The sequence below is a fragment of the Amphibalanus amphitrite genome, unplaced genomic scaffold, assembly GCF_019059575.1.
Source record: "Amphibalanus amphitrite isolate SeventyFive unplaced genomic scaffold, NRLGWU_Aamphi_draft 000675F_arrow, whole genome shotgun sequence".
NCBI classification, from domain to species: Eukaryota; Metazoa; Arthropoda; class Thecostraca; order Balanomorpha; family Balanidae; genus Amphibalanus; species Amphibalanus amphitrite.
In genome coordinates, this window is record NW_024882169.1 from 103,640 (window position 1) to 386,634 (window position 282,995).

General features: G+C 54.5%; 5 protein-coding genes and 3 non-coding genes across 27 annotated transcripts; 6 read left to right on the plus strand and 2 right to left on the minus strand.

Annotated features, from left to right (window-relative positions):
• The first annotated feature begins 10,899 nt into the window (after nucleotides 1-10,899).
• LOC122364415 lies at nucleotides 10,900-16,100 on the plus strand. 5 transcript variants are annotated; one of them, XM_043334760.1, is made up of 4 exons: nucleotides 10,900-10,924; nucleotides 13,368-13,504; nucleotides 14,631-14,859; nucleotides 15,183-16,100. In XM_043334760.1, the coding sequence occupies exons 2-4, from the start codon at nucleotides 13,419-13,421 to the stop codon at nucleotides 15,369-15,371; spliced, it is 504 nt and encodes a 167-aa protein (XP_043190695.1). In that variant the 5' UTR covers nucleotides 10,900-10,924; nucleotides 13,368-13,418; the 3' UTR covers nucleotides 15,372-16,100. The 5 variants fall into 5 exon arrangements, with proteins under 5 accessions (XP_043190695.1, XP_043190696.1, XP_043190693.1 ...); XM_043334761.1 differs by having other exon boundaries at nucleotides 10,909-11,092; XM_043334758.1 differs by having other exon boundaries at nucleotides 10,909-11,068.
• Nucleotides 16,101-17,367: 1,267 nt separating this feature from the next.
• LOC122364413 (MAP/microtubule affinity-regulating kinase 3-like) lies at nucleotides 17,368-87,214 on the minus strand. 15 transcript variants are annotated; one of them, XM_043334748.1, is made up of 18 exons: nucleotides 86,997-87,214; nucleotides 83,863-84,223; nucleotides 49,950-50,072; nucleotides 46,559-46,612; nucleotides 40,159-40,207; nucleotides 38,143-38,336; nucleotides 36,063-36,198; nucleotides 31,235-31,455; nucleotides 29,489-29,704; nucleotides 29,013-29,178; nucleotides 27,930-28,407; nucleotides 26,961-27,179; nucleotides 25,553-25,762; nucleotides 23,700-23,945; nucleotides 23,284-23,337; nucleotides 20,160-20,207; nucleotides 19,619-19,754; nucleotides 17,368-18,631 (listed from the first exon to the last, which is right to left on the minus strand). In XM_043334748.1, exons 2-18 carry the CDS (start codon nucleotides 83,947-83,949, stop codon nucleotides 18,413-18,415), a joined length of 2,856 nt encoding a protein of 951 aa, XP_043190683.1. In that variant the 5' UTR covers nucleotides 83,950-84,223; nucleotides 86,997-87,214; the 3' UTR covers nucleotides 17,368-18,412. The 15 variants fall into 15 exon arrangements, with proteins under 15 accessions (XP_043190683.1, XP_043190679.1, XP_043190687.1 ...); XM_043334744.1 differs by lacking the exons at nucleotides 83,863-84,223; nucleotides 86,997-87,214 and adding exons at nucleotides 18,815-18,866; nucleotides 67,495-67,989; XM_043334752.1 differs by lacking the exon at nucleotides 26,961-27,179.
• Nucleotides 87,215-89,114: 1,900 nt separating this feature from the next.
• On the minus strand, nucleotides 89,115-98,696 carry LOC122364416 (cap-specific mRNA (nucleoside-2'-O-)-methyltransferase 1-like). Its single transcript, XM_043334763.1, has 14 exons — nucleotides 98,567-98,696; nucleotides 97,763-98,076; nucleotides 97,269-97,436; nucleotides 96,912-97,070; nucleotides 96,407-96,574; nucleotides 95,963-96,155; nucleotides 95,520-95,638; nucleotides 95,176-95,272; nucleotides 94,711-94,843; nucleotides 94,045-94,227; nucleotides 92,508-92,839; nucleotides 91,876-92,218; nucleotides 91,463-91,593; nucleotides 89,115-91,172 (listed from the first exon to the last, which is right to left on the minus strand). Exons 1-14 carry the CDS (start codon nucleotides 98,586-98,588, stop codon nucleotides 90,931-90,933), a joined length of 2,604 nt encoding a protein of 867 aa, XP_043190698.1. The 5' UTR covers nucleotides 98,589-98,696; the 3' UTR covers nucleotides 89,115-90,930.
• A 1,536-nt stretch (nucleotides 98,697-100,232) lies between these two features.
• LOC122364417 (HEAT repeat-containing protein 5B-like) lies at nucleotides 100,233-189,468 on the plus strand. Of its 2 annotated transcripts, none has more exons than XM_043334764.1 (43): nucleotides 100,233-100,381; nucleotides 101,469-101,636; nucleotides 141,962-142,114; nucleotides 143,718-143,929; nucleotides 144,506-144,604; nucleotides 150,622-150,781; nucleotides 151,710-151,899; nucleotides 153,597-153,757; nucleotides 154,093-154,191; nucleotides 155,654-155,801; nucleotides 156,207-156,344; nucleotides 156,620-156,743; nucleotides 157,067-157,193; nucleotides 157,469-157,598; nucleotides 161,010-161,110; nucleotides 161,484-161,617; nucleotides 162,031-162,140; nucleotides 162,467-162,630; nucleotides 162,965-163,039; nucleotides 163,230-163,370; nucleotides 163,644-163,778; nucleotides 167,866-168,022; nucleotides 168,355-168,479; nucleotides 168,829-169,018; nucleotides 169,587-169,756; nucleotides 170,803-170,950; nucleotides 174,321-174,500; nucleotides 176,157-176,277; nucleotides 176,990-177,096; nucleotides 177,541-177,710; nucleotides 178,099-178,204; nucleotides 178,422-178,567; nucleotides 178,847-179,054; nucleotides 179,344-179,501; nucleotides 181,718-181,826; nucleotides 182,208-182,486; nucleotides 182,773-182,947; nucleotides 183,242-183,511; nucleotides 183,982-184,067; nucleotides 184,338-184,489; nucleotides 184,774-184,981; nucleotides 186,372-186,517; nucleotides 188,188-189,468. In XM_043334764.1, exons 3-43 carry the CDS (start codon nucleotides 141,986-141,988, stop codon nucleotides 188,362-188,364), a joined length of 6,165 nt encoding a protein of 2,054 aa, XP_043190699.1. In that variant the 5' UTR covers nucleotides 100,233-100,381; nucleotides 101,469-101,636; nucleotides 141,962-141,985; the 3' UTR covers nucleotides 188,365-189,468. The 2 variants fall into 2 exon arrangements, with proteins under 2 accessions (XP_043190699.1, XP_043190701.1); XM_043334766.1 differs by having other exon boundaries at nucleotides 183,245-183,511.
• On the plus strand, nucleotides 169,850-169,922 carry Trnak-cuu. The gene has a single exon. It is a non-coding gene; the product is annotated as a tRNA-Lys (tRNA).
• On the plus strand, nucleotides 174,613-174,685 carry Trnak-cuu. The gene has a single exon. It is a non-coding gene; the product is annotated as a tRNA-Lys (tRNA).
• Nucleotides 176,009-176,081, plus strand: Trnak-cuu. The gene has a single exon. It is a non-coding gene; the product is annotated as a tRNA-Lys (tRNA).
• A 42,722-nt stretch (nucleotides 189,469-232,190) lies between the features above and the next one.
• Nucleotides 232,191-281,418, plus strand: LOC122364406 (protein jagged-1b-like). The gene is made up of 17 exons (XM_043334733.1): nucleotides 232,191-232,426; nucleotides 233,364-233,657; nucleotides 257,087-257,138; nucleotides 258,186-258,440; nucleotides 258,702-258,762; nucleotides 262,689-262,822; nucleotides 265,248-265,481; nucleotides 267,720-267,836; nucleotides 268,374-268,580; nucleotides 269,490-269,617; nucleotides 272,348-272,498; nucleotides 274,109-274,258; nucleotides 276,801-276,914; nucleotides 277,651-278,223; nucleotides 278,474-278,673; nucleotides 279,341-279,676; nucleotides 279,942-281,418. Exons 1-17 carry the CDS (start codon nucleotides 232,358-232,360, stop codon nucleotides 280,629-280,631), a joined length of 3,765 nt encoding a protein of 1,254 aa, XP_043190668.1. The 5' UTR covers nucleotides 232,191-232,357; the 3' UTR covers nucleotides 280,632-281,418.
• Nucleotides 281,419-282,995: the final 1,577 nt, after the last annotated feature.

Consider the following 282,995-nt stretch of genomic DNA (forward strand, 5'->3'; position numbering starts at 1 on the left):
ATCACCTGACTTGCCGCCAACATAAAAAGACCCGGAAAACAAACTATCTCAGAGCGGTTCCCTTTGAGGTGGTAATGACGCATAGTGATGTGTTGGCAATCACCATGAAGTCAGCCATATTTTCACACCTTGCCATGCGATTTGACGAATCCCCGTGGTCCAGCGCAGGGGCCACAGCCGGGAAGTCGACCGGCAAGTTTCCATGGAAGTCCAAAGGTGACGGCAGTCGGGAAGTTTCCTAGTGTTGGTCGTCGGAGGGTCGTTTCTGCGGGTGTCGCGCCGCATTTGACTCAGTCGGCGCGAGCGCGCGACATCGCAACCAGGAAAGAAAGCGGACACGAGCGACGAGAGTCCGCCCCGACACGGGCGGCCCAGAGGCCGCGGGCACAAGGACGACAATATGTCCCTCACACCCGGCAGACCATTGTTGCCCAACGGCCGTGTATGGGCACTCTGAAAGGCTGGCGCGACGTACTTTTTGGTGTTACACCGCGCCAAACAGGGAAACAACGCGGCCGTTTTATCACTCAGGTGCGAATACACGAGTTTGGCTTTTCCAGAAAGGCTTCGACGTGAGTGGAGTGGACACATGAGCTAGATCTTTGGAGTCGTTTTCATCTAAACTGTAGATGGTCACAAGTCGACAAGGCTTCTTCTGTGAATACATTTTGTACTGCTTCGTTCCTGCATGCTCTACAATTGTTATGCTCATTTTTCCGTGAGATGCACTGAAGGCTAAATATAAGCCCCTGAGCTGCCTGGTCCCTAGAAATATTCGTGGAAAAGATCAAGCGTTTAAGTCGGTTCATATCATGTTCAGGATTTGTCAGCGCAAACTGGTTTTGCTATTAGCTCAATCGGTGATTATCAAGCCACGGCTCAGACGAGCCTAAGTTTGCTTAGATATACTTTTCGTAGAACTTAACCCGCGCGGGGCTGGGGTCTCCAGCCGAACGCGCGGGGCTGGGGGGGGGGGGGGGTAAATTTTACCCCCCCCCCCCCTGTTATCTCCCGAACTAATGGTCCGATTTGGAAAATTCAAACGCCAATCGAAAGCTCTCATCACGAACTACTAAAAACATGTACTTAATTTAAAGTTTGAGGTCAAGGTCAAGGTCAGGTCAAGGGTACAAATTGCAAGTTTCTACAGTATCGGCCTTGCACCGTAGTTGCCGAAGAATGGAGTCATGGACTGAGACTGATCGCCCAAAACGTGTTCTTAGGCTACCAAGACAATATTAGTTGCATAAAATATCATTCAGAGGTCAAGGTCAAGGTCAGGTCAGGTCAGGTCAGGTCACCAAAAAACAAAATATAGAAAAGGGCATGTGCGACACATGTTTTATGGGTCATTTTACTCATAGAATTCAATAGCCACACTCAATAAGTGATATGGACCACCTCTGGATGAATTTCAGGTCGAGGTCAGGTCAAGGTCAGGTCAAGTGAGGTCAAATTTAGAAGTTGGTTGTTAAGGCCTAAAAAGGTGTCTATCTGATGCAGTTTTTCACGGCGAATCGAATGGTGCTATTTTTGTTTCCGTACGAGGTCTAGAACTTCCAAAAAAGTCATTTTTCAAAAATTTTGTGTGTCGTGACGTCATAAAATTTTGAATAACTCCCACATTTTTGAACCGATTCTTCTAAAATTTGGTATGTAGGTGCACATAGACCACTTCTCTGACATATATTCCGGTTTTTTCGATAGACTCAAAATTTTGGATTTTATAATGATTTTCCCAAAAAAATCCAGTTTTTTTTAAAACATTCAGGCCAAAATCCAAAATTTTCAAAAAACCGAGATAGCCATTTGATAGACAAAGTAAAATTACGTATAACCTTTTTTGTTACGTCTTGATTCCTTTAAAAATGAAGATGTTAGCGGCGTTTGAACTTTTGCCGTTTTTGAGGCGAAAATGGCGAACATGAGGTCACTAAAACGTCAATTTCTCAAAAATTTTCCGACGGATTTCGCTAAAATTTTCAGGGAACGTGTCAAATTGATGTAAGAAAAGGTACTGTTGAGATATCGCAAAAATTCGCGAGGGGGGTAAAATTTACCCCCCAGCCCCGCGCGGGTTAAGATACGTGCAGCTAAGTCGGTACATCATGCTGAACATGAAACGCTGGCAAACTGGTTGTTAGAATGAAATGCTAATAAAATGTTGTTTGTTACTGCTCGTACACAATTTTTGTGGGTGTGAGGTACGGTGCATAACGATTCCGATTATCTCTGCACTTAAAAAAAGGTAAAAATAGCAGCGACTAGCCTTGCCCTACGTTTAGAAATAATCTCTGCACCTACCAACAGTCCTTGGCAATAAGTATTTGATGAGCCCTACTGGAACCTAGCGCAAGGCTCAAGAAGTTCGTTTCAGTTTGAGTAGGTCCATACCTACATATTCATTCATTTGCCAAGGCGTCGATGGGAGTTTTTATTGGTAAGCAAAGTCAGCATACCTATATGAATACATTTTACATTTTGGTATGTTTTTTTCATATACCGAATAATGTCATGAATGCCAGACTGTTTTCTCGTCCGGGTTATGCTAACTCATACTTTATTTTGCAACTTTTTTCACCCACCATCCATAAGGTATCAACTGTAAGCCATTGCCAAGAAAGCGACAGTAACAAATCGATGCCCGCTGCCAAACGCTCATTAGGTTTTCCCAAGGGCCAGTCTCCAGGCAATGGTATAAGAGGCTGTCAGTGTTTCAGCTCGAATTACGTAAAGCTTGGTAATTGCAATTAACATGAACTGTGCGTCAATACAGAGGCACAAACGGCATAATTGATAATTGTGTACATAAATACCGGTATGATCGGTCATCAGAAGTTTAATTTGCCTTTCGTCCAAGTGCAAGCTGACACAAAATCCGACCGATTTAGATTGAATGAGCTTACTCACCAAATGAATGAGTCACTTACAAAAGCACAGGTAGGAATATGTAGGTAGGATGGGAGCAACTGTAGTGGGCTGTTCCCATTCACTGATTTGAACGTCGATTGCCCTCTAATATTAACGGCACCGGCGTAGGTCTGTCGCGTGACAAACGTTGCATGGCACCAATCAATATCCTGTTGCATGTATAAAACACTGATCGGCTGCAGCCACTGCTCGTGAACGCCGTCCAAGTATGGCGCCCGGTATGACGTGGCACCCCTGGTGACGTCACGAGATGACGTCGCTCGGTGACGTCATCTACCGCCGGAATGGGAGGGGCTACCGCGATGTACTGCAGACGTAAATATGCAGCCGGATCCAGAAGACTCTGACTCGAAATGACTCACTGTGGATGACTCACCGTCAGAGTCATCAGAGTCAGAGTCAGCTATGATAACAGCCCGCTGGAAATTATAACAAGTGCTGCTGCAGTAATGACGTGGCAGACATGAGAAATTATGGAGTTACTTTACGTTCCAACACGGATATGCAGAGTAAAAAAATAATAATCACTTGGATATGAAAGAAAAAGCGTCATTAAAAAAAAACTCATTGCTCAGTTTCTATTTCTTTCATATTGAAGTGTGTCGTCTGTGCAACATCTGTACCACATTCAATATAAATAGCTGGCATGCCGCAGCAGGGTTGAGGCGTAGCTCATGAAGCTGGATCATTGAGCTGATGCCGTGCCTTTTTTATTGATTTACAATGCAATCAAATTGATATATTACTCGCTGTGACAATGCGTAGAACGATTGAATAGTCCAACAATATTTTAGTGAATCAGCTTTTTGAAGAAAAAAAATAATTGCTGTTCATATCATTCAGAGCACTGATCACCTCGCATGTTTTCATGGCCATGACGAAACGGCACGAGACGATAGAGTAGATCGTCCCTGTGCACCCCATCGACGTGCGACGTTCCCGCCCCCATACCGTCTGCAGCAGCCTGCTGTGCACGGACAGACTCCTGCTCGGCCCCTCAGACATACCCGTCTCCTCAGCACGAGCGTCTCAGCAGACACCCGAGGCGCCGCCGCCTCACACACCCATGGCATAGCGTGACAACAGCCGACTAGCCTGACCGGCACGGGCCGTCCCTCTCCGAGAGCTGCACCTGGCCGCTGGCTGATAGATATAGGTCTGTCTGCATGCATAATGGATGACATTGTATCCGGGAATTCGATGGGGTAATGTATGAACGCTACGCTTTTATGATACACCGATGGCATGTGTTTGGCGTCGACCACCCGTGGCGACGCGTAGCGTCACTTAACTCGAGTATCGTCAGTGGTTAAAACCGAACACCTGTATCTCTGAGTGCCAGCACTCGGCTGAAGCTGCTAAAAGCGCAGCCGGTTTCCAGAGTGTGCCCGTTAGACGAGCGACCAGCCCTGGCTGATGAATACGCAGATATCTTGGCCATTTCAGGGCTGGTTATGCCAGCAGTCCAAATTAAGAATGCAATGCCGCCAGTCCTGTTTTATCTCATCTCGATCTAACAATCTCCGTGTTTAATTCGTCCGGTTCGCGGAAGTCCTTTAGTGAATCTCGTGACCGTGCGGGTCTGTTCGTCATGAGAGGATCGGTGTCGATTTGAGCCGCTTAGCCCCCCCCCCCTCCCCCATCACCCCTCCCTGCAGAACTAGTCCGACTACTATAGGTATACGATCTCTATGACGGGGATGGGAAGGAGGCGCGGCGATCACATCACTGATGGCCCCGCTGTCGCCGTCGCCGCCGCTGTGACGTGATCAGTGCACAGACGTCACTGTGACGTGATGTGACGACACGGTGACGCGGCGCGCGCCATGACTGCCTCCAGCGCGCCGCGCCTGCCGCAGAGCCTGTGCAGCACCCGTCGGAATGCCGCCGGCCGGCCGGTTGCACTCGCTGCAGAACAGTAAAATTCAGCCGCCGCGGTTGTAACAGTAGCAATGCGGAAACACCAGATAAGGTCGCCGTAATTGGCTGAGCCATGTAGCGGTGGAGCGGGACAGCCTGCAGCTACCGTCAGGTACCGCGGTGAGGGGGTCAGAGGGCCCCGCTGCCCAGGGCAACGACCACAGCTAACGGTTTCTTGAGGGGAGGTGTCGGGAGAAAAACGTGGGCGTGTATTCGGTATTTAAGGGGGAAAATGACACGACAAAGATAAAAGAGCTTTAAGTTAAAAGGCAATGGTATTCAGCGGATAGGCATTTACCTAATATCTCAAAAGTTTATTCTTAGTAGCACAAAGGTTTTACCACTAGTTACTGTATCAATTAACATCCCTCGTAACGGCCGACGTCTATCAATTTGCCAGAATGTCGAAAAACGCTGACGGATAGTGCCTACCGTGCGTTAAAATCACTTTCCGCACGAGGAGATTACCCATGCTGCCGAAGCTGTATCGTTCTACGATAGAATAGAGGTCCGCAAGCTCGCCACAAAACGGGTTTCTGTGTACCTATATATGCGTTTTTACCGTTGCGCTATTTTTACACGGTGCTTAATCCATGTAGGTGGATATGCAATGTGCAAACGTCCAGAACTACGTTAGCCAACGCCCAGAAGGCAATCCTCTTAAAACGTTAGTTCGCTGCCATGACTAGGGAGATATTTTTGTTACATGCTGATACATGAGTGTGACTGTGTCCAAATTCGAGCTACTTTGATGTAATTTCGTGCAAAAAAGCAAAATTAGATACACCTATTTTGATTGAATGCAGCATAGAAACGCGAGTTTATTTTTTATTTTACGCGAGAAGAGGTAATTGAGCTGAAACTACCTCGCTGAGGCACACCTATGCACGAACAAGTGCGCACGGAACTGTGTAGCTTATGGAGTGAGTAAACTAAACACTGTATGATGAATCACGTTGCACGGCCCTGCTGTTGTATCCATAGCTAGAAGGACAGCGAGAGCAAATGTCACAAACCCGGCTTATACCCCATACAGCCACACACAAGCTCTATCCTTTCGGGACATTTAAACGGTCCATTGCAACTGAAAAGCAATTATCAGCCTCTTGGCTCATTGGTTATTCGACTCGTGAATCAATCAGTGGCCTCCGTGTGGGGCGCACGATACACCGATACATGCTCATTATCCACATCCATCGGCTACAGGTGGATATTGACGGTCATCGCAGAGGCCAAATCGCGGATCGTAATTCGAGGGTTAGTTATTGAATGTCTTATAAGTTCTACTCCGACAGGGATGCCTATCATATTGACGGGCAGATATTTTTGTAAATGAAATCCAATGTTTTAGAAAGTGCAACACTAAGTCCTTGTCTTGGCTCCTAATAATGGCTAAAAGGAAACTATTTATACTTTATAGGTACTGATAGTCACTAAAATCTGAGCAGGTCACCGGGGAAGCTTCATTCGTTCGTTTGTTCGCCCGTTCGTTCGTTCAGTCATTTGTTCGTTCGTTCGTTCGTTCGTTCGTTCGTTCGTTCGTTCGTTCGTTCACTGGTTCGTTCGTTTGTTCGTTCGCTGATTCGTACGTTCGTTCGTTTATTTATTTATGTATGTATTTATTTATTTATTTATTTATTTATTTATTTATTTATTTATTTATTTATTTATTTATTTATTTATTTATTTATTTATTTATTTATTCATTTGTTCATTCATTCCTTATTTTTTGCTTGCTTCTTTGTTTATTTTGTAGCGTAGAGTCTGATGAGATAGGTATGGTTAGAGCCGGAAGGACCCAGAAAAATGCTAAGAATTAGAAGCAGACATTGTTCTGGACGCCGTCCCCTGGTGCGCCGCAGGGGCTGAATCCGTTTTGATAGACAGGCCACCCAATCTCACTACACGTTACACGACGGCACGTGAGCAAAGGCATGCTACTGGGAGAGCTATCGGGTGGGTCATATGATGGTATTGGTGACCGTCCAGCCAGGAACAGGGGGCTTGAGGACGAGGAGAAAAATTTGTGCTTCCTGAGGATAGATCAGAAATTGATCGAAGGGATGGGCCGAACGTATTGTACCCAGGACTTCACTAACGGCTTACCTGTGCGAGCGACTTATCTCTCTAAAGAGGCCAGGCTTGGGTCTCGGCAACAAGAGCGCAGCGAATGATTGTGTTCAGCGTAGTTCCGCTAAGCTTCCAAGGGCGTTCGATCACATGCTTTCGATCTGGATCCCTCCGAACTGAATAGGAACCACCAACTCTTCCAGCTGGCTCCGATCTCAACTTCCGCTGCCAGCTGGGTAGTTTACCAATCTCCCGCCAGATGGCAGCACCGGGTGGGCGGTGACTGTCCGCTGCGCCGCGGCCTGCACTGCCGCCGGCGGGGCAGGGGTGATCTCACCGCCGTAGAGGTGCCCCAAGCCGCCGTACGCCGCGGTGACGTGCCGCCAAACGTCTTCCGCCGCCGCCGGGCGGTGAGTCGTCCCTTCCGGCCCGTACCGCCGGCCTCCGGATGTCCGACCGGGACCCGAGCCTGCGCACCGTGGGCGCCGCCGAGATGTTTACAGAGAGCGGGGTCACGGCTGTGATGGGGTCAAGTGATGCATCGGTCTGATCGGTCACTCTGTGGTCGGTAAATGCGTTCGGTAGATTTAATCCTTCGGTGCGACCATGGCGAATCTTATTGCTTTAGCAATAGCAGTGAATGAGTTATGAAGGTGGAATGACTCAGGATAGGGTACCTACAAGGGGAAGACTTCAGGCTGAGTTGGCCATCGCCGGTGCGCCGCAGCGGCTGAGCACACCCCGTTTGTTGCTGGGAGGAGAACCGTTCAGGCTGACAACCCAGCTGCTAAAATCACAGTCGTCCGGAGACCGGAGGGCATGCCCCTGGATGTGAAGACAGCCACAGGTTTGTGGTCTGGCCTCTGGGTGGTCAGTGAACTAATGTAAGGTAAGTAGCAATTCACGGAGTAGGTATATTGGCTTGGCCCCTACCGTGCGATCGGGACGGGCAAGTCCGCCGGACTCAAACCCTCGGACGCCAACGGCCAAGCTACTGCTATCAGAAGAATTTTGTTGCTAAAAATTAGCGTGTTATGTTCCGCCCCTCCCTCTCGATTGACTTCAAGAGTGGCTCCAGCTGCTGCCCGCCGGCGCCATCAGACCGCGCGCCATGACAACCGTATAACGCCAGACCTCACATGTTTTAGCATATTAGTTGAGGTGTTTATGTACACTCCGAGGTATATACTCAGCTCCGAAGAGACTCGAACCCCTCGGCGCTCGAACCCGGGCTCGGCCCTTGAGCTCGGCAGTCGGCAGTCGGCACCAGGGTATGTCGGCACTGCCGAGAAACCGACGCGTCAGTTAGGTATATGTGATCACCTGCCTTATGCCCATGCATAGGTGTAGCAACGTATCTCTTTGGTGAAGGATACCTTTCACCAAAGTTTTAGATTGGTGAAGGATCCTTCACCAATCTTGAGCAATGCAGGTGAGGGTCTTCACCAATGCTAGAACGACTGGGTTCGACGGTCGATCTAATGTTAAAAAAAGAAAAGCAATGCCGAATGGGATGAACAAAAAGGCTATTGCTAAAACGGCAACAGGTACCCAGTTACCCCATCCTTTCAGTTATGAAGTGTTATGCCCACCTTCTTCACAATTCACGCCATTTAACCCGCGAGTTGCTGGGGGGGGGGCGTTAAACGCCCCCACTTTTTCGCCGGGCCATAGCATAAAAACGGCGCGCCGCAGGCGCGCCAAATTTTGGGTACCTGTAGGGAATTAATTGAAGTTTATTGTGACAAAGTTTCAAAAAAATCGTTCAGAAAATTTTTGAGATATCGAGGTTTTAGTGACGTCATGATTTCTGAGCTTTGACCAAAAACGGCATATGTTCAAAAAATCATAAAATCACAGAATAGACGTCAGACATGCCGTAAACGTCATTGAACTGCCAATACCATGACCAATCAAATGGCTATCTTCGATTATTGATTATCGTTCCGCATTTTCCAAAATCTTGAACTAAATCTTTGCAATTTCTCGCGACTACTTCACGAGTCACGACCATGATACATGCATTTCTTAAATTGAACTTTTTTAGCCAAACACGTACACATATGATAAAATGAATGTCACCATCGTGTTCTACGCCCCAAAGTACCCATAAAACATGTGTCACAGGCTGCGAATATCAGTTTTGATTTTCGGGGATATGTGCCTGGCCGGTTGACCTGACCTTGACCCTGACCTATGCTTGGCTGACCTCTACATGGAGCTGACACTCTTGTAGGCCTTATATGATGGATTGTGCACCGTTTTGACAGAGTTTATGACGAGAGGCGCCCATTGCGATTTGCGAAGTCCTGAAGTCCATGCTACTGAAAGTCCGATTTCAGGTGTTTGACCTGACCTTGACCCGACCTGTGACCTCAAAATTCAACCTAAAAGTACTCATCTGAAGCGTCTCGTCGCGTTCTTTCGTTTGCCGCCTCGTGCGTTTCGCTGCGCCTATTGGTTCTCGAGTTATCGGCTGGGGGCGTTTAACGCCCCCCCCCCAGCAAACGGTGGGTGGCGAAATGCCCCAGCAACTGCCGGGTTAATAAACCAGTATAACGCCTTTTGGGGCGATTAACGGAGCGAGCGAGAGGGTGAGCTTTGCACGTGCGAAATTTCGACGGGGTACCTCCAGCTGACTTGTGCACGGCACCCTACTAACCGGTCTCTAGCGATGTGCCAAATTTGAGCACAATCGGCCCAGTCGCTCTCGAGATCTGGAAGCGGCACCCTGCACGTGCGCACGTGCAAAATGGGTCCCAACTGACTTTTGCACGGCACCCTACTAACCGGTCCCTAACTGTTTACCAAATTTGAGCGCCATCGGTCCAGCCATTGTCGAGATCTGGAATCGACCCCAGCCCGTGCGCACGTGCAGCAGCACCCCAACTCTGGCACATGGATATGCATTGCCTAGTGGGTGCCTACCTACATGCCAACTTTCAGCGCAATCGGCCAAGTAGTTACCGAGATATTGCAACAATTACAAAAGTGACACCTCTTCGTTTTGCACGTGGCACGTGCATAAGGGGTCACCCACATGCATCGGGAATAGTCCAATACTTGGTAGAAGGAATGAAGCTACCGTACAAAAATTATCGCGTGTAAATCGGTCAAGTGGTTGCTGAGATATAAGTGTCGCAGAACCGTGACCGCGGCCGGCCGGCCGGCCGCTCATACTCAGAAATTTCCTTTAATCTCAGTAAATGCCGTGAATATCAAAATATATTGGCTTGTTTTTACTCGTGGGAAAGTTGTAAGACTTTGGTCACGAAAAAAGAGCAGTGGAGCATACCTTTAGGTTCCAAAGGTATGCTTGGATAGTGGATACCTTTGGTAGGTATCCAAAGGTATGCTTGGATACCTAAAAATTCAATTTTAGGCATGTACTGAAAAGTTGGCGTTAATTACATGATAATGGCGTGAGACATTTGCGAGAAGAAAAAAAACAGGAGGAGTTGACGAAATTCCCCCCTCCACTGCGGTAAGGTCCTGCACCTTCTCTGAAGGTTCAGGTGACTTCTCCGAGGGTTCAGGTGACATCCTTCACCAATATTTTTGGCGCTCCTACACCCATGTGCCCATGAACTCATCATCTCATTCACAATGTGTGTCCTTTGATGAGTGATGCTGATATGCTGTGGGCTGTAATATAATGTGGTTTCCATTTTCTTCGATCCGTTTAGCGATAGTCACCGGCTAAAATGTGAGGCGATGCAGACCGTGAATGCAAGAATTCACAAAAGCCTAAATGTGGCCACAATTTCCTTTCAATATGGTAGCCACTCAGAAAAGGCACAAACGGCGCAGCCTGTTCATTTCCGACTTTTGAGGCAAGTGTTCAAAAGTTTAGTCAATACTGCCGATAGATGCTCACGAGATCCCAACACGCAATCGTGCGCTAGAACTTTTGGTTAGACGTCATCTTTTACATAAGTGCGCACTGCTAGATCGGATTTTGAACACCGGTCTTAAATTGTTTTGGCAGAAGTCGCAGGTTGAGGTCGGTGCGGTCGGTGCGGTACACATTTAGGATAGGTATTTTTAAGTCTTTAGGTGGCCTCAAGGCCCTAAAACATAGGTGGCTTTGATTGTGGTGTTTAAATTAATTATATTTTCAATAAAGCATCAGAAGACATCGTTGCAGGTTGGTTGCAACTTGCAGGTCAAGGTATCAGCGAATAGCCCTGGTCCTTATTGTTATGTGGTCATTGTTTATATTCGTTATATACTGATACTCTTTTGATCAGATAGATATGCTACAATCTGTATCATGAGATACAGATTGTCTCGAATCTCGATACCAATACTGGCATGAGGCACGTGGCATGGTTGGTCTGATTTGAGCTTGCAGATACCTAAGCAAATCAATATGCACGTACCTATGAGGTACGTACCTACTGTACTGACAAAATAATATGCAGTGCTCTTGGCTCTTGCAAGGATTATCTTGAGTTTTGAATGACCATTTCCTTGATGGCTGTAAGCACTAAGCATTGCATTAAAAAGTAGATAAAAGTAAATATAGTATTTACTTTTTATTGCAATTTCAAAGGAAAAACTCATTAAAAAATCAAAAATCAAATTACTTACTGTGCCTTCTTTCTTGTGAAAAGAGACTGGGGAGTAGGTAGGTACCAAGATGGTAGGTCATAGGCGTCGCCAGACATTTTCGGTTGGGGGGGCAAAATCAAGTTTTGTGTTAAATCTTGCCTTTCCCCAGCCGTTACTCACTCGTTTTACATATCATTCGACGCGCAATGGTGCGAGGAATTCGATGGTGACAAAGTTTTCCTTCTAGCTATAGCATGTATTTTTTTACAAAAAAAAAATCAAAATTTTGAAATTTCTGGACAAAAACGACTGTTAGAATTACAGTGGCTGCGATTGCCGACGCACTGCAGAGGGCCCCTGTGCAGACTCTTGTCGCTCATGATCATTACCCAGAAGAAGGTGAAAAACGCTCCATTTGAATCGGATCACCTCGCTAAAACCTCCATTCACGCATGCATGCCCAGGTTTTACGTGAAATGCATAGGGCTTATCCCAGCCGCCGATTGTAGCTAAGAATTGGGCATTCGGCGGAGACTGAGAGAGAATGTCGGAAGTGTGAATCGGAAGTACATCATTCATCCTTGCTGCAGTGAGAAGAAGTGTTTTGTTCACTCGAGTGTGAACAAAAAGTTTCTGGTTTTTCGAGTGAAGGGAAGCGCTGCAAACGCGACCAAAAATATTTAACGGAACCAAAAGTTACGCACGGCATAGCGGCAAGGGATCCCTTAGAGATAGGATTGCGACTTCCAGGCCATTTCAGGCCACTGAGGGTCAGTGTGGACTCTCAGAAGCCTGCTTAGGATCCCGGAGATCGGCGTGGGTCACCCCAAATATTTACGTGTATGTGGTGCTTTAGGGCTTTCCGAGCCTAAGGTGGGCCCGGAAAGCCCTTTAGGGCACACGAGCTTTCAGAAGCCAGTGTGGGCGGCGGGCGCTAAGAGACTAGGCCCAGGGTGAGCCTGGAGCCCTCGAATAACAATGTGAACCGCCGGGGTCTGTGTCGAATCCTTAAGGACCCTACGTTACGTTGGTAGGGACATAAGAAACATGTGTTGCGGCCCTCAGAGGGACACGTGAGTTGTGACCCCTCAGATGCCGGGTTGGGGTTTAGTAAAGTCTGTCGCCTCAAAAGTTCGGCTGAACTATCATAGGCCAGTTGAGGTTTTCAGAAATTTTCGAAGACATCCTCAAAGATTCGTGTGGCCCTTCAGAGGTCTACGTATGTATAATGTCCTCAAAGATCCCTGTATGGGCCCTCTAGAGAACATGGACACCAGTGGACTCTCAGAGGCCGGTTTGGGCCCTCCGAAAGCTTCTTAGAGCTCAGTGGAGCTCCTTAGGAGCCTGTGTGAAAAGCAGGCTCATGAGTCCTGCGGCACTTGAACGGTACTTGTGCCTGTCGCAGACATTTGACGAGAGTTGAGAAAGGCCCCGAAGATTTCGTGTCACGCTTTGAACGAAAATTATGTGTCAGCACTCCAAAATTTATGAAAATCAGCTACAAAATGTAATACAGAACCAACTAGGAACATGACATGAATCATGGCATTGACATTTCCGAGTCTGGAGTCGGAGTCTTGAAGATTTTGGTGACTGCGACTCTGACTTTGGTTTGAACTGCACGCTCCAACAGAGTCTGACCTCACAGGCATTCTCAGAAAGGTACCCCCATTTTTCCCCCGACTCCAAAATCTCATCGGATCTGTATCGATCTCAGGGGGTGCCCGGTCCGAGGTTGGGGGGGCAAGCTGCCCCGCTTGCCCCCCCGTGGCGACGCTAATGTGGTAGGTACATACTTATAGGGCCTTGGGTACATATGAACTGTACCATCTGTGCTGGAAAAGGAAATGTTATGCTTGACAGCTTGAAAACAGCATGTTTCTACAATACAGGAAGAGTGGCTGTGGGCTGACAGAAAGTGAGGACTGAGGAATTTCCAATCCATGGAGATCCCTGCAAAACACATGAAGCTGAAAGTCCACTCTGAAGTGGTGGTGTACAAAGTTCAGGCTTCTGGCTCCTCTGATGGGTGAGTTGCATTCATTGTCACTTACTTTCCATAATAAACCAGTAAAACGCCTTTTGGGCGAAGAACGAGCGAGCGAGAAAGTGAGCCCTGCACGTGCGGAAGGGCGAGAGGGTGCTTCCAACGGGCTTACAAGCCCGTTGGACAAGTGCAAAGCACCCTTCTAACCGGTCGCTAGCGGTGTGCCGAATTTGAACGCAATCGGCCCAGCCGTTCCTGAGATCTGGAAGCGGCATTCTGCACGTGCGCACGTGCAAACGGGGTCCAAAATGACTTTTGCACGGCACCCTACTAACTGGTCACCAACCGTGTACCAAATTTGAGGGCAATCGGCCCAGCCGTTCTCGAGACCTGGAAACGCCCCCTGCACGTGCGCACGTGCAGTAGTACCCTAACCGCAACACATTGGAATGCATTGCCTGGTGGGTGCCTACCTGTATGCCAAGTTTCAGCGAAATCGCCCCAGTAATTACCGAGTTACTGAAATGGGAACAAATTTGGCACCTCTTATTGTTGTATTTTGCACGTGCACTGGGGGTGACCCACATACATCGAGAGTATCCTATTTTGGGTAGAAGGGATGCTGCTACCCTACAAAAAATTACCGCAAGTCAATCGCCCAAGCGGCTGCTGAGATATGAGCCTCTCAAAATCACTACTTTTGCAAAACAGCTTGAACATGAACACCCTTGACTTTTCACGTGGCACGTGCCACGACGGTCACTGAGATGAATCAGAAGTAGTCAATTACGGGGTAGAAGGGATGGGGCTACCCAACAAAAAAGACCGCAGGCCAATCGGTCCAGCGGTTGCTGAGATATAAGCCTCTCAAAAGCGTTACAGGCCGGGCCGGGCCGCTCATACTGAGATTTTTCCGTTATATTGAAAAGACTCACTTCGCTCGCTGCGCTCGCTTGCTCGTAATAATAACAAAGCTGAAGGTGTTACTGGTGACCCTCAGGGCCTCAGTACTGTTAAGTTTAAATAAATGTTTGTATAAAACAAGCCAAACATTTCCAATCCAACATTAACTAGTGATCATTGTAGCTTAAGATATCTTTCATCTCTTTCTAAACACCCAGGCATATTTCCATTTTTATGACTGATGCCTGTGTCCTGTCTCCAACAGCACCCTGGGATGTTTCCACGTAAACAGCGGCCAGCTGGCAGAGCGCCTCCTGCCCAGCTCGGCTGTCCCAGCTGACCTCCAGGTCAGCCGGATCACCCCAGCGCCGCTGTCGGTGGTGCTGCATGACCCGGACGGCCATGAGGTGACCCTGGATGTCGCTCCGACCGCCGACCGTCGGCTGGCAGTGACCACCGCGCTGGTGGCCGCCCTGGCGCGAGCTACACTGAAGGTGAGACGATACTGGAAGGGGAAGCGAGGGCCGAGAGGGATACCCTCTCAGAGGGTCGGAGGCTGGCTGGGGCAGCCGGGGGAACTGCGCACAGGCTGGAGTTTACCATTCGCCTGCGAGAAAGTTGCCGCCACCGCCACGGCAGGCTCTTTTCCGTAAAACATTACAAAGCTGCTCTACTTTCCTTCAGCATTAAGCATTTCTATTAGGGACACGTGTAATCTACTCAGTCATAGCTTCAGAACTCCGGCTGTCTCAGAGGATTATCGTCCTTGTTCCCTAAACCCTCTCCCCTCTGACGCGATGGCGCCATCTGCCGTCAGGCGGAGCGCGCGGAGGCGGCTGCGGCGGCGGCGGTGGCAGCTCTGCCGACCGGACCCCCGCTGGTACCTTCAGTCCGAACCAGCCGCCGGCCGGTGAAGCGACCGCCGGGACGCAGTATCGTCAACCCCTCCGCCCGCAAACGACCCACCGCCTCCGGCATCAGCTTTGACTCGGACAGTCAGGAGTGATGAGAGCATAGCCAGGGAAGAATAGGGGCAAGACGCTAGTCACAGTACACAGGTTTGTGTGGTGACGACGTCATTCCGTTGTGAGGGATAGTGACACTGTCCATATTGGTTGTCATACTGGCGAGGGACGATGACGACGCAGATGATGGGATGGACGGGGACTGCGTCCAACGGAAAATGAACCCAAGTGTACTTTAAACGGGGAGTGTAAGGCTCTAAAGGAGGGTGATACGTGGTTAGCGATAATATACCTAATTTATAGGGCACTTGGTGAGGTGGTGCCTTACGCGTCACGCGACTCTTAGTGATGATACTCTAGTCTGGCTTTTTTTAGAGCTGCAGCAGTGAGCGTGGCACTGCGGCACTTAGTTTTTGCCGTCACTGGGCCTGTTTTAATTGCTGTTTCATCCTATTTCATTCACTTTTATTTTCATAATATTGCCCGAATTTCGTTTAGTTACTTCGGCGTGATTTCGCGAAATAACAGCAAAACTTTTCAAAGTTGCATGCAATTCGCTATTTCTTCAATCTTTTTTTTTTCCGATTATTATCACTCACAACCAGTCGTTTTTCACCATTACTCGTATTCTCGCTTTATGAATTTGTTTGTGTGTTATTGCTCTGCCAGCTCCGATCTACCCGTTATTAGTGTCTGTTGGGCTTTCATTTTATGTGATCCGCTTGTCATGGAATTTCTGAATTGTCAATAAAGCATGCCAAAATTTTTAACCTATGCCTGTTGGGTTAGTCTGCGAAGGAAGCAATGCTTATCTTTAATAAGAGTGTGCAGGAACCGACGTGACGACCATGGCACCTGAAACTGCAGAATAGGTCAATAGAACGCCAGTTAAAGATGCAAAACTGACGATGAGCAGAAGTGAGGCCGTGATCGAGTGGGGTTAGGCGCTATCAACTCATCGCCATGCTTACGCTTGTCCCTGATTTCGGAATTTCGACTTTTCAACTAATTTACGCTAAAGCAATCATCCAATGAGTGCTACAAATTTGTGCCACAAATACCACAAACGAGGCTCAACATGCAGTGATGCCCGCATCTCACCCGTGAATCTCAAGATCACTGTCCGATGCGCGTCCCGATATTAAGATGACCGATAGTCTTTCCCTACAGCATGAAAGTTACACTACAAAAAAGAGTCAAAACACGATATGTTCGGTTTCTATGCAACATGAAAGATCGGTTAAGCTTACAAACTTATATCAGAAGGGTCGCATTCATCACATTCAGATGCATTAGCGTAGGTACCAAGTAGCAACGCTGCAAGATGTTCTTTGGCCTTTGAAATCGACCAGTTGAAAGTTGTCTGAACCCGACCTCATATCAATGAAGATCAAAGGTAGTGCCGATGTGATAGGTCGATTTTAAAGCGACCTCTGATTAGAGATAAGTCATGCAGATATGTTGCTATGCGATGTACTGGCAAAGATTGCGCGCACAGTTCTCCCTATTGGCCTCTTGACATCCGCGACGAACACGATGAGGGGTCGGTGACGCACTTTTCACGCCCGCTTAGAGCATCAAAGGTTCATGCACCTCTGGGGCACTTCAGTCACCCCGAAGTCCGAAGGCATGAGCGAGGTCTATCGCACTTACCATTTCCCTCATCAGCTGGCAGTTCGCCGTACGCCTGAACTGTTACGATTTCCCCGACCCCAAGTGCGTTTAAAAGTAGCTCAACGGCTGTTATTCTTTGCTTTACAAGCAAAGGATAACAGCCGCGCCATAGACCCATAGCAACAAAAGTTCGCTGACGCGAACCGGATCGCGCAAACAAGTTTGTGCATCACGCCAAATGCTTGAAACGAGCCAAGTTGTTAACTCACAACACCGCACCACTATCGTCAAATGTGCCGTGAAGCGGATTGCTTGTGCCGAATTTAACAGCTCTGTTGGCCAGACCAGTCAAAAGACAAAAATCGAGTCCGCACGTCAATAAATGATGCCGCAATCAGAAACTTCACACCGAAACGCCGCCGCGTCCTTTTATCACATGTATTTTTAGAGCTATTAGCATTCTGTACAGAGAGATGTAACGAAACCCGAGCGTGTCACGCGACCGTACTACTCGTTGACCAATCGCGCAACACTATAGTCGGGTTTAGTTTGGAATCGGTCGCGCTCTTTCTCGTTCTTTCTCTCTGTGTCGGTCGGCCTTTCTGACCGCCGGCGCGGCGCACACATATCACACAGGCGCCGACCCAGCGGCCGGCGGCCCAGTCAGCACCACATCGCTCCTATGTACAGATACGCGCGCCGCCCGGCCTTGTGCAAACGGCACTCTCCACTGTCCACTCCATAAAAACAGACGACCGAGCGTCCGCCCGCCCGCCCGCCCGCGGCGGGGGCGGGGGCGGGGGCGGCCGCCGCCGGAGCCTCGCGCCCAGCGGCGACCGCGATGAATATGATAAACGTATCTCAACAGACGGCGCCGGCCGGCCGACCGGCGACGCAGGGCCGGTCGGTTCGCGGCGCCCAATACTAATAAATACATCCACAAAATGTTAGAATTAGCGCGCGGCCGCCGAATACGCGGCCCAACTGGTGGATAGGCCACCTACGGAGCATACTCGTACCACCTCTGTGCCAGTCACTCGGGGCCCTCCCTCCCGTTCCTCCCGCGCACTCTGGGGTCCACGTGTGGGGGGCGATCACAGCTGTCGCGTGTCGATTGTCTGCGGTGGGCGCCGGGCCGGTCGGGCTGCCGCGGACCACAGGCGCAGGCCACTCCGCCGCCCGAGCGCGCGCGCATAGACGTAACAATGATATAAAAGGAAAACAACGGCGACGCACGCCTCTTTCACTCTCTCTTTCCCTCACACACACGCACTCCATCGCTCTCGCTTTCTCTCTCGCTATCTCGCCGCGGAGCTCAGCAGGCGGGATGACGGCGGCGCGGCGGCGGCGGCTCCGGCCGGCACCGGCACCGCGCGCCGCCGGCCGCTGCCGGCAGCTCGGCGGCCGCCTCGAACTGCGCCTGCGGGTCGGACTCCGGCTCCGACTCCGGCGCCGGGCCGGCCTCGGGTCACAGTTTCAGCTCGTTGGCCACCTTGCTGGCAATGTTCTTGAAGCCGATCGAGGTGCCCGAGATGCGTTTGAAGCGGACGCCGTTGAGCGAGAGGCGCGGCAGCTTGCAGACCTCGATCTCCCACTGGACCAGCGAGTCGGTGCGCGGGTCGCCGTGCACGCAGAGCAGCAGGAACTTCTCGCGCTGGTCGTAGTCACAGTTGTTTGCGTCCAGCACCTGAGAACAGCGGACGGTGTCAGAGGCTGTGACCTCACCACCCACACACACACACCGGCCCTCCAGGCAGGCACCCCAGCACCACCGAACATGCGGCGAACCCACGCCCGGGCAGAGGGAGCGGAGGAGCGGGAACAGAGGGACGGAGCACCCGGCAGTCATGCCCGCACGCGAGTCACTTGCCTGGCGGCCGGGGGGCGCGCTCAGTCCTCAGGGCGGGGCGGTCGCGCTGCAGCTGGGGAGAGAGAGACTGACTGTGGGTGCCGAGCGACAGAACCGTCGACCGGAGAGAGAGCGAGAGAGAGCGAGAGGGAGACGAGACAGAGTGTAGAGAGCAGACGGATGACGTCACAGAGGCGACAGAGCGGACGGGCAGACGCAAACGGCAGAGGCAGAGGCGGGGAAGCTGGCGACTCGGCGTGAGAAACACAGATGCGACAGATGGACAGACTTGACAGCGACAGGAGCCAGGTAGAAGAAAGGAAGCAAAACGCGGGCTTTAGAACGTTCAGGCGGGGGAAATAAAACACGGAGCCAAGAAATATGACAAAAAAGTAACAATACGAGCAGGTTAACGCATGGTAAGCGCAAAAGAAACAAAATACCACGAGAATAGAAGACAGAAAGAGACAAGCGGTTATTAGCGTTTACCGGGAGGGGCGGGGCTTCTATCTACAGCTAGTCTAGGGACAAAACCAACACCAAGCTATCAGTACGCGGACCATGTTGAGCTAAGGATTCAAGATAACGTCCCTTCTATGACCAGTTAAGACACATATCAAAGTTCGACTAATACCTGTCCTCGCGATGAGCTAACAGTTGTAAGCAGATTGATAAGACGATAGGAGCACCTTTGAACCGTGTCTGGTGCTGGTTGTAGGAAGCATTATCTTAAAACCCACAGCAGAAACCGTACAACGTAGTACAAACATATTGCCACTTTTCACTGCCGTTGACGGCAGCAGGGGCCGGGAGGGGGCAACTGACCTTCCTGATCTCGTCCATAATCTCCTGCGGGTCGCGGGACGAGGTGGTCTTCATGCTCCAGGTGAAGCGCAGGCTGCGCGGTTTCACCGGCTCCGCCTCACCGTTGGACGCCGTCATCGGGGTCGTCATCACCGGCCTGCGGCGGCAACCAGCGTCATCAGACGTCAGCGAGCGTCATCGGGTATCATTGGGGTAGAGCGAAGGAAGACGGGAAACCAGTCACAACGAAAACGCTACGTAAACGAATAGTGAATGGGAACATCACCAATCACCATTCAACATCAGCACAATATCATCAATGGTAAGTTATACCTGCTGACTGGAAAGTCGTGGGCGAAAACCCACATGATATAATTATGGCAGTCTGGATTACACTACGTTATGCTACAAGCTCTGCGTCATGCAAAGCGCCATGTGCTAGATTTAAACATCTAAGCCGTCATAGCCACATATGCCACAACGCCCAGCCCGAGATCATGGCAGTTCCATTCTCCCACTACGTCCATAGTTCCCGAAATCGCCAACAGATGTCAGCACGTACCGGTCAGCGGCTGGTCGGGAGGGCGTCGGAGCTGGCGTGTCCCCCGGCCTGCCGAGCGACAATCACACACAGAACCGGATACAGTGTCAGAACGGGGCCGTATATGGACACAGGGGTCGGGAGGGCATAGGAAGGGTTCGTAGTAACCTGCCTACTCCATGTAAAACGAGCAAGCGCGCATTAAAAACATCGACAACATGAAATTCCACGACCCATTCCTGCCTTAGCCTCACATCAATATGACTACTAGGACTCCAGAGCGCGACTCCTGAGACACCCTAAGCATTTCTCAGCCTCATCCCCCCCCCAGCTAAAGCGGGGAATACCAGTGCCGGATTGCAATCACCTTTCAGTGTACACAGTCACACAGCACACACCGCCGTCTAGCTCGCCCACGGGCGCACACTGGCCCAGCGCTGATAAAGTACTGATTGTCTCACTAGCACGGCACACAGTGCTAACTGCACGGACGCCTCAGAGTGTCAGATACAAGTGGGTCGATAGGGATGGGGGCTAGCGCGATAGGCGATACATGACGATAGGGTGGGACACGACAGCTTCGAGTCATACATGATCTAATCGCAGCATCCTTTTCATGCACACTCAGATGTTTCGCATACACCAATGCCATGCATGTATGTTCCATGCAAGTGGTTTACATGCAGCCATTTCCTCGCATCGAGCAGAACGAGATCAGCCTAGATGAATCAAGGAAATAGTCCAGGTTTGGTATGGAAACGATCCCAAAGGCAGCCTCTTCAAACGGGAAATATTCCAGGGATGCAACCCAATCAAAGTTTAGAATACATTCGTAGCACTCAAATGCTTCACAACAGGAAAAGAGGGTCGCTTTGGTAAGCAGACAGCAAACCATGCTCATCTTAGAGCCCCCAAACACGTAGGATACGATGGGTTCTCGCGGGCAGAAAAACACCGCACGCTTACATACTCGATATACAGAGCCAGAGAAACAACGGAGGAAGGATGAACATCAGAATCCGGTGAAATGGACGACGGACGAGAAATGAGACACTAGAGACCTAGAGATGAGATCCGCTTGAACAAGCAACTACACATGACAGGTAATAGCCGAAATACACAACCGATTTTTTGACATGCATAATGCATAATTGTAGCAAATAGAACCCGCATATCAAAGAAATCTTCGTCTAATGAGCTCAAAAAAGGGAAGGAAAAACGAAACTACCAAGCAATGCATTATTTTACAAACACCAGCACAGCAAGCCACTTTCTATCACGCATTACACCACTTGAATGATGTCACTGTATCCCTCACTTTCTCACTGTATGACTCATACGGTCCGGTCCTGTGGCCTCTCATTCACCCACTGCAACCGTCCGGTGCGCTCCCAAAGGAGCCACTCTGTCCCCAATCCGAGCCCCACGCTCCCTCCCTCTCTCTCTCTCTCTCTCTCTCTCTCTCTCTCTCTCTCTCTCTCTCTCTCTCTCACATACCCACTCACTCACTCACTCACTCACTTTCTCTCTCTCCCTCTCTCTTTCTCTCTCCCTCTCGCTTTATCTCTCTCCCTCTCCCCCTCTCTTTCTCTCTCCCTCTCACTTTATCTCTCTCCCTCTCTCCCCCTCTCTCTCTCTCTCTCTCTCTCTCTCTCTCTCTCTCTCTCTCTCTCTCTCTCTCTCCCTCCCTCCCTCCTCCACAAGGACAGCATTCACCCACGGTGACGGGGCCACCTGGTCCGTCCCACGGCGGCCACATACAGAGAGTGACTCTCCAGGCGGATCGCGGTAATGGCACCCAGCCATCACAGAAAGGGAGAGGACGTCCACCCCGTGCATCGGTATACGCCAGTCAATCACGACTTCCACAGAAATCCAGCATACTTTCCACTATTGTACCGCGTATCAAGTTTACCTCTAACATAACCTCCCAGACCAAACTCTGAATGAATCACAGTACACATGGTGTGTATTGTGCAAGTTGCACAGTACACAATCACAGTACCATGGGCACATACAGTTGCTCATGGTAGTGGAAAACTGAGCGACAGCCCAGCCAGACTACATATTAGCACATAAAAGGCGGACTGTCGGGGCGTCTGTAGTCCAGTCACACTATCCCCTGATCCCCACCCACCGCTCCCCTGATCCTCCGACCGCCAGCCGCCGATTCCAGTCTGCCGGTCGGTGTTGCCGGCTGGCTCGGGGGCGATTTAGCAACGGGGCGGCCCGGCGCCGGCCAGGGGCGTCTCCAGCCGGCAACAGGGCCGTCACGTGACCCCCGAACAACAGCTGACTGCAGCTCGGTCACGGACGGGGAGATCATGTGATCCGGTGGTGGGTACCGTGCCGGTGACCACGTGACACGTAAGCCCGATGCCGGAGTGTCTGGCACGTACTGACAGGGCGACCATCCGGGCCCGGATGAGCCACCCGCGCGACCGCGCCGCCCCACAGGATGCAAACACCATCGATTGGAGATAAAACTAGATTAGAGCGCATTGATGGACCACAGGAGACCTCAGGAAATGTCGGTGGCACGAGGGACCCCCCACCCCACCCGGACAGCCAGATTTAATACCTATAAAGTTCCACCTCCACTAAAGTGCTTCGTCACAGTTAACCCGAAAAGTTTCTCCGCCGGCTCTCATAGCTCAGCAGTCGGCAGAGCGAGCTGAGAGCTCAGAGAAACCGGACGGTGGTCCGCCATCCATTTCAGACCGAGAGGCGGCGCTGGACCGGGAGAGATCAGTCCGGTCCTCTGAGGGAGGAGCCAGGGCGGGGAGGACACGCCCCCTGACATCGGGTGAATTACAGGGAGGGGATTGGGTGGAGACTGGACGGATTCTGTGAGCTCTCTGAGCCTATCGATGGTTGTAAAGTTGAGAGAGCGGAAACTGGGGAGGATCCAACAGAAACAGAAACGGAAACGGCTGGCAGAATACGTACTAGGACAGACAGAGACAGACAGCCACAACAGATACCGAATCTGAAAGGCAAGAAAACAGACAAACAAACAGCTTGAATCTGAAAAGCAGCTAGGCAAACAGACAGACAAGACAGCAAATCGAGCAGGCACATGCAGCTAGCCGTCTGAGGCGCGCGGCGTCGGTCGGCAGAGCAGACGGGCGGCGGCTGAACGTACCCGTCAGTGGCGGGTCGTGTGCGGCCGGGGGTGAGCGGGGCCATGTCTCCCGGCCTGCCGGGGCACACAGAGGGGGCACAAGCACCGGTTAGTGGGCGCCCGGAGGGGAGCGGCGGGTCGCAGCCGCGGCACGGGGACAGCACGGGCGGATAGAGACGGCCGCACGGATGGCGGGCCGCCCTCGAACATAGATAGCATGCACACCAGAGGACCACACCAAATCACACCCAGGGACGGGGACGACCAACACCATGGACACCCTCCCATCGGGCAGCCAAGCGCCATATGTCCAGCCGAGTGCATTCGCGCGTGTGTGCAGACAGGCACGGAGGCTCTCCGTCCTAGTGTCGACCCTGTACAACGCGCCGCGTCCCGGACAGTCACACCATTCGGCCGCGCGCGCGCGCAGTCAGTACTTGGCCGAGTTGGACGAGGCAGCCGCGGCGGCGGCGGCGATGGCTGCGGCGCGGGCGGCGGCCGCTTTCGACGAGCCGCCGGCGGCGCTGCCCGATCGGCGCAGCGCCAGACCGGCCGACGGCGGCTTCTCGTCCCGTCGCAGACTGCCCGACTTGCGCGCCGCGGTGGCCGGCGTGTCCCGCTTGACGGTGCCGGCGGCAGGGCTGGCCGACACGGGTCGCTCGTCCCGCGACAGAGAGGGCGGGCTGCAGCAGACATGGGGCGGCGCGCGGCGCGTGAGTCGCCTCACCGACGCACCTCGGCGGCCCGCGGGGAGATGGCACTGCCAGGGAGGTGACGGCGCGGCTCGTCCGCCGCGGGGAGGGCCGGCCCGAAGGCCCGCCCACTGGGAGAAAACTCAACAAGGCGCTCCTGACGTGGGTGTGACACCTCTCTGACACTTATGCGTCCGCACGCCTCGCTCGATGTGCTCCTTATGGTTGTTTCGATCTCAGTTCATTTGTCGCCATAGCCTCGCATCAACTCTGAACGTCCTGGGCGCCTGCCTTACGGTCGTTCGCCTCTCATCTTCATGTCGCCAGGGCGGTGCCCCCGTGTGTTTGTATTTTGTCCCGTGGTCTTGACCCTGTCAGCTATCTATGCCGACGTGAACGGCCGACGTTTCTCGACCCGTGCCGAGAACAGCTATGATGCCGTCTCTCTAGCCGAGGTCAAGTGCAGAAACTGGGGGTGCTGATTGCCCCATGATCGCCCAGCTCAGGCGAGACGCCGCGCGGCACTGAGTGGCTACCGCGATAGCAAAGCATCTACTGCGGGCTATGGCTTCTAAGCGCTACAGGTACTACTCACTACAGGCGACTAGTGACCACTACAGGCTAGTGCTCGCGGTTAGGCAGGGCGGGCCACACATAGAAGTGAGACGGGAGGCGCCCGAGAGATCAGAACCAAAGAAAGGTAGAGGCGCTGAGAGGGCCAAAGTGACCAGGGTATATTACGGGGACTGGGAGTGTGAAACTCTTAGTGACGGGTTGGGAGTGAGTGGGTTTACAAAGGTGACTTCCACCCACTCGAGTTAATATTACACAGCAGTTTCATTACCGGTCCCACGCTACCGGCAATGACCGGGTCATACGCAGCGGAGGGAGGCCAGCTCAGATCAAACGGTCCATTTTGGACAGGACGTTCGTCTCATGTAGCCCAGAGAGGTCCGGGATAAGGCCTCGCCGCCCGGGGCAGATCGGCTTACCGCCAGCTGAGGCAATCCCGTCCATTACGCTGAAAACGGCCGCTCATTACGCTAATGTAAAATGGGACGCCGCTCACAGAATTCGGACAAATTTGAGCACCGTCGTCCCGTCTTTTTGGAAATGGTGGACTTGTTAACTACAAAAGGGTTAGGCGCTGGAGAATCAAATGGCGTTTCGTTAAGCCGAGGCGTTCTGTGGGTAGGGGAAACCGGCGGAGTGAAGTAGAAAAAGCAGAGAGGCTGTGCTAAAACTACGAGGCAAAGGCGTACACACTCGCCATGAAAAGGCCACGAGTGATAGCAGATTCAGTCCAAAACAAACACTAGCTGGCCAAAGTGATCAGGCACTCTCGCAATCAAATAAGCTAGGCTCTCTATCTACCGCGCATGGCCATAGCTCAGCAAAGTTCGGCAAAAAAGCGATCACAGCAAAACTATCACTCTAATCACGCAAAACTAGAACAAACTATTTTTGCCATGCATGACATGCGGCTGAAAACTACAAACTTAACCGCAAAGCGACTGCACGCCGCATCAAACGGCCAAAATCACTCACACACATATCTACCGACAATCCGACAGCCGCCATTATCCCGCACAACTCACCGTTTGGCGAACTTTGACGACAGTTTTGAGAAGAACGAGGTGCGACTGGCGTCGTGCGGCCCGCCGACGCCGGCGGGTCGGTAGCCCGGCGAGCGAGTCTGGCCGGAGTGGAACGTCGAGCGGCTGGGAATGTTGCGACTGAAGGCCGGATCACCGCGACCGGCCGTCCGGGCCGCCGCCGAGAGCGGCGCAGTGGCGCGGCCGGCGCTGCTGTGGGGACGAGCGGGGGAGGGTTAGACAGGGGCCGACAGGGGCTTGGAAGTTCGAGGGGCATAGAGGGGCGTGTTAGTATGGGGAGGGAAGGGTACGGCAGGGTAGGGGGATGGGTGACCAATGGGGTTGAGGCGTATCCTGTTGGCTTCAGCTACCTGGTTGTTGGTAATGCTACTTTTAAGTGCAAAATATCATAACCTGTCAAAGTGCACGTACTGGTAAGCAAGGTAGATCAAAGGATACCAATAGCAAATCACCCCGGCTTGGAAGTAGGGGAAGTACTGCTTACAGAGTACTCACCTTACAAACATAAAAAATAATACACAACCATTAAAAGGTGACATAACACCATGGTAACTGCAAACAAGCAGCGGAACACAATCAGATGGCCGGACATTACGTAAAGCGAATGAATAACGAATGAAATAACGTATAAGGAATTCAAAGGGAGCATGTAGCAGCGTAATGAGACATGAAAAACGCAGAATAGGGAACACACAAGCATACAAGCTACAGATCAAAACACATGCGCATATCTTCACAGCTGACTCGCACACAATGAAATCAGCAGCACACACTCAATAGTCCTCCATTGAGCAAACATAATCTGAGGACTGACACCTCAAAATTGGCGAGCTCCTTTCAGTCCAGCAGCAGTCACAGCAACACTTCCAGTCAGCTGGATCAGCGCTACCCTTCAGGAACAAACATCCCCTGTTCCACACACCCCTGGACAGACGCTCTCCCCAGTGCGGCGGGCGTCAGCCACCACTCCTGCCCCCGCGGCCGGCGGACGAGGCCGGACCATCCCACCCCCCTCGACCCAGTCACTCAGACAGAGACAAACGACTCAGGCCGACCGCTCCAGTCACCTCATAACCAGCCGTCGTCAGAAAAGCGCCGACCACTCTGAATCAACCCACAGGATAAATAATGGCATGCAATGAAGCACAGAGCAGCCGGATGAGCTTCTGTCGGCTTGACATAAGCGGCGGGAGATTGTAAGTAAGCGGCGCCATTGGGTATCTTTCTGTAGCGGCAGCGGCAGAGCCAGTGGCAGTGTGTTTGGCAGCCACCAAGGCTTGGTGTTGAGTAGAGCAGACAGGCGACATGCAGCAGGCAGGGTAACAGGCGGGTCAGCAGCGGAGGGAGACAGCCCACACAGCAGAGAGAATGAACGGCGCGCGGCCGGTACCTGGGCCGCAGCTCTGAGGAGGGACGCGGCGCCGAGCCCTGCGCCGACGACACTGAGCTCGACTTGACCTTGACCGGTCGCGGCAGGGAGCCGGGCGACGCGGCGGCGGCGGCGGCGGCGGTCGGGGCGGGGGCGGGGGCGGCGGTGGTGGCGGGGGCGGTGCCCGTCGCCGTCAGAGACGCCGTGCTGGTAGGTGTGCGGTTAGTCGGCGGCGCCGAGCTACGCAAAAACCAACCGGCAGACAGATCAGATGCAGCACAGATTGACAGAGAAGGGGTTAGTAGACAGACCATCACCTCGATAATGTTAGTCCTGATAGTTAAACATAACGATGGCAGTGTTAATTACAGATGCTCAGTACTGCACCACAATGAAATGGTAGATACAGGCTTGCAGATTCCACAACCCTTGTTAGCATGTCAGTAACAGAAACAGGCGTTGCGTGAAATGGAAATGATTACAGCCCAGACACCATTTGCGAAGATGAGTTAGTTCAATGTGATGCAGGGAGATTCTAGGTACAGCAAACGCTATTTATACGAGGAACTCCCGAAAGATGTGATTCATTTATGCTCTAGCAGCTGTGCACCGGTGGCCCAAGACCCTCCACCAACGCCAGACTCATACAATTACCACCAGATATACTCGTATATAGCCTACTTCACACTCACCTCGTCGATCACACTGATATCCCTCCCCACCAGCCACACACTGCAACGTGGTATGTACGTACTTTAACAGGGGCCCAGATCCGACAAAAAGAGCACAACTTTAAATGCTCAAATATTGCCTGGTTTGACGACGACATTCACACACCGTGGGGGGGGGGGGGGGGGATCTGGCACAAACACAGACACATAGGCCGAAACAAGACACACCCAGACACGGCCCGGTACATGACTTGTGGCACAGACAAGACACACCTACCGACAACCACCGGCCGCCACACCGCTCCCCATCCCTTCTCACCTCGTCGAATCCTTCTTGGCCGAGCTCGGCGTCTTGGGTTCCGCGGAGACCTCCTCCGCCGAGTCGAGTCGCACAGACCGCACGTTCGATCCCCGACCGGCGTCCCCATCGGCCGTCGCCTTAGCTGACGACTCTTCCGAGTTCAACTTCAAATCTGCGAACGCCGTGCCGTCCTGTGCCGCCCGTAGCGCGTCGGCGCCGGCCGCCGGGCCGACGGTGCGCGCTGCCGCCGAGCCGGCTGACCTCAGAGGGGTGGTCTTGACGGCCGACTTGGCCGACCAGTGCGCCGGTTTGCCGGACTCTCCGGCAGCGGCGGACGGCGGCGCGACCGCGGACGAGACGGCGCCGCCCGCCTGCCGGCTGCCCATACTGATCCTGGCCGTGTTGGCCTTGATGGTGGCAGAGTCGATGGTGTTCTGCCGCTTGAAGTTGTTGATGTTGGCTAACGCTGCCGGTCGTGTTGACGTGGTGCTCACGCCTGCAATGGGAAAGGTGAAATCAACGACACGACATCAAGCTGGTAGTGTCAAGGGGTAACATGAGGGGAACAAGCACTCATCCCTCCCACCAGCGCCAAGATGACGGACATCAAGAACACGGCATCTCTACCTGACCGGCAGTGTCCGCCCCGGACGGTTCGACGCAGTTCAACGCCGCTCAATGAACACCACCCGTCAGCCGAGAGGAATGATCATAATTGCATACCATTGAGACGTCCAGCGCTCGCCGGCCGCTCATACCGGCCATTCCTGAGAAACTCTGTTCCGGGAACGATCAAATGGACAATCTCTGTGTGCTGAGAGACTGGTAACGGCTTCCGGTCTAGGTCAATAAGCAGTGGGCCGAGTCTCAGTCTACCTGACTTTAACATAATATATCCGCTGACCGTGAAGTGAACATGGCAGGGCTATCGAAAATGGCAGAGCAGCACTTCGCTGAACCGATTGAATACTTCCCACCCATTCCTACATCCGTCCACCGACCTCCCGTCCGTCCCTCACCCCTCTCCCTCCCTCTCTCTTCTCCCTCTCTCCCCCCTCTCTCTCTCTCTCTCTCTATCTCTCTCTCTCTCACAGTGCTCACCCGAGGATGCGCGCCGGTTGGGCTTGCTGTTGGTGGTGGCCGAGATGGACCGGTGCACCTTGTTGTGGGGCGGCGACTGGAGGCTGGTGGGCGGCGGCGTGGGCGCGCCCGGACCCATGTGTCGCAGCGAGAGGGACGAGCCAGACTGTGAGCCGTCAGACTCGAGCTGGGGACGGAGGGGCGCGGGAGGGTTAGAGAACCGTGGGTCGACGACCGTCCGTCAACTGGTTCAAAGGACCATCACGAGAAGCCCAACCACAATTTAATTAGGGGAATTACACCTTCAAACGCCGCACAGTCACATGAAATGGTCATTTACCTTGGTAACTTCGAAGGAACGAAACTACAACAGGCTATTCAAAGCACAACAAGATGAATCCATACAACTGTCGCACCAAACGACAAGTGTGACGAGCTCCCCTCCACTTCCCAACCTTCCCCTCCCCCATCCACCCCAGCGACCCCTGGTCACTCACATCAGCTGCTCGCCGGCTCATCAGCAGGTAGGTAGCATAGATATCGTCAAACTTGCCCTCCTTGAGACTGGTTTCGACATCTGATCTCGCGTAGCCCATGCCGACAAGCTGCTCTATCCTTCGCGGGTCGTCCATGCAGTGTTCGGGCTCCACGTAGGGCTTCAGCTCCTCCTCATTGCAGCCAGAGTTCATCCATTTGTCCCGCATGATGGCCTGCTGAAAACGGAGCACCGTCACAGTGCGGGTGTACGTGGTGTCGCAGCCTGGCGAGGGGCTAAATGTTGGGTAGACCCATTGCATAACAGTCATATTGCACGATTCCCTAGTATCTGACGGGCGCTGAGACCCACAGACCAGCCTCCAAAGGTCACACTGGCTAACGGAAGGTACAATTGAAACTCGCCACGATCAGGTAAGTCAATAACCGACAGTACTCGCGATCGAGTAGCACAGCGGATTTCATTCAGGGCATATCCAGCGCATACAGCGTATCTCTCAGAACCATCAGTAATCGTTGATGCCAGAGTCTGAAAGACTATCACTTTCACCACACGAATTCAGCGATCTGTCATGGTAATGTCCACAGGAAATTCCGAGCTACCGGTTCCTCAGTACAACTGGCCATGCGCCCCAGGCCCAGGCTCCGTATAATATCGCCGTTCCACTCCAGGATTCTCTACCATTTCCAATCGCGCCGCTCTAGGGGCCCGCCCATCCTAGCGACACCCCGACCTGAGTGCGCGGGCCGCTGGTTCCAGTGACGAAACAATGACGTCAGCTGCCCGAGCCAGCTAATGAAGCGACCTTTGGGCTGGTAAACTGGCGTTGGCGGCCGGCCCGGGCCTCTACCGAGTGGCTCAGCTAGAGAGGACTGTTGGATTCCACTGGAGCTAACCCTAATCCTCTGCCACCCGCCGCTTGGAGAGCAGACCCTCAATCCTCATCGCTCCAGCCGTTACGGCGGCACGCTACCAGGAAGTTCAGTGACGCACACACATCCAGATCCTAATTGGCGCCTATCGGCTCCCGGCAGCCATCCGCTCTCGCCCGTTATAGAATCTGGTCAATTATGACACGGCACGCCGGCCGCCGGGACCAGGCCGATGTGACACCCGCAGGGTCACACTCGAGTGTGACATGGGGTGTGGGGGCCGGGGGGTGAGCGGTCATGTGCCACAGACAGGAACAGCTCTCAGAACGGGCAGCAGACGGGCCGGTGTGCGCCTGACCGCGCCAGACACTGCGTTCTGTCCAAAAATAGACACCGCCAGCGCTGGACGCTTGTGTCCAGCCAACCCTTCAGTCTCGGCTGTGGCCAGTTCCGCTGACTGGCCGGCGCAGCGGGCTTCCCGCTCATATGCCGCCGCCGCCGGGACGGTCGCTAAACATCATACTATCGTGTGTACCGGTGCATCCCTCACCCCACACAGGGACATCGGTCATGGGCTGAAGCCACAGTGCCGTGGAGATTGGAAATACCAGCGGCCACCGCCCAAAACAAATCGATAGCACCGAAATATCTATGTTTTTCCTGCAATTAACACCGAAATATCAATGTTTTTCTGCAATATCACCTCAGCTTAGCTCTAAAAAAATGAAACCACCGGGTAACACCTCACGGTAGCGAGTTACAACGCATCTCCATTCACTGTCAACGCTCGCAGTCGCCCTCGGGAGCCTAGCAGCAATCCAACCCCCCATTGACACCCATGCCTCTTTCTCTTTCCATCCCTGCCCCTGTCTCACCTCCAGACTGGCCCGTTTGGTCGGGTTCAGCACCAGGAACTTCCTGAGGAGGTTCTCGCAGTCGGTGGACATGTAGAACGGGATGCGGTACTTGCCGCGCAGCACCCGCTCGCGCAGGTCCTTGAGGTTGGAGCCGTCGAAGGGCAGTGAGCCGCTGACCAATGTGTAGAGGATCACTCCCAGGGACCAGACGTCCACCTCCGGGCCGTCGTACTTCTTACCTGGTGAGGTGAGAACAGGCAGGCGGTTAGATATAAGGTTAAAAGCATAGTCCACTACATACCCATGTAGCACACAAATGTGGTTAAAGTGGTCTATGGTTAGAGTTAGAACAGGGGAGTGATAAATTAGTAACTACAGAAGAGTCGAATACAGGGAATTGTGAGACAGACTCGGAAGGAGTTTTCACTTATCAGAGACGGTTTAAAATTACTGACACATCAAAAACAACAGCAGCTTGTGGCCTCAGCTGCAGCTTTGTTATATAAGAGCCATAGATCACACAGAGACAATGCAATTAGCTTAATTACATCACCAGCCTGAGACAGCCATTTTCATTTAGCCGCGGCGCGGGTATAAATTGTCACAGCTCAAAGAACGAGCTAAAATGTCAGCACACAGTTTACTAGAACACTTTATGTAACCCACCATGCTCCTAAGCGTGTACTTTCGGCATGTAAGGCCATTTAGGTTTAACAGTCACATAACTCAGCCTTATCACCCAAATAGTCACGATCAGTCACAGTCTGCACGTCACACCAAAAAGTCAATCAATTACACCAGTCACTATTTGTCAGACATTTCCCTTCTGTAGCTGACCCAGCATACATATCATCCCCTCCCCTCTTTCTCTCAGAGCCAGCCTGTATCTATGCCACTCCTTCTTCCTCCCCCTCTCCCTCAGTCCCGGCCTGTTCCCATGCCACTCTCTCCCTCTCCTCCCTTCCCATTCCATCAACAACGCATGTCGGACCACCCCATCACCGGCCCGACAGAGCCACTGAACTGCCCACGGAAATCCACCCGTCGCTCCGTCATCCTGGCCGGGCGAGGAGCGGCTACGCCCGCGGGCCAGCCCAGTCACTGGGAACTCAGAAAGGGTTGGAGTGGGCGGTCATCGGAGGACCAGAGATGATCAGGCAATAGAATCTCCTGCTACCGGATTTAATCAGATCCTTGTTCAGAGATATATCGAGCAAGGAATGTTACTAAAGAAAATTAGCCATGCCTCGTGTAATGTATTCCAGAGAGGGATGGGGAGGAGCGAGACGATTGTTTCTTTTTTCTCTAAGGTTTTTATGTTTTTATGTTTTTATGTTTGTTTTTATGTTTTTAATCTTATGTTTTTAATCTTCTATGTTTTATATGTTTGTTTATGTTTTTAATCTTCGAGAGTCTGCTAATAAATTAGCAAAGACTACAGCCGAGCTCGCCGAAAGCCTTACGGAAGCGGAAGCCAGAATAGAGCCGACCAGCCGGTCCGCAATCATTTAGCATTGACCATTCGGAAGTCTCCATTCTTGGACGACTACAGCGGGTTAGCAAAGCACAACGAGGTTCGGCCAGCTGCCGGTAGGTGGCAGCCAGGTCACGGGGATGGAGTAGTTCCACTCACTGCCGGTAGATGGCAGGTCGGACGTCCACAATGTCACCCGCTCTCGAGTACCACCGCAGGGGAGGCGCCCAGCCTTCCCCGTAGCAGAGATACGGCACTATCAGCCGCCTCCAATCCAATCGGCGCTATCGAACGGCGACACGGCGACTAGACCACAGGGCCTACAGCTGCTCAACTCAACTTGGATGATACCACGCCTGATGAATAATACATCAAAGATCCGTCATCACAAGGCTTTAATTCCACAAGTTCGGGGGATAAAACTACTTTGAAAGTAATATGGAGTATTCAGCTCCAGAGGCCAGGGAAGTACCTGGGAAAGCCGCGCGAATATGTCACTGTGGCTGAGGTGACAGTGGCGGTGCTGGTATGGAACCCCGAGGGATCTGAAGTAAAGAGGCACGGAAGTATGAAGGAACAATGTTTCTGCTGCCCGCAGTGACAGAGAAAAGCTGGGCTGTTGGTAACAGCTGCGTTCCGTGACGCTCTTCAGTGCCCAATCTCAATGGCTCGCATCCATTGCGGCAGGAAGTTCGCGTAAACAAAGCGACGGTCATAGACAAATAGCCTCCGTAGGGTTCAATGGACGGTTGACACTATTTTGCGTCATTACAATCACGCCTTTTTTCAGTTCTCACTCATACCTACTGACATTGTCTAAGATCTCATTCGACTCAGTCTTGAGCTGATTCAAACACCGACTCATAACTCCGGCTCCAAACTCTCAGAGCGATTGGCGACGTCAGTCTGTGTAAGCCTAGCTATTGACGCCGCGGAGCTGGCTGGCTGGGAGTCGACACGACGCTCGATTGGTCTCCAAAGGTCAGAGGGATATTTTACAGCTGCTTGGGTCGGACCAACACTGGGGAACACAGAGCCAGCAGTAACACTGGAGTGAGGCAACAGTGAGCCAATAGACAGTGGAAAGCTGATACAGATACGGCAATGAGCCAGCACTGAGAGAACAGAAAGCCAACAGTGAGCTAACATATGCGAGACAGAAGCTAAGTACGAGTACGTCAGCAGCCTACCGGTTGCCATGCTGATCCTTTTTACTATCTCCAGTACTTCCAATACACATAGGTAGCCACGGGACCATCACATGCCCGCCCTGAAGACAGACCACCGCCTCACCGTCTGTCCGAATCGCTATCAATACGATCGATACACAAATCAACGCTTATCGATACCACCAGCGGTCGGCGTATCGATAAAACATTACCCCGCCGTGCGTGTCCGAACGGTGATCGAACAGGTGGGCTCCCACGCTCACCGAACTTTCCGGGCTGACAGTAAGGGGTGGTGAGTTGGCGTCCCCCTCCGCGCCAACCCAACCGTGCCCCGCTCAGTCGCGGCTCAGCTCGTCCTAGCTTGAAGAAACGCGCAGGGTCGGAATCGAGGCAGAATTGGGAAAGAGGCAGGGTCAGGGGTTGAGTAAGGTTGGAGTCGAGGCAAGTCAAGATCGAGACAGGGTTGGATATGTGTAGATAGTGTCAGGATTTAGCCAGTATTGTGCTTCAGGCAGGGTCAGGGTCAGGCCTAGATAGAGGCAGGCCCGGACGGTCCGGCGGGGCCGCCATCCCGGCCGCAGATGAGCTGTTTGGAGGAGCCGTTTACGAGCGGCGGTATCGATCCGCACCTCAGAGCGGTCCGGCCTCCCTCCTCCGCCGTCCGAACCTCACCGCCCACGGTCCACCACCACCACGCTCCGACACACGTCTCAGCGCCGCGCACATCCACCCAAACGGGGCTAGAACGCACGTCCGATCAGCCGTTCACAGCTGAGGTTCGACGCCACACCTGACCTTTGACAGCCTCGAGTCCAAAGATTAGATAAAACATCACCGGTATTGATGACGCGGGCCGGTCCCTGTAACACGATCAACCACCTCAGTTTCCGTGAGTCAATGTCACAGACCATAACTCGATTTCGGCGGAGCCATCAGCTGAGCGCTGGTTCGATGACCTTTCTGCCAGGATTCTGCAGCACGTATCGCGTCCAACGTCCGGAGCTATTCGACATTCCTGTCGGGACCGGCGTCGGCGGACAGCAGGCTCGACGTGACGCCGCCGGCAGCTGTTCGACCCGATGGGACGAGTCGGTTGAACTCAACAGTGACGGCGGGAGAGCAGTGTACGATCGATGACATATTGTAGGATGAAAATCATATAGTTCCTTCAGAACCTCCACATTCGTTCTCCAGGCATTGTCATGCCTGTGTCTACAACAGCCAGTGTATCTAGTGATTACTCATGAGTCAGTCTCACTGAGTCACTGGCCATCATGTCACATTACTCCATCACGAATGATAACTTATGACGTCATGACACTTCTCCGGGGTGTCCGTTGCTAAGAGCTCAGCCCGTCCCATCGAATCTGCGCCGGCCGTCGGTGTCTGTCACTGCGAGTCTGTCCGGGCGGGGACGGCGCCCCTGCAGGCCATCTGAAGCACTCTGCGCTGCTCAGCACATTCAGACAGTACCGATAAATCCTGCATGACTGATCAGACTCCGACAGCGCCGCCGGGCGGCGGCGCGATATATCCACTCGGTCGCGGCTCCAGCGCTGCAGGCCAGTCGACGAGCGTGGCTGGGCAGTGGGCCCACGCCAGTCCGCTGCCAACTTGGACCGGACTCCGCCGCTCGGTACACGCTGTCGCTCATTATCCCCGACCGGCCGGAGTTCTCCTATCGCCCGACTGGGTGGGCGGTGTCGGTGCAGTTAGCACACTTGGCACGGATTGTGTTTGGGAGAGTCCCAGACGAGGTCATTATGCGGTTGTATCAGTTGGCACAGCGGTGGCTTCGTCCCTGCCAGGGATTGAAAGGACAGGTGTGCTGCGGACAGCAGTGCACAACAGCCGAGCTCGTCTGTTGTCTTACACTCTTCCCTTGAGCCAGTGGCCAGCCGGAACTCAGCAACAACGCATAGGCCTAGAGTAGGGCAGCGCTAAGTATGATATGACGTTTGAAATTGTCAGAGCCTGACCAGACAGGCCGTATTAAGTAAGACACTAGGCATCGTGAGACACCTCCGGACCATTCATCCATTGATTAACGTCCTCATACCATGCATCCCGTGTCATCCGCCCTTGCCTTCCTCAGGACAAACGTTTCCGCATCCCCTCACGCTCCCTTTCCCAGCTGGCGTTCGCCCCCACCAGACAACGAATGGTGAAGGCAAGTCCTCATCGGGACTCCTATCGATCTCACCTTGGAAGAGCTCCGGTGCGGCGTACGGCGGGCTGCCGCAGAACGTGTCCAGCTTGCTGCCCACGGTAAATTCGTTACTAAAGCCGAAATCGGCTATTTTGATATTCATTTGACTGTCTAGTAGCAGATTTTCCGCCTGAAACAGAGGGCTCGAGGTCAGTTTCGTGGCCGCCGACAGTCCGACACACCACCAAACGGCACGAAACGGCGATAGCCTTGGCAGCGTCACAGGGACCATGGTATAAGACAATGACAGATAAACATCCAGCGACAAAAATCACCACATTTCTTATGTGGCAATGTATTGAAATACCGGTACAAATTAGAACAATGGTTGATACTGGCCAACAAAGCACAACCAACGTAATAGGAGCCAGCCAACAATGGCTATACAAAGTACAAACCCAAGGCCGAGATTTCTCCATACCAAACGTTCAGATGTTTCTATACTGACCCTGAAGGGCACTTGCGATGAAAAGTATACAATATGAAACGTAAGGATTTAACTTTTGCCATATTATATTTCCCAGTGCCAGTCTGCCCAAATCAGCCGTACTTTCATCTGAGGCACTTTCAAATCGTATTAACTTCGCCCCTTCCCCCCCCCCCCGTCCCCAGTACAGGCCAATGAGTGCAGTTGGCTGAACAGTTACGTCAGATCCTAACATCAACAGTCTCCAATTTCCGCTATTGCCCCACAACCGGCGACGGCTGTCTGTTCACCATTCAGCCAGCGACAGTCCGCCGCCTACTGCGCTCAGACTTAATGCATTGCACGTAGTCTGATATCCCCTATGAGTTAGACTCGGAAACACCCAGTTCCACTTCCGACGTCTCCCCGTCCCCACCTGACCCGCCCCCATCCCCAGCCCCCTCCCACACAACGTCCGTCTCAGTCTGTATGTCCCACGGCACCGCACCGCCGGCCATCTCGGAACTGAACGGTGCCCCGGGGAACGTCGCAAACGACGCAGCCGTGCCATCGACGCCGACGAGCGACAAACAACAGACGGGGGCTGATCGCCTCCAGGCCGCGTAAAGGTCACAACAAAACCAGCGGAGGGACCGGCTGACTCCGAGAAGGCGCGACGTCCTTTCCAATGCGACTGTTCAAACGGGCAGGTCCCAGCTGAGCTCAGAACAGCGAAGGTCGGTCCGGTTCGGATCAGCTCGGTTCGGTTCGTCGCCTAAATTCCAGCGACACGGGCCGGAATTTAGGCGCCTGTGGCTTTGTGTGCCGCCCGGCCCTGTGTCGGCAGTTCTACGAACCAGGCAGCGCGGGCGGGCGCGCTTGCTCGAGTATTAGAGCCGGGGATCGGCGAGCTCCGCCGATCTCTCACACGGTGGACACTCGAGTGGCATCAGCGGGTCGGCTGGGGTCACGATAGCCCCCCCGCCGACCCCCTCCTCACTCCTCTAAGTGGAGGGTCTAGATAGGCGCCTGCCGGCCCGATGAGGGCCACAGAGCTCCGCCAAGCACCGTGTCGTGACTGGACCGACCCGCGCGGCATCCGTCTCGGGGATTACACGGGTGCGGCGGAGCATCGCGTGCCGTCCCTGACGGCCGGCCGCCGGTGGCCGCACATTCCTGTGCGATACCGACCCGGGCTGGGTGTTTGTTTGGGCCGGTGCAGTACCAGCGGGATGATACGACGGGCATACCATCGGCAGTGTGTCAGAGATACCACGACACCGATGATATCACAGAGGTGTCGACAGGGCCCGTAACTCGATCAGCGGATGGTGCCGTATGACCCCCGTGAACCCTGGGCGGGTGACGGTGGGCTGTTCGGGACATACGAGTACACTGCTTGCAGCGTGTCGATCTCCCAATGCGCTGGTGTTGTGGTGAGAAGTGAGGACCCAGCCTGTGACTGTCAGCTCGCTACTGCCTATTCTCTCCATATATTGGCACACTGGCCAAATCGCTAACTGACCACTCTTTAGCTACATAGGCACTGGTCACATATGACTTCCCTCGAGTTACTGACCACTTCAGCAATCAATCTGCAGCCTACCCACCTTCAAGCTCCATGACATCCAACTATGACAAACCCAAAAACACCCCACCATGTCTCACCTTCAGGTCCCTGTGTATTATCCGTTTGGAGTGGCAGTACTGGACGGCGGAGACGATCTGCCGGAACTTGAGTCGCGCCTCCTTCTCCTTCATGCGTCCGTGGAAGACGAGGTAGTCAAACACCTCGCCGCCCGAGGCGTACTCCATTACCAGGTAGAGCGTCTTCTTGGTCTCGATCACCTGGTACAGTTTCACTGCCGGACGGGCCGAGAGGGGCGGGGGTCAGTACATATTCTACAGTCCAACAAGAGCCATACTGTTGGTGTTGAATTAGGTTGCTGCAGGGAACGTTGTTAACAAGATTCAGTTCATGTGAGCTAATCACTAGCCCAAATCGCTACGATTGCTGAAGTCGGTGATATTGCAAGAGATCTGTGTACTCAACTAGCACGACGCTTTCAAACGCACACAGGCAGGCCACAAAACAACACAACAGTCGAGAGAAAACGACCCAGACATTGGCAGGGGCGCGGCCGCTGCCACAGGCTCGCTCCATTTCGCTCTCGTGGCGACAGCAAAAACCATTGACTGGTGTCAACCGCTGTCTCGGGGGACGCAGAAGACCATCGGCCCGGCCCGCGCTCAGTCCAGACCGAGCTGAATTTTGCCTCTAACGCCCTCCCGCGCCGGCCAGTGGGACGTTGCAGGCCCCGCCGGCCGCGGACTACTGAATTCCACTGCCGTCCGCGGCGCGGAGCCGGCATTTATCACCACTGCCGAGGAGCCGCCGCACCGCACATCAGCATCCGCCGCCGGCGGCGGCCGCTGAACTCCCGCCGCTCCGTGGGGAGCCGCAGCTCTGTATCATATCTGGACACAATAAAACGGTCCGACCGCGCTACCGCCGCTCGAGGTAGCAGCAGACGGCGGCGGCGGCAGGCGCGGCCGCCGAGACGCCGCTCTCCTCTAACCGTATTTTCAGCTTGGTGGCTACGAAATGTCTGACGCCAATTCAGAACCCAGTTCCCCAGCAGTGTCGTGCTGCGGTGTTCAGTTGGCAACACCTATAAATACACTGGTGTATGAAAGCTAACGTTAATTAACACCTCAGGCAGCCTCAAGATTGAATGAGCGTAAATGTGTGGTAGAAAATGTAATTACTGGCCGTTAGCGGTAACTAAATTCCGGACAGAGCTGCCAATTCCTGTTGAAAACCACCGTTAGTAAAATGAGATTCTAGATCGTGGCTGGGCGCCCGCGATGGATCTACGTAACCCCCGGCGCGTGGCTCTCCCTCTCTGTGTTCGTCGTTCCCGCACAGTCTGATCAATCAGCGACCCTGGCAACTGGCAGCGGCGGCGGTCGGCCGGGCGGTGTTTTTGCGACCGAGCCGGCGGCGGCCAGCGAGCTCGCCGGTCATTGGCGGCGCATTTGTGTCAGTCTCCGACCGTCTCCGAGTCAGGACCGGAAACAGACAGAGTGGCCCGCCGGGGAGGGGCAGAGGGGGCAGGTCGGCGGAGATGACGGGCAGTGATGGATGGGGTCAGCCTTTGGCGACCCGGCCGGCGCGGGGCCAGCCGCCGCGCCGAACCGTCGTCTCATCGAGTGACTGACGGCAGGATAGCCGTCAAACGGCCGGGCAGAGCTGCGACAAACGAGCGTCGACCGACGTCATCACCGCTCCGCCCTGCAGTGATATAAGGTCAAGGCGACTACTGCTCAGAATGGGACGGCTTATGGTGAGAGTGAGGCGGCTTCTGTTCAGAGTGGGACGACTACCACTCTGAGCAAGGACGGATGATGCTCAAAGGCTTCTGCTCATAGTGAGACGGCTGGTGTTCAGGATGGGGCGGCTTCTGCTGAGAGTGGGGCGGCTACTGTTCACTTTCAGGGCGAAGGCGGCTCCTGCTCAGGGTGGGGCAACTATTGCTCCGAGTAGAGAGCAGCGTCACCACACCGAATGACGTGGGGAAAGACAGCAAAGACACGCATCGGACAGGCGGTCGGGTAGATCCCCCACTCCCCCGGTCACATTGCTGAGCCATGTGACTCTCGCTCCCAATCCCACCCACTCACCGATGTTTGGATGATCGAGCATCTTCATTATCCGCACTTCCCGAAACAGCTGAAACAGGAGAGGCATCGCGTCAATCAGCCGCCCACAGTTATAGCCCACACGGACACCCCATACGCAGCGCGCACATGGACATCCAGGCCAGCCACGTGCTTGGTATGGAGTCCCGTCACTCACACACCGAAAGGTGACACTTGCAGAGAAGATCGAAGCTATAAGAAACAGTCACATGAGCCCTCCGAACGCAATGATCACCCTTTCCATGCGGCTGGATGTAAAAGTGTAAGGGTATGGGGAGCATATTGTAACTTACACTGCATGTTGCTTCCTGAAAGATAATCCCCATTAGTACATAAGAGGAATCAGTAATGAGTCACTTTTTAATACGGCTTTCGCCCACCTCTCATTGCCTGTCAGAGCCGACGGTTGACCTTTCCTGGAGCATCCGCCACGCAGCGAGGAGGAGAAACTCATCTCGACAGAGGATTTCCAAATCAGTCGAAAAAAAAAACATGAATACGAACTAGATCAGCCCGTTCGGGCGGAAACACACTCGAACAACATCCGTCGGTTCGACGCGGCTTATCTGGGATCTCTGCCGCTCCGGGGGGCTGCGGCAGCGGCGGCACGGGCGGCAGTCGCCCCCGGCCGGCCGGCTGACGGATGGCGCCGGTAATGGGTCGGAACCGGAGCGGCGGCAGCCACCTCCGCCGCCGGAGCGCCACCACTTCCGCGGCGTGCCACCTCGCGGAAACGGTCGGCACCGAGCGCCCACTGAGCGCCCACAGGCCGGTCCGAGCGGGGCGACCGGCACCGGCAGCACGGGAGGGACCGGGGGCGGCACCGGCGGCAGGGCTGGTGGACGGAGGCGGGCTGCATCCTCTGCTGTCTCCAGACCGGCACGAAAGGTCCGTCAAGTGAAGGTCACCTATCCGTGCTTCTATCCTCAGGATACTGAAATCCTTCTCCTCCACGCCGCAACCCCCCTCCGGGCTGGACAGGCAACTTTATCTCATGCGGGCTGCTCCCTTGGAGCGGCACCGCTGCTCCTGAGGGAGCGCACCCCGTAGCCGGGTGCAGTGAGTGCCTTGGGGCTGGGTGGCCTGTCCTCTGGACGGGCTCAGCCCCGGCGACTCACTAGGGTGCCTGCCCAGACCAATGTCTCCCCCTAATTCCTATCATCCTTCCGGCTCTGCAATGGTCTTGTCGACCGAAAGCGCCTAACCCAACAAAACAAACAAACAAACAAGTGAAGGTCACCTAGATGCTGCATTCTAAACTCCGTGTCCTGACAGCTCGACTCCGGCCATTCTAGTGTCGACAGCCGGCAGCTCTGTGTCGACAGCCGGGCTTCCACACCTCTATCCTGGCAGACGGCAGTCATTCTCACAGTTCGATCTCTGGCAGACGGCCTCCTACAGCTCTGCCCTAGCTTCCATAACTCAGTGGTCGCAGCTCGACTCACTGCAAGCTCTGCCCTGCTAGCCGGGCTCCCACAGCTCTGTGATCGCAGCTCTGTCCTCCCAGTCTGGCTCCCACAGCTCCCCGCGGGCGGCCCGGCGATCGTTAGTCGGCCGGCCGGACCTCCATTCGACGCTGGCCATCTGGCACTCAGCCGCGATTACCGAGTGACGGTGCGGCGGCCGATCCGCCCGCTGCCAGCCATCGGCTCATCAGGCCGGTCCGCAGTGCGGCGGCGGAGAGCAGGCTGATCTGACCGCGACACCGCCGCACCGGCGCCCCTTCACAGACCGACACACCGCGCTGGCGCCCCTTCACAGACCGACACACCGCGCTGGCGCCCCTGGGGGAAGGGGACACTTCACCGGCGCCCCTGGAGGGAAAGGGGCTTAATAATAGCGCCCCTGGGAGAAGACGGCCCACCGCAACGGCGCCCCTGGGAGAAGGGTCACGGCACATGCGACCCTGAGGGTACTACACCGCCGAAGTTAAATGGCACACTGCGGCCTGACCTTGACTCCCTGTGGGGTACACCGCACCACCGACTGTAACCGTCTGGGGGCAAACCTCAGCCCGACCCTGACCCCGAGTCGCGGGCAGGGTACAGAGACGGAGCGCTGGAACGACTCACGTGGGTCGCTCCGACCTCTCCGTCCCATCACCATGAGTATTGTCTCAGAGGCTGGCTTACAAGAGAGACGGGGTTCCATGGGCCAAAGGCGGTATGAAGATTATCCCACCATACTACTATGCATTTCAGACCCCATGAGACCCTGTTTTTCGGCGAGAATTTCTCCAATTTTTGTCCAATCAGCTTGAAATTTTGGCATACGGTATTTCAGCTCAAGCGCCAATTTTTGTCAATATGGTCTCTTAACAAAATATTAAAATTTAGAGCACCTGTCGTTGGCTCGTAATGTTAATCAGTTTTTGCACCCGGATAGAGGCTCGCTCGCTGCCGCACCGGATTGGATAGGAGCGCTGGCCAATCACGTTACGCCGGGCCGAACTTAACTCCGCCCACTGGCCGTGACCGCGATGGGTCTATGCCGTTTCAGTCGGCGTCAGCACCGCGGAGAGGTCGCATCAGGACCGCATACTGGAGACAATGGAGCTGGCAAAGTTGTTTCGGGACGAAAGCCCAAAAATTATCCGTTCGAGGGCAGCGGTGTCCTCTTCTCCATATTTTGGTATTTTAACGTCGAACCAGCTCATAATTTTCATAATGATCAGAGGCCAGTTTTACCAACAGAACAATAGCCGCCTGCCGAATCTGTTTGCGGAGACTGCTTCAGATACGGAGCGTAAAAAGCAAAGCCCTATCTGATTACGTGCCCATCGCGTTTACGCTCCGTATGTGAAGCGGTCTTTAGGTGAAAATTTCCGGCAGGCGGCTATTTTTCTGTTGGTAAAACTGGCCTCAGAGTCAGAGTAGGATCAATTATAGGACCGAACCGGCCGTAAAAGAAAAGATAGATGAACTATTGGACTCTGGGCACTTATTTACACCGGAGTTACACCTATCTGATCGTCAGGTTGGGTCAGATCACTATACCCGATTACCTGTGAGATCATGCGTAAGCCTCCACATGACCCAAAAATATTGATATATTTGGCAGCTTCAATAAATGTTTCTGAGGAAGGCGCAGAAAGCAACAAAGTAGAATGAAGACTAATGTCGCGGGCGCGGCCGATTGCCTGGGGCATCACTCTAGCGAGACGGCCGTATTCGTGACTCGTGAAGCAGTGCGGGGCGCCGGGTGGAGCAGAAGCGTGATGTGTGATGTGTGGTCGAATCGTCCTTTATCGCTGTATGTGTTATATTGTTAAGACGTGCACAAAAAGAAATAGGAATGTGTCAGGCGGATGTTGAGCACTATACGGGAACGGTCAGCACTATACGGGAAAGGTTTCGCAGGAAGAGCTGTCAGGCCTACAGCGCTCTAGATACATAAAAATGCTCCGACATAAAAGGTGTAGAATTAAGAAACACATTTTTTTTGTAATTTGGACTTAGTCTGACCTGATACATAATTTTACGCAACCATTTGAAATCAACAGCGTCTTTTATGTGCGTTTTTCACAAGCCCCGAATCTTGTGTGGAATTTTATATTTTTGTGACTGAACAGGAAGTACCTACGTACATTTGTGATAAATACAAAGTCAAGGGCTTCAGCTAGTGCGTTACTTATGCCCGCTTTTTTTGCTCATTCGATGAAATTACGGTTGCAACAACTGCAGTCTGCACGGCAGCTACGCTCCATGCGAGCCGCCCCGGTGCGGCAGCCACCACCGCCCGCTCCACACAGCCGACTGACCGGCCAAGGTCACCGCCCCGTCCGCCGGGAGGGCGGAGCTTAATGGTCACGTGTTTGTGACGTCATGCGTACGCAAGGATAGCCTCTACTCCACTGACGGATTTACGGAGCCGATTTTAACATTACGAGGCAACGACAAGTACCCTTAAGTTTAATATTTTGTTAAGAGACCATATTGATGAAAATTGGCGCTTGAGCTGGAATGTCCATTGTGAAAATTTGAAGCAAATTGGACAAATATTAAATAAATTATCGCCAAAAAACAGGGTCTCATGGGGTCTGAAATGCATAGTAATACCATTTGGCTGAAAAACAAAACAAAAATGCACCAAAGCTTATCACGTAAGACGACGTAAGCAAACCATAATTTAAAATAATTTTTGTTTCAAAATGCAGAATGAAATTCGGCCAAGCCTACCCTTCGTTTAATCTTTAAACGTTCCATTCAACGCAGTGACTCAAGTATTATTGCGACGTTCGAACAAATTTTCTCAGAAATAATGCTGATATGGCAGCTATCATCAATCACAGCCAAACAATTCTTGACTATGCAACAAAGACGACCCAGCCCGCCGCCATTGGGCACATCTGGTCCAAATATGACCCTGAACTGAGTCCAAACTGCTCCATTACATCTCTGGAGTATCGGAGAAGAACTGGGGCTGGAGAGCATCACACAATAGTTGACCATTGTTGAAATGTGTCGCATGGCATTGTTCAAACCGCCATCCACTCAACTCAAGACAAATATTTTCACAGCAATGGATGGACAAACAACATTGTACGTCGTCCCAAAGGCAAACCATCTAGCCAAGGTCCCGCAATCTTGACAGTATCCAGCCACCATCCCATCACCACCCCACCACCATCCCATCGCGATCCCACCAAGCCGAACACCGGTCACGCTCTACTAGACAAACGACCCGGCTCGGCCGTCACGCCGTCAGCTCGCCCGGGACAGAGACAGAGCCAGCAGAGGGACCGGTCGCATCCGGACTCGACCTCACGGCTCAGCGACCGCAGAAGCCCGGCTACATATCAGCCGGCGGATTCATGAAATGCAAAGTCAACATCTGCTGGTAGTCTATCAGGGACCAGCTCCGGCTGCTTCGGCCGGGCCCGGCGCAGCAGTCACACACTGGGCCGATCATTTGCATGACACCGCCGGCCCGCCCGCTCGGCCGGCACTGGCCAAGGGCAGATTAGGGTTCCGGGTAGGCCCGTGGCAACAGAGACCAGCCGGCTGGGTGGGAGTGGAGGAAGGGAGGGGTAGCGAGGGCAGGTGATACCGACAACGAAAGGTCAATAGGCGCCTGGATGACACCGGCCGAGGACTTTGAGCCGAGTTGATTGCTGCGACAATGGCAGCGTCACCGCCTCGGAAAATGGCGGAGAGCGACCAGAGGGCGACCTTAGAGCGACCTTAGAGCAGTCCCCACCTGTCCACGGTCGGTGGACACATTTAAGGCCTGTACACATTCAGCTGTTGTGCTGTTGTCAGCCGAAATAGGCTCCACCCACCGTTTCTGGCTGACGGATTTGTACACATTCGGCTGATGAGAAATGTCAGCAGTGGCTGACTGTCTACAAATGTGGCTTTGTAAACAAATATATTGTCTCATATTCATGTTCTTTATTAATACAATGTTTTGATAGCTAGGTATTATTATCAGCATATTTACATATAAGATGCAATAGAAATATTTACTCTTCTTACATTGATAAATAATTACGAAAAGAAAATTACATGAAAAGTGTCAATACAGTGTCGAATTTTCATATATCTGCAGTACTCAGCAAAAATGTGGCACGTGATTTGTTTACATGCGCCACTACCAGTGTCTAAATGCGTCATTTATGGCTTCTGATGACGGTTCGGCATCTCTGCACTTGCTTTCTCATAGCAGCACAGCTCGTCAGCCCATGCTGCCGTCAGCAGAGAGGTGACGTCATGTTGCAAGTGCAACATGACGTCATCATTTTTTCAGCCAATAGAGTGAGCGTTTCTCGGCTGACAACAGCACAGCAGCTGAATGTGTACAGGCCTAGCTGAATGTGTTAGTCCGGCAGAAGTCGCGGGCCCATTTAGCCCGGTGGAGGATGTACAGATCCGGATCCCCACACATGTCGACACCACTTCTATTCTCCCGGTCACCACGCCTCACTCACCACTACACCTGAGGAGCGTCCGGGACCGGTATTTCCAGCACTGTGTGACCGTTCGTAATCTCCGGGTCATTGGGGCCGGGTTCCCTCACCCCTCACCCACTCAGCCTGTGCTGGTGTCCCACAGTCATCGATTTGGTCGGTGGGTACACCTGTGCCGCCTACTCACAGCAGTCGTGCCGAATGTGTGTGGGACGGGACCCCTCACCACCACTCCCCGTGTCACCCCAAGCACTAGTCATCACACCTGCCTGCTCCAGCCTCCTATCCCTTTTCGCTCCTGTCACCATATCATCCCTAGCCCCGCTCTGCCTGCCCTCCGCTCCCTCTCTCTCTCTCTCTCTCTCTCTCTCTCTCTCTCTCTCTCTCTCTCTCTCTCTCTCTCTCTCTCTCTCTCTCTCTCTCTCTCTCTCTCTCTCTCTCTCTCTCTCTCTCTCTCTCTCTCCTCTCTCTCACCTTTTGTAGACTGCCGGGGTTCATCTGCGTCTTGTCAATTATCTTAATGGCCACCTGAAACGGAACGGGAGAGACCAATCAGACTCCGGTGGAGCGTTCATCAAATGAAAGGTGAGATCGGCAGCCCGCCTCGGTGGCAGAGGGATAGAGGAGCTGGGGAGAGGAACGGAGGAAGACTGAATGGAGGCAGTCGGGCGAGGCGAGACAACGAGACAGACTAGAGATGGGAGAGGGAACGAGACTGAGAAGGGGAGACACTGATATAGAACGAATACAGCTGATAAGGTATTCAGACAGAACGAACACAGGCGGTGAGACATGAAGACACACAGAAGAAAGTGGTGAGAAACGAGACTGAGGTGACGAAACACAATTGTAGAGCGAGGAAAAATGAATGAGACACTGGTATAGAAAACGAAGAATGGTGCTGAGACACTAAGAGACAGAGTTGAGGCAGGTGGGGAGAGGAACGGAGGAAGACTGAATGGAGGCAGTCAGGTGAGGCGAGACACCGAGACAGACATGGGAGAGGGAACGATACTGAGGTGGTGAGACTGAGACAGAACGAATGGTGAGACACTGCTAAACACAGCAGACAGTGGTGAGATACGAGACTATGGTGACGTGACACGTGTGCAGAGCGAAGACAACTGAATGAGACACTGATACAAAAAGAAGAATGGTGCTGAGACACTGAGACAAAGAGTGGAGGCAGGTGGTGAGACAATGAGACAGATCTTTATGGTCAGGGACCGATACAATAGAGACCTGTGGTAAGACACTTCAGGCACTGAGACAGATAGGAGGCAGGTGGCGAGAACGGAAAACCGACAGCGTAGCTTGAGAGAGACAAGGCGGAACAGGTGGGCGACACACCAGGGTGAGTTCAGCCGTGATGGCAGCGGCGACGAGTGAGGCCACGCTGACAGAACAGGGCCCCACACCGCGGCTCAATGCGTTGCCCGCTTCCCATTTCCGGCTGGGGGCTGGGTTATATGCATAATGTAGAAATTACATAATGTAGACAAGAATTTCTCTCAAAATATATACTTCTGACAGGATATGATTCATCTCATTCTAAATTCTAACTGAAAATACACTTATCATCAACCATGTCAGCTTTGAAAAAGCCGACTTCGTATAGAGCGCAATGTTATCACCGACATTTCAGAGTATTCTCGTCTCCGGGATGCTACATCATAACGCCCCGTGCCAGTACTCAAATAAAACCGACGCCGAGGGTGGTGATAAAGGCCTGAACGATGTAGCATCAACCCAGAGTGCGAAAGTGTTCCGAGCCAACCAGGATCTGAGCCAAAGACGGGATCATCAACATTCCTCGCCTCCAGTCGACCTAGAGTAACCTATACAGATCATCTCCTCCCTCCAGCGAATGAAGTCAGTGCGTCATCGGTGGAGGGGGAGGGGGTAGCATCTCCGGGTGACGCAGTCAGTTTCGGAAAACCGCCCCGCCCCGTGCCGTCCGCGGCGCAATGCATGCCGAGGTCAGGCGGCGGCTGTGTACGGACTAGTGTGTACTTCAGGGACGGATCAACATCGGCACTGCGTCAGCTCTCGGTGCAATAGCACCCTCGGGGCGGTCGAGAGGGGCACCGTGACACCATACCCAGGTGTCTGCCGAACAGAGCGGAGAACGGGATAGATCGAGTCAGAACTAAACCAGCCCCCTCCGTGGAGCAGGGGCGCTGGCGGTAGTTCCTATCATCCAGCACTCACAGCCTCCCAGTCACCGTTGCGTGCTTGGGCGTGTGCGTGAGCGCTGGCTGACGGCAGCTCACGGAGCTGCTCACCGCAGTTCCGAACACCCGCCGCAAAAACCACCGTCAGCGCACTGATGTTTTCCGAGTGGCACATGTTTTCCGAATAGACGCGATAACAAACAACCTGAGAGCGTGTCGAGACGACAGTGCGGCGCCCGTCCTGGATAAATAATCAGCTATGCCGCGCGGCCTTGGTCGGTAGATTCTCTGCACCGCAGAGTCCACGGGCTCAAGTAGGACGCGTGCCGAGAAGATACGGGTCAGGTGCCGCAGCGCGGAGCGACAGACTGCCGCGCGGAGTCGCTGACACATAGGAGGGCGAGGATGACACGCTAGCACGGTCTCTCCCAGCCAAACCAGGCCACAGCGGCGGCAAACGGGGCCGCTCTCTGGCGGCGCGGTGACCGTGACGAACCGTGTCGTGACCGTGACGTGGTCGTGATGTGGCTCCTGCTCGGCTGGCTGGCGTCACGGCAGTCTTCCAGGCGTCACTGCTCGCTGTTAGAGTTCTCAGCCGATCCCGTGACGCTGATTGGAACACTGCTGGTCGTAATTCGCAATGACCTGCCGTGTGACGCTGGGGAAGTGTGCTCTGTATGATTAGCTGTGAGCTGTGAATTGTGATCCGACACACTGTGAACTGTTTGCTGTACGGTGGACAGTGAGCTATGAATTGTGAGCTGTGCTTCAACAGGCTGCGATATGCGAGCTGTATGATGTACTGAGAGCTATGGATTGTGGTCCGATGAGCTGTATACGAGTACTGTGTCCAATGAGCTAGCCGCTGTGAGTTGTGAACCGTGAGCAGCCCTCTAAAAGACTTGGACGTTGCCTGCAGCTTTAGTCGACCTCCTCCGATCGATGTAAGCTGGATAATAGCTCCGACCGGCACAGCACTATGTCAGGTTTCATTCAGAGGCATCTGTCGTGACCACATTGTGATGGCAGGCGAGGTCAGCCGACAGCGGGACCGATTCAACTCACCAACAGGTGGTGAACAAATCGCCAGCCACCTCGGTCAGTGAAATTATACACCACCCCGTGCGGGGCAGTCCAGCGAAGCCTGGCATCGCTGCTGAGGTCTTACCACAGCCAGTTGGCACTCATGAACAAAAGCCTGGCACGACACACCGGTGTGGCCACTGGTTGGCAGCACGAAACGGTGCTATGCGTCAAGACAAGGCACGGCACGGCACGCGAAAGGTGCGGTCGCTCCACATCAGCGAATCAGTAAGCCACCCATCCTGGCGTCAATGGCGACACCGCGCCAGCGAAGCTCTCCCGAGCCAAGTCTAAACAAGTGCCGAAAGTTGAATTTGGCAGCACCAGTCGAGGTTTCAAAATTGTCCATAGCTCACGATAAACAGGACAGGTTTTGCAAGCATTTACGTTCATTCAGAACTTAAAGGTAGGAAACGTTTAATGACGTGATTAATTCAATGGCAGCGGAATCTATAATTAATGTCGCGTGTTTCACAAGTCGCGGATCTCGAGGCACCGTAATTGGCATTGTACCCTGTTGCCGGGAGCCCTGTGTTCGCCACTGCAGGTCACAGAGGTCAGTTCGATATCGCATGACCCGGGCCACCCCGGGAGTACGCGGTACGTACCTCCTCGCCGGTCGGCAAGTGCTTGGCCAGCTTGACCTTGGCAAAGTTGCCCTTGCCGATGGTCTTGAGCAGCTGGTACTTGCCAATGTGCGGCTCAGAGTCCGGCCTCGTCCGTGAGGACTCCTGAAACGGAAAAAAACGAAAATGTAAGAGACTAGACACACGACACAGGTACACAAGGGAGCATAGGCAAAGAACAAAGATATAAACAGCCCGGAGGCGGGGGTCGGGGCAGGGGGAGGGGGCGTGAGGCTGTGGGGAGCGCTGGGTGACAATCGCTGAGATTATCGATCGACAGCATATGACTAGAGCCCTTAGCGACTATCTATTGATAGCAGATAACAACAGCGCCGATTTTGTCCACCAAAGAACCTCCGCTCGCCGTGAGCCAACGTCTCGGTACGACCGACCGTAGTTCAAGGCTGTATCGGCGGAAACTGATCAATAGCCAATAGTTCGGGACAGTCTGCCGTTTCAGCGCTGGCATCGAGCTGGCAACGGCCGATGACGCCGCTAAGTGGGGACAGATCAGTCGACTTTCAGCGATACGCCGCCTCAGTGCTGACAGTCGGCCAGGCTTAATGATGACAAATCCGCAGTTTTACTGCCGGAGAATCCGCCGAAGTACTGACGAAGGGTAACGGGTCCGTCTTTACCGACAGACTGCGGCACAACTGTCGACTGTGTCTCAGTGGTACACCATCAGCCTGTCCGGAGTGGCAGCCCGCGACCCGCCGACTGACAGACACGGTCCGTTCAGCCATGACAGGTCCAGTTTGGAGTGGATCGCTGTCTCGGTGTACAGCTATCCCGTCCGCCCATTTCATCAATACACGACCTCCTCTAAAATGTTCAGCCAAAATCTCCGCTGAACACAAGTTTCCTACAGCCGTTCATGCATCTCATTGCACTGCACCACAGCGATCAGAACGTTTTTCTACATTCTCATCTTATCCTACTGAGCTTGATGACGCTCATCCCATCTCCACAATGAGTTCATTCAAACTCTGCCCACCACTCAAGCTCGCCCAGATTCCCATGGGCCCGGCCACGAAGCTCGCTGCTGCACCGCTCCCCCTCCCCCCTCCCCGGATGGTCGGTGGCGGCTCATTGAGCGCTAGTTCTCAATGGCCAACGCCAGGCGCCGGGGAGAGGGGACCGGAGAGGGGACCGGGAAGGGGGGGGGGGCGGGGAGACAGCCGGGCGGGAGGACCGCCCACTTGGACCAGCTGCTCACGTGCCGGTCCTGCCGACCCGGTACCAGGAACTGAGACACGTGCCGCAGGGCCCGCTCGACGTCCGGTCCTCTGAGTGTTCGTGCGAATCGCAATCAGTGGTGTCTCGAGATCGACACAAAGACAGGGAGGTTTGGAGACGGGGACACAGGCCAGAGTTGGGACACAGGGCAGCGAACAGTGGTGCAGCGGCGGGTCGCCGAGCCGGCTGACGACTCCCTGACCGTAACGGTGTTGACCAGAGTGGGATAGTCCGAACGGAACAGCCAGAATGGGACAGCCAGAGAGGGACAGTCGAGCGCGACAGCCGAGCGGGACAGCCAGGCCGCGACAGCCGTACGCAACCGAACCATTACCACACTGCGCGGGCGGCCCGTCGTTGTTAGATGAGATCCACCGTTCGGCGGGTGACCGCGCTGCGCGGCGCTCCGCTCGGCGGCCGAGCTGCCGCAGCGGCCGGCTCCGTGGCCGTGGCCGGCCGCTGACCTTGGCCAGCCGGCGACCGTGGCGCCGCGGAGCCGAGGCGGCGACGGCCGACACCTGACCAAGTCGCGTCTTCCGGCCGCACGCCGTGGTCGCGCGGCGCCGCCCCCTCGGCCCGGCCGTGACCCCGCAGCTCTGGGCACGGTCACAAGCCCGTTCAGAGACGGATAAACAGTTCCGCCAGCTCTCACTCAGCGGTCTAGCCTCGAGCAGGGAACGCCAGCCGAGGTATAGCGGAGAGACTACCAGAGATGGCATATCCTTCCGCTGCTAATGCGAAGTCCGATGTATCCACTCTGCGTCTATCTGCGTTTGCGATCTCGGCATTACGCCATCGTTCCAGCGGAGGCCGCCGCCGACTCGCCGACTCGGCGCCGTCAGCGGACCGCCGCGCGCCGCAAAGGTACCGTATCGGTGCGGTCTACGACCGGTGAGTCGCGCCCGGACGGGGCCGCCGCCGCCGCCACCGCCACCGCGGCGTCATCAGTGCCGCCAGCCGTCCATGTCGGTGGCGGCGGCACGCAGCCTGCCCACGCTGAACAAAGGCCCGTCGGTGCGCCGGCTGACTCAGGGGCGGCCGGTCCGGTCCGCTCGGCCGGCGTCCTTATACGGGCCGACCTCCAGCGGCGGCCGGTCGTCGGTCCGCGCCGCTGCTGCTTACCTTGATTTGAGCCACGCTTCCGTCACTGGCGGAGCGCGGCACGGCCGCGGCCCCGGTGCCGTAGAGCGGCGGCCGGCCCGACCGGTGCGACGGCGGGCCGACGCTCACCACGGCCGGCATCGCGCCGCGCCGCGTCGGCTCACCGCCGCTCGTCTGCGCCGGACCCGTGGCGGCGGGGTGGGTCACACCCGGTCACAGGTACCGTCACACCGTCACAGCGCTCCGTCACAGCGCTCTGTCACACCGAGACAGTGCCGCACATCCCACAGCGTCACCACACCGTCACCAGCGCACCTCCACTGCACCACCGTCACAGCTCCCGTCCCGCTCACCACCGTCGCACCACTGCGCCACAGTCACCACCACGCCCCGGCCAATCGGCCGGCCGCTGCCGGCGCACTATCGCACTGAACTATAACCCCGGAGCAGCGGCGACACCGGCGGCGCGGCGGCGGCGGTGGCCGTTCCGTTACGATTCGCACGGGCGGCATACGCCGTTTTTGCGGCCAGGCGCCGTCAGCTGGCGCTGGCCGACCACTATTGCGGAGGGATAGGGGGAGGTGGCAGTCGCCATCCGGTAACTTGTGATGGCAGCTAAGCATGTGATCAACGAAAGCCACCCTGCTCGCAGAGGATTTGTTGAGATTTGTTTCATTGCAAAGTTAGCAATTTGACTCGTCATCGGCACGACTGTCACATTTTTTTTGGGGGGGGGGGGTAAAATCCTGAAACCCGTGCCCATATACCCAAACAATCATCAGTTGCACCCGCAAACAGAATGCATCCGTGCTTGCACGTGCACTCGTAAGCGGATTCAAAAACAAAAATTATCTCTCTAGCCAGTTCGCCAATTCGCTGACTAGCCATTTAGTCCTATATTTGAAGTTCTCTCTTTTTAATGAGCCGGCTAGTGAACGGCGACAAAAAAGAGAAGAAATGCTGTTCAGCCATGTTCTTTTTAAAAACTTATTTTATGCCAGGCTTCCCCCCCCCCCCGCATGACCTGTTAACGTCATTCACAAGGCCTCATCACAGTAAGGGTTATGGCGGAACTTCGCTTCGTTGTGATTTTACGCGTCACGCACACTGAGTGATTGGCGCCCAGTAAGGCACACCAATGAGCGCCCGGCTGGTGAGCCCAAGAGGCACCGGTATCCGCCTGGGGCGGTGGACGGGGTCAAGGGAGAGCGATACGAGCATGACCTTTGGCCGGCCTCCGCCTGTTTTGACCCAGTTGTCAGCCGATGGGGCCTGCGTCATATAGTAGTTTTCCTTCTACCGCTGGCGTGAAATCGTGTTACAGCGTACTTTTTATGATACAGGCCATGACCTCCCTACTGGGGTCCTCAAACTGAATGGAATAGTTCGCTGAGCCGCCGCAGCCCAGGACGCGATACTTTCAAGAGAGACTATACACCCAGTCCCAACTCGTAGGCGATAACACGGTGAATGATAAAACGGAGTTCTATAGCCTTGGATAAAACAGTGTCAGTCGCTGATGTCAATCCGAGCTAACCCATCCACCCAAGGATTCATCTCGCTACGCCCCGCCTCCAGGGCCGCGCATCCACACCCCGCTGCCACCACCACCTCTGCCAGACGCGCTCGGGGCGGTGACATTGGCCCCGGGCAGCCTGCCACATAATGACGTCATCACCAGGGTCAGTGACGTCACCGCCGCCATTGTGTGCCGTCCGTGCCAGACGGCTGCGGCAGCTAACACGGCCAGCCTCGGCCGACAGGCGGCTGCGGCAGGAATTGGCCGCGAGTCTGGACATAGAGCTCGAAAGGTCATGATGTTTTACCCAATCAGAGATCACATCTAGGACGACATATAGAGTTTATGTCGACCGACCAAACAGAAAGTGGTTGAATATGCCATATGACTATCCTGTTTTACATCAGTACTCATACCTCAGGTCATCCGTACTGTGCTTTCTATGGATGACCTATCGCTGTCCCCAAATCCCACTCGCATAGCCCGTCCGCGAGTGACATGTCTCCACCTCAGATCAGCCACTGTGTCTCACCCTGCATCAGTAGCTGACCCACCCCACCATCAGGTCCCCGTCACGCCCCTCTCACGCACCGCCCATCCCGTCGGCCGCTGTTGTCACCGACCGGACGCGTGCTCTCCCCCGTGTTTGCACGACCCCACCTCAGATCCTCCGTCCGTCCTTCCGTCTGTCTGTCTGTCTGTCTGTCTCTGCAGACACTGGAGCCGGCCGCTCGGCGACCGGCGGCAGCCGGCTGTGTATCTGTGCGAGCATGGCTGCCTGTATAGTCAGCCTATCTGCCTTCCGGGAGCCATTGGGAGCGGCCAGCGGCCATGCCACCGGCAGACGGGTGCAGGTGACAGCCGCGACACAGGACCACGGAACGTACGGGCTGCAACGTGACCGCCGGCTCAGAGACAGGTAGGGACATTGCGCCGGATAGAGAAGGGAGAGTGAGAGGGGAGAGGGAGAGAAAGCCACGCTCGATAGATTCCATTTGCCACTACAGACAATTCAGCTCAGCGCGACTATGTTGAAATCGTCGTGTTCACTAGCCAAAACCTCCCACAAAAGTAACTAGTTTTGGAACATTTTGCTGATAACGACGCAACAACAGCCAGCAATCCTGGGAGAAAACTTTCCCATGATATCATCAACTTTCCAGTGCCGGCTCTATCCAATCTCCACTCTTGTCCCTTCCCAGTCGTGGCCAGACATTTCCGGGACCATAATGAAGCGGGTGTCTCGCCGGCAATGCGCTGTCTCCGTGCGGTTTTCTGCAGTAGCGCGGTGCCAAGTAGTTCACAAAGCAGCAGCAAGGGTGCCAGCTGGACAGGACAGTGGTGAGCTCGACCACCCAGCCGCAGGGAGCGTGCACGCGCCGCCACGGACGACCCCCGGAGTGGCCCGGCGCGTGTCACTTGGTGGACAGCGCCGCCCGCAGGGTGGGTGACACACATACCCCGGCACCGGCGGGTGGGAGGGGTCACGCAGTACGAACAGTCGTCACACGCAGAGCTGCGCGCGTGTCAGAGAGGCGGCCTTGACGTTAGAGGATAGAGAGAGGAGAGGGCAGGAGGAGAGCGACTAGCTGACAGCTATCGCTCTGCAGTCTGCACGCAGAAAGGCGCAGGCTATTGGATGAGTTTGGCGTCGTCACACGAGGTCCCAAGTAGCACAGTCGTCTGCAGTACACCAGACAGCCTACACTCCCCCAGCGTCGGTCGAGCTGGCACACACGCGTACGGGCGCCGCGGGACAGCGGCTCGGTCAAGGCCGACCGATGGCGTCTGGCACCGTCCCAGACCTACCATCCATAACTCGGGGAGGGAGCGGGCCGCCGGCGGGCTGAGGCTCGTCATCCCGCGCCGGACGGTCCGGTCCGGTCCGGTCCTAGGGTGGCCATCAGGGTCCGTCCGGCCACCGTCAGCAGGATGGGAGGAGGGGGTCGGCACTGGTTCCGGCTGACCTCCGTATCAGCGGCGGCCGGCGCCGCCCTCGCCCAATTACACCGGCGAGGTCATTAGAGGACAGAGAGGCTGGCGGTGGCGGCGCCCGGCGCGAGCCATTACAGCTCGTTACTCGAGGGCGTCGGGAGCGGCCGATAGGGCCGCCGCCCAGCGCAGTTCAGCTCAGTCAATGGCCGCCCCCGTCCCCGCCCGGCGCCGGCCGCACGACCTCAGACGAAATAGGACGGTGCCGGAAACGAGCCCCGGAAGCAGCGAGAAACATTCACCATCGTGGCGCCGGAGAGCGGGGACGGCACGGTGAGGAGTCCAGAAATACTACCGTCTCTCACCTCCCACGCCTCACCTCTCCGGACTCCAAATCCCCCAGTTACCTGCTGTAAAGGTCACTACCGGCATCAACAACGGCTGATCGCCGCTCAAGGAATGACAATGAGTTCCCTGTCGGAACGTCCGACCGACAGCCCATCGGGGCCACAGAAGCTTTACAAACAGCCGATAAATTCGAACAGAACAGTAACAGAAGCCAGCTGGTTCATCAAGCAGCTGTGATGGAGCACTATTTGCCACAAAAAGCTGCTTTGACGCTGGCTTTCCAAAACAGCTGAGGTGAATGAATGAATGAATGAATGAATGAAAGGGATGCGAAATGCTTCTGCGGGGAGGTAAGAACAGCTCTGTCAATCGCACCGCGCCCCGACAGACACTATGGCCTAGAGTGCCCAAGTGTTGCACTGTGGCCCATCTGAGTGAATCTTCAGCAGCCGGTCAGGCCAGAGGCGAACGCCGACGCCCCTGGGGAGCCTCCTGGCGATCAGTTCGTACCGTGCCAGTCTGGCCGGTCCCCCGACCGCTACCGGTGCGGTGGGCAGACGCGACAGGCCGCCGGACGGCCTTGGCCAGTGGCTGTCAGACAGGAAAGCCGCGCCACGGGGCCGTCCGGCGGGCGCCGCTCACCGGACTGACCGCCGCCGCTCACCGGACTACCACCGCCGCTCACCGGACTGACCGCCGCCGCTCACCGGACTGACCACCGCCGCTCACCCGGGGGAGCGGCACTGCTGCTTCGGTCCCCTGCACGGCCTCAGAAGTCACTGTTCAGCGTGCGATGAGCTCCACAGGGCACGGAGTGGCGTAGCGGCGGACTGCAAAGCGAGCGTCGGGGCACCGCGATTCCAGCCCCTGGAGCTACAGTAACGGCAGACGACGGACACTCAGCCAACACAGCGGGCCACCGAAATCACTCTCCAGCGAGCCAATGACACTGGAGAGTGGAGACCCAGCCGGCCCCTACAGTCCATTCAGTGATGCTGCACCAGACGACCGCACAGATTAATGACAGAGGCGCGGCGGCACAAAGTTTCAGACATGCAGAGGATGGCGAAACTCAGCGACAATACTCCGGAAATGGACCAGTTCCCAAGTGTTGAATTCAAATTGCGTAAAGCTTCAGAAGTTCCCGCCAAGAGATATTCAGACGGAGTCGTGGTTCTAGTTCATAGCTATCGTTATATAGTTTCTGCAGTTCCGGGTTCAGGTCAGATTCAAGGCTGCGGCTCCAAGTGTCCGATACAGGGAGATGGAGCCGCTCGGCGACCCACCCTCAGCAGTACTCTCAGCTCGAAATGTAGAGCTCCAAAGCTTAGTAACAACCAAAGAACAGAAACCGTTCGGTGGTGAAAGTCTTGCAGCGACCAGGAGCGCTCATACTAAATAAAGTCGACCGACAGGCACACATCAAATGCCGAATCGACGGCAGACGGACAGCTAATCGCCAGCGGACTGACCAGTCGCTAGGGGGAGCGGCGTCGTTGAGGCGGCCTCCCACACGACAGCCGCCCGGTCACCGGGTCACGTCGACCGTCCGATTAAAGCGCGCTCAATCATGGCAGCCGTCGACGAGAATCTGCCCGGCGATCAGATCGGCCGACCGGCTGACGTCACGGAAAATATGACCAGCCGTTGACCGAGTCATGAATCGGCGACGACGACGGCTCGCGGTCGTCGGCGGCGACGGTTCCGACGGCCGCCGGCGGTTCCGACGGCCGTTTGGCCGACTTTGGAAAACGGCGGCCGCAGGGCTCTATCACCGGCTGAGAGCGGTCGCCGGGGCCGGTATGACCCATTCGGGGAAATAAACAGGCGGCTTGATCACATCGGGTGTTTCACTAAAAGTGTCAAAAAGTAAAAGGTCATAATGCACATAATAACAATGTTTTCTACGGAAATTTGCATACCATTTCATCCGCAATTGTTGGACATTTGAATATATAAAACGATAGCACCGTCACTCAAACCTATTCCACATATCCGCCCCTTCTTTTGATGCACCGTTTCGGCACGTGTCCGGAGGTGCCTCACAGCCCGTTTTCATCTTCAGCGTCCAGACTGTCGGCAAAGCCTTGAATGGTGCTCTTCAGCTCCCGAAGTGATGCGACTTGAGTCTTCCTCAGCTCTGCGAGAGCTACTGACCAAAACCAGAAGTAAAGCGGTGACAGATCGGAGCTTTACGCTGGCCAGAGGCGGGCGGCGAGGCAGCTGATTTTTCGGCGCAGGAACTTCTAATCCAGCCAGTTCCTGGTGGTTACAGCCATTATAGTGGCTGTTTTTGATAACTTGTAAGGCCTTGGCTATTTCTGATGTTGAAAAGCTTCTTGTTATCTTCAAAGACCCTCAAAAAGACCCTGACCTTTTCAACGGTTTCCGCCGAGAGGTGGGGGACCCCGTCTTTTTTGGACTGGGACCGGCATCGAAGGAACCCTTTTAAACCTCTCAATAAGCCCTTTAAACCTTTTATAATCTGGAACGTAGCGAGGTGAGAGAATAAAACGTTTCCTGAAAAGTCGGCATACGGTTTCAATGTTTCTGATGGCACCAAAGGTAAGTGTAATTCACCCCTCCTGTTGCGGTGTAAATAACCTGCTCTTGTTCTGCATAAGGAAAAAAACGACTAGTAACTTTGACCTCCTGCCCTCGCTCCGTATGAGTGTAAAATATATCTTAAATGGACAAAGCATAAATGTCCAAAAATTTGCAACAAAGCCACGTGCGCAACCGCGTGATTTGCATATTTTATATAACTTTAATAGGCATTTACTTTTTGACACTTTTAGTGAAACACCCTGTAGAGGAGTGATCAAGCCGCCTAGTGAAGCCAGCTACACTGAGTCCGTTTGGGCGGAAGAGAGATTTCGAGCTAGCTCACGCTAACGACCGGCGAAGAGCCCGCTTCAAACATATTGCACATACTGAAAAATAATATCAGGCACTCCTTTCACTTTACTTCCTAGTCATATTTGACAAGGACACATTTCACTTTCTTCGTCCTCATTGAACCACAACCGACATTTTCCTTGACCACTCCATCCATTTAAATTTTAAACCGAATGCTGTCATCGATGGGTCAGCTAGCAACATCGATATCCACAAAAGGTCCCACCAGCGGAGTGTTAAACTTCGTCTGACAGTGCGCTAAGGCCGGTGGAGAGTTCACAAAACGTGTAATACACGCATTACACACATCGCTCCATCAAAATCGCCGAAACACACACTGACACATCCAAATATAAAATTCACATAAGAGTCACCTTCAATGGAACTTCATATTGCCTAAGCTGATATCATGAAAGTATATTTCTGAATACGGCTCATACATTCCGGAACTCACAGGCGTCTTGCGCAAGCATGTTCCGAGCTGTGAGAAAGGTCACCCTGGTGACCCGGCCGACAGCCGAGCTCGATTGCATCCGGCGGCGCGGGGGCGGACTCGGGCCGTCCGTCCCTCCACACAGCGGGACAGTCCAGCTCAGAAGGCCGTCCGTCCTCCACTCCCCTGGTAAAGCGGGGACAAACTCCCACGGTCTCCCATACTCAACCACTCATGAATAAAGGAGAACCAAGATGGATTATGACATCATACCCTAACCCAACAGTCTATGAAAAAAGCGAGAAGCACTCCACAGTTTCCTTCTCCTGTCCTCTGGAGAGTGCGCTCATGCCAGACTATGGGATACAAACCAGCCCAGAGCCCAACAAGAGCTAGCCGGCCCATTTCGGACAACCCATGGCACGGCAGCGCCCTCTGTTCTGCCGCTGCCAACAGATGGCGCTCCAGGCGGCGCTGTGGACGGACGGACGGGCAACTCCGGGACCCGGGTGGGCAGCTAACGGACAATATTATCTCTTCCATTCGCCTGTACCTGGCTTTGATTGTACTATAATGCAGTGCGCTAGCTCGAACTGCCATATGGCGCCAGAAACTGGTAAGGTTCGGAGAGCACCAGTGCCGACGTCGAGGGCAGATCACCTGTATCACTGCATAGAGAACAAGTCCCTGATGTCAAGGGACCGGGGACGAGACTGGTGACCGAATCAGCCCCGCGTATCGGCCTCTGAATGCTAATCAGGCCATTATGCCGGCTCCGTGTGCAGGCTCCGCCGCTGCAGTAGCGTGTCAGACACGACCGGCCCAGAGCGCAGCCGGTCGGGAGCGGAGCCCTCCGCGGCCGCCGGACCGCAGGGCTCCACTAAAGGACACTCTGAAGGACGCGCCGCCGCGGCCGCCGGGTCGGTCGGCTCTCTGTGAGCGAGCCGTCCATCCGGCGGTGGTCCGTCGGCCCCGCTGCACCGATCTCCTCTCCAGTCGGTGTCGCAACCGCAGCCGGGGACAGCGAGGAAGGGAGGGCGGCGCGTGAGGCCAAACACCGCCGAGCCGACCGCTCGGCCAGGCGACATCACTGAAAAACATTATCATAACGCTTCTGACGGCCTAATACCGGCGCAATCCTCCTCCAGCAGGTCTAAATCACCGACAGCGGGATACCACCAGCCGGAGCGGAATGAAGGCTAGAACTAACAAGGAACACACTCGAGAGGACTGTGTCACTCTAATAGCGGCACACACACTCGGCTGGGCTCACACAACAGCTGGGTTCCAATAAACTGCGCACGAAAAGCGGCTCCAACTCCTTTCACGCCGCACAAAGCTCTCTTTTACCGAGCGCAGGGACACCAGCGAAGGTCGTGGTATAGAGAGTCGCTTCCTGGCGCCACCGCCACCGACACAGCTCACAATAGCCCATTCTAATTATTTTTTAGCGCCCGGCCCGAGAAGGCTGGCACGGCTGCTCCCATAAGGAAGGCACAATCTGGGGTGGTGATGGTGCCGGAACGGAGTCAAAGTGAGACTCTCGAGCTCTTTCTTAGCCGCAGAGGCCGCCAGCTGATGTCACGGCCACCCGTAACGACCCGTGACACTACGGTGACGGCCCTGTCTTAGTTGGACTCCTTCAAATGCCCGTCTATAGTCCCCTACTGAGCCGGGCTGGCTCTCTAGTCACTAGTCAGAGCGCTCCGCACGAGGTCAGCACGCCGCTGAAAGACAGAGACGGCTGATCTGAAGTTTGATAGCCTTTCAGAGGTCAGTGTGACCTCGCGATGGATAGGATGGTGTTTCAGAAGCCAGCATATCCTCTCGAAGGTTAGCAGGACCTCTCGAAGGTCAAGATGGCATTTGAAAAGTCCGGAATGCCGCTATGAGGTCAGAGCTCCGGGCGGAAGGTCGGGTCGGTAAATCCGGACGGACGAAGTTAGCCGACCTCCGCCCGATCGAGCCCACCCGCCACCAAAACACACTATTCCTGGCGCTGACGGGGCCGGCTGGCAGCGGCTGCCGTTTCAGGCCAGTGTTCCCAGGAAGGGTGGCGTTCACTGGCTGCCAACAGCCCCCTCCCCGCCCGGCAGAGGTGCTGTGACGTCATCAGATGATCAGGGAGTCGGAGCGTGGGCCGGCCGGCAGCTGTGGCGACCCACGGCCGCCCGGGCACGGCACACGACACATACAGGCCACCGCGACTCGCCAACATACAGCACGGAGAGCAGGCACTCACATCGGAGAAGCTCCACAACAGCAGAAACCCGACATTAGGTATTAAAGCCAACTGCATCTATCAAAGCGACCAGAGACGACAATCCTGTGATTAATTATGCACAACCTCAATGGGACAGTGAAGGTCGCTTTCTGAGCGGAGCTTGTTACGGATAAGAAATTACGGGTCCAATTCGGCCGGGCGGCACAGTCCTCCGGTCGTTTGGATGATTCACATTCGTCAGATAATGAGCCCACTCTGCATTGAGTCGGCGGGATGGGTCGACAGCGGACCAGGCGTGCGTTACTTCAGCGTCCGTTCAGCCGAGGCCGGAGCTCAATGCGAAGCACCCGAGTACTCAATATGAGTACCAAAACGCCGTCCTTCACCCGAGCGCATCAGAGTAATGGCATGCCACTGAGTCGATAGACAGGCTCAGCAGAATCCGCCCGCATCGCAGTAAAACAGCTCGCAGAACAGACGAAAACAACACAGACAGGCAACACGAACGGCGCACGGCCGGGGCAACAAACAGGCTCTGTGAGAGACCGCAGAACCCAGCAAGGACTCGCTGCTAGGGCATCAGAACGGTACTTTGCTGGAGGTCACCGCTGGAGGACGGGGATCGTCTACTCGTGTACTCGTACGATTGGTTGTGTTGACGAGGTGGCACCAGTACCGGTGACATGTCTCCAAGCTTCACATCCAGCATCATTGAGACACAGCCGTGAAGATGCATGGAAACTTGCGGATGCGGATCACCCGGACGGGGACCGGGCCGTCACACTGTGACGCAGCCGCTGTGTGACACACCCCGTCACTGCGCAGTGACGAGTGCGACGACACTCCGGAGACGGATGTCCCGTCACGCGGCTGTTCGCTCGAGGGCCGCGCGCCAGCGGTCGCCGCCCGAAAGCGACCGAGCCGATTACCCAACCGGTGGAAGGAGACACAAAGCACAAACACTGCTGGTGAAATATCGATCGTAGAGTAGTTGAGACAGATCTGTTGGGCTATCATTCATACAGCTGCTCGTCGTAGAGAGAGAAAAGCGACCGAAGATATAACTCTCTCCCTCTTTCTCTTCTCTCCCGTCACCACAGTCAGCCGTCTCCCTTCCGTCACGTGTTCCTCTAGTGACGGTCCGGCCCGTTCGTGCACTATTCGTCCAGGCTGTCGGCGCTGACAGCGGCGCGAACAGGGTGACTCAGAGGACGCGGTGGCACGCGTCCACCGCCGGGAGTCGCCAGATAGGAGTCTGACTCACTGACTCAGCCCAGCTGCTGGCGACGATGTAGGTCGCGGTCAGTTCCCAGATAACGTCATTGCACCGATCCGTCCGCCAAAACGCCAGCTGAAGCACCCAACATATAACCGTCAAGATGTCGGCCAGGAAAACAAGGTCAACGAGACGCCGATCTAACAACGGTCCATCGCCGAGACATCGATATGCCCAACATCGGTCACCAGGAAAAAGAGCTTACGAACTGGGACACCGATTTAACCAACCACTAGCGCATTGAGAAAGCGATCTAAATAACCATTCCACTGTGGCTTTGATCTTACTAACTACAGTCCGCCCTGTCTCCGGGTCCACCGGCCGGCCAGCTATATTCAGCCAGAGCTGGCCATTTATACAGCGTCTGCCGTAAATTGGGCGGCCTTTCGGAGTGGCCACCCCGACTGTCGTCAGGCCCGTCTCGGTCCAGTGTCACCGAGCGCCCGGCCCCGCAGGTCGATGTTTCGGTGGCCGAGGGGGCGGATCGGAGCACCTCTTCGAGCCCTCGTCGAACAACATTCCAGCGTCGGGAGTTCACCTTTCACGGTGTGACTGGCAATCTGTTGGTGAAAGTGGCCGGCGGCGCACCGTGGCGGCGCCGGCAGCGTGCATAAGGCCGAGTCGTGCACAACAGCCATCCTGGACGGGAGAGACCGCGGGTCCCGGCTCGGCTCCCACCGATCGGGCCCAGCCGGCGGTGGGGACCGGGCGACAGGCGTCGCTGGAAAACACACTCCCGTCCGTGGGACCACCGCACCGCTGGGACCTCCAGTCTAATGGACCTTTCTCATGGTTGGAGTTTCCTATCTTCGGTCCTTTCCCATCGTTGGGGCATCTTATCTTTGGCGTCTCCCATCGACGAGCTCTCCCACCACTGGGCCCTCTCCCACCGGCAGCTAGCCACTTCTGCCCCCATCCCCCCCGGAAAACCGATCACAGCACGCAAACGAGCGCTGCTGAAATGGGAACATCAAACGCAGACGGGACAAAAGTGCCCGGCTGCCGGACAGCTTTCCCAGGAAACACAGCGGACCGGATTCCCCAATCTGCAACACCTGTGCGGTGCACATGTTTTTGTGACGGCCACTCATCAAAACAAAGGCCGGCAGTTCACAGAACAATGAGCATGGCTCGCCCATCGCTTTGATGTCCTGAAATGCGCTCAACTAATGCGCTTTGCGCATGCCACAGCCGGCCGCGCACAGGCAATAACGAAACAAACTTGACATCAAGGTGCCAGTTCCTGTAACTTGTCCAAGCGGGCTTCCAGTGCGTCTGAAACTAATTGTTTTCTCAAGGACAACAGAAGACCAGGTGACCGTACCGAGAGGCTAAGAACTCCGTGACAGCCATGTGGGGGCAGGCGATGGCAGTCAGCTGACACGTGACCATACACTCTGTCACATATCGTACGGGCTTAAGCAATAAATACAAAAATGTAAAGCATACAGAAACCCTTACCAGTTTATAAAAATTAGCATGCATTAGTCATCTAATTAAACTGAATAACACGTGCGCGTTCCACGAGCTTTGAGCAAATATCATGTCACTCAATGATATGGCAAACATCACCAACAGACCCGCAGGTCCCGGTCAGTGGCCAACCACACCAGACGACACTTGTTCACAGCAGTTCAGTTCAGAACGAACAGTGACCTTTGCTGTTGGGTTTTCTTCAATTCCCGTCTGTTTACATTTAACACCCGAGACGGCGGCTGTTTTTCCTCTGCGGTGCAGCTGCGCTATCAGGCCACCAGTGCGGTTCGCTGGCGATCCGTGAGGAGGCGCTCTTTCACGGCGGATCGCCAACAAAGCGCCGGAGCTGGGCCGGCCCACATTCGGCATTGTCTCGGCCGGCGGGGTGACGTCACACCACCGGTCGGCACGGCGCCGCGGCATGCTGGGCAACATCTGGTTCCCCCAGCATGGGGCCGTGACAGTCACAAGCCACGGAAAGCAACACAGGATGCGGAAACAGATCTGGCTCACCAGCCCTTCAGTTCACATATGCTACCTGTGTCTGATAATTCTGTCTTATCAGTCATTCTTCCAGACATCGTCTCATCAGTCTCCGAGACAGCTGTGTCTCATCATATATCCGCCCAGACAACTCAGCACAATGTCCCAGAGAATCGTGCGTTCCTCGGCGCTTCACTTCTCAAGACTAGATTCATCTCTAGTTAACTTTCCATTCATTTTATCAGTGGGAGCGATAATTGGCGAATGAATAGATACAATCAACCTTAACAATGGTCACAAATTGGACTAACAATTCACAGATCCGTATCGTTCTTCGACAGAAGACAAATGCTTATTCAATTCGGAAACTATAACGGTTCGCGCTGAATCCGCTTGAAGTGGGATAGGAAGGAAGCCTGATCTATTTCTTTATTCTTCCTCATGGACAGTTCCTTTGGTCACAAGTCATTAGACGGTGATAAACGAACTTTTGTCATGATTATGATGCACTGGATGGGCCCCGGGCACCATTAATGAGTCAGTAAATTAATGATGTAATAAGACCACCGTCACGAGGTCAAAACCAAGCACAAGTCCGCTTAGTTAACGAATTTAAGAATAACTAAAGATCAAAGGTATAGAGCACAAAAAAAACAAATTATGTACACAGGGTTTTTTTTCCGAACCAAACGAAATAGACGTAAGCGGTCTAACGTCTACGGACAATACAGAACGTGGTTTGAGCTCATTTAAGGCCAAACTAGTGCCTTGCAGCCTTCACGCTGGGCTACAAATATTTTGATATTTTATCAGACGCGGTCGCGCGGCCCGCTACAACCTGACGAAACCAGTAATCCGGTTTTCACTCTGCCTGGTGAGATCAGCCAGGTGTCGACTTGGTAATGCTGCCTGAGTAATCCTCGCCCCGACTAATCAGCCACAATCACAGCGCGCTCTGCATTGCAAACCTTATACACCACATTGGGACCAAGGACGGCCGGGCACTGACATGTGCTGAGGCGGCATCAGCATACTCAGCACAAACGCAGCCCAGGCAGTGTCACTGTTATGAATGGGACAGTCGAATCCACTGAATATAACTCGGACGCCTGGGTTGGAATACCGGGTCAGCGCCATCAGTCCTTAAAATGATAGTCAAAGCGCAGCACTGACTGCCGGAGGATCAACTGGAGATTATATAAACTGAGCTCATGCTAACCCTACCGCGACCTGCAGTGGGTCACCGATCCCGGTGCAGCTCATGGTTTGAATATCGGCAGTTGAAATTAGCACAGGCGATCAACCGTCATAAACAAGCAGCACGACACTCCCGGCCCTACTGTAGGCCTGGTAGGTCAACGAGCCGCTGCAGCTCTCGGTTTGAATATCGGTAATCGAATTTAGCACAGGCGACCAACCGTCCCAAACATGGGTGGAGAACCTGCCCCGGCCACCCCGGCCGTGGCCGGGGTAACTTTCAGCCGACCCCGGCGCGGCCGGGGTAACTTTTTCCACTTTTGTAAATCCTAAAAGCTGTCTCCATACGAAAAAACTGCCATCTATAAAAGCGTCTCTCATCATTCTTATCTACCTTGCAAAGTTCTTTAAAATTTACTTTATTTTCATTTTGGAGCTTCTATGTTTTTAAGTCTTTTCATCGCGGAGCCCGACATGTTTCATCAAACAGAAGTAAATCATATTTAAGGGCCGTTATCGTAAGACGGCACTGTAATAACATCACAAGACAGGACGAGGGTAATATCAGTGAGATAGAAGGACGAGCTGCTGGGGCTCAAGGCTCCTCCATTTTAACCCGCGCCAGGGTGGTGGCCTTATCGTAACACGTTGAGTCGAGAGGTGGGCTTTTCACGCTCCTTCTAACTCGGCTACTGGGCTACCTACGAGGCGAAAAGCGGAACGACGTTTGAAAGAGCGAGAAACGTGATCAGAGAAATCTGGTCATGTTTTAGGCAAGCTCAATAATAAAATCACCATAGATCATCAAAAGCCAAATTTCTCTGATTTTAGCGTTCTCCGACAACTTTTCTCACAGTTCATGAACATAACGGAGCTTAAACACTGCAAACAAAACATTCGATTACCTACTCGTTTAAGGCTCGGTCGTGAATAATATTTCAGGTGCGAGCTCAAATCAATAAGAGGGTCAAAATTGTCAAATTTGACATTTTGTTTTGTGTGGGAAGGTTGCAACTTCCACGGAATAAGCTTTGCAAAGGGCATGATAGCATTTTTAGCACGATCATCCAGCAAATTTGACCTGATGACCTGACCTAGCACTAGGTGACATGCGTCCGAAATTTTAAGGCGTGTTGCAAAATTGTTGTTACAATTACGAAATCTTCAGCACCTGCGTGCAGCAGTTTTCCCTAAAAACCTACAAACGGCAGACATCCATTATTCTATGCCACAGAATAGGTTTTTTTTTTTTTTTGAATCGTTGACAAATATTTGATCATCGTCTTTCTGACTTTCGGTCGCCGGCCGGGGTAACTTTTTCAAACATTCTCCACCCGTGGTCCCAAACACGACATCCCGGCCCTGCTGCCGGCCTGACAGCCAGCAGGAAGCAGCACTCACCCGGGCCCTGTTGAGGTTGATGGTCTGCCGCTGGGTGGGTTTCATGGCTCGCGGCGCGCTGCCGGCGGCCGGAGCCGGCTGCCGGTGGTGCCGCACACTCCGGTAGTTGGAGACGCGCTCGGGCCCGTGCGCCGGCGCCGCCGAGGAGCCGGCCGCCGGCGCCGACGGCGCGCGACGCGGAGAGGCCGGCGTGCGCGGCGCCGTCTTCTTGGCCGGCTTGCTGCGGCCGCCGCCCGACATACGCTGCGCCCACACTTTGAGGCGCGAGTTTTGCAGGAACTCGGGCAGCATGACTGACAAGTCGGCGCCGATGCCCATCTAGCCGCGGCGCTAGGCCCGGCTTCACTGCGGCCACGAGCGGCCGCCGACGCTGCTGCTCGGGTAACACAGAGCCACGAGCTGGGACGGCTCTCCTCTCGTCGAGCACCGTGTCAGCGGCCGGCGGACACGGGCGAGGAGAGTCGGTCGGCGCGGCGGGCGGCGCAGCGGACGGCTGGAGCGGCACTGACGGCCGGCCGCCGGACGGTCGCCGCGGCCGCTCCAGCGCCGGCGCGCCGCCGCCGCCGGCTCGGACACGGCGCGCAGAGCCGAGCGGAGCGCACCGTCAGCCGGCGGCCGCTCCGGGCGACACAGGTGCTCGGGCCGCCCAGCTGGGGCGCCGACACACCCCCGCCCCCGCCCACACGGGGACGGCGAGAGGCACGCCATCGGCCCACTTCCCATTCATAGGTCATCGGTGAGAGGGGGAGAGACAGCTCTTGTCTTCCTCTCCGCCATGCCACCCTCTTGAGCCCCTCAGCTCAGCTGTGATAGGCGTCACCGATGAACAGCAGTGTCTATAGATCCGCCTCGTTGCTGTCAGAGAGCCGGCGCAGCCCCAGTCGGTCCGACCAGCTGGCCATCGCGGCAATAACGCGGCGGCCGGTCGGCGGCTGATAGCGCTCGGCCCATCGCCACCCATCAGCTATCTGATGCCGCCAAGTGGGCGCGAGGTCGCTGGCTCCAGCCAATATTGGGCGCAATCACAGCCGCCCGCCTGGGATCTCAAATAAATATCAAATCCAAGTAGTTCATAGAGAAGACCGAGCCGATGCGTGATTCTAATGGATGCTACCATTCTCTAGGTTCAATCAGCACGGCTGCGTGCCTCTGCGGGGGGCCGGAGGTCGACCAAACACGCCACGAGGTCACCCGAGATAGACAGCGGATACGGCTAACCCACTCGAGTTCGGCATTCAGAGCTCACATTCAGTCACCATAGCGTGGAATATTCCGTCGCACAGGTCAGTCACATTGGAGGAAAATACGCGGATAAAAACGACCATTCAACAAAAATCTGCAGGTATCGGTGGCTCGGTTGGCCTGCATCGGTATCAGATCGCTATGCAGCGTGTACCACTTCTGGGTTTCACCGTCTAGCGATTTGAGCCGGTCTAGTGGTTGCTATATTTGACCGGATTAGCTTCTACTTCTGAGGAAACTCTCTGTTCGTTCCGGAGGATGGCAATTCGAGATGTTTTGCGTTTGGAGTTTGAATGCAAAACGAATCTTATAAGCGAACTAGGTCTGCCCGGTAGCGATATGAGCGGTGGCTGTCTCCCAAATCACCCCAGCATGCACAGTCCCAGCCCTCCCGATTCTAACAGCGCAAACCCAAACGCTCCCGATTCAAACCGGCAGTCGGTATTCCCCTCCCCCAGGGCCACCTCCGAAGACGCTGCCGCCGGCGCCAGCGTTCAGCCGGCCGCCGCTGATTCGATTCGATCCGATGATGGTCGGTAGCAGGCTCGATCGCGCGCCGATCAACACCCAGCGGTGTAGAAACGAGCACCGGCGCCGGTGGTCCAGTGAGACTGCAATATGGAGCGCCCAGGCCACCGGCAACACACTCAGCCTCTCAGCATTCATACAGCTTCCATTCCGACAACTCCGCGCTTTGACGTCCACTCGTCAGAGCCAGTCTCCAGTCATATATCTGGCTTCGATGCCCCACAGCACCATTCGCGCAGCCATTCGGTTCGGAAGCCCCACGGTTTTGGCCACAGAGTTACATGTTTCTGACCGACAAATGCGGCTATGGTCGCTACTAACCGAGCCGGTGTGCTCATGCCGGCCGTTTGCCGGCAGTCCAGTCCGGTGGCGGCCGCGGCTCACACAATCAGCTTCTCCAGGAAACCGTCCTCCGTCAACGACGGACGCGCAGAGGCGCACACAGCATCAGGGGAACGGGAGGTCGCGGGAGCGGCACGCCCACCGCGCTGTTTTCTCCGCCGTGGGTCTCTATCTCTCCTTCCCTCTTTTTCCCTCTCGACTCTCCTTTTTCTCTCTTTGCCACATTCTGCCCTGTACTTCCCTGCTATACTTCAACTCCCGCTCTACATTCAACATGTCAAAAGCAGGAACAATTTCCCTACTCAAATCTGTATATGGAGTGATCTCTACGTAAGCCAGGGGCACGCTGACGCCACACCATTGCACCGATGACGTAGTAGATACCGTCCCAGTTTGCAGGCGCACCTGGCCACCTGCGCCGGCAGAGGACAGCTCTGGAGGTCGTCCTGGCCGGCCCGTTCAGGAAAATGAAGCTCCCTGACGCGGCGGTGCCGGGTGATGGTATCGGGCAGCAGGGAATGTCACCCGCCCGGCCCAGGACCGCCATTGTCTCAGGGAAGGTCATGTGCCGCCCTGAATCACCGCACCATAGCAGGCTGACGGCCATGGTAAGTGGTGATGGCAGCGATATGCATCATCAACACTCTGTAGTTTTAGCCACGGAGTGATGTGAGTGACAGTAATGGTCACAGTCATTGTCATCTAAAGTTAGCCTGACAGTGTTGTGTATACCTATGTAGCAACTAGCAAGATAACTACACTTCCATCCAGCGCCCAAAAACAATGTCTGGTATCAAAGTATCGCCCAGTGACATCCAGAGTCACTGACTAACCCCGCGGGCTGACATTCGATTGACACCGGACACAGCGACCCCAATCACAGAGTCCGTTTCCTGGACACAGAAGCCGACGGCGCTTCACAACCACAAAGATATCATACAGACTTCCGGAGAAACGCAAACACAAAACTCGGTCGGCGGCCTATCTCTGGCTGGCGGAGGGCGGTGCAATCTGTTACGTCAGCGCAACTGGGCTGGAGGCGAGCAGTGTTTGTTCCTGGGTCAGTCAGTCAGCAGTATATTCCACCCACGTTCTAACCCGCATGTCCTGAAATCCCACCGGACACGATTTAGACAGAGTCCAATCTCAATCTTGCGGTAAAGTGTCGCATGCCGGCGCATTTTAGTGAAGGTCGCGTCAGCGTTCTTTGTTCAGAGGGATCAATGACGGGGAGCGCACCCTCTCCACGAATTAATTCCACGGAACGCAGCGTATATTTAAATATAACAGGAAAAAAGTAGCAGCATTCATTGCAAGAGCCGTAAGTCCCCAGCGGCTGAGCCGCTTATTCCCATTCATTACACATGATTGGACAAGTGCTGACGCACTAAAGTTACGCAGTTGAGTTACGAAACAGGCGTAGTTCATTCAACCATCTGCGTCGCCGGAGCAATGGACACCGAATTACATTTCCGATAGAATGTCACGTCTATATCGGTAAGAAGAACTCTCTAGTCTCTACACTTATGTACAGCGGAGGGGGCCAAGTTTCGCAGCGGTTGCGTAACACGGTGGATGCCGTAGAACCCCACAGACGCAATGGGACTCAGTCCGACAATCGGGGTCGATGGGAGTGGCTGACAGCGGCTGGCGTCCGTTACTATCAGCGACGGTTGGTGACGGTTGGCGGTAGTTCGTTAGCTGCGATCAGTAGCCGGCGGCGGCGCGGTGGGGCCGGCTGTCGGGACAGACGGGCAGAGACCGGCTGGGGGCACTGCTCAGGGTGGCGCAGCTCTGTTCGTGCCGATTCCACTACCGGAAGACCAGGATCAGCGAGACGGACACCAATCGGGACCGGCTTCCGCGGCGGGCCATCAGCGACGGGGGGAGAGGGGCGCGGAGGGAGCTGGGTGGGAGGGGGCACAGAGTCAGCCGCGGAGGTGCTCGAGACTGACAGGCGCTTAGAGACACGAGCGTCTCGGCACACCAGATACAATGAACCGAGCCTCCGATGGTAGTGAACAGACTGGAGCGGAAGTGACAGCAGAAGAAACACCACAAAAACGAGCGGAGCGATAGTGACTGACGGAGGAAGAAAGAGGGAGAGTGAGCCGTCTGGAAGTCCGCCTCGTTTTCACTCATTGAGAGCCAATTCTGTTTGGGGCCGCCCAGCTCTCTCCCTCCGAGTGACGGGCTGTGTGCCGGAATTCCCGACCCGTCCGAGCCGCGGTGACCCGGCGTCGGCTCCGCGCGGAGGTCGGCCCACTCCGACCCATCAGCCGCCCATCAGCGGCACGCACAGGACCGATCGGATCCGACCCGGGCCGATCGGGCCCGACCGCAACCCGGCCGCCGCAGGCTGCCCCACTCACGTCCGCACGCACACAGTCAGCCCACAGGCATTCACAGATCCGGGGATATCCGCCAGGCGGCCACACACAGGGTAAATCTACATACAGAGCGACGGGGACACATCTACAGGCCAGGCCACTTCTGAGGAGAGCAGCCTTCCACAACTACATATACCCACCAATTCACAGACAAAGTCTGGATGTGTTGCCCTTGCCGTCTATGTCGTCCTTTTAACAACCCACAGATTGACAGGATCACATCCACAGCTGTCACACATTGTCACACATCCACAGGAACGCCCCACGCGCCACAGCCGTCGCCGCCGGGTCCTGTGACCTGTCCGCGCCCTGTGACCTCGGCGGCGGCGCGGCGCTGACCCGGTGACCCGGCACGATCCCGGCGGCGCCGTCCGTCGGAAATCGGTGCCGTAATCCGCTCGATCGGCCTCGGGGCGGCTCTCATCAGGAGGCCGGCGGGCGCCGACCGACTGCCGATCGCACATCGACGGCCTCCCTTGACCTGACTGGATGTCTCTGAGGGCGTCAGTCCGGGACAGCTGGAATGGCAGGGGCCACCGTACACAGCTGACCTGACAGGCTGTCTCTGAGGGCGTCAGACCGGGACAGCTGGGGCTGGCAGAAGTTACCGCACACCGCTGACCCGACTGGCTGCCTCAGAGGGCGTCAGGGCAGGACAGCTGGGGCTGGCAGGAGCCATCCGACAGCCTGTGTCACATAGCTGACCTAACTGGCTGCCTCAGATGGTGTCAGGGCGGCACAGCTGGGGCTGGAAGCAACTACCGAACTGCCTTCCTCACACAGCTGGACCATGAGAAAAGACATCGTGACCAGGCGGAAGATGTTCGTGAGGATAATGCGTCGTAATTGACAACGGGTAAGTTAGACAAGGACGTCGGAAAAGCATAACATCATCTTCAGCGAGAATTCCCAGAAATCTGCGGGTAAACCGGCTGGATCTCATGGCAAACCCGTCCGAGAGGATAATAAGGTATCATATGGTGCCTTTCCTGTAAAGTCCTACCACCAGCCAGTCTACTGGCTATTGGTGGTACTCGTCACGCGAGGTACGGCTCAAAGCAGTTCACAGCCGGATGGCCTGAGATTGCAGGGATAGGATCATCGTCAGTCTCGGACTCGGCACGACGCCAGCTGCGCCTGCCTTCATACGCACCCATCTCTGGTGGAGAGAAAGAGATTCTGACGGCCAGTGTGTGCGAAAGCTCGACCCGTCCGGGCCTCCAGCGCAGCCGCAGAGAAACTGTCGACTTAATCGCGGGTGGATGTCGCGCGTCGGGCACGTCCCACGCGCAGCCGAGCTCGTGACCGAGCGGCGGCCGCCGGCGCGGGACCGCAGAGCCCCGCTGTGGTTACACACACACACCACCGATGAATAAACACGCGCACATACTTGTGTCACACGCAGAATGATGTGCACGCATACAGAGTGCGTAGCGCCGGTCTGTGTCGCACGTCCGGGAAGGTCAAGATAACAGGATATATCAGAGCCACTAGCCAGATGAATGGGATATTGCTGAATGGGTGGCGCCAGAACGGTACCGAGCGTGCGCGGACGGGAGCGAAACGGGAAGAGACGGAACGAAATGACAAGAGATACGACTGGGCATTAAGGGATAGGACAAGGTAAAACAATAGTGGGAAGGGTTGGACACAATTGGACACGAGGTGGGGCAAAACAAAACGGGAAAATGAAGAGCAGACGGGAAAAAGAAAGGCACGTGGCATGACTGGCATCAGCATCGGCGGAGGACAGCCAGTGCAATGTTATAGCCGGGTTTCTCGCAGAGACAGAAGCGACTACATATGTACTGACCAATTTCAGGGAGCTCAATCAGTGGAGTTCCCCGAAGTCGGGTCAGTCGGAGCCGGTGTCGAGAGCGGGTAGAGAGGGCCGATAGGGGCAGTTAGCCGGCGGATATGGTGCAATGAGCAGCACCGTCACACAGTGTACAAGTGTCGAGACCGGCGCGGACCGGTACCATCCAGTGCGCGCCGGCCAGCGGGGTCGCCACGGGTCGGCGCGGCGGGCAGACGGGACGCAGACGCGAGCCGTCACCGCCACCGGCCGACCGACCCGTCGGGAGCTGTACGGCCGCGTGGCCGAGCCGCGCCGAGCCAAGGTCAGGCGGCACGGCTGCATTCCGTCCCGGCCGGCGGTGTGGAGCCGGCCGGTCCGGGACGCTGCAGCCCTGAGGCCGCCGCCGGCCGGCCGGGCGCACATTTGCATGGCGCCGCCGGGCCAGACAGGTAGCGTGTGCAGCCGGGAAGGAATGTCGACCCGACCGGTCAGAGAGCGAGTAGGGCGGGCGGGAGAGCGCGCCCAGCGGCCCCTCTCCTCCGGGCCGCGGCCGAGCCACAGACGCGCCTATGTGCGTCACCGCAGTCCCCACACTCCAAACGAAAACAATCTGCCGGCGTTTTCCGGCATACTGCGCCACTCGGCGGCCGCCCAGACGGCCGGATGGGCCCGCCCCCGTCCCGAGCGGCCGTCGTCGGCGATCCACATCCGGCTTTGTGGGGTCATTCCGACCGCCAGCGCGTCATCGTTCCTCCCCAAACGACGCTGGGTGCCGCCCTCCGTCGGCGCCGACACGGCCCTCGTGCGCAGCGCCGTCGGCAGGGCGCCCCGTCGGCGGTAAACACCGCATAGCTGGGCCGTCGGCTGCCTCAGCTCCCGCCGTCGACTCTCCGAGCTCCCGCCGCCCGATCCCCGAGCTGCTACAGCTCAGTGGTAGTAGGACGGCACAGCGCACGGCCACCCCACTGAGATTCAACACACAGCCGGTGTGACTCTGAACGGCTGACACCTCTGACTAAGGTCGCAGAATCACAGGCTCACAGCGTCGACTGCGAGCCTCACACGATCTAGCGCAGGACCCAGGTTCGCAGTTGGTCTCCGGCCCCGGACCCAAACAGGCAGACCTGGTAACCCTCTCGGCCGGCGGTCAGAGTAGTCCGCAGTCGCGGGCCGTCGGGTCAGAGCTGGCCTCAAATGTCGGCTATTTGTGTCTGTCCGAAGTGACACGGCGACGGTCGGTCCACGCGACTGCTGACTGACAACGACAGCAGCCCCTCTCCCCCTCTGAGGCACTACGTCGTGCAGACACTCGATGACCTGGCGTCTCCCAACCCCTTACACTTGTCAGATTGGCCTCGCGTAACCACTGTGACTATCTAAGTGACAAATAAAACAAACAATGGCAAATGATAGCCGCACGTGATGCTACAACCATGAAATGAATCACTAGCATTGCTGTTATCTGGTGCAGGTTTGTAGTCGTGGGCGTAACGCAGTTGCAAGCCGTTATCTTCTGATTAGCGTCATTCAGGGGTATGATTACTGCCGGCGAAGACGCTCCTCTATTCACTGCGACCGATGCGATCATGGCATGAGGTCGCGTTGAATGGACCTGCTCTGACTGCAACACAGACGGGAGCGGGGGCGGGGCGGAGCGGGGAGACCGCCAGCCTGCCGCTCGACGCCCGAGTGTCGAGTTCCGGCGGCACGGGACATCCGGACACCCGATATTGGCATTGCGCCACGGCGGCAATGACATTAGCAAGGTAATATTGAGAAGCATCTATCTTCAACATTGCGTCAGTGTGAGCATTGCACAGCACCACACAGACCGGTGAGCCAGTCCAAACGCCCAGGTGAGAGAGTGGTCGCAGCTCTGCACCACCACTGGCCAGTCGGAGCACCAGGCCCAGTGCTGCGGTGGCCAGTAGGCACCAGGTGGTCTCCACCGTCGTCCGGCCTCCGATCGGCCGCCGACCGCCGAAAACCGCACGCTCACATGGCCGCCTTTGTTTGGGAGAGCTCTCAGTGCCGAGCGAACCAACAGGAGGAGCCTGTGGCGCTCACAGGCTAGCCATGAATCAAGGAAGACCGCAAACACATACAAAAGAAAACAAACCAGAATGAGGTCCAGCATTCCCTGAATTAATGCGCACCCACTTCTTTGGTAAAACTGAACATACCAGAACTAGCAAAAAGGAACAAGTTGAACAGCCATTAGGGAGGATTTAGATCCAAGTTAGTATTACCGCTGACAAAACAGAGGCTTTAGTAGAACAAGTTGGCTAAGACAATGGATTCCCTTGAACTTTTGAGCTAACTGTTCAGTTGATTATTCGAGAATTTCAATAAAAACAATGCTACAACAATCCAGCTTAACGCAACCGACGTGCGTCATAGAAACTAGATATGCCGGCAAACACAGCTCGTTCCGCTAACTCAGTGAACCACCACTACCGGCGCAACCACAGCGGATGCGCCCACAAATCTCGCACCTTCCGACCTTGACGTCTAGCATACAGTGCACCGTACTGCCCCACCCCTACCCCGTGAGCAGTTCCCATTTCCCAAGCGCTCCCATTCCCTGCGTCCTTCAACAAGCAGCAGTTGCCCGCACCTTTCGTAACTGTAGACGAGCTGATGAGTGTGAGACCCGCGCCAAGCTGCCTGGTGAGGATCTCAGAATTAGCATAAAGTTTGACATAAAAACCTAGGAAAATATAAATAATACAACCAGGATATTGTAAGATATGTGAGACAATTAATAAACAGCCACTGAAGCTGTAATTGCCACCGCCTATTATAACCAATTCAATTGAAATATGATACAATCAACTGTACATTTATATTATCCCCTATATATGGACTGGACCATGGACAGCACCAGGAATTAATGGAAAAGGTGTCGTCGCGTTTCCGTCTCGTCACCATTATGGGCCCTTCCACACATAGGAAAACAAGAATATCCTTTCAGGATAACGAGTGCTTCGCTGCAAACGAGCTGGTGGAGCTACCCAAAAATACATTCCTAATCCTACTCATTTAAGTTTGGTTGGTTGATCGTAAAGCACCCGTCCCAACAGTTTATCTTCGTAGCCTGTAGGACAGGTTCGTCATTTGTGCAGTCTGAAGGGTCTGTCATCTGCAGACCATCTAGCAGCGCTCAGGCCGAGGTCTACCAGCATCCGCGGCCAGCCCATCAGAGCCACCCGGTGTCGGACGCTCATCTCGGGGCGGCAGCAGCGGTGAACGTCCGGGCATGAGTGGCGCAGTACTGCTGAGCCGAGTGGGCACAGCCGTGGTCACTCAGCCTGTCTGCTGGTCCGTCTTTTCAGTGCTGAGTGAAGTCACGGCAGTAACTGGTCTATTCGTCCCTGCGCCAAGTGCCATGGCAGTTGTGGTCTGTCTGTCAATCCGTTCGTCTGATCCGTGCAGTCAAGGCTGAAGTCCGTTCGTCTGATCAGTCTGGTCACGGCTGTGGTCCGTCTGTCTGTTCAGTGCGGCCACGGCTTTACCCCGTCCCTCCGTCTGTGGAGAGCGGTCACGGCTGGGCGACCGACCGCGCCGGTGATGCGGCTGCAGCGTGCCGCCGGCAGCGCAGCCATGCAGCGCGGTAACGGATACGCCATCACCGGACCCACGGCACACAGAACCGGGCTCTGACGGCCCGAGCCGCCAGTTCACATCGGTCACAGACGAGACAGCTCCCTCCGAGCGGCCCACAAGCCGCCGACAGGTCCGAGCGGCAGGCACACGCCGGGCGTTAGAGAGCTGCTGCACCCCCGCGAGCGGTCTACGACAGACGACCGGCCCACCACAGCGCAGATATCCGTCTTTGAACGGAGGAAAACACAACGTATCGGCGGACGGGAGATAAATCGACGCCCCAAACCGCTTTCTAGTGGGACACTGTCTTAGCTATCTGGATGTCCGGCGAGGCACCAGACTCGGTCGTCTCAGACGGATGCGGGATACGAGCACACGAGGACATTTTTATGTGAATTTTGGCTTGGGCTGGCCACATCCTGCCTCCGCTGACCCAGAAAAAGGTTGGCAAACCGTTTGAGACTGACACTGCCAAAAGAGCTGGCGACAACGAGCATCTCCGGTGTTTCATCTCTCACAAGCTCATCCGTTCCGTCCACCCTAAACACTATACAGGCGGCGCGTTGTCGGCGGATAATACTGGTGGTAGTGGTTATATGGTAGCCGACTATCCTGAGCTCTAAAAACCGGCACATGGAGGTCAGCAGACCGGTCCGGTCCGGCTCAGAGGGCAGATTTCAGCTCTCATCCGACGGGCCCGGGGCGCGGCCGGCGGCGGAGCTGATCCTCCGACCAGCCGATAAACAGAGCTCTGCAGCTCCACCGGGGCCGACAGGACGCCGCCGCTGCTCCTACAGAGCTCCCCAACCATACACACACACACCCCTCCGTCCGCCATTAGCACACCAGTGGCTGTAACAGCTCTCCCAGAGAGCGGCGACGGGAAAGTTAACAGATGAACTAATGGCTCGGCTGCTGACAGCAGCAGCCAACTGCGCACCCACTCCGGGGAGTGTTCAGTTACGCAGCATTCAGATATGATGGGATCGGTCTTTAGGGCGGAATACAGGTCATATGATAGCTGAGTGCTAGGGTCCGGCCCCAGTCCCCGGCACCCCGGTCGCTCGTGACACCGCTCCGGCCTGCGCTCACCGATGTAAACGACCCCATAGCACTGCAACAAACAGACCGGGTCGCGCTCAAATGACACTCCACTTTGGACGCGGTTCAGAGCTCATGGTCACACGGTCACGTGGTACATGGCATACCCGGTCACGCGGTGCATGGTCTACAGTCCACAGGCCACTGCATCATGGAACGGGATTCTGGCGGAGACCGGGACCTTACATAGCATCGACCAGCCGCACAGACCACGGACCAGTCCCATATACCACGGTGTCGGTCTGTCAGACCACGACTCCCTGTGTTGGTCTCCCGCCTGCCACGGTCACGGCCACGCCCGCTGCTCTCTCTCCCTCTCCCGTCCTCTACCCCGACCCACATATCCCGTCGGCTGCAGCAGCGAGCCCGTGCCAAGGTGGAGCCCGGCCGCGCGGGCGGGCGGGCGGGCCGGGCCGTTCCCAGAGGCACCCAGCCGCGGCGTTTCCCCGTGCCCAGGAGGGCAGTGAGCCCAACTGCGCCACACGCCACCCCATCGGACGGGTCAGGTCGGGACGGGTGCCAGCCAGGGCCGCCCGGCGAATCCCGAGTAGTACGGCCGCATTGGCATCGTGCCTAGGTCGTGCTATAGGGCCATGCTGGGCGGCCCCATGACAAGGAGAGGACTTTGTGGACAATTCTGAGAGACGCCTACTACCTGTCCCTGGGTCTGTCCGTGTACGGGACACGGCTAGAGCGCCAAATATTACATGTGGAGGTTCGTAGGAAGGGGTCACTTGGCATCGATTATACAGGAGAGACGGTCCAGCACGACCACATCTACCCCTTCGTCCACCATACCGCTGTATTGTTATCGCGAGGTCTCACTGGATCGTCCTCTCTGTCACCGACCGTGATGACAACAACGACAAGCCATCCAGTCAGCGCTCCCCCATGATGACGCCAACGGCACGCGTCATCGCGTCATCGCCCGTCACTGGGCGGACTGGTGGCTGGTATGTGGCTGGTACGGTGGCGAGGCGGGTTCAGACAGGGTCCAGTTGCATGATTATTTTGGCTTTCCAAGGTTTCCGGACTACAACGAACGGTGTTCAGTCCCGACCTTCGAGTCTTGTAGTGGACACTAGCCGGTGGGTAGTGTAAAGTTGGTCTATTTTACCCGTTACGATGCCCAGTAGGCCCGTAGCTAACCGACAGTGATCGGCCGATCACCAGTTCGGTGCGGTCATTGGGCACACGCAGAACTCTGTCAGCCCCTAGTCTAATATTCCAGCAAATAGTCAGTATCGGCCTGCAGTAAGGTGTCGTCAGTCTCAGTCTTCATTTTGCTATACCGAGTGGCTCGTTAACAGCAGCCAGCCCCTGTCTCAGGCGAGCCAAACCTCAGCTGATCAATCTCAGTCTGCGGCTGTGCGCAGTCACTCAGGCTGCGACTCGAAGCAGTCAGTAGTCAGTCTCAATCGGCGGCTCTGTTCAGTGAAATGTCAGTCATGGTCTCAGTCTGTGGCTCTGTGCAGTCACAAGTCAGGCTCAATCTGTAGTCAGGTCCCACCAGTCTCAGTCTGCGGTCAGGTCCCACCAGCCTCACTCCGCGGCTCTGTGCAGTCACTATTCAGTCTCAGTCCGCGGCTCGGTCCCACCAGCCTCACTCCGCGGCTCTGTGCAGTCACCAGTCAGTCTCAGTCTGCGGTTCGGTCCCACAAGCCTCACTCCACGGCTGTGTGCAGTCAGTGGTCGACCCAGATGTCCGGTTATGCAGCGCCAGCTGCTGCGACCGGCTGATGGCCGGGCGGCACGACACGCCACCGTCCGCTCACGGCTATCCGTCCGCTCCTCTCACCCACCCGCCGTTCATTTCTCTCCTCTCACTGACAGCAATTCTCATTACGATCTCCACTCACCCACCGCTCCTCTCTAGCTCCTTCTCCCATGGGCTGTTCATTCATCCAACTGGCTGTCCGTTCCTTATAACGTTCCAACAGTTTTCTCTTCTCCCTCAAACCCAACACCGATGTGCCCATAAACGTATCGCAAGACGAATCTCATCACACATTCGTGACGAAGTTGGATGGGAAGTCACGGAATTACAATCAGTAACGGAGCTGGTTAGGGACTCTGAGGCGCTATCTGCGGAACGGTAAGCGGGTCAGCGGCCCGCTGCATCTCCCACGGGCATCACGCAGCGACAAGGTATGGAACCGCCCGGTCCGGACAGGGTGGGACACCGGTCGACGGCTACAACAAGCAGCCTCCGCCGTGATAGGGAGAGAAGGAAGTCCTGCAGACTCCACTGCGTGGCTGGAGTAACGCAAATCCCTTATCTCCCCGAGGATGACCCACCGCCGCCATGCGCGCTCTCGTCCAGGAGATATGCATACAAGAGCTCTTGTCGCGCTGTCAGTTGCCCGGCAGTGCGCAGTGATATTTTCACTTCACCCAGCGCCCCTCGGCTCCGTCTGACGTGGGGAAATTGGAGCGCGGGTGCAGCGAGACGGACCGTCGGCGCGAGACGAGAGCCACCGGCCGGCGGAGAGGTCCCCAGGGCACGGCGCACGGCCTCTCACCGACAGGTCGACACGGTAGGCCGAGCCGTGGATGGTAGGCAGACTGACACTTTACACAGCCCAGAGCCCGGCGACCCGGCTGTGTTGCTGCTGCGCGGCGCCGCGGTGCGTCTGAGAGCTGCGCGGTGCGTTTGATTGTGGCGCCATAGTGCGTTATTAGAGTCCCGGGGAGGGGGAGGAGGCGGCGCTCCAGCTCTGTGCCCTCTGAATATGCGGAACGCGGACGACAAGTCACTTCCATCGCGCAGATGATGATTTGGCTCTGTACACCACAGCTGGCGAGTCTATTACGTGAGCTGGAGGTCGACAGCGCCCAGCCGGCGGTGACGGCTGGCGGAGCTGATTCGACGCCAGTATTGCCGCCGCCCGACACAAACTGCGTCACATCTGCCGCGGGCGCCAGCCAGCACACAGTGATGTAATGGAGCGCCGGTGCAGCGGCACGGCCGCCGACCGAAATAGCTGGCGGTTCGTCCTGGCTGGCGGTTCGTCCGGTGACTCCTGATGGCCAGGCATCAGCTGACATCCAGCCCGAGACACACTAATTGCGCCACATATAACACACTCGGGCGCCAGTACCGCCGCATCGCTCCAGCGCCGTACACCCAGTGCTAACGACACAGCTACCTGTTGCGTCACCTATCGACAAAGCAAGAAGCTATAGTTACAACACGGCGGCCAGATGGCAGCACCCACCACCGAGCCGGCCGCCAAGTGTCGCGGACAGACAGACAGCGGGGCCGTCAGCCGCACTAACGATAACAAAGACAGGTGTCTGTGGCGGGCGTGGCTCTGCGTGCGCTATGTTTAGCCGGTCAGCGCGGGCACCACGGGCGACGCAGTGGTTTCAGGCTGGGAGCGTTTGGGAGAGGTCCCCGCCGGTCGGTCGGACACCTGAGGACTGACGCAGCCCGCCGGCTCGCCGGCGCGTTTCTCGGGCCACCCTCAGCGTCGGCAGGTGACTCAGAGCCCGAGCTGTGGCAGCCTTCCAGCGCCGTCCTCTGTTCGGCAGCCAGATGGTAAACTAGCCGCCCGGCCGGTAAACCGAGGCCGGTAACATGTCACACCAGCGGACAACACGCGCCCACCAAAAACAGACGCGGCAATCCGACCCAGAACACCGCGCACATAACAGGGAGCCGTGGCAGCTGAGAAACTCGGGTATAAATACAGTGCCAAAAAAACATCGAAAGCCGTCAAAGTCAACGAACAAATCGAGGTCCCATAACTTGCATAATGCATATGGATATGGACACGTATCACGGAATAGTCTTATCTACGATAGCACGAAAGCACGCAATATCCCGACATGTAGAAAACACAAATGCGTTCTAGGTCACCCGCCCAAGCGCAGTAATGCAGCAGTCACCACGTGCATCGCAGCCTGAGTGTGCAGTCTGGCCCACACTTGTGCGAGATCACGCAGCCTCGCAGCGCTTCCGACCTGCATAAAACATGCAGCATGCATTATCCACCGAGCCGTCCCGGCCGAAGCCACTCGCGTGCGTCACTCGACGGCCGGCTGTCTTTGCCCGACCCGACCGCCGCGTGTCACGACTGTGTCACTCAGCCCAGAGTTCAGACACTGTCAGGAGGTCTCAGGATACCCGTGCACTCCACGAGCGGGTGTAAGGGATGAGGCGAACAGCTCAGATCAGACATTGTCAAGAGTCCTCAGACTAACTGTGCGTTCACTGAAAGGGTGGAAGGAATGTGGCGCCCAGATCAGATTAAACAGTCAAGAGTCCTCCGGCTACCCGTGCGCTCCACGAGCGAGTGTACGGGATGTGGCGCCCAGGTCAGACCTCAGCCTCTATCACGAGGTCTCAGTTCTCGTGATTCTCATAGGCAGTGGTACAGCCCGGGTCATTTATATCAGACCCCGCTCTTGTCGAGGCACCAGTCTCCGAAGTCGTGACAGATGTCACAGTGTGACACTGTAAGATAGGAGTCTCTAATGGCATATGGTCAAGGATCACGACAGCCATTTGGTAGGACTGATGTCTTCCAGACTCCAGACCGACTCATTAGACGTTCAACGTCACAATATGCCACTTTAAACCAAACCTGAGCGAATCTCTAGGCGGGTACCAGTTCCTACCTGAATCCCACAAGCCTGATTTCAATCTACTGGCCATTTTCCCTTCAGTGGTAGTTGGTACCCAGCCCATCATTTGCCATTTCACTGTCCTGCCTGTGGGCTCTTCTGCCAGTGACGGCACGATCCGTTCAGCCGAGCGGTAAACGGCAGAGAACTCATAGCAATTTCACTGTGCTGTCCTAGCCTCTGGCGGACTCGCCTCCATACTCTGGGAAGCATTCATGGACGCAATTCAGTTTTGCGACGAAATGACGTGGAATCTGTCTAGGCCACCGGGTACCGTTCGTACCTGAGCCGGAGTGTTACATCCCACAGCTGACCCAGACTGAGAGGACATGTCAACCAGCCAACCAACCAGCCTACTAAGCTGCTCAGCCACTACTTGGTGACAGCCTGCAGTTCTAAAACGAAGACTTAGCCCCGAACACCGAGCCACAACGCCAAAATCACACTAGCTGGGAACAACCGGAAGGATGGCAGCTGCAGCACCATCTAGGGGTGAAGAATCACACCCATGAACAGCATAGAGGCACACTGCCTCCAGCACTAGCCTTTAAGGGCTCTCCTCCGCACTGCCTTCCTGTTTGACCTTCTTGAATAGGCAGTGTCCTTTACAGACCATCTTATCCCAAATCCCTCACTATCACAACGATCTCAGTCATCAGTGCCGATACAGCTCTTCCACCTCCCACATCCTACTTCACCCAGCATCCTGCCGCATCCAGCAGCATCACTCACCTTATTGACTTTGGCAGGTGGAGCGGCATGGTCAGCGATGAGTGTCTCCGGTACGGTCATCAGCGGAGACGGTCGCAGCGACGACATGACGCGGCGGCGACGGTGGTGGCGCGCTCAGCTGGCGGCCATGCCGGCGGGGGGACTCCTCATCGGCGGTCGGTCGGTCGGTCGGGGCAGAGGGAGGCCGGCAGAGGACAGCGGATGGGGAGAGAAGGTGGCAGATAGGGTTGATGGTGCTTTGGGAGAGAGGCAGAGAGTGACTGGGCCGTAACAGGGAGAGCAGAGGGTGAACACGGACGGGAGGAGGAGGCAGAGTAGAGTGCCGTGACGAAATTCAGCTCGAAACTGCGGCCAATGGGCTCTGAAAACACGACACAGACTGTCAAAAATGTTATACGAAGTACCTACAAACATGTGGATGAATTGAATAAATAAAGTGATTCTTTGGGTAAAACCATTGTAAAATGCAGCAACACCAGCCAGATATCATATCTTACTTGAAATGACAAAGTTGAACAAAATCTGTCATTTCTAGCAGAAGACACTTGAATGATAGCTTGGTAAAAGAGTTGTTTGCTCTTAAGCAATGCACATGAAATTATCATCAATTCATCAGACATCAGTAGCTAATAAACCTGGGGAAATTACAATCTTGACTGTTTTGATACCATGAAAACACAGTTACATTGAACAAAGGCAAAGGCAGACATCTAACATAAGGTCATAGTCCAGATCTAGCCTAAGTGTTTATTATCTAAAAAAAGTTAACAATTTGTGGCACTTAAAAAAGTGACACTGGTAGCTGATGTCATGAGCATCACTGATCCAACTTCTTCTAGAAGTCAAGCACAAAATTCAGTTCAGTTTTGAGAAAATGGGATGAACAATATTACCATACAATTCAAACATTTTTATCACATAAGATTCAATTAACAAACTGAAAAAAGACTTCAGCAATCCATTTAGAAACAATTTGATAATTGTTCTGGCAGGAGAAGTGTGCATCCTTTGACTTCCCAGTCCAAGATTCATGACTGCCACTAGTAAGGTGCTTGCAGAGTCGATCAGATCCCCACTGGCCTTATAGGCCTCAAAATTCTGTATTGGTAAGGAAACTAGGCAAGGTAAGGTAAGGTGTTCTAATACAAATCAATTCTATGTTCCATAGCAATCACTAGTTCTAATACCTCTAATGCACAACAATATGCAGAACTTATAAGAAAAACTATACAGCACATATGCATGGCTTGGGTTCAAATGGCCTACTGTTACATGTTATACATGCTATGTTATGTTATGAATGCATTGTATAGCAAAAAATGTGTTATTCCAGCCCGTTGTACACGGGCAACTCCCGTCGGCAATTCCCAGCAATTGGTTGCTCGGCAACAGCCTTTTCTGTTGCTCTGGGTTGCTGAAGTGCTGCCAAATGCTATTCAGGGTTGTTCAAAAATTGCCCAATATGTCGGCAACATCCGACGATCGCCGACGGTCGCGGAGCGTGACGTCACGATAATTATAACCAATGAACGAGCTGTTGCTCTCGATCGCCGAGAAGTTGAATATTTTGAACTTTCTGGCTGTCGATGAGGTGTTGCTGGATGGTACTGCAGTACGAGCATGCAGCTATGGAGCAGCAAATAGGTAAGATATTTACAAAATACCGTCCTCTTTGCCGATTACTAGTCAGGATATATGAAAGGGATTTTTACTGGTTGGATATTGGTCTTAATTTTGATTTATTGGTGGGGATCAGTGCCGGAGAAGCCGTGCGGGACCGTCCCCCCCCCAGGCCCCATTGCCGGCTCGGGTCGCCCGCTCGGGTTGCCGGCGGAAGTTGCCCGTGTACAACGGCCTTAAAGGGTCCATGGATAAAACAACTGACAGCAACAATGGTTATACTTTTACAAAAGCTGTAGCCTGTTAGTGCTAAGAATAACAAGATGAGCATCAAAGAAAAATGAACAAAATAACAGTTCTTAAGAATAACTTATAACATATAAAGCACATAATCAATCATCTAAAAAATAAAGATAAATTTCACCAGTCAAATCCAGACAAAATAACTCCTCATTAGGGCACAAGAACACATATATAATTTATAAACAAAATTAAATATTCATGTCATATGATCAAAAAGTAATGCTGGTACTTTAACACACCCACCATGCAGGTTAAAATGCATCTATGATTTATACGAACCCCACACGACAAGGAGTAGGTAAAAACTGAAACTGTTAACATTTCAATTTAGCTAATTTTGACAGTTTGATTTCTTTTGAAACCACTCAACTGCATTTCTAAAAATTCATTAGTTTATTTACCAGCATCCATCTGCTTGGCATAAACAAATTGCCCCTGGTGGTTGTAAATAATGAAATTGTTATGTTATATTGGCATGCAAGCACCAGTGAAATCAAAACAAAAAGCAAAGGAGGTGAAATTAGACTCACTGAATCATCGAGACTAACCAGACAGATTAACTGGTATCAACAAACAATATAGAAAACAGCATGCTTGTCTATGAAATTAAGGGCCTGTTCCAGCGCCTCCAGAAACCTCCAGAAACCTCCAGAAAGCTCTAGAATCCTCCAGAGAGCGTTCCAGCGCCTCCAGAAAGCTCCAGAAAGCTCTCGCCAAAGCTCCAGAAACCTCCAGTAGCCTCCAGAGAGTTGGGAGGTCCAAATTTCTCTGGAGGCTCTGGTCTACAATTATGGCGCACATGTGACAATCACGAATGTAAGCAAAAAACTTTTGACTGATGATTTTACAATTTGAATGTAAAGAAAATTACCTTGCTATAATTTTGTTAATCTTTTTTACAAAAATTGAAAACAAATTTTGCGTTTCAAGAGAGAACAATCGTCATTCTTTTGGTATCTAATGGCGCTAATCTCCAGAAATCTCCAGTTTGCATTCCAGCGCCTCCAGTGAAACCTCTGGTAGAGCCTCCAGTCAAGAATTTCTACTGGAGGCGCTGGAACAGGCCCTATTTTTAATGAATGGAAACCCATATAAGTGTAAATGAAGCTTTCGTTTCACATGCGCAGGAATCGTCGCAACGATAAGCGGACAGGTTTGCATGCCTATTCTAGGCGGTTAGGAGACAGTTAGGTGAACAATCAACTTCTCACCTGAATTTCGGACGCCCAGGCACCGACAAAGATGAACGTAAGCGTCTAAATACCAATTAAAAGTGCAAGATGGCGTTCGATAACACCGCAGAAAAATCAGCACCGTCGACTGCGCATGCGCACAATGCAGCGGCGGCTGGCGAAGCGATTGGCTGTGACGTCAGCGGTCCAGCCGGTGAAAGCATTCGGTACGGTAAAGCACAGGGGGGTACGCTCCGGCTGTTTAGCATTACGAAAAGTGGTGACAGACGTTTGTGGAGGATTGTCGACGAACTCTTGTTCCGCGAGCAGCACTCACGCGCTAGCGGAAAATCCACCAATCAGCGCTCGGCAGTGCTCGACGCTGATTGGCCCGACGCTCGTGACGAAATTGCGGGGGACCGCAGTTATTCTCTATGGACCCGAATAGGCTTTTGGATTTCGGAGGGGTTTCTTTAAGATTATATGCTGTTTCGAGCTGTTTTCGAGTTGAAATATATTTCTTATGACTGTTAGCTATATAATGGCACCATAAAATCATGATTTTAATTAATATTACCGATGTAATATCGGCCGAAAAGACATGCTGTCTTGGCACGGACTGCCCTGCGGCTGATGTGGGGCCTCTAGTGTCAGCGTATGGTAATAATGGACTGAAGAAGGGTTATTGGAGACTCTTAGAGCCCCACCAGGATTCAGTATAGGGTCATCAGAGGCCGGGAACGTCCATCAGGGGTCTGAGTAGGCCTGCCATAGGGGCATTACATGACACATCATGGAACATGGGTCAATCTAGATCCATTAGGGGCCGTTGAAGGGCCATCATTGTTCAGCGTGGGCCCGCACTTACCTCTGATGGGCATGCCGTGCCCCGATGGACTAACGCTGGCCTCCGATAAACCATCACCAGCCCCTGATAGGTCTACAAAGCCCCCTGCTGGGTCTAAATTGGTCACTGATATGCCCAAATGGGTCACTGAGAAACCCGTACAACATCCCCTGACTGCACCTGATGGACCAATGCCGTCCCCTCATGGGCCCACCACGGCTCTTGAATGGCCTCTTCAAGTCCCTGAAGCGCCTTTATTGGCCTAAATGGACCCCTGATTGGCTTATGTGGTCCCTAATGGTCCTATATGGCCCCCATGAGCCCTCAATTCGTCCCGAGACAGCCTTACATTATATGCCACCGGCCCCTGGTAGGCCTGCACTGGACCCACTGGGCCTATACCGACCCATAAAGGGCCAATGTCGAGCCCTCATGGGCCTCCGATGACCACACGCCGGCATGTGTGGCCCCATCAGCAGGGGTCCGTCTATCCCATGTACTTCGGTCTTTTTGGCCGATGTGACACCGGTAGTATATAGAAATGTCATGATTAAATGTCGTTATTATATAGTCAAAGGTCATGGAAAGAATATCCAAGCTCAAAAATGGCCTCAAACCCAACAAAAACTGATACAAATCCCCTTCAAAAGTCATAAGTCAATGAAACGCCATAGGGGAGTAGCTGCAGTCCCCCGCAATTTCGTCACGAGCATCGGGCCAATCAGCGTTGAGTATTGCCGAACGCCGATTGGTCGATTTCCGCTAGCTTGTAAATGCTGCTTGCGGATATAGTCTTGAACAAGTGAGGGTCGCGGCAACTAAATATTGCTTGTCACCACTTTTTCTTCGGGAGCGTTCTACCTGGTTTATATAGCCTTGGGTAAAGCAGCTCCACAATCTATCGCCGTATGCATAATATGCACCCAATTCACCCAGACCCACGGCCAGGTAAGGCGGAACAGAGATCTCGGCGGATGGTCACAGGAGAAGCGGAAACCGCGCGGACACCTCGTTTTCACAATAAGCGTGCAGCGCGACGCCTTTTTATCGTGCCCTGCCCGGCTCATTCAGCTCTCTGTTCGCGAACAGGCGCAGGTGTGAGGCGCGAGGCCGAGGAGCCGGGCGGCACGGTCCCCCAACCAGCTCGGCACGACACTTGGAGCACGGAATTTCACACACGTGAACGCGAAAAACAATAGCAGATATGAGAATGCATTGCCATTCCTGTCTACCTTGCATAAGGCAAGATGACATCGGTACCTATCACAAACACCTCACGACCTCCCCTTTCGCGAAAACTCGACAACCCATAGCGACACAGGACGTGTATTGGAACAAGTGGCAAACCCGTCGCCCAGTACATTTCTAAACACATCACGGCGGTCGACAAGGAGTCCTTGGCAGCAGAAAAGCACAGTTGGCAGTGCTAAATTTCGAGTTGGAGCTTAGCGCCATGTGGACTGTGAAGCAGGGGCGTCGACGCGTAAGGAAAACTGGTCCGACTTTTTCTCGGGGGGCCCCCACCGGTGGGAGCCCCCAGGGGCCCCCGTGGCCGCAGCAGGGCCCCCCGAGAGCCCCAACAGGGGCCCCCGCGGCCGCAGAAGGGGACCCCGCGGGCCGCAGCAGGGCCCCGCGGTGTCTAGCAGGGCCCCAGAGGCGCAGCAGGGCCCCCGCGGTCTCTAGCAGGGCCCTCCGAGCCGCAGTAGGGCCCCCGCGGTCTGCAGCAGGGGCCCCCGCGAGCCACAGCAGGGCACCGCCTAGTCGAAAAAGTGGTCCGACTAGTCGGAAAAGTCGGACCGGTGTCGACGCCCCTGCTGTGAAGCCCAGCTACATGGAGTCATACGAAATGTACCAAGCATTTTGAACTCCGGCTTTAATCTTCAGTACACAAAATCACTGAAAAAGCTTATTAGCCATTGCACTGTACAAACTGGCTGATAACACCATGGTTAACGGTCTTCCCCCTGAAAAAGAAGCATGCTAAGGAAAACGTCAGACGATAAGTGATAACCCTGATTCACAATGGACACAAGCACTAAGCGATGGCAGGTAACTGGAGCGTATCACCCGCAACGGAAGGGGCATACTCTGTGAGACGTTATCAACACTACAGTGATCACATCGGCACAGTAAGGCACAATGCAGGCCTTTTCCAAACTAAACAGCAAAAAAAAAAAAACACACCGTCCTACAACTCGAGAATCAAACACTTCAGCCAACATCGGTTAAAAACGCAGGGAACAAATCACAACGTAAACAGGGCCGCGCCCTTCCTAACCCTTCAGTAGAGCAGACACCGGACAAAACTCCTTACAGCATATGTCAACTGCCGAGATCCTCAGACGTAGAAACGTTCCATACGTCACACCGTCGAAATGACATTCATTCGGTCATCAAATACCACAGGCAGAAGTCTATACTATCAAAACAAGTTTATCATTCATCACGCAGTAGGTTTCCTAACGTAGCAAATCTTACTACGATCACATTTCCGATTGGCAAGTAAACGGACAGACTCCAGCGTTTCACGCCCTCAGAAAACCGTTTCGGCACAACCCCGCACAGCCAGACCCTGCCGCGATCAACCCATACCGTATCGCCACATCCCTTACCAGACACTGCAGTGGAGTCGATCACATCTTTCACCTTTTCTGAACAGTCGGTGGACAGGACGCTATCCTGGAGCAATGCCTCACTCGCAAATAAGGGAAGACTCACGGAGAGTAGAGGGTACCATCAGGACTAACTGACCCCTTATCGAAGTCCCTCTGTACGTAAGCGGACGGAGTTTCTCTCTCGTGACCGAGTGGTTTCGACGGCAGACTGACTCATGACAGTTCATGCCTCAAATGGAAGCGTTCCCATGCCGAATGGACAAAATGACCCTGCTTGGCGCCTAGGGGTGATGTATCAGTAGTTTAACCCATCCAGCCGCCGATCCCCATGGGACGAATTATTCATGCTTGGCGTCTGGAGCTCTGCCCGTTCGCTGCTGACTCTCTCCGTCCATCAGAGCGCTAAGCCCACTGACCTCTCGCCGTCCCTCAGTGAGACGACAGCGCCAGAACCACTGACCTCCCGTCCCTCAGTGGGGAGGCAGCGCCAGAACCACTGACCTCCCGTCCCTCAGTGGGGAGGCAGCGCCAAATGGCTCAGCACCGCCTCCCTGCACAGAACGGGCGACTCGGGCGGGGCCGGCTCGGCCACCCCGATCCCGTCTGTCCTCCACGGCCACACGAGCCGCGAGCGGAACGAGTGTCGGAATTCAGCCACAGAGCCGTCCGGGACGGTGAAGGAGCTCTTGTTGTGGTGCCGGTCGAACCAGTAGTGGCGCTGTTGGGTGCGGCTGAACGATACCGTCCACGGGTCTGGTGGAGGGGGGGGGGGGGGGACAGGGGGCGTCAGAGATTGTCGACGGAGTTCACGGTCAGGCATTTATCTATGAATTGGCAATCAAATTCATCGGTAGTTTCCGATGTTCTCATTTCTTTCGTTTACTAAAATTGAAATATTTTTTATGCATAAGCCATGATGCATTGACAAGTAAAACACTTCTTTCAATCATGAGCAATGCTTAGTGTAGATTGTAGAAGTATACTAGGTATGAGCAATGTTTACTAGCATTCATAACAAGAAAATCAGTAGTCCCGTCTCTCACCTCTGGTGCTGCGCAGCATCATCAGACCGGTGGGCACGAAGAACACCACCTCGTCGGGCCCCTCGCCCTCATCGACCACATGGACCAGACGCTGGAGGCCGTGAGAGCCCTTCACCGGGCACCGCTCGAAACTGGCGGCAGAGCGCAGACCAGAGGTTAAGCCGACAGTACTATGGTTAGACACACAGTTACGCCCGATCGCGGCAGTAGCTTGTGACACAGAGGAAACAGAAAACGAGGATTCCTTTAAAGGCAAGCATTATTAAAGTGCGCCGACAAGCTTAACTTTCAGCTGTTAGTTCGTAGAGTACTTCATGGATACCAAATAAGTGAAGTCGGATTCAGAAAAAAACGTGATGTAAGTTACTGTTGTGGTCCATTGAACTCCCAATGACTCCGCTCCCCCGACTCACCCTTCCAGCAGCCCGCGCAGCTCCTCCATCTTATACGGCTTCTTGCAGCGCACCGGTGCCAGATCCGACCGTGTGGGTTTGTTGACGGCCGCGGCGAACGCGGTGCAGGCGGCCAGTCGGCGCGGCAGCGGCATTCGACGCACGTCCTCTCCGCCGAGCACCGCCGCGTCCATCAGGTGGAGCGCCTGGCCGCGCCGCTGCGCCTGGGGCTGTGCCAGCCGGCCGCGCAGCTCGGGAACCAGCTCGGCGAGAGCCAGCGTCTCGGCCGGCAGCTCCACGCCGTCCAGCTTACTCCACTGCGGCTCGGTCAGACCGCGCCGCCACACGTTCTTACGGCCCAGACCTGAGACACGGGCAGAGGGGTTAGGGTTAAGTTGTTGACGTCCTGATGTTTTTTTCGCCTCGCGAGTCAACTATTGTAGAAGAGAAGCGTATACAATCTGTCGAGAAGATACTTAATCACTGACCAGGCATATTACAATAAATGATAGTCAACATTCAACAACTACCAGATACTGCAAAAAGGGACATACATCACAAATCGGATTCCTACTTAGCCGCCATCGTTACCATGCTTATCCACATTCCCTACCACATATCGAAAATCACGGCAATGCCTTTCCATCACTCACCGAGCACGAAGAACCTGTCTCGGCGCGTATCGGGCTCCACCCCCAGCAGCATGCCCCTCCAGTCAAACTGAGAGCGCACATGACTGAGCAGCGTCTTCTGATCGAGCCTCACTCCTCCAGCGGCGGCCGCCTCCAGCTCGTGTTCCGCCCCCATCTGGCGGAGCGCCGCCTCTGGGCGCTGCGCCGGCGGCCGGGAGGTGCGCGCTCGATCCGGTACCTTCCACACGGAGAGACACTGCTGGCGCAGCTCCTGCTGCCGGTCCTCTCGCAGAGAGGTGTCCCGGTAGAAAGTGCGGATCTTGGTCAGACCGGTGATCTGACGCTCGCCGAGACTGAGAAAGGGAGGGTAATGGTGATTATCGATGACTATTAAACGAGTTTTAAGATACACGATAAGCATAAAATCCGTCATTAGCTTCTGAAACGCTTATTACCGATGCTTTAAAACAACTGTGACATTTCGCGTCGGATAATCTTAGTTCACATTCATCCCATTAGATAGCGGGCCACTGTCAGCCTGAACAGGTATACTGTGCCGCAAGACTAACTCGTACGGCTGAACGTAGCGGGACAGGCTCGCCATCAGCGTTTTCGGTAAAATCAAGTGAGGCTGTTCAACACTAGTCCACTCGCTGAGGGAACAGTGCCTCTCACTCCTCTGGGCTACAGAGCGCCCGTCCAGCTGTTGTTGCTGTCCAAGTTCACACAGTGCCACCAAACTAGGGAGGCGATCGCGACCAAATTAGAAACCGGACGAAATTGGATGCCACTGAACCCCATCGAAACTCAGTGTTTGACTTTTACCTTGTTTCGTATCGTCTAGCTGCAGATGAAGTTCGTACTGTAATCAGCTGTAGTGAACTACCAAAGATGCTAAATGTATCACCTCCTATTGGACCCCATCACACAATTACAATTGCCGCCGGGTGTCGGCAGTACAAATGTAACCGAACGAATCTAAATCGGTACACATGTAACCGAGCAAAACGAAGTGCATCAACGAAACGCAGTGTTCAAGTGTAGATTGTTGAAGTTTGACAGCTTATCGGATGATTGAAACCATTGTAATTCCTGAATCAAAGATGACCTCAGCTCAAGATGTGATTACGCTATCGCCTCGGCCAGATTATAACACTCCCGCAACTTACGGTGTTCAATAATAGATGGAGTGCATGGGATGCTAGTATCATGCTTTCATTGCCTCCCATTCCGCCATATTGAGTACCCAGTGATGCGCTGACAGTACAATTAAACATTGTCTTCACTGTTTAACGGCCGTGGCAAAGTCCCTAGCACATCACTTACACGATGCTAGACTCTAATGGGACGCACTCACAGAATTCAACACACTGTAATGCCTGTTGGATTATGTGATGTACGATTACTATCACGTTACTGAACTCTACGGTGTCGGGTGTGCTCAGTACTCACACGTTGTTGGACTCTGTGATGTACTGACATATTGTTGGTTGGACTCAGTACTCACACGTTGTTGGACTCTGTGATGTACTGACATATTGTTGGACTCAGTACTCACACATTGTTGGACTCTGTGATGTAGTCGCAGAAGGCGGCGTCCTCCTTCAGCACGTTCAGCGGCACTATGCTGGTGACGTCCTCGGCAGAGACGGAGCCCAGCTGCTCCAGTCGCTGATTGATCCGGTCCATGTACTCCCGAATGTCGTCCGTGTCCGGTCGGCGCCACTTGCAGATGATGAACCTGGCGGGGGGAGTTCGGGGGTAAAGGGGGGACGAAACGCTGCTACCGGGTCACTATAATGCTGAAGCTGATAGAGGCGGAACACACTCACCAGGCTCAGAATGAATGAGTCAACCAATGACAAACTAAAAATGCTTATGCGCCAACATAGCATGGGTCCTACCTTCCTCGACCGAATAATATAGGACCTAGGGTAACATCAAAGACATTTGGTACCTCCTTATCCAATGCGTCGTCCATACTCAGAGTTGGCCAGTCAGCTGATGCTGGGTTCTATGACGAGTTTACGGGCCTCCATCAGTCGAAGTTCACAGCGTCCCTATCCATAGTTTGCCGAATCAGACCGCCCTCAGTGTAAGTCCTCACCTTTCCAAGCTGATCGGTCGGCTGGTGATGGATTTCATTACTAGTTTACATACCTTCCTCAGCTTACAGTACCCCCTTATCCATAATTAAAGACCACCCTGCGTGTTAGACACTCACCTTTCCGAGTTGGCCGGCCGGCTGGTGTTGGGTTTCATGATGCACACCTCCCTGAACGCCATGCTCATAAGGTAGACCAGACCGACGCTGAACGGCGTGAACAGGTCGAACAGCTTGCACACAAAGTGGCCGTCTGAAACAGGGGAGCAGAAAGATGTTATATCGTATCGTGATATCCGGTTTGTGCTGATAATGAAACTGAAAGTAACATAAAACATTGACATATGCAATAAATCACACAACAAACGGCATATAGTGGCCAACTGGAAACGGAAAAGCGGGAAAATTTATATGCAATACAAATAAATGCATAACAAAAGCAATGTCAACCAAACACGCAGACACACTCAACATTTTAGACAATACGCATTAAGCACGTCCATAGTAACATGATTCATGTTATCCATGTTATCTATTCATGTTATCTATGGCACGTCTCAAAGTCACTGGTGTCGCACTACTCACCTGTCCGCACAATGTTGAGCGCAGTGAGAAACTGGCAGAGATACAGCTGCTTGGAGAGAATCTCCTGAATGTTCTCCTGTCCGTCCACCGAGAAACCCTGCAGAAATCGGAGACAACATTCAGCAAACGATGCGAGAGTAGAGACATTACGATACATAAAAGCGTGACCCCGAAGGTGAATACTTGGCGTGCGAGACTTGCCATCGTAAATACCAATTCCATACAAGGCTTATTAGTCAGATATCCTGTCCCACCTCGCCATAAGTGTTAAAACCGAAAGTCAACGAAACGAAATACCAACTATCGGACCGTCATAACAGAAATCAGGCGGAACCAGCTCTCACCCCGTCTGCCATCATGAAGTGGACGCCGAGTCCGCCTGTCCGCCTGAGCACGTAGTTGCGGAACGCCTGCTGGTTCTTCCGGCGGAACACGTCCCCGTCTCCCTGGATTCCGCCCTCACCTGTCGAATAACACGGGGCATTACCAGTATGCGCAACATAGAAATACATGTCGGACCTCTATGTTGTTTCATGTTCCATTCAGACGTGATCTGACATTCGTAACATGTGCGTCGTGCGACTGATGCGCAACTAAATGTTATGCGTAGCTGATAAATTGCATCTGACATATCCGCAAAAAAAATCAACATGATAGGCAACTAAAACTACAAAGAGCCTTAATGGATTAATAAACCAAATGTGACGTTCATGCCATCAGTCACTGCACTAACACAAAAAACGTGATACGCATCTCGTACGTCATCCTGATCGGAACCTGCACTTACCGTAGTGTGGCTCGAACGTTTCGGCCGGCCCGGCGTGGAAGTCGTGCAGCTTGAAGTCGTGCTCTCCCTTCAGCGTGAATCCGAATCCCTTGGCGCGCCACCGTTTGCGCCATAGGACGTACTCGGAGAATCCGCCCGGGCCGGCGCACACGTCGGCGAAATAGAGGATGTCGTTGTCGCCCAGCTGGTCGCCCTGAGGATACAAGGTTATGGAATCAAGGGTCGCAAGAATATCATACTACGTCCTAAGTTGTATACGATTGGCACATATTGAGTGGATAACTATAAAAGCATAGCAACTGCTGAAGTTCGAACTACGAAAGTAAACACGACTGAATGTCTCTGTGTAATGCGGCAACATCACGTCGCTAAAAAGGGTCGTCAGAGGGAAACAAGTTTGGGCATTGCGTGCAACGGCATATCTAAAACTGAGTCTGTACTCACCCCGTCCGGGTGTGTAGGTTTGGTGAACATGAAGTCGAACCGTGCGTCCATATTAGCCATCTTCATGGCGGCTCGGTTCAGAAAGAATACGCCCTTGATCGACTCGAACGGGTTGGAGCGGCTGCGAGCGCGCCGCATCTCATCCGGCTGTAGCTGGTCGAACACGCTCTGCGGAACGACCGCGATAGGTTGGACACATTGTAGCGGGCTGTAGCGACATCTGTCTAAACTCACTCTAAGTGTAAGGAGGTGTCAAACCAAGCGCTTACAAGACGCGGTCTGGGGGGGGGGGGAGGCAAAGACAGAAACTACTGTACAACGAAAATCAAAATATACAAAAAGTAATAGCATCCTTGCCTAAACGAAATATCACAATATTGATTATCGATGTACGAAATAGATAGGTACGCAATGTATGGCCCAGGGGACCACGAGAACCTCTCAGGTGATGCCGGTCAAAATCAAGCCCCGATACATCAAAACACTAGTAGGACACTATCCGTACCTTGCAGTTGAGCACGTCTGAGAGGACTTTGGCCGAACAGAACTCTGTCTCGCCATCGAGCTCCTTTTTCCGAGGTCCCTCCTCCATCCAGTCCAGCATCGTCTCCAGCGAGGGGATCTCCTGGTCGTAGGAGGGCATCCACGAGATGCTCTCCTCCACCTGGCGGTGTAAGTGGACATTCAATATACGATCTGTGTTGAAGAAAAAAAAACTGAAAAAACAATTATTGGGACGTTACTTGGTGTAAAACGTACACATATCAGTTACTCAACTTCCCCGCCAATAACAACCCACATACTCCGCCAAGCTACACAGACAGTTGGACAAAAAGCAGTAACGTCTCAATACTCAAATCACCTCCACAACTTCGTCGGCGGGGTCCCACTCGAGGTCGGTGGCCGGCTCCAGACCGGGCAGCTGCAGGCCCAGACCGCGCCGGCCGCGCTGTGTGGAGGCCTCCACCGGGTCGACGATGCCCTGGCCGGACTTACCCAAACCGCTGCCGTGCTTGAAACCCATGCCCGCCTGGGGAGGAAGAGAACGACGCGGTGGTCAGAGGAAGACTGGGGACTGGCGCGATAGCACAATATAGAGCCAGAATCGCCAGGATATAGCACTAGATGCCGTTTTCGGATTACTGTAGTCGATATCGAGGTAAATCAAGCATTATACTATCTGTAAAACTCCGTGAAGCACATGACTGTTTGAAACATGATTTCATAACTTCGTAAATAAGACGGAAAAGCATGCCTGGTCAACCAACTGGGTCGAAAGCGTGGGTTGCAATTCAAGCGTTCAGATCTTCTGTATCGATTTTTATCAACAACAATGAGCCTCGTTTACACACGCACCATCATTTTCTGTGCCACCGAGCTGTACTCGGCCACCGTTTTCTTCTTTTTGACGGGCGGCAGCTTCAGTTGCGAATCCTCTCTATCGGGCGAGTGGTGTCGTTTCTTTGCAGGGAAACTGTCCGGCCAGCGCTGCTCCGGCGGCGGCACCGGGCCGTCATCGTCGCTGGAGAACGACCGACCCCCAGCGCCGGCCAGGGTCGGCATCTGCAGGTCCGGAGAGCGGGTCGGACCGGACGGCGGCGCGCGGCGCTTGGCCGAGCTGCCGAACGCCGGACGGCGCGGTCCCGGATCGTCCGGATCATCGCTGGAGTCTGTGGGACACCGGGACAGAACATGTTGGTAATTACAGTGGCTGCAGAGTGCAGGCTGTTCATTTTGCTCCTGCCCTGCTTGTTACATCGCTTGTTTTGATATGATGAGCAATGCAGGGTGGTAGATTTGTGTCAACATTTATACATTACATAACAGATTTTCAACTTTTAAATTGTATAGAATAGAAAAAACATAATGACAGTTTAGTGCTGTGAAAGGACACAGAGCTCCTCCTAAAGCACCTATGAAATGAGGAGTAAACAACAAATGTGATATCAATCAAGAGACTTAATATCTTGAAACATATCTAAAAGGCACACCAAATACAGTTCAAGCAAAGAAAACAAATACAATAAAAGCTAGGTCAACAGATGGTAGATTAGCTACTAAGCTAAACACACACATGCGCAAATTCATCATCAAATAAATGCTACCATGAACATGCTTAACTTTGTGTTTAAGATATGAATTATGAATTCAAAAACTTACCACTGAGATTACGGGATGCCATATCAAAAGTCAAATCAAAGCAGTAAAGAAAATTAAATATTAAAGCAAGGCTAGGTATACTTCCAGTTCCACCAGCTAGGTATACTTCTTCCAAATATTGGCACTGATACCTGAGAATGTAAAAATATCAACTGCTCACTGGCATTCAGATTCAGGCAGAGCATACAGGCTAGTCACTACATTTCATTATATATTTGGTAATTGCTAGAATGGAAAACATTGATATTTGAATTTGATCAAACAATTGCCCCTCTGTGCTAAAGTCAGTCATGTCCTGACAGGCAAGTTAGGTAGCAAACTGAAACACAACTTGAACTGTGTGCACTTGAGAGCAAAACATGCTCATCTTTGATTATAGACAATTATATCTGACACTTGCAGTGTATGGGATAGGTGCTTAAGTAAAAGATATATTAGATACAGGTGGATCGGGTCCAGGATCCCAAAATGTGTCATAATGCATTCTCATTCTGCTAATGAAAAGATTATCTCAAGCAAAGTATCTATTCATATACCATTAGACATTCTGATCCATTTTTAATTTTCATGAAATTTGAGCAGTGGGAGGGAATAAGTTTTCTTTCTAAATAAAAAGATGCTAGGTGCAAGGACCTAAACGCTAGCTCATTCTAGCTCAGGAAAAACTGCCGAACCTTTCGTCAATCCCTGCTTTAGCTGGGACGACACCAAGACGACACCAAGGCTATATAAACCGACGACACTGAGCAAACACCTAAGTCCATGTCACACCTAAGTCCAAGTTAAAGGGACCCTCCCACCTTCAAAAAAGTTAATGAATTGGCACGAAAGTGATGTCGCTCGGTTCAGAAAGAGCGAAAACGAATATCTACCAAATTTCATCGAAAAATATTCACCGCAAGATATTAGACTTTTACTTTTGTTTACTTTTTGGGATCTCCGCTGTTCCTAGCGACTTTATTTGAAAGTGCGGCATTTGTTGCGCGCAAAGCAGCATATACCACCGCATGCTACCAAACGTTTTAGTAAAAGATTTAAAAATCGTTAGATCTCCGCTGACGTCACAAATTCTAAGGGGGCATACCAATGCACTAGCCCCTTAGAATCCGAAAACTGCAAGTTTGAAATTCCATATCTCCGAATTAAAGCATTTGTCGATGTTGTGAGTGCCCAAACCGGTATTTGCAGGCCATGGCCACCAATTTGGCTATCTCAACTCAAAACTAATGTTAAGGTGGGAGTGTCCCTTTAAATAGTTTGCATCTGTGATGAATACCTATTACCTACTAACTTTTTATCTGCAAAAGCCCATGAAATAACAATAAAATACATAAATTGAAATGCCTCACACACACACGCTACCAAACAGCAATGCCGAAAATGATGGCATGCGTCAACTTTGTAACAGCTGCGTCACTGATGTCTTCTAGAGTATAGAGAGAAACTTTTGAAGTACTTCCTCCTCAGATACCTTCGTAATTTTTACTTTTTCGAAAATTATACGGTCTGATTATGCCATTTTATTTGAAAATTATGATTTGAGAAAGTGTTTGTTTTTATCAAAATGCAAAACACAGGAACCAAAACAGTAACAATTTCAACTCTTTGCTTAAAAGTACAAACATGCTTGGGAGAACCACCTCTAAAAAGTCAGTGTACTTTCCAAGTACTTTCTAATGTTTATGGCAAGTACCTCGCTGTTGTTGGTTTTGGTTTGTTGGTTTAAATATCAATATTGGTTTACAATTGAGCAACAAAAATGACATCCCGCTCGTGAAAATGGAGATCATAAGTATCTAAACGGATTAATTCTTCGTAAGTTGACGACTGGCTTGAACTTGAAGGCTTGTCTTCATCTTTCTTGTATTGTTCCTAAAAGAAATTCAAGTCAAAGTTGAAATAAACAGCAAAACATGCCAAATAATGTATAACGCCATTTTCAACGTTAGCTGAAGCTCTAACTTTTTAATCAAAACCCTTTGTGCTCATTTTTTGGTTATCTGCTCTTGTGGGGTACCAAGATATTAAGGTTCGTCATGTCTCAGTCTAGATTGGGTCTAGACTTAAGAGTCAGCACGTAAATTTATAAGTCAGTTTTTGCCTTGCGAGAGACCAACTATTGATATTTTGTACGAATGGTTTTGTAGTTATTACTTATTAGTGTAGTTATTACTTATAAGTGTAATGAACTACTGCCATTTTTGGTGCACCTGCCAATCTGAATCATCAAGTCCCAATACTGTTCATGTCAAATGCACAAGAGGAACAGTATGAAGGAATTAAAAATTTCAATGGACCCTCATAGATTGAGTCAAGATTTATTAAATTGGTCTTCCAGTTAGTGAGCAGTCTTGCTTGATTGAAAAGAAGTAAGTCTTAATGTATAAATCTATATGATTTTAATTTGATTCATCTTTTGTGTACTTTTAATTTTAATTTACATGAGCATAAGATCATTTCTCAACACAATAATATTTTGAATACCTAACTCTCCATTTTGCTACTTATGAGATGAAATTTGGAGCATGTATTTTCACAATGGAAATTGGAAGCTTTCAATGTAAAGGCCTGGCAAACTTAACCTGTTTCAGTTTAATAACCAGTGATGGGTGCTTTAGTCACCATGAGTCAAATGGTATGCTGGCTAGCTTTATTTTGCCATTTGATTCATAATATATTGATGGATTACTTATCTGGAGCTATGTTATGCAATAAGTGACATTCACAACACCCCATTTATAGGAAGACTGATAGTGCTGATTGGAAGCATGAATAAATATTTCTGAATAGGTAGGTACTGCACAATGCAGTATGCAGTGCACATTTATGGTGCATCTATCCAGTTGTGCCTGCAAAGTTAAAAGTTTTCATGTATTTTCTCACATCACATATCCTTTTTCAGGTCAAGCAGTCTACTCCCTGCAAAGTCAATCAAGTGGTGTGTAGCTACACATGTCCCTTGGATATGTTTACTTTTTAATCCTGACTCACAAGAGCCATCCTGACTCACAAGAGCCATTAGAAGAAAGCAAGAAGAGAAGCAGAGGATAGTTGGCCTCCTCCACTCCAGGTAAGTTATTTTCTCCAGCACCTCACCCACCAGCTCTTCGTCCAGTGGCTGCCTTTTCACCACAATGCAGCTGCTGGCTGGTGCTGCGCCTGTCGGGCCCTGTATAGCGTTATGTCGGTACCAAGGGACGTCGTTCGCCGACGGTGGCCAGATTGAATGGCCGGCAGCCGGTCTCCAGCGGCCGTCGAGGTAGGCTGTTCGTACTTCGTACTGCAGAGCTCGGTCTCCAGACGATAGAGACTGGCTGCCGACGTCACATGTGGTTGCTCCGCACTGGACCTGGGAGATATATGAACGGAATGGAACCTAGAAACTGAGCCTGGATAGGAAAGGCAAGAACGAAGTTGATGGATGGAAACAAAGTTGGGTGGGGATTGGCATGTAGATATCTTAGCCTGTTGAATTTGGCAAGCAGTAACGACATACCTAGTACCTACCTGTCTGCTTGTCACACATTTCCGGCGATAAGGCGCCATCGAAACATTCGAAATGTTTCATCGGGCATGAACGTATGGATAGTTGTCACATAGGTGTATCAGTCAATCAGACTTGGATGGGCTTATTCGCAGTGAGGCCTGAACCGTTCTCAGCAGGCTTATTTTTCTCCTGAGCGACGAGACTCCTCTAATACAAGTTCCAGCTCCGCGATTGCTCTGCACCGGCAGCCGACTGTCGGTTTTTCTTGGTGGTATTGGCCGGAAGTTGCCGGCTGTAACCGTTCGGCTGTGCTGCCGCAGCATTTTCACCGACCCATGACGTTTCCACGGCGGTTGCCGGATGTCTGATTCAGCACGTCGGTCATATTACCCCGCCCGGCCACCACTACTGCTGCTGTAACCACCTCCACCGGGCTCCGGACGGCTGGTTAGTTATCAGGGCTCAGCGGCGTCTCTGCGCCTCGATGCAGGTCGTCAAACTAGTGACTGGGGACGGTATGAAGGAGATATCACGGTGAAACGTGTATATTCTAGCTGATGAGGGTGGTCGTTTCATGAAATGGCTTATGAGATGCTACATTGGGGCTACATTGACAAAGGTTGTCATTGGAATGGCTACACAGCAGCCATCGTTTGTTTTTAACGTCAGCCGCTACGTGGTTGGTGAGAATCATTCGTGTTGTAATTGCCCTGACCGTGGTCTGCATTTGCATTGTTACCTTCCCTGGATTTCATGGAGTCTGACCAGTGCACATTCCGGGCTCCGTTTTATCGCAATTTACCGGGAAGAATGGCGCTGTGTGCACCAGCGGCCTTCCTTTCCTGGATTTGTGGTGGCATTCGGTGAGCCTCATCCAACGACAGGCTGCTCATTTGGTCGCAGGATTTGCTCTCGGTTCGTCTAGTTTAAATGTGAAGGATCAAAACATGGATATAACACAGGTGAGAGCTATGTATCTTATGCGCGGTCATCGCATTGCGCTCCTTGGGATCCGGGAGTCTACCTCGCCCCGTGCCGACTGGATGAAGCTGAGTTTTGACAGCCTCCCACGAGAGGTCGGTATCGGCATTGTGAAGTTCGTGGATGGATCGAGTGGTGTGGGGGCTACTCAATCCGGCCTTCCAAGTGTGGGGTCGGCTTGGATTCACGGTTTGAGTTGTCGAACAATGAGCAGTGACGTCATATCTATTGGACTTATGAATGTCCGCTTCGGTCGGTACCTACTGCGAGTCTGGAAAAAAAAAACCTTGTCACAAAAAAACTGTCACCTGTCACATCAGCCTCTGGCAGTCGAGACGGTCTACCCTAGTTCCAATTTTGAGCCGACGTCAGCTTGCCACGCTGCACTGAGCGGTCTCAGCGTGGGGTAGCGGACTGTCCTCTCCCCCAAGCTCGCCGACGGCACCGGGATTATCCGGACGCGTTGTCCTGGCCGACGTCACACCGACCCCCTTTCACCAATCACCTCAGTCTCACAGTACGGCCTATCCGTCGCATACGGCACGTCTGAGATTCAACGATTGTGTTGTCTGGTGGCAGCACCATGGCAGGCATGTACTAGATAGGATGCGGTTGAGTGCTGACTGTTGAGGACCGCCACCGCCAACTGATGTGAGAGACTGGTCACCTGAATGGCGAGAGGGGCGGGCCAGGTCAGCCCGTGTGAGTGCAACAGGTGGTGGCGGCTCATCTGTCCACACCGCTATCAGCACGGCCTGCCATTCCGCGGATGCTCCGCCTCCGCCCCCCAGTCGGCTGGTTGTTGATGTTTCGCTGACAAATGGTCCCGGGACGCCGTGGCGGCGGCGGCGGTGGGTGGTAGGCCGGTCCCAGACGCCTGACTTGGCACTGCTGCGGGCGGCGGCGCGGCGAGGCGGGTCTGACGGCTGGCCGACTCCAGTGATAGCCCGGCGGCCGCGCGGGAGCCGCACGTGCGGCGCTGTGTGTGACAGGGACGCCCAGTCGAGGCGCCGTGTGACCCGCGTGTGGAACGTCTCGGTCTGGCCCGTCAGTGTGTATCGTGCGAGCGCTTAAGAGTGAGCTTATAGTGGACAGTCTGAGACACACACACACACACACACACACACGGCTGTGGGTAGCCACTGGAGATGCTCATGATTTGTGATTATTGCCGCCGTGGTTAGTGAGAGCGAATCGTGGTGAGATCGCAGCTGAGGTGCTGGCAGTGAGACGCGGGTAGCGCTGAGGTCCTGGCCTTCCCTAGTGTGGGCAGTGGTAACTGCTGAGAGGATTTGGAAGTGTTGGAAGTCCAGTCGTTAGCAAGTTCCAGGAGTGACGTTTCGGCTGAAGCAAGACTGTGTCATCAGTCATCTGTCGCCTGATACCGCAGTGCATCTTATACGACCTGAATTAGCTTCATTCGGCTCGGAGTGACGCGGGGTTTTCTGTCGAGCCTGTATCAGCCAGAGCTGCCAGTGGCCAGTGTCGGTGTCACTCGGTGTCAGTGTGTCAGTGTCGGAGAGCTGCCGTCGCCATGGCGTGGAGTCAGTGGCGGAGCAGTGTCACCCAGGCGGCTCAGCGGGTGGCGCGCGGCACCGAGGCCTGGATCCAGGCCCAGGGCGCCGCCAAACGAGCCGAGCAGCAGCGGCGCACCGAGGAGGTTAGTTCCCCGCGCACACAGACAGCAGGCTAGCTCCACTAGGCTGTAGTCCACCGAGGAGGTTAGTTCCGCGCGCACACGGACACTAATCGCGGCGGCGATAACACCCAAACGGTCACCGTCCCGCTGTGAACCGGAATTAACCGCATCGCACAGGGACTGGGTGATTTATGTATGTCTGAAACTGGTTATTGGTGTCAGTCTGTGCAGTTTTGCTTCTTTCAAATCCTTGCCTACACCTGTCCGTTCATCAAATGCTCTTTCAGTTTACACCAATGACTGCATGGTACCTTTCCACATTTACCTATCTGGAGGCTTAGATCACCCATCCAATTACCATCGCTACCTGTCTTTCCCTCCCCTCCCACGCCCAGGTTCTCCTCTCACCAGCGTGTCACTCCCCCCCCCCCCACCCCCACCTCAGCACTGCCCGAGCCAACTCCCTAATCCCCGCTCGTCGCCCGGCCTACCGATTGGGCCCCCCGCCCGCCGGTGATGGCAGCCGTGGCGCCGGAGCTGGGCTCGGCTCGGGCCGTCGGGATGGGCACAGGACGTACCGGCGATTAGACGGGAGCCGGGAGGATCGCAGAGGTCCCCTGTGACGGGTCGCGCTGCTAATGGGAGTGCCTGAACTCGGGTCGGGGTCGGTAGGGGCACTCTACTACAGGTCGGACTCTGCGTGGCCAGTGCCTGACCAGACGAGGCTAGTGGTAATGACAAGTCGTGCCATCCTGTCAAGTCATCTTTCAAGGTGTCCCTACCTAAGGATGAGTTCTTAGCCTTTGCACTAGCCTGGTCTGACCGGGTGCGCGGTGGCTGATACTGCCCTGAGAGATGAGTTATTGGACAGCCGGCCGGTGCCGTATGAGACAAGTGACGGCTCTTGTTTTGTGACGAACTGAGAGGAACCATAGGTAAAGGTCTGACTGAGTCCAGTTATTGAGCGTGGGTGTGGGAACGCTCGCCACACTCTGCCAATCCTGAACCTGTCGTGACCTTGTGCTTTGCCTGTCATCGCAGTGCAGTTCGCATGGTGAATTGGCCGTCGCTTGCAACGTCACTGTGAGGTCTAACGACGGGCGGAAGGTGGCGGATGGGCCGATGGGCCGTTATGGAACGGGTGGCAACGGAGTTTGGAATCGCTTCGTGCTGAACATGTTGACTTGAGCCAAATCTGCGCCGTCTCTGGTCTAGCTGCTTCCCGTCCTTGTCACTTGGTCCTCGTTCTTCCCGGCATACTCGTAGATTACTTGCATTTCTTGCATTGCGACGAGCTGGTAAAATAGACGTCTGCCCGAGCAGCAGTGCGGGTCGCCGTTGCCGGCTAAGCTTTTCGCCGTTCAACGGATCGCACTTAATTGCAGACGCTTGTTCTGTGGCTGTAGAAGGCGTCGCATCACGGCGACGGTAACATTATCCCTAAAGCGAAATCCGCTGTATCACGCGGAACGCGCCGGCTGAATGCGAAGCGCGTGTCAAAACTGAGGGCCGGCTATTGTTGGTCACGCGACAGCGGAGTCCGTCTGTCGTTTCTCGGATGGTTGGGAGACCTGCCCGGTCTATACCGGTTCTGTGGGCCGTAATTGGGCAAAATAGGCGACAGGCGGCGGTGACAGGCAAATATGAAGTACGAGAATCATTCCGGTGTGGCAAAGTAATCACTGAGTAGTTAACTAATCGCCGCGGGGTGACATGTCCCTACAAACTATCCTTCTCTCTCATTACGCTTGGGAGCTCGAATTCAACCTTGTCGCATTCACACTTCACAGTCCACCCTGCCGTTACCTCCAAAGTCACCAAGTTCACCACCCACCCTGCTACACTCACACTACCCTCAGTCCCGTCCCCCGTGCCACCCCTCACATCCCTCCCAGCCCTCCCAGCCCTCCCAGCCACCCACAGGATCACGGCTCGCATCTGTTCTCCGTACCGGTAGCTCGCTCCGCACCATAAAGGCAGCCATCGCGCCTCTGGGGCGCTGAAGTTGCGTCGTTGAGCGCTGATGTTTGTGTGCGGGCTGATCAGAAGTCGGTCGTCATGGGGTGATGCGGCTGCGAACAAAGCCGGTGTGAGTCAGCCGCCGCGCGGACCCCGCTCTGCCCTGTCTGGTGTCTGTGAGGGGACTGGATGGGGAGCTGCAAGGGGCGCAGAGCCCCCGGGGCTAGAAGAGGGGCAGCGTAATATCACCACTAGCTTCGGTGATAGATTTACGCCAATATCGAGGTGGTCGGCTCGAATATATGTGTAGCGTGACGCAAGGATGAATGTGAGCCGTATAAGTGTGAGTCAGCTTCAGCGTCGAGCTGTGAACCGGTGACCCAGCGTTGGTCATAGCCGCCGGCATCTGATGCCGGCAGGGCCGAGTTACACCCTGCAAGTAGCTGGGCCGGGCATGACGTATGGGAGCATGATTGGCTGGTTATGATGTGAGATATATGACGTATGACAGCGCGATTGGTTGGTGATGATGTGAGATGTGTGTCTGCGAGCTGTGGATGTGCCAGGAGGGGGATTGTGAGTTTAGTTGGCTGGAAGGTGTAGAGGAGAGCAGAATAGATCTTCTTCTTGTGCTGGACGGTGACTTTTAAGTCAGTACGACAAGCTATTTCGGCCTTCTCGACTAAGTTGTGATGGCAGCGACAGCCACCGGTTGTGCTTTGGACGAATCAGTGGTTGGCTGGTCGGCAGTCTGCAGCCAGGCGTTGGGCACCCGCGTCACCTCATCAGCACGGTTGACCGCTGACGCGACCAGCTCGATAGTGACCTCCAGTTCGTACTCGATGACGAGCTGACGGAAAACAGCCACGCGCCGTCGGATAAGCATTTCGGACTGCGCCTTGGTTCGCAGCCTTGCCTTACCCGACAGCGCGTCACTCAGCCAGCGGTGCACCGTCACCGAGTCTGTCCGGAGCGTCAGGCGACGGAAGCCCCATGCTACCGCCAGGTTGACACCGTTGAGAGCGGCATCCAGTTCTGAGATATTGATGTGCACGTCCCTCTCCGATTCGGCACGCAGCCAGGACGCGTCCTCGATGATGGCGCCCGTGTCAGGGTCAGTGAGCACGACACCGCGGGCGATGGAGCTGGCGTCGGTCCACACCACGACGCTCGTCCCTGTCACACACCACTGGCCGCGTGCCGGGTCACATGCTCGAAACCGCCGTGACACCTCATCCACCTCACGTTGTAGTTCCTCGCTGACGATCGGAGTGTCCCAGTCCGGGCTGAGGCGGTTGGCAGTCCGCTTCATCCATGCAGCGGCCGGCCGCAGCCAGCCTGCGACCGGCACATGAGATGTCAGCTGGCCGGCCCACGCGAAGACAGATCGCCGCGTTAGCACGGGTGGAGCCTGCGTTGGTGACTCCCCGTCCCTACTCCACTGGAGTGCCGGCCCGTCGCTCTCGGCGACACGAAGGCCCAGCATACGTGCACCGGTCGCGACCCGCTCCGGCGGCTTGCATGTGAGCCCGAATCGAGCGAAGTGCTCGGCAACCTCATCAGCCGAGACCACCGCTTCGTTGACCAGCAGATCATCGGCGTAAGGCAGCACTGCCTCTGCCAACCCGGGGCTCTGTGCGAGCACCTTCCTGACCACAGCCTTCATGATCAGAGGCGCGATACTGAGCCCAAAGCCGACCCTGGTCAGGCAGTACCGCCGCCCTTGCACGATGACTGTCTGGTACGGCCACAGGGCCGGGTCCACACGAAGCTGAAGAAAAGCTTTCTTCAGATCCAGGACAGCGACCCGGCGTCCGTGACGTCGCCACCTTCGCAGCTCTTCCACGCAGACGTCAGCGTCGGCTGTGTGACGTGTCAGGTGTTGATTGAGTTCCCGATAATCTAACACCGGCCGCACCTTGTCCTTCGCTGCTGGAACCAGAGTTTCCTGCGCCTGCATTCGATCTGCGGGCAATACCGGAGTTCGACGGCAGCGGTGACGTCGTCAGATGGCTGGAGCAGGCGACACAGCTGTGTGCCCTGCGTCGTGTGTCACTGGCCGCTGTCATACCCACACGCCTGAGGGACCAGGCGTACGAGGTGTGGGCCACCCTCTCCTCCACCGAGCAGCGGGATGCTGCAATCGTCCGCCAAAAACTGCATCGTGCATTTGCATTGGGACCCGACGCGGCTATGTATGAGCTGTATCACCGACGTCTACAACCGGGCGAGTCTGTGGATGCCTACCTGGGATCAGTCAAGCGGCTGATATCCCTCATAGGTTCAGTGTCCAACGAAGTGATGACGACGCACTTCCTGCAAGGTCTGCCGCCGGAGGTGCGGCCTCCCGCTCCGGCGGGGCCTCACGCTGCACCACAGTAGCCGTGTCGACCGCTCGACACACCTCCCGCTCGTGCTGGAGATGAAACTCTCTCCTTGGAGCGAGCCGTCGCCGTCGCTAGGTCAACGTTGGCGATGGCGGCCAGGGAGAGAGCGACTGCATCGGTGGCTGTCGTCCAGCCGCCGTCATCATATGTACAGCAGCAGCGGGGAGCCAGAGGGACGGGTCGCCGTCCACCACTGCGGTGTTGGACCTGTAACCAGGTAGGCCACATCGCCCGGCTCTGCCCAAACGGGCACGGCGACGGCGCTACATCAGCGCCACGGGCTCCGCCGTCGCCAGCTGCCGCAGTGACCCAAGAGCCCCCATCATCGACATCAATGTAAATGGGCGCAAGTGCCGAGCACTCGTCGACACAGGGTGCAGCGAGACAGTGGTGTGGAAGGGCATGGTGTCCTGCTGGGAGCGGAGTGACGCCAGCTTGGTCGCTGTCAACGACAGCCCGGTGCTGTGCTGTGGGCGGGCTGTGGTCAGCCTTGGAGTGCGCGGGGCGACAGTGAGTGTGCGGGCGGTCGTCGTACCGGCCCGGTTGCTCGGCGTAGACGTGTTGCTGGGCATGACCGGCATTGACGCCCTGCAGGGCGTGAGTGTAAGTGGAGGATCCGTTCGCTTCGGGAGCGACAACCCAGTTGCGAGCGTCGACACGGCTGCTGTGGTGCAGCGTGAGGCCCCGCCGGAGCGGGAGGTGTGTCGAGCGGTCGACACGGCTGCTGTGGTGCAGCGTGAGGCCCCGCCGGAGCGGGAGGTGTGTCGAGCGGTTGACACGGCTGCTGTGGTGCAGCGTGAGGTCCCGCCACGAAAACATCGGTCACCAAGGAGTTAGGAGAACGTTGTGGTACGCCCGACGTGAGCTGGGGGTGAGGCGGGTGTCAAAACCAGCTGTGCGAGACGTGGTCAGACGATGCCAGACGTGTGCCTCGATTGACCCGGCGCCGGAGCGCTGGCCCGGTGGGTCACTCGGAACAGAACGCACGTGGGATCGCCTGGCCATGGATGTCACCCACGTGCACGGCCACCCATACCTGACGCTGGTGGACTGCGGGCCGTCGAGGTACGCCATATGGCGACGGCTTCGCCGGGCAGGAGCTCTGGAGATTGTGAGTGAGCTGGAGAACGTGTTTCTAGAGCGTGGAGCCCCGGCGGAAATACTCACGGACAATGCGACAGAGTTCCGTGGCCGGGTCATGTTAGCGTTCGCGGCTCGCTGGGACGTATCCATCCGGTTCCGCGCTGCCTACGAGCCCGGCGGGAACGGCATCGTCGAGCGCCATCATCGTACCATCAAAGTGATGGTGGCCCGGCAGTCCTGCTCCGTTGCTGAAGCAGTCCATCGATACAACGTGACACCGAAGGATGGCAGTGACCCGGCCACAGCTCCAATCAACGGGGTGCTTCGACACCCTGGCCGAGACGTTGACGTGACGCCCCGCAGAACCTCAGACGAGCCTGGTGACGCCCTGCCGCTGAAGAAACCCGGTGTATACCAGGTAGGGGACAAGGTGTGGGTTCGGCGGCGGGGCGACCGATGTTTTGTAAAGTCAGACGAGGGTATTGTGACAGGCGTCGTTTCGGCCCAGACAATCGAAGTCGATAATGTCCCACGACATGTGCGAAACCTCCGACATCGGTTGACCGTCCCTGAATGTCCGAGGCCAGGGGCTCTGCGAGCGCCAACGGTGGAGTGGTCTGATGACAGCGAGTGTGATGGCGTGTGTGTGTCGCCAGCTCCGAGTGATGTGACGGAGTCGGACACGCGGCCGCCCAGCGTCGCTCAGTCCCCGGACCCCGATCCACCGACCGGGTCCGATGTGTCCGCAGACGAGAGTGAAACGTTCGTGCCTGCGACGCTGCGGCGTGGTACGCGTGTTCGAAGAGAGCCGGAAAGATATGGCGATGGTGTGCCAGAGGATTTAGTTGATGCGTTGATTGAATGACATGTAACATGTAGAGTAATGTGGTTCTTCAGAACCAGGGGGTGATGTAGCGTGACGCAAGGATGAATGTGAGCCGTATAAGTGTGAGTCAGCTTCAGCGTCGAGCTGTGAACCGGTGACCCAGCGTTGGTCATAGCCGCCGGCATCTGATGCCGGCAGGGCCGAGTTACACCCTGCAAGTAGCTGGGCCGGGCATGACGTATGGGAGCATGATTGGCTGGTTATGATGTGAGATATATGACGTATGACAGCGCGATTGGTTGGTGATGATGTGAGATGTGTGTCTGCGAGCTGTGGATGTGCCAGGAGGGGGATTGTGAGTTTAGTTGGCTGGAAGGTGTAGAGGAGAGCAGAATAGATCTTCTTCTTGTGCTGGACGGTGACTTTTAAGTCAGTACGACAATATGCAGCATAGATTGGAACTGCGTTTGCTGTCTGGAAAGACCTCAGGCGACGAGAATGAACCTCGTCTGAGATACAAAGGGCTGGGTGTCCACCTGTCTAGAAAAGCCGCCCAAATTACCATCTGCCCGAATCGCGCGAAACATGGCGATTGGCGTCACGGTTTGCGTCCTCTGTTTACACGCGACATAAACACGGACAGAAATGGCACTGGTTCGGACTGTGGGCTGGCATCGTTACCGGTTCCCGCGGGCTGTGCTGTCCGTATCCAACCCGCGGACCTCTCAGTTCCACAATCTGCTCTGTCCCGCCGGAGCCTGTGTCGCTGGCGGCGCTGATTCGGCGCCTGTGAGACGCGACGGCGGCGCACATCCGCTGGCGTGCAACAACAACCCGTCTTGTCCGGCGTCACATCCTGCCTATACCGAGCGCTGACTGGCCGAGCGGGGATGGCCCTGTCCTGTGTGTGTAGCGTTGGCTAGCTCGTCGGGAGGTCGAGACTTGATAAATGTAGACTTGTTTTTTGACAGCAGTGCTACATTTGTAAGCGGCATTTGATAGTGTGGAAATACACAGATGGAATATGTTTGATTAGAGTCTCATGATAACAAGTTTTTAGATTATGTATGTGTAGGTTTTAAGGAATTCGGAAGAAGTTTTTGGTTAAAATGTTTAAGTCATTTAAAAATTTCACATATTGATTGCTCTCATTTCGCACATAAAGTTGTTACGTAGACATTTTAGCGTGACCCAGCCAATATCATATCATATGCCCATATAAAAACGATTCCATTCCCATACCTTTTTCCAAACCTTCCTCCGCTGCCGTGAGCTGCCAGTGGACGGTATTACCCACCGGCCTGGCCGGCGAATTGCCCTCGGCGCCGCCACTGGCCGTGCTCTATCAGCCTCCGCCCGGCTATCTGACGGCCGTGTCAGGCCGCTGTCAGCTCCCAAACCGGACACTGCTCGACTATCAGCCAGGCGAACGGCAACTCCATGAACCAGCCGACCATCCCCAGCACCTCACCAAAAATACCCAGCGGCGGCGACGGTGACTGCGCACTCCCGTATATGGCAATCGGAGATCGGAGCGAGCCGTGCGCGACTGGCGACTGCTTTGTATTCCCGATCGCCGAGCGGCCGGACGCCCGGAGCCGCACGCGCCCGTCGTGTGGCATTGTGCCGGCTGTCGGGTGATAGTGATCCTGGAGACACGCCGGTGATTGGAGACGCAGGGATGAAGGCCGTGGTCTGTGAGATCAGATGGCACCGGGAGAGTTGGTCCGGTCCTTAGTGGTCCATGGTGGTCCGAACATGGTTTTAGAAGGTCGCTTGGTACCGTGTGGTACGTTATGGCTCCGTGTGGCTGTGGTACTGGGATTGAGTGAAGTTTTAGCCATCTGAGATTGCTATGGTGATTCCAGGGCCATTTGTGGCCTGAGTTAGAAGAGCGAGGCTTAAATTATATCAGGGGATTTAAACTGGTACAAATCGAATGGCGTGCCTCCATCGTTCTTTCTCGGGCATGGACGTCCCTGCCGCACCCACCCTTCCACTCATCCACCCGCCGTCTCAAGCTCGTTTGTCACTCTTTCCACCCACCCCGTCCGGCACTCGTCAACCGGCAGGTGATGACAGCGGCGGCGGCAGGTGACTCCTCTCGTGACCGGCGCCCGTCCGCTGCCAACAGTCGTAACACCGCTACGGACCACGCTACCGGCTGTGGTGGCAGAGGTGTTTGGGTTGTGTGAATCGCTGGGGGAGTGGTAGCCGACTCCATCACACCACGACCGACCTTGAGGGAGGGGAGGGGTAAAAGGGGCGCAGGTGGTCTGCAGCCGGTCTGCCATGACCCCCCCCCCCCCCCGACAGACGCGTCGGGACCGCGGGGGGGGGCTGCATGGTACGACTTTATTCAGCTGCGAACATGCGGGAGCAGCTGTCGTGGCGTGCCGGGTGGGTGTTAGATCGGACACGATATCCGGCTGCTCGTGTGTGATAGTGTGGTGATCATAGCGGCATCAGACAGACGCCGACCTTCGTTTTCCTGACGGGTCATGATGCAGTAGAAGTCTGCGGTGAATATAGCTCACTACGGGCCATGACGAAACGGTGAGCAATATCCGCACCGCTGGTCTCCGAATTGGACGTCTTGTACGAGACTGGAGGCTCTGCTGTCCGACGTCCGTGTGAAATAATACAGCACAATGTTTTCTCTATATGACGCCAGACTGAGGCACGGGACTTCCGTCGCTCCGTCCCGTCGGAGTCATACCGTCGGACACTGAGACAGGAAATTCTGTGGTCATCTCATTCTCGTCTGCTCCATACTGCCAACGCCGGTCCGTCGGGAGAAGTCCTGTTCTGCTGTCCGTCCCTACTGCCCACCAGCGACCGGGATTCAGCCGAAATAGCGGTGGAGCTAACATGAAAAATGGGAGAATATACGACTTTTGCGTCCTCGTAACGGGCTCCAGCGATAGTGTCTGGTGGACACAGTTTCTGTTCAAAATAACTGTGTTTTTCACTTCTGTCCCTTTCCGCCAGCCGGGGTCTGAAGGCGCGCAGGATTGATGAGGATAATAATGAGTTATCCTTTTACCCATGAGTGGTCACTTTGTTCATCGTCTAGTAGAGGCGCTCACCACCTGTTGAGTATTCACCCTGAACTGCTAATATTTCACCGGAAATTATGTGTCCTGATATGTTTGACCCATATTATATCCGGGTTTCTACAAAGAGACACTCGGGCTGTATAGGGTGATGCAGTTCACCCAGCGTCCATCTACGTGACCTCTCCTGTACTCTCGGGCGCCCCGAGGGACCCCGTGAACCCCTCTGACCCTCCTCTGTCTCATCAGTGGACGGTGGCTCCAGCCCGATTGCCTGTGCACTTTTAATGCCGACGGGACGCTGCACGGTCGTCGGGCGAGCTCGGTACGCCAGGGCGGCTGACAGCCGCTCGTCGCTGGCCGTCGCTTCTCGTCTCTCATCTAGTCCTCGCTCGTCTCGTCGCTCGTCGTCTTGTCGTCCCTCGTCGTCTCGTCGTTGCTCGTCTCGTCGCTCGTCTCTGGGTGGTCGACTCCGCGGCTGCATCCGACGCTAAAACGGGCGCAGAACGCGTGTGTTTTTGGTTAGCGTGGACGCCGAAGTGTTTTGTTTTTCACCTGAGTCGGCTCGTGGGTGGGTGGTTGTACGCTGGTTTGGCTCCGTGTGGGTGGCACGGCTCTGCCGGGCTCACGCGTGTGTCGGTCGGTGGGTCGGTAATCAAGGAGGAAAGGTAGAAAGGTAGTCTGTCTCGTCAGCTGGCTGTGTTGCTGATGTTGCTGGCAGTGTTCGCACTCACGGAGGCTGGTCGAGAGCTGACAGAGGCCGTGTTGGATGTCAGTCTTCTGTCTGGTCGGGATGACGGCAGCGGCGGGCGCTGTCAGACTGTCGCGAGCTGCAAGGTGCAGACGGGCTCCTGCTGTTTTCCGTCTGCCTCCTGGCCTCATTTCTGGTCACCTGTCTAGACTGGCAGAGGGTGTGGCCCACTCTGACGCTGGGCTCCACGTGTGGTCACTTATCCAGTAGGAGGCTTATCATCTACATTAGGGTTGCAGCGGGTGTGCTTCTCTATCCATGGGATCACTTTCCGGTCACAGGGTGGAAAAAGTAAAGATGACATCGCATGCTGCTCGCCATTCTTCACATTCAGTCCTGTATTAATAAGATTCCCCTTGGGATTGTCATGTGGTCATGTTGTTAATGATGTTTGTTTGCGGCTCCTCATTTCAGTATGTACCGCCACACCAACCATAGATGACAAATGAATAGTCACAAGCTTCACGTCTTGTTTCCATACATCATACTCGCTCACACCATTTACATATGAGCTGCACGACGGGGTGTGTCTCAATGCTGTGACACATGATCCATCTCTCCTACTGCTTTGGAAAACGCGGCCCAGCCGGAACTGACCTGACCAGCCATTCGGAATCCGTCCTAACATCGCCAACACTATGCAACAAAAAATGAAAAATTTTCTGTTCCTGGAAAGCGACCGAATTTTTCTTATTCATTGGGTCCTATTATAACCGAAATGGGCATTAGTTTTGATCTGAAAATGCTTTTCCGGTTTTCAGAGACGATTTTCGATTTTTGGCCCCGAAATTCGGTTTTTGGCCCACCGTGTCCGATGTAATTGAGTAATCGACTCGCGGTAACTTTCATCGCCTTTCCTATGCCACAAGCTTTCGAATGATATCTGGTTTTTCATATTTGCGTGCAAAAATAACGTCATAAATCTATGTTAAAGTAAGAAAATGTTTAAATTTTGTAAAAATTTGACATTTTTTCGATTTCATTTCAAAATAGAGGAAAGACTAAAGGCCCCATCCAAATTCTGAGCCCAGTTCCTTGAAGAGCATTCAATTTCCGTTCGGAAGGTACCTTTTTAGTGCATTTTATCGGATTCCTGTGGCGTCCAGATTGAGTTAACCTAAACACATATCCTAAGTCATATCACATAGCATTAACCTGATAACGTATGTTAACGCCATAGGATCAACGAGGGGTCAACTGAGGTCATTTTGTTGACCCCTTGTGACCTCGGGTCACACGCAGGAACTTACTTTTGAGCAGTCCTGTCGCTCAGAATCTTGATCTGTTGGGGGCCCGTTTTTCAAGTGACTCAATCTGGACGCCACAGTAAACCGATAAAATGCACTAGAATAGTACCTTCCGAACGGAAATTGAATGCTCTTCAAGGAACTGGGCTCAGAATTTGGATAGGGCCTTTAGTTTTTTCTCTTTTTTGAAATGAAATCGAAAAAAATGTCAAATTTTTACAAAATTTCAATATTTTCTTACTTTAACATAGATTTATGACGTTATTTTTACACGCAAATATGCAAAACCGGATATCATTCGAAAGCTTGTGGCATAGGAAGGGCGATGAAAGTTACCGCGAGTCGATTACTCAATTACACCGGACACAGTGCGCCAAAAACCGAATTTCGGGGCCAAAAATCGAAAATCGTCTCTGAAAACCGGAAAAACATTTTCAGATCAAAACAAATCCCCATTTCGGTTATAATGGGACCCAATGAGTCCAAAAAAATCGGTCGTTACTCAGGAACAAAATGACTGTTGCATAGTGCAATTGATGGCGAGTGATGCGCTGGATCCGGTGGAATTGGGCCATCATCATCTATCATGAGCCATTCTGAGCCATCACGAATGAGACGGGACTATTTTAGGACATTGCTGTCGACTTTTACTGGCCCAGAGTGACGCCGAATTGAGAAGAGTCAATCCGAGCTTTTCAGTTCGTCACTAAACCATCCGAGTACGTCAGAGTTTCAGCATTCGTTCTGAGGTACCCCAACATCTCTGAGCCATGGTGAGCCATCGTGAGCCAATGTGAGCCATCGTGAATCACCATGAGCCGCGATGATCAGTTCAGCTAGTCTGGCGTTGCTGCCGGCAGAATTAATGGAATCAGTCGCGTCGGTTGGCAGCTGCGCGCAGCGGGCTGTGGAATAGGGTGTGCCCCTATCATCTGACTGGGACGGTATGACTGGTGCGCGGGGCTGGCGCTGCTGCAGCGGAGGCTTTAGTGGTACATTGCAAGGAGTGGGCAATGCACATAGTTACGCTGTGGTGTGAGCTGATAGATGAAATGAGCAGATGTCTGGCCGTTGTGACCCTGCCCAATGCCCATGGCCTAAGTGCCCAGTCATGCCGCCTACGCCCTGCAGTCTTAGGCCTGTCAGTAAGGATAAGCGCTGTCAACGCTGCCAAGGAGCAGCATACCATCCTCTCGATGAATGGGCTCCGGTCTTATGTCAGAGGCCGATAGCCGTCACATCCCTCCAAAGCGTAACGTCGCACACCAAGCCATGGCGTTACACCGAGTTCTTGCGCATTCCAGACCCGGACTTTGATAGATGTTCCTGGCGCAATTCAAACACCACGTATGCCGTGAGACGGCCTTTGTAGTAGTCAGATGTCAAACAGTTCTCTCAGCGGCGAATTTGGTGTTTGTTTTAACCCTGCTGTTGGGCTGATGTATGTTTAAATGGGTTTGCTCCTGTGAGTGGCCATTTATCTGAAGTTTGGAAAATGTCTGACATCTTGTTTTCATTGCGGCTTCCTTATAAGCTTATTCCATGCGGAGAGGTACTTTGAGCTAGCCTGTTCCTAGGTGATCTCTCTAATCTCGCAAACTTTGACTGTACTTTGATAGTGCATGGAAGATGCTCGCCCGCCTTCGTCCTCCTGGCTTTAAAGTTGCAGGTTTTAGCACCGAAGTTCTTTATGCCCTTGCCTCATCGCTAAATTTTTCGTGGTTATGTTTTGATGAATTCGAGATGAAATCATCACTGACGAGGGTGTGTTATATCTGAATTTATCAGCTAATGAGATTAAAACCCATCGGTTCCATGGTGATGCTATGCTCATTAGGCAATGACCGCAAGATATGCGATCACACTTGCAGGTTGTTTTAAAATCATCGAGTCCATGGTATAATTCCACCTCATTCCGTCTATATTTGTCACCTAATGCGCCGCCTGCCCTCTCCGGTCAGTTTGCCGGGCCGGCGCGGGAGAGGGATCGATGGGGAGGGGTGTTGGCGGGGGGGGGTCGTCGGGCAGCATCCGTCGCCGCCGACGTCGGGCAGTTGTCCGCCGACGCGCTGCCGTGACGGTCACCGACCGCGGACAGTGCCGACGGCGGTGGAGAGCCGTCAGGAACAGAGTGACGGCTGTGGAGCAGAGGGTGATCGCGGCAGAACGGAGGGTGACTGCTGCGGAGCAGAGGGTTTGACTGCGGCGGAACGGAGGGTGATCCGAGTGGAGAGCTGCAGGGTCAGATCAAGGTCAGACGGTGCCAGCTGCGGCAGCAGCGGTGGTCAGACGGGTCAGACTGGTGTCAGATGATGTCTGGTTGGTGGCATTTTATATCAGACAGGTGTCAGACGGGTCAGATAAGGTGTCGGGAAGGTGTCAAACGTATAAGAAAGGTGACATGGAGGGTGTCAGACTAGACATGACTAAAGAGTATATGATAATTGTACGTAGGAAATTAGATGACGCAGAGGACTAAGCAGGAGAGAGCCATGAGATCAGCCAGCTTGTGTCGGGAGTTGCGACCATCTGTAAGGACCTGCCTCTGTTGTAGGCGCTGAGAGATAGGTGCTGGTGCAATCTAACAATGAGAGTTGCTGATGGACCGGCTCTGCTGACCTCCCATGTTGCACTGGTCATGCTGTCCTGGCCAGGGTCGGCCGGTCGGCTCCGTTTTTTCGGTCACGGTCGGCAGTCTCATTTCTCACTTGGCACTGACCCTGACGGAGCGCCATCAGATCAACTAACTCTGCATGAGCGTCAGCAAATAGGTCCACTGTGGCTCGCTGCACCGTCACGGAGGGGTACTGGCGCCGGAGATAGCCCGGCAGTGGGGCATTATATTCCGATCAGGACTCCTGCGGGTTATCAGATCTTCAGTTGACTTCGCTGCCACTGCAAAAGACTGTGTTTTTACCGCTCATGTGAGGTATGGCTGGTGTCATGACTATCAACCGTCTGGTCGGCTAGGTAAATATTGCCGGCGGTATCTATTTAGTCAGTAGGTATCGTTCAGTTATCAGTCCATTTCAGTCCATGCAAAATAGCAGATGAAACGATAATTATGCCTCCGTAACGGAAAGTATATTCGAAGTGGGTGGTCTTCGATGAGTTATGTCTATGAAGGTCACATTAGCAATGAGTTATGGCTGTAAAGATCAACTTATCGGCCTATTTTGCAGCGCTAGCAACATGAGGTACGGCAGTTGCTTCGAGATAAAATGTGTATTTGCTTGATTGGTGCTGCGTTTTTAATGATTGGCTTTCAATTCCTCTCTGTTGGCAAGATCAAGTATTACCCAACTTTGTCTCGTGGGAGGTGGCGACTCCCGAGGTCTCCCTGATCCCTCGTTCTACGATCCAACTTTTCCACATCCAATTAGTTGCGGCCTTACTTCTTCAGATAGTTTCCCCCGGCTGCATGCACGAAATTACCATCATGGCCATGATCTTGTTGTCATGAACGCGCCCAGCTCCGTCGGGCCCTCGGTCCCGGGGGTTCTAACAGACACTCCACCGGTCAGTGTGCCTGTTAGCGGTAATCGAATGCGAGCCATCGCGAGCCGACACAAATTGGATCCGGCCGGCACTCGGTGGCGCCCCGGAGGTCCGCTAATCAGATAGATGAGTTTCGTATGGAGATTCCACCGTGCCTCCGGCAGACAGGTGGGTGCGCCACTTCCGGCGACTGACCGGTCTGCCCCCCCCCCCCCCCGGACGGTAGCATTCTGGTAGGTCCATTGAATATTGAGAGAAGACCGGTCGGGTGGTCGCGAAAGGTTTATTTCCAAATACGGTTGGCTGTCATGCAGGGTTGGCAGGGGGTGGCAAAAACTGGTTTTTGCCAGTGGTTTTAACCGGTTTAAACCGGCTGGCAGAAACCCTGGTGGCAAAAACTGGCAAAAACTGGCAAAAAATCAGATGGCCAAACCTACAACTTTTCTAGTTAGGAATGGATTTGAAATGTACAGAAATGCATTTAATGCATTTCTGGTAGTTATATAGATGCACTTAACATTCTGAAGTTGCCTCATTACTTATCCCTGCTTAAAATGTCTATGCAATTATACATGTCGGTAGACATCCACAACGGAATGTATTTCCATGTAAGGGGAGAGTGGGACAAGGCGGCCTCGGTAAGTAGGGTGTCATGCGGTGCCGTGCGCATATCAATGGCAGATGCCTCTTCGCACTTCTGATTGTGCAGGACTCACCCAGTCACCCTTGCATTGGCTCATTTATTACCCCCAAAAGACATCTTACTAGCTCCTTATGGATAGCCCATGAAAATGTTTCTGAGTTAGGTATGAAACATTTCAATGGTCAATGTCACTTCTGTTTGAAAGCATAAAGCTTTCACCGAATTCTCCTTAAAATGTTTCCTGTTCAAAATCATGTCTAGGCATAGCATTGTGATATTCTGAGTTTTTGCCAGTTTTTGCCACTTTTTGCCGGTTAAAACCGGTTTAAACCGGCAAATGGCATAAACTAGTTTTTACTGGCAAAAATGCCAACCCTGCTGTCATGGTCACATAGCGGTCTGAGAAAAGATGTATTTCCTTGGTGTAATCGTTCAATCGGAGAGCAGCTAGGTACATTGCAAATATTTCTGTGAATGGTGTCCGAAATCTTTTGGCGAATCGTCGCTGCATGGATGCAAAAAAAAATACTTGCATTGAACGAGCATTGGTTTTATGATTCTTATAATCTCATCAAGTAATTGTTTAAAGTTTCTGGTCAGAACCAGAGCATCCCCTTTATCACTGCGCCGGTGACGTACGAACCGGCTGCGGGCTGACGTCGCCTGGCCTCCAATAAGGGCAGCGTCTGCCGGCGTCTGGCACGTCTGGAACGGCGGCGACAGAGCACTGGGCTGGTGTGGGTCGGATATTGTGACCAGCAGCGGGTCATCCGGCTTTCGGCCGCCGCGGCGGAAGAGACGGTGGGATGGAAAGGTGCTGGTCATACTGTGGCCGTGGGCGGGGTTATAGAGGTCTGGTGGATGAGCAAAGCACAGGCCACCTAGCCATATCTGGAGGCTTTGGGACGAACCGCTGGATATCCAGGACCATTAGTGAGCACTGATCACAGGACCCTCAGGCATGTGATCACTGATCAGGATCGGAACACTGAATGTCGAAGCTGAGGTCGTGTCACTGGTTACGAGCTGGTGACCGTTCACCGAGGCCCTTGAATAGGGCTGACTTCAGAAATGTATTCGGAGAGACCTACGAGGCCCCAGACAAGGTCTTGGACTCGCGAGTGTCATCGTGTTCATTGGGCCCAATGATGCCGAATGGAGGACTGGTTACAGTCAGCGGAGCGGGTCTGTAATGGAACGATCGATCTCCCGTCGTCCAACTCTGAGACAGTTCGCCCAACTGTTTGCAGACTGTTTCCGGGCGAGGAGCACGTAGTTCCCGAACTGTCTCAGCTCTGTTTGATATCGCTCGCTCTTGTTTGCCGTCACTGTAAATTGAACACAAAACTGTTCAGTTTCACATCAAACGGTAGACTCGGTTGCTACGTAATTGTTGCGTAACTAAGATCCATTGACAAAGCCTGACGTAACGATCAAACGGTTGCAGGGTTATCTCATCTGCTGTTTGACGACTGACACCAGAAATGTAATTGAATGAAGTTCTGCTATTTTTGTTTATCTGCTGCACCACCTGCACAGATATCGATGCATCAGCTTATTGAAAATATGTTCCAGTAAACCATCAGTTATTCTGCCCCGAATTATGAGATCCACGGCACGGAGACCTGACCGTGAGTCGTGACTTCTCCGAAAGCGCAGCTGATCCGGTGGCATACGGATTACGGACGACTGGCGGGAATTTGACGCCCACGTCCTATGCCGGAGTGAGATCTGACTTTTCTATCTCAGTCCTGAATACTGGACTGCCGACGATGCTGCCTTATCTCCTGCCCAGCTGTGACCAGTGACCTGCCGCGTCCAGTGACCTGTCGCATCCGGCGTTCTCCTGCCTGCGTCCGCCCGCAGTGACGCATGCCGTCCAGCCCGACCAGCCGGATGTATGCGGTCTGACGTGTCCCCTCTGGAGCAGGGCAGCTGTGGCCTGTGTGCGGTCAGTCCCCTGGCCAGCTGCAGGCTGCGTCTCCGCGCCAGAGCTCTGTGAGTGACAGCAGTGCTGTTCAGTGCCGGCTAGCAGCGGCGTATTTAGAAAATCGCGAAGGGGGGGGGCCAAGGGTTTGGAGGGCGCCACCTCACCCAAGGAGGGCGCCATACGGTCGCGAGATAAAAAATCGCTCAGTGGGGGTTGGGGGGTTGGGAGGCGTTTTTTACCATGCCACCAGTTTTTTTTTTTTTGCGTAACCTCGTATAGGTCGTGCTGCATTGATTTTGCATCGTGTGTATTCTTTATACTCCAGGTCACAAAAGGTCAAGTGTTCTTGAAATGCTGCGCCGAAGGCGCGCGAAATTTTTGAAAACAACCTTTTCCTCCGCTTTTTAGGCACGCCTTTTATACGATCACTGTTCAAAGCTCCTCTCGCTCTTTTACCAAATTTGAAGGTGTAAAAAATACCTAAGGTTTGGTCGGGCCGCTGCCACACAAACTGTACAGAAAGCTTGGCTCATGGGTGTCGATGTATAAAAGTTTATTGGCGGTGGCATATCTACGCACCAGATCACCGTATCGGATTGATACCGGAGCGCGAGATGCGTAAACATCATCCAAATTACCTCAGACCAGCCTTCATAGCCTTCTCACAGATGCATACAGTGTACCCACATAACCAGTTTCAATCACCGAAACTTCAGATGCCTGCTGTTGCGCCCGAACCTGTTGACAATACTTAATCGTAATCCATATAGATGCCATGATGCACGTAAAGTAGGATCAATCCGTTAAGACCAAAGACGTGTTTTATGCATCGTAGAGCGTAGATAGTTTTGGTAGGTATAGATACTTCATTCATTGTGCTGAATGCACGTTCATTTGTGGCAGTTTTCACAGGCAAGACATCAACTATGTGCAATAGAACGACTAAGTTGAAAAACATGCCAAAGGAGTAAATAAATGATAGGAGGGCAGCGATCAACGGATGTTGCCAATAGGTAGAAGGGCTGCGATCCACAGGAGGGCACTAATAGGTAGAAGAGCCCCGATCAACATCCCGAGTTTCGACAGTAGGGCACCGATAGGTAGGAAGTTGGCGAGCAGCAGGAGGGCGCCAATGGATAGAAGGGCAGCGATCAACAGGAGGGCACCAATAGGTAGGAGGGCGCCGATCAACAATCAACAGGAGGGCGCCACGAAGTAAGAGGGTGGCGAGGAACAGGAGAGCACCAATAGGAGGGTGGCGATCAACAAGAGGTCGCCAATAGGTGGGAGGGCGGTCATCAACTGGAAGTCGCCAATGAGCGGAAGGGTGACGATTAAAATGGGGGTGGCAATGGTGAGGAGGGCGCCTTTGCTCAAGAGGATGACACGAACAGGAGGGCGTCTGTGCGGAGGGCGCTGGTCAACAGGAAGGTGCCAGTGGATAGGAGGGCGGTGATCAACAGGAGGGTGCCAGTGGTTAGGAGGGCGGCGATCTACACGAGGGCGCCAATAGGAGAAGGGCCCCGATTAACATTCAACAGGAAGGACTAGGGAACCAATAGGTAGGAGGGCGGCAGCGGCGTATTTAGAAAATCGCGAAGGGGGGGGGGCCAAGGGTTTGGAGGGCGCCACCTCACCCAAGGAGGGCGCCATACGGTCGCGAGATAAAAAATCGCTCAGTGGGGGTTGGGGGGTTGGGAGGCGTTTTTTACCATGCCACCAGTTTTTTTTTGCGTAACCTCGTATAGGTCGTGCTGCATTGATTTTGCATCGTGTGTATTCTTTATACTCCAGGTCACAAAAGGTCAAGTGTTCTTGAAATGCTGCGCCGAAGGCGCGCGAAATTTTTGAAAACAACCTTTTCCTCCGCTTTTTAGGCACGCCTTTTATACGATCACTGTTCAAAGCTCCTCTCGCTCTTTTACCAAATTTGAAGGTGTAAAAAATACCTAAGGTTTAGTCGGGCCGCTGCCACACAAACTGTACAGAAAGCTTGGCTCATGGGTGTCGATGTATAAAAGTTTATTGGCGGTGGCATATTGTGGGACCGATTCCCTTCTCTCATATCGTGGTAAAGAGAACACACGTTCGAGCTCCGCTGTCATTCGGAGGCGCGCTCCCTCACGCGTCGTGGTCCGGCCGCCGACCCAAATATAGCCTCGCTCGGCGGACCGGCCCCGTATCCTGTAACCACGGATGCTCTGCTCCCGGCACCGACGCTGACGAACTGTAGACAGTCGGAATACACCTCTCGGCCCGTTCGGTTCTCTTCTCTCGCTTCCGCGCCCCTACGACAATGGTGGCAGCGGCGGTCGAGGGGACTTGTGCCCCTCAACAACGGACTCCAGCCTCTACATCTGCATCTGCACTGACATCGCAGACTGGTTAGTCCGTGCTCCGATACGGTGCGTCGCCCCTACGTCACGTCATCGACTAGGGAGCTGACCTGTGACCATCCTGGACTTGTCATCGTCCAGCTGCACCGTCTCCAGTGAGCAGCTCTGCCCGGCAACATCATCGGCCTGCGGCAACCAACGCCATCAGCTGCACTGGACCTCTACGGAGCCCGCCGACAGCGCACGGCTCATCAGCCTGCGCAGTCCTCCTCAGCGTTATCGAGTAATGGACACCACCTCGTATACAACATCTAGCCTGAAGGAGAGAAGAATTGAAAATTCAAGCTAAAAAAAAAAAAAAACTCAAGTAAAAGTCAAAAATCATTCCACTTAAAAATCGTGATCAAGAAAATGAAAAAGATAAATGAACTCTTGATATTTTTATAAAAAAGTGACAGTGATTGATTGGTGAAATCTTGCAAAACAATTGTGAATTTGTGAAAAATTGTACTGTCATGAAATTGTTTTCGTCAGTGTTCTGTGTCGTTTGCAGTGTTTCTGTGGTTACTCTCAAAATTTTACGGAGAAGTACGCAAGTGCAGTTCTTTAATTTTACCAGCACTTGTCTTGTCATTTCGACAGGTAACGTAAATTGAGCATTTTGTAAATGGAATGGACAGTCAATTACGTGCAAATCGTGGTTCAATCACCGAAATTATATATTTGTCTCCAAAAACGGCCAAAGTTGCCGAGGGCCAGAGATGCCCATGGGACGAGCCCTGCCAAAGAGCAGAGGACTCGCCCAGCCGTAAGCTCCACGACCTTGACAGACACGCACAGCGGTCCGGCAATGGTCCTTTTTCTTACCATTTAATAAGATCAACGACCATTCAAGCCACCGTGGCAGGCAGTAGGTGCAATTGCCACGAAACACCTACTTATCTGTTCATACCATTTTGCGATACGCTCAACCCAAAAATTATTCTCCGTTAGCTTGACGTTTGCTCTCTTTACTATGGTCGCTTCGGTTCCCTACGCTTCCCTGGGGGGAGGGAAGATATTGTGGGACCGATTCCCTTCTCTCATATCGTGGTAAAGAGAACACACGTTCGAGCTCCGCTGTCATTCGGAGGCGCGCTCCCTCACGCGTCGTGGTCCGGCCGCCGACCCAAATATAGCCTCGCTCGGCGGACCGGCCCCGTATCCTGTAACCACGGATGCTCTGCTCCCGGCACCGACGCTGACGAACTGTAGACAGTCGGAATACACCTCTCGGCCCGTTCGGTTCTCTTCTCTCGCTTCCGCGCCCCTACGACAATATCTACGCACCAGATCACCGTATCGGATTGATACCGGAGCGCGAGATGCGTAAACATCATCCAAATTACCTCAGACCAGCCTTCATAGCCTTCTCACAGATGCATACAGTGTACCCACATAACCAGTTTCAATCACCGAAACTTCATATGCCTGCTGTTGCGCCCGAACCTGTTGACAATACTTAATCGTAATCCATATAGATGCCATGATGCACGTAAAGTAGGATCAATACGTTAAGACCAAAGACGTGTTTTATGCATCGTAGAGCGTAGATAGTTTTGGTAGGTATAGATACTTCATTCATTGTGCTGAATGCACGTTCATTTGTGGCAGTTTTCACAGGCAAGACATCAACTATGTGCAATAGAACGACTAAGTTGAAAAACATGCCAAAGGAGTAAATAAATGATAGGAGGGCAGCGATCAACGGATGTTGCCAATAGGTAGAAGGGCTGCGATCCACAGGAGGGCACTAATAGGTAGAAGAGCCCCGATCAACATCCCGAGTTTCGATAGTAGGGCACCGATAGGTAGGAGGAAGTTGGCGAGCAGCAGGAGGGCGCCAATGGATAGAAGGGCAGCGATCAACAGGAGGGCACCAATAGGTAGGAGGGCGCCGATCAACAATCAACAGGAGGGCGCCACGAAGTAAGAGGGTGGCGAGGAACAGGAGAGCACCAATAGGAGGGTGGCGATCAACAAGAGGTCGCCAATAGGTGGGAGGGCGGTCATCAACTGGAAGTCGCCAATGAGCGGAAGGGTGACGATTAAAATGGGGGTGGCAATGGTGAGGAGGGCGCCTTTGCTCAAGAGGATCACACGAACAGGAGGGCGTCTGTGCGGAGGGCGCTGGTCAACAGGAAGGTGCCAGTGGATAGGAGGGCGGTGATCAACAGGAGGGTGCCAGTGGTTAGGAGGGCGGCGATCTACACGAGGGCGCCAATAGGAGAAGGGCCCCGATTAACATTCAACAGGAAGGACTAGGGAACCAATAGGTAGGAGGGCGGCACTGAACAAGAGGGTGCCAAAAGGGAGAAAGGCGGCCTTCAAAATTTCACATGAGGGCTCAATAGGTAGGAGAGCGCCAATAATTATGAGGACGCCGATCAGCAGAAAGGCGGCAATGTGTAGCAGGGTGGCGACCTACAGGAGGGCGCCTTCGGGTGAGAGGGCGCTTATTTACAGAACAGCGGCTTACATAGGCGACCACCGTTACGCTTAGAGAGCTACAGCCTACAAATGTGGTTGGAGGGCGCCCGAGGGAGCCCTCCAACCGTATTTGGAGGGCGTATTTGGAATGGGCGTCCTCCGAGGGCGCCCTCCATCCGTATTTTCCCTGTAAACACATTCGCGATTGGAGGGCGCCCTCCAGTCGCGATTGTTTTTCGATTCGATTATATCACAATTGCATTTGCGATTGGAGGGCGCCGCCCAAGGGGGGGGGCCATGGCCCAGTGCCCCCCCCCCTGCCTACGCCCCTGGAGGGCGGCACTGAAACAAGAGGGTGCCAAAAGGGAGAAAGGCGGCCTTCAAAATTTTACATGAGGGCGCAATAGGTAGGAGAGCGCCAATAATTATGAGGACGCCGATCAGCAAAAGGGCGGCAATGTGTAGCAGGGTGGCGACCTACAGGAGGGCGCCTTCGGGTGAGAGGGCGCTTATTTACAGAACAGCGGCTTACATAGGCGACCACCGTTACGCTTAGAGAGCTACAGCCTACAAATGTGGTTGGAGGGCGCCCGAGGGAGCCCTCCAACCGTATTTGGAGGGCGTATTTGGAATGGGCGTCCTCCGAGGGCGCCCTCCATCCGTATTTTCCCTGTAAACACATTCGCGATTGGAGGGCGCCCTCCAGTCGCGATTGTTTTTCGATTCGATTATATCACAATTGCATTTGCGATTGGAGGGCGCCGCCCAAGGGGGGGGGCCATGGCCCAGTGGCCCCCCCCCCCTGCCTACGCCCCTGGAGGGCGGCACTGAACAAGAGGGTGCCAAAAGGGAGAAAGGCGGCCTTCAAAATTTTACATGAGGGCGCAATAGGTAGGAGAGCGCCAATAATTATGAGGACGCCGATCAGCAAAAGGGCGGCAATGTGTAGCAGGGTGGCGACCTACAGGAGGGCGCCTTCGGGTGAGAGGGCGCTTATTTACAGGACAGCGGCTTACGCGACCACCGTTACGCTTAGAGAGCTACAGCCTACAAATGTGGTTGGAGGGCGCCCGAGGGAGCCCTCCAACCGTATTTTGGAGGGCTCACATTCCTTGTACGACCCATGGAGGGCCGTACAAACACATTCGCGATTGGAGGGCGCCCTCCAGTCGCGATTGTTTTTCGATTCGATTATATCACAATTGCATTTGCGATTGGAGGGCGCCTTCGGCGCCCTCCAATCGCAAAGGGCGCCTTCGGCGCCCAAGGGGGGGGGCCATGGCCCAGTGCCCCCCCCCCTGCCTACGCCCCTGCCGGCTAGTGTTTTGGCGAGGAGTGCGTTCAGTGGTTGATCTTGCTTCACGTCTAGAGCTGTCTTCGTGTTTCCGACTGCATCCTATCATTTCGATGTGTGCTGCATTATTAATCGGACTGGCCCTGCTGTGACGGACGTAAGGTGACGTGACGTGACACTGTGCCACGTGATGTGACGGACTAATAGCCGCAGAGACGGGGAACGGACAGTGCACCAGAAAGAATCCTTAGACCCGCGGTGTTTCAGGGTGCTGTGATAATCTCCAGAGACGTAGCTGTCAAAGCGTCGCTGTCGCCAGTATGGACATCTGTCCACGTATGTCTGGTTCGGACTGCAGTTTTCACAAGTATTAGGACCGAACTTGCTTCACGTTTCACTCTGCCAAAACAGTTGTCAGAACTTTGGCGTAGTGATATGGTGTGGTGCGTGCCTATCACCACGTCCTTCCTAAATCGCCGCTGAATTTCGCGATTGAGATATGGCAGCTGGAAACCCACTAATTAAACGGCATATGCTTGGCGGGCCTTCACTGGTCCAGTCTATTGTATACTGCCGTGGTGTTTTGGAGCCAGTGAATGCTTCCGGCGGCGGATTAGATGGATTGATTTCCGATGAAGAGTGGAGTTTCAAGGGAACGCGGAACCACTAGTCGGAACGACCCGGCCGCATCTGTTCTCTGCTCAGGTGATCAATACAAATCTGAGGGCACCTTTTAGTGAAACCGACAACCAGCTGACTGGCTATCGTCGATTGGGTCAGCAGACTAGCGATCGTTCCACAGCGATCGCTGTCTGACGCTATGGTTTGTTACTATGACCCTGACTGCGATCCTGCCGCCGCATTACCCGTCGGGTTTGATGTCTTGGGTGTTTAAGAAGTATTTGCCGCCTCGAGTAAGGGAGGCCGGCGACGGGTGGTAATGGAAGGCCGTTACTCCCCTGCCGCAGCGCTGGTGGTCTGCGGTCCGTCTGTGGTCTGTCTGTTGGTCTGCGGTTGGGTCTTTGGACTGATAACCGAGCATGTCCTCTGTTCCTCTATGTCTACATGTTCTGTATTTACCCTGACCTGAGGTCGAGTCCGTCTTTGACCTATGTCAGTGTTTTCGGTCGCGCCTCTCGGCGGCGTCACCTGTTCTCCGTGCTCCATGTCGTCGCGGCTCGCGCTGAGTGGCAGGAGCCATTACCCCGCTGTCACCAGCCGGCCGGGCAGCTCGGCCCGCCGCTCCATTCATGGCCTGTCTCTGACCGGACGCGGTGACGCTGCACAGCACACCGGCGACACGGCGGGACGGGACGGGTCAGAGGATGAGAGCCGAGGCGCCGCAGAGGGCGCGCTGACTAGGAGGCGTGATGGTTGTTTTAGAAATTTGCTTGGGAACTGAAAGAAAAATGGAATAATCTGAAGAGGGTGTATGATTTGTGTCCTTTGTTGATAAGAAGAGATGGGAATGTTCATTGTCCAGCCAAGTTTCATAGTTCATATGTCAAATACAAATACAAATACAAATACATTCATCTTTCTCGCTGCTAAAGTAGTCATAGCTACAACATGGAAACATGGAAATATGGCTGCGTGATTTATGTGGCAGTTATTCATGTGTTACACAGTTTCTATGCTTCATCGAATTAGTGAACATGATTTTGGAATATTCAAATCGGTCCCGGTCGACTTCAGTCTCTCGTCTTCCGTCTTAGTCCTGTCGTCCTTTGAAACTCTCGCTGCCCTGAGTATCTCAGCGGCTCAGCCCGGGTCGCAGCGGCGGCTGATCCCGGCCTCCGGTTCAGATCCCCGTCTCTACCATTGTCCGTCGATCAGTCCCGCCTTGTTCGCCGATCCGCGCGCCTTGTTGGTCGGCCTGAGCCCGACTTTTGTGGTGGCGAGCGGTCGGGTGGGCCGCGCGGGGCGGCTCCGGTGTCAGAAGCGGCGTCCATTTGTTACAGCAGGGTGGAGCTGCCACGGACAGTCGGATCTCAGACTCGGATGTATCTCGGCGTTTCTGTCGGATTTCAGAGGCACCGCTGCGCCTCAGTCGGGGCCGAAGAGGTGTATCCTTTCGGTGAGTGAGAATGCGGGACAGGCCTGTGGCTGTGAAGCCTCACTCCAGGTTTTTCAGCTATGCCGGTGCAGATAATACGGATATTTGAGAGACGGCTATTGGCTAACCTCGCTCACGCCTTCCAGAGATGCAGGCGTGGAGGATGAATATGGACTAACAAGCGTCAAAATATGCTCTTTCCAATGCATCTAATCAGTCATAATGTGTGTTCTGTTTCAGAACTTATTAGCATAAACAAGTACAAAACTTCAGGCACGTGGGTGGGCATAATAATGAAGGTAGCCAGCGTAGACAGCTGGTAGACAGCTACAATGCGTCAGCTTTCGAAACCATAACGGCATTCACGTATTATCATTTTTGTCATTGACCTCTAAGTTACTAAAGAGGTCAATGATTTTTGTGAATCCAGGCATGAACTCAAGCGATCTAGTGTCATTTTCCTCTGGTATGCCTGCCATCCTTCTCACGAGTTCCAAGCATTCGATTTGAACAGCCTCATCCCCTTGGTGGTTTTCAAGGCTTGCTCTCCTGATCCCCATCTGCATTCTACACCGTTGTGATACACCGGTGTGATACAATGTGTGTTCGCTTAGAATCCGTGGCCAGTAGCGGCGGAACACCTTCAACTAAGGGAGGGCACTGCCGACTTTTGGTCCCATTCTTTCCATGCAACGTCCATAGGGCTAATGTTAAAATGCCAAAATCAAAGGGGGGCACGGTGCCCCGGTGCCCTCCCCGTTCCGCCGCCTATGTCCGTGGCATCGATTCATGTGCTGCCCGATGCTGATAAGTGCCTACCGCTCACACCCCCACCGGTCACACAGAAGCGGCGGGAGCGGGCTGGCCGGCGGCTCGGCAGCACAATCAGCTCCCACCTCCCTCTGATTGAGTCCCTGATTAATCGTCCGCGCGACCATCGGATCCTGCCGCGGCGCCGCAGTGATCTCAGGAAGGTGGGGCGTCGGCCTGAGCTGTTTTCCTTTTCAGCGGCGCCGCCGGACCCTCGCCCGGGTCCGACGGTCCCACTGGGGACGGTGATTGCTCCGGTGTTGGCTGTCATGTGGCGGTGGAGGGTGGAATAGGGGACAGGATGCTCCCCTGGGGCAGTCCAATGAGTCCCGGATATATGATCGCTGAGGCCAGACGCCGTTGTCGGTGTCCGCCTTCTGTCTATACGAACATGATCCCCGGAGCATCACCGAAGGCCCCCTTATCTTCCTTCTCATGTATCGGGCGCGGTCATCCGAGCTGCCTCTCGCCCCGCTTCCTCCACTCCCCTCCCCACCCTGCTCCTCCTTTTCTCCGCCGTCCGAGGTAGCCATCCGATCTCCGGTCCATCCGCCACGGACGGTGATAGCGGCAGATCTGTTTACCGCCCACCTCCACCAAGGTGATACCCGCGAGAGAGACACGCTGCGTTTGGCGGATAAATCAGCCATCCGAAAGCGATAAGTTATCATTTTCTCGGCGGCTGGCGGCGGCTGGTGCCGGTTAGACTGATTTGGAGGGGCCGTCGGGCGTTTATTTACCCATCTGTGTGGCCGGCGTGGTGGTGCTGGTGGGGGGTTATGGCGGCCGGATTCCCCGGAGTCCGGGTCGATCGGCCGGTCACCGGACTCCGGACGGTCTCCGGACGGTCTCCGGGGCGGGTCACGGCCGGAGAGAGCGGCCCTCCCTGCTGATGTCAGCTGCGCGCTGGGCCGTGAGGCGCTGATACGACGCCAAACGGGTCCTCACTCACCGGCCACCGCCCGGCCTTTTATACTGCCGACGAAGTTCTGTAGCCTTGCTGCCGACGGGCCAATGAATTCGCAAACAGCCTGCCCGCAGCGCTCATCTTCAGGCCCATTGTGCGTCGTTTGTTTTCTTTTCATTGCTTGCTTATTTGTGCATCAATTATCATATTATTTAGTATTTACTAACCAAAGCATTAATTACTCGATCCAGTGCAATTTATCATCAGTTTGCGTTCTTCTAGCTGGTAAATTTAATTAATGCTATTATGGATCTTTATTTGTGAACACAATTTCTCTGCATGTTTTATCGTAGCAAAAAGTCGACTTCACTGCAGTAATGCTTTTTTTTCTTTTTAATTGAAATGAAATTCTTCCCTGCCAGTTACCCTCGACTTGTATGGGATCCGAGAAATACGCTTGCTTTTTTATAATATTGAATGGCTTATCAATGAAACCGCTTCGATATAGCAATGGTGTTCGGGCTTCCTGGATCTCGTCTATAACTGGCGGTATATCATCCTGGCTATAAATCGCGTCATGACCGGCCAAATATATGGCTGTCTCCTCAGTGACACCGTCTCCAACTCGGTATCGCCGGCTAACAGCGAACGGCTGCCGTGGCACTATCTCTCAGTTGCACGCTCCCAGTTGCTGTCGCAGCTAGAATCACTGTGATGTGTCTGAAGTAATTCGCAACAAAGCAGAACTTGTGAATGATATCAGCGAGCTAAGAAACGCCGTGTTTTTATTCAGTTGGGATGGTCAATTCAGCCTGGCCCGTCGCCTCGCCGGCTTCCTCTGCTGAAGTTCCGAACCCTGTCCCCTCTGGGATGGCACTCCATCTCCGTTTCGCCGAGCGGAGGGCGGCGAATTAAATGGATCTCCCTCGCCACCGGTCCATAGCTCTCTGCCTCTCACGGCTGGCCGCTCGCTCGGCAGTGTGGTCACGGTGTGACGGTGCTACTGAGACAGACGGCCCGGCGCCGGGCGGCAGCCGTACGGCAGACGGGCGCCGCTCCACTGGGCGTTCACCGCCGCGGAGAGGTGGCCGGGCGATGGATGCCGCTGTCAGACGCCCTGATGTACGAGATCAGAGGCGCCAGGTGTGGCGCTCTGTGAAATGTCGGAGACGACGGGGCACCGGAGGCAGGTCGTTGGCGTCCGTCACCGGCCGGGCCGGCGGACGGTGACCCGCTCGGAGGTTATGCGTTGGTCGGACTGTGGTTCGAGTCTTTACGTGCCGCCACGTGCCACCTCCCTCCTCCATTTTGATACTCTCAACCTTACAACGGGGGATGGACAAAGAGCAAGACAAAGCTTCTTGGGAAAAGGGTGGCTTGAAACGGTGTTGCAATTGCGTAGGGTTCTGCATTTTGCAACCTGCAATGCTCCTACATTTATGCATTGACATTTTGATTGACTGATTTCCTAGTCTATCGGTCAATGCTGGAAGTGACGTTGCATATTAATTTAATATGAATCACTGTTTGGTTTTACGGGTGATTCTGGTTTTATATCATTTCCCTCTCTTAAAAATTCATCATGTCGTCCTGCCTGAAGTGTGCAGGGAACTTGTTTACCCAGTCGGGAGGAGCTCTTGTTATTCTGCACCTGTGCTGCACCACCTGAAAAGGCCGAACACACTCTGCCTGGACGCGTGTTGTGTTTGGCCATCGGTATTCATCAGCGGCTCCCATTGGAGGTGTTCGGAGCGGATCGACCGGATAAAGGTGATTTGATCTCCGCTCTGTGGGATTGTCTGGCCGGCTGGAAACTCTGTAAGTGTAAGTGGACATTTAGGCCGGAGTTTGGTGCGCGGCCCGGCTGATAAAATGGTCGCTGCGGTTCCCGGGAGTGTCTCTGATGGCGGCTCGGCGCCGCTCGGGATGCAGCGCTCGTCGCGTGTCCGGCTGTATTTGGCCGCGCCGGAAAATTGTCCCGTGTCCCGAGCGGACTGCGCTCAGAGTCCCTGACGCTATCACTGTCAGTCACGCCGGCCAAACTTGACTGCGAGCTGGGGACAGGATCAGCTCGCCTCGGAATTGGACACCGGGAACTTCACCGGGCGCCGTGAATGGAGACGGATCGTCCGGAACTTGACTCCCGATAGGGCTTAGATAACCCGCTGGCTTCTGACTGGAATGGATACTGGTCTACAGGTGCCGCCATGAGCAGGTGCGTCATCCAAGTTTCTGTGCGGATACGGATTGGGCTGGTTTATATGATGGGTTACGGATCAAATATTCCTACATTGATAGGGTATCGCAAGGAATGTTAATTCCTAATTACCTTCTTTCCTTCATGCGGTGCTGCATTTTCCCCTCTTATCACGCCGTCTGTCACCAGTGGCGGGTGCCGCTATCCGTTGATACCCATCTCACCATGTCAGCATCCCATCACCGATACCACTGTCCCCACTCGCAGTCCCATCCCATCACCGATATCACTTCCCCAGTCCCATCCCATTACTGATTATCACTGTCCTCGGCCCATCACCGATATCACTTCCCCCAATCCCATCACCTCACCCTTTCGTCGTCCCACCTGTCCCCCTAGTGCTGCCGTCCCGCCCGGACGGTACCTCGGTGGGGCTCTGGCCGAATTCAATTTGCCGCCGCCCGGAGCAGCACAGAGCGGTGTGTTTGTCTCAGCCGCGCCACCACTGTCCCCCGGGCGTCGTGTCACCCCGACCCGGCCCAGTCGGTCGGTCTCCACAGAGCCAGTTTTTAGCGCTGCTCTCCTGTACTCGGTAGTGGCTGGTGACACTCAAGGGCAGGTTTGTAGTGTCAACGTACCGGTATTGGGTCAGTGTCTGTCAGGTCGGGCGGTCGGGTTGTGGCAGACCGGCGCGACAGACTAATTGGGTGCTATGATGCCGGTCAGTGCCGACTGCCGAGGCCAGTCAGGGTTTTCGTCGTGTCTGCCTGTCGAATGCTGGTCAGTGTCACCTTTGGTTGTCGGTGCTGTTAAGGTCGGCTCCGCTTGTGGAGTTTGTGCCTGCCGGGTGTGCGTTGGTCCGCTCGATGATGTTCATCGCTTATAACGGCCAAGTCTGGTAGGGGGCTTTGTCCTGATATGAAGAGAAAGAAATGACTGGCGTGCCTTTGTCAGCTCTGGATCGCTAGTCCTCGTTTTTGTGCTCTCCTCTAAGCCTTATCCACGTGCCTGAGCCCGAGCGGCGGTGGGGAGGGGTGACAATATCCGCACCACACTCCTCTCTCCCTGTTCGTAATTCCCCTCTGTCCCGACCCTCTCTGCGGACGCCATTACCGCGCCGTTCAGCCATGTGCCACCGTCACCGGTCCCTCGTTGTCGCCCCATTCCGGTTTGCCGTCTGTCCCTGGGTGACCATTTTTCGCGATTTGCCATATACCGGATAGCAGAGCGGTGTCCTACGTCACAGGGCCCGGTCTGGCTGTGTGGAGCTCACAGGAACTGATCGATACGCCTTGCTGAGGGTGACCGTTCGGCCATCTGCACCTAAGCTGGTCTCACACTGTAGCGGTGAGAACCATGAGTTATCGTCGCGATCTGATGCTGGAGTGACGGCTGAGCACGGTATGTCCGATTTTATCCAATGTTGCAAATGCTTGCACAGCAGCATCAGTCCCCAGTAATTCTTTAGTTAAGTTGGTTTGAACCTTACCAAAGCCTCTACCTTTGTTGATTCTCCTCATACCGGTCCCGGCTGTGGTGCTCTCCTTTCTGGTGGCGTGCCGTGAGCGGTTGGCCGCCGACGCTGACTGTGTGGGCGGCATTAGAGGGGCGGGACCGTCTGGCCAGTGCTGACCACGGCACAAATATGGTCCGGGACCACCGTGAGAGGGTGGGCTGGTCTGGTTCGGTCTGATATACAGGCAAATTAGAGATTCCAGGCTGCAATGAAACGGTATGGCTGGGGCAAGCGCGATGCTGCAGTGTGGTGCCATGAGGAGGGGTTGGAGGAAGGGATGAGAGAAGTCAGGGCTATCCAAGTTTTTTGCTCCCAGTTGAATTGATCACTTGAGCGGGTGTGAACGCTTGGTAGGCACGTTTACGCGAAGTTGTCATTGCGTATAGGTACTCGGTGACTGCAGAAGTGCAGACACTGTTGAGGTGGCACTGCAGACACTCCCGGGTTGTCAGTTGTCACCGCGGAGTGCTGACACCGCCGAGGTGTCACTCTGTGCCACGGCTGACACACGCGCCGCCCCGTCTGACGGACCGACGCAGCCGCGCAAGGCGGAGTTTTTCGGGGAACCGTGCTCGAGTCCCGAGACACCCACTTCCATCAGGCTTCTGCGCTATATGGGTCGAGCCAATGGCACTTCGTCAGAGCCAGCCCGGGAAGGCAGCGGGCATTTTTCACTGGCCGCTCACCGTATTTAATATTTATCTGGGTGCTATGCAGTATGCATGCTACTGATGTTGGTTAAATATTTTTACATTACTGTTGAATGGTTACGCGCCCGTCATGCCACCTTTCCTTTTGAAGAGAAACATTATATTGCGACCCAATTATATTCGACGCCGTGTTACTAATTAGGGCAGCTTGTTAGGCTCTTGGCATTTTCATTTTGTGATGACTCCCTTGTAACCTGAATGATGTATTACCTTCAGTCTAATAAATGCTATGAGAAAATGAGTGAAATATGTGGGTTATTGTTCCGGACAGATTAATTGCCTATAACCCTGCGCCTGGTTTGGTTACGTAACTTGGCCTGACGGACACCAGACAAATGAAAGTATGGTATACGTCTCATCATATAGCATATGCAGAAGTAATTTGATGGAAGTAGAATGAGGGGAGAAAATGAGATAAATCGTCTATAGCTGTAGTCGGAAACAGTCTGACACCGTTTAGGGGACTGATTCTGCTCCTGATATTCAAGGGGATGACCTGCGTATATGACACCCTATGACACCGTCTTGGTATAGTTTACGTGTAGCTGACACCGTCTGACCTTAAATTCCTCCTCAATCAGAGATTGTAATAGGAATAGAGGTAACAAGATCGGACCTGAAACACTGCGACCCATAAGTGATTGCAATAAGAAGCTTTATCTCTACGTTGTGTTTGAGTGACAAGTGCATCAGCTGGTGACCTCTGCGGCGCCCCCGTGACCTCTGCGGCGCCCCGGTGAACGCGGGCGCCCTGCAGCTCGGGCCGGGCGCCCCGGGCTGCTCCATTTGGTCGACGCCGCCTCCCGTCGCGAGCGCGTCCGTAAAGCGGCCGGGCCAATTTTCAATGGTGTCCCGCGGTGGTGAACGGGAAAACGGACTCTCTGTGCGCACACATTCGTCATGAGGAACAAAACGGTCGGCCACATGACCTTCTCCGAGTTCCAGCACATGAAGAAGGTGAGCTGCCCGTCAGACGGTCCGGGAGGGAGGGAGGCGCGACCGCCGCATACTAAGGGTAGTTAGCCGTATTCTGGTAAAATACAGGATCCTCCAACGGCTCATTCCGGGAATCTTTTTTTTTGCGTGGGATGGCCCACTTGAAGCTTCTTAATGTTGCGTGTTTTGGTTTGATGCTTATATAACCTGCCAGCTGTTTATTTTATTTGATGCATGAACAATATTTCCTTTGTTTTATCTTAATATAGTCGTCTGATCAACCGTATTGCATGTCACACCATGCATCGATTTTCAAACATTCACCAACTATTTAAGCGTCGAGCTGGGCCGTTATGAGTTCATAGCCATGCGAGGCGGCTGCTATTCCGTTCTCGTTCCCTGTGTGCCCGACGGCTATGCTATGACGATAGACTCGCCTGCACCGTGTGCCGCCGTGCAGTGTGTCGCTGGAACGGGGCGTCATTTGGTGCAGTCCACCGGGGCCCATCGGGGAGCGGGAGCCGGAGCCGGGAGCCGGGGAGCGGCAGCGGCATGCAGTGAGCGCCGCGCGGCGTCGGCCGGGCGGAGCTCATCGCCGACCCGTCTCTGGGGAGCGACTCTGCCGACCGGCCGGCGCGGCGGCAGACTGCTCTGGCCGGCAGGCGAGAGCCGGGTGGTGCCGAGAGGTCTTCTATGGTCTGCTGTGGATTCAGGGCTGGTGTATAGTCATGTCTAGTCTGGGCTTTAGGCTCACAGGGCTGCCTGTGTGGCTGGTTGGACATTTCACGTATTGAACAGTGTCACTGTCGACCTCTGAGTCGGGTATGGACTGGACTGACCGGCGGTTCTATCTGATCCGCCTGCTCCTCTCGCCGGTCACGATGGTCTACCTGGACCGCCTGGTCCACGGGTCGGTCTCCGTTGGTCCCACACTCCCACAGCCGCCGTCCGCTGGTCGTATTCCAGTCAGTGTGAGAAGACCGGACAGATTGCCTTCGGAGCACACTCCCCCCGGGAGCTATCCGTAGGCGACTGAGAAAGGAACCGGAACGAAGTCCTGTCCCCTCAGGAAACAGAAGCTTAGATGGAATATACCTGTACCGACCCGGGGGTGACAACCTTCCGATTTGATACGTGGCTGCGTTCTTGTCTGCAGGAAGCCGGTGGACTCTATTTTGTGATTTGTTGTGAGAACGGTAGCTGCTAGCTGTTGGCTGTTGCGTGATCCAATTGACACGACAGCGGATTGGTTTGATGCAGTCACGTGGCCGAATTAGGTTTGTTATGCTCCGATCCTGGGAACTATTTTGGTCGGTTTGGTCGGAATCCGTCAATCAGATGGTCTGCATCTTTGTAGTTTGTGCTTCTGTGTTACGTTGTGCGGCATTCACTCAGTCCAGTGATGGATGGACTACCGTGCTGGACGAGCGGCGGCAGACCGGGCGGCTCCCATCGCCGACCTCCCAGGTCACTCGACGACCGGCCCGGGTGTGAACGGACGCATAATACGAACCAATCCATCTCGTCCTGTCAGCCGCAGCACAGCCGAGCCCCGAAATGAGAGGCGCTAATGGGGCTGAGAGCGGCTGGAGAAGGGGTGGCTCGGAACGGGGTACACTGACTCATACAACAGCTGTTGGCATAACGGGGCTGTTCGGCAGCGGGCATATTTGATATTCGCTTCCTTTTTTCTCTATCTCACCCAGCTGGCGGCCGAAGGCAGTGCAATGAATCATCAACTGTGTGAGAAGATGGCAGCTGATGAAGATATCGGGGCGCGGTATTGACTGGCCACATATCAAGCCCCGATCAAAGCTAGTCACTTCATTTATCACTGAGAAGTAGCGTGCCGTGCAAACGATGCTTACGTTCGCCACCAAGTGTGCCGCACCTGTTGGCTCGGTGTGCAGACCGATGACCTGACGGGTGGTTTTTCGGCCCGCTCCAATATTATCCAGTCGCCAGTAGGGCGCAGATGCAAGTGGCGTGGCCAGCTGCTCCACCACGAGCACCGAGCAACAACATCATCAATTTCGGCCACTTGCCTGCGGCCGGAGGCGGGCGTTTTTCAGCCGGTGCTCATCAGGGGGCCCAGCGCCGGGTATATCGAGCTGGTAAAGCTGCACACAGCTATGTTTGCAAATTGCACTAGCTGTCTTTGTGTCTGGTGATATTGAACGCAAACAGGAGACATGTCTTGGCGGGACGTCGAATGCCGGTGTGGTATCCGCCTGTCAGAGGCTCAAGTTCGTCCTGAGTCAGGAGTTGGAGAAGAGCAGAGAGAGGCTATGAGTGGGGAGGGACGGCAGAGCAGAACGAGAGCAGAGGGGAGGGAGGGAGTCTGTGTGTATTATGGGGTCCGTCCCTAGAGGAGCGTTGATTAGAATGTAGCTCGTCAACGCCCCGTGTCAGCCGGTCGTCGAAGTGTCTGTTCTAATTTAGTGGAACAGGACGTCCATATGCCGTCGACATGGCACCGTTGTTAGTTGGACACTGTTTCAGTTGTCAGACAAGCACGTTTTCAATGTTCGCTTGCTATCAGACGGTTATGTCGTTAACGATCTCATTTTGGCGTCCAGAGTCTTAAAATACTTGCCAAAGAAACAACTGTCAACTGTCGCCCTTTCGTTAGGCAGCTGCTGTCCTATTCTATTCCTTGCGCGAGTATCTTTCGTCAGACATTATTGTTTCTTCTCAGGCATCGCCTTATCTCATTTATGCAATGCTGCGCTCTCGTTCTGGAGTGATGACCAGGTTTTCCACCAAATACCCTGGCGGTTGGTGCCTGGGAGGGTCGTGAACTTCTCTAGATCCATTACTGCCATTAGGGTGTGTTCTGGCACGCCGTGGTCTTTCCGGTGACCTCTGAATGGCCTGAGGGTACGACCGAGCCCGGCCATCCGGGACGGACCTGCGGCGACTTATGGTGTTGCTGTCAGTGTCGGGTGTGATGCATACACAAATTGCGCCTACAAAACCTAGATCTGTCACAGGCTATTTGTAGGGTAGCGCCCATCAAAATGACCAGCGATTCTTCTACACTCCGCTCTAGGCTAGCTGAGTCTCGCCGACCTATACAGTCGCTACTGTGCTCGCAGTTGAGCCTGGTAACCTTTGGCCACTGGCCGTTAGAGCGCCGCTCCGCGCTCCGAGCCGGCCGCCTGACGGTGGAACGAGCCGCCGGGCGATCCTCCACCGGCATCAGCACTGGCGAGCGCTGTCTGTAACGACTTACCTTCTTTCGTTCATTGACTCTGTGCGGGTACTCGGGAGCTAAGATAACTATACTGCGGATAGGTGAGTGACTGGAGAACGCACTACGCACGGAGCACGGTGATCTGTGGCGCCGCGCTGCCTTAGAAGTGTCGGGCTTGGAGCTACTTCCACGATGTAGCTAAAGGAGTGAGGCTTTTGCCTATCATGGCCCGTCCCATTCAGGGAGCAGAGAGCTTGTCTATGAAAGGGAAGCTGGAGGAGTGAGGGCTGAGGCATTGACTAGGCTAGACTGGCTCACCGGCTGCCGGATACATCTCCCGCAGCCGTCGGTACGCTGCACTTAACTTACGATGGCGATTGACGATAAACAGACCTTCTGAAGCATTGATCGTGGCTATTTCTAGTAGCCGCTGTATCACTTAGCTATCAGTAAACACCAGCTGCGAGCGTTATTTGTGTTTTGAAACCCTTTTGGCTATGAACATGCTTTTTCCGTTGTTTTCCTATTTTATAGAAACTGTTCGCTGGACGCTGATCAGTGATCACCTCCCCTGACACTCTCCTACATAGGACCTCTGTTCTGATCAGTTACACGGACTGCGTTTTACCTAGGACCGCTATAAAATCGCCTGGCGATCAGCCTTGCTGAGCGGTGTCCGCGGCACAGCCGGCGGCCGCCGTAAACTATTCAGGTGCCGGGCCGTTAGTCTGGTCTGTCCCGGAATGGCACCGGCCATCCGGCCATCCCACCGCGGTAATATCGTGCAATATGCATGCAGTGGACTGTCCTGGCGGTGGCGACGGCGGCTGGTCGTCCGTCTCGTAAAGGTCCGTTTTGCCAGACGTGGTGTGTTGGTATCACACCTAATGTGTTCTCAGGTCAGGCAACTCCCGTCCCTCTCTTGCAGTGTTAAGCTGCAGCCACTGTGTGCTCCCGAATGGGGGATTGTTCTCCCTCCCTGTGTGGTTAGTGTGCTACTTATCCCTCCATGTTACATGCTATCTGATTGCTATACCCTTCAGTCAGATAAGCACGGTGTTGTTGAACTGCTCAATTATCACCAGTGTTACAATGTAGCCGCCCAGAAAGGTCGGCGCTGATGTTCCCCGCCCTCTGTTTGCACATTAGTATTTGTGAACGCCGCCTGCCAAACAGGGACACTCCCTCAGTGTAATGCGGAATCGGGACGTGTAAAGCATCGGCTGCATTCAGGCTGTAGTCTGATGGCGACTTCTCAGAAAGGATCGGCGGATGTTGCGCGATACAGTGTCGTCAGAGATGTTTCCTGTGCACTATCTGTAAACAGAGTCGGATCCTGTGTACGGGTAAACGCCCCTCGTCTACCCTGCCTGTGTACAGTGAATATTTTGTTTTCTGTGTTTCGGTACATAGCTCAATTCCGGCAAGTGGCACGCTGTATCAATGCTTGTCCCTCACATATGTCTTCCCTGTGTCTTCAGGCGGAGGCGGCCAAAGCTGTGAAGATGATGGAGCTCTCTCACAGCCTGGTGCTGAACGAGGCCGCTCTCAAACAGATCCCCGAGAGCAAGAGGCCCGTCTTCGTCTTCGAGTGGCTCCGCTTCCTCGACAAGGTTCTGGTGGCTGCCCAGAAGGTCAGTGACTCGGTCACGTGTCGGGGTGGGTGAGAGGGAAGAGGCGATGAGAAAGAAAGGCTCATGCTTTACTGGTTTGTAAGCTAGGTATAAGCTCACATCTGTTCAACTCAGCTTACCGGGCATATGCTGTCAGGTGTCTAGAGTTATGTTAATGTTGCATTCGCTATCATATGGTGACCTGTGCTGTGCTGTCTTGTCCTGATATGCCCCTGCACTGTCCTTTCTCTATGAAGTCTTCGGCGCCGACTAGGCGGAGGCGCCGATATTGAATAACGATAGCGGTAACCCGGATACCTCTCCTCTCACCCCTGCCTCCATAGTGCAGACTGTCCGCGCGGTGCAGACAAAAGACATTAGCCTGCCGCCGTCGCCGCCCGGTCACCGTCGATAAAGGGCTCTCAGCGGGCTGCCGGAACCGACGGGAAGTGGTCCCCCTCCTCCTCCCTCCGTCCCCTATCCGCTGGATCAGTCTCCCATATCCAGCGTCCCCCGGGGACCGGCCGACTGGGTCTGCGCGCATTGGTAATGACAATGAACGCTAGGATTATGGTGAGGGGATCCCGGCGTATGTATGGGATATGTATCAGGGTTATATGATGTAGGATATACCGCCTTGTAGCGAATGATCACTGAAGTTATTGAACGCCAAGCAGTGAATCAGTTGACTCTGTTCAGAAGAAAGCGCTGTTGCCGACTTTAGTTCGTGGCAGCAGTCCTGGCTATTGTATTTTGGTTTGGCTGAGGCTATAGTTTTAGACTTAAAGTTCTGTCGTTAATTTTGCTGCAAGTAAGTACAATAATTACTGCATGATCAGAAAGCCTAAAGGGTTATGGAACGGCAATAGATAGTGGATACTCTTGCCATTGTGTGTTTTCAGTATCTTTTTCCGCCATCCAGCATTGCAAACACCACAACAGTTTCGTCGATCTCGTCCAGTCTTTACTTAACTCTCCAGTGGGCCCCTCGTTTATCTCCTACCGATCTGGAGAGGCTCCATGAGCCATAGTACACACTTGTCCACGGGTTGTGTGTGTTTGGTCGTTCCCGGGCCGGCACCATATAGTCGGTGTTCAACGCTCATACGTCTACCCAATACCGGCCGGTGCCCATCTTTACATCCCAGCGCCATGCCTTGTCAGTTCAGTGGTCCATCGCTGCCCATCTGCCATCACCTAACGTGCTCCATTCCACCCAACACCTTCCGTTGTCCATCCCATTCCGAACCGTAGGGCCGCTCGTTCCCTATTGTATGTGAACAAGTGTAGGCCGTTTGGTCTGTCTGAATTGGTCGTCTGTATGATTGGCTCCTTGTGGGCGGCGCCGTTTGGGCTGTGAGGAATGCCAGCACTTGAATGGATGGAGGGGATGGGGCCGTGGCTGTATCGGCGACGGGGCAGGTGTTTGATGCTGACTGACCTGTGTGTCTGCTTATTGCTGTTGTCGAACGCATCTGTCTGCTTGGTGAAGCTCGGTTATTACGGGCACACCAACCATGGATGTTTTGATGTTCAACACCACTGTACCCGTGCCGTCGCCCATGCGTTTACAGCCGTCCCAGTACCGGTTCTGACTCTGACCGATGTTCCCGTTCTCCCTCAGGCCGACATCAAGGAATGCCACAAGAAGCTAGTGGAGCAGCTGACGCACCAGCTGACGGAGGCTCCTGGGCCGCCGACCCGCCGTCTCCTGGCCCGCTGTCTGGCTACCCTGTTCAGCATCGGAGACACCTTCCTGCTATTTGACACGGTCAACAAGTGTAACGACATCCTCAGGAACAAGGATGACTCGCCCAGCTACCTGGCCACTAAACTGTGAGTGGTTTGAGGAGTAGCTAGATTGAGATGCATCCGGATCCTAGATTGAGATCATCATCGCATCCGGTCATTCCGTCATTATCTATTAGTTGGCGTCTCGTATAGCGTCTTGGCTCAGTTGTGCTCGGTTAGGTGTCCGGACTGGTAGCGTAGTATGACGTGGTTGCGTGGGTATTTGCAATCGACTTCTCGGAACACTCATTATGAGCGGAGCATTTGTAATGTCGTGTATCGGTTTTCATACTTAATTGCTGCATGCAACATGCTTTCTTTGTATCCGTAATAGATCGTTAATGTTTTTAGGTTGTTCCGCAGGATACACCTGATAGCCAAGTATTCATTTGATGCAATGTCTGTGATGATTTTCCTAAAGACTAATTAATATTATCTGTAATTTTTTTCTTTACATGGCAACTTGCCTTATCATTGCATGCTACTCATGCGGCCTTATTCCGACATAATCGTCGTGTATCTAAACATCCTTGGTCTATGTATCTTCGCCACTCGTTTAATCGTCCATACCGTTTGTCCCGCGCATTATTCTGACCCTGTCACCCTTTCGGCGCGTTTCAGTGCGGCGGTGAGCTGCATCGGCGCCATGTACTCCAAGCTGGGCCGGATGATGGGCCGCTCCTACGAGGAGACGGTGCAGATTCTCACCAAGTCCATGAGGTAAGCCGGCGGCCGCGCCGCTATGATGAGGCGCACGGCCGGTCGGCCGGTCGTCAGAGACCAAAGTGGACTGTCATGACCGGCTTACTCGGGTGCCGCCGACGGTGGTGGCGATGGGGCGGCTTGCGGGTCTCTGTTTCTCAGCTCTAGAGACGGAAAGTTTTCCGGGTCGGAATAGAGGACTTACTGTGTGAATATTGCTGATTTTTTTTAGAGAGCCCATCGCAACCACCTCTGTGCAAAACATACCTAATCGCTCGATTTTATTGTTCAGGCGAGTTTTGTTTTTTGACCTTGCCTGTGCACTTCGCGCTCTTCCATCGCGTTTTTTTCCTCTCACAATCTTCCTCTTCTCACCACCCTTTTCTCGTCTCGGCAAAAGTTGCCTCACCCTCTTCCCGTGTCGTTTCTCTCCCCGCGTCGCCCGGCCGGCGGTAGTGCTAAGCCTGTCTCTGGCAGCGGCTCAGCAGGGCTGCCGTCACCAGAATCCCGCCCGGTTTATGGCCGGTGGTGTCGCGAGCGGCGGGGCTCTGGATTTCACGGTCGCCAGGAAAAGGCGAAGCTCGACCACGGCTGAGCCACTGGGTCGGGTTGGATGCAGCGTGAAGCTATAAATCAGTCGAGTGCCTGACCTCTCGTCTTCTGTTGCGGTGTCTATCCCTGCCTTTCTTCTCTTTCCGGGCTGCCTTTGATTACCTCAGTCACGACAGGCCAGTCCAAAAACGTATCGCCGCGTCCATAAGCGTCGTGTCCTGGCTGCCGCGTGCTCCGATGTTGTTGTCGCGATCCGTTCTTGTCAAGCCTAAGTTATTTTTTCGGCCAGAATAGGTAGTCTACCCTGGTTCCTGGTGTGGTCCGCAATGACGTGATCTGACTTGGCCCAGCCTGATGCCTTATCTGGTCACGTTGGTATGATTTAGTCTGATCTTTCGTCTGGTCGAGTCCACTTTGATTTGGTTCTGTCCGACCTGTCTAGAGCGGCTCGCTGGAGTCGCTAATTCTGGCTCGACCCCTCCCACATGAGGGCGATAATATTTGGTGATGTCACAGCACGGCTCGGCACGAGAGAGGCGGAGCGGGGTCTGTAAGGACCACCCCCGTCCCCGTCCTCGCCCCCGCCTCCTTTGGCATGTGTGGGAGCGGCCACACCCAGTACAGCTGTCCGTCTCCGGATAGGATAGACACAAGCGGCAGTCGATGGATATGGTAGCGGGAGGCAATCAGAGCGTGGAAACACTGCAGTGGACGTCAGATTCGCTGGTGGCTGAAAAAAATGGGCTGTGAGGTGTAGTTGGACTTATTGGTAGGATGGTCTTAATTATTTGGTTTTTATACGGACTTGCGATGGTGACATACTGCTGGAGCATTAGATATATTTTGACGGGTATACAACAGACCACCTTTTATTATCATGTACTCAAATATTGTCCGTCTGTTTCTCAGTGTTGAGTTTTGAACTCTTTCCGTAACGCTCGACGTTCGTTTGCTCGAAATTTTCAGTCCACTCCACCAAGTCTCTTTCATATTTCCCCGACAGACAGCAGTGTCGCCTGAAGAGCTATCCTGTATCTTATTTCCTTAGACAAACAGCGGTATCGTCTGAAGAACCATCCAGTCTGGAGTGTGTCTGGGAAACCCACGCCCGGTCTACGGCAGCTCTGCACGCACACACTATTGTATCCATGTGGCGCATACGGCGCGGGTTTGATAGATTGTCCCATCCATTGCCCTGCTCTGAGCGGGGTCCGATTGTATCTGGATAGGTGTATGTTTGTTCAGACTCGGACATTCATGTAGCGAATGTGGGAGGTGGATTGCTATTATGAAGTTGAAGTGGAATATAGCACTGGATGTTTGTCGTATGATGCTTGCCCGTTTCTATTATATGACTTAGTCAACTGCGATGGCTTGCCGATGCCCACCGCCACCCTTCTGAACTTTCATATGCATTCAGTCTCTGTCCATATGTTCGTCTCGACATCTTCGCCTGGTTGTCTGGATCTGTGTGCCCGTCTCCGTCTCCGCCTGTGTATCCTTTTCTCGGCGTTGCCGTCTCGGTCCGTCTGGGAGGCGGTGGTCTGCTTCCCACGGTGGGAGCTCTGCTAATGACCAGCCGCCCAGCCCGAAAGAGGAGGGGCGGGTCCAACCGACTGAGAGTGGTTTGCCGCGACTGGGGGGAGGCGGCCCCTGTGTCTCGTCTGTGGAAACCAGCTGGTCTAATCACACAACTGAGTGGTAGCGGCGATATCTAACAAAGTCTATTTCGTACAACCCCTGCGGTTATAAGTGGGTTGCTGGTGTCTCGACTGCTTCCATCGAGGTTTGTGTGTGCTCCTGGCTGTCTGTCTGAGAAAGTCTGCGCCGTTTTAATGTTTGTTCCGTCAGGCTATCCTCTAATTTACCCGACCCACCCCGCGCTGATGTTGTTCACTCTGCCAGAAATGGATAGCTGACCGAACGGCTTTGATCAAACGGAAGTCGGCCCCGCTATTGAGGGGATTATCGGTCAGGGTTCGGCCGGACAGATGTTGTGGTTTGTTGTGAATTGGATCCGTTCCAGGCGATTAGTGATGCCAGTGTGTGATGTTGATGTCCTGTTACTGTTGACGTTGATGTCGATCTGAAATGTGCCGATACTGATACCGATTTCCGTGTCGGCGTAACATTCATCTCGTATCACCCCTAGCACCATCATCAGGTTGTGCAAGTGCCTGCGTTTATCGCGATCTGTGTGTGACTTTACATTACAAATTTGTGTGTCAGTATCGCCATCGGGTATCGGTGCCACTTTTAATACCAGTGGCTCTGTCGGCGGCGTTGTCAGCATCGTTTTCTGTGTCGGTGTCAGCGGCCGTGATCCAGCGCTAGTCTCGGTTCAGACCAGGTGCTGCCGACATCGACCGCCTCTCAGCCACCTCTCTAGACCGTCTGGGTCGCTTCTCTGGCCGGCAGACATCGGTCATCAGTGATGAATCGCTCCCGTTCCCTGCCGACTGTTCCCACGACCCTCTCACCTGTGGGCCATTGTGAGAGCAGCCTATGGTAGCCATCTGTACTCTAGCCATTGTAAGATCGGTCTCCTCCGACAGACCTACATATATGTCAGATCTGCTGCCGTGGCAACTCGGACTGCGGTGCTTCCATGCCTTGTTTGACAGATGTGCACATTGTGCAGGCTGCCGCTCCACATTTTTGTATATACTAAGTACTTATCCCTGTTTTTGCCTCGGCCACATGCAGGGTCTGTTTCAGTTGACCTTCGTCTGATGGAAGCAAGGTACGGCAGCGCTCAAACTCTTACCGCCTTTAATGTCCATCGGCGTAAGTTCTGTCCGAATCGCTGTCAGGCAGCCATAGCGCAGGGGCTGCCTTACGTGTCTGTTCTGTCCCAGCCAATGTCTACCAGAAATTCCAGAGCCTGTCTTGCCTGCCTGTCCTGTCTCAGTCAATGTCTGACAAACACAGCACAGGCCTCCCTTACCTGTCCGTCTGTCCGACCCGCAGAACAGATGGGCTCACCTTTGGCCCCGACCGAGAAGGACATTTACGGCGAACCTGTCTCCATTTCAAAGTTCTTTACGACTCCTCGGACCGTGGCACACAGAAGCCAGGTAGCACCTCTGAGTGCATTGCCTGCCCTGGCTCTCCGTCTCTCCACGGACCGTTGAGATCCAACAATGGACGCCGTCACACTCGTGGATCTATGGAGGGACGACTGGGTCTATAGGCGGTGGGGACGAGTGGGATGGTTGCCGCTGCCGTTGCTCTGTTGTCTCTCCGCACACAGACTGGGATAGAGCCGCCGATCGTGACCCGGGTGCAATGGCGGGAGGTCGGAATGAGTCATGCTGTCTGCTGTCTGGGTCAATGGTAGTCTGTGGTGTGGTTCTGTGGGCCAGGCAATCGGCGTCAGGCAATGCGGCCAGTTTCGAATCAAGGCCGATTGGTTGAAGTGATCAATGATCATGAGGTCACTGGACAGGCACACAGACTGCTGATCGCTTGTCTAGCGTCTCCATCGGACAACTAACAAGTTTGGAATCAGGACGGGAGGATGAGAAACGCTATTGAGCAGGGACAAATGAAGTGTTACCACTGAGTGACAGGGTGTACCGCGACGGCACGCCGAACAAGAGATTTCCCTAACCGGGAAATGTCTGGCTCACACTGTGCCGGGAAAACCGGTTGACCATTTATCTGCATTAGTTGATTGCCTTCCCGCGGACTGGTGGACTGCTGGATAGGTAATCTGTTTCGGGCGTCTCACCTGGCGGCTGGTGTCCCTGCTGTGGTAACTACCTGGAACCCCCTGCCGTCAGTTTTCCCCGCTCCAGTGCCTCAAGACAACGGCCGTGAGTCAGACGGACAGGTATTGATGTCGTCCAGCCACCGCCCGGCCCGAATGGATAACTTTCCGAAAAGGAATGGCTCGGAGAGACCCGCATACCAGAGGAGGGGAGACGAAACGGCGAGCCAAACGCTACCCTAGTTTGAAGCAAAGTGGAGTAATTCCTGTTTGTAGCACAAATCTCAATGAGTGCTTGATGACTAATACCAAACGCCGAACATTCGCTCACTGCCCTGACCTGTCTTCAGCGTCCTTCCCTAAGCCAATTTTTCTTAAGCATCGAGCTTAGCTGTTCTTCGGCAACAAAGAATGTCTCTGGCGGGTCGGTTCGTGGCTCTGGCGATGAACGGGCCTTGTATCGATTGCGGTGGATTTAGCACACGGTCGGGGCCGACCCGGCAGTAATAAATGGGCTCTTGACCTCATCAGCGGCTCACAGGGCTCGCCACAGGGTCACGGTCAAAAGGGCGCGCCACAGGCCCATATAGGATATCACAGGGTCGAAGAGCGCAGCAGTTGATACCTTCAGACGCCTCCACAGGTTTGTAGAATGCCCTTCACTGTATCAAGCATAGCGTCAAAGGCTTGCGGAAGCTGCGTTATCTCTAGACCTGGCTAGGATCGCGTGGTGCTCATTTACAGCATTATCGACTCGATGGCGTTGATGCTGGCTTATTGCCGCGTCCCAAGGGCCACCGTAAAGCCGAACACTAAGGACGCCCCAGATAAGCATGCGCACACTCACAGCATTGCTTCTGTCCAAGCAAGCACTGTTGGATCAGACGGGGAACCGCGGGCTTATTCACACCACCCTGAAGTTCCAGGCATTTACATGACTGACTCAGTTGTGGGGACTACTGGACTGACAGGGCTTCAACCTAGCTGGGGCTATCTGTTCCCTCTGAACCAGCAACAGGAAGTCCCGACACGGTCGCGCGGTAGGTCTCGTCTCATGGGGCCAACCTGTTTTGTAATTGTAACGAGCCGTGATCGGCCTAAGGTATTATCCCGAGCCGGATACACTGAGTCCATCATTGGAGTGGTATCTGCTGTGCTGAGACGGATCCGACACCATCACGACACCTCACCACGCCACTGACTGTATGGCCGAGCTCCTCCACAGCGGTGGTATGTCTGAGCGACTGATTTATTCAGACTCCGTGATGCATTGTCGTTCGGTGGCGCCCGGATGCGGCGATCGGATTGACGCCGATCGCTCGGTGTCCGGCTCCGCTGTCGGAGGGGCGGAGGGCGGTGTTTTACGGGCCGAGTGTGAGCGGTCGGCAGGGCGTGGTGTATTTACTGACGCTCCCTGGGGACATGGGTCGAGCGGATGGGTAGGGGAGGGGAAGATCGATGGCCGACGGTCATGGCTACCGCCCTCCTCCTCCCGCCCCCCCCCCCCTTCCCCACACTGGTGTCACCTCGGCAGTCCCCTCCGATCTCTCCCAGTCCTCTCAGACCTGACCGTCTTCACTGTTAAGCACTGGGTAACACTGTCTCCTCCTTTTTTCGGCTAGGTATTTAACTCTCTGATGACTTACGATTTCGTGATCGCCGCTTTTTCGTTGCCCAGTAGCAGGCCAGCGTTGTCTGTTTGACTTATGCGTTTTCTCATCGTCTTATCCGTCTAACCTAACCTGACCTGACCTGACCGCCCTTCTCACAGGAGCGCCGAGTCTCTGATGCGCTGCGAGGTAATGCGGACACTCCAGCAGCTGTGTGCCGGCATGGACTCGGCCGCTGCCGGCGTCCACAAGGACATCTACAAGGTGGCGCGCCACTGTATGACCGACCGCGTCATGGCCGTCCGATGCGCCGCCGCCGCTGTGAGTATCGGGAACGGGGGCGGCCAGGGTGGGTTAGGGAACCGGGTCGCAGGGCTGCTAAAGAGAACAGATTGGCGGAGTAGGATATTGTCAGCTTGAGTCAAAGACTAGCTGGTAAGAGATGTTAGTGTCGTAGACGGGAGAGTATAGATTGGTGGAATGGGTATTGTCAGCTTGAATCGAAGAATGACTGGTAAGAGAAGTTCCGTAGACTGAAGATTGGCGGGGAGGGGTGGTCAGAGGCTCGTGGGGCCAGTGGTTCGCTCACGGAGCTAGTGTTAAAGGTCGAGAGTCGAACTGTGCTAAAAGGAGACGGCTGCAGAGATGAGAGATGAGTTTTGAATTGGATGAGAGAGCGGAGCGGTCACGTACTTTTGTCCCAATTACGGACATATGCTGGAGATGTCCATGGGCAAGGACAAGGGGCTGTCGTTTTGAATGTGAAGTGAGAGAAGAGGATCCTTCTGACTACGGGGAGTGCTGACCGTGGAGCGAAGGACGCGCCAGACATAGCCTGAACCAGGGTGAACGAGGATGTTCGAACGGGAGCGTCGGCTTTTGTTCGAGACAGTCGGTGGGAGATGAATATAGAGTCAGTGTGGTAGCAGGGTTTTGGTCGTCTCTAGGCCATCGACGATGGGGCGGTGTGATGTGGTAGCCGTTTTGGTGGTTTGTTAGATACGTTTAGTACCTATCTGCTCTCTCCTCAGGTGCCACTGACAGTGTTTCCCTTTCTTATTAGACTTTCGAGACAATCATGAATTAACCATAACCACGCTCCACATATGTTTCTCCCCGTCCTCCCCCCCCCCCCCCCCGCGGTGTCTGCAGAAGATGACCAGCCACACAACGTCCCAGACTATCCCGTCCTTCCTTTCACGGTGTGCCGGAGATGATCCCCTGACTCCCCCTTCTCCTCCCTTCACAGTGTCTCCAGGAGATGATCAGCCACGCACCGTTCCTCTACACCTCCGAGCTGGAGAGTGTGGCCACACTGTGCTTCCGCGCCTTCGACGGCTCCAACTACGAGGTCCGTCGGGCGGTGGCCCGTCTGCTCGGAACACTGGTGGCCCAGACGCAGCTGCCGCCGCCCCCGCACCTCGCCAAAGACGTCAAAGGTGGGTGAACGACGCCCACTGACGGCTGAGAGTGTCGAACAAGTCGCATCTGCGTCCAGTGAAACCCACGTCTAGCTCGCGAACTCGCGTCTGAGTCGCGAAAGTGGCGTCTGACTTGTGGAATTCGATAGTCATTCGCTTCATTTGAGACTGACTTGAATGTCGAGGCTGCGACCCGCGATACTCGTCACTTGACTCGGATTATTAGAGCAGGTAGTGTTGCCCAGTTAGCGGTAGTTGAGATATTACGGATCGCGGTACAGTCTGCCCTGCCCTGCTGCCAGCTGCTGTATATCCCGGTCACGTTGTCAGTTTACGGTTGTCGGATCTGTGGTTGGAGTGGCATCCGCCGCCGCTCACCGGTCAGGCCGGGCGGTATGGCACTCTCCGGGGGGTGATATACCTACTGCGGCCGATCCACCGCCGTCCCCAGCGGCGGCTGACCGTGACCTTTGGTGACCTCGGGCTGTGTGGCGGCTGTCTGGTGACGACTGACGATGAGGGCCTCTGTAGGGATCTGTCCCCGTCTGCTGCTGCTGCGCTGTCGCTCGACCTGTGGTCTAAGGAATAGATAGACTGGCCGGTCAGCTGGTCTGTCCGTTTCTGTAGTCTACCTCAGTCCGTTGAAGAGCACCGGAGAGAGAGAGAGAGAGAGAGAGAGAGAGAGAGAGAGAGAGAGAGAGAGAGAGAGAGAGAGAGAGAGAGAGAGGGAGAGAGAGAGAGAGACCCACACGAGCCCCGGCGGCCGCAGCTGGCGCGGCCGGCGGTGGAGACTTAGATGGCCGTTGTGACGATATACCGCGGACGCCGCCTGCCCGACGGTGGCAATTCGTTTGGCCCGGCCGCCCCGGAACCGCTGCAATTATGGCACGTAATGACTTCCGTATGTGTGCCGAGAGCGTCACTCTACTCTGCCTTGCGTTGCGGCGACTGGCGGCGCGAGGAAAACCAAGGAGTTCCTGACAGTTGACTTGTATAGATTACACAAGTTTTACTGACATAATATACTGAGTTGCCTTGTAGATCGTTCATCGCAGCTTGTAGATTGCCGAATGTTTTGGATGCATAATGTATTCCAGTCGGCATTTCGTGTGCAGGACATGGATTCATGTCGGTTTTGTCGGCGTTTTGATGCATTACACGTCGTAGCGTTGCCTGTTGAATGCCGCTCAGACACCGTTGTTTGTGTATTATGTGACACGCAAAGTGGACTGGTATTTCCAAAAATGCTAGTGTCGAGGCGCCATTAACTGATGAAACAGCACTTTTCATAGACAAATCTGGTCTGTGTGTGTCCTAAAATGTACATATGTACTGCTTGCTTATGCGATTCACGTTAAGACTGCAAGATGTCTTACATGTGCATTGGTGCGGTTGGATTCTGATATGTGGATTGTCAAGACTGCAAGATGTCTTACATGTGCATTGGTGCGGTTGGATTCTGATATGTGGATTGTCATGTCAACAAATCACACAAGTGACGCCCCTTACAGAGATAAAGGGGCTCGATGTAAGCTACAACGGTATGGCGGATGGAATGTGAAAATAACACAGTCCGTCGTTGTGGAACATACCCGCTTGATAGACCCCCGGGCCCCGGCCTACCCTCCGCTCTATTACCGCAGGCTGCCTCCGGCCGTCTTGCCTCCCCCGAGAAGGCGCTGGTGACCAAGTGTACCCCTATGTTGATGTTCCAGGCTCCGGTCGTCCGGGTGGTCGCCTCACCTCTCTCGAGGAGGCGCTGGGTCTCCTGATGACGGGGTTCCTACGGGGCGGCGGCGGCTTCCTCCGTGGCACGGGAGATATGATCAAGGGCGCGCCGGCCGTCAGCAGGGAGGTCCGCGTCGGTATCACTCATGTGAGTATTGGGGAGATGAGGAGGTATTATGAAATGTGAGCGCCGAGACTTCATGGTTGGCGCACTTGGTCACGCTAAAGTGAGCGTGTCAATTATGCCAGGGAATGCATCATTTAGGACCACATCATTGTTGTATGTTACTGGTGATTATTCTCAACACAATGTATTATAAGTTTTAACATGCTTGTACCGGGCTGTGGATGTGCTTCTCAGCTATCTGCCTAACATGTTACCTTTATCTTTTCTCCTTTCTAGTCGTACGTTGTCCTGGTGGACACACTGGGAGGCCTATGGCTGTAGGTCTCTGACCTCTGACGTGTGTCCTGTGTCCGCAGTCGTACGTTGTCCTGGTGGACACGCTGGGAGGTCTGTGGCTGGAGCGTCACCTGGCCACCTTCATCGGACACATCCTGGAGCTGGCCGCCAGCCCGCGGGTCAGTTCTTACAGTGTTACAGCTGCAGCCGGGTGGTACGGTGAAACTCCCGCGCCCAGCTCAGCGGCTGGAGGTTATACAGTCGGCTGCGTGGCTGTATGTACTACTGACTGGGCATGGACCTCTATACCGAAGCCAGAGGTATACTGAGGTCTAATAGACTAACTTATTCTGACTGGCCGGTTTAAAGGTAGTGTGCCACCTTTGAAAGATTTTCCCATTTTATTTTTCCTAGGATAAGAAGCTTCTGTTTTTACATAATATCGCAAAAAAAAATCAAAAATGGGCCTGGAATAGTGCCTTTTTCGCCTAAAAGTTTATCGGTTTTTCGATATGTATAACAACTGTAGTGGGCTGACCTGCAAACAGGCGTCGGCAACAATCGCGAATGCGGCGCACATGTGACAATAAGCAAAGGTCATTATAGAGTTACGACGTACGGGAATGAGTTATCAGCTGTCTAATCGTAGACAACACAATGTCTTGCCTTAAACTGTAAGCCTGTATTGGTATTGTTTCTTTTATTTGGCTGTCGAAATTATTTATGGTTTGAAATATGATTTTATGTAAAATAATTGATATGAAAAAGCCGTCTCTTAAGTTATGACCCCATTTCACCACACGCAAGTGGCAGAAATGACAATGATCAGCTGACGCATTTTTCTTGGCCGAAGTCAGAGCGCGCGGCCCGACGCACCACCACCGCACCACAAAGTATGAGCAGAAGCCGCGCCCAAAGCCAGGGCCCCGGTAACGTGAGGTAGCCGAGTCGGGGCAGCGTGCGCTGATCCAAGCCGGGGCCGCAGCTTTGGGCGCGGTCTACCGCATCCCCGCGGGCAGCCCCGAGCTATCACATGACACCGGGAGGACGCGCGGCCCCGGCTTGGGTCAACGCACGCTGCCCCGACTCGGCTACCTCACGTTACCGGGGCCCTGGCTTTGGGCGCGGTCTACCGCACCACCTAACAGGCGTGTTCGAAACCGCAGGAGATGATGATGAACGGGTTTATCGAAACTTGATTGGATGAGCATATCGGTAATAGCGATTTCAGTGTGTGCATTTATTGTTCATAGTGGTGTGAAATGTGGTTGGGGTACGACCGACAACCCGTCGGGGCGAATTTCGCACTGGGGTACTCAAAATTTGAAGAATTTAAGACGTTTCCATGAGTTTTGAAGGTATGGATAAGTTCTAAAAATCCGGTTCTCCTTATCATTCTGGGCCATTAACTCCATACGGTCCAGGAAAGCTGGCACACTACCTTTAATAATGTAGAGTAAAGATAAAACTAACTAAGCGCACCAAAGCTCATCAATAGGATAAACGCAGACAAATGAACAATGAACAGTCAGATCAACTGCAGCAGACGATCTTTTAGCATCTCGAGTCGTTTTCTCTCCACCACCACTGCGATCGCCGCCCATTGACCTGCGACCCTCTCTCCTGCTTCGTCTCCCTCAGGCGGCCGTCACCCACGTGGACTCTGTGTACGTGCGGAAGTGCGTGCTGTACATCCTTCACTCGACACTGGGCAGGATGCTGGGTGAGAAGACTCAGTTCGCCGCCTGTAAAGAGCTGGTGGCCGTTGTCAGCAGACAAGTCAACATCGGTGAGTGGTGATGAGTGATGACATTTTACAAGGTGTTGGTGATGACAGAGGCCATGACGGGAGAGGACGGTTTGAGGTTTGTGTAGATATTAATTGCTTATGTGTTCATGTCCGAGTCATACTTGGGCTCTGTAGGAATAACTGACTGTAGTGTGTAAAATTATTTTAGATGTTTTTCAGAGTGATTTCCCTGCATTTTTGGCAAATACTTCCCACAAAGTAATCTTGCTTCAATTACGTAACCGAATATCGTTGGGAACTACTGCAGTCAGCGCATCGTTTTATTTTGCTGATATTTGATCTGAGTTTATATGAATGTGTATGTTTCTGTACCTGAGCCTGTATACCCGATATTCGTTCTGTCTGTGCACCTGCTCACAAAAGTATTGTCTCTATCCCGCCCAGACCTGGCCGCGGAGGCATCTCGCGAGTCTCCGGAGCACAACAGCCACCAGGCGATCGTGTGCGCGCTGCAGCAGCTCGGTGGCCTGGTGCAGGGACTGGGCACGGCCGCCGGCAACCTCATCAGCGACAACACTGTCAGTGAGTAATTCCGATCGGATAATCCGGAAAGAGGGGGAAGCGAGGGGCGGCGGTTCGTGGTTGAAATGGGAGTGAAGGGCTTGGCTTGGTTGATAATTGCCGTCCTCAAAGAATGGCCAAGAGACTGGCACAAAACAACCAAGTCCGTACTGGTATAGCGCTGTCTCAGATCTGTTGGAGCAGTAACCTCGGTCCTGACCCGCCCGAGGCAGGCGATCCGGTTCGCCGCCATCGTATCACACCCTCACTGACGGGCGTCTCCTCTCTCTGTACAGACCTGTTGGACGCGGTGGTGTCTGTCCTCACCCACCCGAGTCAGGCGGCGCGGTTCGCCGCCGCCTGGTGTCTGCGCTGCATCTGTATCGCCGTACCGTCCCACCTCACGCCGCTCATCGACAGGTCAGTGGTGCCGCACTGTTCTGCTGAGATGGTAGTTCATAGTCATAGTCCTTATGGGTGTATGCTCAAAGCAGATTGCACAAAGGGTGTCAGGAGCATCTGGTGTATGTACGATGAAGTTGTTAGTGATGGTGTCGTGTGGTCAGTTCAATATCATGATTTCCATAATATATGGCAGATTGCAGATGAATTAACATCAGCTCTGCTCGGGCCGTTTCCCGCTAGATAACTGAGAACTTTTCGTACGGTGCAAGGTCGGTGATTTGGTCCTGATTTGTTTTTATTAGTATTGAAAGTTAACTTTGTCTGTGTCGGTTTTCCAGATGCACGGACCGTCTGGACAGTCTGCGCAACTCGCCGGAGGCCGTGTCGGGCTACACAGCGGCGCTGGCCGCCCTGCTGGGCGCCGTTCACCTCTCGCCGCTGGGGGTGCCGCACTGCAAGGGAAAGGTCAGTACCTTAGATAAAATAAAAATGTCCCATTTATTCATACCTACTCGAGCAAAATCAATGGCAGTTTTAGGCAGGAGGGTGGTTAGCAATAATTGAGTTCGGGCTCCCTGAAGAGCTTGTCTTACCGAACGGCTTATGAGCTCTGGATGTCTACGCATGACCCAGTGGGCACTCAGGTCTGTGCTGCATATGACCCGCTGGTGTGTACGAGTATAAGATGCTGGTACCTGTATGACTCTGTGTCTCCAATAACGCCCACCCGCCCCTCTTAGGTGATATTTAACGTCGCTGAGGACCTGCTGCGGAGTGCTGCACAGAACTCCCGGCTGTCGCTGCCGCGGACCCAGGCCGGCTGGCTGCTCATCGGAGCCGTCTCCACACTGGGACATCCAGTCGTCAGAGGTGAGAGGTCATGGAAAGGGAGTGGGATCAGGGTTAGGGCTGGCTGCTCATAGGAGCCGTCACCACGCCGCGCTGGGACACCCCGTGGTCAGAGGTCACAGGTCACAGGTTACAGAAAGGGTGATAGTCATAGTTAAATGGCGGAAAAGAAGTGCAGAAACACAACACATTGTGGGCTTTGAAATGGAGGTAAGGGTGTTGATGGGATCCAAGTTCGGTCTTATTTTGGTCTGAAGGGAATAGACTGAATAGGTTACCGGTTAGGTCATAGGGTAAACTACATTCAAGACTGGCAAAACTGCGTGATTCTTGTCCTGTCGTGAAGCGGATTCCCAAGGCAACTCGTGCCTCTGTCGCAGATGCCCTATCCTCCATCATAGACACAGCTCTCTCAGAATCCAGCCTTGAAACATGGTCGCGATTCCTGTCTTTCGCTTTCGTGGTTCTTCGAGCACCCAACAAGGGCAGACGGTCTTCCATCGTCAGCGCTATCAAGCAGCAAATCAATGACATCAACGCTAACCACCATTCGTGTCCTCCACCTGCACGGCTGACATCTGTGACGTCAACTCTGCCTGGTCGCGAGACCGGTGATGATTCGGTTGCTCGCAGAGTCCATGGGAAATGCGCAGATAAAGACATCAAAGGCGCTCTCCGCATCCTTACGTCTACCGAAGAGTTCACTCAGGCTTCTCCCGAGGTCTTGAGTGTTCTGCAACAGAAACATCCACCAGTGCCCGCCGACGAGGTCCTCCCTCCTGCACCCAACACGTCGGACTTGCCTATCCTCACCGTCACCGAGGAGTAGATTCAGGCTGCCATCAGGACCATGCCACCGGGATCTGCAGCCGGTCTGGACGGAATACGGCCCATGCAACTAAAGCAGCTCACCTCGGCAGAAGCCACTGAGCCAGGAAGACGGCTCCTAAAATCCATCACGAATCTTATCAACATGACCCTCAGAGGTGCTGTACCGGATCATGCCCGGGACAGCTTCTTCGGAGCCACACTCTGCGCCCTAAGGAAGAAGGATGGAGGGCTGAGACCCATAGCTATCGGGAGCGTCTACCGCCGACTAGCTAGTCGCATGGCAGCCCATCACATGGCCAGCATCATCGGCCCAGAGCTGAGACCAGTTCAGCTGGGTGTTGGCACACCCCTCCGCTGCGAGGCGGCTGTCCACGCCACCCGTGAGGTGCTCACTTCTGATGTGTCAGTCCCGACAGCGGTTATCAAAGTGGACATATCCAATGCCTCCAACACGGTCAGAAGAGACCAGATTCTGAATGCGGTACGAACTCGTTGCCCAGAGGTATACCCGCTTGCCTATCAAGCCTACTGCGCTCCATCGCCGCTCCACTTCGGAGATAACGTCATCATGTCCAGCTGTGGAGTCCAACAGGGTGATCCACTGGGTCCAGCCTTCTTCGCTTTGGTGGTAGATGGCTGCGCGCGATCCCTGAAGTCTCCATTGAACTTATGGTACCTAGATGATGCCACAATTGCAGGACCAGTGGAAACAGTGAAGGAAGACCTTAGAACCCTATGTACCGAACTTCCAAAGCTCGGCCTAGAACTAAACAAATCAAAGTGCGAGCTAACCACCATCGGTGGCACTCCAGCCGAAGGCCAGAGCGTCATCAGCACCATCTCGTCAGTCCTCGCCGGCATCAAAACCACCCCTCCTGAACAGCTCACACTGCTCGGCTCACCGCTACACGAGGCTGGGCTTGGCGACTCCGTCAGATCAGCCCACACGACTATCAGCTGTGCAGTCGACTCCGCCTCCTCGATCGGCACACAGCTCTGTTCTTCTTATCGAAGTACGTAGCTGCCCCGCGAGTACAATACCTCCTACGTTCATCGCCATCCTATCGGGAGCCTGCAGAGCTATCCCAAATCGACAGCACAGTTCGCCTCACGCTCCAGGAAGTTGGTAACGTGGCACTGACAGACGAGGCCTGGGAGCAGGCTGCACTGCCCCAGAGGCATGGCGGGCTCGGCGTGCGCTCCGTGCACGCTCTCGCTCTGCCCTGCTACTTGTCGTCTCTCACCGCTGCAGCACCGCTGGTCCTATCTATCTGCCCTTCAACCTTCACGGGCCCTGAGCCAGCGGCACTGCAACCAGCCACGGAGCAGTTCATGGCTGCAACTGGCATCGAGACTGTTCCAGAACGCCCGGCGGCCAGCCTCCAAAAGACCTGGGACGACATCGCGTCAACTGTCACCGCTAACCGCCTGATCGCCGGAGCCAATCAGATACATCGCGCTCGTCTCGGTGCTGCTTGTATGCCGCATACTGCAGCCTGGCTGCAAGCACCTCCAATCCCCAGCCTGGGACTGTTTATTGATGATGAGACGATTCGTATAGCGGTAGCCCTTCGACTAGGCCTGCCCATCTGTGAGCCCCACCAATGCAAGCTATGTGGATGCTCTGTGGACAGGCTGGGACACCACGGCCTATCATGCAAGAAGAGCGCCGGTCGCTTCCCACGGCACGCAGCCCTAAATGACGTCATTAAACGAGCACTGGCGAGTGCGGGCGTACCATCGATTTTAGAACCTGTGGGGCTAGACAGAGGAGATGGAAGGCGCCCCGACGGGCTGACAACGTTCCCCTTCAGTGCCGGTCGAAGCCTCACATGGGACGCCACGTGCGTTGACACGTTTGCTGAGTCACACGTGGTGAAGTGTGCAGTGGATCCCGGCGCAGCTGCAGCCGTCGCCGAGAACCTGAAGCGCATGCGCTACGCCAGTCTCGCAGACCGCTACATCTTCACTCCAGTAGCAGTGGAGACTACCGGCGTAGTCGGAGAAGCAGGGTCAAAGCTGCTCCGGGATATCGGCGGCCGGATTTCTGCGGCGACTAAGGACCCCAGAGAAGTGTCCTGGCTTCTGCAAAGAGTCTCCATAGCGATCATCCGGGGAAACTCCGCCGCTATCCTCGCCACAGCCCCTCCTGACACTGGTCCCCATCACGTTGGGTGCGTCGCAGGACGGACGCCTGGCCAGGCAGAAGAGTCTGACTCAGCCGTAGACGGCGAAGTAGCTCCACCGGCTTCTTCATCAAAATCCAGCGTGTTTGGCCAGCTCATCGAGAATGGGAGAAAGCTAGCCCCAAGCGACTTCGAGGTTCCATGGGGCGAAATATTTGGTGCAAAACCAAAGCACTGACGGAATATGAGTGGTAGTGTCTAATGTGTCATCGAAATATACCTTGTGGTAAAATACAACTAAAAAATAATGATCGGGCACGATCATCAATCGTCATTGAGCACAGCCAGTGAAGTTGTGAACATAATAATTGGTCCTGACTTGGTGCTTCCCCAACCCTTTGGCATGCAACCGCCTCCCCGCCACCGCTACGCCATGCCACCCCTCCCAGTCCCGTGACGGTGGCGATGCCGGCAGGCCTGCTGCCGCGGATGCTGCTGCTCTGGCGGAACGCCTTCCCCCGCAGCAGCAAGGAGCTGGACTCGGAGAAGGCGCGCGGCGACGCCTTCACCTGGCAGGTAAGGGACGGACGAACGGACGGACGGACCAGGCTGAAACGGTCACTGGAGGAAGGGGGACGGGTGACCAACTGAAAGGCACATGTTCAGCTGTGGAATAGCTATAAACAGTGACGACTTGTCTGCAGCTCCTGGTTGAACTGTTCATGTGTTCATGAGGTGGTAGGGTAGCGCTTCTCTTAGTCAACATTCTAAATAGTTGTTTTATCCGTTCCCTTACTTTTCGCATGTTGCTCGTTTTTTTTTGTGTCTTTTCTCATTACATATCATTTTCCATCCCATTCCCCTTCAACCACTCATCAAATCATCAAATCAATCTCTGTTCTACCTGTCATTACTACAGCGCCCCCCCCCCCCTTCTTGTCGCCCTCAGGTAACGCTGGAGGGCCGTGCGGGCGCTCTGGCAGCCATGCAGAGTCTACTGCAGCACTGTCCGGAGCTGGTCACTGAGGACCAGGTCCGACGGCTGCTGGTCCCCCTGGAGGCCGCCATCACCATGCTGAACAGGTGGGTGAGGTGATGTGGCAGGGAAGGGGCAGAAGGGAAGGAAGAGGGAGATAGAGAAGCTGAAGAAGGAAGGAGGAAAAAGAAAGGGAGGATAAATGAAAGAAAGAGACTGAGGGATAATGTCATAGATTGCAAAGTAATATTGGAGCTGGATGGTAAGGTGATTGATGAGGGGCAAATATGGTCCTGGGCTCTGCAGTTCAAGTGTTTGCGGCCGCCGCGGCTCCTGCAGTCGACCCGCCGTCTGTGTCGCTATAAGGTAAACCCCGCCTTTTGCCGCGGCCGCCGCAGACAATTGAACAGGGCGCGGGTCGATCCCCCGCAAGTCTGATTGTTCTACGGTTCTACGGCAAGCTGTATCGGGTCCGTGTGTCCGCCCCTTCAGTCAACTCTGACCCTTCCTCCTCTTCCAGTCTGTCGACGGTGGTCAAGTCGTACGGTCAGCACCTGAAGGCCGCCATGGCCATGGTTCGGCTCAGACTGTACGAAACCCTCTCCCTGCTACCCGCCGCTGCACTGGAAGGTAGGAGGCTGTGGGCTGCATCGGGGCTGGTAATCAATCCATTCCTGACCTCCATGTAGTTGAACTGGTTTCCCGCTGCACTGAGATGGAACTTTGAGCATTGTGTCGTGAATAACGTTTGTTGCGTTGGGAGCGTTCATTGTTTGCTTGTTTCTTCTACTTCGTACACATTGTGCCGCCATTTACTAGCTTCTGATGTATGGCGTTTAATTATAGCCTCGATCCGATGTATCTCGAGCAGCTACCTGTTCAAGCGCATCCATGACATTATGCTCCCCGCCTATTCAAAACGTGTTCGTAACTTCTGAACGACTGTTTCTCCTCAGGCACCCACACGCACCTACTGCGTCTGCTGGTGGCCGAGTTCACGCTGGCCGATAACCCGGCCAACACGACCACCTCGCTGCTCCGGCTACTCTGCCACGCAGACGAGTCGGTCATACTCGGCTCGTGGCTCGAGGACACCGACCAGCGCAGTGTCGAGGATCAGGTGAAGATAGGGGTGGACGGGATTGAGGGGGAGAGATGGAACACAGAACAGGAGGAAGGGCAGGAAATGCCGTGAGTTCAGCAGGTGTGAGGGTGGCTAGATAAATTAGGATGGTGTGGGTTCTATTTGATCTTCGAGGAATTAAAGAATCTCCGGACTGCATTTGGCTGGGCGATTTTCTTGCGAATGCAGCTCAGTTTTTTGTCATTTATTGCCTTCATTTCAAGCTAATGTGTGAGTGCTTGTCTCAGGGGGTCCTAGCTCTCCCCGGTTGGTCAATCGATATGCTGGTTACTGACGTACTGATGTGCCTCTTTCTGTCCTGACCTTACAGCTGCAGACCAACAGCGCCTCCGGCTCGGGGGCTCTGGAGCACGACTCCACCTGTCTATACCGCGCCAGGCAGCAGGTCAGTCAACAGAATTATAACAAGTTATTGAACAGAACTACAAGCAACAGGAACGAGAAACAAAACAGCTGACCCCAGCGAGGTTTTTGTTATTGATGAACTGTTGGGTAGCTGTGAAACAGAATGCCGGCTGAAGGATGGCAGCAGCTGGGTTTCTTAGTGTAACCTGTTCTATTCCTGCTGTTGACAGTTGCGGTCGGTGCCGGGCCCGCTGCCGCTCGGTGTGGCCGTCATAGATCAGTCCGTCACCCTGTTCGGCCTCGTGTTCCCGAGGGTGGCCAACAAGCACCGCCTGCAGATGCTCAACCACTTCGCCGAGTGCATCAAACAGGTGAGGCATCCTCGGCGTGCGCGGAAGACGACAAGCAACGGTTTGCCTCACAGAGCTGAACTTTGTGTTGTGTATTCGAGATCTTTAGACAGAAATGCGGAGTAGGTAACTGGCTAAATATATGCAGCCAATCATTGATCATCTACTGGCTTCATTGAGCCCTCAGACGCTTTACTGTTTGTATGAATTCAGTGATGTGTGATGGTCTTTCTTGGCCTCCCAGTGTATGATCTTTGTTGACTTCGTTGACCTTCATTGACCTCTCGTCGCCAGGCCAAGGGTATCCGTCAGGAGGCGATCCAGACCAACATTTTCTCGGCTGTGCTGAGCGGTCTCCGCGGACTGGCCGAGGCAAAAGCCACGTTCGGGGACGACAACGTCAAAAACTCGGCCACGCAGCTCATACTGGTGAGGCGGTGTCCCGTTTCGGGCGGAGGGAGGGTGTGTTCTTGTTTGGGTTAGCTTGTTTGTAGTTGTGCCCTGCGAACTACGTTTGGTTACAATGTGTCATTATACATAACCTGATGGTTACCTGGTAACCTGATGGTCTTGGACCCATGATGATCTGTGACTTATAGTTCCGACGGTCTGTGACCTCACCGTTGACTTGTGGCTCTTCAGGACTCGTCTCCCGTTACATGTGACCTGTGACCCTTTCTGTGACCTTTAAACTCTGTCCTCTGTGACCTCTGACCTCGCTCTCCAGCAACGATTGGATCGGTCATTGATTGAACCAGCGTCATGGCTCCTACACCGGGATCGGCAGCGCTTATCATCAGGGCGTTGCTGATCCTGCATGCTTTGCATGTCATCTTGCACGCCGCCCAGCCAGCCAGATCCCCGTGGCCCCGTCGACCGGGCCAGCCCGCCGCCGCTGCCACCGCCACCGCCGGGCCGAGCCGGCCGGCCGACCGAGCGTCCCCTCAGCGCCCCAGGGCAAGACCTGTCAACCAGCCGGTTAGCGCGGCCGCGCCGGCTGACGGCACGCGCCGCGGCGGCAGGGGCGCATCCAGGCAGCGGGGCAGGCGGGGAGGCGCCAACTGGCGCCGTCACGGTGACGCTGGGTCGGATCAACTCATCATAGGACAACTCAACATTCAGTCCTACAAACCCAAGCTACACGACCTTCGGAATGACATTCATGATACCTACGGCTTTGACGTTCTGGCGCTCTGTGAGACCTGGCTGGCGCCGCCCGTGCCTGACCGGCTAGTCGGTGTGAGCGGCTATAGGCTGTTTAGACGGGACAGGCCGGCCACCTCCAGCCTGCCCAGAGGGAGGGGCGGTGTGGCCGTGCTGGTCCGTGACAGCCTGAGCTGCGAGCTGCTCCCGACACCTGTGACGGGCGTGGCCGGCTCCAGCCTGGAGATTGTTTGGGTGATGGTGCGGACCAGCAAGCACCAGTCGGTGCTGGTCGCGTCGGCATATCGAGTGCCGCACAACACCGCGCGTCAGCTCGCGACCGACCTGGACGACCTGGAGTGCCAGCTTCAGCATATGGTCGCCAACTTCCCACGAGCAACACTTATCCTCGGAGGCGACCTCAACTGCTGTCTACTTAAAGGAAATAGTTCACTTTTGACATGGGGTTTGGAACTGGAATAGCAGTTTTGTTGCTTGCGCTGAGACTAGCACAAATCAGAAGCTTTTACGGCCCAACGATCACCCTAGACGAAGATATTACATTTTTCGTTCCGAAAAGAGTGCCTTGCAGAGGAATGCGTGCCTTGCTGAGGAATGCAGTCACGTCATCGTCAGCCAATCAGAATGCTGCTTACAGCCGATGGGTTTGTCCTACGCAATATGATTGGTCAACGCGTAATAAGCTTCCGCGTCAAACATTATTTTATATAGAATATAGTTCTTCTGATACTAAAATGTAGAAAATAATCCTTTTTACAAAAACGTTTTGTTTTATTTTCTGATCATTTTGAGCATAAAAAAACATAAATCCATAGCAAAATACTAATTTCAGGAAAGTGAACTATTTCCTTTAAGGCGAAGACTAGTGACACCAACCCCCTGATTAGACTCTGTACCACCTATGGACTCCACATCACCAACCAGTGTCGAGCTACTTATCGTCCGGCCGGGTCTCTGCTAGATGTCGTCATTACTAACCGTCCGGAGTTGATCAGACGTGTCGGTGTCACCAGGTGTCACTACGGAGGTCCGCATGACTTCACTCGTGTTATGGTCACTCGTGAGAGTCGTGCGGCGCCACGCCGGGAATCCAGTGTGTACCGACGCCCTATCAGCAGGATAGATACAAACTCGTTTAATCAGCAGCTTGCTGATACCGATTGGTCTCCTGTGTATTTCTCGGACTCGACTGAGCGTAAGTGGAGCGTTTTCCGTGACACGTTCGTTGAACGATTGGATGCTGTCGCACCGCTCAAACGCGTCCGTGATAGGCAGGTGACTGCGCCGCCCGTGTCAGCCGAGACCCAGCAGCTGCTGCAGTCCCGCCGCGCGGCCTTAGCTCGGGGCGATCGAGCCGAGTACAAACGGGTGAACCGGCTGTACCGCGCTGCCGTGCGGAACGAGACCCGCGCGCGGTATGCTGGTGCTATCAGCCGCGGTGACCGGGGCGGGCTGTGGCGAGTGCTGCGGCCGGTCGTGGGCAGGAAGCAGCAGTCCTGCGAGATACCGAGAATCACGCCGAATGCATTGAATGATTATTATGTTGCGATCGGTCCTTCCACTGCAGCCAGTGTCCCCGCCGCTACTGTACGCGTGCCCACGCGACTCCCGAGAGTTTTGACGTGTGCGTTTGAGGTGCAACCTACCGATTTGGACACTCTTTATGCCACATTGCTGTCGATGAAACCATCTATGTCGACTGGCAAGGACGGTATCAGTGTGCGCATGTTACAGAAGTTCTTTCCCGGGATTGGCCATGCGGTTTTGGATGTTGTGAACTCCAGCCTTTCTAACGGAGTAGTACCGCAGGACTGGAAACACGCTCTGGTTACCCCAATTCCGAAAGGAACGAGGGCTACCGAGCCGTCCGACACGCGTCCCATCTCCATCCTGCCTGCGATTATGAAATTAGTTGAACGTGTCGTGCAAAAACAGTTGGTCTCTTATCTCGAAGAAAATTTCCTTCTCTCGGACGCCCAACACGGTTATAGAAAACAACGTTCAACGGAAACCGCGCTTCACGTCTTTACTGATCATGCTCTTCAGGCAATGGACAATGGTAACATTTGTATCTTGGTACTACTAGACCTCTCAAAATGTTTTGATGTTGTTCCTCATGTTACACTTCTCGACAAATTGTCTGTGTACGGTATCGAAACCACATGGTTCCGTGCCTATTTGGCTCACCACTCGCAGCAGGTCCAAGTGAGGTGCGCGGACGGTTCGACACTGCTGTCGGACAGCAAGGCTAACGCGATTGGCGTATACCAAGGCGGCGCCCTGAGTTGTCTCATGTACATGCTGTACTCAAACGATCTGTGTCTGTGTGTTCCCGATGACGTCACGGTAGTCCAGTATGCTGATGACACCCAGCTGATGGTTACTGGCAAGAAGAGCGACTTGAATCTGTTGACCGCGCGTATGGAGGATGCACTGGGTCGAATGTATCAGTGGTTCTGCCACAATGGAATGAGACTTAATGCTGCGAAAACACAGATGCTTGTGATCGGTACCCCAGCGATGCTTCGCAATTTGCCGCCTGTCACGCTGACTTTCTGCTCTACCACCATTACAGAGTCAGAAACTGTTAAAAATCTAGGAGTGACGATCGACCGTCACCTCAGCTTTGTGTCCCATGTAGACGGTGTGGCGCGGAAATGTACCGGGATGCTGACAGCGCTACTGCACGCTCGTCACGTTATACCGCGGTCAGCACTGAAGCCGATAGTTGAAGCCCTGGTTGTATCTGTGCTACGGTACTGTCTGTCGGTGTACGGCTCGTGTGGTGAGGTGCAGTTAGGACGGCTGCAAAAAGTTATAAACTTTTGTGCACGCGTTGTGTCCGGTCGGCGACGACGTGATAGCGTGGCGGCTGTCATCAAGCAGCTGAAGTGGTTGACTGCCAAGGATTTGGTAACATACCACACAGTGAGTGCTGTCGAGCGTATCTTTGTGTCGGAGCAGCCGGAGTACCTCAAAGGTACGCTGGGGCAGCGGGCTAGCCAGCGGCACCGGCACAACACTAGGCAGGCCAGCTACCTCACCCTCCCCTTCATTCGAACGGAGTCGGGAAGACGTAGATTGTGCTACCGAGGTGTGACTCGTATGAACGAACTTGGAGTAGAACCAGGGACATTGTCGTACCGGGCGAACATCCGAAAGGTGCTGCTGTCTAAGCAACAGACATGAGCAATAGCATGTATGGGTGCGTGTGTGAGAATTATGCGTGCTGCACACTGTTCCTCGTTTTGTATCACACTATCATGACGTGGACATGTGAAAAGCCTCACTATTGAGAGGACCTTGTCTGAATATATCTGTAATCTGTAATCTGTAATCTCCGTCTGGGCAGGGCGCGCTGACCAACTCGAACCCGACGCTGCGCTGCGCCGCCGGAGAGGCTCTGGGTCGAATGGCCCAGGTGGTGGGCGACCCGCGCTTCATCGCCGAGATGGCCCAGAACAGCTTCGACCGGCTGAAGTCGGCGCGGGATGTCATCAGTCGCACCGGTCAGTCTAAGGGGAGGGGGTGATATCTTCATAGGGGCCACTGGAAAGGGGGTGACAGGCTATAGGTTTTGCTACGTTACCCAGAGTCGCCATGGAGCTGGGAGCCTCAAGGTGGTCTTTTTGCTCACATAGGATCATGCGTGATGCTTGCTTATCGTGTTGCGGTGCCCTATTTTCTGTGCAGCTGTATTACGCTGAGCTGGGGTATGCTCCGTTGAAGCAGTACGCTCCTGTTACCGAAGAGGAGTATGTGACCTCACTGTCCATTCTTATCTCGCTCTAACCTCTGTCTAGTGTCTAACCCATGACCTGACCTCTATGTCCACCCTCAGGCCACTCTCTGGCGCTGGGCTGCCTGCACCGCTACGTGGGCAGCATGGGCAGCAGCCAGCACCTGACCACCAGCGTCAGCATCCTGCTGGCGCTCGGACAGGACATGGCTTCGCCCGTCGTCCAGGTATGTTATCCGATGTCGCTCCACGTCTGTGGTGGGTTCGTGTGTGGGGTCGTTTTACTCACTCACTTTTTGTGTCGCCTACTCACTTTTTGGGTCACTTACACTTTGTGTCGCTAGTTTTTTTTCAGTCATTATGCTGGTTATGTGCTTATATTGGATGACTCAGGCATATTATCGTGGTCAGCTGTGGCCGCTCCCCTGCCCCTGTCTATATGTTGTGACCACCTATGCTGAACTAACCAGCAACGCTCTCCATCATCCTAGCTGTGAAGTTGTGGGCGTTTACCGGCCTGTTCATAAGATCCCCTGTGTGTATTCACTTGGCAACCGCTGATTGTCTCTCCACCAGGTGTGGGCGCTGCACGCGCTGGCGCTGATCGCCGAGTCGGGCGGCCCCATGTTCCGTACATACGTGGAGCCCACTCTGGCTCTGGCGCTCCGCCTGCTGCTCGAGGTGCCCGCGGCGCACGCTGACGTACACCAGTGTGTGGGCATGTGTCTGGCGGCGCTCATCACGACTGTGGGACCAGAATTGCAGGGTAAGTAACGGGAGTGGGGAAAGTCAGTTGTGGGGCGCTGGTGCACTGGGGAAGCTGAACGATAGTGTTTGGGCAGGGATGAAATTGATGAATGGGTCGTGCGTGAACTTACGTCACACGATAACATGTGACAGATGATCACTTAGTTGCAAATGGGGATGGTGCAGCATACTATTTGCTTGGGTAATTACAGCTTCATATAATATGGAATTTACATGCCTGTATTGCTGGGTGATTTATCTGCCTTTTGAAGAACCACATTACATAGAATGGGTATCTGGTGAATTTCCTACACTCCTTGGTTGCATTACACTACGTGACGTGTACTGTATAGCAGGGGTGGATAATTGTGCCGAGTTGGGGTAGCACGAGCTTTCCCAATGCCATGCCGGCTTGGCTTCGGAGCCGCAACAGACGGCGGAGGTCAAGGTCACCGCTAGGGCGGCGGGGGATTTGCTGCTCCCGTGCTACCCCAACTCGGCACGTTTGTCCACCCCTGCTGTATAGCTTGCAGCTGTATCTTTGTGACACTTTTGGCCGCTAACCCCCCCCCCTCCCCTTGCCTCAGGTAACAGTAACTCGATCGCGGCGGCCCGCTCGTCGCTGCTCTGCGCCTGTGCCGTGATGCTGGACCACAGTGACGGCCAGGTGCGCGCGGCCGCCATGGCCTGCCTCCAGCAGCTGCACATGTTCGCGCCGCGCCACGTGAACCTCTCCACACTGGTGCCAACGCTCTGTGTGAGTATTCGACGGTGTTGTCCTTGAAATGACTCATTGGCGGCCTCACTGCAGCTCTCCGCTCGGTTTGACTAGTATGTCTGTCTGCGTCAAGCCCGGCTAGCTCAGTCGGTAGAGCATGGGACTCTTAATCCCAGGGTCGTGGGTTCGAGCCCCACGTTGGGCGATCGTTTTCGCAGGTGGCTCCGTACCTGGACCACATAAACATTTACGCGCTTCAAAGCCGCGTGATTTATCGTTTCTCAATGAATAAATGAGTCGTGTTGCTCGCATTTTGTAAGCGTGACTTAGTAAGCTACCAAACGTCTAGCCATTACGGTCTTTTGACGGCGACCCGTCTCACCTACCTGCCTGACTTAACGGCCCCCTGGCCCCTGTGGCCCGGCCTGACCTTTTAAAGTTCTTAGATAGCTGTTCCTGACCCCCTTTTGATCTACCCTGACCCGTGTTCCATATGTCCAACACATTCTGACGCCTGTGGTATGTCCCTTTACCCTATGTAACACCTGCGATTGTCCCGTATCCTGGCCCTTTCTTTGTGGCCTGCGTCCATCCACATCAACCACTATTACCTACCCTGGTCCTCTGACCGCTGTCCTGCCTCCTGAAACCTTTTAATATGTATATGTACACTGATCTGTGGCCTGATCTTCTGACCCCTCACGTCATGTATCCTACCTTCCCTGACCTTCCGCAACATTTCTTGGCCTCTGAAGCCTCCCATGAACTCCTGTGACCTCTGCTGACCCATGCGAAGACCCATGTGAATTGTGATGTGGCCTCTGCGAACCCAAGTGACCTCTGCGAAGACCTCCACGGACCTCCCTAACCCCCTGTGACCTCCCGTAACCCCATTGTGACCTCTCATAACCCCCATACGACCTCCCTAACCTCATGTGACCTCCCGTAACCCCATCTGACCTCCCGTAACCCCATGTAACCTCCCATAACCCCTGTGACCTCCCATACCCCCCCATACGACCTCCTATGACTCCCTGTGATCTCAGCTGACCTCCCCCGTGGCCCCCTGTGACCTGTTCTCTCAGATGTCGCTGTGCGGTGACCAGCTGAGTCTGCGTCGCGCCGCCATCAGCTGCCTGCGTCAGCTGGCCCAGCGCGAGGCCCACCAGGTGTGCCGTCACGCCGCCTCGCTGGCTGCCCCGGTCACCGCGACAGGGGCCACGGAGACGCCAGGTCAGTCGATGGAGGGAGGCAGAGGAGGAATACATAGATGGCTGGGCAAGTCCGTGTTTTAGGCTATTACGCGCGGGCTTCTGACATCTGTACTCGTATGTAGGAAACTTGTGAGGTGCGACTGCATATTAGGACCTAAGAATATTAGGACATAATGCATAATATCCCTGTTCCTCGTTATATGAAGTATAAATATAATATCCAATTTTTGCGTTGAAGATGTTTCATGTTTGTGCTAAATTCTGAATATATAAAGGACTGTGAGGTGCAGCTCTGTATGATCAGCTGTGGTCTCTAATCGACGTCTTCCTCACGTCTGGTGTCCGAGTCCTTGAGAGAGTGAGAGACTGCAGGTGCTCTGTATTTCGGAGAGCTGGCTGACGGATGATGTTCTCGACGGCGTTCTCCTCGTGCCTGGCTACCGGATTCACAGATGCGACCGATCTGGAGGCCGTCGAGGCGGTGGCGTCGCTGTCCTTGTCTCCGAGGATCTCCGGGTGGCGCGACTGCACGACTCCAGCGACGGCGACACCGGCGTGGAGGCTCTGTGGCTGTCAGTCGGTGGTGCCGGCCGAGCTCAGGTTGTGGTCGGCGCCATCTACCGGCCACCGGGGGCGCTGACAGCCCGACTGCGTGATGTTCTGCGCGGACAGTTTGAGATGGCGCTCGCAGCGGGGAAGCCTATATATATTCTCGGTGATTTTAATGTCAACCTTTTATCCGGTGATTCAGCTGACTCTGTTCATTTTAACTCGCTTTTGCGTGATCTTAATATGTCTCAACTTATTACTGATCCGACACACCCACACCCAGTGCCCTCGCTTCTAGATCTAGTCATAACAAACGTCTCTTCTACCGACATGCAGGTCTCTGTCATGCCCCATCTCATTGCAGATCATTTCCCCATCGTCATTAGGCCCTTAGCTCCTAGACAGCGTCGTCCTCCTGTTAGCGTTAGCTCGCGCGCGTGGCATCGTGTTAACTGGCAAGCATTTTCTACCGATCTTTTACAAACCAACTGGGGACCCTTTTACACTGCCGCTGACGTAAACGAGAAACTTGCGATTTTTGTACGTATATGGAACTCGGTAGCCGATGTGCATTGTCCTGTAGTGCAGAGAACCATGCGGCGTCCTGCCTGTCCCTGGCTGAGGGATGAGACGGTCCGAGCGGCCATGGCGGAGCGGGACGAGGCGCGGCGAGCGTGGGCCGTCACACGCTCAGTTACTGATCATGACGTTTATAGGCGGCTCCGGAACCGAGCGAAGCTAGTTCTGTCTCGTGCGCGCAGGTCCTACTTAACAGAGTCTTTACACTGTGATGCGAAACATTTTTGGAATAGACTTAAGCGATTTGGTGCTAACCTATCTGCGAGAGGCTCTGCAGGCGCACAGCCACCAGACCGTGATGTGCTGAGCGCCGACCAGCTCAACGAGTATTTTGCCGGTGTCGGCGCTCGTGTGGCAGCTGAGGCCGCGCGGGCCGCGCAGGGGACCGAGACCCCCGCTGCCGGCCCGCGGCCTCCCAGGGTATGTGCGAGCGCCTTCGCCCCTCAATGCATAACGCTGCCAGACCTGATTCTGACCATCAGCCGGCTGAGTGCGTCGAGGGCTGTTGGGGTTGATGGCATTCCGATCGCTGCGATCAGAAGCTGTCTCCCTGCAGTCGGTCCGCCCATCCTTCACCTAATCAACTCATCCATATCCACCCTTACCTTCCCTGACGCATGGAAAGTTGCCATCGTCACACCAATCCACAAATCCGGTGACCCCAACCAGCCTGGCAACTACCGCCCCATATCCATCCTCCCATCTCTCTCCAAAATCCTTGAAAAGGTTGTGTGCTCTCAGCTCACCTCCTACCTCATCACTAACCACATCCTCTCCCCATCCCAGTATGCCTACCGCCCATCCCACTCCACTGAAGATGCCATACTCGACATTGTCGAATGGGCGGCTCGCAGGGTCGACGGTGGTGACGTTGCCGCGGTGACGTCAGTCGACCTGAGCAAGGCATTCGACAGTGTCGACCACTCGATGCTTCTGAACAAGCTCGAGTGGTATGGCATCTCATCCCGCTGGTTCAGCAGCTACCTCTCTGGCCGTTCCCAACTCATCCGCTCCTCAACGGCCCTCCCACTCTCCCACGGTGTTCCCCAGGGGTCCATCGTGGGTCCCATCCTCTTCCTCATCTTCGTCAACGACCTTACCTGCTTCCTCCCCCATGGCCGACTCATATCCTACGCGGATGACACCCAAATCCTGGACTCAGCACCCTCCAATCCCACTGGCATCCAAGTGCTGAAGTCCCGGGCCGAGGAGAACATTCAGCAACTTCAACGCTGGTTTAGCTTAAACAGTTTAAAAATGAATGGAGAGAAGACCTGCTTCACTCTTCTTGGCACTCAAAATTCAGTTGATAAAGTCAAAAACTTCACCCTTAACGTAGATGATGCAACTATTCGGCCAACAAAACACATCAAGGTGCTGGGTGTTCTCCTCGACCAAACCCTGAGCTGGGAGCCACATATATCCTCTATCGTTCGGCGGTCAAATGGAATCCTTATATCACTGTTCAAAATTCGCCATCACCTCTCCCCTGACATCCTTAAAATCCTCGTTCAAACCCACGTTTTCCCCCACCTCCAGTACTGCTCGTCAGTCTGGGGTGGTGCCTCCAAATCCCGCCTGCACCGGCTGCAGAGGACCATCCATCTCGCTGTACGGCTCGTCTCTGGTCTCCGCAAATTCGACCACATCACCCCCGCCCTCGGCGCGCTCGGCTGGCCCGGCATTGGTGAGGTCATCGCACGCCGTGACGCGGTGAACGTGCAACGCGCCTTGTACGCCGCCGGCGCCCCCGACTCGCTGCGGTCCATGTTTCGCCCGCGTGCCGCCGTCTCCAATAGAGTCACGCGGGCCACGGCTGCGGGCGCAGCTGTGCTCGACCTGCCGCGGGTTCGACTGGCGGCGACCAGGCGGCTGTTTTCGTATAGAGCCGCCGCTGCATGGAACGGCCTGCCGCCGGAGGTGAAGGCGACTGGTTCCAGGAGACAGCTGGTGCAGCACTTTAGATAGTGACTGACAAGTGACATGACTGATTTTAGATATTTTATGTATGCTTTTGCGGGTGTTGCTTTATGTTGACGTGTATATTGTATGTATGTATATGTGTGTGTGTGGGTGTGTGTACCTATCATGTATTGACTGGGCCGTAATAGCCACTTGTGGACAAGCCCTAAATAAACGAAACGAAACGAAACGAAACCTTGCTTCGTCTGTGTCTGCGCCAAGTCTGAGTGTATGCTCTTGACCTCAATGGCTATTCTTGGTCCCTGTGTTCCCTCTGACCTTACCCCCTCCCCTTACAGGTGTAACTATGTCCGACACCGGCCTCCCTGGGGTTCTGTTCGGTCTGCTCGACACGGAGCAGGACGAGCGGCTCATCAGCGACATCCACGACACGCTCAACTCGATGATGCTGGCCCTCATCGACGACAACCTGGCGTTATGGCTGCGACTCTGCAAGGACGTACTCACGACCTCAGTCGGTAAGGACAGGCGGGAGGGATGGGGGGCCTCTTGTGACGTACTTTGACCTTTGAAAAAGGTTCAGCCGTCAGCGCTCCCCTCTCGATTTGCTAGTATGTCAGTTGGTATCAAGCCCGGCTAGCTCAGTCGGTAGAGCATGGGACTCTTAATCCCAGAGTCGTGGGCTCGAGCCCCACGTTGGGCGGTCGTCTTGACCTGTGCTGACCCGCTGACCCACGCGTGACCCACGCTAGCTGACCCGGGTCCAGCTCGACTCCGTTTCGAGACTGCGGTAGAGGGGTTTCCGTCGAACCCGCTACCTTTCCCTGCGCCCAAATCACCCGCTTTATTCCATCGGTTCCAGCATCCTTGGTAGTCCATCCCATAGGCGTTAGTGGTGAAAAGTTATCCATTTTCACTGATGCTGAAAATGGATAACTCAGGGCCATATCAGAATGCTCAGATATGGCCCTGACTTAAAGCTTGTTTCGAATGGGCTGATGTTCAGGATTGAAGCGGAGTGATAATGCCTCACAGCAAAGTGCCGTGCTTTGATAGCGAAATGGTTGGTATGAAGGACAGTCACGCTGTAAACATTCGAAGTAAAGCGAAGAGCAGTCGCTTGGCTTTTACCGTGAACCGAGAAGGTCATCCATGACTGGGAGCGGAATCGATATCAACGGTTACTGAGATTGAATTGCCGGTGCTAGGATCAAACTGCTGGTGCAGGGGTCGAATTACTGGCGTTTCAGTTTACTGGTGCTTAGGCTGCATAGTTGGGCGTAATATCGAATTACTGGCGTTTCGGTGCCGATTAAGATTTTAATGCTTTCGCGGAATTACTGGTGTTATGATGGCACTTCTGGTATTTGGCGGACTTATTGGATTTTCGTTTGAGTTACTGGTGCTTTTGGTCTATATACTAGCTGTAATTTTTTATGGAGTTAGATTCTGATGAAAGGTTTGACTTTCTGGCGTTTTGATCAAATTACTGGTGCTGGGATCGAATAGTTTCCTTTACTTCGAGATACTGGCGATTTGATCTATTGATTGATACTTAGATCAAATTTAGGTACCTACTGGTGTTGTGTTCGAATTACTGTCCTTTAGATCGCGTTACCATGGTGCTGGGGTCGGATCACTGGCGTTCGTATCGAATTGCGGGCGTTTCGATCGTATGACATTGCTTGTTGATTGCTGTACTGGTGCTGGGAAGTGGGATCAAAATACTGGCGTCTCTAATTATGTCAATCTCTAATTACGTCGATCGAATTATTTGCGCAGTTTGCTCAGATCGAATAGCTGGTGTTTTGTTCAATGCATCAGCATTGTGCTTGGGTCATTTTCGTCAAATATCCGTGCTGACATTAGGATGACTTTTTCATTTGTTCCTTTGATTTTGACATATTTTGTTCGTGTTGCTAAGGAATGGACTTGCCGTTGATGCCACTCTTTCTAATTTTTAGGATGGGTGGGATTTCAATAACCCATTCCGATCACAAGGCGTTTTAGGACCCCCAGTTGGCGTGCCCGGCTAGCTCAGTCGGTAGAGCATGGGACTCTTAATCCCAGGGTCGTGGGTTCGAGCCCCACGTTGGGCGATGCTTTTCGTTTTTGCGCATGCGCGTGGGATTCCCTCGTTCAGCGTCGCCTCACTGTTTGTCCTCTGCCGTCAGACACTTCCACGGAGAGTGAGGAGACCAACAATGACGAGGGAGGCGACGACGACATGCAGCAGTTTACAACGGAGGGCGAGCCCGAGACGCACCCGGCCATCCCGCCGCGGTGGCCCACGCGGTAAGGAAATGGGTCCCCGGCGCAGTGGTCGCCGTTGGGGAGACCAAGATTACTTTACTAAGGGGAGACCTCCCTTTGCACATGATAAGGGAGTGGGTCCCCTGCCATCCCGCCCCGCTGTCCCACATGGTGAGGAAGTGGGCCTGGCGTAGTGGTGGGGAGACCTCTCCACACGGTGAGGGGACTGACCTCAGCGTCCTAGGCACAATGGTGATTGGTGGGAAGACCGCCCGGCTCCCCTTACATCCCCCTACTGGCGTTTAGCTCGAATTATTGGTTTCGAATTGAATTACTAGCTCTTGAATCGAAATGCTGGCGCTTGAATTGAATTAATGGCGTTTGGATCAAATTGCTGGTGCTGGTGTCGAATTACTAGCGCTTGAATCGAACTCCTGGCGTTCAGATAGAATTGCTAGTGCTGGGGTCGAATAATTGGCGCTTGAATCGGACTGCTGACGCTCGGGTCGCATTACTGGCGTTTGGATTAAATTGTTGGTACTGGGATCGCATTGCTGACCTAGGATCGAAATTCTGGGGTTTCAATTGAGGTACTGGCGTTTCGATCTGATTACTGACGTATGGATCGAATTTTTGGGCACTCGGATTGAATTAGTCTCGCCGAGGTTGAATTTCTAGCATTGGAATCAAATCACTGTGTATGTCCCATGATGTTATTTTCGCCCTGGTAACTTGGCCTCTAACCCGTCCCCAGTGTGTTTGCCGCGGAGATGGTTCGCAAGATGCTGCTGACCTGTGAGGGGAACCGCACCCACTTTGACCTGGCGCTGGCCAAGGAGGCACACACTGCCAACCCGCAGAGTGAGTACAGTATGAAACACTTAGCGAGTATCAACTAGCAACGCAAGCAGCTGCTAGCTTACTTCATTTGCGAAGTGCTGAGTTTGAAACAGAAGCATACTGTAATTATGCACGGGGGCTTACTAGGTATGCTGCCATTTTACTTCATAATAGCGCATGGTTTAGGGTGGCATGACTTTCGTCAGATTCATCTGATTTATCTGGTGTCTCCAGGCGACTGGTGCATCCTGCATCTGTCGGACGTCCTAGTGTATCGTGTCCGTGTGATCTGTTACAGGCGACTGGTTCATCCTGCACCTGTCAGACCATGTGTAATGTGTATCGTATCTGTGCTGTCTATTGCGGTACATGTCGGACCTGGTTTACCTATCTTTGTTGTCTGTCTCCAGGCGACTGGTTCATCCTGCACCTGTATTTTACTGTGTCTGTGTTGTCTGTCTGCAGGCGACTGGTTCATCCTGCACCTGTCGGACCTGGTTCGCGTGGCGTTTATGGCCGCCACCAGTGACTCGGACCCGCTCCGTCTGGCCGGCCTGGACACGCTCCACCAGCTGATCGACCTGTTCTCGGCGGCGCCCGACCCCGAGGTGCCCGGTCACCTGCTCCTAGAACAGGTACGGAGAGACGCGCGATTAAATAAAAATGTTTACAGCGGTTACAACTTACAACTATAGTACACTGATACACTCGCTTGTTCTATGTGGAAACGCGTATTCTTATTTTTCAAAACAAATTGTGTTGAGGGCCGCTAGTCTATAGATACATGATGCTTGAAAGGATAGAAAATACTGTTAATGATAGAAAATATCAAAACACGCCATCGTGCTAGTCATTCATCAATAACTAGGCTAGACAATCACCAATGTTCAATAAGACGTTGAATTATTGTCACTCTTATTAGAATCCCGTCCAGCCTCGTCTAGTTGAAACAATATTTGGAGAGCCTTTAAGCCCACCTTTGGCGCATTTCCGCTGACGTCTCTCGCTCCGGGCGTGTTGCAGTACCAGGCCCAGGTATCGGCCGCACTGAGGCCCGCGTTCGCCGCCGACACGCCCTGTCACGTGACTGCCCGCGCTTGTCACGTCTGCTCCGCCTGGATCGGCTCAGGTCAGTCACGTGAGCGACTATGGGGATATTTCTGACTGGCCGTTTGTTCAACAAGCTTGAGTGCCGCATGGGCCTTGGAAGATGAAGGGTATTGTAGTGATTGTTAAGTTGTTTTATGAAAGAGTACTTGGCCTAGATATTCAGTTGTTTCTGATATAGCCTCCTGCCTTGCTGACCTAACCCTGACCTAACTGGCCTGACCTGACCTCGCATACAGGCGTGGCGCGCGACCTGGCGGACCTGCGTCGGGTCCATCAGCTGCTCGTCTCGTCTCTTGCCAAACTGAAATGGCGCGGTACTCACATCTACAACGAGAGTGCCATGACACTAGAGAAGCTGGCCATACTAAAGGCCTGGGCCGAGGTGCGTGAGGAGTGAGGACTCGACTGTATTTTGCAGTTATTTTTCTATGTTGTTGGGTTCTTAATGAGGTGTTATTGGGAGACAAATTAAATTTGTTCACCGAGTTCGGCGTCAGGAGTAAATGTATCTGCCAGTAGATCAATATGTTGACCGACGACGACCATATTATGTCGATAAGTCTTCGATGCGCCTGATTTTATTGATTGGATAGGGTTGCGGTGTCCTTTTCCCATTTCCAGTCTCCTCTTTCTGTAGCCTCTCTCTCGCTCTCTGCCCCAGGTCTACATCGTGGCGATGCGGGAGGGCGGCTCTGACCCTCTGTCCTCTGACGGTGAGCCCGCCTCCCCCACCTCCCCGACTGACCCCACCGACCCGGAGGACGGAGGCGCAGACGACCTGCTCAGTCTGGTCCGTCCGGAGCTGGCCAACCTGGCCAAACACTGGCTGGCGGCACTCAAAGACCAGGCGCTGCTGTCACTGCCGCCAGGTGAGGTTTGGACGACACTGCGTGCTGGGTAGAGGGAGAAAGGGAGGATGAGGATTGTGTCGTGTGTAGGGGAGCAGTTATCTTGGATGAGGGCTTGTTTATACCCATCAGCGCTGCTAAGTAACAGCCGTTGATGTAAGGCCCACAGTATCACATGGTTCTAAACCATAAACATGCCATAAACTATTTGCGTTCTGTGCTTGGTGTTTGTGTTTTATATCTCTGTAAATCTCTCTAGTGTCCATGCTGGAGTCTCAGAGACCTCTCTAACCCCCCCCCCCCCCGTCAGAGTTCAACTCCCAGCTGCCGCACGACGGCGGCGCGTTCTACACCATGGACACTGTGGAGGCAGCCCGGCCGTACTACCGCACTGCCTGGCCGGCCGTACTGCACGCCGCAGCCATATGGCTGGATAATGGCGGATTTGATAATGTCCAGACCGAAAAGGTGGATGGGAGGATAGATTTCCGATAGAGGTGTATGACTTGGTAGATCTTTGCGGGGGGGACAGGACTAGTCTGCTGCGGTGCGAGGGACGGGGGGCCGCTGAGATGTGAGAGACTAGGGGAGGTCCTCGTTGCCAGCTGGGGCATTCCACGTCAAATCAAACACCGAAATCCGTCATCCCCTTCGATTTTTCTGAAAATTTGTAGGCAGACTGGGCATGGTTCAAAACTGAGTTACGTATAATATTTTTGAAATTTGATAACGTATCGCTGAGATATAGGTCATCGAATATAGCGAAAAATGCCACACATCAATTTTTTAAATGGCTATAACTCTGGTTCCTTTTCTGGTATCAAAATGATATTAACAGGGTCTTATAGGCAATTGATAAGGCTTTGATTTTTAATTATAAAATTAAATTGAAGTGACCTTGAAATGCATTTGACCTTGAATTAAAACAGAAAAATTTAAATAGCAAAAAACACGTCACCTTCGATTTGGGTAATTTTTACATATTATGTCCGTCACAATGTTCCCAACCATCTGTGAAAAAATTGGAGTGGGCCATTCATAACTTTCGCGGCAAACGCCGTTTTCATGCATCAACATCACGCAACCGCGCGTGACCTTGAAAGACAGAGTCAAGACATGCTTGCTTGTGTACACTTTCTGAAATGAATGATTGCTGATTAGTGATATCCCAAACTCTGCGAGAATGGAAATGCATAGTCATCGTAGTCAAGCATTCACGTTCCATAGTAAAAGTGTCTCAGGCAAACGGTATTTTGCGGTGAATTTTGAGCCGTGTGGAAATGCATCATGAAGTAAATTCAACGAAAACATTATCACGCAACGATATCTTCACGTCTTTTGATCTTCACTATCCGAAAGAACATACATTTTTTAGTATGTATGGGGAATTTCTAGTTAATCCAATAATAAATATGGCAGTTAGAGGCCTGCTAAGAGTAACATGTCGCCGGCTGAGGCGGGCTCGGCCGGTGCGGGAAACGCAGCAATCACAATTTTGTGTTTACACGTTCATATTTCAATTGTTTACCAACCGATTTTCAAAATTCTTTCACCATAAGATTGCCTGTACATTTCTTAGTCTTCTCACAAAATTTGACGCGAATCGAACGTAATCAGCGGTAGGGAGCGCGATGTAAAGACGGAACCGTTCCGTTCCGTCCCGGCACAGTCTACAATTCAGGCGGCGCGTAGCGGTCGGCGCCGGCTGCCGAGTCGCCGCGTCGCTGCGGCGACAGGATGTTCACTTTACACCGCTATTACTAGAACAGTTGTGAACCGATTTTCTTATTGCTTGCACGATGAGATGTCCAATTCAATTCTTGACAGGTAGCCATAATTAATTTCGCATTAATCTTATGAGATATTGGCGAAAAACAGGAGGGGTGGGCGAAATTCGTTCTTCCCCCTCCACTGCGCATGCTAACATACGTTTGCATATGTGCAATTTTCTTCAAAACTTATGAATGGCCCACTCTAATTTTTTCACAGGTTGTTAAGAATATGGTAGGCAATAAAATATATGAAAATGAGCCAAATCGAAGGTGACGTGTTTTTTGCTATTTCAATATTTGTGCTTAAGAACAGAGTTAAGCAATTTTCAAGGTCATATATTTAAGTAGGTGCAATTCGAAACAAATGCTTAAGAAATTACCTAAACAGTAAGGTTTATTTCATTCAAATCAAACAAGTACAACCAAAGTTATGGTCGTTCAAAAATATAAAGATGCAACATTTTGTAAAAATTTGATGCCCTATATTTAGAAGACCTGTGGTCAGAATGTGCAAAAAACATCAATGTAATGTCCGGGGCCACACAGGAACTCGCTCACAAATTTATACTGAAATCGCTGATGGTAAGGTGCAAAACAGCCGATTTTTGTTCGATTTGACGTGGAATGCCCCAGCTGTGGGATGCATATTGGGGACTGACTGGGAACGGGTCGACGAGGAAAACCCAAGGAATGGGATGCTCAACTGTATTGTGGTCCGTTGACCGTAAACCGTCAATTCAGACAGGGGACGACTGGGGCTAAGAGTTGTGGTCATGTACCTGATGGCAATGCGATGGCTTTACGGGTGAGCCACGGCGTCCCATCAGTTATGTGGCCAGCTGATCATTCATTACCCCTGATGGAGTTTGTACTGACCTCTGAGTTCTGACCGTTCCACCCCGTCGTCGCCAGGTCGGTATTGACGTGGAGGGCAGCACCAACCTGGGTATCGGTCCCACGAACGCGGCGGCCGGCCGCAGCCCGGAGGACATCAACACGGACCGCTTCCACCTGCTGTTCGGTGCGTAAAACCCCGGTCTGGTTTGTAACTAGTCCGTCCTTATTTCTGTTTGCTCTGTGGTCCTTCCTCTGGTCGCCAGGCCGTTTACTTGATCGGAGCCCGATTTTAATTGTGTTTACTCAGCATGACTGGGTGGGATGTTTACGAAAGATAAACACGATATTCATGTAGAAATAGTGGTCACTGTTCTCTTTAGGTATGTCATTGTGGATAGGGAATAAGTGTTCATTGGTTTAAATAATACTTGGCGCAAAGTGCATGGGCTTGGCTTAAGGTTGTTATTTTGTAAAGCACACTGCCTCGCCCTGCCCTGCCCTGCCCTTCCCTGCCCTACACTGACCTGTCTCCGCCCTGACCTTACCTGCCGTCTCCGATCTTCAGGTATCTGTATGGAGGCGCTGTGCAACCCGCGCAGCTCGGAGCCCGTCCCGGTGGTGGTTACGTGTCTCCGCGCCCTGTGTCGACTGGTCAGCTCCCCCTGGCCGCGCCGGCTGCTCAGCGGCTCGCCGGCGCTGACTGTCGAGCTGCTGAACGTGCAACACCGGCTGCTGCTGACCAGGGAGAGCCCGGCCGTCCACCTGCTGGTCATGAAACTGGTCAGGAAGGTCATCACGGCGGCACAGGAGAGCCTGGAGGCCGCACAGCGGAGACGGCTCAAAGGTACGCATCGGGCTGCCGGGCTTGTGAAAACCATCTTTTCCACTTAGGGAGGGGAAGAAGTTGAATCAGGGTAAAATTATGTGCGGGTCGTTTCCCAGAATTCATTGTTGACTCATCATGATAGTATTGACTAACAAAGTACATGTGTTTGTACTTTGTTTTTTTTTTCTATCCCTGCCGTATCTGACCTTTTCGGACACAATGCATCACCTGAGTTTTGGCTGTCAAACCGGCGTGCACTTCTCCTCGCCATCCTCCATCTGACCCTTCTCTCTCCCCTCTGCAGACCTACAGCCGGCGAACCGGGAGCCGCGCCACCACCCGGAGTCGGACCTGCTGGGCGAGGGAGGCGCCGCCGGAGACATTGTGCCCGGCCAGTCGGTGGTGTTTGCCCTACTGGAGGTCTGTCTGTGCCTGCTCACCAAACTGGTGCCGGCACTCAACACGGCCGCCCAGGGCAGGTGAGATAGTACGACTGACACCGGCACTGACATTGCCGTCATTGCTGTTATATTGCTGTTCCAGTGCTGCCGCTATGTTTCTGTATAACTTCATGTTTCCTGGCAAACTCTACCAAGCTGTAGTTCGACCCCCAAACCTCGCTCCTCTCACGTTGTGCTGTGTAGCATCGCCCCATTATCATCTCTATCCCACCCTAACCGAGACGTATGATCCGCCCAGATCATCCGTCTGCCGTCCGTCGGTTGTGCACAATCCCTGACTGTGACTTTCTTTCTGCCCCCCCCCCCCCACAGCAGCACGGCGGCCCGTATCGTCCGCCCACCCTCCGCCGGTCTCTCAGAACACTCCCACCAGCTACTGATGGAGAGTGTGGCCGTGCTGGAGGCGGTGCCGTCCCTCTGTTCGCCCCGCGGCGCCCTGGCCGTGCTCCCCACGGTACTACTGCTCACCACCAGCGTCCTCAGACAGCTGGCTACCAAACCGGTCAGCGAGAGGGCCGTGCTGGCCACCCGGCCGGCGGTGGCGGCCGCTCTGCGCGCGCTCAGAGTCATCGTGTCACATAGGTGAGGGAAGTGGATATTTGGCAATGCGCGCGCTCAGTCATCGTGTCACATAGGTGAGGGAAGTGGATATTTGGCAATGCGCGCGCTCAGTCATCGTGTCACATAGGTGAGGGAAGGTGGATATTTGGCAATGCGCGCGCTCAGTCATCGTGTCACATAGGTGAGGGGAGGGGGATTTTCGGCAATGAGTGCGCTCAGGGTCATCGTATCACATAGGTGTGGGGGGGGATCTTCAGCGAGGTGGGGCACAGCTCAAAGAGGGAACAGCTATGGATGTGTGTTGAGGGACGGGGAAGCCTGACTTGCAGAAGCTTTCGATGCGTAACTCAGTTGTGGTTGAAGCATGATGCTCACGCGTATGAAATCTGACCACTGACTCGCCTTTATAACTGGTGTAGCCGTGAAGCAGTGACTGTATTTATCACAGTCCGGCGCGTCAAATGTTGACAGCTGTAAATGTGTTTTGGCAGGTACGGTCGGGATGAGCGGGTCTCGACTGAGTGGTGTCAGCTTCTGGAGAGCGCCCTGGCCAAAGTCATCGACATGACGCGCACCTGTGAGTATCTCCCCCGTCATACTCGGTGTTACGCAGTCAGCATTTAACATCCTGTTGTGTTTGGTTGTGACATCGGGATAGTCTTTTCCATTTTATTTTCGTACCCTATACTCAGTGACTGTGAATTTATTGCCCCTCAGATATCCCTCTAATTGAACATTGGGATTTGCGCCCAGGCTCTGAGAACATGTTTCTGTGCATTGCCCCATTGTGAGGTCTTATATTATGTTGCCGTTTGACAGAGGCGTCGTATGATCTGACTTCTGGCAGGCTCTGACGACATGCGTCTGGACGAGGTGACCATGCTGTTGGCGATGGGTGTGTTTATTCTGCATGCGCCGCCGTCGGTGGTGCGGGTCCCGGCGCTCCAGTACCCCTGTGTCAACGAGTTCACCACCTGTCTGCAGGCCGAGAGCGTGCAGGTATGGAGAGAAGGAGGGAGGCAGAGGGAGAGAGGGGGTGGGAGGGAGAAAGAAGGCATGAAAGGAAGAGAGGGAGAGAGGGAGATCCGTCTTCAGCGTTACAACGTATACCTCATTTTCCGTTATACTCTGCCAATGATATTTGTGTCCTGTTTGAGCAGTCTCCACTGCCAGTAGCTGCAGCTATCTCATGCGCTCAGTTTCGTCCCCTGTAACATTTTCCATCCGCGTCTCCAGCTAGGTGCGTCTTCGACTATCCACAATGACGCCCCTCGTTCCGACAGGTTCGCCTGCACTGTGTGCGCACGCTGCGCTCCCTGTTCGGTCACCAGGACCGGGCCGTTTCCACGCCCTACATCCAGGCGCTGGCCCCGCGGCTCCTACAGCAGCTGCACGGAGCCGCGCCGCCCGCCAGCCAGCCGGAGCTGCAGCTGCAACTGGAGCAGCTGGCGGCGCTCGAGCAGCTGGTCACAGTCTGTGACCCCGCACACAGTGAGTCGGGGGGGGGGGGGGGCAGAGAGGGGTACACTCGGCAGGAGTAACCTGGGAGGACTGTGGGAACGGGAAACGGCACACTTCATTGAGCGGCTCAAATCGACAGGCGCGACTAACGCGAACCGCTAGCTATTCCGACAACGGTGAATGGAAAACCGCAGACATGACATGCTCCGCTGAAAACTTCCGGGACAGTTTGCAAGAATCAGCTGCAAGGAACTAGTAACTCACGTGGGAAGGGTGATTTTTCTCAGACTGTGCCATAGTATTGGCATTTTTGCATGTAACGGAACATGTTTGTATATAGCTTTTTGTTGTCTGAATCGAACCTTTACTGAGCACTGCCGGACGAGCGTGGCTGGAGTCTCGCGTCTTTATCGATATGCGGCGATTGCAGGCGTGATTTCACTAATGAACTTCAATCGAGCCGGTGTAAGTTCCAGCGGTGTGCGGTGGAAATTGTCGGTCGGCAGACGGTCTGTCTCGCTCCCCGGAACTGATTCGTTTCCGGTCTAAGGAGGGGCACTGATTGCGGTCAGAGGTCCTTGGAATGCCTCTGCTGACGAGCAGACTGTCCTCGGCTACATTTTCTGACGGTCATTCATTGACATTTATCGGTGTCTGGGGTTGGTTTGGCATTGCTCGGCCCTTTTGAACTGTTGCTATTGTACCAGGAAAACCGTTATGTTTTGGTGGGCTTTGCACGGGGTAAAATCACCATGGCTTGTTTCTGTGGTTACTGGATCGAAACGCAGTACAAAAGTCAGCAATGCAAAAGTCGTAAGTCGTAACTGTGACAAACCCTTGGGTGTCCGTCAATGAGCATCCGATGGGCCCATTGCTGTTTGCGAGTTTCCTTTTAGTTGAGTTATCTTAGGGACCTATCTTCGCATCATCTACTGATATATGATGCCCAATGCCCATACCGTCGGTGGCTAGGTGGATATCTTTGTATGGCTAGGATGGTTGAACTGTGGATGGTATTTTGATTTATAAACACGTGAGTGATGTGTAAATTGAATGGGTTGACTGAGTTTTAAATTCTTTTCGCCGCTGCCAAGGATCTGAGATCGAAGGTAAGTCGAGGAACTCTGAAAAGGATGTCACCATGGGAGGATCTCGGAGCTATGTAGATGCGCGATGCTCTTTCATCTTACCAATTTACCCTCACTTTTCGCTAGGCCCTTTCGACCGACCTTGTAAAGGATATGCTGACGTCACCAATTTGCTGGCATTACCAATGACATTGTCGGTTAGCATGATATCGTTTGAAATACAGAAGGCTGTTGAACTCGATGACTAGGTTGGTCGAAGTCGCCCTGTCGCCCACACGCAGCAGCACCTCAGTGACCATCCACCGCTGACCCCTCCACCCGTCCCTCCGCAGGAGTGCAAGTGCTTGGTCTGTACGTGCCCGTGCTGGCGCGGTTCCTCCTGGACGGAGAGACCCTGCCGGCAGCGCCGGCGCTCGTCCAGGCCCGCCACGAGCACTGTCTGGAGAAGTTGAACACCATCGGACCCCAGTATCCACAGGTAGGTGGCGCTGGCAGCGAAATGGTATCAAATTGGGGTTCCGCCCTGTGTTTTACCTGAAGCTGAAGTCTTTATGTCGCTGATCAGGCCATCAGAGACATTCATCCTCTTCCTATATTGCGGCAAAGTCAGCTCATTCAGTCAATGTAACGAAACCAGTGGAATTCTAGCTAGCTACCAGGGCAGTAGAAAGCTAGCTGATGGTGAGCACGCAAGTTGGAGCTGCCAGTATGATTATCTCGTATAGATGACGCGGTGAGCGGCGCTCTGTCCCGTCGCTGGCGTTTTTACTTCTAGAAACGTCTCTGCCCGCAGCTATCTTAGTGCGTTAGCGATGGGTGTGTATCCTAGCGGTGCCGGTCATGTGATCAAGGTCTGATAAGAGGCTGAGAGATGCCACTGCTGAGGGAGGATGTGTTCTTTCCAGTGATGAATTATTTGCATCATTGCTGAAATTACGCTGTTTTGTTTGAGGTTGAGTTGGGCGGATAGCTGTGCAAAAGTAATGCAGTAAAAAGTACAGTTGTTATTTTCACCGGCCCAATTCCTTATAATTTGATGTGTCATCGGTATCCCTTTTCCCCGCATAATGCATTTGTTTTGTCTGATGTCAGTTTCTTAGTCAGCCCCAAAATGGCTCGGCTTACAAAGAACCCGGGTCTCGAGCGTGCAATTGGTGTTCTTTGATGACAACCAATGTGTTACATAATTAAAGGCTATGAATAGTTCTTCGTGAGTTGGTGCTACAAACAAAACACAAATTTATCCAAAGATAAATGTTTTCACATATGGTCTAGATCAAGATACTCTCCATTGTAATTAAGCTCACACGCGGCGCTCACTGTTCTCGGAATCATGAAATCAATTGTTGTATTCTGATTACCTGAGTACTGAGGAAGCCTATCCAGGCTAGATCGGCGCTGGAAATTGTCTATCACGGCAGCGTCAACAGACCAGGTGCAGACATTTTATCGCCGCCAATTGACCAAAGTGGAAAGACCGAGGACCACTGTGTGCCTGGGAACGACGGGTAACCGCGGCACCCACACGATCAGCCAATACTGAGATCGGGCGCACCGATAAACAGGTTCAACATATGACCACCAACAAACATTTGGCGGGCCTTTCCAACAGGGTTAATATGTATTATTTTCTCACGATTTTTCTGCATAGCCCTATGACTGGTATTGCATTCCCTGGTGGTGTGTTTTAGTCGAGCAATTATAGCCTATTGTTTCGTCAGGCATAGTTTGAATTCGACGGCCGGTGGCGCTGCTCAAACATTCTCGTCATATGAGCTCAGCTGGCTGGACAGCTCGCTATTTGAACACTCATTATCGCTGTAATGAAACGATGGCCGGACTGGGTGTACTGAGAACAATGAACATATTTATTAAGAAACCATGCATGCTAGCCGGTTTTTGCGCGCATATCTCCGGGTTCATTACGCGGTTAAAAATGGCGCGCAGTCGGGGCGCGCGGCTGGATGGTGGTCCGGTCGGGGCGGTCTGTGGGGTGACCTCTGTTAATGGTGTCTAAATTTAACCGATATAAAAGTCACATTGCTATTTTTTGCAAACAACTAGTCACTTTGTTCAATCTACTCAGTCTCTGTCACCATCCCTCGCTGTACCGTATACTTTCCCTCTGACTGTGTTCCGGTTCCTCAGGAGTTCAAGGCGCTGCTCTCCGGCTCGGGCGGGCTCCGGCAGCGCCTTGAGAAGGCAGTAGTCGCCAGTCAGAGTCTGAAGGCCGCCCAGGCGCGGCGGACAGAGATGAAACCTGTCGCTCCGCAGGCGCCCTCCGCTACCATAAAACTCAGCATGGACTTCAGCAACTTTACCTGAGTGGGATTACCGTGCCGGAGGTACTGCTGGGATTGGGGAGACGCGCCGTGCTGGTGGGCGTCCCAGCCGACACTTTATCGGCGCGCTGTGGAATTGGAGGGTCGGCCGAATCATGGGGACAATTCAGGCTGGTGAGCGGATAGGGACTGCGCCAATCAGTCGGGCGGAGGTGGACGCTCGCTGTCGTTGGGGGCTATGATAGTGTCTGCTATGTTCGCTGGACCCGCGGCAGATATCGCATATAATATGTGCTTTTATTGGTCACTCCGTTGACGCTTTAATGTCTATGAGTTGTCCCTCTGTAATGGCAGGGACGGCTGGATGAAGTAATGGTTGTGTAAGCACCGATGAGAGAGATGGAATAATTCATACCACCGAATCGTGGAGTATTTCGGTACGGGGTGAATCCCGCGGTAAGGAACACTAATGGCAATGTTGTGTAATCACAATCGCTGGTCTATTTATGTGTAAATGGTTTCAATCAGGGCTCTGTTCGTTGTTAGCCGTTTGTGGCGAAGAGTACTGGTTCCAGCGGTAGGCACTTCTGCAAGAAGTCTCGCTGGGTATGGTCCGTGTCACCCGGCGTCTCCGCCCCACCCCGCGGCTGGCCTAAGGCGGACGCCCGTGCCAAATGTATGTCTCTGTTGAAGGACCTGCCCCGTGGTCCATGACATGTAACCCTGACCCTGACCATTGACCTGTAAACCGGCCGGCCGTGGGTCCACAGATGTCGGACGTGTTGGTCCAGCCGGCTCGTCTTCTTGTCTCTTACATGTATCGTTCCCCCACTCCGCGATAAGGGCGACCACAGGTCACGGACCGAACTATGTAGAGTCCTTCTAAGCTGAGTTGTACTGGACGGGGTCTAGCTGAGCTGATTTACTGGGACTGGGGAATAGAGCGATCGACAGCGTTGTGATACGGCCGTACCAAAGAGAGCTCGCCTCTGCGTTCGCGGCGGGTGGTGTGACCAGCCTCCGAAGGGGTTCTGTGAGCGGAGCAGTGCGATCATGACGGCGTTAACTATTGTCTTGTTGGACGACTTGCACTGGAGATGGTGTATGGGGCAGACGGATAGGACCGTGAATACATTTGTTTCTGCTATCTGCTGTGTGTTTGTTTCGATGGTATATACCGTTCGGGAGTTTGCCGTGGTGGCTACTCTCTGCTGCACTCTGTCCTCTGGTGAGATCTGACCGCCCTGTTGAGCCGCTGGCGCCGCTCCTGCCGTGCTGACCGCTCGCCGGACCGTCCGCCGCTACCATCCGGTGGTCAGTGGTCGGCAGACACGCGAGCCGCCGGCGCCTGGCAGCCTCGCCTTACCTTGCCACCGGCTCCGGCCTCTGACCCGGCGAACGGCCCGAGAGAGAGGGAGTCTGCAGCGGCAGAGAGCTTCCCCCGGCGGAGAGAGGGAGGGAGGTGCTCACCGGCGGGGAGAGAGGAGTGGAGAGTGGCCGTTTGTCAAGAGACATGCAACTTGGGAAATGAATGTTGCTGTTGGTCAACATCTTCATCGCAATGCACTTATTATTAGATAATGCGACGTTATATTCTTCAGTGAATTAACTCATTACCTGAGGCCGTGAACTGGAACGGTTGTGAAGGAAGCGAAATACTCAAAAGTGCAATATCAGCACGACTACGAAAACGAAGCTCTTAAAAGAAACTCATGAAATGATTGAAGGCCAGTATCAATTATTTCCATAAAACTCAAAACTTTTTGGACCGTGAACCGATGCGTTTGATCATCCGTGAACACGTGATACCTTTTGATAAGAGAAAAACGGCAATTCGTCATACCTAAGGCGTCAAGTGTACCATGCCAGCGTTGCTCTGCCGTTGACACTGAGCAGCCATACCCGTTGTCCAGCCATGAACCCATGTAAGAACCGTCATTGTGCTCCGCGCTCCATGTCTATCTAAAACTCCGGCCTGCCGGTATCCGATCCAATCGCCGCAATGTCTCTGCTCTCTGCAGAACCCCGTAAAAAGGGCGCCGTGACACCGGCCACGACAGGGCCTGTGCAGCGGCCGGGAATCCGGTCGGAGAGATGGTGATGATGAGTGACTGAAGGAACGAGCTCGACTTTCTCACGGGGATCGCGGCGGTCCGGCCGGCTGCAGACGGTCTCTGAGGAGCGGTGGCGTTGTCCGTGACCCCAGCGGTCGGACGGACCGACGGGCTGGTGGACGGTTATTTCAATGTGGTTAGTTTGGCGGACTGGTAGTTTTGATGGTCAGTCTCAGTGGTCAGTCATGACTGAGTTTCTTATAAGGGGAAATAACATTTGAAGGGAAGGCCGATTAAATATGATGAATGTATTCACGGTGTCCTAGTGAGAACGGTGAGAACGGTAATTCAGTTTAATCATTTCGTTAAGCTTAATCATTCCTTCTTCGTGAGTCCGACCGTATTCTGGCATCTTTTCGTGACTCGTGATATCTGTCATGGTTAATCAGATGTCCAGACATCTGCTGCGTGTCCTGGTTAATCCAATAACCGGACAACTGATGTGTGTTGTGTCCGCCTCCGGGTGAATCAGATCTCCGGAGCGCAGTGACCGGCGGTGACCGGTTTCTCTGAGAGAGCATCTGCTCTGTCGACGGTCGCGGCGGGCCGGTGACGAATGCGGCGATCTGAGGCGCTGATATCAGACGCGTCTTCGTCTGGGAACAATTAGCCACTTCCGTCTCCTAATCTGTTGTTAAATTTAAAAAGAATGGAATGCGCCTGTGATGGTCGGGTGAAACCTCGACGGACATACCCAGGATCGGTGGTCGCATACCTGTCCGCGGCCAATGAAAGGCCGATCTGACGAACCTCGGGAGTGGGATTCCTGTATCGACATGCTGCTGTCGAATGCCAGAGGACTGGGTGGTTGGATACTCTGTTGATGAACACAGTGTGCTGAGATTCCTGTACTGGAGATTATTTGAACCGCACCCAACGCTGCGGTCAGTATATCAGCGAGCTGGCACGCCACTGACTCGAATAGGTAAATCTACACTCGATAAATAAATTGTTCAGTAGGTATGAACGATTGCTGTTTGCTGAAACCGTCCTGGTAAACGGAACAGTTAGCGCGTGTTACAGTCTACAACGCTGAATATCGTATGATTCATAAATCATTATGTCGTATTCCATTAGAAGTGTCTACTTCCAGTAAAATCGTTCGAGTTAATTAGCAGATTGTCAGCGAAATCCACTTACTACTGTACTACTATCCGTGTCTCTGAAGCTCACTGTCACACATCAGCATATCTGCTGTGACAGTGTCCGTGCCTCTGCTGTGACGTCCGTGCCTCTGCTGTGACAGTGTCCATGCCCTGCCGTGACTGCCACCGCTGTACGGTTCTCCGTACGGCCGCCCCGCCACATAGCTGTTACCGTAAGTGTGACCAATCTCCAGTACGGATCGATCTATTGACGCCGAGTTTGGTGCGTGACCGACGTCCCACGGCCGATGAGTGTCGTGTTTGCGTGTCGGCCTGTCGACTGCACACGGCTGGCAGCGGGCCTCCTCCCACGAGCACTTTGGTGGTAGATGGGCTGGCCGGTCGGCTAAAGGCTCAATGCAGTGGAGACGGGGGACGGTGAACGGCGGCTGCCGCGGTTATAACATTACATAACGAAATTGGTTGCAACCACTGATAAAGATGGATGAATGGTATCATCAATATCTGTAACCAGCCTTCCTATGAGACCTATGAGCCGTAGGAAGGTGTCCACAGACCTGCCCTTAACCGCGCCCCTGTCCGTCGGCGTCCGTCTACCGACCGTCCCGGCAGGCGGTAGTGTTTCGCCGCGCGCGGCACGAGGAAAGCGGCGCGCTGCCGTCCAGATCACTATCGGTGCCGCTGTGCAGCCGTTCTCGCTCATGGTCGCTGTCCGTGCCGTGTGGACCGCGGACCACCGGTCCGGGACCAGGACCGCGGGTCAGGTCCTCTGAGCCCCGGCAGGGACCGGTCCTGGGCAGGGCGCGGCGCTCAGGCCGCCTCGGTTCCCGGCTGGCACGGAAGCTCAGACGCCTGAGCGACTCCGGAATGTGCTCACACCTCATTCCTCCAGCGAAATGGGTTCGGCTGGACCACTAGCATTTAGTCGCGGATTTATGAATGTGCCTCCGACTCTCCCATGACATGCAAGCATGTGCAATATTCGTGCATACGTTCAAATTTTGCTTATTGTCAGGAAGTTTGTAAAACTACTACGACTGTATAGGGTAGGAGGGTGAAGTTTCTCTTGCTGCTGACGCCAAATTGCATGCATTTCGGTTTTAGATTCCACCAACAGAACGAGGAAAGTGTTGGCGTCCTCCGGCGTCCTTGACCATCTGCTGTCCAGAGATGTTATCGAGGGCAACAAACAGCCAACAGGTGTCAGTGGTCTGGAATTTATCATTAAATTTGCATAGTCTGTCCAGGTAGGTATCTGACCGCATGCCCTTGATATCCATTTTATACCTACATAAATGCCTTTACATATAAGGTAAGAGTGACTGGCTGTTGAACCGTCCTGATCTTTCGTTAATGACACGAAACACTATCGTTTTATAGTTTTGGTATTCCGAGCTCCGGCCTCATAAAACTGCATGAAAAGAACCGAAATGCTTTTCCAAAGAATTTTATGTTAAGTTTTCAACTACCTACCGTCTTCAAATTGCTGGGGCGTTGCCAGAAACATTTGCAATCAGCAAGAAACATTTACAAGGTTACAGTCGAGACGGGAAAGTAAAAAAGACGATACTACATACTTGCTTAGCAAATGCAATGCTTTTAATGTAAGTAAATGTAACTGAATTAGATAAATACGATTTATAATGCAACCTGGCGTACCATACTGCAGGTAGATAGGTACGTACTGGGTAGGAACGCAGTTTTCATAGAAAAAAATGTAGGTAAGGGCGAAGAGGCAGCATCAACCGACGACATCCGTTATTAGGTGCACGGCATTGTCTTCATACCGTAGGTATTATTTCGTCTTCAGTTGAGTTTAAAGTTGAGATTGCATTAGTTCATTCGCTGCTCCCTTACTGACCAAACCACGATATACTACTATGCTGGAGCCTAACTAACACCTCCACTATATCTAACGGTTCCTGTATCACACCGCATGCGGTTTCCAATTACAACGAGCTGCTCCATCGAACCATGGGAAGGCGACCGGCTGGACTGACTGACCGACCTGACCCGGACCCGGCTCGATCGGTCAGACAGGCCAGCCCGTCTCTCGGGTGTTAGTAATACACTCTGAGGCGCTGACTTCTGAGCAGTGACCGTTGCTCAATGACCACTGACCTCTGGCCACTGACTACTGACCACTAACAACCGCCTACTAACCACTGACCGGTAACCAGCGCTGACCAGCGCTGTCTCAGTGCCCAGCGCCCAGCCGTCGTCCCGGTCACGTCTGGTGTGCACCTCCCACCCGTCTCAGCCTGCTCCCATTCCACCGTCGGACCGTTTATGACCACTCTCTTTGAACGGTGGCTCGTTGACCGGCGCTCACCACCGCTCCCCGCCAGGTCAAGGCGTTCAATAATGGCGCGCCGTGTCACGCGCCATCTGTATGCACTGCTGTTAGGGCGCCCCCGCCGGGCGCCGCTCTCTGATCGGCGGAGGGGCGCCCCATTGACCGCTCCCACCGGCGGGACACCGCTGTACTGCCGGGCCGCGGACAGACGGCTGACCTAGTCTGCGGCAATCAGCGCCGCGCCGAGCTGTTATATGATCAATGGGTTTGCTCTGGTCTCGCTCGGCCCATGCCTCAGTCTGCTTCAGACGGCTCTCATTTGTTCAAAGGGAAGGTGTGGCTTCATTTCGCCCATCGCCCATCACAGACAATCTCACGATATCATCAGCTATTTAATCACACTATATCGAGCTTCTTTACCAATTCAGCTTATGTCCACTTACGCGTGAGTCTGGCACCGCTTCCCCGACTTATTTTTGCTTATCCCACAGCCACACTGATTACAATCGCATTTGAGACGAGCAATAACCGTATCGTCGGACGTCGTACCATGTAACAAACTATTGTCTTGCATACTTTAAGCATCTTTCGAAATCGAACCGATGCACTGCCAAAACTGTGCACCTGAATGTCTAGGCATCAATTTTGTAAGCTGACCAATGAATTAAAATTTTATTTTAACCCTCTAGTGCCCCCGGTATCATATCTGTAAGTCAATTTGCAGAAAATTCGCCTGCTAATCATAGAGGTGAAAATTGTTGAAAACCCTGCTGTATCAGAAGTGGTACGTCTTGGCAACCACCTGGTGGCAAAATCTTTAAGTAATGATTTCTCAATTTCCCACCAGGTGATTTTGAAGAGGGTCAGTTTGTCCTTTGCCGAAAATCAATTTGAGATGCAAGTGTAAATTTAAGCATTTTGAAAACAAAAAATTAGTTATTTGGAAAGAAACTTGGTATACTGTGAGACAAATGTTCAACATATATCATAGTATGTTGCAAAACATCGCAAATTTTTCAGGGTCAAAGATATGGACCCCTATTTTTGGGGATACTAGATATGATACAGTGGGCATAGCACTCCAATATTGTCTATGAAATTTTCGCCGCTGCAGCATACGGTGTGCCAATACCATAGTTTTCTCAGGTGATAAGCATTGCAATGGCCTGTGAGTCATTGCAAATGACGATGGTACAAGATGCATAAATTTGTGAAGTTCGCACCTCTTGCGCCAGATAACTCTATTTCGCTCCAGACTTAAAATGTCATAACGATATTGGTACGCTTATGCCGCCTCTCATCCTTGTCAATCTTCCAACATCTAGCTTTCTATGAGTGGCCTTACATGCCTCATACATCTCGACTTTTCTAACGCTCATAGGAATATGGTTTTGCAACTGTTTGACGATGACAATAGTGAACTTTTTGATCTGCAGGACACTAACTAGCAGACCATATCTTCTAAAACCACGTTAGGAATGACATGCTATCGATGACAAGCTTGTTGATTTCAAGGAACGATCATCCGTGCGAGCATTTATACTCGTGAAACCAAAAATTGAGACTTGATGTTAGGGACAGGAGGATTCAGCGGTCTCTTGCACAATTTCGATATTCCAACAGGGGTTGTGGACGGGCTTATTTATGTCTTGTGGGTCTATGTGTTAGCTGGGCATGGCTGAAGACTTGCATTAGCAGCCAGCCAGCATTTTTCATTCATATTGGAGAACGACTCACAATTTGTTTGCGATTCAAATCTCCTCCGTTCATCCCAGTAGTAAGAGATTGAATGTGGAGTGGAAAACTATATCGTCATCTTCAGAGGAAGCTGGCTAAACGGGTTCGCCATGAAGACAGACTCCGGACCGAAGGGCGTGGTTCCTTTGATTTCCTATCTAAGAAGTAGGCAACCATGCGACCCGCTGCCCCGCCCTTCTGATCTGGATCACCCGTGCATAATGTCTCGCCGCATCATTTTATTGTGCTGTTAAATGTACCTGTTTTGGTGTAAATAAACCATCTGAATTGAAAAAAAACGATTCACAGGCTGAGAGTTTCAGTCACCCGAGATTGTCCGGCTATCATGAAGATAAACCAACATCGTCTTTGGCATTGATTCCGGTCCGTCGGCAGGCTTTCACTCAATATACCCTGGGCTGTCCAGCATTTTGCATTAGAACTGCTTCACTTAAACCACTTACCGCGAGCCAACTGTAATGTCTTCATTTCTATATCAAGTATGCATAACGCGTCTACGTTTGAGAAACACGGCCCACATGTCTGAATTATGAAAAATTGCACAAGTGCAACGCGCCGTATCGTGGAAATTGAAGGAATAGAAGGCACTCGTAAATAGATGCCTATGATTAGCGTTGTTCCCTAAGCACCGACTGAAAGGACATTTTGATACAAGAAGGATGCCAATGAACTATTCAAAAAATGTTCTGATAAAAAGTGCACAGTAAAGGATGTCTTGTTGGCATTTTACACATTTTAACTGCCACTTTTATCACTGAAATTTTTAATAATATATATTTTCTCATCTATGTCTTCACTTCCTTCTGTGTGGTCTGATACCACTAAAAATTACCAAGTGGAATGCCCAATGTATCATATTTGATACAAAATTTATTTCCGAAATTTGAACTGCTAAAAAATATTTGACTCCAGATTTCGAACAAGGGACCCAAAATGAATCATATGTCACAAGGTGCAAATTTTAGGAACCGTGGAACTATGTGTGGGCATTAGAGGGTTAAGGAGTCGTATACCTGTCTATTGAAATGGTTTTGTTCCGTCTTAATAACAGAGCACCCTGACATTAAACTCTCTTTCACTCTCTCCTCCCTCTGTCTCGCGCTCTCTGCCGCTCTCTTCCCTTCCCTCCCCCTCTCTCTCTCTCTCTCACTCTCACTCTCTCTCTATCTCTCTCTCTCTCTCTCTCTCTCTCTCTCTCTCTCTCTCTCGCTCTCTTCCCTTTCCCTCCCTTTCTTTCTCTCCTCTTCCCTTTCTCTCTCCCCTCTCTTCCTCTCTCCACCCACCCCGGATGACGCGACCGAGGCGGCGGCGATGACCCCTTTATCGATATCCAGAAGTCGGCAATCAATCTGCCTAATTATAGCTGGCAGCGTCCACGGCGGCTCTCCCCTTCTGGCCAGTCCCCTCTGCCTCTGCCTGGGTCAGCCCGGCCCGGCCAAACCATTACCCTTCATTGAGCGCGGCTGCAGCGGCCGCGCGCTGCCCCTGCTCCGAGCGGCTACCGTGGGAACTGCTGGCCCGGGACCATCACCGGCAGTGAGCCCACTCCACTCACCGCCGCCCCGGGCCATGGGCGGCCTGCACGAGCCACGAGCCGTAGCCGCGGGCGGTGCGGTGCAGGTGTACTCAAAGGCCCGGAACCGGCGGTACCTGGTACCGCGTCGGGGAGATTTGGCGGGGCGCACAATAGTTAAACGGTTTGATCACTTTTACAGTTTTAGGCTACTTGCTTAGTATATAGTTCGGTAATTTTTTATCATTATCTGATTATTTATTTCGTACCTAAATAAACGCGGATTGTAAGCCAGCAACTCGCCGTTTTCCGAATCTCTATTTCCAATCTCGAGAGAACCAGCAAAACAACTGTGATTATATGGCAACTCGAGCTAGAGAATGATGCTTTGTGTGATACCTTTTTTTGTGTGATGCCTTTTCTGTGTGCCATGCCTTTTATGTAGGTTATCGCTAGTCTGCTCACGAATTTCGATAACAGATTTTGTTTTATCTCGAGCCACCACTAGTGAGTCACATTTTCGCATCACCGCACCATTGTGTTCGTCTTTATCTCGATGCACATCAAAAGACACATCTGATGAGCCGAGGCCATCTGCAATACTGTTGGGTTTTACTGAAAACTGTGCTCTTTTGTTTTATCGTATATCACGAAATGGGCTGCTGAGTCACACGGCGAGATAAGATGATTCACGATTGATAGGGGTGGCGCCTCAGCAGGCTTAATAATAATTAGGTTTAATAATAATTAGCCGATGAGCAGCAAAATGCATTGAATGGAAAAGTTATTAACTATTGGCCTGTTAATTACATACCTATAATTGTAATTCATGGTTAAATCCTGACTTTTTACGTTTTATCATATCCCCCCATTTTCATTGTTCATCTCAAACTCATCTTCTTCTGTAGTCGGTTTTATATAGGTTACGCCTTTATTCTGTGGACAGATATGTATGTTTGTCAAATAATATATGTGCGAGTATGCCCCTCTTATTTGAAATATTTTGTCTCAGCATAGACACAAAAGAAAATAAGAGACTTCTTGAGCGAAATCACAAAGAATCAGTGATTGTAGGTCGACATTTGCTCGTTTCACGTATACATTGGCCTTTTGCCTGTATATGCTGTATTACGACACTCGCGGTATTCGACCGGCCGGCCCACACTCGCTCTGCGCTGAATTTCACTCGGCTGTCCTCCCGGCTCCTCTAGCACATGGTCTATGCGCTGCTCTATCGGCTCAATCCATGAAAATGAAGTGGATTCGCCTGCTCTCCATGAAATGGTTTACCATAAAAAATGACCAGCCGCGCCGGCCAGGGGGCCGTTTGCTCGTCGGCGGCGGCCGACACTGCCAAAGGGTTGAATTCGGTAGCCTGCCGTGACCAATCGCGACTGATGAACTATTCAAATTTTCGTCTGGCTCTTTGTTGTGGTGTCTCTGTTAGACTGCCAGCGTCGCTGATCGAACGTAATGGACGGACTGGGTGTACCGGCTAGCAAAGGGTTGACGGGGTAGCGTGGGCCGGGTACAGGCTGGGCTAGGTCTGACTGATCGTAATGGTGTATGACTCCGTCCTTCTTGATCAACCGCCGCCGTCGGTCCATGACAGCTTTGCCGCGATTATTCAAGCAGTTCTGTCGTTTATCAAAGACAATCTTACATTTCCAGACAGCCCTGCCGTGTGTCCATTCAACAGCTTTGCTGCTCCAGACAGCTCTTGTCTTTGTCTATCTTCCGTCCAGCCAGCTCCTCTTTTGTTTGTTTGTAGGAAATATTTTCATTTATCATTACATATGATCCTCTGCCGTTCCAGATAAGGACTTTGTCTTCCAGATAACTCCCTGTCGTTCCAGACAACTCTCTGTCGTCCCAGTCAACTCCCTGTTGTTCCAGACAACTCCCTGTCGTTCCAGACACCTCTCTGTCATTCCAGACAACTCCCTACCCTCCATAAAACTCCCTGTCGAGTGTCGTTCCAGACAATGTCTCTGTCTTCCAGACAACTCGCTGTCGTTCCAGACAACTCCCTGTCGTTCCAGACAACTCTGCCGGCGCGTCTGTTCATCCGGCAATCCTGTGGGCACGCAGCCGCGATAAAAACCACCGCCATCCTGCCCGCGTATTTTTCATTGTCGCTAACGATCTGAACACGACGGAGTTTTCTCACATTCTGACGCGGCTGGTAAAGACCAGCCCGTACGACTTGTGGCCTTTGAAACGCTGGAATGCACTCAGTTTAGATTGGAGAAGTGTATGATCAATGCTTCTGGAATGTGTCGGCATACCGCGGTGAGAAACGACTCATTTGAGTCATTGGTTATCATGATCGCTGAATTAGTGGTTTCCAGACAGTTCTGCTGTTTGTCCAGACAGCTATGTTGTCCCAAACAGCTTTGCTGCTGACAGCTATAGATAACAATTCGCATACCGGTATGCAATAACTAATTGTAAAACATACCCTTTTACTTACATGTATCGAATCTAAAAAGCATTATCATTCAAGATTCACGGAGAGACGACCAACCCATTTAAACATTTACTTCATAATCGTGTGAGACGTTTTACTGTTGAATCAAAAATACATTTTTCCATGCCGCCCTCTGTATCTGACAATGATATCAGTCACCAGTCACTCCCCGAAGCCCCATGCCTATCTGGTCAGATATCTGAGAAATCTGAGTGGTGAAATCTGATCGGGCTCTAATTACGCTGGCCTTCTGCCCGGCCCGATATATGTGCGGCATTTAATGGCTAAGTGGCGGCGACTGGACCGTCCGATGACCAGAACGGGCTTCAAATCACCAGCTGGGTCCGGAGCCAATAATCTGTGACGGCTCCGGTCACAGAGCAGGCCACTCAGATCGGCATCTATGCAAATAGGACTGGCGTCGGTCCCGGGTAGACACCAGGGAGCATCAGCTACCACTGACAGTCGGTAGGGGCGGTAATTGGCCGGCTGTGACAGGCAGGGCGATGCAGCGGACGTTAGGTCAATAGGAGGATAAAAAGGGTCTCGGTTGGAGTTGGTGGTTGGTATGTTCTGGGGAGAGGACTTCTTGGCGCAGTTCTTTTTAATTATGTCCGTAAGTGTAATGTGAAAGAAGATAAAGTGAACGTCGACACATTTGTCCAGATGACGCAGTCGATGTGCATGAGACACAATAAACACGTGACTCATGTTTATAAAATGCTACTTCTGACGAGCGTTTCTGCTTTGATAATAATTATTGATGAGCTGTACAGCTCAGATCCGTGCTTTGGTATCGAAATAAGTTACGTAAGTTAGTTCTTCCCGTCAGTGAAGCCAGTAATCTGTTTCTGAGTCTGACACAAGTACCCCACTGCCCCAGCACATTCTGACATCCTGTCCTTCCATCAGTCCCCGTTCTCCGTCCGAGGCACCCCGCCCCCGTCTGTTTTCGGCGGCACACCCTACCGTGGCACGTGCAGCGTCAGCGTCCCTCTCCTGTCTCCAAACGCGGCGCGGCGCGACAATTTCCGGTCGCCAGCGACTCGATCCATCTCTCTGAGGGCGGCGGCGGTCACAAATAGCCGCCCCGTCCGCCGGCCTTGGCCTCTGCGGGGGCGTATTTCGGTCAGTGGGCTCTGCGGCGCCCTCCGCGCGCCCTGACGAGGCCCACATGTACCGACGGACAGGCCGCAGCTGCCGACGAGTGCCGCCGCCGGGTCAGTGGTACGCCGGGTCGCTGCTCCCGGCCGGACGCCGACGGATTGATGTCGGATGATCGGAGCTCGGCGAACTGAGCGGCTCACCGCAGGCCACCGCGGTCCGGGTAACGGGGCACCAGCCCTGACCCTGCTACGGTGGTGTCCGACTGCACGCAACAGCAGGAGCAGCCAGTGCAGGACAGTTAGATAACCCGCTTCTGGACGGGTCAGCATGGCGGGATAACCCACTGCTCTGTCTGGGGTAGATCGGTCTACTCTGTTCGTCCCAGCGCTACCGTTCAATTTGCCTTCTCTCCTCCTTTGGCTCGAATCTCTCCTCGCCTCCCATCATCTCGGCTTCCACGGCGTCGCTGCCGTGCCGCCGATCTCCAACTCCGGCCTGTTTTCCCTGTCCGAGTCCCGACAGTCAATTACGACCGACTCATCAGCGGCAGGCCGGGACCAGTCGCCCCCAGCGGCGCCCGTCGGCCGGCCGACTCCGCGCCGCCCCCCGTGAAATGGAGCGAGCCGACCTCCCGCCGCACGAACAGGGGTGTGTGCACGCTACGCGCGTGCGCTCGCCGCCCGAGCTGCCCCCGGGCATCTCAGACGGACGTTCTATCTGGAGATGGAGGAGGGAAGAATGAAGGAAGACAGCGCTGGACAGCATCTTCTCACCTTACTGTATAGGCATAAGCGTAAGGTGTAGAAATGTTGAATATAGTGGACACTACGCATTCATTGGGTCTCTTCTCTACAAAATCCCATGGGATGGACGGACAGTGCGCCTCCATTCGGGACGATCTGATTAGATCCTTTAACCCGAACTGTTCTGCGCAGGCCTCTCGACACAGTTCTGTCAACTTTACCGTCCCCCTGTCTTTGACATCATTATAAGGCACTCTCATTCCTCGGTCAAGTCCGCCCTGTGCATATTTGACCGCAAGGTAGCCGCGGTGGTCACTGGACAGGTCATTAATGTCACAGGAGGGACAATCAGTGTCCTGTTCGAGACATGATGTTCAGAAACGGAAACATCAGTGCACTGATGTTCATCAGTGAACTGTGATCCCATGGGATCACAGTTCAGGACGGGCATGCAAGTAAAGCAGGGCGTGCAAGACGACAGATGAGCTAATCTTGAATTCTTTCTGCGGGAGAAGGCTGTCATGATTCCTCGATGAATCTTCTACTCTCTAGATGCTGGTTGTATGAGGATGGGTGCATCTCTGGCCTCTGGACATTCTATTTGTGATGTACTTTATGTTATATTTATGCAGGTTGTGGATTTTCCATCGCGTTGTTATTAGGTGCACAAAAATGTAATAACGAACACTTTCGTATATCGCCGGCTGAACACTAATCACAAATTTTCAATTGAATCTGCAGGTTTAAATGTAGAAAATAAAGTTAAAATACTAGCATTTTATTTTTCCGTGGTCTTTGAATTCTAAGCATTCATATTACATTTACTATGAACTTATGGCGTGACTTTTTATTAGTTAGGTCATTGTCTCCCAAACTCGTACCCAAGATTTTAATTCAAATTGGCTCTCCAAAATGCCGTGACTCCAAAGCCATTGGGATCAGACGACATGAGGGACGACTCACTGGACCAGTTCGTATAGGCCACTTCCGACAACCCGTCCGGTAATCTGACTGCGGTGCCGCGAAACTCGGGGTTGACCATTGACCCCTGATCTACATTGCAGGGAAAACTGACGCCACCAAATAACCACTCGACCTGCATCTGTCTGGCTAACCGCGAAGCCAGAATTAGAAGGCAGTCGGACAGGGCCCGGAGACCGCAGAGAGTCGACCGATGACCCGGAGAATAGGAACTGCTGATCGCTGACTCGGGGACCGCTTTGCACCGCTTTGACCGGAGACCGTATTGACCGCTGACCTAGGGTCAGATATCGGGGTACTGCTGAGCGGTTCTTCGGATCCAAAATTAAAGCTCCACCGACCCAGACTCGAAATACTGCTGGCCGACGACCACTGACTCGCGGACCACTGACTCGAAGTGCAGCCGATCGCTGACCCGGGAATTTCTGACCGCTGACCGCTGACTGCTGACCGCCGACTGCTGACCTGCTGTGACCGCCCGTCGCCGATCTCACAGAGGCCCTACCTTCGCAGAAGTCTCCCAGTCTCACCAACCTGCTCTGGTGGTAAAAACTGCGGCTGCGGAGAACAGCCGCCTGTCCTCTGGCCGGCGGTAATCCCTTTCAGGTGATTAGCGGCGGCGGCGGGCGATTTTTGCGCTCGTCTCTGCAGCGTCGGTATGCGACTGTGCAGAGATCGGTCTGCTCTCCCACGCAGCGGCGCGCCGTCCCACCGGCCGCACCGGTTCGACGAGCCATCTTCATTATTGCGATCGGAGATCTCCCGGCGGAGGAACACGAGTCGGTACACACCCGGCCTCGAAAACCGGCAAACAGCGCCCGCTCTGCTGCGCCGGGCCAACGCCCGCCCGCAGTGGGCAGACGCTCCCGTCACACCGGTCTGCCCGTACCGCGCACCGAGAGGAGATTTAAAACTGCTCCGGTTCGCCTTTGTGCGCCGTCAAACAATGAAATTCAGTGATTCTGCTTTTCGGTATGCCGTTGAACTGTGACCTGAAGAATTTAAGACGAGGGTGATTTTAAATGTGATCTTCCGCTCCCAGAGATTCTCGAATCCTGCACTCCGAGAGAATCTTGGTATGTTTTGCGCTATCTTCATCAGACGATAGACATCTTTCTTGGCGATTCTCACGCCGTTCTTTTGATGTTCAGACCATCCGAGGCTATCCCCGAAGCGTGTTCCTAGATACCGGACTGGTTCGGTCATCCGCCTGGACGATCATCACGTCGGCTATTTCTCGGAGTGATCTCTGCCAGTATCGAGATGACTGATGTGGAGAGGAGGAGGAGGTAATTCGAGCGCCCTGCACCCGGTGGGCGGGCCGCAGCCTTTCTCTCGCTGCTCTGGGGCGGGGGCGGGGGCAGCTACCGACAGTCGTGGGAGCGCCTCTGACCGATGTGCCGGACTCAGATCACGGATGTCCCCGAGAACTCTCTGGCAGTTCGTGACCTGTCTGGTCTGATCAGTTCTCACGGCACAGCGGCACAGTAGATCGGGGGAGACCGCGCAGTCATACCACAGCTCCCAAACGTGGGCAGCTAACGGGCAACTCCATGACTTGTGGAGGTCCGCTAACAAACGGTTTACATGGACACTGAAGGTCACTTGACACAGAAAGGTCAAAGTAGGAATGTTGCAGGGCACGGTTGTCACCAATTAGGAAAACCACCGAGACTTCCAGAGAAGCTAAATATATTTTCTCACCTTTATCTAAACATATTTTTCATGTATTTTTTTTTCTTCTCAAAAATATTTCGCGATTACGAAACATGAATGCTGCCTAGCTGCAGCTCGGTGCACGTTTCACTTGTAAATTTCGCTGTTTTTCTTGTTTGTACTGTAGCCTGTAGCAAACTGAACAAACAACGACCTTGCGTCTCGATTGCTGCCTTGACGCGCGTGCGTCTGTCGCTAATTGAGGCGGACCACCACCGATTCGGACCAGGTTCGATTTGGTCCGGTCCACCCCGGCCAGTCCGGTCCTGTCGGGTCTCATCTCACTTCTCAGAGACGTTGCGTCACACCTAATCGATCGGTAGTTAGGTAGTTACGACTCAACGTCTTCTCTGAACCCTCTACTCCCAAACTTTCCTCTCGTTCGAATAGGCAAATTTATCGCGCCCATTAATAAATATCGCAACAAAAGCTGATGGCCACGCAGTAATTGACATCCAAGCTGCTAAAACAAAATGGCGCGCTCTAACCCTGACACGACCGATATCAGAAATCATAATTAGGATGATGTGTGGGTTAGTTCGTTTGCATGTTTCGGCGAGCGGCGCGGGTCAGCTCGTTTGGCCGCACGTTTCCCTGCAGCTCCGCGTCTCGATCGGCGCAAATTGGCCGTGTTCGTGTCCACAATCGACTATTGGTTTTATGCTACCATCTCTCCGCCTCGGGTATGATGTAACGCCGCCTTAACGAGCACGGTGGCGGCGCCGTAAATTGGAAGCCGCCTCGATCCGGGCTCCTTTTTGCCGTAGTGAGCTGTGAATCGGCCAGAACGAGTGGCCAGATGAGCTCGTTTGAGCGCGCTCGCACCGGCCGGCCGGCCGCTCTGCCATGACCTCTGCGGACCAGTAGTTTGGCCGCCGGCGGCTGAGGAGACCGCCTCCTTTGTATTCTGACGGGAGCTGGTGGGAAGCGGCTCCGACTCCGAGCTCATCTCCGCTCGAAACTGCGCGGCGATGGTCGTCAGCTCACGTAAAAACTCGCTCGTCGGGCTTATACTGCGGGCCAACGTTAATTGGGCCGATACAACGCTGCACGGCACGGTGGAGTTCGATGTCGGGAAGACGGTCTCGTCCGAATTAGCAGAACAAGTCGTCAGCTAGCACAACTTCTTTAATACAAGTCGCCCATCGCGTGCATTTCATTCACTTGTCAATGGTGCAATGGTCACTGTTATTATTATGCCCGCCGTTTCAGTCTGCAGACTCGCACCAGCCATTACCTTAGACAGAGAAGGCTAAGTCAGCCACCAAGCTTCCCAGCTCGCTGTGAACACTCTGCCGAAGAGCACTTTCTGACATGGAACTCGAACCAGCTCACCAGCACGGGGGGATGGCTGACTGACCTCGCCACACCCTTGTATGTGACCTGACTGGTCTTGTGAGTCGACTCCGGCCGTTAGACTGACCCCTGGTAGCTCAGAGTCGGTAAAAACTGCGCCGGCTCGCAGCCCGGCAGCCCTCCTCCCCTGCTGCCGTTCGCCGCCGCCTCTCGGCGCGTGAGATCGGCATGCTTCCGGGGCTATTGTTCGCCAGCTCGTGGGGTCGCCGTCATCCCCCTGCCGGGGCCGATACTGGGCCGATACTGGGCCGATGCCGGGCCGATATATGTGTGTGTGTGTGTGTTGTGCAATGATACACATATGCATAGGGAAGGGTTGCACTGCTCCGTTCTCCCAGTTTTTTTTTTTTAATGTCTGTCTGGCTCCCATCTCTGGTGTCATGCTGCACACAATGGGCAGTGTATCTGCCAAGTTATGCAATTTTTCTGCGACCGCTGAGTGTCGCCATGTTTGCTCGCTCAGTGACCACTGCCCTATGCTCTCCTCTACGGGCTATAAGTTATATAATGTCTAATCATCGTGTCCACTTTACCCGCAGTTTGTGCACATTTTTAGTCCGTCCTGGTCAACAATTTAGGTTCAAATCGACGTTTATCCCGCCAACGCTACCCAGGGAGGCTAGTTTGCGCTCGCTACCGCAAATCGCATGAGGAATCGGCTCATCCGTCCGGTATTTACCGTTCGTACTGAGTTAAAAATGGCCGCGCTACCTGTTGCGTTTCCGCTGCTTCAGGAGAAGATGGTATTAGCCTGCGAGGATGCGTGCGTCGGCTGATGGCCGTCCTGACTCTCCGCTGCACAAAAAAAAAAAACATTGCTGAGGGTACCTCATGTCTGTGTCGGCCATTCCGGACGTGAGATGAGACGGAAAACACGACATCAGACAGGATTACATCGTCGCCCATGTCCCGAGCGACTGTGATCACGTTCAGGCTGTGTCGCACCGCGTCCGGCCGTCCTCGCCCTCATCACGACGAGGTGGAATCTCGGACTGCCTGCCCGTGATTCTGGCACGGTGGGAAACTGAGAGAGGGGATGAGTCACCGGCCGGCCGGACTCGGATGGTGTGAGTCATGTTTATTAGGCATTGTCAGCCACAGGCAAAACCCAATGACGGCTGAGGTCAAGTAAAATATAAACACGCACACGCACACACGCACACACACAAGACACACACTATTTCATCACACCTGCCTACGCACATGCATATGCCTATACCCACCACAGACAAAAAGCCGCGGGACACTTTAATACAGCAATAGCTCGTATAAAAGTGGCAAAAGGCCAAAACACTGAGATACAATAAAAAAGGAACAATAAAATGACACATGATCTGTAAAAAATGCAAAAGATAAAAGTAATGCAAACAATAGCAGCCTACGTGACTACGTCATACAAGTACCAAGGCCTCGTGCGTAGGCACGGATGCGCGCGGTGCAGTGGGGACTAGGCTGAAAGAAATCCTCGTCTGGATATTTGTTCAGGAACTCATTCACTAGTTTCGGGACTCGTACGCCGAGGCCGTTCTTCACCGTATCAACCCGTCCAAAAGGTACGTTGAACAAGCCCGTCTGCCTAGAGCGCCGGCCAGGAACACGCAGCGAAAACATAGTCACAAGTAGCCCACAGTCCAGTCGGCCGGCAAACACAGAGCTACGTCATGCCTCATCTGGGCCGATGACGGAGGTGAATCCCGCTGGGACGGGCTGTGGGTGCATGCCTTGACAGGTGGTGCTGATTAGAGGAGAATCAGTGCTTCCCCTTCCTACATCACCCAAAGCAATGCTCCGTGTCACCCCTATTACTCCTGCACTGTCTCGACCTCTGCGCTCTCTGAGTCCAGCCACGGCTGTCGGAAGTTTCGGTGACCTTCACCGACCCAGCAGACAGACAGATTTCTCCCTGTCGCGGGCCCGTGTCACCCGACGCCGGACTCCTCTTCGTGACAGAGTGTGACATGGGACGGTGATGGTGGACCAGGGGTTACACCGGGCCTCCTCCCAGCTCGGGTAGACAGGTGCGACCGGGTGGGGGCTCTGTAACGTCAACTCCCGGAAACTCTTTACGTGAGACTGCAGCGGGTGATTGATGCCCATCCTCAGCGCTCTCCTGAGAGACAGGCAGACAAATCGGCTCGATGGGGACATCTGTGAGTCTATAGGGGACTATTAGATGTCGATATGCCACCTTGATATATGGAAAGACGTCTATGGCTTCTTACTAGTCGCACGCTATATGGGATGGATTAACATTCATGATTGGCTACCGACCTGTCAACCGAGGCGGCAAACAGTTATAGCGTGTTACAAACTAACGGTTATAGCATGTCAACGCTCTATCAGCTCACCATGTGGACATGTGAACGAACGAGCACACGAACCGAACTCACGGACGGGGTATAAAAACAAACTACCAAAACACACCAGAAGAACGAACGAAACATGGGAACGGAAGAGGCAAACGAGCGAGCGAACTGGAAATGCCAGACAATAACCTGAAGAAACGAACAAATCTAACGAATGGAAGTGTTGAATCCATGCTTTTTAAAAGGGATATGGACTTAAGTCATGTATAATTATTAGTCAGAATAAAGTTTGACATAACGGCTGCACTGCGGTGACGCTTGTTCTTCTGGAATACATCGCCAGAGCGGAATAATTACATAAAAACAACACGGCAATGATGTGAGGTCAGCCAATGCTGTGGTTTTAGTTCAGTATTGTATTCATGCTACAAAATGGCATTTCCCACGGTAGGCATCCAATTCGTGTTTACTGTTTTGGTACCCATAAATCGGTGCCTGTACAACTTATAATGTCTTGTAATTCGTTGAATGAATTCCTTTTCACGAAAATTATATGAATATATATTCACGATATATTATATATAAGTTTAATATATAAATATTAAATCGTATACGCCATGTTCACCATCGATTGGAGGCAAGAGTGTACTAATTGCTGTGACACTCCAAATGCATAGGTCGATGCCTGCTCTGTGGTGTAGAGAGGCTGCTGACGGTTTGAGTGACCTGCAATGTACCACAGTGACCTAACGGCTAACGGCCACATCCACAACAAAAGCAGTCACTAATTGGTCAACAGACCTCGTTCCTCGTTCCTATAGTCAGATCAGATCAGGATGAAATTTAGATTGATGGCTGGGCTATTCACTAGGTTGGCGATCAGATGAGGTCAGGTCAGGTCTGATCACTAAACATATCAGTCGGGGAAACTGTGGTCAAATCTTCCATTTTTAGAAAGCCTTCCATTTTTGGAAGGATTTTCTATATATGGGTAGTGGGTACGCACCTTCCAAAAATGGGTACGCTGACGACGTCATCGTACCCAAATATAGAAAATGTTGCGCATATGTTGGAACTTACCGATTTCCTCCGAACATGAGGCAAATGCGACTATCGCCCCTGGTCGCTTTCTATTCGCCATAGTGAAGTGTCCATAATCTAGCGTGGATGCCTAAATCCTAGCGTGGATGTATTTTAGGTAATTTTTCAAAGTAATGAGTCGTGGAAAATTGACAAAAATTTACCCACAAACGATGGTTTTATAAGACTTTATCAAACATTTTGTAAGCAAAAAGCATCAAAAACGAAAAGTAAATATCCTTAAAAGTACTTTAGTGACGGGCCATGCTTGTTCGATACCGCCGACTTTATTTACAGTGCGGAATTGTCTGGACAGAGTGCGGCGGTTTCGGGAGTGTAGTGGCGAGTAAAACTTGTATTTGTTGCCGTTTTCTGCATTTATTAGCATATTGTGTGGTTGATTTCAATTTTTTAAGGCTTTTGCCAAACATTTGGGTGGAGGTCTCGTCATTTTTCAATGTTTTTTTCCGGAATATGGGACGAATTAAATAGGCGTTGCTGCGCCGTTTTTCGTGTTACTTTCTATCGAAGGAGCATGAATCTTCAATTTATATGAGGAATAGTAAGTTTAATTTAAACCATTTTTTGTCAGGGCTATAGCTGTGTTCCTCCTGGTTGGTTATTGACCAGCTGTTTTCTCTTCTGAATTTCTATGTGTCCTCTAGAAGTAGAAAAAGAGAGCAGTGCGCCAGGACACCATGCTATTATATCACTATGTACATTGACATAGCATGCCTGTATTACCAACACTAGCACTGCTGCTTCTCCTTATATCAATGATCATAAATGGCAAAATCAACTATTAATGTTACACATTTAAAAAGGCCGTAACTTAAATCAAAGAATGTGAATCACAGTTGGGAACACTGAGATTAGACCTTCCAATTTTGGAAGCCTTCCATTTTTGGAAAATGCATACCCATTTATGGAAGGTCCTTCCAAAAATGGAAGGCTTCCAAAAATAGAAGATTTGACCACAGTTTCCCCCACTGATATATAATAGGTAACAGCTTTTCTCAGTGACTTTCACATTTTTTTCAGCAAAAGCACGATGAACGGGGTAGACCGCAATGAAAAATTCCATCGAGTCATCTTTGTGATATTCGAATATTTCAGCTCCTGCGTTTCAACTGTAATGATTCAAACTTGGTGCATCACCGCACGTGACGTCAGTGTGACGTGTGCCCGCTCCTGTGACCGTCTGTGTGACGTGTCTGATAATTGGCTCGCGTTGTGGACCACTGGCCGCTCCAGGTGGGACCACAGCGCCGCCACAGGCATCTCCAGCTCCGCGGAAACCGGGCGCGTCGGTCGCGCCGCGCGCGCGGCTAATCCGGCGCGCCGACCGATCGGCGCTGACGGTCTGTCATCATCGGCGGTCAGCCGTCACGATCGAGCGTCACACCGTCACGCGAGCGGTGAATCAGGCCGGAAACGCGGCCCCGAGCGACGTGACCCGTCGCACAGACGGACACTCGGGGAGGGAGAGTGCGGGATTAGAAAGACTCAGTGCGAGATTAGCGCGGGATGACACTACCGCAGTGCGGTGTGACCGGATATTGCACAGCGTGACCCGACTGTGTCAGTGTATGTGCTGTGTGAACCTAGCTAAATGTAATACCACCTAACAGCGATGTGACCATCTCCATCGACGGCCCGACATGGCTCCCAGCCTCCCAGAGTCGGCATTTGGCTCCCGAGTGATCAAACTCACAGTCCCAGCCGGGTCGATCTTGGAAAACTCCGGAGTGACGTAGATGCTGTCATTTTGTGTGGTATGCGATACTCTGACCGAGCGCTGACTTAGACATGGGAATTCAGTAAAGCCGTTCCTGACTTTTTCTGGTGTGGTGAAAACTCTGGATAAATTCATTTTTACTTTAGACGGTGCAATTGCCATGGGACGTGGGATTTTAATGACGCGTCCTAGCTTGCAGAATGCTATTTTGTTTTCAAGAATATCAGCAATGCTTAAGATTTAAAGGTCACAGTCTCTCAACCTGCTCATTGTTTAGTGCTCACAATCATCGGCTTACCGAAACACACTGAAACCTAACCGCATGGCTTTGTACGGGCTTTGCAGTTTGCAGCCTCCCTAAAATGTTCAACGTTTTCTGCGTTTTTCTTTCCGAATGAGAGAGTAATGCCTAACTAATCTGTTAAGATTAAGTTTTCGAGTTTGGCTTCGTTAGAGTATTATGTTATTGCCTTCATCTGAACTTCGTAGGGGTTGTATGGTGCATTATTGCATTTACATCTGCAATATATTCTATTACCTACCTGTCTATTGCATGCTCAGCCATTTACCCACGTCTCAAAGCTGTTGTTCGTGTCATACGTTATCGTTACTCCATTCTCCAGAAAATGTTGTAATGTAACGTTAGGTACGTCCATGCCTTCATCAGGGGAGTGTCACTTGCTCCGATTGCGTCACTCGTCATCACTACGTACATTGAAAACATGTTCGCATGTTTGCGGAACAACCTAAACGTAAAAATTCACCCGGCAGGATGTCCACCTCTTGCCTACACCGGCGGCTCCGTTTTGGGTGGGTGCGCCGTGGTTTGTTGTGCGCCGTATTTGTGCAGTGCGCCGTATTTGGCGGCGGGGGAGGCGTAGCACGGTGGCAGACTGCAGGTCGGCTCTGCGCTCCCCGCTGCCCGTGTCCGGGATTTGTTGTGCTGCGCTGACACGGAGGGAAACAGAAGGGCCGACACTGCAGAGAGCTAGCTACCTCACTTTGTTCACACACTGCATCGGTGTGCCGTGGACAAAACTGGGGCCACTGCGAGTACAGAGGCCTCTCAGATTACCTAATGCCAGCTCTCTTCAACGTTTCAAGAAAGCCGTTAGGTAGAGTGATGGTCAAACTATCTATTTCACCGTTCAGCCACAGTAGTTTGCAATGTATAAAAGAAGTACCTGCTTAAAACCTACCCCGGGCGCACACTCCGTCACTTTAACACTTATCCTAGGTATCTGTTTTCAACTGCCGCATCGAGCAGCGCTTATGCTAATGCACTCGGCGCTTCCTTCACGTAACCGCATTGTTTTCCGCAGGTCGGCACGCATGCATTATGGCGCAGTGCGACGCTGGTGGCGGTAGCCATTTATTTCCAGAAGGAATGCGGCGAACTGCCGGCTGACTGAAAGTTGCGCTGTGTCTCCATTTGTGACGCGGTTGGCCATTTCAGCACACACCTGCTAGTCTGTTGGTTTAGCACGCGGTGCGCAGTTTCTCACCCTTTGTACTATGAACAGAGACGTATAACGGACAGCCGGAGCCGGCGGCGCTGATGGAGCGATATCGATGGATAATCATAGCTGGCCGCCGGCTGACGCGGCACGGAAGCTATTGAGGCCTGCTCACACCCATCATGCCCAGACTGCACGCCAGTGCCGGTCCCCCGGACAGCGGTCGGAGCCACTTACTAAATTAAACCGATTACCGCTGATCGCAGCGGCGGACGGCGGCCTTCTGCCGTGATCTGGCCGGCATGGTGGCGGGGCAGGGTCGGGCGGGGTGCCGCCGGGCCTCGCGGACCGTCACTGGCCCAGGTCACGCATCTGCGAGGTCCCATCGGCCCTGTGAGACTCCGGCCGGCGCCGGCAGCATCACTGCAGGCCCCATTCAACTGCGACGATCTCACGGCGCGCCGGCGGCATTACTGACGCATCAGCTCGCGGCGGAGACGATTTCCGGCGCGGCGGCGGCGAAATGCGGCCACCGGCGGCGGTGGGTGCACGGATCGGCCGTGCAAGCCCAATACAGCGGTGAGCAGACGGCGGTCCGTTCGACCGCTCCGTGCCCTGCCCGTGGCGTGCTCAGCCCGACCCGCTCCGGGCCAGGGGAGGTGCGGACCAACACACGCCACCTTCCGCTCCCGTTTCTCCGCTCTGGGCCGTGCCGGTTCATAGAAACAGCCCGCTGCCAAGGACGACCCCGGCCCCGTGCACCAGCCGACGGATGGGAACCAGCCGGCACACCGACCACGGCTGCCGATAGTGTCGATTGATTTTCTCGCTAGCTCTGCATCTTTCGTCTCTACTTCTTATCTTTTTTGCTAAGATAAATACCATTCTATTCTCATTATTTGCTTGACGTTTTCTTTCGATTACTTTACGATACGGGTAGGATATATTAATGTATGCTCCAAAAACAGTCAAATTAGTCGCACACGACACGCCTTTGCTCACCTCAGGCATTCATTCAGACGGCTCGGCCTGTCTCGGTGGAGCGTTCACCGTTCCCTGTCGCGCATACACGCCGGTGGCACTAATCCGCTGCCATAACGCCAGCTATTATCATTGTGACTACTTGGGATTCAGGTGCCGACCGCAGGACAGCTCTCGGCCCACGCGCCACGCGCCGGCGTCAGGCCCGGTAAGGAGGTGTCCTGCCACTCCGTCCGAGCTACCGTCCGCTCGAGCTGCATTAGAATGGCTCCATTATGACATGCTAGTCGAGGCTTGCGAGTCTGTGGGAGCTGAGACTGGTGTGTGCGCCGAGCACAGAGCAGTGCCTCTGTGATAATGCCGTTTCTGACCCTTATTAGGCCTTTCCGACAATCATTCAGTCGGATTTATCTTGGCAGGACGGCGCCTTCTTCTGAGTTTATCCTGTCTCTGGTCCCTTTCTAGAGTTCACTTCACCATCTCTTTGGTCTTACATTAGAATTCGTCCTGTCTCTGGTGCCTTATTAGAGCATACTGTCTTTGTCTTACATCTGTGGTTCCCCATAGTATCTGGTCATACGTTAGAGTCCAGCCTGTCGCTTATGTAGGTAGGTATAGTTTCTGTTCTGGTTCTGCGTTAGCTTCTAACCTGTTAGATGCTTATGAGATTAGATTACCTATGCACTGTCTTTGGTCATCCATTGGTCTATTCGTCTCTGCTCCTTCATTGTTGGAGTTTAGTCTTTGTCTCCGGTCACTCATAGGAGTTTATCCCGTCTTTGATCCTGTATTGTTGAAATCTGTCCATTCTGTTTCTGGTTTTCGAGTAGTTCCCCATAATACCCTCCCATCTCTGGACGTCATCCCATCCTCTTATTCAAATCTACACTTGCAACGAATTTGTAATATTTCCTTTGAATAACCGTCGTGCCATGAAGGAGAAACTAGCCAAGCATCCCACGATCTCATTCAGCAGTGGCTTGCCTAACCAGCCATCTTACCGAGCTGCACTATGCAGATCAGTAATTATTATTCTTCCAACAACTCGACCACGGATCGATAGGCGTATAAGTCGCAGCTGAGCTCCGGTAACCGATGTTTGGCGAACGGCAGTTAGCTCTCTCCAGCTCCAGTAACCAATGGCGAGGCACCGCGCCGGTCCACGGCAGCCATGTTTTGTAGCCGCGAACAGATCTGGGGGTCATCAGCGTTACACGTGTGACGCCGTCATCGGCCGGCGGCGCGCTGACGGCGGCGGCGGCGGCGCTGACAGGCGGCTGACGCGGACACGACGGGGCCATGACGGCTGACATATGGAGCGGTCGTCATCGGCGCGATCGACGACGGTCGATGACAGGGACACGGTCAGTGTGGTGACCGTATCTGGCCATCAGAGGACGCTATCTGTCCGCCGCGGACCGTCTCCCGCGGCACAGTCTCCCGGTCGGCCGCTCCGGGTCTGTCCCCCTGTGGTCGGTGTGGAACACGCGTCCACCGCAGCCGCCGGATGTGCGGAGTGCGGTGTCTCCTATCAGCTCCCATAAACCACTGCCCTCCCTCCCTCCCTCCGACTGCCATTGGGTGTCGGTGGGAGGGCGGTGTCGAGCAGTGGCGAGTGGCGACTCGGACCGACCGCCCACCGGCTCACAGTCCGCCCACGCTCCGACACGGCCGAGCTGTCGGCGATGGAGGGTGTTTTAGCCGACCGGCAGGTCTCTGAGAGACGCTCCATTAGAGAGAGCCAGCCGCGCCCCGGATAACTCGGCCGGCCGACGGACACCGCTGCCGTGTGGACCCATTAGCGGGCGAGAGGGGCGGAGCTGCCACCGCCGCCCCCGCCCCCGCCCCCGCCCTCGCTGGTACAGTTCCGAATGTCCGCGCCCGCTCAGCCAAGCTTGGAGCCAGATCGGACCAAAGTTCGGAGCTGCATCCCGGAAAAAGTGTCCCCCACCCCGGAGTGCCCCCTGACCCGGAAAAGGGGCCGACACCGCTCGTAGAAGAGTGGGAAAGTGAAGGGAAGACGACCCTGGAAAGCCACCGAACAGATAAAAATGTCCCCACGCGACTGTCCTGCGGCGCGCTACGAGCGGGACAGCGGGGCAGTGTGTCAGGATCGGACCATTTCAGTGGACAGAAGGGCGCACATAAACACGCATCAGTCAACACTGAGAAACAATTGAACAAACACCTATTACAAAACAAACAAACAAACAAACAAACAAACAAACAAACAAATATCCCGACTCTCGAGGCACCAGTGGCTATCACAGTACCAAGCGGCAATGTCAGCGATTTTGAGTTCACCAGCCCATTTGCGGCGCAACAAACAATGGCGGCGTCGAGCTTTTTCTAGGGACCGTTACCAAACGTTACCAAAGGCACGTTTTTTGACATTTGAATAAGGATTTAAGTGCTTAGCGAAAACTTACCTTAAAGAAAATGTTAAATATCTAGCACGGCAGCATTGTCCCGGCTTTAATCCTGCAGATTGAACAAGTCTATGTTGCAGTGATTAATGATGTTGTTACCGGTCAATGCGGGATATTGCTTTCATGTCACCTCAGAAGCTTTGCTGTCAGATGGAACCGGAAAAGGAAATTTACAACATTACTGTGCATAACAGGTCAATAAATATACCATTGTAAAGGACAATAGGTAAAAGTTCCTCCACTATCAGGTCCAAAGAAAAAAAAGAAAGCACACTCGATAAACCATTCACTGGTTGGTCAAGCATGTGATTGTGCATAATAGACGAATAACATTTTTGCATATGCGACAAGGTCGAGTGACTGTTACGCCCATTGTAGCTATGAGCTGTTGCAAAATGGGGCAACGGTTACAAAAATCATGTTGACCATAAATAAGCGAAGTGAAGGAAACTCATGAGTGGCCAGAAATCCTTATTAAACAATTGATCGAATATGCTACCTCTGGCCTGCTGTGTGGGTTACAAAAAGCTTCGCTGGACACTTCTCTTGAACTCCAGTTATATTCGAGTAAAACGTAAAAACTTGTGCAAAACATTCAGGCTGTTCCAGACTCGTGCAGGACACTAATTTCCTTTTGTATCGTTTGCCCGACCAGTGGACTGCTGCTATAGGCGCGCATCGCATCAACCCACAATAATTCACTTGAATACATTTGAGGATTGAAAACTCGCTAGCAGTCAAAACAGTATGATGCAGGGGCTAGACGAGCTCTGTTCCTGCAGCTTCCACCCACATCACCGTCACAGTCACCATCACAATCCCTTCTCCCCTCCGTGTGTCTCGCCGGTCACACTGCTAAGTCGTCACGGCGCCGGCAGCACACGGTCCCCCATTGACCGGCGCGGCTCTCCACCACGGTCCGCGCTGACCAGTGCCGAGCTCTCCAGACCCCTCTCCATTGACCACGGGCCGAGTCGTGAGGCGGCCTCTCTTAGAGCCGATCTCAGAGCTCGTGTGAGACCCCTCGCCTGCCCACACGCCGCCCGGAGAGGTGCCTAATGCCGATTGCACGCTCCTGTGATTGTTTGTTTGCCTGCAGCTATTGTGTGGGGACGGCAGAGGCATGATGGTGCCAATTTGCTGGCATGACACGGCGGGCAGGTGGAGGCGGTGGGGTGCGTCACTTGGGAAGAGGAACGGCTTCACTACAGCCAGGACACAGGGAGGGAGCACATCAGTCAGCACATGCTAGAGCTGTGTGCCTTCCTGATATGCCTTCCAGTGAGGGCACACATCAGCTGCAGACGGACACTGCTGGGACACGATCATGTTTTCCGATCCATCTCTCTTTGCTCGTCCTGGAAACGTCACGCTCACCTATCGATCGCAATGTTCCGTTCCCTTCCGTTTTCCGTTTTTTTTCTTGCAGAGATAATATTTTTGTGCATGATGGGAGATATCTGCGCCGAGTTTGTATGTATTATCAAATAGCAAGCTTCTATGTTATCCCGTAGGATCGTAAGTGGGACTTCATAAAAGAGCGGACTAACAGGCACACATGAAGCTATACATTACGGAGGCCGGATGGTCTATACGGAAACCGCAGGATTCCGCGGAGCCACGGAATGGTAACGGTGTATGTATCGGATGGGAACTCACGGTCCGTGGAAACGGAAACCCAACTGTCGAACTCAACAGTCCACATACATCGGGGAGATCCTGTAAATCCACCTCCGCACCACGTGTTTCCTGTCGCATCGCTCATTGTCCTCATAGCGTCATATCTGTTCGACTTATACGGGTTACAGTGAAACTGACACGTGCCTTCAGAAGCATGCAGTAAGTGGTGTCCACATGTAGCGTGACTCACGTTCCCACAGTGAAGTACATTTCATGCATGAATACCCCGATTGGATTGACGCGGGTAAATACGCCCAATTTAGTTCCTGTTGTTCGTCGTTATCTCTCAGATCGTAAACAAAAACGTTGAACAAAAACGCTCGGTTTCACCCGTCCACACTGTTCGCTCTATTTCGCTGCCGTCAACGTCAGGCATTCAGGGTGCATTCTGTGAGAATGGACTGTCGAGCGGTCTGACATTCCTGCGCTACACCGAAAATGACGACTTCCTACTTTCAATTGCTTCTGCGGATCGCTCGCTGTTAGCATTGGCATGGCTCTGGCTCCATGGGTGAACTGAAAAGAAAAGTCGCAACATGCAAATTTTTGACGGCCTGCACATTAACAGTGAGCACCCATTGACGCAGCCTAGTATGCATCACAAATCTGTTCGGAATCGGAGAGGTGCTGCATCACATTACCTGGCATGCATTGCAACTGGACGCTCATCAGCGTCTCCAGAGCATCACTCTGATAGCTGAAGCTTTAACATCGCTGCATTCACATCACTGCATTGAGACTGTCTAAACTCCTCCGCGGTTGTTGCTGAGACCGTTTTGGTATGGCTGTTACTGATTACTGATGCTGTTATTGAGACTGTCTCTGTACTACCGCATGGCTGTTGCTGAGACTGTCTAAGCTCCTCAATCATCCGTGCAGCTGGCACTGAGAACGTTTCTGTACCAAAGTAGCTGTGAGACCGTCTCTGTACCTACCGCCATGACGGTTACTGAGACCGTCTCTGAGCCTTGTCCGTGGCTGCTGGTGAGACCGTGATGGTAAGTACCAACGTGCTGATCCTGAGACTATATCTGTATCGCCGTGGCCGTTACTGAGACTAAATGCCTCCGTGGCTGGTACTGAGAACGACCGTTTCTATATCGCCGCTGCGTTCCTGAGGTCGTCGTCCGCGGCACGGCGGCGCGGTTCTGCCGTCTCCAGCCGGCCAGATGACACAATGACTAGAGGGTATCGACGTGCGCGAATTCCTCAGCCTTTCACGTCGGGCCGCATTCAGTCGACAGCAAACAGGAGACGCCGGGGCCCGAGGCGGCGCCAGCAGGCGGCGGACGGCGGAGGGCGGCTCTGCAGGCAGAGAGGGCCGCGGCGTTCACTGCAGGAACGCCATGGAGTCCCGTGAGGAGCGCAGGCACGACATTGTTTATCCAGCTAGCTCAGTCTAGCCAGTCTAGCTAGCTAGACAAGGCGGAACGCCTTATCGACCAATGGCGGAAAAAATAGCCCAACGTTGGCATCGGCCAGATGGCATCGGTGATAAGCGCATAAAGAAAGCTGTTTGAGCTGCTTCTTTTCATTGCTCACCGACGTTTAGTTGTGTTTGACCAGCCCCATGAGAGCCAGCCATCGTCAGTCTGCGCAGTACCGTGCACGGCAGACGTCTGGCTGGTCGGTCCGAGTTCCGACCGCCGCGCTGTCTCCAGTCTCGTCTCCGTCGCTGGTCCAGCCGGTATTTACCGGGTACCCGGTGATAAATTAGCCTTCCGCTCGTGCTCAGCGGTACGTACGAGCTTCTGCTGCGCCCGACCACCAGCTGTGCAGCCATGTGTCTGAAGATTACCGATCGGCTGGCAGTTAACACCCGTGCTTTTCGCGCCACTCGGCGTAGCTTTTAGCTGCAGCGCCCGGTCCGGCCCGGCCATATGTATGCTGTAATGGTCTTCTGACAGCTCGCATGCATGCATAGCTTGTCGCGCTGCGAGCACGCGGATAACAGCGGTGTCATTCCGGTAATCCTGCTGTGAAGCTCATCCGGCGGGGTTGGCGGGGAACAGGGCGGATGACATCCAGCCCGGACATCGGAGCAGAAAAGCTGTGTGCTCTGCCGGCCGAGCTGTTTGAATGAAGATAATCATTTCAGAGATGATGGAGTCAATCCCTGCCATATTTATTGCAAGCTAGACAAGCTCATCAAACTGCAGCCACTTGTAGAAACATATAAGCTGCAGATGAATGGATGGATGGATGGATCGGTGACTCGTCAAATGATACACCATTGATGACTCTGACATATTTCCAGGCATCTGTCATAAAAATACCAGCCTCAGCAGAACCAGTAACCCGTCTCATCCCAGCGATCAATTCCCCAGATAAGATAGTCACGTCCCGACCTCGTTTTTTGTTAATGGAAAAATCCCGGTTTCAATTTACAGAAGCAATCACTGCGGGGTTTGTTAAGTTCATTATCTGGCTCACGCGGTTTCGTAACGATTATTTCGTTTGTCCTGCACATTTAATGGCGCCATTTTGGGAGGTCATTATGGCAGTATTAGTGGCGCTGGCTAGCTGCAGGAGATGTGCCATTAAATGGAGCCGTCGCCTGCAGCGCGACACGGGCGCTGAACCGATAACCCGGTCACCGGAGACGAGGGGCGACCTGCGGTGGCGGGGGCGGAGCTCACCCTGCACCCCTTCCACACCGCCACCCGCCCGTGATTGAGAAAAAGATCAATCCGAATGCGACCACACCGAATTATGTTTGTCCGGGATGAAAGTTCCCGGCTATGGGCAAATCCGTGCACCAGCGACTGACTTTCCCAAAACAAGTCACTATAGTGGCTGATCACTTAGAAACACTTTACTGCCAAGGGAAATATTAACTTCGTACCAGTCCCTTCGTGCAGGCTCGTTCAAGGAGAGTCAACCCTTATGCAATCATTCTTGGATCACATTTCCACGTACAGGTCCTCTCTGAGACGACCACGACGACACACAACCATTTCCGGTTCCCAATCGACAGATCAGCTCAGCTTTCATTGGACGGGTGATAAAATACGGTGCTGCGATCCCGTTTAATTGCACATGTCGTCAGCTGGTCACGCAGCGCAGCGCTGCAGACGACATGTGACACCGCGACAGTTATAGGGTAGCCACATTTACGGCGGATCGGATTTATGGATTATTGCCGGGAATCTGACGGCCAATGAGGCCGCAGTAGTCACTTAGTCAAATAAGTCTCGGCGAACACGCGTGGGCGGGTGTGTGTTAAAGACGCGTGCGACAAAAATGTGGTCCTGTGTGGTGACTGCGACGCGTTTGGGTGATCGCGACATGCCAGTTTTTACCTGTGTTCAATGCATCATACCTTCCTTTAATAACATTTCATTCTTCATGACCAGTACCCAGGGCCGTTATGGCCGATTGAGCCCTTTTGAGGCCGATTGAAGTGCCGCATTCAGTGGAGCGGCCACGTTTGTCTGTTTGATAATGTGAGCTCTGCTAGCAGCATCACCACGGTTGGCTGCAGCTGACTTTGAACATGTTCCGGGGTTCCGGTGTGGCCAGAAGTAACAGCGTCGCTGCCGACATCTTCCATCACCCCTCCGTCGTTCCCGTCGTCCCCGTCGTTCCCCTGGGCCACCTGGGACGGGGGCGGGCCGGGGAAGGACGGCAGTGACGCCAGCCCCGCCCGGGGCGGACCGGCAGCAGACGGATGGTCCCCGTCACCGCCGGAGCAAGACGTAACCGGGCCACCGGAGCAGAGCGGGAAGGGTCGTGACGGGGAGAGGAGAGGGAAGGGACAGGGGCAGAAGGTAGCAAATAACCGGGACGAGTTTCGTCGAATAGAAAACGACGCAGTTGCACGTTGAGGTTAAAATGTTCACCGTATGCTACAATGTGAATCTCGAAGATTGTATGGGTGTCATATATTGTCCCTAAAAAGCGGTTTCAAAGCAACCAAAACTATTCATTAACAATATCTGCAGTGTGTTTTGTGTTTTCACCGTCTGTATATCATTTGTGAGAGCGGCGGTCACTAATGCAGCGGCTCGTTTGAAGTGCATTTGATCGGCACACTCCTCTATCGTGGCTCGATTAGGCAACCCCCTGTCGGCGCAATTGGCTCTCATTAGTGCGCTGAGTGTTTGTCCGTGCGGCTGGTATCGGTCTGTGCGGACTGTATCAGTCAAATGCCGACTATACACTCGACCAGTGGCCACGCCCACCGACGGGTGATCGAAGTCGTAAAACAGAAATCGGGTCAGCGCCATGTTCAACTCACTGCCATGGGAGCAGTCGGGCTGGGCTGGGCAGGTTCGACCCCGGCCGGGCTGGGCTGGGTTAGATGATGGGGAGTCGATTGAAGTGGCGAAAGGGGTCCGGTGTGGCAATGATTCAATGGTGCCGTTGTCAAATATGTTTGCGCTAGGACTGTGGGAAAGGTCCACCCTCTGTGATACAGGGCTACTGTAGATTATTTGTTAACTTGTACACTGATATGTGCCTTGTGGAGTTGGATTTGAATGCATCGACTTTTTCATAGAAAACGAATGCTACTGAAAATATTTGCATGACGTCTGCAATGCTAGTGAAACTGATTTTTGCTGTAATGCAGTGGCAATTCAAATACGGATCAAGTACGACCTTCAGGTAATAAAATTTAGCTGCATTAATTCAAAACAAAATGTGAACATTGCCTTTTATAACTCTGTTCTGCATAAAGCTATATGTAAAAATAAACATATGCTATTTCCCGATTTGGTCGTAGACTCTCCATCCGTTAGAATTTCCGAACAATTACCTGATCGGCCGGCGTGTGGCCGAAATCGTGGCCGATATTCGTGACATGAGCAGTGCTAACGGCAGTTAACCAGCCATAGTTAGGACGGCCTGTGGCCCAAAACTGCAGCGTGAAGGTCTGAGGCCGAGGCTGGGACGACGCTGCTCCACCTGGAATCGTGGCGTAACCGTGACGTCAGCACAAATGACGTCACAAGCTCGATGGTTCCCAGCAGTCTTTGTTGATGGAATGTTGGCAGTTGTTTTATTTATAGTTTTTGGATCTCAGTCTAATAGCCTGCGCCTAGCATAACATCATATGAAATATCCAGCACGATGCAAATTCATAGCTTTCCCATGCTTCAATCAAAACTTAAGCCTGCAAGAATGAAAATTAAAATTCACTAAGAGTCATGCTACGACAACGTTAAGCTAACTGAGGTTATTCTGGAAAAAAATACGTATAGTTATATGACTCTTTACTTATGGGAGGTGAACATTATTTCAGCTGTCGCTACTTATATTCGTCAGATGCTATTTGGTCAGAGGTCTGGTCTTTTGGTCAGAGGAACAGTAAATGCCCACTGCCCATAGCCCCATGGTCTCTCCCATGGCCCCATGCTCGCGGCCCCCCAGTCCCGGTTCCACCGACTGTGCATATGCACACTGCAGCCAGCTGCACGGACTGACCCCCGACGGGCCGGCTGTCTCCGTGTGTTGCCGTGGCGAGGCCGGTAGTGTTTTCAGTGGCCTCGGTCCGAGACCGGGAGCTACCGGCCACTGCGCCGCAGACGATCAAGATATACCTACGGCGGTGGCGTAGTCTGGTCGGGCCGGCCAGCAGCGCAGCTGAGCTCTCAGGACTGGGAGGGCTACCGTATAGGGTGGGCTGGATCCAAGAACTGAGACTGGGTTAGAACCAGGGAGACATAGTCAAAGGCTGACTTGGAGCGGAAGGGCTCTACGGCACTATGCATCGGCAGTTTATCGAAAACACTATTCCGGGCAGCCGGTATTTGGCGGTTTTCTCTCGAGAAGACCTCTACTTTCGCAATCTCTTCCCACTCCTCAGACGAAACGTGGGACCGGCGCCGAATCACCGCCAGATACACTTCGGTTTTTACCGGCTCGCTCCTGTTAATCTGCCTTTGCAGTTAAAGCATCTATGCAGCGATCTACAAAAATGATTTTCGCCTTTCACTGAGGAGCGAGCGGCATCATGCAAGGCCTGTTGTCGTCTCATCACATTCCAGACTGTCTCCAGATCTGCGCAGAGCACAGCTGCAGCAGCGGGCTCGTCTGCAGAGGAGTGGGCCGGTCCCAGATGGCACCGCGGCCCGGCCCGGCCGGCCCAGCCACGGTGCTGATGATGTACACGATTGCACCGGTATCGTCTCTCTTCACACCAGTGTAAAAACGTCGGAACTGACCCTGAGATGTGTCCCTCTCCGGGATAATTGAGCTGATGCTTTGCAGACAACAATGCCCAGAGTTAGAAAAGTTTTTGCGTTTCTAGAGATCGTATTACGAAGCGATGTTGTTGGGCAGACTGGACGATCTGAAAAGTGGACATCGTGAGTTCTGTCGTTGATTATACATTGCACAAATGATGATGGCTAGGAAACATCTTGAAAACTTATTTATTTCTCCTCCATTAATCTGACATCATCAACAACCAAACTGGGCGGGATAATTTATAGCGAGCGGTCGCGGCTATGCATGCATTAGTAGCACTGCCTCTGCCAACATCTCAATGTCCCTGCGGTCTGTCGCCACTAAAACATGCGTCCCCCGGGGGCAGTCCCACAATAGCGCGCAGGTTGGCTCGGGGTGCTCTTAGACAGCCACACTGCCGCACTGTTCATAAACAAGGATGTGACAATAGCGGCGTCATATAGAGGGCCATTTTCCGGTCCGTCAGCGCGGCGGCCGGCTCATTTGGCGCCATTGTGCCCCGGGGCGGCGGGCTGCGCGCGCGACACGTGCGTCGTCTCCCCGCGCGCAGAAATAGTCTCTGGAGGCTCGACACCCCTCCGACAGGACTGACCCCTGACCTGAGCAGCGGGGACGCTCCAGGCAGAGCGGCGGAGGGGAGAGAGGAGGCGTGACAGACGGAACTGCAGCTGCCGAGTACGGCGGACACACCGGCCGGCGTGGTAACCGACACATCAGCTGACACACTTGACACGCCACCTGACGCACCATATGACATGCTGGAATAACGATGGATACTCGATATTGCCCCTCTCCTCCACCGTCTAAATGTAAATATTTCCTCGCATTGTGTTTTAAATCATTTAAATATCAACATCAAGCACATACATTTAGCAGTGAATTATTTATAATTATCTGGCCTATAGGTGTTTCGTGTTCGCTCAGTGTGTCGACTGTGTAGGACAGGCCCAGCTGATCAGCAGGCGGCGCCGGTGCCTACCTACCCGGCCCTGGGCGGCGGCGTGCCGTCCGTTCGTCCGCGGCAGCTCCCCCACTGAGCTGTCACGCCGGCCGACTTCAGCTGACGGTAAGCCGCACTGAATGGCCGCACAACGAGCCACCACGGCGAGAGACGCGCCGCCGCCGGGGTGGTGAGACCAGGAGCGGCTGGGTGGGCCTGCGGGTCAGACCAGGAGCGGCCGGGTGGGCCTGCAGGTCAGTTCAGGAGCGGCCGGGTGGGCCTGAGTCAGGAGCCCAGGAGCTGCCTGGAGTGTATATGTAGAGGTGAAAAGCAATCACGTGACGTTCCACCTCTTCACAGATTCCTGTGACATTAACCCAGCTGCTACGAGACAGTCGCTCCCGTCTTCCCCAGCGATTTCCTCCCACACTGAACAGTCGCCTCAACTCCACCTACCAGACCTCACCTATCTACATCGTGCAGTCACCCCCCCCCTTCCACCTAGAGGTCACCCATCTACAAGTTGGACACTGGGCAGTCGACAGTCGTCCACGAGGTCACCTATCAACACAAGTCGCCTCCCCTCCGTAGTTCGCCGGCGCGGTGGTTACAGCGCCGAGCAGCCGCTCTAATAAGGGGCGACAGTAATGAATGAATCAAGCGCGCATGGCCCCTGCACCGGCAGTTCAAATAGGCCCTAACCTCGCCCTGGTGCACGAATGCATGTCCGGTAAAAGCTCATCAAGACAAAGGCTACCATAGTAAAACATCGCTAATCAGTATGTTGGCTAAATGAGATTTCTGATGAATTGAAAGGTCTGACACGTTTATTTAGTGGAAGGTCTTAAATTTTCCTCGATGTCTAAACCACAACTTTGATTACGCGGTGTACCAGTTGAGGCATCCTAAATGAATGTCGGCCGAGTTTTACCGCAAATTTAAATAATCCATATGAACAGAGCACCATTCATTCTTCACGCTATTCATACAATGTCTGCCACACAATAGCACCGCAGCCAACATATTGTACATGCACAAGTGTTCTCAGCAAACCGTCGGCACCACATGCACTGGCTCTCCTCCGATGCCATTTCACAGGTCAGGTAACCAGCTTCAAACCCAGCACTGATCTCATTGCCAGTGTGACTGTGAGCCAGCCTCTCGGCTCTCACACTCTCACACCTTTCAGCTGCTCGCCAGTCTGTCAGCAGCATGCCCGTGCACTTCTGCCGTCTCCAGATCCGCCGCTGCAGAAATTCAATCACGTTAACGTCCCATTACACTGATTCGTCGCAGGAGCTGGTCAGAAGCGGTCAGGGAGTGAGCGAGCAAATGGAGCCCGGTCGCCCGCGGCCGTCCTAAATCAAACGTAAACACAGACGCCGGCGATTCTGCGCCACAATAGAATGGTTAAATAGATCGTAATCACCGGCTGTGTACACGGGTATCATCATAAAAATCGTGGGCGCCGCCGCTGCCACCGCTCCACCACCGCAGCCGTATTCTTCTCAAGGATACGTGGCCGCGGAGGGGCTCCTTCTCCGCGCGAGAGGTGCTCAAAGTAGCGCAGGGCCGCTCGATAATGGTCGAAATCGGCGGTGGACGCGGGCGTATCATCAGTGTCGGGATTTGACCGGGTAAATGGTGCCGCCTGCCAGCACGTGACCTGGCGTCTGGAACGGCCTGGGAACGACCGGGAGGGAACGGCGGCGCTACTGAAGGGATTCACAGGTGCACGGACGAACGGGGCATTTTACCAACAGGCGGGGAAGAACGGACGAAAGTGGATGACTTTGCTCCTCCACGACGGTTTGTTGGTGCTCGCCCTTTTTTGGTCCGATGACCTTATCAAGCTCAGAAGAGAGTAGGATCGTTCATGGTCACTGCACACACGACCCAGAGTCTTCCGCTGGCACCGAGTGAAAGGACAATTATCGTTACCGCAGGCGACATGCACAGTTTGGAAATTTCACGTCGGTTGCACTGATGGCCATAAAGATGGAGCTACTTGAAATCCGTGTCGTTGCTCAATATCAAACGCATCATGGTTCACAATCGGGCTCATGATCTTATGTTCGAACTGTTCCTAGTCGCATTGAACATTATTCTACACACTTTTGTTGCAAATATTCCCCACACTCTCGGCAAGCCCGTCATTAAAGCCACGCACGTGTTCCATTGATGGAGTCTGGCTCAAATCATTCCGGACATGCCAATGCAGTCGTTTGAAACGAATTTATTTATTTATTTATTTATTTCACAGTTCGCTACCCATCCACGGACACCGTGGCTATTCCGGGTAGTACGTCAGCAGTACACAAGGTTACACAGGGAGTAGCACACATACCACATTCGGTGACAAACCATGCTCCGTTCACTACACGATGCACTATGTGACCTGAGCGCTCAGCAGGTACCGGCGCAGCTCCGACTTGAAGCGGGGCAGGCCTAGCTCACGTATATCATGGGGCAGTTCATTGAATTCCTTCACGACAGAATACATGAAACGCCGCCGTCCCGACTCAGTGCGAATGGCCGGGGTGTGAAGCTGCTGTACTTGCCTCGTCTGCCGCGAGTGCAGCTCACCACGCGTCACTGTCAGCCCATACAATGTGTCTGGATAGCCTGTCAGCATGATCCGCTTCAGGAGCATAAGGGAGTGATACCGGTACAGGTTGTGCGCAGACAACCACCCCAAGTCCCTAATGACGTCACTGATATGCTCATGCTTCCTTCGACCCGACACAACCCTCGCGCCAAAATTCATCAGCCTCTGGATGCGAGCCATCCGTGTCCGGTCGCAGGAACCATAGACACTAATACAATACCGGATCACCGACACAACCAGCGCCTCCACGATCGTTACAAGCGCCTGCCGCGGCAGGCTATGGCGACAGTGACTCAATCCGACGAGCATGCCGGTACAGCGCCGAACGACATCGTCAACATGTGAAGCGAACGTCATTTGCTGGTCGAAAACCACTCCCAGGTTCTTCAAACTGGGGCAGCCGGTGACGGTAGATCCCATGAAATGAACGGAGATGGTGGGTAGTTGTTTCAGAATTTGTCTTGAGCCAAATACTATGAGTTGAGTTTTGTCTGCGTTAATTTTCATGCCATTTTTGCAGAACCATTTCGAAAGCGAGTCTAAGTTGAGCTCCATCGACCGGACAAGGGCGGCACTGTCACTGGGTCGTCCAAACACTGCCACCTGACAGTCATCGGCGTACTGGACAAGACAGTCACTGTGTGGAAGCGAGTCATGCCTGTGCAGAGGCAGATCGAGCGCATAGACGGAGAACATGAGTGGGCCCAGGGCCGATCCCTGGTAGGTTCCGATCGGGTTCAGTAGCGGCTGTGATGTGACTCGTTCGCCATCTGGTGTCTGAATCATTACTCGCTGGTAGTGGTCTGATAGATAGCTGCTGAATACATTCAGGTCACGTTTGTCTGCACGCCTACATGTAGTTTATGACAGAAAGTCCATGGATTTACGTACCTACTGCAGAGCGGCAAAAATTGCTACTTATGTAATTCTACCGAGATTGTTGCTTGCTGAAAAAGTAGCATGCTATTGCTAGTGTCACCTTGTGGAATTGGCGCGTCAAGCATCAATGTTCAGTAAATTCAAAGGAAAAAGAATTTACATCGCCACTACTAGCATGTGGATAATCCAGCTACCTATAAACCATAATAATTGTACTTCTGTTTCATCCCCAAACGTGGTGAAATTGCTCTGTTTGAAACGCTCTTGTCAGATTCTAGATAATTCATACGAATTACCGACGAACTACGGCCCCAAACGCCGGACCAGCCACGTCAGTTTCGAGCCGAACAGGAAAATAGCCCCAGACGCGTGATGTCATGTCGGCGACACATGGCAGAGCAGGTTTGACCAGCAGTAGACACGTGCATTGAAAGGGCTTCCATTGATAGCAAATAACTGCATTGATGTTCATTGGTGTAGTGGGGTTTTTGATTGACTTGGTTTACGATAAATATTTAACATTGATTTTGCTGATTTCCCTGGGTAGTACAGCGATGGCTAATGGTGATGGTGAATAACTATCACTTTTTTACATTTTGAGCCGTGATGTAACAGCTGAGCTATAATAAAAGGTGCATCTAAATATTAGTCAAAACGATCAAATGTCTATTGCATATGGACTTTAAGAATTGTAAATTCGTTACTCTGAAGGGACAATATGATATTTCATTGGGTTGATAATGATAAGTATTTGCGATAAAATTACGGGCACCAGTCAGTAATAACTTTAAACAATCTGCAGCATATTGTACAGCCACTTTTTAGTCACCTCTTTTCGGCGACTGTCATCACCAGGCCATGTGGGTGAATAACCAGACCAAAGAATGGGATAAGCAGATGTTCCGTGATCGCTATCGTCGTGTATTTAAGGACTAGTCCTGTCATGCGACATTTGAGAACCATAAAATGAGTGCGAATTTACGTGCAGCGAAAACAATGCAGGATGATCCAGTTAGGCCTTAGTAACAGTCCACAGTTACAAAGGACTGGCGGCTGGAATGGAGTCTATGGATGATTCGACGTTTTAATAATGATCCTGAACTAACGTATAAAACTCATTCAAATTTGCACAAAGGTTGGCCGTGGGGCAAAAAAACTATAGTACGACTGTTGTCTGTTTCACTGGCATGGGACTGTACCATAAAATAATTAGCATATTTTACTTGATCTTAAAGATTACGGATTAAGGTACTCTAGATAGGTATTTATGAAGGTTCTATTCAGAATTATGTTTCATGTCTCTTGGATGGCATGGAGCGTAACTACGTGAACGTAACTCTATGAGTGATCGCTGAGCGTCCTTATCTGAACGAGCACAATGCACAGGCACTAGCGCGTGCATTACAGTCATTGCAAAAACACAAGAATTGCGCAGAAATTGTAGCAGTTCAAAGTTCCGTCTGCAAGTATGTACCCACACATCCGGGCTGCGGTCAACACTGGAAACACGGAAAGCACGCGAGCGCGCGTCGGAATGGCGCAGGACTCTCATTCTTGCACCGAGGCGAGTTGCCTTTGGAGGCTCTCAAACAACGTACACGTGATGGTTAGTGATGGTTGCTCAGATTCCTTCAAATGATCTTATAAACTGTAGAAAACAGAAGGGAAAGTTATTCAGCTGCATTAAAACGAGCATGCAATTATTGCTTTTCTTATGGTTGAACGGAAGGATGCTGCAATCGTCTTTTGTTTCGGCGCTGATATTGTAAGAGATATAGTTTTGGTTTGTTTTACATAAGCTCGTACTGAAAAAAGTATAAAAAACAAAGCCGGCAGATATCTTATATTATCTATGCAAATTATATTAAAAATATGGCAGCCACAATTTATCAAACACAAGAACAACAGGGTGTCATGTGGTTCAAAATTAAAAAGGCAGCTTAGTAGCTTGAGTTTTGTCTGCATTTATCAGTTAAACAAATATGATAGTAATACATCTCACTTCTCAGTAAACATTTATTTGTGTCAAATGCGCATAATTGTAACATGTAAGGAGTGCCGGCAATATTGAAGCTGTCGAAACCTGTGCGGTATTTTTGGTTGCAATCCCTATGATTGGCTATTAGTCGGCTATTTTCCCCGTTTCCAAATGTTAAATGGGTGAGCTATTACCCATCAGAAGCGAATTGGTATCTGTGTGGTTTATCGGAGAGCCGGCCTCCCAGAATTGTTTTGTCAACACTGGCGCATTCACGGAATGACAAAATGTAGCTTTTTTGTCTGTCGGCTTTGTGGCAACGCTCACCGTGCCGTGTGGCTGTCCGCCCAAATATACCAGTCATTTAGTGCGATCTGTATCTTATCACGCCGGTCTTTAGGTCTTTTGAACGTGGCATCGACAAATCGCCGAGCTGACGGGCCGCCGGACTGGGGTGCGGGGTGTGCCGGTGAGGTACCAACTGGTCCAGGTAGCCCACTGCTACCAGCTGCCCGTTTTCGGCGGCGCGGCTGTCAAAGGGAAGGAGGGGCCCAACAGCCAAGTCGGCACCTGACTGGCGCGCAGCGCCGAGACCGCTCAGTTATCAACATCTGCAATGGGATATTTATGTAAAAGCTGTTTGAATAAACTGATTTAGAATTTGGTCAGTTTTGTTTGGAAATACAGTTTGTGAATCTGTTTGCCTTTTGTCTATCCTGAGCATCTTGAGTTCACTTTCAGATGAGGCTATACATTTTAACTTTTCTAAGCCCTGTGCCTCTACACTGGAGAATCACATTTCAATAAGTAGAATACAGCAGACCTCTATAAAACGCCGTAGAGCTTGCATTGCAGTGGTGATATCTTTTGACTATAGTTGGCCCGGTGAAAGAGCTCTGTTGAAGGTCTCCTTCCTTCAAAAAGCCGGGTAGGCCATTTTTGTGCGGTAGCTGAAGGGCATCTTGCAGCGGTTGGCGGGGCAATCTCGCGACACGTCACGATGTTGCAGCGCGAAACAGAGCCCATCTGACGATAATCCGCACATATGTAACGGTAACATTTTAAAATGTATTTGGTTACAATAGAAAGTTGTGTGCTTTAGTAAGAATGCTTTAGTCCTGTGTTAGAAATATATGATACGGAAAATAGATGCATGACAAAAACTGAACTGAATGGAATGTTACATTTTCTTTTTTGTTTGTTCTTCCGCGGCACTCCTCCGTTCGCCTGTGCTTAACACATTTAAAAATAAACAGTTAAGAAAAATACATATTAAGTCCGCTGGCAGTGCTTGAACGTCCCCACGCATATACGGTTTCAGTTTGTGGTATATACCTAAATCATAAGACAATGCTATTGACGCCGCGCGATACTGTGCCACAGTGCTTCCATGTATTGCGGGCGGCCTACCCCTGCGGCGGCGGCGTTCGCCGTTAGGTAGGCTGCACCGCCGTACTCCGCAGCTGCGCGGGACAGTGTGCTATCTTTACGGATGTCAGATGTGGAATGTAGAAGTTAGCGTTTGTCTCGTATAAAGGGGCTGACCGAAACTTTTCTAACCACTGTTTATTCATGACTTACGAACTTGATAGGGTAGGCTGTTACGCTTATGAGCATACAATTACAAAAAGATGACTCAGTGACGAGACGAAAACGAAGATGTATTATGAGTAAAAGATAACGCTATAATAGTATGCATATGCAATGTATAGTATGTATGTAGCATGTATATAGTATGTATATCGTATTTAAATAACTTATAGTCTGTTTTGTATGAAATTTAACTGGACCCGTTTTCAAATGTCATTTTCAAATGCAAATGTCCTTACAAAAGGCTTAGTCGGCATACTCAGGGGTCAATTAAATATATTTTTGACACGTAAGTACTAAGTACTTGAGTAATTTTCAATTTTCCTCTCGTCCCAAATTATTGCTGTTGGCCACGCACCATTTTCTGAGGATTCCCACCGCCTCCCCAGCCCCAGAACTTCCGTGTGACGAGGTCATTGCGTCTGGCCTGTCGTTCGTTAGTGTTTTGTTCGTTAGTCCAGTGTCTCCAAACCGGACGCGGCTCCCATTCCATCCACTAGCCCTCGGAATGCTTTACTGTCAGCTGCCGTTCAGTTTCACCGGCGACCCCCGGAAAAGACGGCCGGTGTCTCCGTCCGTCTCGGTCCCGGGTCTCTCTCGATCGCAGAGCGCGTGTGACCCGCAGTCCTCAGTCTGTCACCGGGTCCCGACTCCTGACAAACCCTTCCATCTATCTTCTCGGGGATAATTCTCTAATTAGCTTTAGATAACTAACTATCGGTTTAATTACCTGCCTCTCTATGACCTTTTTGTGCGCTCCCGCGCGGTCACCGGGCCGGCCGGCCGGTCCGCCCGCCCGGCGCGGCGCTCGGTCTCAGCGCGCATGCGCGTCAGGTAGCGGCCGGCAGGCTGGCCGGGTGCGCTCAGTAGTCGCGAGTGAAGCGCGCTGTGGTCGAGAGCGGTGGGAGCGTGTGATGTGTGACGCCTACAGCGGTCGTCAGTGATCGGTCGGAGAGTGCTGAGCTCAGGGACGGACAGTGCGCGCAGAGCCGGCCCCGGGCCGCGCCAGTGGCGAGCGATGCGGGCCGATCGAGGAGCGGCGATCATGTGGGCCTCCGTGACCCTGCTGGCCCTCATTATTGGACAGGTAAGCCCCCTCGGCATCGTGCAACAACGATAGGTAGCTTTGTCCAATCGTGCGATAATTAATAATTATCTACCCAGCATATCTAATCACCTCTACCTGCATCATCAATACCCATTTTCGTTCGGAAATTTTATATCGTTTCCGTTTAAATTTAGCTGAAATTATACGCAAAATATCCTATTCAGGACAATAGCAACCTAAGGGGATCATAAAACTGAATTTATTGTCGTAAGCGTGCCCACTGCTCAGCAAAATGCACCTTAATTTTTTTAGGTTTAACATAATGATATCGACTGTGTGCAATCACACATATTGCAATTTGTTTTAATTTCCATGCAGTAAAGCAGATATAATTTTACGGAAAACAAATTACAAACTACATTTGAACGTATACACTACCGAACCTATTAACAGTTTATAGGAAGATAACATGACAATTACATGATAATGCTATTAAAACGACGTCGCATGTGCCGAAGAATTTGTTTAGCTTAATGGTGTGTTGCACGTAACCAATTGTTTCAAACTTGCAAATTGCAATACAATTACCATGTTAAGGGCATATCCGCAATAACAACACGCATCCACATCCTGCTAATTGCATGCAGCTAATGAGCAATTATAAGCCTACCGTAACCACATATTTTGCAAAAATTGAGGAACACGTCATCTGACACGTTTCAACTTATTCTTCAAAAGCTGTTTACCTTACATACCCTTTTTCATTATGATTAACAGATGTTCTACTTCGCTCCAGTCAATCTTGTTATTGCTCAGTTGAATTTCAGATGAGCTGTCAACTAGTGGACTTTATCAAGCCGTGTCTTCTCGAGGAAGACCCATTGGCTGATGGGGGATCCGTCTTCCACTAAATGAGCACATTATAACTAATCTGATTTCATCAAGTGCACACCGAGTAACCCATGTTCTCCCACAGGTTTCCGGCTCGGGCTTTTTCGAGCTACAAATTCAGAAAGTGCAGAACCCGAGCGGCGAGCGGCGGGACGGTAGCTGCTGCGGGGACGCGCCGCGTGGCCCCGGCGACCGGTGTCCACTGCAGTGCCGCACCTCGTTCCGACTCTGCCTGAAGGAGTACCAGAACCCGGTGCTCACCACCGGCCTCTGCAACTTTGGCAGCACGAGCAGCGCCGTCATCGACGGCAACAGCTTCCGCATGACGGAGATGGCGGCCAACGCTACACTCCGACTGCCCTTCACATTCTCCTGGATGGTGAGTACCGAGACAGAGGCCCGAGTACGGCAATGTCGCACCGAGGGGCTGGTTCGAGCGCGTGCCAACCACTGATGTTCGACGTGTAGTCGCGTGACATGCTCCGGCTGAATATCCAAACGGCGCCTCATTTAGGTGATGGCATTTGTCGCCCGCGCTGTGCTAGATGACATAGTTGCGCGTGAACACGGAATCACAATGTGACCCATACCAGACAGAATGCTGTTCAGAATTCACTTCCATCACGTCTGCATGTCCTCATATTTCTTCTGGTCCATCAGCGCTCAGGTACTATAACACTAGCCTCAATGGCCTGTTCAGATGTAATCGCTACTTACCGACACGGCCCAATGATCTGCTCAGGGATAATCCTCACTCTCCGAGCCTGGTAGGCCAAGAAATGAGATGGAAGCCTGTAGCGTGGTCCCTGCGAGTGCCAATGTCACCTAAAGCTGCCGACGAGTTTGTCCTTGCGTAGATGGCGACAGCTGTTCTCTCGACCCGGCCCAGCTCCCTAGTCTAGCTTAGATAGTGTGTGCGCGCCGCGCTCGATTAGAGAGATAAGGCACAGCCGGTGTCTTAGCGAGAGATACGGGAGGAAACTGAGGCGGCTGAAGACGATCTCCGCGTGTTCGAACGGCCGTGAGATCGTTTGTGACGGCCGACGGACGGCTGTGACGGCTGTGACCTCATGTGACGGCTGTGACGGGCGCCGGTCGCCGCCGGCCCGCTCGGGTCGCCGTCACGGTGACCCGTGTGACCCCCTGGGAGCGGCGTGGCCGCCATTACGGCGCCATTACGAGCACAGTCGGCCGGCCAACGCCGTAATGTTTCCTGTTGTCCGAAGGACCGAGCCGGGCGCCGCTGCCGGTCTGCTGGGTACCGAGCGGCGACGGAAAACGACCCGCCAGCTCGCCGCCAGCCCGCCGCCTGCTATGGTTTGCGGTGTGTCGTGCCCTGATCCGAACGGCTGCCTTTTAAGCCGCCGGGGTCTGCAGCTGACCGGTATCAATCAGCCCTGTCTGTGTGGCATTCATTGCATGTTTCGTACCGTTTGTTGCTGCGAAATGTGGTTGTAGTTTGCTCCGTGAAACGATTTGTGGTCGGCGAATGAAACCTTTTACATTCCTGCTGTTAAAAATAGTAGTTGTGTCGCGTGTGTCACAAGTTATGATCCACTACGAACCAACACACGTAATTATCCGTGAGGAGTCGATTTTCCACTTGATCTGTTGAGCGTGTTACACATTGTTTCTGGGTTTGTGCACCTTTTGTCGGCGTTCAGTGCGTTAGAAGTTGTCATTTCTAAGCGAACTGCCGGGCGGCTCGATCAGTACGGTCGGTCGCTCGGTCGGCTGGTCCTCTCGGCCCCTCTGATGAACCGATTGCAGACCTGCCGGTCGTGTGGATCGGACCAGATGGCGATGCCACGGAACCACGGACGAAAACCGTCGGGCGCCTTCCCACGGATTGGAATCATAACCGTGACGGATCATCACCGGGTGATACTGACTGAGTATCAGCACCCGGTGATGCCATGCTTCATGGCAGAGTGACGCGCGCTGACCCCGCCGATTTGCCTTAGGTATGTGGGTGTGTGCTGCTCGGCGCGGCTCCGACCGCTGCACCTGCAACTGTCGCTCTGCCGCAGCGGTGCGACAAAGATCGCCGCCGCCTGCTCTGTCCGCTCCGGCGGATCCAATTACCGTTTTATTGTCAGCTCAGAGACATGAGCGCGGCTAACGGCCTCTAAAGATCGTATCGAGTCACCTCCATTGGAGAGATCGGACGCTGCCCACAGACACCTGCATGATACACAGGCCAGATCGAATTAAACGCGCATCAAACCGAAATGAAACCGGCGCGCGACGCAGTCGACGGCCTCCGACGGTTGATGGCGACATAAACGGGCGGCGACGGGCGCGCCGGGTGCGGCAGCAGTGCGGCGGCCACACCCCCGCGTGCCGCTGCCGTCGGGCCCCGTTACACAGCTCCTCAGACACCTGTCGGTGGCGGCCGGTCGACCGACGTCGCTGCCGGCCCGCGGCGGCCTGCTGCAGCGTGTCAGGAGGCACCTCGGAGGGCCAGGAGCGCCGCTCGGCGGCCTTGGCTGGACAGGTGACGCCGAGCGCGGAATGCACGCGCCACCGCCGCCACGGCCACCGCTGGAGTCCAGGGCTGGCCGGCCGCTGCCGCTGTCTGACCGGACCACAGGAGCTCTGCGCCCGCCCCTCCGACGCCTCTCCGCGCTCCGTGCAGCGGTGCTCGGCGCCGAGACGCCTACCGTTTTCCGGCCGACGCTCCTCCCTTATCCACTTCCCATCTCACAGCGCGCCATCAGTTTGATTTAGGCGATCCTTACTCCCGTTTTTTGGCGTCTTCCGAATGGGGATACACGCTGCACGCAGCCGCTTATCATAATTATTGGGAATCGTGGCCGGCGGCGCGGCAGCGCGGCGGCCCGGCTCCCTGGCGCGACGCACGCGCTGCGCCCGCCTCCCGCTCCGCGCACCGCCCTCTCCCTCGCCCTCTTCTCCAGCCTCGCCGAGCCGCGGCGGCGCTCATCCCGGAGTCGAGATGCCGACACGCCGGCATCCGGAATCGATGTAGTTCGAGCTGACGTGGCCCACCGGACGGCAGTTGGCGGTGACAGGCTGGTTTTGTAGTGTCCTCGCCCCGGTGCGATTGTTACAGACCGGAGAGAGAGTCGGAGGGCCGGAGATAGCGCACAAAGAGGCCGGCCCGCTAATCGGTCATTAGCGGGGCCCAGAGCGCCGCTGTTCGTCCGCTAACAGAGACGTTGGGACGCCGAGCGGCGCTGTCCCCGGTCCGGCACGGCTGCCATTCTCTCCCGAGACGCCGCGCTCCTAATGCGAGGTCACAGTTTTTCCGACATTACTCTCGGCGCGGTGACATTAACGACCTCTTCGGTGGCGTTTCTTTGCTCTGCTGCTCATTACAAGTGATTTCTGGGACCGTCCAGCGCGCCGCTCGACCGCCGCCGGGCCGTGGCGAATCGCGCTGTCCAGCTGTGACCGGACACGGCCGAGGAGTGACGTGGCGAGGGATCGGGTCCTCTCACCGCCATCGGAGAAGGCACGCAGCTCTGCAGGCGACGCGCGCGCGTCTGGCCGGCCGCGGATAGGGTCGGCTCGGGTCGCCTCCATTGACACCGAGCCGCCGCCCGCCGGCCGGCGCGGCGGCGGATCCCAATTACACCGTCTGACGAGCGGCGCTGCAGAGCGACCGGCTCGGGTGGGCAGCCGGATGGTGTCACCGTCCCAGCTCCCACGGCCCCGCTGCTCTGTGCGGCCGACCGAGACGGTACGGTGTCGGACGGTGTCGGAGGTACGGTGTCAACGTCAGGTCCGTATGGTGTCGACGGCACGCCGCGGTCAGAATAAAAACGCTCCGCCGTTTGTTTGCCGCCGGTTTTTGTCCGAGGATATCAATGGAGCGGTGATATTCTCTTCTCCCCGGGTCGCGGTGGGTCCGCACTGTCGGCTCGTTTCTCAATAGTCATTTCCCAACGTCATCACTGACTTTTGGGTCGCGTCTTCTGCAGAGCGACGGGCCGCTCGGTCCGTGTTTTTTGCTCATCATCACTGTCAGCGACTGCAGTGTCTAATGCGGCTGGTATGCCACGTGATTTTTACTCGGGCTATCGACGCGCCAGATCAGACAATCGGCCGGCATCTGGCCGGCTCGGTGCGGCGAGCAGGTTTGGCCGATTAGTGCGCGGCTAGCCGGCGACGACAGGCGGCGCCGCGACACATTCCTGCCGGTGCAGTCGGCGACAGGTGTGTCGGCGCGGGTCCGGTCCCAGCGCGGAGGCGCGGCCCGACCCGGCCCGCGGCCGCTGCCGGCTAATGAAGCCATGTCGCACGATTCGACACGGCCCCGCCCGACCCGGTCCGTGTCCGCTCGTTCCCAGCCTTCTTCGTCCGTCTCCGTCTGTCTCCGTCCGTCTCTGGCCCGCCAGTGCGGCGCGGCCGTCCATCGGTCCCCTGTCGTCCCTCTTCAGACCACACTAGCGGAGGGAGGCGCCGACCCGGCCCGGTGGCCGCTCCTCAATAGCTGCCGCCGCTCCGGCTCGGCCCCGGCTCACACACGGCCACAAAGACACACGTAATCAGCTTAGTGCGTGTCCGCGGGCGGCGGCGATGGAGCCATCAGCCGGCCGGGCGGCGTGGTGTCGCCGCGATTGGCCGGGTGGTCTGCGCACAAACACTCGGCCTGGGAGAGCCACTGTTTGTGCCGCCGACACCGGCCGCGTCCGGTCCACTAATTGAAGCTGCTGGTGTCAATTAGCTGGCCGGTGGGCCCTTTCGCTGACCCCGCACTCACATTATCGCGTCAATGTGTATCGGCTCAGAGGATACAAAGGCAGGCGGAGGCGCTCCCAGACGGGTGGAACTATCATCACGAGGGCGCCGCCGCCCGGGGTTAGTCCGCGCTGCGGCTGATCCCGGCCAGGTCCGCACCACGCCCGCGCCCGAGGCTGCTGTCTGGATTGGGTCAGGTCAGGCACGGTGTCGGCGCCGGCCGTCGTGTGCCGATGTCGCGGCTGTCCCCCCCCCCCACCGGAGACGGCGAGTTTCCGCTGGAATGTCATCCCGTCCCGGCGGTAGGCGGGGCTCTGCCAGTCCGGTGATAATCGGGGACCAAGCGGCGGCCGGTGGGCCCGCTGCGGCCCCTCTGAACCCGTCGGTCCGCCGAGAGCCCCGCTGACGGGGCGGGGCCGGCCGGCGGGCCGTCCTTCGCGCCACTCGTAATCGAGTGTCAGCTTCCGCCGCCACCGCGGCGCTGATGCCTATCTGGGACTGAGACAGACTCGGCAGAGGCCGGCCGGCGCACGGGGCGGAGAGTCCGGAGGTCGGTCTCACGCAGACCCGCACACAAACACGGGCTGCAGTCCACGGGCCCTAACCCACCAGGGACACTAGAAACTCGACCTGTGGCGGCCGACGGACTGACCTCTACAGAGGGGAGACCACCACCGCGTCGTGCCGTGAGTCCCGTCCGGGTGCATCACAGCAGGGCAGTCAGGGCGGGCCCCGCTCAGCCCGGAGCGGCCCCGGCCGGACCGACCCGGCTGCTCCGGTTCGCACTGGTCCGGCCGACTTTTTACGACGCTCCCTGATGATGCTTATTGAGTTTTTGCACGTTTCTTATTAAGTTAATTGCCGGTACGAGGAATTAATCCGTACCGACGTGGCGGGTAAAAAACGTTTCAATTATGAAGAGAACAGAGTGACCATGTGTTGGCAACCCGTCTACCTGACCGGGGAGAGGTCGTGAGCTACGAAATATGCGTTCGTTGATGTCGTTTGGACATGGTCTGCTGAGCGGGAACCGCGTGCAGAACTCAGTCGTGATGCACGGATACTTCATTGCCGTTAGCCGGCAATGGTTATTATTGTGGCTGCCCCATGGTGCAGCTCGTATTAGCTCATCACCGAGCTGATTTTCTAGCAGCGCGGGGCGTTTGGTGACATGACCGAGCGACCCCAGTCCGTCTGTCCGAGGCGGTGTTGACTCGCCATGATAGTGTGAGAATTGATTACGTCACATCGTTCCCACGTGACGTCACCGCGTCTCGAGAGGGTCTCTATCACAGTCCGCCATACCACCGGAAAACCGCGCTATGTCAATTTGCAATGAGCTTTATCAGAGATGCCGACAGAACTGCAGTTTAAACAGTGATGGTGGGGTGACATGCCGCGGTAGCGCTCGTTTGCGCATGGCCGATCCGTTGCAGGGTGATCCATCGTGGCCGGGACGGTTAAATATTAGCGGCACCGGCGCCGCCGCCCACGCTATCCTCTGTGGTTCCAGTGACTGTGGAGGATTCTCCGTCCCCTGTCGCCTGCCGCCCGGCCCGTTACCGACTCCGTGAATCCTATCTGTCGAGTGTCGCCCGATCTGAGCCGGTCCCGGCTTGTGGTCGCCGTAAGCCGCCGGTCAACACGCTCGAACAAGCCGTCTCGAGTACCGGCTGAAGATAGCCGTCGGTTCCCACGGGCGGCGCTGAGCACAGCTCCGGCTCGGCAAACAGTGGCTAATACCGGCTATCGGCCGCCGGCCGGCCGGGCTGCTCGGTATACGGACGGTAGGGACTCGGGGGCTGTGCTAGCGTGTGTTATTGTTGTGCGGCAGACGGGCACTTTTTGTGCCGCCGAGCTGAGGGTCGGGGTTACTGCGATGAGAGGACTACCCCACCCTCCCCGCGCGCGGAAACGGCCAGTTTTAATAGGATCGTGTTCACCGCGGCGGCGGCGGCGGCGGCGGCGGCGACTTTTCCAACTCGTTTCCGTAATGAATTTCGTAATTAGAGCGGGGGAAATCATTGCTCATCTCGGCCGGCTGTCCGGCCAAAAACAGCGACAAAAACTGCGCGCGCGTCATACCCTGCCGCCGGCCGACGCGGCGACGTCACCGAAATAGCTGCTGCCGCGCGGCGCGCGACATATGGGAAATCATATTCGCCAGAGTTGTAATCAGCGCCGCAGGGCAAAAACGACCTGACTGTCGCGAGCGCAGCCTGAGAACGCGCAGCTGGCGCCGAGAAAAGTCCAGCGGCTCCTGACGGTAATTGGCAGTTTTTTTTTAGCTGAGTTGCCTGAATGTTTTATCCGTCGATGCGGGGCCACGCGAGGTTCACGGTCATTGACAGTTTGGTCGGTAGTGGCACAGCGCTGCGGGGAACGGTGCTGAAGCGAGTCTTCCTCCCCGATGAATGGTCTTTACTGCGCCTAGATTCCCATTGCTATGCCATGATAAGCTACTAGTTACCATCGGCTGTTTCTGCTCGGCGGTGCCCTCTTTGGTCTGTCGATGTCAGTTAGCCGTCGCCATCGACGTTCGATAGGAGAGGCGCCGCCCCGCCCACTGCGTCGCCGTCGACTCCGCCCCGTCGACTACCTTTGGCTCCGAGGGTCTCTCCGTCGCGCCGACCGCCTTCACCGCATCGGCGGGCAAATTTGAGCACGGGAGCCGGGCCGGAGCCGGTGGCGGCCTCCACGAGCGGATTTATAGCGGCGGCACCGGTAATTACGCCGCTGCTGCTGCCGCCGCTGCTGCCGGCGGTCTTTTCGCGCAAAACCCGCCTAACGAAGCGGGCGCAGCCAGCTCGGCGGCCGCGCGGCGCAGCAGTAACTCAGGGGTGACGGCCCGGCCGGCAGGGCGGATAGATAGATGGCCGGCGCCGGCAGCGGGCCCAGAGGAGAAGCGGCCCGACTGACCGCCGCCGGCCGGCCACCGGACAGGTGCTTACCAATTAGGCGAACGTGAGGAGGCCGTGGGTGCGGGGAGCGCACGAACAGGGGTGGAGCGCCGGGCCCGGAGGGAGCGGATACTGCCGCCAGACCTGCCCGGCCGGGGACGGGAGGGAGAGAGGGGACCGCCAAGAGGACCAGCCCCGTTCCCAGACGACATGTCGGACCCCCCGGCGGGCGGCGCTGAATATTCGGCCGGAATGTCGCCTGTCCTCTGCACCCATCCGTTATCGCCGCTCAGGGAGGAGGCCGCTATCACGCGCCCGATCTGACCGCGCACTCCCAGTCGACCGGCAAAAACGCCGGGCCGCCCCCGCCCGTCGGAGCGGGCCGGCCCCCGGCGGCGGCGCAGGAGCCCCCGGGGTGCGCGCGCGGCCCCAATCAAAATATCGCCTCGCTGGGTGCCGCTCAAATGGACCTGGCTGGACCGTGACGCAGCACTGGAGACCACCGACCGGAACCGCGGCCGGCGCTCCGCCGATTGAGTCGTCTGAGACAGAGTCCGTGTGTGTGCGCGACCGGGGCGTGGCGCCGACCGGCAGTCCGGTCTGTTTGGAAACGCCAACCGGTCCGGCGGCCGGCCGGCGGTCCGTTTGCCCTGCTCAGCGCCGGTTTGCTCTGACCGGCGGCACGTTTACCTCCATGGGAGTGATCGCGTCCTCTGAGCGGTATGTCAGCCCTACCGGCGAGGGCTGTCGGTTTACCCTCTCCATGGCGCGGGCTGACCCGCTCGGTCCCGCCGCCTCCCTCGCTGTGTTTGCAGACTGCTTCTCGCGCGCCGTTCCGCGCCGCTTCCCGCTGACATCTGCGCCGATTTGCTGTTGTCAAGCTCCCGTCGCTAGGTCCGTTAGCTGCCGCATTCCTCATGATGCTGGACTCCTCTTAGGCTGGCCTCCTGTCTGTCTCTGCTCTATCCATGTCCTTTGTCCATCTCTCTTGTGCCTGATTCATTGACTCTATGCATTGTCCGCCGCCGCTGATCACCTATCACTACACCCCTGAGGGCCCACTTTATTGGGCCGCTCGTACCATGCACTCATCAGTCATCTGACCAGCACACCGTGTAATCGCCCGGTGGCCACACGCACGTGACACGTGGCGCCTCCGGCTGACGTGTCGTCGGCACGTGTCGCCGTCGACGCCCCGTGGGGAGGGGGAGTGGCGCCGGCGGCGGTCCTTTGTGGTCGGTCGGCCGACAGTTGGCGGTCGGGGTCGATTGGGGAGTGTTATGCGTCCCCCGAGTGGTGGTGCCGCCGGCGTATGGCCACTGCCGCCGGCGGGGCTTATATCGAATTAATAGGCGCCGCACGGGGCCGTATGGCGGCGCGAGGGGAGCGCGATGCGGCTCATGAATCATGGTTTGATGAACTGGAGGGTCTGTCCATTTGGTGGATCGGGAGGCCTAGCAGCGGGGGTCGGCTGGATATTGGGCAGAGTCCCGCTGGATGGCCCCGACTCCGCCGCGGTGCAGCCGAGGAAGCGGCTCGGCTCGAGCGGTTCGGTGGTTGCGTGCAGAGCACTGTCTCCTCCGACCGGACACGCCGCCGAGCGGGCCGCCATTTTCCTAGTGAGCGGGTCGGTCAGACCCGTCTGACTTCTGCTGACCCTTCTGACCTCGTCTGACCCCGTCTGACCTCGCTGACCCCGCGACCTCTGGCCGGAATCGGAAGCGGCCGGCAGCGATGAACTCTCCTGCTGCCGGATGGAGCCTCGCCAACAGCCATCATCGGCGGCCCCACTGCCCCGTGCAACTGCGGTGCATGTGAAGGTGCCGCGACTTCCAAATGAATGGAGGAAAACTCTGAGCACTTCCTGGGAAGTGTAATTATATCGGCGTGTTACTATGTCGGTCTGGGCGCTCGATATCGGTCGCTCAGCTGTCGGCGAAATGGAGCCGGCGCCGGGGCTCCTCCGGTAAGCCGGTCGGCTCAGGGGCTGCTCTGCTCCCGGCGCCGCGCGTCACGGCCCGGTTCCATGCCGGCCTTCCCTGGCTGAGCGCTGCCGGCGGCCGTGGCGGTGCCAGGTGCGCTCCCGAACCGATTACCGTCGGCGGGATCAGCCGCTGCCGACTCAGAACTGCCTGCCGAGCAGACCGCGCCGGAGCCGTCTCACAGCGCCACTGCGTCACTGCTGGCGGCGGCACTGTCTGGCGCCGAACCGCGCTGTGTTCGCCGCAGTGACATTGCACACCGCGCACCGCCGAGTAACATGACACAACAGAACACCTGAGCCGACATAAGTCGGCCTGATGTGAAAGAGTTGATTACCTCGTCGGTTCACTGCTAAGTACTTTCGTGCTTCTGCCCCCTTATGTCGCTGTCCCACTGTCCCGTTATCCCGCTTCCCACTGTCCCACTGTCCCGTTGTCCCACTGTCCCACAGCGCCGCTGTACCGCCGAACCCACTGTACCGTCCGTCCGTCGTGCCGTCCGTCCGACCGCGGGCCGTTGCTGCCTCGCTGACGTACGGTCGGCGATTTTTGCCGCGAGCCGACAGGTTTGCCTTGGACTGCTGCCGTGCTGGCGAGCTGCCGCGGAAAACTCTCCCGATTTGGACGGGTTCGGGCGCGCTCACACCGTGAGAACGGCCGCGGCGTCCGGCCGGACCGGCCCGCCGGCCGCTCGTCACGGAATGGGTCCGCCGGTCACGAAATGTCACGGAGTGGTGTCAGGACAGTACCGAGTGGTCGCTTCGCGCGCAGGACGGCACGGAATGACACGGACTGGTGGTAGGACGTCACACGGAGAAACGAGACATGTGCAGAGTCATGAAGTACATTTATGGCCTTCACGAAGTGTGTCATGAAGCATTGCATAACGTGTCGAAGCGAGCAGACCTGGAAACGAAGTCACGACATGTGTCCTCGAGCGGCGCGGAGTGGCTGCGGCCGAACTCGGAGTGACTAGCAGTGTGGGAGACGCCAAACTCCTCGGCTCACGCGGGCCTCTCGTGTGTACCGGCTCAGTGCTGGCCGTGCACGCCGTGTAGGGCACTCGCCACAAGATGGCGGCGCCCAGTGGTGACGGATGGTGCGCCACAAGCGGCTACAAATGGCCGCTGTCGGCGCGGACGGCCACGGCGCGCGCTCTCCGTACCGTCGATAAATGACCGACCCGGCGTCGATATTGGCTGCCGAGCGGTGATCCAAAGGGTCACCGGGTGCGCTGTCGACCGGTCGACAGGTCTGACCGCTCCGCCGATTGGCTATTTCTATTCGCCGGGTACTGACATGGGAAACAATGGACCCCAGGTCGGCGGCGGCGGCGGCGGCGGCGGCGGCCGGGCGGGCGCCAGTCCCGTCGCGTTCCCGAGCCGGCCAGCGTTAATCGACCTCGAATAGTCGACGACAGTCGGGGCCGGCCGACTTTTGTGACGCTCCACAAAAAGGAAGCGCCGCGCCGCGCCGGATTTGACTCGGGAGTGGCGCTAATGGCGCGGCGCGGCCGGCGCGCCGATGATTGCCCCTGACGCGCCGATGATTGCCTCTGACGGTAGCCAATCAGAATGGGCGGCGTTCCTGGCCGGCCGAGTCTCCGCTGCGGCTATCGCGTCCTTCATCTGGTCTCCGACCGCGGTCGGTCCCTGCGCCGAGCCCGGCCATGAGCGAAAACACGTCCGCACAGAGCGCAGGTAATCACTGTCAACGGCCTAAAAAATACGGCGCCTCTCTGTTACCCGTGCATTACCGGCCGAGAGCGCGGCTATGCCGATTGCGGCCAATTTGTCTCAGCTGCGCCACCACACACCACAACACGGCCCGGGTTGCTGGAATGGCTGGAGCAGGGAGCGAAGGAGAGCCAACGTAGGGTTGTCGATTCGAGTCGTCTACCATTACAGGTCATGCTCCAGTTGGTCTGCTGTTTTATCCGGGCTTCGGAATCTGACTGCCGCTCATCCAGACCATTATCTTCATGATAAATCATTGACGCATTCCGTCAGGGTGGTAATTCCGGGTTAGACTCGTCCAAGGGTTCAAACCGTTCCCGATCGCTTCAAGTCGCCGGTGATGGCCACCGTGCCGGTTAAAATTACATGTTTTCCGGCGTTCGGCGGCGCTCGGATGGCCGCCGGCTGGCTCGTGCCGCGTGCCGCTCGACGCGATCTCGCTGGCTATAAAGCGCGATGGTCTAGGGTCGAGAATAACGGCTGAATTAATGACCGGTCCTGGCGCGGCGGGCTGTTGTTTGTGGTCGTCCTGCGGCGGAGCGGCCATTGTCCGTCACCCCTCCTCTGCAGTGCAGTGGCGCGGGGACTGGAGACTGCAGCCTGACAGCGGCCGCTAACACCGGCCGGCGCGCGACCCCCGGCAGCTGCCGCGCTGCCGACACGGTCATTTGGTGACCGCTGCTACCGACACGGTCATATAATGGTCACTGTCCTGCCTCCGACGGACCACGGAGGACCACTGGTCCAGCCACGGGAGGACCGTGAACGGACCTTGAGCGGACCGAGAATGGCCCGCGGAGGACCGTGTTCGGACCGCGGACCGCGGCCCGGATTAGGGAACGCTCATGAGTTTACGGGCCTGTTCGTTATCAGGAGGCTGGCTGGCAGCTAATGGCCAGCGGCGGCCTTTGGAGGTGCCCGGCCGAGCCGCCGCTCGTAATGAGAAGATCGGCCCCGGCCGGGAACGGGACGGGACGGGACGGAGAGGGACGGACGAGCTCCCAGCGGCTCCGAGCGCCACCGTAGCCGGTCGCTGGGTCTGCCGTCGCTACTGTCTTTTCTCAGCTCGGGCCGTGTCACTTCGTCACGCGTTTGAGGCGCCCGTGTTTTCTCAGGGAGTGTGCCGCTGGCGCGGCTCGGAGGGGAAATAGAGGGGAGACCAGAAGGGAGGGCAAGAGAGGGGAGGACAGAAGAGGGTGACGAAGTCGGACGCGTGTCTCCGATGAATTAACGTCGTGTTCGATGATGTATGGCCTGGACGGTGGAGGGGACGCAGCTGTGGCCGGGTGTGCTACGGAAATAGATACAGGGTCTCACTGTTTTTGTGGTGATTTGACAAGCAAAGATGTCGCCCGTTTTGATGGGACAAGGACAGTGCTATTAATACGTGAGAATCGTGAACGTTTGCACTCCATTTCGTTAAAAACAAATCGCTACACGATAAGCTAAATGCGATGCAACCAAGAACACTGCATTGTTATCAGTTTCTGTCTGTAACTAAACCCGGAATAATGGAATAACCTGTTGATTAAATCAGCGCCGCCAGAGGCGATGAACCGCCGCGCGCTGAGCCAGGACTGAGCGGGGACGTCCCGGTCGCCCTCACTTCCCGTCAGGAAAATGGCGCACCGACCACGCGGCGGCGGTGGCGGCGCGCGTGGTGCGATCTTGGCGCGCCGTTGTGGTCGGCACTGACCGCCCGCTTCCCCACGCTCTGGCGCGCCGGCCGATTCAGCAGCCAAGTGTGTAATTTGTGTCGCCAACCGGTGGTTACTGTGACCAGAGGCGGGTCGTTGCTGCTGCTCAGAGACTAACTAGGTGTCCCGCCGGCCCCGCGACACGCTGAACGGCGTGCCTGCGGTGCCGGCGGTGTGCAGTTTTTGGTGGCGAGCACGGAGGTCCGGCGCGTGGCCTGACCGCCGGTTTGTGACCACGATTATTGCCACGACGCATCGGTGGCCGGCGGGTGGTGACGATAAAACCGCCACCTGATACCGACTGAGGTCGGCCCGCACCACACGGCGGGACCAACTGGCCAATCCAGGCTGACAGCGGACGGTTCTCCACTGACTGTCATCGATGACGTCTTCCGCTGACTGTCAAGTGTCATCGATGACGTCCAGGCGCGGTGACAGCGACCAATTAGTGGTCACCGCCGCCCCGAGTGTCACCCACACGGGTCAGAAGCTGACCGCGTTCTCACGGCTCCCGTCGGAGCTCCCGTCAGCCACTGACGGACTCCGCTCGGCGGCCTTCCGTCAAACCGGTAGGAGGCCGCGTCGGCAATTAAAGTGCCCCGCAGCACGCCTGTTTTTGCTGTTGTAGTGTAGCGTTTTCAGTGGGCGACTGCCGCGGCGTGGCGGTATCCCGAGGGAGTCATGTTGAACGCGACCATGTGTCGAGCGACACTCGGACTCATTGTGGAAACCCGCCCTCTGCGGCGACTGGTCGGTCCCCGGTGGAGCCGCCGGGATGAGCCCCGCGGGCGAGGGAGCGCGTTTTAACTGCCGTCTGTTGTGTCTGCTGCGGTGGGGGACGCGGAGATCCCGCACGTGTCGCGACGCAGCACGCAGCCCAGACTGCAGGCGACGCGCCTCGTGCGGAGTTATCCGCCGCCATTACAGGCGGCCCGAGCCGCCGCCTCAGACACTGATGGCCCGCTGATGGAGCGTCGGCCGCGCCTCTGTGCCGCTGATTGTTAATTACGCCGCACACTGGCTGGCCGCATGTAAACAGCCGGCATTCAGGTGTCAATAGCGGCCAAGTAGATGTGTTATTTCTGCTCCATTGTGCCGGCGGCCCATCGCTCACGAGAGGATCGGCCGCTCGGCGCTCCTTCCTTTTGTTTGCGCGGAGGCCGCCGGCGCTCAGCAGTATCGCGGCGGATCGCGCGCCGCCCCCGCCCCCGCCTCCGCCCGTGCGGAGGACACTCCACAGTCCGCTACCTGGTTGAATACAGGAGAGAGGGAGAGAAAGAGAGACGGAGGTGAAGGGAGAAAGAGCGACGGGAAGAGGATAGAGAGAGGAGAAATATGGATGTAGAGAGGGAAGGGAGAGGAAGAAGAGATGGAGAGAGGGGGTATAGAGAAAGAAAGCACTTAGCACGATCCTTTTTGGGCATGATAAAACCGCGACAAAACGTTCCAGATTTGGTTACAACACTGTGAAATGCTCGTCAGCTACGTGAGCTGGGTAAGACAGATGTGGCCTGCCGGCTGAGGCCCGGCCAAGTTTGACAGTGATGGAGACGGTCGGCGGCTCGGCTCTCGGAAATGACACGCGCGCTGACAGGTGACAGGATCGGTGCCGCTCTGAGTGACAGCCGGCCGGTCGGCCGCGCCGCGCCGGCCCCTCGGACGCTCTGCATCAACATCATGAATCCAAGATTAGGGGTTCCAGTGGCGACGGCGGCGCGCTCGCCGGCCGGCGGGGAGCGGGCCCGAATCACGCACCAAAGTGGCCGATAAATCACGGCGCACGCGCTATCTGGTCGGCCGGAGAGCAGCCGTGGCTCACCCGGGGCCGGCAGCGTCACGGGCGGGTGACGACCGCCGGAATGCCAGCGCGTGACGGCCGGAATGCCAGCGCGTGACGGGAGGCATGTCGCCGCGTGGCGCCATCGGCCAAAGAAGCGCGTAAAGCGGGCCGAAAATCCACTGAGCGCCGGTGGCCGATGGCATCAGGCGGGTTTTTGTGCGCGCCAGCCGGCGGGGTGCGTGGTTTATGGGCGGCGCCGACACCGACGCGGAGCGTGCCGACCGGCGGGAGGCGGCCGGTCCGCGACGGCCACCAGAGCTGCCGCTGGAACTGCCCTGGAGCAGCCTCAGGAGCCGTCTTAGGAGCCACCGGAGCCACCGGAGCTGTCGTTCGAGACCCTCGCCCGGACAGGTCGGCCGCCGCTGATCGGTGGCCCGTCCGGCCTTCTGTAGTGATGCATGGACAGCTGCTCGATCGCCATGTCGTCTGAGGCGGCGACAGCCTGGCGGGAACGGTCTCTCCGCGATGAGCGTCCGAGGTCGCGCCGCCGCCCGGCCGAGGTCGGCTGCATGTTGGCCGCCGCTCGGGCCGGATTAGCGCGCCGGCAGACGGATGGCCAGCCGACGGCACCCGGCGAGCGGCCGTCACTTCGAGGTGCGCGCCGATATGGGCCCATAAATTCTGTCCGTGTAGTCGATTTGTCTCCGCGGCCGTGGTGACGGCGCGGCCGGCCCAGACGCTCTCAGACGCTCTCCCGGTTGCATGTCGCGAAGGGATCAGCGCCGGCCACGTCCAGCAGGCTGCAGACAACACGCCCCCGGACACGGAGGACGGCCACCGTGATGAGTGTCCCTCGAGCCGGGCACGAAGCGGCCGGCCCCGGCCCGCGGTGGCGGAGGGGTGACTGCGCCTGCCGCTACCATCGTCAGCGCCGGTGCGGTCCTTTTACCAGCGGCGGACGGGTCTTTGGCGGTCGCTCCAGTTGTCCGAACCTCCCCGCGCGCAGTGCCACACCGTCACTTGTCATTGTTTGCCGCGATGCGCGCGGCGATAGGCGGCGGCCCGTCGGGCGGCGGCCGGTGCCTGCAAGGTCGCTGCAGGCGGCGCATAGCTGGCATTGTCGCTGGCGACCGTCCCCTTATCGACCGACATCTGAGCCCTCTGCGGTCTGTTTGGCGCATAGCTGGCGGCCAGCGGGTGGCGGCGGCGGGTGCCGTGGTGTATCTGAACATCTGACCACCGCCCCCGCCCCCGCCCCCGCCGCCGGTAACCCTCTGCCACCGCCCGCCGCCGCCCGCCACCCTCCGCAGTCTGGCTGCAATACGATCCCAGTTATCAGCGCATCGGCGCGCAGCGATTGTCGCCAATTACCGGTATCAGTGTCAGAGCGACGGCTCGGTGCGTCGGCTCCGATTTGTGACAGCGTTCGCGCCACTATCGTCTCATCTGCGCCGGCGATCTCCGAGTGCCACCGGCGCCGCAAAAAGCCACGAATAAATTCGCCGACCCGCTGTGCGCAAAGACAATATAGCGGTTTTTGCGGCGGGACGTCGCGATCCGGGACATTTGTGACCGCTCTTACTCATCGCTTGTTAGTCGGACGGTCGCCCACTGAACCGACGTGACAGAAAAACTCACATACCGACCCCTTTCTCTCTGTCACATTGTTAGCCGAGAGTCGCGCTGCTCTTTCTCTCGGTGAGACACCTTATCATCGTTCTACTGTGCCCAATACAGAGCCTATTCGTCGGCTCGAAATGCCGATGTTCGGTTGTTATTTATTTGTTCCATCGTAACCCTCAATCATGGTCTAAATGGGATTATTGTGGATGAATTCCAGCGCGGGCCGATGAGGTCTGACGGTGTTTCGGGGCCTTTCCAGGCCGAGCTCCAGTCTCGTGCCCGGTGCCGGACCCGGGACCGGCCATCTGCCGCGGGGTGGGGGCGGTAGCGGACGGACCGGCGTGCGGTGCTCATTACTCCGGGACGCGGTGGCTTACCGGGGAGGACGGTCCCGGCATCCGTACCCTCGTGCTCTACATCTCGTCTCAGCGTGCCGACCCGCCCCCGCCGCCGCCCCCGCCCGGCGTCCGGCGCACGCCACAGCCATTTGCATTGACCACATCCATTCGATTGTAATTCCCGGGTGGACGCGACCCGGGTGTAAAATTAATTCCCTCCGGCGTACGGCGGCCGAGATAATTGCTGGGCGGACGACGGAGGCAATGTTTACCTGGCTGGGTGACCGGGCCGGCCCGCCCGCCCGCCGATCGCCGTCCGTCCGCTGTCGGCTGCCGTTCGAGCTGCTGCCTCCTCACGCTCACCGTCGGGTCCTCGGTACTGAGCGGATCCGTCGGGATCTATCGGCGGTACATCCATCACGACGGCTAGCCGAGACGACAGGACTCTGTTTGAAGAGCGCCGGCCGTGACCTGACCGAGCGGCGATGGAACGCAACCGGATGTGTGCGTCAGAGGTCCGTACTGAATAACGGACTAAAATAAACCCACGGATGAGGTAGCTCAACCATGAGAATGGCATTTTGGTGGAGTTCATTCTGAGTTAGTTCTGCGGTAATAGCCGTCACGGTTTTGCCGCTCGTGTCGCGCGTTACGTGCCGTGGCGGCCGTGATGGGACGCAGGTTTCCGTGACGGACGGCGCGTGTAGCCGTCACATTAGCCGTGTAAACAGAGCAGTTGTGTTTGCGGTGCGTGTCGGCGGCACGCGCTGGCGGCCGCCGGTCGCCGCCGCCGCCGCTACTGGTCATTACTGCCGATGGTGGCGGCGACGAGGCGGATTATTCATGTGTGGTGCAGTTGCGGCGCTGGGCGCGCATCTCATGCATTTTCCGTGGTCAGGGGGCGGTCCGAACAGATCGAGAGGAGGGGCAAAAACAGCGGCCGCGGGCGGCGCACGCCGCTGTCCCTGCTGGCGATCATTGGTGCGCCCGGAAGCGGCCGCCGTGCTACCCTGATGGACGCTGCCGGCGGCGGGGCGAGCTACAACAATCGATCGTCGGCCGGTGGTCGCCGCCGGCGCTGCTACTACCACTACTGGTTACTACTGGTGCTACTGCTGCTGATGGCTATACTGCTGTTGCTGCCTCTTTTGCTCTGGGGGCCACCTCTGCAGGGCGGCACCGACTACCAGTATGTTCTGTTTGTCGCGGGCGGGCCGACGCCCGACAGGTCGCCGCACCGCCGTCCAATTCGCACAGACCACACTGCACGACTGCACGTCCGTCAAACGCGGTGGCACGGAGCGCGGTCCACTGCCGCCCTCCTCCACCCAGACTGTCAGAGGATGTTTGTCGTCGATTATGTTGTCGACCATCGGCGTTCGGTGGGCGGCGGCGCGGCGCAGTGTTCCGTTTTTGTGACCTCTAGGAGCGGCCGTTCTGGGGACAGGGGCGCCGCGCTGCCCTCTCCGGCCACCGGGCGAACCGCGCCGCTCCTGCCCAGATGCTATCAGCAGCCTCTCTATAAGAAGTAAACCCATAAAATACCGGCTGAGCGCAGCGTTAAAAAGGAACTGGTCGACTTTAATTGGTAGTTTTTACATCGCTGAATATCATTAGCGCTTCGGGAGCCGCATAAATTGCTGTGGGCGCGGGCAGCCGGCCGGCCGGGCGGAGCTCCACGCGGCCCGGCAGCGCCGGATCAAATCGGTGGCTCCGATGGCACCGTTGCACGCCAGACCAGGCCGGAGGCAACGGCACGGTGTCCGTTCACACGCGCTCGGAGAGACGCCGCTGCTCTGCCGGGAGAGGACGGAGGACGGAGGACGGAGGACGTCAGGGCTGATCACCAGGACACGCTCTGAGCGGTTTGTCTGCAGCCAACGGCGGCGGCGGCTGCATGTGGCCAGGTGCGCCGTCCGCCCCCGCCCGAAGACGCGACCTGCCGCCAGGACCATCCGACCAGTGCCGTAACGAGCCATTAATCAGCGGCTATTGCAAACGGCCACCGCACGCTCGTGCCCCGCTCGCAGCCGGACCCTCCCCGATCGGCGCCCTTCCCTATCCGATCGGTCCTCTCTCTGCCGCCCGACAACACCCCACTCCACCAGCCGCCGCCTCCGGCGCTCCCGACGGGCCGGCGAGCGGGTGATGAGGCGAGAGGCGCGTCCCGTCAGCCACCCTCAGCTACCATCAGCCGCCGTCAGCCACCATCCAGCTCCCTGTTGCGCCAATAAACCATTAGCTGACCGCATTGATATCAGGTATTCATGGGCAGACTGTATCGGAGACCGGCGAACAATCAAGCCGCACGCAGCGCCATACTGTGACTGTTTATTGGCCGCATATTCGATGGGTTTAAGTGTGTTATTAGGAAGAGGATACCGAGAGGTCAGTGAGGTCAGAGCCGGTGCTCGGACGGGGGCTGGGTCAGTGTGGAGTGGAGGTGTTTTTGGATGCTGCTCCTGACCGGCGCGGTCGGTGCCGGGGCGCAGATCGGGGGCGCTGATACGCCGCCGCTGTTTTGCCGAGCGGAATTGAAGAGCGCGGATGACAGCTGCTGTCGGCAGCGGACGTGCAACAAAAACGCCGCTGAGGTGTCGGCCGGGCGGGGGCGGGGGCGGGGGCGGGGCGGATCATTACCGCGGCCGATGGAGTGACCGCGCGGTCGGTCCGCGATCACAGGCGGCGGCGGCGGGGGGCGGCGGCCGCCCGCGGCGACCGGCCGATGACGAGCGCCGAGCCGCGCCGGCCGCAAACAATCCCCGCCGCCGCCGCCGCCGCCGCTGATGGCAGATGACGATTAGATGCCGCGCCGTCGGACGGAATGCCGGTCACAAAACAGACGGGCCTCGGTGACACTTCATCCATCTGCTCCCCGACCGCCGCCGGGCCGCGGCCGGACGCCACGCGGCCTTTTTCTGCGGGTATGCCGAGCGATTATGCGGGAGCAGCCCGCCCATAACCGTCTGGAGTAATCAGCCCTGCCTTGTGTCGTGGCTCCTTTACGGCGGATGCTGACGGCGGCCGCTGCAATTTCGGGTCGTTCCACACATTACCTGACCCCGCCACAGGAAGGCAATTGCTTCGAATTTCGTCGAATAAAAATGCCGCGGGGCCGTAAAGACCCGGCTGGAAGCGGCGGGCGCGAGGGGCTCGCCGGCTGTTGGCGGCGGTTGCGGCGGCGCCGGCGGACGGGCGCAGTTGCGGCACTGACCCGGCCGCCCTGGAGGTCACTCCGTGGGACCGTCACCGGCCTGCATACATCAGGGCACGATCGGACCGATGGGACAGCCGTCCAGCGGGGCGCGGCCGGGGGTCGGCGCCGCCGCTGCTGGCTGGCGCTGCTCTCAGCTCGCCGGACGCCGCTGCTCGGTATACCTTGCATGTCTGCCGGCAGTTAGCGGCTGAGCAGTGAGCTGCCGAGAGCGGTTCGCTGCTGGGGCATTCCATGTCAAATCGAACAAAAATCGGCTGTTTTGCACCTTACCATCAGCGATTTCATTATAAATTTGTGAGCGAGTTCCTGTGTGGCCCCGGACATTACATTGATGTTTTTTGCACATTCTGACCACAGGTCTTCTAAATATAGGGCATCAAATTTTTACAAAATGTTGCATCTTTATATTTTTGAACGACCATAACTTTGGTTGTACTTGTTTGATTTGAATGAAATAAACCTTACTGTTTAGGTAATTTCTTAAGCATTTGTTTAGAATTGCACCTACGTAAATATATGACCTTGAAATTTGCTTAACTCTGTTCTTAAGCACAAATATTGAAATAGCAAAAAACACGTCACCTTCGATTTGGCTCATTTTCATATATTTTATTGCCTACCATATTCTTAACAACCTGTGAAAAAATTAGAGTGGGCCATTCATAAGTTTTGAAGAAAATTGCACATATGCAAACGTATGTTAGCGCGCGCAGTGGAGGGGGAAGAGCGAATTTCGCCCACTTCTCCTGTTTTTCGCCAATATCTCATAAGATTAATGTGAAATTAATTATGGCTACCTGTCAAGAATTGAATTGGACATCTCATCGTGCAAGCAATAAGAAAATCGGTTCACAACTGTTCTAGTAATAGCGGTGTAAAGTGAACATCCTGTCGCCGCAGCGACGCGGCGACTCGGCAGCCGGCGCCGACCGCTACGCGCCGCCTGAATTGTAGACTGTGCCGGGACGGAACGGAACGGTTCCGTCTTTACATCGCGCTCCCTACCGCTGATTACGTTCGATTCGCGTCAAATTTTGTGAGAAGACTAAGAAATGTACAGGCAATCTTATGGTGAAAGAATTTTGAAAATCAGTTGGTAAACAATTGAAATATGAACGTGTAAACACAAAATTGTGATTGCTGCGTTTCCCGCATCGGCCGAGCCCGCCTCAGCCGGCGACATGTTACTCTTAGCAGGACTCTAACTGCCATATTTATAATTGGATTAACTAGAAATTCCCCATACACACTAAAAAATGTATGTTCTTTCGTATAGTGAAGATCAAAAGACGTGAAGATATCGTTGCGTGATAATGTTTTCGTTGAATTTACTTCATGATGCATTTCCACACGGCTCAAAATTCACCGCAAAATACCGTTTGCCTGAGACACTTTCACTATGGAACGTGAATGCTTGACTACGATGACTATGCATTTCCATTTTCGCAGAGTTTGGGATATCACTAATCAGCAATCATTCATTTCAGAAAGTGTACACAAGCAAGCATGTCTTGACTCTGTCTTTCAAGGTCACGCGCGGTTGCGTGATGTTGATGCATGAAAACGGCGTTTGCCGCGAAAGTTATGAATGGCCCACTCCAATTTTTTCACAGATGGTTAGGAACATTGTGACGGACATAATATGTAAAAATTACCCAAATCGAAGGTGACGTGTTTTTTGCTATTTCAATTTTTCTGTTTTGATTCAAGGTCTAATGCATTTCAAGGTCACTTCAATTTAATTTTATGATTAAAAATCAAAGCCTTATCAATTGCCTATAAGACCCTGTTAATATCATTTTGATACCAGGAAAGGAACCAGAGTTATAGCCATTTAAAAAAATTGATGTGTGGCATTTTTCGCTATATTCGATGACCTATATCTCAGCGATACGTTATCAAATTTCGAAAATATTATACGTAACTCAGTTTTGAACCATGCCCAGTCTGCCTACAAATTTTCAGAAAAATCGAAGGGGATGACGGATTTCGGTGTTTGATTTGACGTGGAATGCCCCTGCTGCCGCCCGGCCATTGATTCAGCCTCGATAGTCACGCCTGCACGGCGATTTCATCGGGCCCGGTGTGGCCCAGGCTTGGGAGCTCCAGACTCCTCCATTCTCCAGGAGCGACAGTCGATGGTGTCCTCCGGTGCTGATAACGCTATCTCCTGAACCGTCAGCGTGCTGATGACGCGAAATCAGCACATCGCATTCGCTAATTCTACTGCGCGCCACTGATCTCTGGTTCCTCTGAAACGATTAGGGGGCGGTCGGCCCGGCACGGCGCAGTAGAGGAGCTGTGGGGACCGCGCGGCCGGACAGCCAGCACGTCTGGAGGTCGTCGGCAGTCAAGAACGCCTCTTCCGGCTGGATATTTACCTTGGGACCGCATGAACGTCATTCCAGCGAGCCTCGCTAACGGCTGCAGAGGCGGATCAGCCGTATCCGCTCAGCTGGCGTCTTGCATCGTTTGAATATTGAACACAGTAGCTCGCCGATGGTATCTGAGCCGTTTTATCGATATAACTCATGACTTAGCACTATTGTATTGCCGATGATTGGCGTTTGAATGGAGTCATGTCGACAAATCCCTCTACCCTTGGCCGCAATGACCCATTTCACGACGCCAAATGTATCACAATCCCAATGGCTCAGTCACCCAGTGAAGCCGCGCCAGCCGGCTTTTTACGGTGTCTGAGAGTGCCGAACGCGACGCCAATGTCACCCCGACCCTCGGTCGTCCAGACGGCGTCCCCGGCGCGGGTATTTTTACCGCAGAGTCACACGCCACATTTGTGTTTCTGCGCCGGCGATTGTCTCCTGTCGCAGCTGCCGAACGACTCCCCCGCGCTGTCGCCCGAGGGGACGGCACTTTTACGGGATGTCCCGCAATCCTGCCGCTTAAAGTGAGCGCCGGATGTGGGTTTTTGTGGGTTTTCGCTGCTCTCCTGCGTCTCCCCTCTCAAAACGGGGGACAGCCGTCATCGGCGGCGGCAGGGCGCCGGCGCACGTGTCGCGTCGGTACCGATGACGCCTCGATGACTCCCTGATGACGCCGTTATGGCTTCTTGATGACGTCGCAGAGCGCTGTGACGCCATGATGAGAACTCTTGAGATTGACGCATCCACTGTTCAATAGCCTGTTACTGGTTTGCAGTGTAACATCTTAAGTGGCATTACACATTTACTGCTATAACCGCCCCATGCTGCGCGTCGTCCATCTGCCAACAGAATCATCCGTTCTATGTGCCACTCGGTCTGTTTCTGGCGCTCTGTTGTCACAGCCGGGAGCTCGCCTCTGTTAGACACATGCTGTCGACGCCGCCGACACGGTAGACACGTGTCGGTGTGCGCCGTACCGCGACGGGAACCGAGCTATCGCCCGCCGCATCGCCGCACCGTATCGCCCGCACACATACAGTAGACGACGCATCCCCGCACACATGCACGAGAACGGCACAACACAGGGGCGCTGGATTCGTTGCTGGTCCAACGTGCGCTTTCGTTAGGGTAGCTTTGGTTACATTCGTTTAATCAAGTAGGATTTATAGCGCCGGGTTTCTCTGACTCGTGCGGTCGGTGAGCTCCTTATGTGCGCGCCCGTTCCTGACCTGTGTGTGCTGATCCCGCCCCATGACCCCTGGCGGTCAGAGCGGCGTCTTGTGCCGGTCCACTGACCGATTACAGCAGCCATCGGTCCGGCTGCCTGTGATGAACAGACACGTGTAATCCGGCCACCTTTTTCGGCCCCGGTGCGCCGCCAGTGCCGGCGCCCGAGCCGTCCTAAGCGGCTTACCCTCTGACGCCGCTCTGTTCTGGTCTGTTGCAGAGATACTTCACCCTGGTACTGGAGGTGCTCGACAACGTCAAGGGACAGCCCGGTAAGTACTGCGCCGGTGCGCGCGGCTCGGATTTCAGCGGGTGCCCGGTCAGAACCAGTTGACTGCCGGACGGTGGTGGGCGCCGGTTGATGTCAGTCTGGAGCGCCCGGCCGGCCGACTCGCCGCGCCCTGCGTCGCCGCAGCACGCGAGTCGGTCAGGTGGACGGGATAATCCGGCCCGCTCCGGTGGCCATGCCACGTTCTATGAACTGGCACGCCTATCCAGCAGGCTCACCGGGCACATCGCCGTCACCGGCCCTCCAGCGCCGGTCGGCGGAGCTCAGGGAACCTGCCAGCGCACAGCGCGGCGGTGCTCCGTCTTCCTTCAGTCCCGTGCCGTCCAATGACCTCTTCTACCGAATCGCCTCGCTCAGTGACTTTACTTCGCCCGACCTTGTATTTTCCACCGTCCTTTTGTGCTTCTGTCCAACTTCAAGGCGATAATATTGTGTCGTACCTTCATGCCCCGAGCCGCGGCTCCGTTGACCCTGTCAGATGTCTTTCGTGCGGCCGGCGCCGCGCGCGCCAACCCTTTGACGCCGGCGCGCCGTCTGTGCCGCGCGGCGCAGCTGACGCGCCGCGCTCGTGACGCGGCTGTCACGATCACGGCGCGCTGCCGGCGGTTCCGGCGCGGCATTCAGCGGCACACAAAGGCACGGAATGTGTCCCGCGCGCGGCGCAAATTGGGTCGACATGTGCCGCGTCACTGTCTCCTTCGTCACCGTCTCCTCCGTCTCCGTCTCATTTACCGTCTCCGTCAACGGCACTCTGTATTGATGTATGCCTTTTCGTAGGTTTTGTTAAACGCAGCATCTATCTTATTAGTTACCGATCATAATGCTCTTCATTAAGCTGTTCCCGACTTTATTATGGTAACTGTAAACGATTAATTATGCTATTTTTTCAAGCAAAAATGCCTTGGTGGAATCGCCTGCAGAACTAACAATGTAATACATCATCATTTTGTGAGACCAAAAGCTCAAATGGCGCAGATCTGACCTGACGTAACCTGACCCTCACTGACCTGACCCGACCTTACCCCTCTAGCCGCTGAGGTGATCGAGCTGGCCACTCACTCCGGCATCCTGAAGCCGTCCAGTGACTGGCACTCGACCACGCACCACGGCGTGGCCGCCACCGTCTACTACCGCTTCAGAGTACAGTGTGACGACAACTATTACAACAGCACGTGCACCAAGCTGTGCCGGCCGCGGGACGATCAGTTCGGTCACTACACGTGCGACCAGAACGGCGACAAACAATGTCTGGACGGCTGGGTCGGGCCGCCCAACTGTGAGACACGTGAGTATGCCATCCGAAGGAGCAGGGGGAGGGGAGGGTGGTGGGGTGAGACGATGATGCATGTCAAATAGTTTGTCATAGATTTGCTAGTAGTGGCGGGATATATTCTGTCCATAATTTTGATCGATGTGCTACAACAACGATCATGGCTGTCACTGCAATGAGATTTGCTATTCGATCATTCACCGTTTAAAAATCAATAGACCATATGACCGATGACCACGGGCCATCCATCTGACCGTTATTTTCTCTGTGTTACAGCTCAGTGCAAGGAGGGCTGTCACCCCATCAACGGCCGCTGTGACCGGCCCGGCGAGTGCAGGTGAGCCCACGGGTCCACCCGAAACCCCACCGTGTGTGTCTGTTGTGTGCGTGCACCCGAGCCGCTTTGCTCGGCCGCCGTGACCAGGCGGCTGTCGTGACCCCAGTAAATGCCGTGCCCTCTGACCGTCGCCGCTTGCACACCACTCGCCGGCCATATGGCGCTCTGTCCACTGATAGCCAACGATTAACGCAGAGTGCGGCCGGCGCTACTGCGAACTTTGCTCGTGATTTGATGCCGGCGGCAGCTGCGCCGGCACCTGGACAGCTGCAGCGATACCGGCGTTGGTGACCGCCGAGCACACGGAGGTCACCAGCCGCACCCCTATCGGCTCCTATCGGTATCGGAAGCCCGCGACACAAACCAAACACAACCCACCTGGCGTAATGATCATATTAATCTGAAGCCCGACGCGGCGCAGGAAACGCGAAGTCCCACAAAAAGCGGGCATTGTGTTGGCCGCGGTCGGGAGGACTCTCAGAGGACTGCGCCAGTCACGGTGGTGCAGAAAAATATTATATTTCTGCCGTCTGTCACCGGCAAAAACATCGGCAAAGGCTGTGTCAGCCGAGCTGCCGGCGCTGCGGCAAAAACGGCGCAGCGGCGGCGACAATGGCGCAGTCGGCGCAGTGACGGAGGCGACATGACTGCTGTGTCGGCCGGGCGGATCTGCCGGCCGCCGGAGGAGCACCTCCCAGGGAGGAGCGCCTCAGGTCACTCCCCAGAGATGGACACTTCCACAGCCTGCCGCCGCCCCGCCCGGCAGGAAGGGAACGCACAAGAAGCGGCTGCGCGCGCCACCTCACGCCGCGCCGCGCCGCGAGTGTCGACGGCGGCGATGGTATCGACGCTGTGCGCCGGTCGGCGGCTTTGTGGTGCTCTTTTTGCGCCGGCGCGCCGCCCACCGTGAGACGCGCCGTGTCGGATGCGGTGCACGTCCCGATCTGTCTGATAGAGTCTCGGCCACTCGTCAGCTCCTAATGAGACGGGCACAGGGCACCGCCTCCCGGCTACACCCGCCGGTCACCGCGCCGCTGGTCCGGCCTGGCACATTCGGTCCCCAGCCGTGCCTCAGACGCCGGTTCCAGCCACGCTGCAGACTCCCGGCACTCGTGGGCCCGCCGTACGGCGGCTCGTCGGCCTGCCCAAAGGATAAGCTGCCCGGGTCACGCCGGTTTTTCCAGGCCGACCGAGCCGCTCCCGTTTCATATAGTGGATTCGTATCTTCACCCGGACGTGGAGAGCCTCTGCACTACCGCCGCCGCTACTTTTGGGGCAATGGATAACTCTTCTGTCGTCTCACTAAAGCGTTGCTGCTATAACTAGCACTAAGATAATTTTCATCCTACTTGATGTATCATATGTGAACGGCCATGTCACAAACGCAGCTTCCAATCTCACGCGTCTATGCACTGCAACTCTGTGGTCAGCAGGGTAGAAGGTACACAGCTAACCACAGGCGCTAGGCCGCTGCAACACCTCACAGAACCGGTGCTGATGAACTTTCCCGGCGCGGCCGCGGCCGACTTCCGTCAGCGATTCGTCGAGCGCAGTGTCCGGCAGGGAGCGTTTCCCACGAACGGCCGCCGCTCGACTCCGGCGTGACTCAACTGTCAACAAGGCTTGTCAGACGGAGCGAGCACGGCCGGCCGTGCTGGCTCACAGAGCACGCCGCGACGTGTCGAATCGGCCGGTCATCGGACGGTTGGCGTGGACCGTGGCGGACGCCGCTCGTTTGACTTATAGTTTCCGCTGCTCTCGGTCTTTTGTTTCGAGTTTGCCTGGATGTGCATTATATACAACCGATTTGTACTTTATATTATTCCCGTGCGTCCATCGTATATTCGTACGTCCGTCTATCCGTCCGACCATCTATCCATCTGTCCGTTTGTTTGCAAGTCCGTCCGTTGCCGTCCAGTCGCCGCCTCGGAATGCCGTCCCCCCATGTGGCGCAGGGACCACGGCCGACCCGCCTGCGATGTTGGATATGTGCCTTATCACCCGTGCATCGTCGATCATTGCATGGCACCGTGCACCGGCATGCTGTAATCCTTTCGTGCGGTGTGAACAGGGAAGTATCCAGGGTCGGCCAGGCCGGGCGGCGGCTGCCGACCGGTCGCCGGCGGTCGCCTGTCGCGGTGGCTTCTGCCGACACCTCGGACTGTGTGTCGGGCTTGGGGACCGGTTGGGGACCGTCCCCCTGTCCCGGGGAGCTGGACGCGCCTCTGAGTTGCACCGTGAGAACGGTGGCCGGCCGGGGAGCGGCGGCGACAGTGAGTCAGCCCGCCGACTCCGGTCCTGCTGAGGAGGCAAGGTCGACATGGCACTGCACGGCACGGGGCGACACGGCGCGAGGCACGGCGCGAGGCACGGAACGAGGCACGGGTACAACTGTATGACATGGTGGAGTGCACGGGAAGAAGCAGGACTGGACAGCACTGTGCAGCACTGCACTACAAGGGAAAGAAACCGGCAGACCTAGTCTTCGTCAATACAACAGCTCTCGGCCAGTATTGACTCGTTCCCCACCATGATCCTAGAGTGACCGTACGGATGGTCCTCCGTCGCTCGCCGTGGTCAACCAACCGCTCTCCAAAAACCCAGCAGCGGCGCGATGCCTCTTCAGCGGCCCTCCCACCGCATGTAAATACCCTGCCGACACCGCCGCCCAAAGCCGGTGTCGACAAATCGACGCGGCGCTGGCATGCATTTATTTATGAGCTGCTGCCGTTGGCTGGTGGTGCGACGTCTCTATCACGACTAGCCCTGTCACCGGCCGGACGGGCCGGCGACGCTCCTGATGTCGCTCTCATTGCCGCTCCCCGTGCCGCTCCTTATGTCGCTCCCATTGCCGCTCCCTGTGAGGCTTCTGATTTCACTCTCAGTGCCGCTCCTGATGTCTCTCTTTGTGCCGCACTCAGTGGCTCTCCATGCCGCTCCAGTGCCGCTCTTTGCGCAGCTCTGAATGTCGCTCTCGGTGCCGCTCTCGGTACCACTCTCGGTGCCGCTCTCATTGTCGCTCTCGATGCCGCTCTCATTGTTGCTCTCGATGCCGCTCCCATTGCCACTCTCAGAGCCGCTCTCTGTGCCGATCCATTTGCTCCTCCCGATGTCGATCTTGTGTCGCTCCCGCTGCTGTCTCTCTGTTCCTCTCTCCGTGTCACTCTCAATGCCATTCTGTCGCTCCGCCGTGTCGATCTGAGCCGTAAATGTGCGCGGGCGGACGGCCGGGGGTGGGCGCACGCCCTATCTCTTCGGTCGCCTGTTTGTTTAGCTCCGCGCCATGTCCAAGATGGTGCGATCGGTTGCCGCCGCAGCCTGTAGCTAATAATCGACTACCTAATTATCGAGTACACGGATTCCGTCGGAGATGGCGCGATACTGGTCGCGTCATTAATCTCCGACCGTAGAAATAATCACCCGGGAGAGAACGGACCGCCGCTGTCGACTCCGCCTCCGCCGGCCTCCGCGAGACGAGAGACGGAGACGGGAGACGAGAGACGGCCTGAGTGCGCCGCTCTGCGGCATCACCTGCGCCGGCTGCCGCCCCGTGTTTTCTGCCGCCGCTGCGGGGGGCCGCTGGGAGCCGGCCCGGACCGGACCGACATTAGTCGAGCCGCAGCCACATATCTGTCGCAGTGCTATTTAATTAAGCGACGCTAACTCCAGCGGCGATGGCTAATGACGAACGTAAAGCTGGGCCGAGCCGGCGCCTGTCAGCGGCGCCCTGCGTCCGGTTACAGGCCGCGCTGGCCGCTGCACCGGCCGCGCTGACCGGGGTGGGGTCGGACGGCCGCGCCGCTGGGGGTCCTCCGAGCCGCCCCCAGAGTTAAACAGGTGCAGCCGGAGGAGGGGAGGGTATATATGACCGACACCGTGTGGACTGGTGGTATCAGTTGACTGACCGGTGTGTGTTTTTATTTCAGGTGCGAGCCGGGCTGGCAGGGGGAGTTCTGCGACGAGTGCGTCCCCTACCCGGGCTGCAAGCACGGCTTCTGCAACGGCAAGCCGTGGCTGTGCAACTGCGAGCTCAACTGGGGCGGCATTCTCTGCGAGCAGGGTGAGTACGGCTGCGGGCCGCTCTGCCGTCCCTGACCGGCGAGATAGCGACTGTCCGGCTGTAAACAGTCTGCCGATGGCGGCTGCCGATAGCCGGTCACCGGTGCCGCTATCAGAGGCGGTTCTTGCAGCACAGAGCGGCTTCATGGACCGGTCGACTGGCGTCTGCGGTGGCGACACATCTCATTGTGTCCTCCGGATCATCGGCTGCTCCGGCTTTCCTCACCCCTTAATTACTTGGCTGCTGTGTGGTTTCAGGACAACAGTCCTCTGAATAGCAGAGGGGAGGGGATGAAATGCCTCCGGCGGACCCAGGACAGGGGAGACCGCCGGTCGAACCGCCGGTGTCGCCCCATTGTAAGCCCATTTGGAGAGCCGCGCCGGGTGGCGGTCGGCGCCACATTGCGCTCCACAGAGTTATGACACAGCTATTGGATTAGCCATCCAAGGGGAGAGCATCGTCCCATCTGGCTCGTTAAACCGCCGGCCTCCTTTGTCGGCTCAAGTGTTGACTTATTTGGGCGGTGAGCAGTGTTCGCGGCGTGGCGTCTTCGGCAGGTTGTGACGGATGAGCCTGTCTCCGTGTCTCGTGGTACCGCACGTGCCGGTGCAGGCTTTGTGGACGCAAATGAATAATGATGACGTCTCGGCCAGCTGCAGCGCTCGCCGCACGATGAGGCTCGGCTGAATCCATCAAAATCCCGCCGGGAGCTTTACCGTCATTCAATGATCGGGGTGGGGTTTCATGAATAGTCGATAATTAAGTTTAAGCCCACTCCCCCGTATGACATATTCCGTCTAATCCCGGGGGCCTGGCGACGGATCGCTTAAACCCAAATGTGCAAAACAGTCAAATTCGGTAGGGGCGCCTCTTGACGGGGATTGCACCGGCTGCTGAGGGGAGGCGGTCGGCAGTTTTTTATCGGCGGGGAGCGGCGGCTGCCGTATGCAGATAGTCAGCAGAGTGGTGTTGACTGCGCGCTCCATCATCGCTGCTGACGACAGCCGCCGCCGTAATCGTATCGATAACTCGGCCGGGATTTCACGGCGCCGACGACCGCACCAGGGCGGAGCCGATCTGGGCCAGGTCGATTTATCGCCGGCCGAACGGGGACCCAGATCGGTCGGCTCGTAAACCGTCGGGCCGCTGCTGCTAGTGTAGCTGATGTCACTGAGGCTGCTGCCACTGCAGCTGTCGATAGGGCGGCTGCCGGTGCAGGGACTGCCGAAGCCTAAACTGCCAGTGCAGAAGCTGCCATTACCTAAACTGCTACAGTAGCAGGAGAGCTGACAATATCCGCCGCCACGGTAGCAGGCGCTGTCACTGTAGGAACTGTTTCTCTTCAGCTGGGCTGCATTTGCAAGAACTGTCACTCGAGCGGCTTCAAGCGGTACCAGACGCCCGTGTTGCGCTATCTTTGCATTCGCTGCCACTGCATTCGCTCAGTTCATGCCCACATGTCAGGACAGCCGTGCAGCCTTACAAACGGCGGCTGCTCGCTGTCGCTGCTCTCCGCCAGCTACTCTCCGCCGGCTGCCCACTCGCTATGGACGGCACGATGTCGGTCGATTGACACGTCCGGACATCCCGCTGGCCCGTGTGGACGGCCGGCCACTACTGCCGCGCTGAGCCCTGATACGGCGGCAGCTGTGATAAACGATTGCCTCTTAATAATGTCCCCCGCTGGTCGGCGCGGCGCGCTGCCGCTAGCCCGTCGACCAGTAATAGTGGCGGCATTGTTGGCCGGTTTGTAATCACACCCGCGCAGAATGGGGCCGCCAAGTCAGCGGAGACGTCGGCGCCGAGATTCGAGTTGGCCGCTAGCACCGAGAGACTGCGACGGCGGGCGGCTGCGGAGCATCGCGGAGCAGCGCGGAGCCGCGCCCGCCTGAGCTACGGCGCGAGCAGCTGCGATAAATAATCGGCGCTGAAAAGGTAGCAGCGGCGGGCCGATCGTAAAGCAGGTCGGCGCGGCGCTGCGTGGCTGTGGCATTGTTAGGCGCCCTGCACACGCTAACGTATGTATGTTATGCGGCGGCCGGCCGGCCGCTTCTCCGCGCCTGTCGTCCTAACGAGAGGGCCGACGGCGGAGCGGCGCCGCGGAAAAATCGGCCCGCCAGTCGTGATGGTGGCGCTGACTTGCCGGTTACCGAAACAATGCGCGCGGCTGATTTCGCCATGGGAGGCGGCGTTTTCTCAGGGCGCTGCAGAGGTGTGCAGAGCCGCCGCCTGCACGGCCCGTCACGTGTATTGGTGACGGCCGTGCCGCCGAGAGGGGGAGGGAGCGAGCGAGGGCTGGTCTGGGAATGCTGCAGGCAGCTGGTGGTGTGGGGTGTCCCTTCTGACCCATGAATGTCCCCAATGAACCGTCACCTGAGCTGTGATCTGACCTGTGACCTGACCTGTGTTCTGTTCTCTCCGGCAGACCTCAACTTCTGCGGCACCCATGAGCCGTGTGTGAACGGTGGCACGTGCGAGAACACGCGACCCGACAAGTACCGCTGCACGTGTCCGGAGGGCTTCTCCGGCGACAACTGCGAGGTGGTGGACAACCCGTGCGCCACGGGCCCGTGCCAGCACGGCGGCACGTGTATCGACATGAGCGGCGAATTCCAGTGCTCGTGTCCGCCCGGCTGGACGGGCGACCGCTGCCAAATCAGTGAGTAGTCACCCCGGGGAATTATGTCATCGCCGCGCTGTGTCGTGTGTCGCGTATGTGCACGTCACTGGGTGCGGGGACTGATTGTCAGCATCGCTGCGCGGCGCCGGCCAGCATGAGTCGCCGCCAGCCAGCAGCTCGTCTTGAGGAAAAAGCCTTGAGCCTGCTCGCTTTCGGTGGCGTCGGGAATGCACGCTGTGGCAGCGGCGGGGCGAGAAAGTGCGGGTCGTCGGCGCGCGCCGGCCGCCGCCCCAATAATGAGCCGTCCATCAGGGCACACCGCCCGCCGATCGGCCGGCCTCCGACGGCGAGAGAGCGCCGGCGCGCCGGTCTGATGAGAGCCCGGCTCTAAAATAAGACAGAGGGTGACATTTGCTGCGCGCGCTGCGCCGTGACGCGCCGACCCGCTGCGTTTACGCGCGGCCCGGCAGCGGCGCGCGTGGCTCAATCGGGCGGCCAAGATTGAATGCGATCGACGGTCGGCGGTGATTTCGGCACACCGGTGGCGGGTTTATGGCGTTAGGCAAAAACCGCGCCGGTCATTCGAGCTCGGTGGCTGCTAGGGGGCTCGCGACTCGGGACTCGGCCAGGATGCTTTATGCGTGTGCGTGTACCGAAGGGGAGGTGATCGCTGGCCAGCGGGGACGGGGTGACGCGCGTCCGTCGGCCGCCGGCGCCGCCACCGGTGACGGTCCGATCGGGCCCTAATGACGGCGCCGGCGGAGCCCGATGACGGCCATTAGCCTCCGGTAATGACGCCGCCGCTGCCAGACGCGGTAATAGGGCGAAATTGGCGCCACCGAGCCGCCCGTTCTCACGGAGAGGCTGCTCTCCGGCGCCTCCTGGACCCCTCCAACTCTCCACCTCACCTCATCAAAGACTCCCCTAATCCCAAGTCTCCTCATTATTATCCGTTTCTTTGATTTCCGACGTTTTCAACCTTCCACTGTCCCGAACCGACTTCCTCACCATATTTTGCTTATTACTTATTTCCTCTAAAGTAATCCTGCCATTTGGCTATTCACATTTAATTGCTGCCTCGAACAATCCATTCTCTGAGACTCAAAACCAGCGATGTCATTGTTTTCTCTATGACCCATGTTCTCCACTGACCATGCTACCTCCCACACGGCTCCTAGTCAGGGGTGCTCCGTGCACGGTACTCTGTCAGGTGTCAGGTGTCAGGGTCGCCCTCCCCCGTCTCTGGGGTCAGGTGACGGGGTGTGGCGGCGCCCAGGTGTTCCGCCACCGCGCGGCACCCACCGCCGCCTGACCGCCTCGGCAGCTAATGGCCGCGCTGCCGGCAGTAAACTGTACAACAGGCAGCGTTTACGAGCTGCGCTGCCATGGCCGGAATGCCTCCCGATTGTGGTCACAGACCTCCGTCCGTGACGGGACGCCGCGGAGGGCCGCTGCCGCCGCGCCCACCGAATCTGGAATATAATGCAGAGTAATGAATCACGCGCGGCGTTCGGACGCGCCAAATTACAGCACCGTGCCACCGCCGGGCCATTACCAGCCGATTGGAGTTTATTCAATGCAGCCCCCGCGCATAGTTGGCTTTTTACCAAACTGCAGCGCCGAGCAGAACCGAGCGGCTTGCCGGTAACCTCTTATTAGGAAACCCTTTTAATTTATCCGCGGCGCCGTGGCGCTCGGAGCCTCATTACGGCCGATGACTGGACCACGCCGGCACCTCGGCGGCTTTGCATAAACAGAGAAGCGCGGCGCTGACTGATTTGGCATCATGACTGGCGGCCGGAAGATCTGTCGGCAGGGTGGAGCCCCTCCCCGGCCGCCACTGCAGCAATGACGGCCGATCAGCCGGCGTCGCAGCCGCAGCCGCCCGGTTTTTGCGCTGGGCGCTGTTAATGAGAGCCACCGCCCGGCCCGCAGCACCCTCGGACTCCTATTGGCTTTTAATTGAATCAGCCGGACACCAGGCGTGTTCCGTTGGACAGTTGGCGTTCTTGGAGCACCGACTGCAGGGCGGCGGTTGTGACGCGTTGACAGCACAGAGGCGTTCTCGGCGCGTTTGGCACGGCAGCGCTGCCAACAGCAGGTGTGAAGGCTGCGGGCGCCATATTTGTCGAGCTGGTTAGCACTCTGTGTTCAAAGGATTATGAACGGAAGTAGCTGCTAGGCTAAGTGAGCACCTCCGCTACCGAAGCTCAGCAGCCTCTCGACCTGTGACCTCTCCACCCACCCTTTGTGACCGCTGCTGACCTCTCTCCGCAGATGTGAACGAATGCAGGGCGTCATCACCGTGTCAGCACGGAGGAACCTGTGTCGATCTGGTGGATGGGTTCCGCTGCAGCTGCCCCCACGGATGGGAGGGCAACCTGTGCCAACTAGGTGAGCACTCGGGCTCCGGGGACGCTCGGGGGACTCTCTGGGACCGCCAGGGGTCAATCCGGGAAGGCTGGGGCCGCTCGGGGCTTCTCGGGGCAGGTCGGGGAATGCTCGGGCCCGTTCCATCAGTCCGGCACTCGATCGGACCGCCCGGGTAACGGTCGCCTCTGATCGGACCGCTGCCCGGTGGTTCCTCTCTCCTGATAGCCCCGTCCGTCACTCAGTGATTGGAAAAAGGAGCCCCTCGCCCGGGACCCAGCCGTCAATCGTGGCCAGCGTCCAGCGGTATAGTGAAAATTGACCGCTCGGTTTGGGGTCGGAAAATTGCTATAAATATTTTGAGGATAGAAGTCAGTGGTCTTGATGAACAGAGTTAATTTGGTTTTAAACAAGTTTCTGATAGTTTTGTCAGTTATGCGTAACTTCCAGTCCTGGTATTGGGGAGGGATTTTTATATCTGGTGGTTGTTGCTGCGGCAGTCCATAACTCCACAGCACATTAAATTCGCCGCCAATGTTCTAACTGACGTTCCGCTTACAGATTCGGACGAATGCCAAGGAAGTCCGTGTGTGAACGCGGTCTCCTGTAAGAACCTGGTGGGCGACTACCAGTGCGAGTGTATGGAGGGCTGGACGGGCAAGAACTGCGACCAGACCATCAGTAACTGTGGCGAGCAGTGCCACAACGGCGGCACGTGCATCGACCTGGCCAGTGACTACCGCTGCATCTGCCAGTCTGGCTACACAGGTCAGTGACGGCGCGGGTCTCCCCTGACTCCCCCATCAGCGGGCAGCTCTGTGTGTAGGGGGGGGGGGAGTTCATCCCATCTGGGAGCAGAATCACGTGCCGCGTCTCCACCGCAGAGCGCATGAGCGCCAGGAAGCGGCCAAAGTGGGCTTCTGTTGCTCGTTTTCGCAGTGCCGCCGGCGCTGCAACCAGTCCCGGTTATTTATCGACGCCGGCGGCGGCCGCTCGCCGCAGCCCGAGTCGTTTCGTGGAAGGTGCCGTCGCTCCGCCGCCGCCCCGGGCGGTGGTCGAGGTCGCGGGGTGTGCGCGGACGAACCGGCGGCAGAGTGTCTGCAGGTCCGCGGTTCACCGGGCAGCAGAGCCGGCACCCTTAGTAGACTAGTAGCACCGTCTCCGGTCACACAAACCGCACCCTCAGCCGCACCACCGCGGGTTCGCGGCGTCTCCTCATTAGCACCAACCACCGAACACGGCTAATAGGGCCACTGCAGAACCGCACTCTAATTGGCCCCTAAATATTTGATTTATCAAGATGAGGAGCTGATTATCGATGCGACTAGCCGCGCGCAGAAGGTGCATAAATCGCCGCGCTGTCGGCCCGGGCGGCCTGATGGAGCCGCTGGACGCCCGGCAAATTGGACTGCTCGGGCCGCGCTGCCTCCTTTACCGCCCCCATTGCCCTCATTGGGCACAGCAGTGGTCCAAGGCGGCTTCACTCGCGCTCTATTCGCGCCGCGTCATGCTGTTCGCAAACTTTGTCCGACCATCGCGCCGACTCATCCTCCTTAGATGTCTTCATCTGCGCCGCCGGTCCGGTGTCGGCCGCATTGAAGTCTCCGGGGACTGCGACGCCGGCCGGTGGGTAACACCTGTTCCCGACTGACCCCCTCTCTCTCCCCCTCCCGACAGGCCGGAACTGCGAGGTGAACATCAACGAGTGTGACCCGAGCCCGTGCCTGAACGACGGCGAGTGTGTGGATCTGATCGCCGGCTACCGCTGCATCTGCCCTGTCGGCTACACGGGCGACCGCTGTGAGGTGAGTCCAGTCACAGGGTCACAGTCACATTCACAGTCACGGTCACAGTCTACAGTTACACACCACGGACAATCTAGTCTGGCTAGTTACCAATTTAGTCACATCTGGTCAAGTCAGAAATAGCTGGTCACCGTCATAATCACATTAATCAGTCGAGTTATAGTCAGTCGTAGCCATAGTCCGGTCCAAACGACACAGTAGCATGTTATCACAGCCGGTCTAGCCATATTCAGTCACTAGCTGTGTAATCCCGACCGGGCCCGGTCGCCAAGCGGCCACCGCCGCACTCAACCGCGAACAGGGCCGTTTGACACCTGCTACATCATTTAAATAAAATATGACTCGCTCGGCGCTTACCAGCGGCGATCTCACAAACATGTTGAGCGCCGCTCCATGACACAGTGCAGTGTCAGATGGACACAGTGGTGTGTCAGACAGTGACCAAAGCCGGCGACAGGCTGACACGGCGGCCAGACATGATCGGTCGCTCCGCCGGTATTTAGACGGTGGAAGCCGGGACTGTATGCAGCTCATTGGCGAGAGGACGCGAGTGGTGACGGCCGAAGGTCCCGCCGTTCGCCGACGACACATGGAAATGCTTATTGAGAGCAGGTCCGGGCGCGGGTCGTTCCGGGAAGGGATGATCGGCCGCTGTCGCGGTGCTGTGTGCCTGTCAGAGGGACTGCTGGCGAAATGTCGGCGGAATGTCGACTCAGACAGTAGCCAGACAGATGTCGCCGCCCGGTGGACAGCACCATCAGGAACCGGCCAGTCCTGGGCTCATATAGAGACACAGCGAAATTGGCCTTATAGAGACACAGCGATGAACGGTCTAGTCACACAGCTAACTACATAAGCTATCTGATTGCCCCAGCAAGCAGTTTCACTGGTCCCACCATAACCATTTCGGTGGACAGACTTGCCGTTAGCACTGGCTCGACCTCTCAGTAATGAAGAGAGCGCCGTTCAGCGAGCCGGCCGGGCCCACTGCGCCATGCACACATCACCTCCGCTCGCCATCGGCCGTTGGCTGGTTCGCAATCAAAACGAACGATGATTGGCCACTTCGCAGCTGGCCCCGCCCCTTCCCGCCCCAGCCGCTCGGACGGCCCACCTATATACTCAGCATGATTGTTGCCTAATTGTAGTCTGCAGTCTAATTTAATGACGTTCCTATTTCTCAGATAAATTTTCGAACCGATGCGCGGCTGCAAAATGGCGCCGAGGCCGGGTCGGGAGCGGTTGGGGTCATTCTGAGGCTGAGTGGCCACGTTCAGAGAGCGACTGCGGTCAGGTGGGGGGGGGGGGGGGCGAGGTCACGTGATAGAGAGGCCTACTCTACCAGGAAATGCCACTGCCAGCGGGAGATGGACAGAGTACGGGAGCGCGAGGAGAGAGCGGTAGCCGTGTTCAGATTAGGTAGTCAGCGAGACAGATATCGACGCGTAGCTATCTTTCGGGAAAACGGGGATAACGCCGGATGGAAAATAAACGTAGGGGAGAGTGGGGTGGGTTGTATCAGTTTTTACTCCGAGACCCATAACCTCGTAACTATCCGTGATAAACTCATTATTTCCATACTATCTCCTTCCTTGATTCTTCTGCTTTTTCGTGCCAAGTAACTTTTCCGTTACCTCTACCAGTTTTTCTTCTACGGTCTGCCGAATAGAACAATGTTTTTGATACAACTTGCCCCATGGCTTGGGTGAGTTGTATCACATGGTGGGGTAATTTGTATCACTATTTCACGTTTCAGGGTGTGTGCTTTCTACTGGCTTTGAAAATAACAACAACATTAAATGGGGTTAATACAATGTATATGCTCAAAGGCTTTACTTTTATTAGGCCAAACTTAGGTCAATGCAATCCGAACGAAACATCGAAACGTCAAACGAACGAAACATCAACAGACTAGACGCAAAAGTGGCCCGTTAAGAGCAAAGAAGCCAACACATTGTGCCGAAATGGAACGAGTATTGACTAGCTATCTACAAACGCGAGCCAGGGCTTAGCTTTCGCGATCAAAAGCAACATACCCATTCATACATACATACATACATGTTACAACATACCCCACCCGGCTCTGATACAACATGTACCTCGCCGCCATCTTGGAAAAAACATCCTGGTGCTCAAAAACAGCGGACAGCTGGAGAAATCCATTTTCACTCACGCAGCCTTAGAACCTACCCTCACCACCGCTACGGAGATCTTTCAAATTCGTGCACATCTAAATGCCCAAAACACATATTTTCTTGCAACTTATTTTTTTAGAATGACATTAAAAAAACATAAAATCGGCTCTCACCTCCAGACGCGTCCACCCAGCCACACGACAGAACAGGGAAAGATTGCGCCCGGAAAACCTCGTCGGCTGGTCGTGTCACGAGCGCCATCTGTTGGATAAGTTTCGCACAATTCGCCCTGATACAACTTGGACATGATACAACTCTCCCCGCTCTCCCCTACAAACTCTTTAAAATACCCGCTTTTAACTAAATTGAATGTCCTTTCAAATCATACTTGTTTCCCACACTCTTCTTTTTACACGAACTAACCAGCTCATTTAGGTATGATTTCGATTTAGGTATAAAGTTTCACGCTAGAACATAATGCTTGACACAGCCACCACAGATAACTTCTAAAGCACGAAACAACACAGTGTTGCCGACACTGGAAAGCTTTGCGAAACTGTTAATTGCATTAGCTGACCTTTTTGTCCCCTTACAGACGGACATGGATCTGTGCAACCCGAATCCGTGCGAGAACGAGGCGCGGTGCTTCAACAGTAACAGCGACTACTACTGCCAGTGTCCCGACGGACTTCACGGCAAAAACTGCAGCGAGACGAAGGCCGTCTGCCTAGGACCGCAGTGCAACGGTGAGTGAGCCTCCGACTCCGACTCCGACTCCGACTCCGACTCCGACTCCGACTCCGGCTCTGACTCCAGCTGTGTCCTCCAGCCCGGCCGGCAGTCCAGCCGAGTCCCCTCCCCGGCAGCTGGGGGCAGTCACTGCTCAGACAGTGAGCCGCAAAACAAATGAACCCCACCGGCGGCAGACACACCACTATTTATTGATACCGGATATGCAATTGTATGGTAATGGGCGAGTTTTTGCACGACCGGCAGCGATGTTGTCACCCGCGAGCGAGCCGACGGCGACACGCCGGTGGTCCGCCGTCTGTCCGCAGTTGGTGAATTATCGGTGCGAGCTCCCTCAGCTCCCAGATCCCAGCTCCCAGCTCCCAGCTCTCAGCTCCCAGCTCCGCCCGGCTCGGGTGTCGCCCGCCCGCTGCGGTCACACTGTTCTAACAAGAGGCCGCCGGCTGGTCCAGTCGCGTGCCGGCGGTCTCGGCGCGCTCAGTACCGCACGCGACACGCGCATTTGTCGTCCGGCCACCGGCACGTCGTTTTTGTGGCCCGATTGTGGCCGATGGTGGCTCGCCACGACTTGGAGGCTCTGTGGTGAGCCTCCCCTCCCTGTCCCTCTTCTCCCCGCCGCTCTCACCAGGGTGACTAGCTCCAAGCGCCGAGGCTACCGGCTTGGTATGATGCTCTAAAGCCTGTCACTAATGCCGTTTATTCGAATTAGACTCACGAGCGCACCCCAAATACGAACATAGCCGGATGACATTTCTGACGCGTCAGACATCGCGACATTTCCGGAGCAGCCCGCGCCGCAGATGTCTTAGCTGCTCCGAATGCTCCCACTAATGACTAACTGTATTATACGATTAATTTACGGCCATAGAGTGGCGGTTTTATCGCGAAATGTACGCGGTTAATTGTGCCGCTCTGCGCGGCGGAGCTGTGGCCTTGGCGTTGGAATCCGGCCTCTCTAATCCCACTGGGAGTTAGCTGTGGGAGCGGGCTGGTCGGCCGGATGCAGTCATCCGGGATGAAAGGCAGACTCGACATTGGCGCTGCAGCCGCGGCCCGCCGACATACCCGACATTCGGATCTCATGTCGGCATTAATTGATCAACCCCAGTGTCTAGCAATTAAAAATGACACAATCACATACAACGTTGCGTGGATTTGTTCAATCAGATATTTTTGCGAAGCGTTTCAAATATTTAAGTCGTACGCCCGCGGGAATGACATTGTTGATACCAAGCTATTGCATAACTTTCATTCAACAATGTAGGCGTGCTAGGCTTCCTAACATTGTCAGCTATTGTCAACGCAGTTCCCTTTTTATATGCAACTCCCCAGACATGTCTTTGTCCCATCTAGGTATCCTGCGAGCATCTTCTTTTTCTGACCCACATTTATATTCATCTGAGTTAACTACTCCTGTAAATCCCTTGCGCCTCCCTGTGTGACTCGAGCTGGTTTGCCTTACTCCCGTATCTGTAACGTCTGATCACCCCCTCTGGGCTGCACTAACGTGCCCGTTTCACCCCCGTACTGCCCCACCGTGCTGCACTAACCTGTCCGTTTCACCCCCGCACCGGCCCCGTCTGACCGTCCCTCTGTCCCCACACAGTGGACAGCTGTATGATCGCGCCGACCGGCCTCAACGCGCCGGCCAAGCTGGTGACGATCTGCGGCGAGCACGGACGCTGCATCTCGGGACCGGCGGGCCAGTTCAGCTGCGCGTGCGACCCCGGCTACACAGGTCGCCACTGCCACCAGAGTGAGTACCAGCACCCAGTACCCAGTACTAGTACCAGACTAGTACAGCTACCAGTACAACTACCAGTACCAGACTAGTACCGTCCTCCGATCCCGGTCACTCGCGAGTCCCCACACTGCGTCCCCGTATATACCAACCCCGTGTCAGATTTCGTCCCACCGCCCCGTGCTCGCTGCTTATGAATTGATCAAAGTCCACCTTCCGGTCGGTGGCGGAGTCTGTGTGCTCTGCGCGCCGCGCTATTGACCCATCGGCCGCTGTTTCGTAATGAGCCCCGATGTGCACCTGCACTGCACACTGCCTGTACACTGTGCAGTGTGCACGTCGCCTGCGGTGCACACCGACACCGAAAACCAGCGGCCACCCGTCTGTTTATGTCTCGAAACAAAGCCAGGGAGTGGCTCTACCTGCCATCATCGTAGTGCCTGAGTAAATCTCGCTGCGACTAATGCACTGTACCGAGACTGACGTCATCACTGGTAGTGACGTTACCACTGGATGACGTCATCTCGGTGACGATTGGCGGCCATTTCGGTGGCGCTGGATGGGTGGGAGTGCCCCGAGTCGGACGGTTGAGGGCTAATTCATTACACGGAGATGTGATGTCATTCAGAGGTGATGATGTCACTATGATGTTTGAATAACGTCACTTCACTGGCACGAAAGTACACTGAATGGATGTGTAAGCTAGCCGTGTGACTCTAGGGCACACGGTAGGTCACTGTCGTGTCGTGTCGTACGGAGAGACCCGCGGGTCACCGGCTTACCATGCCGTCTCTTCGGCCGGTCGCCTTCGGTCCCCACCGGTCGCAGTGCCCAGCTCATCAGTTTTCCCCGCTGATGAGACGATCGGTCTGTGCGAGTTGCGTCACATTGGGCTCTGTGAGCTGTTTGTCACGTGCGGTGGCCTCCGGACGAAGACGCTCCTCAGTGCGCGATCATATCGGCCGGCCGGCTCTGAGCGCCCCCGACCAGTTCTTTGTGAGATGCACTCCGACCACCTCGGTCTGACGGCTGGGTGATGACAGGTTCTCTGTTAGTTGGACACTAACTGGTCCCCGAGAGATTCGAGCTGACCAGTTTTCGGTGAGATGCGTGCTGCTTAGCTGGATGTCGGCGATGTTCAAGTTATCTGGTTTGAGGATGTCAGGTAAAGGGATGTTATTGGATATAAGTGAACATAGCTGCACAGTGTGAAACGAATCCCTCCTGGCCTCACATCAGACCGTTTTGCATGCGGCGCCAGCGGGCCGTGTCTCTGCAGAGGTCAGCCGACCGGCCTGGTCCGGACCTGCCGTGCCGTCTGGATGCCTCCTTTGCCCGCCCGCCGCTGCCGATAACAGCTCCCGCCGCCCATAACAATAGCGGTCGCCAATAAAGCAGCGGCCGAGCGGCGGGCTTCTGATTCAGTCATAAAGCAGGCGCAGAGGGCGGCGGCGCCCCCCGTCGGCCGCAGCGGGCGCCGGCTGCAACTCGGTCCCGGCCGACGACTAATTGCCGCCGCCGCGCCGAGCTTCGTTAGCAGTTGGCTCAGAGCTGCTGACCGTGGGAGAGAGGTCGGCGCGGCCCGACGCCATGCGGCGCGCTGGTTTATGGGCGCCGCTGCCGCCCGACTGCCGATAAGGCCAACAACTCAATCGGTCGCTGCGGACGACTTGCAGTCCCCGCTGCACCGCCGACAGACGGACGGATGGACGGAGCCACTCTGATGGCTGTCCGATAGTCTCAGCGCGCGCCACAGCCGCCCTCGTGAGATCGCAGCCAATTAGTGGCGCGGCCGCGGCGTTTTTGGACGCTGGGAATGTCACCACATCGTTGGATAATTGGCGCACATGCCACGCGCGCTGGTCAAAGTGTCGGCGCCGGCCGGCCGCGCTGTGATCCCGGCTACGACCCGCCTCTGATGGTGACGGTCACGGACCGCCGGAGGCGGCTCGGCAGCGCTCTCAGTCCAGCCAGCCCTCGGTGGGGTAGAACTGTGCCGATTTATCTGCCCTGCTGTTGCGGTCAGCACGGCTGATCCACTGTCCAGCACTGCCGATGCTACCTCGCTGATCATATCGCTCCGCGTTCCCAGTCAGACAGATTCACCATCATAGTAAATGTTTGGTGTCGCCAGGCGGAAAATATAACACCCCGTTTGTTTTTGCCAAGAGGCGCTAGTGGCAGCGCGGGGCGGCAGTGAAAGCGCACGGAAGGCGGCCCCGTGGCGAGGTCGGTGCCGTGGCGTGCCAGTGGTGGCCGCCTCCCGGTGGTGAGCGCACCTGCCGACGAGCCCAGCCCAGGTGTCGGCCAGCGCCGGCGTCTGGGCCCCTCCACGGGTCAACGGCGACCAGCGATAGCTAGCCGACTATCGCTGATGGCTGCTCCAGCGATGAACCTAGAGCGAAATGACTGTAAACCAACAAGGGCCATCGCCAGCATCTGAAATCGCCCACACACGTTGACAACATCCGCCCCTGAGATCCCGAACACCCGGAACACCGATAGAAAATATCCACACTTACGAGTATCTCACCACGACCCTACTGTTCTGTTACAGATATCAACGACTGCAGCAGCGACCCGTGCCATAACGGCGCAACTTGTATCGACGGCATCGACAGCTTCACCTGCATCTGCCCGCTCGGCTGGGAGGGGCCGCTCTGCAACACAAGTGAGTGTCTCGACGTCCCCCGTGCCTTCCCCACCGCATGCCCACTGTGTCTGTGCGGCTCTAGTGGGGCCAATGTAGCCAATATATAGAGACGATGCCGGAGTGCTTTCCGGTCGTAGGTCCTGACGGTCGTTTCTGTCGTCCAGTAGTTTCAGGGCCACGGGGTCATCTCTAAGGGGTCTCGGGGGCCCGGGTCAGCCAGAGAGGCCGAATGGGATCGGCGCTCAGTCCTCCGCCGGCCGGGATGGCCGCTCGCTCGAGCCGTGCTGCCGGCCAGCCCTTATGCAATGCGGACCAACTGGTTTGACGGGCTTCTTTATCTCTCTATGTGCCGCGTTTCCCACGCGATAACTTTCCATTCCCATACTGCACTTGGCGGCGGCGGCGGCCGGCCGGACAGCGAGCAGCGTCTAATGTAGGCGGCCGGGGCCAGCCGTGTGCTAGTTATAGCCTGCGGGTGAACGGGCTCACCTTTGACCCGACTCGAGCCATCCCAGCCTCCGTTGGCACGAACATCAGTCGATCATCCCTTTAACGTTGAAAATTGATGATTGATGGAGTCACGAGAGATAAAAGATCGGCGGAGCTGTGGGGTATCTCGTGTTAATCACTCGTGTGTAGTTTCGCTAGCTATACTCTAATGACAATTGCAAGTAAACTGACTATCGGATTTGAAAGTCTATGGGCGCTTGTATGAACCGTGCTCGCTAACATCCTCCTCGCCTTTTCTCCGCAGATAAGAACGAGTGTGAGCCGAACCCGTGCCGTCACAACGGTACGTGTGTGGACGCCGTGGCCGACTACGCGTGTGACTGCCCCGACGGATGGAAGGGCAAACGGTGCCACCTGACCGAATCACACTGCGATCGGACCACGTGTCTGAACGGCGGCACGTGCCGCGACCTGGGCTCCACCTTCCTCTGCCACTGCACGCCCGAGTGGGAGGGCACCGTCTGCCAGCTGAGGAAGAGCCCCGCCTGCAGCGCCAACCCGTGCCTCAACCTGGCCACGTGCGTCAACACGGGAGACACCTTCTCGTGCATCTGCAGAGAGGGGTTCGAGGGGCGCCGCTGCGAGCACGACATCAACGACTGCAACCCGCACCCGTGCTACAACGGCGGCAGCTGCGTGGACGGCGTCAACTTCTTCACCTGCGTGTGCCCGCGCGGCTTCCTCGGCCCTGACTGCCGCATCAATGTGGATGAGTGCGCCAGCAGCCCGTGTTCGTTCGGCAGTACCTGTGTGGACGCCGTCGGAGGATTCACGTGCATCTGTCCGCCCGGCAGAGGTGGATCGACCTGTTCAGAGGGTGAGTTCAGGCGAAAAGACTTCGCTGAGTTCATTAGGCTAAAACTTTTGTAGAGTCATCAGTTATTGGATTTCTCACATCAGATGTGACCGAATAGATTCTATTCGGTTACGGTTAATGTCGTCTTTTTGTTCGTCGTTATTTCTATGGGTTGTCCTTGATGGTATTATGAGGAGTGGTTTAATTAACGCCTTAGCTCGGTCCTCTGACCATGCCCCTGACCTCTCTGACCGCTTGTGTCTCTCCACAGTGGTTGACCAGCCAGCGTCCGGCGCCACGTGCCACTGGCGAGGCTCAGAGTACGCCGACGGACACACGTGGCAGAACTCGTGTAACACGTGCCGCTGCCAGAACGGACTGGTCACGTGCACCAAACTGTGGTGCGGCGCGTCCAACTGCATCGAGCTCGTCAATGATGTGCTAAAGTTCACCGAGTGCGGCGCCGGACAGGTGAGAACTACTTGATGTTTTTTCGCCCCTCCGGACAAGTAAAGCTCTGTAATCATCCCTGCTCCTGCTCAGCTCTGCTACTTATATCCTCAGCCACCTCCCCAACTCTCCCTTCACTCTCTGCCAACCCTAAGCTCCCCCACCCGGCTGCTCCCCACTTCCCACTCTCCCTTGCCACTCCTAGGCCATGTCCTCCACCCACAGACATCCACTCTACCCGGCCACTCCTCAGCTCTGCCTTGGCCATCTCCGGTTGCAATGTCCTCTGCTGTCACTGTGACATTATGGCCCCCGAACGCAGAGGCGACACCGTTAATATTCATGAGCGAGCATTATGTCGCCTGTCTGTCGTCGGTGACTGTCGGCCGACGCCCCTGCGATTGTTGTCTGCGCCCACCGGGCGAGCGCGCCCTCCCCGGGAGAAGACCACTTTATCATAACGTCGGACGGCCGTCAGGCGGTCATCCTTCCTGCGGTGAGCTCTAATTTTGCGTCAGATTACTCGTTGGCCCTCCTGTTGTGGATCACGACCCGGGTCGCGGTTTAATAATGGCTCCGTCGTGCGCTGTGTGGTCCGACCCGGCGCCGACCTGCCCGACGGTGCCTCCTGCTCCGTGCCTGACGCGGTGGGGTGCAACCCTGACCGGTCCTTCCTCTCTCGCCTCAGGTGTGCGTCCAGGCGCCCAGCGACAACTGCCTCTCGCCGCCGTGCGCTCATCACGGAGAGTGTCGAAAACTGGGCGTCGGGAAGACGGTCAACCCGCCCATCAGCCCGGCGCCGACCAGCTGCTGGCCCAACCAGGCGTTCCTCAGCAACTCGTGCGCGCGGCTGACTGTCCGTCTCGAGTCAGCACAGCTGGCGCCGGGCACCACGGTCGAGGGAGTGTGCACACAGCTGCGCCGTCTGCTCGTCCAGCAGACTCCCGACTCGCTCACCGGCGAGGCGCTGGTCGTCATGTGTGACCTGGCCGAGGGGGAGCGAGGAGCTATCGCCGTCACACTGGTGAGTATTAGAAGCTAGAAACTAGAACGATTAGCATTTGTTGTAGCTTTTATGTTAATGACTTTGAAAAGTCGTGACAAGTCTCATAGACTTGCACACAAACAGTTTTAGCATGTGAAAGATCGACTGTGATGAGACTTCACTTTATCGCTGGCCCAGCCAGACAATCGTGCCTTAACTGACTGTTCCTCTCCGTCACTGACCGTTTCTCTCCGTCTCTGACCGTTTCTCTCCGTCTCTGACCGTTTCTCTCGTCTCTCCCCAGTCGACGCCCCGCTCCCCGGGCGTGTCCGCCATCAGTCCGCTGGTGACGGAGACGGCTCAGCGGCTGGGCGAGCTGCTGCGCGCCGGTCGCGGCTCGCTGCCGGTGGCCGCCGCCGTCACCGAGGTGCACACCGAGACCAGCGAGCAGACGGCGCCGGCCGGCGGCGGCCCGCTGCTGGCCGTCGTCTGCACGCTGCTGGCTGTCGGCGTGCTGGCCGTCTGCCTGCTGCTGCTGGCCTGGCAGCAGCGGCGCCGCGCGCGGCTGCTCCGTGACGAGCAGCAGACCAAGGAGGAGAACTGCAACAACGTGCAGAACGAGAAGAACCTGCGCCGATACAGAAACCGACTGGACTCTCCCGACAGTGAGACGTGCCGCGCCGGCTGCACTAGTGACGCCTGCCGGGACGGATATAAACTAAAGGAGCTGGACGCTCCGCCGGGCGGCGCCACAGCCGCACCGCCCAAGCGCCGCGACTCGCTCGAGCCGTGCGAGCTCCCGCTCGACTCGCCGAGGCCAGAGAAACCGGCTCTCTACAAGCCGGTGAACGTGAACAATCTCGCGCCGCCGCGGGGCGCCGGCCCCTCCAAGGAGATCAACAAGGAGATTTTGCGCGGCGCCGCGCTGCGGCAGTCGGCGCTGAGCAGGACGCTGAGAGAGGACTCGCCAGAGTTCCACGAGGTGCTAGTGTGACGCGCGCGGCGCCCGACGGCCGGCCGGCCGGCCTCTTCCCCCGAGACTAGTGCAATGCCGGCGCGCACGCGTGAGCGAGCCGCATTTTGTTGCGTTTATCGTTTCGGACATTGGTTTACGAGCTTACCCAGAGCGATGTAGGTATATTTTATTGTTGACGGCTGTCTGCTCGGTTGGTTTTATTCTCGGACGGATGTGCGGTTTAGGCTTGTTCTCTGTGTTGTGCTTTGAGACCAGTTGGTGGATTTTGTCGGGCGGCGAGTGGGCGTCGCCAGCCGGCCGGCCGCTGCTGCGGCGAGCCTCTGTGAGACAATACGCCGTCACGACCCCAGGGCCGGACGGCGTGAGGAGCTGTGATGATTTTATACGCATTTCGCACCTGTGTGACATATATCTCATTCGCCATCACTGTAAGTTGTATGATAGATTGTGTAGCCGTTGTCGATCCTCACATGTGTTGCCATAGATTTGTCTTTTATGTATGTGTGCGTGTATGTGTGTGATTGCGATCTCCTGCGGGCAGTGTATGTGGGGTGTCGCTGGGGTGGGCTGCGATGGGACTGGGTAGGGAGGGTCAGAGTCGGTATGTCCCCGGTCACACACCAGGGGCGGCCCGGCTCGTCCGCGGGGCCTGCGTGCCACCGCCGTGGAACGGGGACCAACGAACCAGTGGCGAGGCAGCTGCGGCAACCGCCGTGGCGCTGTACTCGCCAGCTATTTAATATTGATGTCCACGAATGCTGAATGTTTGCTGTACAGAAAATATACCGTGCCTGCATTAGCAATATTGTGGTTTGAGTTTTGTAAATTTGTCAGAAATCGGAATCAGAAATCGGAAATTCGGAAAGTGCAGCAGCAAGGGGGTGCTGGAGACTGCAACACTCTTAACAATATAACACCAAAACGGGAGACTACAACGTTGCATACTATGTAACCCCAACACTGGAGACTGCAACGCTTGATGCAACATTATACCAGTACTGGAGACTGCAACGCTACATACAGTTATAAAATATAACACCATCACTGGACCGTAATGCTAGGAGACTGCAACGCTAGTTACAGAATAATACCAATAATGAAGACTGCAACGCTGCATACGCTGTAGTATCAACAATGGAAAATTTAGGACTGCATACAGCCGCTGGGCGAGCTGTATGCGGCGCTACCAACTCCAACACTAGAAACTGCAACGCTGCGTACCGTGTAACACCAGCAATGGAGACTGCAACGATACATGCAGTATAACACCAACACTGGAGACTGTAACGCTACATCCAGTATAACTCTTACAACGGAGACTCCAACGATGAATACAGCCTAACACGAAGACTGGGGACTGCAACGCTGCATACAGTGTAACAACAACGCTGGAGACTGTAACGCTGTATATGGATGAATGAATAACACTATGCAACAGTCATTTTGTTCCTGAGTAACGACCGATTTTTTTGGACTCATTGGGTCCCATTATAACCGAAATGGGCATTTGTTTTGATCTGAAAATGCTTTTCCGGTTTTCAGAGACGATTTTCGATTTTTGGCCCCGAAATTCGGTTTTTGGCCCACTGTGTCCGGTGTAATTGAGTAATCGACTCGCGGTAACTTTCATCGCCCTTCCTATGCCACAAGCTTTCGAATGATATCCGGTTTTGCATATTTGCGTGTAAAAATAACGTCATAAATCTATGTTAAAGTAAGAAAATATTGAAATTTTGTAAAAATTTGACATTTTTTTCGATTTCATTTCAAAATAGAGAAAAAACTAAAGGCCCTATCCAAATTCTGAGCCCAGTTCCTTGAAGAGCATTCAATTTCCGTTCGGAAGGTACTATTTTAGTGCATTTTATCGGTTTACTGTGGCGTCCAGATTGAGTCACTTGAAAAACGGGCCCCCAACAGATCAAGATTCTGAGCGACAGGACTGCTCAAAAGTAAGTTCCTGCGTGTGACCCGAGGTCACAAGGGGTCAACAAAATGACCTCAGTTGACCCCTCGTTGATCCTATGGCGTTAACATACGTTATCAGGTTAATGCTATGTGATATGACTTAGGATATGTGTATAGGTTAACTCAATCTGGACGCCACAGGAATCCGATAAAATGCACTAAAAAGGTACCTTCCGAACGGAAATTGAATGCTCTTCAAGGAACTGGGCTCAGAATTTGGATGGGGCCTTTAGTTTTTCCTCTATTTTGAAATGAAATCGAAAAAAATGTCAAATTTTTACAAAATTTCAACATTTTCTTACTTTAACATAGATTTATGACGTTATTTTTGCACGCAAATATGCAAAACCAGATATCATTCGAAAGCTTGTGGCATAGGAAAGGCGATGAAAGTTACCGCGAGTCGATTACTCA

Coding starts and splice junctions, on each gene's coding strand:
- LOC122364406 (XM_043334733.1), top strand. CDS start 232,358: ATGCGGGCCGATCGAGGAGCGGCGATCATGTGGGCCTCCGTGACCCTG. Junction 265,482..267,719: donor GGGCGACCGCTGCCAAATCA/GTGAGTAGTCAC, acceptor CTCTCTCCGCAG/ATGTGAACGAATGCAGGGCG. Junction 269,618..272,347: donor ACACGGGCGACCGCTGTGAG/GTGAGTCCAGTC, acceptor GTCCCCTTACAG/ACGGACATGGATCTGTGCAA.
- LOC122364416 (XM_043334763.1), bottom strand. CDS start 98,588: ATGGCATCCCGTAATCTCAGTG. Junction 95,639..95,962: donor AACGTTCGAGCCACACTACG/GTAAGTGCAGGT, acceptor GTTATTCGACAG/GTGAGGGCGGAATCCAGGGA. Junction 95,273..95,519: donor ACTTCATGATGGCAGACGGG/GTGAGAGCTGGT, acceptor CGATTTCTGCAG/GGTTTCTCGGTGGACGGACA.
- LOC122364417 (XM_043334764.1), top strand. CDS start 141,986: ATGATGGAGCTCTCTCACAGCCTGGTGCTGAACGAGGCCGCTCTCAAA. Junction 161,618..162,030: donor GCCATCACCATGCTGAACAG/GTGGGTGAGGTG, acceptor CTCCTCTTCCAG/TCTGTCGACGGTGGTCAAGT. Junction 174,501..176,156: donor CGTACTCACGACCTCAGTCG/GTAAGGACAGGC, acceptor CTCTGCCGTCAG/ACACTTCCACGGAGAGTGAG.
- LOC122364415 (XM_043334760.1), top strand. CDS start 13,419: ATGGAGATCCCTGCAAAACACATGAAGCTGAAAGTCCACTCTGAAGTG. Junction 13,505..14,630: donor GCTTCTGGCTCCTCTGATGG/GTGAGTTGCATT, acceptor TGTCTCCAACAG/CACCCTGGGATGTTTCCACG. Junction 14,860..15,182: donor TGGCGCGAGCTACACTGAAG/GTGAGACGATAC, acceptor ATCTGCCGTCAG/GCGGAGCGCGCGGAGGCGGC.
- LOC122364413 (XM_043334742.1), bottom strand. CDS start 67,812: ATGGGCATCGGCGCCGACTTGTCAGTCATGCTGCCCGAGTTCCTGCAA. Junction 23,338..23,699: donor GCCTCGTCCAACTCGGCCAA/GTACTGACTGCG, acceptor GTGCCCCGGCAG/GCCGGGAGACATGGCCCCGC. Junction 19,755..20,159: donor TCCCGACCAGCCGCTGACCG/GTACGTGCTGAC, acceptor TTGCCGCCGCAG/GCCGGTGATGACGACCCCGA.